At 39.6% G+C, this 288,358-nt stretch overlaps 8 protein-coding genes across 10 annotated transcripts; 1 reads left to right on the forward strand and 7 right to left on the reverse strand.

Moving 5' to 3' along the window:
- Window positions 1-28,502: 28,502 nt before the first annotated feature.
- On the reverse strand, window positions 28,503-43,067 carry LOC310952790 (ras-related protein Ral-B). The gene is made up of 5 exons (XM_083921500.1): window positions 42,954-43,067; window positions 31,756-31,959; window positions 30,857-31,065; window positions 30,259-30,436; window positions 28,503-30,135 (listed from the first exon to the last, which is right to left on the reverse strand). The coding sequence occupies exons 2-5, from the start codon at window positions 31,867-31,869 to the stop codon at window positions 30,013-30,015; spliced, it is 624 nt and encodes a 207-aa protein (XP_083777626.1). The 5' UTR covers window positions 31,870-31,959; window positions 42,954-43,067; the 3' UTR covers window positions 28,503-30,012.
- Window positions 43,068-48,333: 5,266 nt separating this feature from the next.
- LOC310953240 (nucleolus and neural progenitor protein-like) lies at window positions 48,334-56,222 on the reverse strand (the record flags this gene model as incomplete). Its single annotated transcript, XM_083922202.1, has 14 exons — window positions 56,132-56,222; window positions 55,085-55,321; window positions 54,917-54,968; window positions 54,315-54,529; window positions 53,972-54,076; window positions 51,885-51,957; window positions 51,531-51,685; window positions 51,279-51,367; window positions 50,216-50,344; window positions 50,011-50,088; window positions 49,528-49,835; window positions 49,377-49,435; window positions 49,061-49,275; window positions 48,334-48,664 (listed from the first exon to the last, which is right to left on the reverse strand). The coding sequence occupies exons 1-14, from the start codon at window positions 56,147-56,149 to the stop codon at window positions 48,334-48,336; spliced, it is 2,064 nt and encodes a 687-aa protein (XP_083778328.1). The 5' UTR covers window positions 56,150-56,222.
- A 5,002-nt stretch (window positions 56,223-61,224) lies between these two features.
- poglut2 (protein O-glucosyltransferase 2) lies at window positions 61,225-71,450 on the reverse strand. The gene is made up of 10 exons (XM_083921629.1): window positions 71,012-71,450; window positions 67,866-68,071; window positions 67,493-67,698; window positions 66,671-66,748; window positions 66,040-66,212; window positions 64,536-64,773; window positions 63,637-63,846; window positions 63,422-63,511; window positions 63,194-63,298; window positions 61,225-61,339 (listed from the first exon to the last, which is right to left on the reverse strand). Exons 1-10 carry the CDS (start codon window positions 71,203-71,205, stop codon window positions 61,322-61,324), a joined length of 1,518 nt encoding a protein of 505 aa, XP_083777755.1. The 5' UTR covers window positions 71,206-71,450; the 3' UTR covers window positions 61,225-61,321.
- A 4,606-nt stretch (window positions 71,451-76,056) lies between these two features.
- Window positions 76,057-234,373, reverse strand: stxbp5l (syntaxin binding protein 5L; the record flags this gene model as incomplete). Its single annotated transcript, XM_083920978.1, has 30 exons — window positions 76,057-76,098; window positions 77,139-77,359; window positions 77,529-77,640; window positions 78,275-78,440; window positions 78,787-79,150; window positions 81,596-81,835; window positions 82,816-82,917; window positions 90,407-90,586; window positions 92,957-93,010; window positions 97,597-97,701; window positions 105,954-106,019; window positions 107,231-107,299; window positions 110,784-110,935; window positions 114,662-114,787; window positions 116,363-116,538; window positions 116,723-116,937; window positions 118,225-118,265; window positions 118,651-118,718; window positions 119,162-119,309; window positions 120,575-120,647; window positions 121,808-121,962; window positions 123,533-123,608; window positions 128,114-128,237; window positions 135,022-135,105; window positions 138,059-138,122; window positions 146,176-146,310; window positions 154,189-154,289; window positions 160,494-160,575; window positions 209,039-209,136; window positions 234,206-234,373. The coding sequence occupies 30 exons, from the start codon at window positions 234,371-234,373 to the stop codon at window positions 76,057-76,059; spliced, it is 3,807 nt and encodes a 1,268-aa protein (XP_083777104.1).
- A 22,912-nt stretch (window positions 234,374-257,285) lies between these two features.
- gtf2e1 (general transcription factor IIE, polypeptide 1, alpha) lies at window positions 257,286-267,574 on the reverse strand. 2 transcript variants are annotated; one of them, XM_083922218.1, is made up of 6 exons: window positions 267,433-267,574; window positions 266,209-266,570; window positions 264,658-264,815; window positions 260,784-260,979; window positions 260,221-260,459; window positions 257,286-259,174 (listed from the first exon to the last, which is right to left on the reverse strand). In XM_083922218.1, exons 2-6 carry the CDS (start codon window positions 266,496-266,498, stop codon window positions 258,714-258,716), a joined length of 1,344 nt encoding a protein of 447 aa, XP_083778344.1. In that variant the 5' UTR covers window positions 266,499-266,570; window positions 267,433-267,574; the 3' UTR covers window positions 257,286-258,713. The 2 variants fall into 2 exon arrangements, with proteins under 2 accessions (XP_083778344.1, XP_083778345.1); XM_083922219.1 differs by having other exon boundaries at window positions 266,209-266,504; window positions 267,433-267,570.
- Window positions 267,575-267,790: 216 nt separating this feature from the next.
- On the forward strand, window positions 267,791-273,138 carry rabl3 (RAB, member of RAS oncogene family-like 3). Of its 2 annotated transcripts, XR_014593394.1 has the most exons (9): window positions 267,791-267,847; window positions 268,458-268,549; window positions 269,587-269,716; window positions 269,797-269,911; window positions 270,062-270,212; window positions 271,521-271,592; window positions 272,269-272,307; window positions 272,435-272,543; window positions 273,079-273,138. XR_014593394.1 is itself a non-coding variant. In XM_083922079.1 (8 exons), the coding sequence occupies exons 1-8, from the start codon at window positions 267,802-267,804 to the stop codon at window positions 272,489-272,491; spliced, it is 702 nt and encodes a 233-aa protein (XP_083778205.1). In that variant the 5' UTR covers window positions 267,791-267,801; the 3' UTR covers window positions 272,492-272,879. The 2 variants fall into 2 exon arrangements, 1 of the variants encoding a protein (XP_083778205.1); XM_083922079.1 differs by lacking the exon at window positions 273,079-273,138 and having other exon boundaries at window positions 272,435-272,879.
- LOC310953140 (granzyme B-like) lies at window positions 272,901-274,783 on the reverse strand (the record flags this gene model as incomplete). The annotated part of the gene is made up of 5 exons (XM_083922080.1): window positions 272,901-273,101; window positions 273,241-273,501; window positions 273,705-273,843; window positions 274,414-274,561; window positions 274,732-274,783. The coding sequence occupies 5 exons, from the start codon at window positions 274,781-274,783 to the stop codon at window positions 272,934-272,936; spliced, it is 768 nt and encodes a 255-aa protein (XP_083778206.1). The 3' UTR covers window positions 272,901-272,933.
- A 3,335-nt stretch (window positions 274,784-278,118) lies between these two features.
- Window positions 278,119-283,841, reverse strand: LOC310952905 (UDP-glucuronosyltransferase-like). Its single transcript, XM_083921745.1, has 5 exons — window positions 282,960-283,841; window positions 281,629-281,760; window positions 280,517-280,604; window positions 280,167-280,386; window positions 278,119-278,536 (listed from the first exon to the last, which is right to left on the reverse strand). Exons 1-5 carry the CDS (start codon window positions 283,818-283,820, stop codon window positions 278,254-278,256), a joined length of 1,584 nt encoding a protein of 527 aa, XP_083777871.1. The 5' UTR covers window positions 283,821-283,841; the 3' UTR covers window positions 278,119-278,253.
- Between the last annotated feature and the right edge of the window lie 4,517 nt (window positions 283,842-288,358).

A 288,358-nucleotide genomic window follows, 5' to 3' on the forward strand; every position in this document is an offset into this window, starting at 1 on the left:
CACAATCTGATACTGTCCATCTTTGACTCTACATACTAAATGGAAAAATCTAAATATGGTCAATATATTGCCTCAGGTTTTACTGTAGCCACAAGCGTGGGCACATAGGAGGCTTGTTGCTGAAGTGTAAAAGCCATCTGTAATTGAGTTGGCAGCAAGACCTCTAAAACGACACAAGTGGAAAACGTTGAAGATAGCCAGGGAGGAATATTCCCCGAAGGTGCATTGCACCAATAAGGAAGAAGCCGAGCCCTGTGGGTGGAAGGTGCAGTCAGGTTCACTGAATTCCACACAAGCCTATCAGTCTGAGTATGACTTCTCCAGAGGGAGTGGATCCCCCACACTCTGCTGTCTGCAGTGAGCTGTTTTTCTCTCAGGGGGTAATTTGTGGCATCGCATAGTGAGACATCAATTCTTTCTGACATGCAGAGAAAATAAGAACATTTAAAGGCCTTTATTTGTCATCGTTTTTCCTTGGACAAATTTATTACCATGGAGGCCACTGGCCTTGAGACACCCAGCCCAGGGTTATTGTATATCTTTTTCGTGCTCATGTCAGTGGCTGTCTCTGCTTGGGACTGTAAATACAAATGTATTTGTATTGAGTTGAATGAAAGCAAGCTGAATCATACTTACCAATGTTCTGGCTATTAAAATGCTTGACATACTGTTGTACTTTCCCTTTTGTTATTTGATGACACCATTGATAATTGAAGCACTGTTTTCCTGGCAATAATGCTAAAACACTTAGGGGGACAAAACAAAATGGTATGGCATACTGGACAAACTATTAAAATGCTAAGTGGGCTGCATGACAAATATCATGAAAGTGTGAATCTCGCTGAGTGTAAATTAGCAACACTGCAGAATATATTAAACACATGATTCCTGATTTATTCATGTCTTTGATTTCACAGCACTTCCTGCTTGCAAGCAGCTTCTTAACAGTTGGCAGCAAAGTTAAGAATGAATACACAGTGCAGTAAGCTTCCATGTCAATTTGACTTGGTTTCTCAAACTTCTTGCTTGAATAAATACTCCATCTGTCTGAGCTGATCTCATCACCAACATTGCATCTAATCCTCCTCCTTAGACATCAGACTCTACTCGCTGATGATTCTCCTCCAAGTCAGATGACATTCTGGGTCTTACCGAGGGAATAAAAATCTCACGGTGCCCCTTCCAATGTGACATTTTCATCTGAGCCCTCTCCTCACAGTGGACTTGTGTTCCCATCAGGGTTTCTGCATTGTTCCCGGCAGTGGTGCACAAATCTATCTTTTCCTGACATATGCACACACGTGCGTGCAGACACGTACACAAAGCTGTGTACATATGCACACACTTCAAGCTAAACATAACATTCTTAATGCTATCCCACACAGTCACATATGGGAGCAGGAATACAGACATAGACAGAATGACACACACAACTAAACTTAGAAAAAGAAACACACACATTTTCCAGCCTCTCCAATAACTGAAAGAAGTAGAAGAAGCTCACAAAGGGAGCAATGTAGCACTCGGGAAAATGCCAAGTGTCTTATTAGTGGTTTAGTAGAGATGGCTGGGAATCGATCAGAGACCCCACTGGTCACAACACAGCAGTCCCAGAGACACACATCACGGTACTCAGTCTGCACTATCCATCATAACAAAAAAAAAAAAAAAAAACCTCTTCCACAGCTAAAGACTTTCTACCTCTTATCCCCCTTCTGTTCAGAGCTTTGGGAGATATTTGAAAGGGCTGCCAAGCAAAGGCACAAGCAACATAAGGAGTCCCTTATTTTCTATTTTGGTCCTTGGAGATGACACTTCTATTCCACCTCCATATTGCAGATAACTTTTCTTCATAGAAGGGAAAAAAGTATATGTTCCAGAAATACTTTTGATCAAGGATTTTTAAAAATGCTTTTAGTAACAGCTAATCAAGAAAATCCTCTTTCTGTTTTTAAACTGGCTGGTGTAGGCTACAGTGAAGCCTAGAATAATGCACTGGTTTTGTGGCAGACTCTGGCAGTAATGCTAGCAGTACAATGTAAATAAACTGTCTAGCAGTAGGCCTACTCATTGGTAAAAATAAGTTACCAGCGGGAAATGTATCAGCACGAAATAACCTGCCATTACTCACAGACTATAATGAAAAAAATTTGATTTATGAACAGATACTGGTTTTAATGTATCCAACCCAAATGTCAAAGGTACCGTTTTGTTAGTACAAGGAGTGCATTTTCCCAAAATTCCTCCTCCTATTGGGCTAAAAGAAATCTAATTTAAAATGGCATTCTAAATTTGAACACCTTAGATGTACAATGTCACTGGTTAACGGTCATGTCTTTGAGAAAAAGAAAACATCTGAGATATGGATTTTGGCTGTCTTCTGAGGCTGACTGCCTGCCACTTGAGTAAACATTCACTCACTGACTTCACAGTGGGTCTTATTCAATTAGGAAAAGCTTTTGTGTTGGTTTTGTCTGTTTTTTCTTGATTTGTAACATGGTTGGAACTAAAAACAATACTGTCCCATCCATCCATGGAATAGCACACACACTTTGAACTAGGTACTGTGCTAGCTAACAGCTAACTCTAGCATCGACTGATAGGCCAGTGTAGGTACTTTGGGTTTAATTGGTTCAATAGTGTGACTATCAAATGAAATATTTGATAAGGAAAATTAATAAAGAATAATTACCAAAAATTAATAACTTCAATTTATTAAAAACGCCACACGGAGAACCAATCAAATAAAGGGCCTTGACTCACGTTCAGATTATGAGATTGAGTATTCTCAATAAACTTATCGTTAATCAAGGAAATATTAGTTATCACCAATAATTACCAAAGATAATAATACAAATTACTCTGGTTAAACCAGAGTTCCTCGGGGCACCACCGTCATAGACGGAGTGATAACTAATAATAAAGTCTCATTAAATATATTAAACTACTAATTAAGGGTTAAACACCGATAAATATAATAGTTTAATTAGTTGAAGGATTTAAAAGTTATTTTCTTAGTAGAAGCTGGCTCATTCATCTTTGTGTAATATTAAATAAACAGACATATGGTAAACACAAACATTTATTAACAGTTTAATAAATGCAACAAACAAAACACAATAAACTAACTAAAGCTAACAGTAAACGTATGTTTGTGTGTATGTGTGTGTGTGTGCGTGTGTGTGTGTGTGAGAGAGAGAGTCAAAGAGAAGAGGTGGGGGCTCGAAGAAGGTGTGAACATTCTCTTTGTTACACAAAGGCCGGAAGCCTGATCTCTCAGTTCTTATGACAAAGTTACAATGGTATCTAGCCATTCATACAGTCCTATAACATGTAGTAATGCCCAGTTGGTGATTAGTTACCAGTCCATGAGATGGGAGATGTTTTGCGTTGCTTGATGCCAGTGGCTGGGTGAAGAAAGGAAGCTCCGTGGTAGTTCTTGGTTGATTGTGGCTCGTAGGCAAAAGAGGAAACAGATCGCTCTGTGCTGTGCTCAGTTGAGGATAACAGGTTGGTTAACCTTCGTGGTGATCCCACGCCATAGGCCAGGTCCAGGGCCGAGGGGGCAGCTGGAAGCTGGTCTCCTGGAGTTGAGTGATCCGGGAGAGAGAGAGGAGAAAATTTGGGAGCAAGAGAGTGGGAGGAGGATCCGGTAGAAAGAGAGCGAGAGATGGGGGGCTTCACTTTATATAGGCTCAGGTGATGTCATAGTCAGTGGTCAATTCAGCCAATGAACAGTTTGGGTGCCTTGGAGAATTCACACCTGGGTGTGACCTGTTGTGGGGGAGAAGGCATGGCAGACCAACTTTTGGGCCTGGTCTTTGTTCCAGCAGGCTGTGGGCCTACTTTTAATCAAACTGACAGTTCGAGTTAATCCAGAAAATGAACAATCATCTTTGGGTGCCGGTTGCACCTACACCAGGTAATACACTAAATAATATGTGAGGAATAGTCAGAAGGTCTCGACTCTGAAAGTCGGTGTGGCTGAATACGAGGGGCTAATCCCTATGTTCCCCAGTTGTATAAACCCATTCCTTCGCTGATTTGATTCAGCATTTTGTTAGGGTAAGGGGTTAAAATTAGGGCCAGGGTTAGGGTCAAGGGGTAGTGTTAGGGTCTACATAGGCCTATTTGCTGTGGAATTTGGCACTGAATGTGGAATTGAAAAATAACAGACCAGAGAACATAGAAACTTTTTTGAAAAAAAGTCCGCTGTTCATGTTCTTGTAGGCACTCTCCCTACTGTCCCCCATCCAAACTAACCTATTACACAAACAGTAGTTATCCATTATTATGATATTGTTTGATACTGAAATGCTTCACAGTCAAAAGTGCATAGCTATTAGTAAATTGTTAATTATTACTGTGCAATAATTTGTACTGATTGCATACAGTATATTACTCCTTTTTTTAAGCCACCATTGACACCACTTCAAATATGAAGCTATAGCTTAGCACAAAGACTGGCTCTGTCGACAAGTAACAAAACCCACCTAGCACCACCTCTGAAGCTCACTAATTAACACAATCAATCTTTTTACAAAAACTGTGAAAAGTAGGACATTTAAAACAATGGCGGTGAAAGGTTCACGTTGGTGTGATGCTGAGGTGGAGTGTTTACTGCAGATTTGGTCGGATAAATTTTCAAAAACAGTCGGACAAGACGCACAAAAACGCCGAGGTCTATGGAAAGATTTATAAATAAAGCGACGCATCGCGATGACGTCAATCAATGCCAGGCAGTGTGAGTACAAACGGGCCTGGCCCACGGGGGGAGAGGGGGGGGGGGACAAGTACCCTAAAGCAAGGGGCATGGTACGGATGGACAGTCTGAGTGCGCCCTCAATGTGAAATCAAAACTTGTGGTTACTTCTGTTTATGTAGGCTACAGATTAAAAAAGATACCTCATGTCAGCGTTAAGTAGGCTGCCTTGTCTTTATGCTAAGCTAGCTAATCACTTCTGGCTATAGCTCTGTACTTAGCATACACATATTAAAGTGGTATCAATCTCCTCACTCTTGGCAAGACAGCAAAAAAAAGCCTATTTCTCAAAAATGGTGAAATATTATAGCAAGGATTAATTTTCCATAAACTCCAGTCCACAAACAAAAGCATCTAAAAGCATATCAATTTAAGCAGATTAAAAAGAAGAAACCTGTCAAATATGTTGGCGTTTCCTGAGTCTCTTTCTGACCTAAAACTGACTGTCTTTAAAGAATGTTGTGTCACACAGCAGCTGCAAAAATGACACATAACATGATTAATTAAAGACTAAAGTGGGGATGTAGCCTAGTCACAAACCAGTCAAGATGACACATTTTTATTTTATGGCCTTATTCCACTGTCTCCTTTTAATCATTAGGCAAGCAGAGAACTTTTTGAAAGAGGTGGGATAAACAAGGTTAATCCATATGAAAGGTGTGTAGATTGCATGTCAGCGATGTAACAGACAGGGAAACAGCTGTTGGCTAATGGTGTTTCCCAAAAAAACCTACTGTGATTCTGACCATCTTCCATAGGCTACTGCATTTTTTTTTTTTTACCAATTACAAGGCTTGGCCTCATGATGGCTTCTTGATTTACCTTTGTCCATACCTGCACTCAGCCAGAAAATAAGCTCTAAAATGCCGAAGTTGCTCATTGGACCCATTGTTGAGTGTTATTCAGTAAAGCTTAGCCACTGTGATGGCTACATGTAAAAAAAAAACCTGACAGACACTGGCTGCTCTGAAACCCTGCTCGCCTGGGAAAAAAAGTATTTATGGAATGTGAAATGATTTGTGGTAATTTAAGGGTGTGCTGTTGAATTCAGTTTTTTCTGTCTTAAACCATGGGTCATTTCGATGCAGGAAATGTTGTGTGTGTGTAACAGTCACTACGTACATTTAGTCAAGTACTTTTCTTGAGTTGAATATTTCCAGTTGTATTTTACTCCACTGCATATAGATAGATAGATAGATAGATAGATAGATAGATAGATAGATAGATAGATAGATAGATAACTTTATTTATCCCCGAGGGGAAATTAGGTCATCGTAGCAGCGGTACAGAGCAATCAGAAGTACTAAAATAAGATAAAATATAAAATACAAAATATAAAATACAAAATATGAACAGCAATAAAATAGAATAAAATAAAAGTACAGTATTGCAGATAAAACACTATATTAAATGTGCAGTGTGGATTTTAATGTGCAATTGGGATAAGGTGCATGTCAGTGATAGGTCACTATGAGTAGTGAGAGTTTATTCCCTGAGCGTTGCTCAGCGTTGTTGTGCAGCGTTGTAAAGTCTGACGGCAGCAGGTAGGAATGATTTCCTGTGCCGTTCCTTAAGGCAGCGGGGTTGAATGAGTCTGCTGCTGAAGCTGCTCTGAAGCTTGTCCAGGGTTTTATGGAGGGGATGGGAGACATTGTCCATGATCACCAGCAGTTTTGCCAGCATCCTGTGCTCCACAACCTCCTCCAGGGTGACAAGCTTAGAGCCAACAACAGACCCTGCCTTCTTTATCAGTTTATTCAGTTTGTTCGCGTCTTTTGCTTTGATGCCCGCACCCCAGGACACCACAGCGAAGAAGATGGTGCTCGCGATAACAGACTGATAAAACATCTGAAGCATCCGGTTGCAGACATTAAAGGACCTGAGCCTCCTCAGGAAGTAAAGCCGGCTCAGGCCCTTCTTGTAGACTGCCTGTGTGTTTGTGGTCCACTCCAGTTTATTATCCAGCACCACACCCAGGTACTTGTAGGAGTCCACAATGTTTATGTCCGTCCCACCAATGCAGACTGGAGAGGGCGGGGGCTTGTTCCTCCTAAAGTCCACCACCATCTCTTTTGTCTTAGCCACGTTCAGCTGCAGGTGGTTCTCCTCACACCACTTGACAAAATTGCCGACCAGGTCCCTGTACTCGTCCTCCCTTCCACCCTCTACACGCCCCACAATGGCCGTGTCATCAGAGAATTTCTGCAGATGACACGACTCAGTGCGGTACTTAAAGTCTGCGGTGTAGGTGGTGAAGAGGAAGGGCGACAGCACGGTTCCCTGGGGGGCACCAATGTTACTGATCAGGCGGTCAGACACACAGTTCCGTAATCTCACATACTGCGGCCTGCCCGTCAGATAGTCATTTACCCATGTGACGAGAGGAGAATCCACCCGCATGTTCTCCAGTTTGGCCTTCAGCAGCTCGGGCTGGATGGTGTTAAAAGCGCTGGAGAAGTCAAAGAACATGACGCGGACAGCAGTGTTGGGTCTATCCAGGGAGGAGTAGGCTTCCTGCAGCAGGTAGATGAGAGCATCATCAACCCCAACATGGGGCTGATATGCAAATTGTCTTTTTTGGGCACTGGAACAAGGCAGGATGTTTTCCACAGCACTGGCACTCTCTGAAGGTGGAGGCTCAGGTTGAAGAGATGCTGGAGAACTCCGCAGAGCTGGCTGGCACAGGCCTTCAGCACGCGAGGGCTGATGCGGTCCGGACCGGCGGCTTTTCTCTGGCTGAGCTTCTCCAGTTCTCTCCTCACCTGGCTGGCTGTGATGTTGAGACTGGACTGGGGGGTGGATGGTAGCAGTGGGGGATGTGCGAGGGTCATGGGGGAGGGGGGTGTGAGACGGACTGTGGTGGGGGCTGTGGTGGGGGCTGTGGTGGGGGGTGGGGTAGGGGGGGCTGGGGGTGGTGGAACCTGGTGTCTGCTGCGGGGGTTGGGGTGGGGTTGTGGGGCTGGTGTAGAGCTGTGGGGGGGTTGTGAGAAGAGGTAGTTGCTCAGAGGAGCAGCAGGGGGGCTGTTGGGGGAGCTGGGGTCAAACCTGTTGAAAAACAGGTTAAACTCGTTCGCACGTTGTTCATTTCCCTCTGCTGTTCCTCCTCCTCTCCTCTGGAAGCCGGTGATCTCACTCATCCCCCTCCATACGTCCCTGGTGTTGTTGTTTTCCAGTTTGGATTCCAGTTTCCTCCTGTAGCTTTCCTTACTCTCCTTGATGCTGTGTTTGAGTTCTCTCTGAACACGCTTGAGCTCTGCACGGTCCCCTGACCTGAAGGCCCTCTTTTTCTCGTTGAGTAGGGCCTTCAGGTCGCTGGTAACCCATGGTTTGTTGTTTGGGTAACAGCGGACCTCTTTACTGGGGATGGTGTTGTCAATGCAGAACCCAATGTAATCAGAGACGCAATCAGTAATGCCATCAATGTCCTCACCGTGTGGTTTGTACAGTGCGTACCAGTCAGTGGCTTCTAGAGCACCCTGCAGTGACTCCATGGCCTCAGGAGACCATTTCCTCACAGTTCTTAGTGTCACTGGTTGCTGCTGAACCACAGGCGTGTATGATGGGGAGAGCAGGACGAGGTTGTGGTCTGACCTTCCCAGGGGAGGGAGGGCAGTGGAGCTGTATGCCTCTTTAACGTTTGCATACAGCAGATCTATTGTTTTATTGTCCCTTGTTGTGCATTTGACAAACTGGTGAAACGTTGGGAGAGTGGATGAGAGAGAGACGTGGTTGAAGTCACCTGTGATGATGACGAATGCTCCGGGGTGTTTCGTCTGTAATGCCGCGGTCGCAGCGCTGATGACGTCACACGCTGCGTCGGCATTTCCAGGCGGCGGAATGTAAACAGTAATGGCGATGACGCTGGTAAACTCCCGTGGCAGATAATAAGGACGCAGTCCGATGGCAATGAGCTCGATGTCCGGGCTGCAAAACCGGTCTTTCACGGAGATGTGCCCGGGGTGACACCACCTGTTGTTAACGAGCACGGCGAGTCCTCCTCCTTTCTTCTTGCCGCTCGCGGTGGTGTCTCTGTCGGCTCGGACCGTATGGAAGCCGGGGATGGTGGCGTTTGAGTCCGGTATCTGGTCGTGTAGCCACGTTTCTGTGAAACACATGATACTGGACTCTCTGTATTCCCGCTGCGTCCTGACGAGCGCTTCCAGTTCGTCTATCTTATTTGCCAGGGACCTTACGTTTCCAGTAATAACTGCAGGGATGCAGGGTTTAAACTTCCTCCTCCGTTTAGCTCCTGCTCTGCAGCCTCGCCGTCTCCTCCTTAGCTCCTTCGGTACTGTGGGTCTCTCCCCGACGAAGGGGTTTTGGGGCCCCAGGGCAACCAGCTGGTCGCGACTGTAAACAATGCCGGCTGTAGGGCAGGCACGGCTTCCAGTCACCAGGAGAGACCAAAGCACGAAAAAGCTAACCAAGAGATATCCAAACCGTATGATAAACATCTTGATGTGTGGACAGTGTGTATCCACAGCGAAGGGTACAGATAATAAATAAAAAAACACACTAAAAACACGACAAAAACCTATTAAAAAGTACAAAGTACCGGGAGCTGCTACGATAGGCTTCCACTAGCACGGCGCCATCTTGTATATCAGAGGAACTCTGTACTTTTTAATCCTCTACATTAATTTCACAGCTTTAGTTTCTACTTACCTTTCAGGTTAATATTTTTACATTAAAAAGAACATATGCTAAGCATATAAATTTACCAACATTTGAGCTTGTGATTTCTTACAATAAAGCAGTGGCTGACACTCTGTCACAATTGAGATGTCTTTAAGTTCTAAGCAATTCTAGTATCTACCTAATGGTATTTATTAACAGTTGGATAAACAAAGAGATACAATCATGTAATAGTTCACCACAAAGCAAAGATTAGAAAAGTCACAAAAGATTGAAAACCGCTGAACTTAACTAACCAATTGTTTACAGCTACAACAGTAAAATGCTGCTTCCACATTGATGAATCCATATTAACAACATGTAAGATATGATAATACACCAGTTACAGCCATTTTCTTGTAGAACCAAGCATTAACTTGTGATACCTTGAGCACATTTTGGTAATGATGCTTTTGTACTTTTACTATAGGACTTTTAGGTGTAATACAGTAGTTTAAATTGTTGTATTGGTACTTTTACTTAATAAAATGATCTTAATAATTAAACTTATGTCACCACAAGTGTCCTGGATTATTAGAATCTAGTAAGCCTAAAAGTAATTAGTAGAATCAAATCAATCTGACTGTAAGCCGAATGATCCTATTAAAATCCAAACTCACTAAGTGATAGTATGTTTTAGTGTATAATACTTTCTTCCTGTCTCTCCGGCCACATTTTCCTCTTCATCCTGTGGAAAACACATTGGAGGCGGAGTATGGTTAAGGATAGGCACTTGGTTGGGAAAGGACTGTGGAGTTCTGCCTCTATTCCTCCTTCTTTCATCATCAAAATATGAGCCTGGCTAAGAAAACACCCAAAGAAAACACTAATAAAGAAGCCTGTGAATGTTATCATTTGCCCAGGTCATTGTTATCCCTAAAGCAATTTCAGTCAAAAGCAACTGGACTTATTTGTCAAGGAAGACGGTTCACCTCTCATCAGTTCATGTACGCATCTGACCAGGCTGGGACTGATCCAACAAACTGGTGTGGAGATCCAGGCATTTAACCTCTCACAAGGCAGATGATGTCACTGTAACCCTTTGTGCTCCAAGTGCCAATGACCGTCGTTAGAGTGACAGGCCTGGACTCTGCTGTCCACTTGAATCTCAAGGAGAAAGCCCATTCCTTTGATGACAACAATGTCCACATCCTGGACAAAGAGGACAGATCGTTTGAAAGAGGAGTAAAAGAAGCTATCAATGCTAAAGTAGAGAAACCATCGCTAAACAGAGGAGGAGGGCTGAGACACCACTTATCTCCAATTTACAATGCAGCCCTTTCATCCCTTCCCAGGAGATTCAACAATCTAACCTCAAAGAACAACTGTTCACAATGGCCTCCTGTGACTCCAACGACCATCGTTAAGACTCAATAGAGCACTAACAAAGTCGAAACCAACTTCCCACCAATGACTGTCACTCTAACGACGGTCGTTGGCACTTGGAGCACAAAGGGTTACAGTGACATCATTAGCCTTGTGAGAGGTTAAATACCTGGATCTCCACACCAGACAGTTGGATCAGTCCCAGCCTGGTCAGATGCCTACATGAACTGATGAAGCCTCTTGGATGAGAGGGGAAACGTCTTCCTCGAAAAATAACCAAGTCCAGTTGCTTTTGACTGAAATTGCTTTGGGGAACAATAAAGAACCGTCAATTCTTTGGGCTGTGTATTTTGTCATTTCCTTTATTTTCCATAATGAGAACATTTTGTTACTTGCCTTGCCCTGCCTTAAGGTGACAATGAGCTTCTTCTTCAAACCTTATCAGGGATTCATCTGTCGCTGTTATTAGATTGTCAGAGATGATTTAGAGTGCGATCAAGGGAACAATACAGCTTTCTTCCTGAACAATGAGCATACGTCTGTCAGTGTGAATATGATATAATTCATGTTGTGATTTACAGCTCCAGCCCTTTAAATATCATAAATGGTGTGATCAAAGTGATAGCCCTGACAGGGATCAGTGTTAAGCATGTTACCATGCTAACTTTACATCCACCTCAAAGTGCATACTAAGTTAACACGTGACCCATCTTGTGATGACATCACACCAGCCAAAATGCCAAATCAGACCAGGGGTGTAAAGTAAGGGGGCCAATGGCCCCTTCCCCACTCCCCCTACACCCATTGCTCTTGCTCAGACCAGACCCATCCTCAAGCCATTCATTTTGATCTCAACTACAGTACACCTGTAAAATCCATGACTGCAACCTGCATGGTCGTGGTGCTATTCAGGCAAAATCTGTCTGCAGACAAATGGATTGACAGACACAAATATAATAAAATAACCTGGTGAGTGTTCAAAACTGCATTTGTAGTGGTTCCCGCTATCTGTTCTCTTCCCAACTCGTACAGCTGCTTTGGTCAGGACTCCTTGGCCTGATTTTCCAATGCACTGCACTGCACTGTACGTCCAACTGTTACACTTCACTACGGTCACTGTTTTGAACAAGGGGGACACATGATTAACGTAAATTAAAATAAAACTATGTGGTTAGGTTTAGGCAAGAACACCACCTTGTTAGGGATAGGAAAAAAATCATTGGCTGGTGTCACTACACACACACAAGGTGAAAACAATACATGTGTTGCTGTCCAGCTGGTAAGAAAGCTCAAAATGAGGATGAGGCTGACAGGAACTTAATCTGTTTGGAATGTTTTAGAGGTTCGTTATTTCATGGCAATCCATCTTATAGTTGTTTGGATATTTCACTGTGATGCAAATTGTTGCATTTATAGAGCGGCATTCAAACAGATGGACTGACTGACAGACATTACCATCCCTGAAGCATTGCCGCTAGCGAGGCTAAAAAAGAAAAGTTGGCACACAGCTTTACTGTGACAAAGTCATATCCCAAGCCTTACAGCACACACAGGATTGAGGTAGTAGAAGGGATAAAGGAAGAGCTCATCCCTTCCATAAATCCAACTTAATTCCACTGTGTTATCAGTATTCTGCGACAGCACTTTTTCCATGCACATTTTCATCTATGGTAACCTTCCAATCCAATGTGTTTTCGGGTGCTACCCCTAGTGAGCATAGAGAAAACGTTAATGTGTATTTGGGGCTGTGCCAATAAAGAAACAATAGCAGGTAATGGTCTTTTTCCAGAGACAGCCACTCAAGAGTGAAGAATGGATGTGTGTTAAAGAAACGACAGAAAAGTGACATTTCCAACACCAATATAAAAAGGTTTGAAAAGGGTTTTGCCTCTTGCGAGTAGTGTGACTGTGTGCTGACAAAAACATTTAGGGGTTGTGGTAGTACCAAAACAACCTTTCACAGAACTTTACACAGAAATGTCAACACACAGACATTAAGGGAAAATGTATTATTATTTAACCTACAAATACATGCAATGTCTGTGTTTAATAAATAATCTTATTTAGGTTTTAAAGGAGATGTATGTGAAGGATTTGGGGGATCTATTGACAGAAATGGAAAGTAATGCCTTGAAATGAAAATCACCAAATAATGTGTTTTATTTGAGTTTATTTGGAGTAGCCATTACAATTACAGTTTTGTATTGTATTTTGTTATGTTGAGATACTGTCTCTGTAAGTAGAATAATTGTTGTTATTTTATTTTATTGAGAGTATGTCTCATGAAAAATAAGTGTGTCTACAGGAGATAGACAGATATGGAGAATGCTACTTTCTGAGAGAGAAAATAAAAATGTGATATGTCCATAGTCACCATGTAACAGAAAAAGGTAGAGATCAACATTTGAGAAGCTGGGAACTTTTTTTTCCTGAAGGTCACCATAGCCTATGGCTGGATGTGATTGGCAGTGAGCAGGTTGCCGGTGAGGCTGAGCATAAAGCCTCCCTCAGCAGGCTGCTATCACTGCTGCATCTTTGACTTGATCTCAATCTTTGAATCTTTCGTACACCACAGCGCAGTGCAACAGATGCAGCAGATGCAGTTTACAACAGAAAAGATAAATCATTTTGGACATTACAATAAAAACTGGAGCGGAAGGTTGCCTATTCTTTGATCATAGTCCTAAGAGACCTGGATAGATAGATCACTCTACCTGGGAAGGAGAAATATCTTACCTGAATAACTGTTTGATGTCTTACTTATACATGGCCCATTGTTACATAATTGCTGCCTAATTTTCCATCCTCGGTGCACATGATATGTAAATGTTATGCTTTTTTTTGGTCCACCCTAATACCTGAGGGAGATTGCTATGTAGGTGTACAAAAGGCCATCCGGCAGCAAAGCAATTGAGAAACAGAAAGCTTGCTGATTAGCATGGCGATCGAAAGTGCTGCTGAAAAGCCAAACTCCAGCTAATCCCACAGCGGCTGGTCGGGTCAGCACCTCCCAAACAAACACAATGCCTTTACAACAACATCTGTTCACAAATTTGATAAATCACATAAAAAATGGATGAAATGAATAAATGTTCCCTCCAAGATAATTAAACAGCAGTAATCTCTAGATGAAGACTGCAGTGTAGCTCTACCTTTGAGACACCTCAGATGGACATAGTGAACCTTTTACAGCATCTAATTGACAAAGGGCAGAATATGATGAGATGAGATGCAATTTGAACCCAAAGGACCAACATGCATAATATGTTATTTAAAATATGTTAGAATAACATAGAATATATTTAGACATATATGTTAAAAAAAACATATGGCAGCTCTACTACTATGAACTACAGCTTGTTTTTTAAGTTGGTGAAGGACTTTGAAAACACTGTACCTGTCAGACATATGGAACATCATTACGCCTACAGCACAAGTAGACCTGCTGTGATGAGGTTTGTAAGAACACACACCCCTACAGCTCCATGTGCGCCAACGGAATTAATTCTTTTTTTAATGGTTCACACACACACATGCTGATGCAATTATTGCCCATAGACCTCATACAGATAAATGTGAGCAGTACTTCTGTATCCCGCTGTTCCCTATTATTAATAGCCTCTAATGAATTGCTACTTTCAAACAAACCCATCAACCTTTGACATGAGTTATGTGTTAGCGTTGGTAAGAGAGCCAAGAATAGTCTGATGGGGTAATTATTGCCTCTTTCAATATAATCTGGTTTGGCCACGGCACTACATGTTGCACTGAGATTGCATGGAGGTGTTTGAAAGTTGGATAGAGTTTTTCCTGCCCCTCTGCCTCTCACTTTGTTTGCCTTTTGACACACCATTGAGAAACTATGGTTGAGCACAAATGTCCTCTCATCTTCCAAATAGTAACACTGATAATACAAGCTGTGCTCTTTTTATATATATATATATATAGTTTTTTTTTGTGGTTCTCAATGAAAAAGTGTGTATGCTGATTAGAGTTTTTCCAACACCGAAACCAGAATTGGAAATTCCTCTGATACTGCCTAAAATGCTGGGATCGGTATTGGCAAATCTATGCACCGATCTGATATCACATAATTTGGGCCAGAAAAAAAACAAAAACATTTCATTCAGTCATTCATTCATCTTCCACCGCTTGTCACTATTGGGGTCGCGGGGGGGCTGGAGCCAATCCCAGCTGACATCGGGCGTGAGGCGGGGTACACCCTGGACAGGACGCCAGTCTATCACAGGGCACGTACTCACACTGTCCTTCTGGCCGGAGACAAACAGAGACAGACAACCATTCACACTCATATTCACACCTATGGGCAATTTAGAGTCATCAATGAACCTAACACTTGCATGTCTTTGGACTGTGGGAGGAAGCCGGAGAACCCGGAGAAAACCCACGCAGACACAGGGAGAACATGCAAACTCTACACAGAAGGTCCCCAGCCAGGATTCAAACCAGTAACCCTCTTGCTGTGAGGCAACAGTGCTAAACAGTTATAACAGACAAGTCAAGCTAGATAATAAAACATGTTCTATGACATTAATTATTTGGTGTTGTTTATGTTTTACAAAGGGTTTCATCTGAGCGAGGCCATACAACAAGCAATAGAAATATCACATCCATTAGGTTAGTTGTATACAGCTGTTAAAAAATAAGAATATGTATGTCATTTTTTAACCCGCTGGTATTAGAATCGGTATTGGGAAGGAAAGAAATTGTATCAGAAGATCTGTAATGCTGAAATATTGTTTCTAATAATACTAATAATAAAGACTTATTCAGAAACCAGCAGCATAACACTATCTACTTAGCTTTAGATTACTGCTCATTTTCTAATATCTGAAATAAAGATCTTCAATACTCCCAAATACTGGAATGGGCCTAAAACAATACATTGAAAGCCTAATTATACCCAACAGGCATAAACTCATTTAAAAGTAAAATGCAATAGACCCAACCTCAGCCAGATTTGATGCAAACAGTTCTGAGGACAATAAGACTTGGTAATTTAGGTGACCTGGACAGAACGGCACTTACATTGCCAGCAGCATAATACACCACCAATTAACAAGCAAGCCCCCGGAGTCAACAAGAGGGATACATGCCTTCTTTTCATGCAATCCACAGTTCACGCTCTTAAAAACATACTTTTCTCCTGTAATAACTGTCACCAGTGCTGATAGTGGGTCCCCGATTGACTGAGTATCAAGACCTAAGACCTACAGCTGCTACAACTGGACCCTAGCCAAGTTAATTAGACTGAATGTTATGGCTGTGAGGGTTGTTTGTTTGTTTTGTTTTTCTTTGTGCTCCCCAGCTGTAGGTCCCGCCTTTCCCCACCTGACATCAGTTCCAGCCAATCAGCGCGGCCTTAAAAGGAGGAAGGGATCTGCTCTCGCTCTCTCTGACTCTCTCTCCCTCGTCATTCCCTGAGGAGCGGCTTCGGTGGCGGAAACTGTGTGTTTTTGTACAGCTGTCTGAAGCTGTGTGTTTTTGTACAGCTGTGTGTTTTCGTTTTGTCATTATTTTATGTACTTAAAAGGTTAATAAAAACCTACTTTGCCTTTTAAAAACAACTGGACCTCGACTCCTTCCCCCCGGGTTATTATAATTTTGGTATCATTATGGTTTTGTGTTCTTCCCTATTCCCCTAGACCAGGGGTAGGGAATTCCGGTCCTGGAGGGCCACTATCACACTCAAGTGTGTTAGAGCAGGGAGAAACCTAAAACATGCAGGACTATGGCCCTCCAGGAGCAGGATTGGGCAGCCCTGCCCTAGACACAAATCGGGACGTAACATATTTGGGTGCTCGTCGGTCTTGGGTGGGGGTGTGGTTTGTTGTTTTTGTGGATATAGGTGTGTTCAGTGTTATCACTGTTAGCAGGTCCCTCTGTTAGTGCAGGAGTGTCCAGCTGGGCTGTACCAGTCCTTCCGTCGGGCATTCTTTTGTTATTTTGCCTTTTTTATTTTGGGGCGAATCCTGGGCGGAGGACTCGATTCTTTGTCGGGGGTAGGCGTTCGGGGCTCTGGCAGCCGAAGTTCCGCCTTTAAAGTTATGTCGAGCCCAGCAAACTCCAGAAGACAGGTAGGTTAAGCTACATTAGGCAGGCGCAGAGGGGTCCTGTTTACTCAGTGGAAAGAGGCGCCTGAATTAAACTTGTTTGTTTTGTTTTCTTGTTAGGAAGTGGCGCTGTTTAGGCGGTGTGTGTAGTTGAACATGGCATAGTGTGAAACGATGGCCGCGTTTGTGATGAGTGAGTTTGTAGTTAAACCTACCATAGCTCAATTGGAAAGATGCAGAAAGAATGATTTACATGAAGTCGCCGACCACTACGGTATTTCTGTGTCACGCTCTCTGCGTAAACAGGAGCTTAAAGATTGTGTTATTGACAAATTAGTTAATAGTGGAGTTCTCTTACCTGCGGTGGGGGAGTCCTCCGGGATAGTGGTTGAGGCGGCAGAGTTGGTTCTGCCGGGTGAAAGTCGCGCTGTTACAGATCTTGTGGTTAGCACACCTGTGGGGATGGTTGCTGCCCCTGAGGCAAAGCCGGTCTCGTTCCGGTTTGATCCTTTTCCAGCCAAATCATCTTCCGGATCAAGGCTGAATGCCCGTGTTAGAGTTTGTTTAGCCTGTCTTGAATTAGAGGCCAAGTAGAAAACTCGTCGGGAGGAGGGGGAGTTCAGCTGGAGTTGAAAAAGCGTGAGTTCCAGCTGAAGAAACTGGAAGCTCATACCGCTATCCACATGCGTCAGTTCGAGTTGGAAAAGGGGAGCGTAGTAGCTTCTCCGGCGTCACCAGTTCCACCTTCTTTTGATGTAGGTAAAAATATTTCTCTTTTGCCTGTGTTCCGTGAGTCAGAGGTGGAGTGTTATTTCAGTGCTGTGGCTTTGCACTGGCCGAAGAAAGCATGGGCTACGCTGTTACAGTGTAAGCTTACTGGTAAAGCGCAGGAGGCATGAGCTGCCCTGTCAGTGGAGGACAGCTTAGCATACGGCTGTGTTAAGAAGGCAGTTTTGGATGTGTATGAGCTGGTTCAGGGGGCCTATAGACAGCGTTTTAGGGGCCTGAGGAAGTCACCAATCCAAAACTATATTGACTTTGCTAGAGAGAAATGTGTTGTCTTTGATAGGTGGTGCTCAGCATGCAAAGCGGATGATTTGGCCTTGGTGAAACCGCTGATGTTGTTGGAGGAATTTAAGAACTGTTTACCTGAAATAATTGTGGTTTATTTAAATGAGCGTAGGGTGAACTCTCTCCTACAGGCAGCTGTTCTCGCTGATGAGTTTGCTCTAACTCACAAAAAAGTGTCCGTCAGACGCGATTATTCCTCTCATCATGATTTTCCTCCGAAACCTAACAGTCCACTGCGGAACATGTCTGGACGACCAAAGACAGAAAAAGTCTTTCTTTTGCCATAAACCAGGCCACAGTGTTGCAGATTGCTTGAGTTTGAAGAGAAAGCAGCGAATTGCTTCCAATCCAATAAAACCGTCCCTGAGTGTGGGGCTGATTAAACCGGTAGTCACTGATGGTCAGCCAGCGGTGGAGGCTGACAAAGCAGAGGAGGAAGCTGATATAGCAAAGGAGCAGCATAATGAGCAGGATGTGGACAATGATCAGGTGTCAGGTGTCAAAATGTAAAGAAGGATGTAAGAAGGTGAAAAATTATACTTCAGATGCAGAAGGCGGAACAGTCAGCCCACCACCCAGCCGGCGCTCTAGTAGATTGGAGACCACTCCCTTGAGGAAGCAGGCTGAGAATAAGGGCAAGAAAGAGTCTTCTCATTCAGAGTCTGGGAGAGATACTAAGAGGAAAGCCAGATCCTCCTAGAAATCCAGTGACACCAAAAAAAGAGGATGGGGAGAAAAACAAGGATTCAGAGAAGAAGCCGGTGGACTCTGACTCAGATGAAGTTCCTAACATACTGCTGAGAAAAGCTGCAGCAGGCCACAGCACAGATAAGTAACAGGGAAGCACAAGTGCTAAGATGTGTCTATTCAAACTGAACACATCCACAAAGGTTACAGACAATTCAGACAAAGCGCCCAAACGCAAGAGGAAGTCTGGAAGCTCTGATTCAGACCTGGGCAACAAAAGTAAAAAGATGTCCAAGAAGAAGAAACAGAAGGACTCTGACTCTGACCAGGAAAAGGAGACCCTGACAATGCTCCTGGCTCTCCAGCATTTTCATGTGTACCTTTTATTCTGACCATAACCCTCTTGTTTTCCTGGCCCAAATGTACAATCATATCCACAGGCTGATGCGCTGGGCTCTGCTGGTCCAAGGCTACAACCTGCTGATCCAGCACAAGAGGGGGGAAGGATAATGTAGTGGCTGATGCCTTGTCTCATGGCCGAGATGTGTATGTGTGAGTACGGTGTGATTTTATCTTGTGAGTAAGATGTGTTGAGCGGTGTAGCGTTGGCAATCTTTTTAGTTTGCTTATATGGGAGGGGGTGTTACGGCTGTGAGGGTTGTTCCCACCTTGAGGGTCCCACCTTTCCCCACCTGACATCGGTTCCAGCTAAGCAGCGCGGCCTTAAAAGCAGGAGGGGATCTGCTCTCACGCTCTCTGACTCTCTCTCCCTCGTCATTCCCCGAGGAGCGGCTTCGGTGGCTGTGTGAAGCTGCGTTCTTTCGTTTTGTCATTATTAAAAGGTTTATAAAAACCTACCTTGCCTTTTATAAACAACTGGACCTCGACTCCTTCCCCCTGGGTTATTTTTATTTCTGTATCATTATGGTTTTGTATTCGTCCCTGTTCCCCTAGACACAAGTAGGGGCGTAACACTGAATATAACTTGGACCTGGCCCCATTTGGGTCACAATTCTGTTCTCTGATAGTATGAAAATATCCATCCATCCATCTTCAACCGTTTGTCCCTATTGGGGTCGCCGGGGGGCTGGAGCCGATCCCAGCTGACATCGGGCGTGAGGCGGGGTACACCCTGGACAGGACGCCAGTCTATCACAGGGCACGTACTCACACTGTCCTTCTGGCCGGAGACAAACAGAGACAGACAACCATCCACACTCACATTCACACCTACAGGCAATTTAGAGTCACCAATTAACCTAACACGTGCATGTCTTTGGACTGTGGGAGGAAGCCGGAGAACCTGGAGAGAACTCAAGCAGACACAGGGAGAACATGCAAACTCCACACAGAAGGGCCCCAGCCGGGATTCAAACCTCTCGCTGTGAGGCGACAGTGCTAACCACCACACCACCGTGTTGTCCTAGTATGAAACTAGTGGACCTTTTAAAGACTAGTATGAAACTAGTGGACCTCTAAAGACTTCTAATCGGAAACATTTGAACTAGGCACGTCATATCAAGGCATTGTTTACTGCACAGGCACTGTCCTCTTTGAGCATTATTCAGTGAAAATTAGTTGGGGTTTTTATGTTTGTTTTTTAAAGGATGACATTTAAAAGCCACATTAGCAGCATCTGGACCATACATTCTAGTGACTGTGCTGTGCCGACTGGACTAAAGTGGTTTGAAAAGTGACCGTCCTTCGACCCTGTGCATTTGATATTGGGCAATATTGCAAAACTGAACAGCAAACAATACCTTCTTTTAGCCTTTACATGGTTGCATAAACTGTCAATGTCCTTGACGATCTTTTAAGACATCCATACAAAATTGGGAACACATTTTCTGTCACACCATTGTGACATATCCAGTGTCCCAACATGTGTTCTGGATTCATCCGAATTGCATGCACAGTAGGTGAGACGAGGCTCTCCTGCATCCTGTTTCCTCTTTGTGTTATTTAAAGACATACTGACAAGAATGATAAACAGCTTCTTGTGTAAATGTTGAGCGATGATACTGTTATTTTGGCAATATTGAGAGAAACATTTATTAAAAACCTTGAGGTGTATGGCAGTGAATATTGCATCGGTTGTAAATGAGAGCAAAATAAGGTTCAAGGCACTTATATGATCTGATGAAGATGATCAGCAAATGAACACTGGTTCCTTTTCCATCCTGTAATGTAAAGAATGGTAATGGAAAAGAGTATTTGAAGATGCCCTCTTATCTGCCATTCTGTATGAATGGGAGGGTTCTGTTGAGGACTCTGTACTGGCCAGGGTGACAGCTTCTCAGAGTGAGGACTCCCACTCCTAACCTGACCCTTATCCCACTTGACAAAAAATCACTAACACTAATTTTTGCTTATTTTCTTTTCATTTGTTTTCTTTCTTCTGATACTCTTCTGTCATCTCAGCCACAAATTCCGTACGTCTTTACTTTACCAAACTGTTTTCTGGCATGTTTGTGACATCGGATGTGAGTTAAAAAACTAAAGTAAAGCCATCTACTGGCAATGGGAAAGGAGGTTTCACCTGTTTTAGTGTTTAAAAAACTTGCATACACTCTAATTTTGGTGTGGAAAGGGTATTAGAGGCAAGGTTTCTATTAGAGGAAAGTTTTTATTGTGATTTATTTCTTTAAAGGAACTGCAGGTGTGTGTATATTGTGAGTGCGAAGTCAAAATGATTTTAATCAAGCTAACCACAGTGGATATGGCATCCATTAATGCCCAAATTAGAGACTGCTCCCACCTGATGGCTATATAAGGAGTAAATCAGTTGAAAGGGAAGGCTTTTATATATACAAGCTGTTGTGGGTAACATACTGTACAAGATGCTAGTAAGAATTATAAATAAGCCTTTACCTTTCTGCCATAACCATATAATAGACATAATTACTAACAGAACATTAAAAACATTGTCCAAAATATTTTGTACAGATGGAGAGAACCAACGCTCAGGATGAAACACACAAAGTCTAAAATACGAGTAATTAAATGCAAGGGCTTTATGATTTGTTGAGAATATGGAGCACTCTCACTGTTATACTGCTTTCAAATGGCAAGTCAGCCTTTAAATCCTAAAATAAAAAAAAGGTTTAGGCTTCCAGCAAAACAGATTTCAATATGAAACATTCATCTGAATGTAAACACACAACATGAAAACTCCAATGAGTAACTCCTACTCAAATGTTGTTTTATAATAATGCTAATATACTTTACCAACATGTCAATTGGTAGCCCACAAGGTTTGCATTCTTAAATATATGTGGTACTAATTTCAATTCAATTCAATTTTATTTACAGTGCCAAATCATAACAAAAGTTATCTCAGGACACTTTACAGAGTAGGTATAGACCACACTCTATGATTTATCACACACCATGAACCTAATGTGGTTCATAGTGATTGTAAGCAGATGTCTTTATCTTTGTGTGTGCAGCCAAAGTGAAAATGCAACGTGTAGTACATCCTGTGCACCAGGAGATTGTTCCCAGAAAACAGCCACACAAAACAGCATTTAAAGCAGTAAATGGAAGAGTTCATAAATAGCATATACCGTAGCTTAAATCACTGAGTGAAAACTGTTTTCAACACCAGCCACTATCCCCACACTGCAGGTGCATCATAGCTCAATTTGTGAGGCAGGTTTGTTGAGTCTTTTCTAAATTACAAAGCAGGTAGCTTCAGCCAGAGTTATTTTGTCAATTACAAACAACAGTGATTATAGCACCGTTAACAATTTTGCCATTTATTATTGGGGAAAAATTGTTTCTGACAGGCTAAATGGATGTTTCTTTCCTGAAAGTTTCAGATGTCAGTGTGTTATTGCTCATCCAAGTGAGGGTCTGTTCAGGTCTGCTGGAGATGTGATGGGCTTTATTGAACACTTAAGCAGCAACTGTAGGCGTTTATGTAATATGATACACCCTAACGGACAGTTTTCTTTAACATAAAAATTTAATTAACCATTAAATGAAATAGCCTGGCAATTTTTGGCATACAGTTTCCCAGCTATGTTAGTCCAGCTGTCATTCCGTTCACTCAGTTATGTGGGACATTTCATTAACTAATAAATCATAATAAACCACTACATCGTTATAAATACAAGAAGTTGAACCTCTATACATAAAATCATGAGTCGAGAAAATCAATAACTGACAAAAGGTACTGTATTGACATTCAGAGAATGAAAACGAATAAAGACAGAATAAAAATCTCTGGGATTAAATAATTATTGAAATTTCAAAATCCACGAGAATCAACTCATCTATTAAGAGAAACACACATGATCTGTTTCATTTAATACTGTTTAAGTAATAGCCTGTTATAAAGGTCCCATATTATGCTAATTTTTAAGTTCATAACTGGGGTTTCTTTTGGTTTCTTTGGTTTCTACAACTTTACAAACATTATTTTAATCATATTGTATGTCTGAATATACCTGTATTTACCCTGAAAATACTGAAAAAGGTTGCCTCCCCACGGTTCTGACTGACTGTTCCCCAACTTGTCAAATACAAATGTTTTGAGATGCCCCTTGGCGCCTGATACTGATGCACAAGGCACTCACATACACTAACATGCATGCATGGCCGGACAAGCTGTCAAAACAAACAGAGAAACTCAGATTACAACACACAGAGGGAGTGTGACTTCATTTTCTGCTCAGGACTCCATTAGTCCACTATAGCTTTACATGGTAATGTAGTAATATTTGTTTGCTGCTGTTCTGAATGTCGAGTACAGCCTCTTTATAATAACATTCTCCCTCACCTCGGTTCGTGAGGCACTCAAAGAAAATCTTCTGCCAGATTCCTTGGCGTCACATTTGACAACCAGCTAAAATTGGACAAACACATCAAAACTGTTATTCAATCTTGCTACTTTCATCTGAGGTATATTGAAAAGAATTCACCCATTTGTGTCCTTCCAGCAGTTGGAAATAGTTATGCAAACCTCTGTGTCCTTCGGCTTCGACTACGGTAATGGTCCTGATTTCATCTTCATCCACAGTTGGGCCAGAACTCTGCATAAAGACTACTCACTAAGGTCACTTTCACTGTTTCATCCGCTTTACACAAATCGTGGTTCGTTTGGCTGGTTTTGGATGGTGTGACGGCTCAACCGAGCTCTGTTGCGGACCAACAAGTGAACTCTAGTCCGCCTGAAAACGTGGGTCTCGGTTTGCTTGCAAGTGAATCCTGGTGCAGTTCATTTGAGGTGTGAAAGCTAGTGATGTCCAAACGAAGCTAGTCTAGAGTCCACTAGATAGAGCTCTTTGTTCAACAAAGGGTTGAAAACACACTGAATCACCATTCATTAAGCCCATTTCTTTAAACCAAGGGCGCCATCTAGTGGGCTCAACAAATACAACTAATGGTTCATGAAGCTTCATTTGGAAATCACTAGTGAAAGCCAAAAAACAGTTGTAACGTGGGCCAAAGGGCACAGCAGGCAACATGTACATACAAACAAAAACAGAGGCCAGGTTCCTAGACCAACACATTATAAAAACAAAAGAAAGTACAGGGAGCCATCACTCATAGTGGAAAGGTGTGTGTGCTCTTCTTTATGTCCAACACTATACACTAAACAACGGAGGCACCACCTAGTGGCACTACATTTAATGAAAATAATAATAATAATAGTAATAATAATAATAAATGTGGCTATTATTTCACCTTTTTAGCTAACAAGCCCACTGCTAGGTTACCATATATACGCGGCCATATCTACAGTGTGATGTCAGTGTTTGGTCCAAGCCCCCACCACAGTGACTTCCTGGTTGATCCAATAAGCAAGTGCCAAAAACTGCAGTTTCCGAGTGGCCACTAGGGGCAGGTTTCATAATAGAGCAGTTTCTCATTGACCCCCATGTTAAACAGGCCTTTTTTAAGAGCATAATTAAACTCATTCAAGGCCCGGTACAAAAAAAACATTCTAGTTTTTATGTTTAGGTCATATCTCCATGACAACACTGAAGGGGGTGAATTTTTTTGTACCAGGCTAGTTTTTATTTTATTGGAGGTTAAAGTTTATGGATAATTAGGGGCGCGGCCTCTAGAGTGACAGAGAACCTCTGGCCCTCACTTCTCCTCAGAGGTAAACGTCAGCCAGATGAACAAATCTCCTTCCCCCCAACGTCACATCAATGCCCTTTTTTGATAAGAGGAAATAAAGCGGAGTCAAAGTCTTGACATGATGGCAACTCCTGTAGGCGAGTACGATTGGATCAAGTTGAGAGAACAGACCTTAATTGAGAGACTTAGTCCGTTTTTTACACAGTCTATGATTTGCTCCGGTTAAAGACGACCTCATATCACTCACAAATCACCCCGGCTCTGATGGCATTTCACTGGCTTCCAATTGAATTCAGAGTATAGATCAAGATCCTCCTCCTCCTCGTCTATATCAGTGGTTTTGTTCCAGAGTACATAAGTGAACTGCTAATTCCATATACCTATGCTAGGCCCCTCAGGTCCTCTGAACAACAGTTTCTAGTCATACCACGTACAAGACCAAATACATGAGGGGACTGTGTATTTGCAGTCCTGGGTCCCAGGCTGCGGAACAGCCTGCCCCCTGGGACTCAGGTCAGCAAACTGTCTTGCATGCTTTCAGTCACAGCTTAAGACATTTCTTTATTTGAAATGTTTCTGTGTGTGAGTCATGCACTCTCCTATTTGTACTAATGTATAATGTCTAATATTTTGCTTTTTAATTTTAGATCTCTTTTGTAAAGCATTTTGTTACCTATAATTTAAAAGTTGTATATAAATAAAAAATAAAAATAAATACATTTAAGCCCCCTTCATGAAAAAAGTCCATTCTGCTCTGATTGGTCAGCATTCCCGGGTCTTCAGCATCTGCGCTATCAGCGTCTCTGCACTATCATTGCAGTCAGGGAATTACTGTAATAGCAATGTAGCCATTAAAGCTGTCTACCTATAGTATAGCCTAGTTTTGACATCACTGCCTTTAAACGAGCCGTACGGTTAAGTTTCTGTGTGCATTTCAGATTTTGATACTTTCACTGTATTTTTATGGACCTGCTTTATAATTAAAAAAAAAAAAACTTTTTACAATGTGGGACCTATAAGATTTTCTATTGAATTGTTTATTAAAGAATTAACAAGACACAAGGGGCTTCAGTTTATTATAGTAGTGAGTCTACTGACAGACTCTTTCATTACACTGTTAACCACAGTGGATCTTTACAGCAGACACCTACATTGGTTGTGAAACACACAAACACAGAAACCAGAACAGATGAGGACACCGTCTGCACTAAGGATTTGCTGAGGGAGCACCTCACTCTTTTTAAAAGGCAGGAATGGCAGGGAAAATAAGCGACGTATCAAACAGGCGTTTTTTCTTTCTCCCACTGACAGTCATTTGTGCTGCAGTGTGGAGCTGCTGATAGTTTTGCTATTACGGCCACACAGTGGAGGTAGAAGAGGTATTGGCTGTTGTTTCATGACAGTCGAAATACATTCGCTTTCTTCTTCTGACAGAGATAACAACAGCAATACACCGCTTAGTTCTAAAGTGACTGACATAAATCCGGCAATATGGTCAAATGTGACACGTGTGATCCATTGTCACGGTTTATTGTTGAAGATCAGTGCTGCAGTTGGTGTAGTTAACAATAACTGGCTTTGTTTTTTTGACATGTCAGTAAAGGATTTACTTAACACACATGAATGTATAATAGGGTTTGTTTTATGTGCGTCGGTTAACTTTGTCCAAGGTAAGTTGTTCAAAATAAAATACAAAAATGTAACTAATGTTATTGCAAATGATGTCACAATTTGTTATAATTGGTAGATAAACATACACATCATTATAAACTATTCACCAAGACTGCATGAACTCATTGTTTAAGGGCTTATAAACATGTGCCATCCGGTCAGTCAACAGTCAACACTGAATGAAGCCCAGCAGTGGAAAGCATAGTGAGAGCACTAATGATGCAGACAGACTGGGTCTACAGAATACCAAGACTGCCATCCTATGGTCAAACTGTGAACCCACCCGTCCCCCCTCTGAGACGCACCATGCAGACCACAGGAAATGGCACATTCGCTAGAATAGGAGTTATTCTCTACCCGTTGCATTCATCTTATAGGTCGCGCACAATTCCACCGAGTCTGTTTCTCTTTCTGTATAATAAAGGACTGTGATGGTGCTTTATCACATGAACATCCTCATCCCCAACATTAGCTCAGATATAATGAGGGTTACTCAGAGGACGGGGGCCTTCTCTACAGAATGATAAAAGACCAGAGAGTGCGCCGTGACACTGCATCGGTCATTAGCCTGGCTCACTTTGCCCTTTCATACATTTCTAAATAAGTGCCTTCCTGTGGGTTTAACGGACCACCTAATCTGCCTACTTAGAGGTGCAGGGGGAGAGTGGATACCCAGAGAGGCAAGTGTCAGGCAGGTAAATGTGCTTTTCAGAGCTGTGACATTACCAGCTCCTCTGGTGGAAACGCTGCCACAGGCTTTAAAACCTGGTAGGCTTCATCAGTGATATACATTTGGGGAGGGGATTAGTTTGTTTACGTGAGGCATGCAGTACTTGTGAAAAAGTAGCTGCAATTACAGGTTTAATTCACAGGAATTCTCTCTGCACTCTTTTTAAAAGGTGGACACTAAATTTAAGAATTCACCTGGTGTCCTCCTCTCTGATCAATACTAGTAAATAAACAATTCTCTCCAAAAGACCAGACAAGTAATCTAATTTCTGATGCTCTTAAAACACACATACTGGGGTTGCTGCATTGCCAACAAAAATAGACGGTTGATTTGAGAATATGATATTTGAGTGTTGACACCAAAGGAGAATTACTACAAATACTAATAGTGCTTGGAAAGATTAACTTTTCATTCCTGGAGAAAATACGATATAGACTGTATAGTATATGTAAATGACCAATCAGATCAGACTGGGCATGGGAGGGGGAGCTTAAAGAGAAAGCGATTCAGACAATGAATAATACTAGTATATGAGATATAGATATAGATGAGATATATATACATATATTTTTTTAAATATTAAAGCATGTTCTAATAAAAGCCAAAATTATGAACCTGAAAGTGAGCAGAATATGGGACATTTGGGTCCACTTCCCGTTTGGAAAGGCCCTGTACATCAACACATCAGAGGCATGGCACACTAACTGCTTCCTCATGGGAAAATATGGAGGACATGCAGTCGTACTAAAAGTCAGTGGTATCTCCTTCCTTTTACATGAGAGAGGGAAGAAGCATCCTACCTTCCTTCACAAGAAAAATGATTTCTAAGTGATATATGGTTTCTTTGCTGGGTGATGTAGTCAACCCTTTTTTCATGTTGTTAAATGAGTTTCACCGACCCGTCCACCCCCAGGGGTTGAGCAGCTAGAGTCCCCCAACTGGTTCATCTCAAAGATGACGTTACACTCATCCTGCCAAGTAGGATAAGCCTGTAAGGTTAATAAACACTGTGGTAGTACATCACTGTCAAGAATAACAGGCCGTTGGCACTCTTTACTAGATGGCAGAGAAACAATCATTGCAAAATGAGGAACTGCTGTTTTTTCTTGTTTTTTTACTAAACTGGAGCACAGAATGCCCCAAAGGGAACAACAAATGACAACCATAACATTTCACTTAAGTGGCTAATGCCAAAGTAACTGTACAGCGTCCATACAGTAAGTAGTGAGAGCAGTTCCATTACCGCAACCAGCCACCAGAGGGCAATGTGCAAGACCACTGGTCCACTGATGGAAGCCAACTGACTGACTCATTGTAATATAAAATATAAATTGGGATTGCTCAATGTAAACTTGTAATACATGAATGTATTCAAAATAATGTCCAGTACTTACAAAGAAAAAAAAAAGCATTTATTCAGCAACAGTGTCGCTGCAGAGAGATACGAGCATACTCACAGCTTTAGGGAGTAAATGAGAAAGGGAGGACATGTTACAAAGAATTGTTTAGGCAGTGGTAGAAACATCTTATTCACTGTAGCACTTGATTAGACAGTTAAGAAGTTGGCGCCCTCTTCAATGCTTCACTCACAGCCACAGAATTGTAGGATTTTCTGGTAAATTTACATACACTCAGTTAATTAACATACATACTGTACATCCACAAACTTTTGTGATTTTGTTGGCACAAACTATTTAAAAAAAAATAATTCTCCATTTAGCATGTAGTCCACTTCGGTTTTGGCAATGTGGTGGCAATGTAGTGCATATTATGAAAAAGTCCAAGAAATAAAAAGAACATCAGAATTTTTAAGAATAAGAAGATCTTATTGATTATAATTCCATCGTAGACCAGAAGTATGATGGCCTCCTGGATTGTCAACACCTGTCTCAAAGTACTGACTCAAAACTTCCAACGGTCATGTGAAACAGGGAGTGATCTGCACTGTAATAAGGGTGGGAAAGACCAGATTAACATACAGACAAAAAATACTAATAACCACATTATAACCTTAATTTCTCAACCTTGAAATATCTAACAAATGTTGTCAAATCTATTCAAAATTCTGGCTAAATTTAGGAGGTTTTCGCTTACGGCCACAAAAGACTTTAGTTGGCTGAAGTTCACCCAAAAAACTAAGAAAGGCCTGATAACGGTGAAATAAATTAACCCCCGTTTGGTTACAAGCCCTCTGATTGCACTGATTCTTCTGTGGTAAGAAAATCACAAATTCTTGGCTGAACTAAAAAAAAAAAAGACAGCAGCCTCAAAGGCTCATAATTAAAACATTTGAACGTTCCAGTATCAACAGCCATTCCAAACATGCTCTGAAATCAGAAAGATCAGTCTGGACAGATGAATGAATGATTGAATGAGGCCAACATCTTCAATAGACATGACATTAAGCGTTATCATAAAGAATCACAAATAAGACAGACAGCAGCATTAGAGTTCCTTGTAAAATTGATGAACATAGATTCAAAGGGTCTATACGAACATAGAGTAAGAATTATGCAGGTCAAGATTAAGATCTGGTAAAGAAATTAAGAGCACTGTTTACTTGACAAAGACTCAACAATTCTGGTGTAAAACACACTGAACCAAAGTCAAAGGCAGTATAATCGCTGAGTTTAACAGTGGCGAATATCTTGAGCAGCAGAGTTCGCGTCAGTGGCAGTTTGGTCATTGGCTTACTGTGAGCCATCAAGCACTGCAGTCGGAGTCACAGTCACAACAGTGGTTATCTTCAAATGAAACAGCAACTCAGATTTCATTCATTAAAAACTAAAAAGAAAAAAAATGTGGTTGAGATTGTTCTTAACACTAAACTAAAACCAGCTATTATAAAAAAAAAAACATTTGACGATCAAATGTTATGGATGACAATGGCAAGGACGCTCTGTGGGTTGTTAAGGTCCATGAAGATTTCAAAGTAAGCAGCATCTTTCTTTGAAGCTCTTCTTGTTCTTCTTGTTCTTTCCTTTTCCATTTTTGTCTTTGTTTTCTGACATTTTCTTGCCTCGTACTTCACGCATCAGGTCAAAGAACACCTGGGGAGAAAAAAGGAAGCATTATTACTTGTAAACAGTCGTAACAGCAAATCTGACATAGTTATGATAAAATTAAAATACATCAGTTTATAGTCACTATGTGTGATGGATATGTGGACACACCTTGTCGACATTGGCTCTGGTTTTGGCAGATGTCTCGACGTACTGGACGCCCCACTCCTCTGCCTTCCCTCGGGCCTCGTCCACAGATACCTGCCTGCGCTCCTCCAGGTCCGACTTGTTCCCTACCACAAGTAGAGGGATCTTGTCCTCTTCCGCCTTCACCCGCAAGATCTGTTCCCTGTTGGACAGCATAGCTTGTATTTTTGGCATTTTGTCTTCCTTGTGTCAATACTCTCTCTCTCTCTCTCTACAAATATTACATAACATGCTATAGAAAACCATCAATGCAAATCTGTGGTGCAGGTTATATTTTCAAAATGCTTCTAAAAAATCTTCTTACCTGGATTTGCATTACTAATTTAGGACATGGTACTGGCAGACTATGAAATGTATTTGACTGGGATTGGATGCAAAACTCCTTCTATAAATATATTCTACAACAACAATGCTATTTAAAACAATCCTATCAGCAATGGTCAACATGTACTGGCTGATATGTGATTTAAGGCCAAAACACAATGCAGTCTAAGCTCTCATCGGTGCACCATTTACATGTTTTCAGTCCATTACACAGACAGAAGTAGGCAGGACACAGTACCTGAACTCAACAGTGGCAGTAAAGGACTCGTGCTCTGTGATGGAAAAGACCAACAAGAAGCCCTCCCCACTGCGAAAATAGTTGTCCCTGATAGCAGCGTAGTCCTCCTGGCCAGCTGTGTCCAGGATGTCGATCTGGACCTCCTCCCCATCCAGAACCACCTTTTTCCTGTAGCTGTCTGCCTTGGTGGGCTCATAGTCCTCCACAAACTAGGGATGAAAAGATACATTTATTTAGAGATTTCGTAGCACAAAAATATGCTACAAGCCGTATTTACAAGCGTAAAGCATGAGCAGTCATGTGTTAAACTGGTTAAAATGGAAGCACATCTGACTCATCTAATAGACATCAGACAGATGACTGAAAAAATGCAGCGGATATGCTGCTTGGTAGCAGAGCCTGCCGTAGCGGTCTCTGCCCTCAGTTGAGTGTGGATGTTCCAGTAAACAACATCTATGGTCAAGAAAACAGTGTTCTAGAGAAAAGTGTCCTTTTACAAGAATCCATGTTGACCGTGTAGTAGTTTTGCAGCACCTCTGTGATGTAGGAGCTTCTATTCTACATCACAGAGGATGTTTCCGACAATCTCGTTCTTACTTTCATATAACAGATCGCAGCTACACTTTTCTGATTCATTATGGAAGGAACACTTCTTTAAATTGGTTCACATTAAAAGCTTTCTGTCTGTGATGCCTTTAAATGGGAACCTTTTAGAGTAATCCTGAGAAAGTCAACATGTTTAGCCAATAGGTGATCTGTAGATTAAGATATTGGCTTAAAAATAAAAAAGTGAAGTGGTAAAGAGGTAATTGTGACCCGCACTTTTTTTTTTTAAACCTATACTTCTCTATCTGCTTTTTAGCTGTTTATGGTCGTTTTGTATGGGTGTTTGGACTCACCTCATCATACATGAACTGCAGGGTGAGGGCTGACTTCCCCACGCCTCCACTGCCCACCATTATCACCTTGTGGAGTGCCAGAGAGCTCTGGTTTTTACTTTTACTCGTAGCCATCACTGGATTCTTCTTTGTATCTCTTTCACACACTCATTCACATGCGCACACACACCCACGCATACACTTCCTCACTGTGACACTGACAACCTGTGAATGACAAAAGTGAAAACAGTAAACCACCATGCAGAGAGAACTGCAAGGACAGATGACAGTTGTTACTTAACAGCCTTCACTACTACAGTAACTTGCTGTGCCAAGGCCCTAGGCTTTGCTCCAACAAATCTTGAATCCTAACCCTAACCCTTCTACCCATTAAAGTGCCAAATTGCCTCCTCATGAATCCTACAACTTTATAAAGTTCACCATCAAAAGGTCATTGCAGCTTATCAGAAGTAATGAAGCTATCATTCTCCGCTGTGAGGCAGCATTTAGGAATGTATTAAAGTAGAGAATCATGTGCTAACCTCGTTAAAAAGAAGGACTATATCATTGCCAATCTATCTGCACTATGCGGGCCCTGCCCTCAGAAGGTGAAAGCTCAGTCAATTGCTTTCAACTGACTTATCTGTGTCAGACAACTTCCACGAGAGTGCAAATTAACTATGATGAAAATGCCTGCCTGCTGTGTCTTAACCTGCAGAGCCTTTGGATAGACTGTATCCAGAGTCACATGTGCACAGTTTCATCAGAGGACAAGTCAAAACAAGTCATCAATCTGCCATTAGTAGCGATCTATTGAGCATACTTCACCAAAGCCCATTTCAAACATGCACTGCAAATATTAATTTACATTACCCCTATGAGCCGTATGTGAGCATGCAAATCTCCAGTTGGATTGAACTCAAACTGACTTTACGCTGCCAGCTCCCTTATTCAAAGTCAGTGTATTGTCTGCTGAAATCAAGGAACAGCATGAGACCCGGTTGTGCATGAAAAAATTATGAACTGGCTATGTGGCCATGGTGGAATCCTGGTGTCATGTCCTGCCTCCTGCAAGCTCTAGCCAGGTGCCACCCCTCACCTACAGAGTATTTCCAGTAAGTGAGAACATGTCTGACACAGAGACAATCTCCTGTTGTGTGCTACATTAGGTTTGTACGGTATAAACAGCATAGGTAGTAGGAATTGGGCTACGGTATGGATTTTGACTTTACCGTGTTACGGTATAACACAATGCGTGCGGATTCGGCCCTGCGATGGAATATTTACCCTACCTTTGAGTAGAAACCTATGTGAAAAAGTCATTCTGGCAGCAGTGGCCAATGTTGACTGCTGTCCTGTCTCAGCGCACCAAATACCAGCATTCCACATTCTCCTTCCTGTGCTTTTGTGTCGCTCCTCTCCGTGCCTGTTGTTCTTGCAATGGTTTCAGTCTGGTTAAATCTGTGGTTGAATCACCACCACAATGTGTCTTTCTACTTTGAAAAAACAAAAGGTTGACTCTGAAAACCGACAATTCAACAGCGAATGGACAGAGAAGTATTTGTTTATAACTGTCACTGTGAAACTGTGAGTGTGTATCGGTGTAAAGCAAAAATCTTAATTGGTAAAGTAACAAGTAACTTAAGTTACTAGATAAATGTAGTGGAGTTAAAAGTTAAAAGTAGAATATTTCCCACTGAATTGTAGTAGAGTAGAAGTATGAAATAGCATGAAACGTTAATACTCAAGTAAAAAACAAGAGCCTCAAACTTGTACTTCAGTACAGTAATTGTACAGGGATTCAGAAGCATTATTGTAGAAATTTTAAGATAAAATATACCTAGATATAATACCGTTACAGTCTATGCTACAAATTATACCGCAACATACATTTTAGACCATACAATACAGCCCTATGCTACATATGTGAAAGAGAAACATATGACAATTTCTGGACCTGATACAGCTCTTTCTGAGACCTGAAAAAAACAGCTCAAAATTACTAGTGCTATTTTGTTATATCAGTTATATCTTTGACCACAGGATCAAATTTCTCCATGATAGGTTAACTCCACTTATGGGAATTAGACATGCGGTCTTATTGCAAAGAAATATATCTAGCTGTATCAGCAGATATTACCATAATTATTGGATATTGGCAAAAAGTTCAATACTGAGCATTCCAGGTTTGACTGTAATGGTACACTGCATTAAAACGGCCATTAACACAGCCATAAATGGGCTTTCCATCATTTAATCCTTCAGAGACAGGGTCTGGCATTTTGCCTTTCATTGTATTGGTCGATAGTTGTACACGAACGACAGAAAATGAGACTAAAGTGAATTCCTGCACTTCCCCATTATAGGGTGCATCTCAGACCACTGAGACTGTCTCTAGGCGATCAATCAAACAGCCACACTGACAGAATTTCACTGCTTTCTGTCTGATTAATACAAATGAGATTCAGCTTTCGTCCGTTAACCCTTTGGCAAATGTTGAACTTAGAGTTTTTGGTGTGAGCACTTAAGGGTTGTTGTAAGGGCTCCACCCTTTGCAATCCTGCTGAATGGGTCAACAGTAAGCAACCAGAAACCCAACACCCAGCCATTTACTCATCTCACTAGCAACTACGAACCAATACACAGTTGAGTGTCTGGTGAGAATGTCAACAGATGTCATATTGTATGAATACAAACTGATGTCATGTTGAGCTAAGCAATAGAGCAAGAGTTGTGCCAGACACATTGAATTGGTATCCTGAAAGTCTGTCTATTAGCTGATTCAACGTGTTGTTACATCCCAGGAAACAACTTCTTGTTTACCTGTAGCTTCTTTCCCCAAATCATTTTATCTCCCTCTGTGGAAAGAAAAACAAACTTCCCTCCTCTTGGGATGTCACACTAATGGGAGCAATGAGGTGATTCATAGCATTATTCACAATCTGCTCCTCCCCAACAGTAAACATTTCATTTCAACTCATAAAAGCGAGACGAGTGTGCACAAAGTTAACTAGACAAAGCAGGGGGAAGAAAACATTTCTGCTTATGGCTCATAGCCCCAACTGATTTTTGTGTTTTTACATTAAAAGGGTGTCATACTGTGGTGAGATTTTCATGTCTTTGTTTATTAGGCTATAGCCTTTTGAGGTGCTATATAAATAATGAGAAATTATCAAAATGGCATAAGATGCCGGTTCCCATTAAAGATAGAAATTAAGAACCAGTAATAAAATGGAATTGATAACTTGCAATAAGGAGACAAAGGGTCAAGACCGTGTGCTATGACAACTTTAACATTACACATGCAGGTTTAGCAGATTTCTTTCTTTGAAATACCTAAAAGCCTAAATAAAAAAGAAAGCTGAACAAATATTCTATACTTCAGACACTGATAACTTATGTAGGCCTACTTTTTTTCCCCACAGAGAAAATATGAATCGATAAAGAATCGGACGATAAGCAGAATCAATACTGGCACTGGTATCAATTAAATCGTATCATTCCCATCCCCAGTTCCGATTCCAGTTTGTGACTGGTTGTCAGCTGGAAAGGTCTCTCGATTCCCATTCCTAATGATGATCTAGAAATACTGATCAATGAGAGCAGACTGAGCTTTTTAGGGAGGGGCACTTAACAAAACTGGCGTAGATAGATACTGTATATTGAAAATAAACATTTTAATAGCAATAAATGCAAGTATGAAGCTGAAATGGGCATAATATGGGATCTTTGAGGCTTTATTGGAAATGTAGAAACTATGTCACAACCCTAACGAAACCCATGACACCAACTTAAAAACCCCGTAAGGTGTCCGTAGTTTCACATACATTTCCACACACACATTTCCTTGCATTGTCCAAAAGCAGAGGGGGACATGTGGTTCGCATCAAATAAACCTAGGCTACACTTCAGCATGCCAGCTAAAGCATGACACTATGGACACTGAGGAAGTGGCACCATGGTTCCACTCTCCCTCACCAGGAAGTCTGACCAGGGCTCTTCCTGTGTTTGTTATCAGTAACCAGTCCAGTGAAAGGGCTCATAGGAAGGATGTCTGTACACACATACACACAATTACACACCGTCTGAAAGAATCTATGTCAAACTCAGCACTTATGCAGAGGGGTCACTATCTAAATAATTCACTTGTAACCCACTTCCTTATGCACACGTACACACACATAAATCCCAATGCTATAAATAAAGCAATCGGAGTTAATAAACTAAAGGGAGGAAAGATATATGCTTAGCACAAGAAAGTGCTTGGTGCAATTTTCCAAAGGAAGTTCAGACCTTAGGGCAAGGGTTCCACCATATTTCCACCTGCTGCAGTTCAACCACGTTACATGCAGCATTATAATGGAGGGTATTGGCAGAAGAGGAACTCATATTTAGGCCAGACCCAGATATGGAATTAGAGTGTTCTTGGTGCTTGTTCTTTTTAAAAAGGTACGTTTATGGAGGAGGAGGGGTACAGTCTAACAGACCACTATAGCTGCTAAGCTCTTGAAATATAGATGATACCAGTGCAGTGTGGGTTAAAGGAATTCATTAAGAGCCCCTTTAGAGAATGGGGTAGTGTTCGTTTCCAGTTCATCTCAACACTGGCATGGATGCTCCAAGGTTCTCCAGGACTCACACAAACACTAATAAAAGATTTACTGCAAACAGACAGAGCCAAAGAATGCTAGTTGATGCTACCAAGCCTCACAAACAGTCCATTTATCTTAAATAGAACATAGAACACTACCAATCACTGATGCTCTACATTTAGCATGCTTTGAGTTATTAGGCTGACGTCCATTAAAAACTATTTAATCACTTTACTGTCTAATTCTAAAGAGTGTTAAAATGGTGACTGGTATTTGAATGTATTCTTATTTTGAAAAGTGTTAACTAGCCTAGATGTGTGTGTGTGTGTGTGTGTGTGTGTGTGTGTGTGTGTGTGTGTGTGTGTGTGTGTGTGTGTGTGTGTGTGTGTGTGTGTGTGTGTGTGTGTGTGTGTGTGTGTGTGTGTGTGTGTCTCAATTCAGTATATCTGAGAAGTTGCAGAGGCCCAGATGACTCTCTCTCTCTCTCTCTCTCTCTCTCTCTCTCTCTCTCTCTCGTTACACATTCCTGAGGTCACAGGGGTGAGGGGATTTCCTCTCCCCATCTGATGGAGAAAGCAGGGCCTTTTCTGGCCCAATAACAATCCATAAAACTCTAAGGATCTGAGAAGAAGATTAGTGGCTTAGTGTGGCTGTTTCTCTCATCAGTGGGTCTAAGTCAACCAAAACAATCTGAGGTGGTATATGGTGGGGTGTGGCTGAATTGACACACTGCAAAGTTGCACTGATTCTATGTGAATATTAGTTACAGGATGTGATGTCATTTGAGGGGAGAAAATTATGGTGAAAGTCCACTCAAAAACATTGTGGTATTTATTCTACTTGCAAAATGTGTTTTGCCTCTCCATATTCCCTCATACACCACTAACTCTTGTTCCATCCAAACAGATTCCTCATTGATAGGTCTGCTGCAACAGTGCGCAACTCCCTCACTAATGCACCAGCTGCAAAACTCTTGCTGTGCCTCATTCAATTTCTACCACTCAGACTGAAAATGTTCCTCACTTGTACTCCAGAAAATGTGAAGACAGACTGAGGTCTTTGTTTCAGGATAGCTACCTATCTAACTAGTCATAATCACGGCTCACAGTAGAGAAAACAATATAACCTAGATGAGTCGCCTGAGTCATGAGGTTTGTGAAAGACTGGGTCTTCTGTAACACACAGAAAGGCAAGATCCTAACATTTGTTCATCACAGAGCAACCAGCGATGTGCAATTTAACAGCAAATAGCAGCGGAGCATTGCAGAAATGTGTTTAGAGAAGATACCATAGTTATAATGGTTACCGCCAACGGAGATCAGAAAAATGATTTGGCCCACTTAAAAGATGGTACACAGAAGCAAAAAAAGAAATTCTCTAAAAGCACACCGCAATGCATACTAACAACCCTTGGCCAGGGTAGTGCACAGAGGAGCCTTTGACGAAACCGGGCAGCAGGCCGGGCAGCAGGGAACTAAATCCTCTCTGTGGTACAATCCTACCTACTTCAGCAACACCGAGTGATGTGCATTTTCATATACATCTCTATTCTTAAACAGAATTTCTTCTCATTCATATGGAAATGATCGTCATGGAGAAAGTGTACTGCAGTCTTCACTCCTAACTGATCCCGTTCAGCAGTCAGAACAATCACTCAGGCGAAACATCACACCATGTTGTGGTACTGTATATAGACAGCAAATACATACATAATGACATTCACATTGTGATGAAAAAGCTTCACTTCTGGGGTCTAGCCTATAACACACAGCAGACATCCTCTCGAACCTCCCTGCAGCCAGCCCTGATGATCTTATCCAAACACCCATGCCTTTCCCATTACTTAAGCATTCCAATGGATTTGTTCAGGGCAGATCTCAGCGAGCCCCCTAATGATCTCCAACTTACTAATTATTTTTTTAATTTGCATTACAGGAAACCCAACAGACTCAGTTTCAAGCCACCCATGCTAGAGGCCTGCCACAGTGCCATGACAGCACCGCAGAAAGCGCTACCGTTTTGAGTGGTTGCTAACACTTGAAAAACACTTGACCTATATAAATACAGTCCGTTTACCATTATCCTTTACAGTTCTACCTCAATCTGCCATGCGATACTTCCATGCTGGAACTATGGTGCATACTGTAACCTGCAGCTTAAACACATACACGGGATTAACGAGACAGCCAGCAGGTGTCTTTGTCACCAACTTAAACATAAATAGGCACACAACAACTATACATTTATGGACTGAGACAATCCCCATTCACTGCTTGTAGGTGAAATTATGGCCTTGCCTGGAAAAGTACAGTGCACATTTACAATGTACGTATGTGCCAATGGGTAGATCAGCTGTAGAGTAGAGCAGAGGCTGAGGGATGAGAGGGATCTCAAATATCTCCTCTCTGCACATATCCTCTATATACTCAAAGTGGGCATCATACATTGCAAGAAACACACTGCAAACTCAGTCATCAATATTGACAAACAAGAACTGACAGACAGGCTGATTATCATTAAATAGGTTACTGCTCACCATTTTCTGAACCACACTGTTTTAACACACATAACCACACACGCGGAGTAAGAGGATAAGTAGCCTCAAACAGGGCAAAGTAAGCATAGCTCGTGTGCTCTCGTGACATAATTGGTTTGGCATATATTAGCTGTGGCTGTGACATATAGTTACATTTTTTAAGAAGGCCAACATGGCCTACACATGAAGCCTCTGCAATGGTTAACAGGCCCCTGGATGCCAGCAGTGGGTTAAGAGGAATGGGTGCATCAAAAAAGTTGAATTATCACTTTGCTCTGCAAACAAATATTTGCATTACGTGTTCCTCTTCCCTTGTAGGAAACCGGGTGTACTGCTTTTCATAATTGGTCCCTTACACATAGCAATCGCATCTACCAGTATGTCATATTGGCTGCCTTGAGGGGAGAAAAATCACTCTACCCTTGAAGTAATTAATTCCCCTGCAAGTGGGAAAAAACGGAATTGTCTGATTCACATAACCTGGAGAGAAGTTGGGAATTCAAAGCAACAGTACACTGTACATATTGTCAAACTTTCATAGGATTTATTTTTTCCCAGTTTTTTGAGTCTTTGTTTTTTTACTGAAATAAACAAGAGGGTGAAAAAAATAATTCTCCTATGTACCTGACTGCATGTTAAGATGTGCTTAGATCATAGGCTGGATTCTGTCCGATGACTGCTAGGCTTGTTGTTGGGATCCCCAATTAATGACAGCTCCTCGCATATTCTACAATGGCCACATGGGCAACATCTTTTTCAACTATTCCTCAGGCATAGTTTGTACAGTAATTAACTGATGTTCACACAAAATAAACCTCCCTTCCCACCTACTGACAGAAAGCAGACAACCGATGACTATCTCCTGCACAAAAATGACTCATTTTCCAAGTCCACAAAATAGCCTTACATCGGTCTTTTTGCCTTTTCACTCTACTTCCACACTGCCAACATCATAAGCAGATTATTTTTTTGACTCGTGCTATTACACACCAAGAACCTAGGTAATTTGGGAACCTCATCAGAAAATGAAAAACTGGTTGAAAAAGCCAACCAGGTTAGATCCAAAATGAGGGAAATAAAGTATTGCTTGCTTGTCATATTCTAATAAGTAGCAGTAATAGGAAGGAAACAGAGGGATTAGAAATAAGAAAAAAACATTTGAGTGAGGAACTACATGTTTGGAGCTACAGGGATAAACATCCAGGCAGTCTCGACAGGGAAAGATGAGGAATGCAGAGCCTGCTCAGCCTCATTCACAAGACCTTAATTCACCTTTTGTCATTTGCTTGCAATGGTTCTAAGACTATGCCAGAATTACACCACAATCCAGCTGTGTTGTGGTTCGCATTAAGCAGCTACAATGTTGTTCAAAGTCAAACAAAGAGGCACTGACATATTCCATTAGTTTGATTTTCACTAGAAGGTTTTCACTTCCTGTGATGGTCTAAAAGTTGATTCTAGCATTTTCCTAAAAAGTCTGAAGCATTTTCTAATATTAAGTAACGATGTGCTTTGGTGGGGAAACAACTAAAACAGTGTCATAAAAACAGCCAGCAATAGTTCCAAAACAAAACCACCTGCGTCAGATTTCTTTTAAAAATAATAATGATTTTAAAAAGAGAACACTACTGGAGACCTACAAGACTGCAAAACAATTCCTGAATTGGTTTCCCTGACCATGTTCCGATTGTGCTGTAATCAGCATTGTGCTCAAGAGTTGTTTACGCCGGAGTTGCCTGCATGTCATTCAAGATGTGTTAACTGTGATATTCAGTGACACTTGGTGACGTGAACTTAACACACAGGTTTATCCTTCAACAAACTTAACCTGGGGACATATAGGATGAGATTTCAGGCTTGGACACACGACAGCTATTTTTACTGACATTGGTAAATGGTAAATGGACTTGTACTTATATAGCGCCTTTCTAGTCTTCTGACTACTCAAGGCGGGGTTCAGTGTCTTGCCCAAGGACAATTCGACATGTGGACCAGGGTAGGTGGGGATCGGGGGACCCACATTGGGATTGGGGCACTACACAATAATGATCTATCACAAGAGAATCTGTTATCTCACTCAAACTGTCATTATTTTGACCAGCTGCTAATTGTGTGCACTGTTATGATCTTGAAGATTGAGCGTGGATGTACGTCTTGCAGTGAGCAACAGTGTGGTCATATGCATAACATCAGCCAATTTTTTTTTCTACTGGGTGATCAGCACGCCATGTTTTAGGCAGCGACCTTCATGTGTCAGGGTGAGTTATAATTGAGAGTCAATGTTTACCTCAAATGCCACCACAATACCTGATTAATTCAGACAGATTGACTTTGGTTATGGAGAATATGTATGTATGTATGCATGTATGTATGTATGTATGTTTGTATATATATATCAATAAATAAATATAAATAAATAAATAATATTGCCTAAAGGGTGTAACACATAGTCCTCACATAAAAGCTTACATGCACTGATCGATAATTCTTTCACTGGACATATTGAATAAATAACTGAAAAAATGTGGAGTGGAGAACATTCATAATACAGCTCTGAATGTAAAAATTGAAATTCTGGATTTATTTAGTAAAAAAAAGACTATGGAAAAAAAGATGATAAAACAGCATGTTCAAGTATTTTAAGGTTTTCTGAACTAGGCCTTAATCACCCTTGAGACAATGGATGAATCTGGATGATGAATTATTTTTGCCATTTTCCCTTGATACAAAAAAAAAAGAAAAAGAGTATTATTAATGAGACAGAAGTGTGTGTTGCTCTCTGCCAACAATATCCCTTCCACAACCCCCTCAACCTGTCTCTGTAAATAAAAAAAGGCTGATTAGCATCTGCAAAATATAGCATCAGTAAACACAAAAGTCACTACTTAACAACAAATACATGTTGGCTATCCAGCACCCAGGGTGCCATATTAACTTGTTTGTCCACTGGACAAATGGCTAGTAAAAGTTTCAATTTTACCTGCCACAAAATAGATTACCACTCGCATATTTTACCAACATTTGGCTGGTAAACGGTGCTAGTTTTGTACCCTGACAGCACCCATATGCTGTGTATATATATACACAAATGTAAAAACTGCCTATGCTAGCACTAAAACAATTCTATTTTGACCTTTGTATTTTGGCAAAGTGACCACATTAGTAAATTGCCCCAAAGCAGAGCACATGGATCAGCAAAGGTTCTTCTTAAGAGGGTTTCAACAGGCCACCTAGAAAGGAAGAGATTTAACTATTATAGTATGTGTCAATACCGTTATTAGAACCCATATAATAACTCACACATGCCAAAACAGAGTGGTGGGAAAACTACTCTGTCCCACTGTTTTTGCTGACAGTTAGGATTATACCAACGGGCTGAAGAAACCATGAGCCAGTCTGGGTGTGTCTTCTCAGGGGGGGAACTTTTCAGAACAAACCAGTTGGCGTAATTGCCGAGGGGAATATGAAACAAAGAGCTAATTAAGCATAATATTAGCTTCCCTAAAACTCCTACAACAAATATGGTACATGTGTCAAACACGTAATGGAAGTGAGCGCTAACATAACAATAGCTTTAAAGCTAACGGCAGTTGATCATCAACACTAAAAGCTCATAAACATGGACTTTTGTCCCTGAACATCGTAACCGTAACCAGAACAACACAACGCTAGTTAGATGAATGCAAACACATTCAAATAGGTTTGCTCTTATTCATTTAAGAAAAGAAAAAGTACCCACAAATTAATGTAAATTCAGTCCACATCACGTTAAACAACAGTGGCTAGCTAACATAAAGATACCTTACCAGACAGTATTAAGGTGCCGTCTAATGTTAGCCGTATACGCATTGAACATATGCATACATGACACGCACACTATGGCATTACAGCATACTTTAGGTCTAGCGGGTTAGTTAAAGCAAGTAATTAGGAGTATATGTGAACGCATCTCGTGTTGAGCGGTCACCCCTCTGGGTCCGTTGGTCGCTCGTCCTTCCTTAAAACAGGTGTGGTACTTTGTTACTCTCTTACGGCCACGAAGAACAAACACCCAGTCATTTCTCTCCATTATGACATTTGTGAAGTCTTACCAAAGCAGGATTTGTATTTCTGCCCTCGGTCGATGTTATCTTGATGGCTGCATTAATAGAGCATTTCGGGACATCGGTTCTCTAAAGCAAACCGCTCCTGCAACAAAAGCCCCACCTTCCGGATGTCAAAGCTACAGATGACAGGATGTAGCGTCATCACCGCTGACGTCGTTTATTTTGGTTTTCTCAAGACAAAATAAATAAATACTTTTTAATAATAAAATATTTTTTCAAGACATGTTCGACCCGTTCAATGCAACAAACGACTCTTACTAAAATAAAATATGCTAATAATAATAATAATAATAATAATAATAATAATAATAATAATAATAATAATAATAGTATAAGTCTAGTCTAGTATACTTTTGCTGACCATTTCAATAGTCTCCGATTTATTTATTTATTTATTTATGTATTCATTTGTGTAATTTTTTTTAAAATTTACCTACAGTTCCTGGAAGTCATTGTCAAGTGTAACATTGTAATATATGAATGCAGAGTTGCTGCTAATTGTAATGGCTTACAGAGATAATGCAGGAATACAACTGTATTTGTTTTATTCATTTACTATTGATTAAAAAGATTAGCTGTTTGGTCTTTAAAATGTCAGCACACTGTGAACAAATTAAAAAGCCCTCAAATAACACAAATCTAAGAAATATTCACACTTCAGAAGCTGTGAACAGTACATTATTGGCTTGTAAAAACAATACATGACAGCCACATTGCAAATTTTAGTTTTGTATGGAAATCTATTGATGCCTTGAATGGCATAATATACAACCAAATGTATAAAACGCAGTATCCCAGTTTGCAAAATGGTAAGTTGTGATGTTAAGTACAAGAAATGTGTGGTGGATGTCGAAATACAAAACCACTGGTATGGCTTTTTAACAATACAATTATATCTTCATTATTTGTTTCTAAGAAATGACAGAACAAAATGTGACAAATAATTGTTTGAACAAACTGGAGGAAGACAGTTTAGTTGATAAAGCGGAAATAGGCAAAAACCTTTTTTTGTGTGTTTCTGTCTACACCTACATTTTAATGAAACTTTATATCTAACTGATGTTATGTTGCTGTAGAGAAGACAAAGACAATACATTGTTAGGAGTAAAGAAAACTATAGAAGCCTATGACAGTTTTGGGATAGCAGATGGATGAAGTCCTATTAAAATGTATATTTAAATTTAAAATAGGGCTAGTCCATAATGAGTAACAGCATTGCAGTGCAATGATAGTGCCCTCTATGACCATAGGGAGACTGAGTATAGCAACTAAATGGATGGTACAGCTGTGGGCTTTTTTAGGTTGTATTTATTGACTTAACTAAAAGCTCGTCATTATGCTCTCCCAAACGATTTTGTTAGCAAAGGTCCATAGCCACTGGCCTCAAACAAGAAAAGGAATATAAATGTGTGTACGCTTTATTTCCTCTCCATCTTAATTGCACTAGGGGAATAGAGAACACATACAGTATGTTTCAGGTCTCAGCCCTCTTAAGCATATGACACTGATGAAGGGGCATTTAGTTTATGCTCTAGAGGTTTTGTCACATGAATTCGTGGACACAGACATTAAAAGAACAGAAACCACACTCTTGATTAAACATATGATTACATAATTTACGTTATACCTCCTGCCAGTGTGAATACAAAACTAATTTCATCTATACATGGAGGGGCACAACCTATAGACTTCACTTCATGAGGAAATTTTATGATTAGTACGCTAGAAATCTGCTACATGTAGACAAGATATTAAATTATTTCTATACATTATCATAATACGGAATACATTAAATGCACTGGGAATGAAAGCCCCTCTAGGCAAGGGCGAGACACTAAATCAAGTGTGTATTGGCTGCACTGTTTTATTCAGTGTTCCCCTCTGGCCTTAATGAGGATTTCGACCTTGCATGTTTCCTCTACTAGTTTTCCCACTTTAATCATGGCCTTAGATCATATCTATGCTTTAGATCATTGATATATTGGAGACCAGGCGAGTATAGATATAGAACAACAAGAGCTTAATGCCCTAGACTGGCCTGTATGGCTCTACTTTGTTTTTTTTGTCTCAGTGGAGGTAATTATGTGATTGATTTTATACACCTCTGAGTACAAATGTTGAGAATCCCTTAGTGCCATGCAAAAAGCTGAGACCTGAAACATTTTTGTTCTCTTTTCCCTCGCTGCTCTTAAGGTGAGAGGAAAATAAATTGAAGAAGCATATTGGGAGTGAAGATCTTTATATACTGTACTTTCTCCTGTTTTAGGTCATATTATGCCCACAAGCCATACAATACCTGATGTATTCGCAGAATCCCTGGAGAACCATCCATTCCAACAAAAGTAGGCACAATTCCAGCACTGAACCCATTCATGTGAAACCATCTATTTACAATTATACGCAATTAAATGCTTCTTGTCTGACAGAAGTAAAGACAGACAGGGTGTCTCACAATCAACGGTCTCCCTACTCTAAGATACGGCAGCAGACGGTGCGGAAGACTTGCTGCTCCAGCCAGATAATGAAGAAGGGTCTTATGGTGTACAGCGGGAAAAAAAAGGCAAAAACCACAGTGACGCTATTGCAGAAATTTACCTACCAATTCTGAAACTGGGTAGGGTTTTTTCTTTATTACTGGTACAGCAGATTCGGTTTGTTTTGCTGTAATTACTGACAGCCACATGTCGACATTTTACATTACCGCTTACTGGCGACAAATTGTAGCCTGTCCTTATAGGATGTTAGTGACATTATGTACACACCACTGACACAAACTGCTGTTGATTCATGCTTAGAGATTTGCACTTTATTTTGTATTTCTAATTAAAAGAAGCAAGGTCAGACTGTTTCCTAGCATTGCATTAAAAATATAGTCTTTCATTCTCAGTAATTTATATACTAATTAAATTTTCAACAAGGTACATATCCCTGCTGCATTGTTTTGTAGATTCATTCATACACTGGTGCTTCCACTTCTCTTGACAAGATAACAAAAAATTGGAATACCTTGCATTTCATTGGAGATAATAGCTGCAAAATGTTTGTGGTTCAATAGAGCGCACATTAAGAGAATTGTGCAAATTGCATGTGAGGTAAAAATGTCCTATGTCCCCAAGGTCCCAAATCATGCTCATTTTCAGGCTCATACTTGGGGTTTCTAGTAGAACATGATTACATGCTTTAATGTAATAAAAACACATTATTTGTCATATTGCAGTCTGAATATACCTGTAGTCACCCTCTCCCAGTCTGATTGCTTAGTGTTTCTGAGTTTTCCGCATCTGCGCTCTCTGCACTGTCAATACAACAGGACAATGACAATGCAGCAGCACCTTTCTACCTATATATAGTATAGTTGTGACATCACAACTGTACAGAAGTCCTGATTGCTCGTTTAAAGACAAAGTTTCTGAATTTGGTTGTGTGCATTTCGGTGGATTGAGAGTTTTACAGTATACTTTTACAGTATTTATATAGCACCTAACTGTGCTTTATAATAAAAAAAAGAGACATTCAAATCTCACTTTTTACAATATGGGACCTTTAATTGACAAAGTTTTGCGGGCATATCTCTCATCAAGTGTAAAAATCCTGTGCGCCCATGTATAAAGAATACTTTTCTTCTGCTCTTGTCCCTCAGTGTAGGAGTAAAAAAGTTAACCTTGACTAACAGTTTTAGATGAAACCCTGAAAGCACACGAATGAGGAAACTGCAGTCTCATTTGCACAAATAAAGCTGGCGGGCTGATGTGAGACCATAACTCAACCCAGTCAGTGATCAGTGAGGGGGGAGAAAACTGCACCGTTGTATTTGTGCAGATGGGAGGACTGTGTCTTCTTTGGCAGAGGATGATAAGAACGTGGGCAAGAAAAGCACAAGCTTTAACAAAACAAACCCTTTAGCTTCTAATTTGGTGCTCAGCCTCCATTCCTGAACAATCCCGGCGGCTACGGGGCTGCCAGACACCTGCATCGTTTTGATGTAGTAGCACTTGTACCTGCACAGCTTTTGTACTTGACTTCAAAGTCCTAGGGCTGGGACCACCTTGCCTACTAATACATACCACTGCCAGCGCAGTCTGTTCATATCAGCACTCAGTCTCTGTGGGCACTCATTTAATTCAAGAGGAAGATTGACACTTCTGCTTTTTCGCTTGCCTCTGCCAAGGGCATTACAATTAACAAGGTTGAGGGATTCATTCCATATTCTCCAAGTACGATCAAGAGCCTGGAACTAATTATCGAGTGCATTCATTTATCAATTCCACCAGGTGGAGCCAGAAATACCATGAGAGCTCAAAGAAACCCTTTAGATACAGGATTTGTAATATTTGGGGCTTTTACTGCTTAAAATAGCCATTTGCCGAATTTATGTGTCATATAATAGGTTTTATGTCTTTATGCACAAGACATGGTATGTTATTATACTGCAGTGCTGTCTTCAGAGGGTGGAACAAGATATGCATTTAATAGCTCTAAAAATTGTATTTCACCACATGTACGCTGTAGCCAGCAGAGCAGTAAATATTTGAAAGGGACCAATGCCTCATTTCGTGTTTAGTATCATAAAACGTTGCTTCAGTGTGCAGGAACAATCCTTGTTAATTACGATATTATGATTAAGTAATTCCTCAGTCAATTGAAAAATTCAAACATGTTTTAAATGAATGATGAGGTTAGTCTCTCTCTCACTCTCTCTGGATCAGTTTTCATATGTACTGTATGCAAACGGTAGCAAATTGCGTTATAAAAAGAGTGTTTCGATTAACAATTCATTTTGTTCTCATTTGCTGTTATCATTCTGAGACAAAATACACATCACCGAGAGCAGATGTTTTTGTTCAGGACTTGCCCTCTCTGAAGTTTCTCCATTAAAAATGTTTAAGTATGTTGTTAATCAGTCTGTTGTACAACCGACAGAGTTCTATCTACCTAGGACTAGCAATAGTTTGGCAAGTAATCAAACAGAAAAAGATTTCAGCCATGAAAACTATTCAAAATAACCCATTCAGATATTAGGAACATTCCTGATATGTCTCCCTTCAGCATACTGCCAACCAACAACACCTTTGGTTCAATTACAGCCAGGTACCTTTGTTGCAGGCCAGATACCTCTCACTGTGTCTCTATACTGGCTTAAAATACAAAACCAAATAATCTCACAGTAAAAAGAAATGGTCACCTTTAGTTACTTCTGGCTTTAAAAGTGGCCGTTGCTGTTTAACACTTGTATAACATTCATACGAAGTCCAACAATCAGTTTTCACTCAACATCAAATTCCATCTTTCTTTTCAAAACTAAGGCCTTGTATACTGAGCTCAGCTGCATACAGTCATTTGTTTCCTTGTGTTTAATTCCACAGTGTCACAAGCCTATAGAGGCAAATATATCATCTATGTCATTATGGCTGTCACAGCCGGTGGTCTGAGATGTCGCCTGGTATGTATTCTTGGTTCTTTCGCTGTGCCCTAACAATCTAGACATTGATAACTCAGTCTTGTTCCTTTGTTGTCGCTTTTTCACACCAGTTCTTCCTGTTGAAGACTTTAATCGACTCCTGAGCGATGCAAAACGGGTTCTCAGGCCACGGCGTTTCCTCGTCGCGGCAGAAGGCCAGCAGGTTCTTGGCACTGACCCTTGAGGAGATGAAGCCCAGCAAGCTTCCTTTCTGAAGGTGGGTAACCTCCTCTGGACGCTGGGGTTGGGGACAAAATACAGAATTATGAGCAATTTGTATTAGGAGCAACTGTGTCACAGAATACTCAAGTATGTAGCTTTACCTCAATAACTCCACACATAGTGGATACTTCAAGTAAACCTACAGTTTAATACAATTCAACTGCTCTGCCAAAAAGTCTTATTTTATCATTCTGAGGTTTCGTTGTGGGGTTGTTCTGGACAGCATTATATTCAAGTGTTTCTGCCCCCTTCATGTATGAACAGTAAAAAACAATATAGAAACACTATTTACACATTTGCATTAAAAAAAGGCAGATTTAATGGCAGAGCTGTTGTATTTGGTCATGTTAATTTGAACAGCTGTACCTAAAACAGTGGCCACTGAGTGTATATTGTGCAGTGTTGTTCTTACTTGTAGCCTGCTGCCTCTAAGCATTTCATCCGTTGGCACTTTAAATGCAGGAAGGTTAAAAGACATTTTTCCTTTTCCATCTTCTGGGATTTACACCATGAGATCATTTCTTCTAGATGGGCTGCCATGTCTGTGAAAGTAGATGCCTCTCTCACTTGTTTCTTAAACTTTCGTTTCTTGTCGGCCTTGTGTGTTTTCCGTGGGAAAGATTTGCCCTGGGTAACAAAATTAAGTAATCATAAGCTGGAACCATTAGCTGACAACACTGAAAATAACAAAATAATTCATAAATATTTCATCTGGTTTGCACACAAACCTTGGTAAAGTCCCTGAAAACATCAAGGAAAGGCTTCATGTCAGTGTCAAGACCTATATCTGAAAAAAATAACAGTAATGCCAATACTGTTATTCCCCCCTACTGTTATCTCTTTAAATGTGCCCTACAGAACAATGAAAACGATTCATACCTCTTTTAACAGCAACACCCAGATCTTCTTTAACTTTCCTGGTCTTTCTCTTGATTTTAGCAGAAGTTTTCTTCTTCCTCTGCTGCTTCTGCTTGTGGTCTTTGACAGGAGGACTGGAGTGTGGGTGGTGTGCTGGCTTTTTGGTCAAGAAAAGTGTATCAGAAGGACCCAGGAACTGAGCCATATCTACTGGCAGGGAGAAGTCTGCGAGGAAGGGCATGGGCTGAGCACTGGCTACTTCTCTGAGGAGCTCCAGAAGCTGCTGGTACAGAGTGGCCAGGCTGACCAGGATGCCACGGGCAATCACCCTGATGGAGCACAAAGGCAAGTGGGGGCGTTTTTTAAAACAACAAACAAATAAACAAACACAAATCAAACCATTTCAAATATTTTCTAAATACTTGGTACAATTTAAAAATGGTATTCTGTAGTGTTATGCAGTTCTCAGCCTTTTTAGATGTGACACTGAGGAAGAGCACTCACCAGAGACGACTGAGCATGCTGGTTATCACCATATTCAAGATAAGAAACTCCTCCCATTTCAAATGCTGCTTTGAGAGTCTGAAGCACATATTAAGGACAAACCCATGAGGTGACATCAAGAAAGCCATGGTCGTCAGACTTAATACAGACAAGATCACGATTACTTTCCATGTTTCTCAACAGTCTCACCTCTGAAAAAGGATACGCAAAAGCTCTGTTGCAGCGACTCAATGTGCAGCTCATCAGCTGGGCGGCTCCCAACACTTTGAGACAGAGCCACTCGAGCATGGGTTGACTGGGGACTTCACACTCACCAGCTTTGATGCCCAGTCCTCTAAACACAGCCACAAGAAAGGACACAGATAATTAGCGTCACACAATCAACTAATGCATCACCGCTGTAACATGTGCATTAAAGAATTTGAAGCTGCAAACTGCCATGGTATAACTGCTCTGCCATAGAGACAATGGAGAAAGGACTCAATAATGGTGGCCGTCCCATGGATTTAGCTTAATAACCTGCAGTACTTCTTCTCAGTGCTTACAGCCTTGTGTCGGTGCTCTTCTGTAACAGGTTTCAATATGAGATTGTTAACTGCCACTGTCACATATGTTGGCTTATCTATTTTACTCTTAATTACATATAAAAGCACATAAGTTGAATTAGTGTCAGATACTTTGTTAAAACACAGACATTAAAATCTCCCTGTCCTCATGTGGAAGATCAGTATGTGAGCTCATCAGGATATTATTGTTCTGGTCATTGTTTCAGTTTGACCGATTCAGACTTTAAAGTTAACTTTGAATCAGGAACTCCTCAGAAATGTGAAGTTTTTACGACACGATACTCATGGGCGCTCATCTACTGCTTAAAGTTGTCACCCATTGTTTCACATAGCATCTAATCACAAAGACGACCTGGTATCGATTGCTTCTCCTTGGGTTCCCGGATGTTAACACTAAATTTAATACATTAGATTTTGCATTTAAAGTTGGTATGTTGAATTTTTGATTCTGAATTTGTGAACATTGGGAAATAAAGGTGAAAATGAGTTGTTGACAATCTGAAGAGTTCAATTCAGATGCAAAAAAAGTCACATGCCTAATTCCAATGCATACATATTCAGTGCTAGAAATTAAATGGCTTTTTAATTTCAAAAACCAATGACACAGATATGCTTCCATATAGTGGGTTGATGCTGGTTCATAAACAATTGGCAAAAACACACTGAACCAATAATTAAAAATCTATATATATGTATATATACCTTTGAATTTTATGGGGACACAACTCTGTCAGCTCCTGAAGAGCAACATCAAGCTTCATGCTCTTCAGCCTGTTAATGCATTGTTCAACCTGTGAGAGAGAAGACCAAATAACATGCAAAAAGGAAAAATTACATGTCAATTAGCTCCAACCTCTCTGACGTTTACGTTTACCACAGTGAATCCTGAAGGGCTGCCGTGTTTCACCATCACTAACAACCCAACACCCTGTAGTATGTGGACGCCATGCTTACCTGCTTCAAGCCTTTGAACGTTTTGTTGCCCCTGTAGCTGTTATTCAGGACGTACAGCAGCTCGTAGAGAACTCGTATCTCCGTTTGAAGAATCTCACTCCGAATGAGCTTAAGCACCTTCGCATTTTCCACCACCAGGGCTTTAACTCTTGCTTCTGCATAACAGTAACAACACTTAAACATCACACTTCATTCAACGGTACCTATAAAGAACATCCACACTGCCGAGGCTACATCCTCGCACGTGGGTTGCAAGCCGCATATAAACAGTGTTTTTAACGTATTGTTTAGCCCCAGACAACAGGCAAAAAGTCGACATTTTTAGCTCATTAGCATTAGGACAATGGACAGTACCTGTAGTGGAGCTGAAATGTACGAGAACAGTAGAAACGGCACCGGGAAAGGCAATGTTTACCCTGTTCCACGGCTCTCCTGCCATGCTTCCCACGGACATATTACATACAGTAGACGCTTCCCTGAAAAAAGCATGCGGAAGTCAGACAGCCAATTATATTCGACTACATATAAACGTCAGAGTTCGCCTTAAAGGCACAGAGAACACATCACCACTATAATATAATAAGTTGCATTTTTTTAAAGAAATGTAACAATTAAAGCCCACTTTTTAATTTAATTTCTTTGTATGTACTTATTTTTGCTTTATTATTTAATTTATTTTGTATGCCTTTTTATTTCATAGTGTATTTAGTACTCTTACTTATGTTACGTCATTAAAATTTAAAATTGTATTGTTTATTGGAAGGAGAATTGATTACCTTTATAGACATTCTTCTCTTTGTCAAGTACGATGCCAATTGTTCTGTTTGTATATTTGTGATAATATGTAAATAAAGTTAAAAAAAAAAGAACACCGCAACTTTTTACCACATAAGACTATTATTTGACGAGATATTACTGTTAATAAGAAAAGTATATGTAGGGTATTGGATTAAAAGGGGCATAATCTTTGTTACTACTAAGGATAGTAATAAGTTGCCTTACCTTAAATAGACATTTCATTATTATTATTATTACACCATTCTGTGCACACGTGATGAAATTGGAGCAGTTTCAGTTGCATTTAGAATATAATAAACCCTTGTTTAGTATATAAAATATTTCATTTTATTGTAGTGTTGAATATTTACAGGGGCTGTTGCAAAACCAAGTAGCTCATAAACAAAAAAACATTAAACAAATGCTTAAAAATTCCTGACAATGCTGAGGACACTTCCTAATAGGGCGGCTGTGGCTTGGTGGGAGAGTGGGTCGTCCTCTGTTTGAGAGATTGGTGGTTTGATCCCCATCTCCCCCCGGTCCACATGTCGAAGTGTCCTTTGGCAAGACACTGAACCACGAATTGCTCCCCGTGCTGCGCATGGGTGTGTAAATGTGGTGTGAATGGTTAGATCAGATTAGATGGTATGTAGATGTCCACTGCCATCAGTGTGAATGTCTGTGTGAATGGGTGAATCTGACAGACACTGTGAAGCGCCTTGAGTAGTCAGATGACTAGAAAGGCGCTATATAAGTACAAGTCCATTTAATACTTTCTTTAATTACTTTATTTTTACTATTATTTACAGTTTTTACTCTACTTTGTCTCATTGAACCTTAATTATCTACTTATGTTATATGTTATTTAATTACCTAGTTGTTTATTGTGACTATGTCTGACTGTAAGGAAAGGATAGTGAAATTCATGTTGTGTTTTTTGTTTTTCACTCTTAAGCAGACGCTCTGACGCAGCATGCAACTGTTGTACTTTTTTTGTAGTCTGCCAAAAAATGTAAATAGAAATTTGGAAACAAAAAAAGAAAGGAAAAAAAATGCATAATATAAATACATTTTACTTACTTACATTGAAGTAACATTAAACATCAGTGAGTTAAACTCATTTTGACTTTGTTTTGACCTTAATCCCATGGTCAACCCTGGCTCTGTGGTCCCACAAACTAGCTTGAGTTCTTACCAAAGTGAGTTGCCATGACAACTTATGCACCTGTGAATCGCAATTAAACTAGTTTTCAAAATAAGTGGAAAGCCTTTACCTGGCATTGCATCTCTTATATTGGAAATACAATACATACTGTGTGTACAGTGCAATCAGTGTATCTGTCTGGTTATACAGTAACACATTGCCTCTGTAGCAGTGTTATCATTTGAAATAGTGCTACTGATTCAATACAAACTACCACAGTACTATATGTGTCATATTTTGACAGAAGCGTTTCATTTAAACATTTAAAATGTATTTATGGTTGCACTGAATCATTTCTGATAAAAAAAAAAACTCAGCCACATTGTGTAAAAATATATATTCTTTATTTAACTAGTAGAACATAAAAAAACAAAGAAAAAACAAAACAAAAACAAAAACAAATCTATGCTCCCTGTTTACTCATCCAGGTGATGACTTGAAAATTCACTTCATCCAACACAGAGTCCGCTGATCTTCCCTTCATTGTCAGTCCATGGCTGCCTCCTTTCAGCCAGAAAACCTCAACTGGAGCTTTCATTTCCTTTACCATCCCTTCAAAAAGGACCTGAGTAAAGAAAGAAACCAAAAAGAAAAATCATAAAATAAATATATAATGGGGACTAGGACATTGGAGTAATTAGAATACAATACATGCAACATGGCAGGATATTGTCCATATTATACAACCCTGTTTCCAAAAGAGTTGGGATGTTGTGTAAAATAGAACTTAAAACAGAATGCAATGTAAATCCTCTATGTATGGATTAATTTTCAGAATAAAAAGCCCCCCCAACCATCCTCACCCTGTCACACATGTTGTCCTCGGTGCCTGACACGCACAGAACAGGTATGTGTTCAGGTAGCCCCCTGAGATCTTCACTCCGTTGCCGATGGGTGTGTGTCTGTCCCGGGGGGTGCAGGGGGAAAGACAGACAGATGACACCCTGTACCGCATCCTCGGCTTCATCACTTAGCTGCCTGGCTAGAGCTGCAGCAGCACGACATCCCATTGACCTGCCTGTGGAAGGGCCACACATTTCGAGTACAAAATATCATACCCAGTGAGTGCTGTATTTTTTAATAATGCATAAAATTGTATTTATTTATTCTGATAGCACGTGGAGTACTGGCTGATTGTGTGTTGATGGTATGCCTGTCTAATGTCCTTATATGTCCTTGTGTTGGAAATTAAAAATTGGGTTCTCATTGTTTTTATGTTATGTTTTTATTGTCGTTAACAGTCATGTGTCTCACTCACTGAGATTATTTTTTCCCCAAGGGGACAAATAAATGATCTAGCAATATACTAGTGTATTGTTCATTAACCTCAAACCTTAGAAATGTGGTGACACACTCACTTGTGTCTACGTCATGTGATATAAGTAAGCCTACCATTGCTGCTTACCTCCAACAAATATGTGCTTTATGGCAAACTTCTGTAGAGATTTCAAATAGTCCTTGAGAAAAAACACATGCATGTACAGCATCTCACTGATTCTGAATCTGTTATGGCAGCACATTTATACTATTTTATGGATACAATAGTAATTCTTGAATGAATGAAAATGCTTACCCACACAGCACGGTATGCCTTCACTCTGTAACCCAAGTTTAAACCTTTACATGTGAAACGCAGACAAAGGAAGCCAGCTGAAACTAAGGCATGTGCCAGAGAGACCAGATGTTTGAAGTTCATGTCTCCGCCAGCCCCATGTGTCAGAATGACAGCTGTATGAACATCTGTTACTGAGGCAGGGCAACACAAGGCAGCATCCAGATACTTAGTCCCAAATGGCACCTTCATTGTGTCCTGAAAGTCAGTGAGCAGTCAGTGAGCGCTATCTCTAACATTAGACTCTGCCCCTTTCAATTTGACACTTTACACCAGGGGTCTTCAACGACTTTTAGGCCAAGGATCCCTTAGTTGAAAGAGAGATGAAGCAGGGATCCCCTAGTACACATATTAGATTCAATTGAGTTGCATACTAGATTGGACCTAACAGCTAGGGCAGCTTAAAGCCTCTACACACAGCTTTGTATGGTGTATACAATACTAAGATATACAAGGAGCATTATTAACATTCATATGCTGTGTAAATGTCTTTATTTTTTCACAAATCTATATTTGCTAATACGTTGTATTCGTGTTACTGTATATTTCAAGACACATTTTTGCACACAAAACGTTGGAAAGATATTACCAAACAATTTGGCGGACCCCTGCAGTAACTCTCAGGTCCCCATGGAGGTCCCCGGAGCCCCTGTTGAAGATCTCTGATTTACACCGTGCAGGATAAAACATCCGCGGGAAGTGTTTAAATGAGTCTCGTCATGAGTGTTTCAAAGTTCAGAGGGTTTTTCCACTCACCAACTGACACCGTTACAACTTAATTCTTGGTATGAGCGACATTTCCCGGCTTTGACGTTAAAAAATAGTTTTCTTGTTACTAATAACGGTAACTTACGTCGTTTCCCAACTTGTTGTGGTGAAACGCCTTCTTAGCTACAGCTTAAGCCATACTGAGCTAGCTAGCATGTACGCACTTACTCATAGAACTGGAGCAACAATAAACTCAGTAGCTACTACTGTATGTGGCAGTATCTAGTGTCAGACATTTACCTCGTCAAATGTGGCCATTCCAGGCGTGGAAGAATATGTACAAGCATAGATATAAAGAGTAGATGCCGCATCGAACGTTGGGCCGCGAGAAATGCGGCCGCCATCTTGGATCGGTCATTCTCCCAGATCAGTTCTATGAGTGACTCGTTGAGCCTCTGAGTTGATCAGCAGAAGGAACAAGATGCCAGAGCACTGTGCAGCGTATTCCTGCTCTAATCTAATATTACAATATTACAATTCATAATCAGTACGGTACAGTACAATTTTAAACAATTATACATAAATCCATGCATTTTTGAATGTTATAGTGAGTCCCTCAGGCTGTGGCAGGTAGATACATATTTAGCTGCCAGAGGAGCTGCTGTCCCTTATTTTATTATTATTATCTTGTCACAGTAGAGGCGTGGAGATTAGCCTCTGTGGGAATGTTAGTTAATTTACCCCCCGGCCAGATGTGTGTGTGCAAGCCTGTGTAGATATTAAAGGAGAAGCAGGGAGGAGAGGGGTTGTCGTACATGTGGTCTAGTGTAAATGGATTGCACATTTCCAGCAGTAGGTCAGCGGAGGACGTGCTGTGGTTTCATGAGAGGAAGACACTTCAGAGACGGTTAATCTCCGGTCACCTCAGATATTCTCAGTTTTGTTTTTTTAAATATTGAACATGACATTGAGATGAATTATGAGATCATTTTTCATGTCATGTCACTTTTTTTTTTAAAGTTTAGACTATCAAAGGAGAAGTGACAGAATCTGATCAATATCCTTTGCTGTTAAACTGTTTCATCAAACAGGAGCAACATGATGTGGGGTTTATTATAAAGAATGAATCAGAGATTTAACATGTATTTCCACTCTGTGCCCGATATTCTCACAGCTGAACTAAATGTTCCATACATTTTTACTTGGTTCTCCACATCTCCACTTAAAGCAGGACGAACGTCACATGTTTGTAGACCAGAACTGATGAGTCCAGGCTTTTTTAGTTCAGTTGTACCAGAGAAGTTGAAACAGTCTGAAAAGAAAAAATCATACATTTATTTAACTAAGGAAAAATCTTAAATGGTTTGTATAATTTAAAATGGATATTACTGAACTATGCCCCGTGTTTTTGTTTGCACATTAAATACAATTACTACATAATTAAAATATGTAATAAAGAAGACATTCACATAATTAGACCTTGCCTAAAAACAAAGGACACAGTCATTTTAGATACTATACAAAGTACTCCTCCAACATCACTGTCTTTACCAATTAGAGCTACACTCTAATTGGTAACTGTGCAAGAACAAAAAAGTGTGAAAATGATCGATTTAACAAAATGTTATATATATTTTTATACCACACACACTCGCTGAAATGTGGACCCTCCCTCTCCACTACCACGACTATGTGACTGGCAGAGCATGGATCATTTCTAAATATTTATTAACATATAGGGTTCGGCTCTTGTTTTTTTTAGTGCTTTAAATGGAAGTGTGTCTGTTTGACTTGTATTTAGATGTGTCCAAAATGTCATCTCTCTCTCTGACCTAATTGTATTGATACTCTTGATTTATATGTATTTTAATTTTCTCTGAGTGTGTGTGTGTGTGTGTGTGTGTGCGTGCGTGTGTGTGTGTGTGAGAGAGAGAGAAAGAGAGAGAGAGAGAGTGAGAGAGAGATTTATGTATTCATGTATGAAATATAGCCTATTAATACTCTATAAATGATTTCTCTTGTTGTGTTTATATTTATAGTGTTTGCAAAACACCTATCATACATCACATATATCATATATCAGAATATTCTATTACTGTTAATCCCACTGTGAATATTAAAATACTCTGAACCGTGTCCTGTCCTTACACTGAGTGGAGCGGGCGACCGGGCCAAGATGGCGGCTCCACCGCTCGTCAGCGCCAATAGGCCCAACGTTCGATGAGGCGTCTACTCTTTATGTCTATGTGTACAAGCATGAATGTGAGTGTCTGTGTTTCTTCTCTGAAAACCTCCACAGTGGAACCTGGCTACACACTGACCCCTTCTGTTCAGGAGGGGTCACTACAGCGTCAACGAACGACCCTTCTTCAGTGCTTCCACTTGGCAGCAAGCAGTCGACTACATTTATTTGGTTTGGTTAGTTTAGTTGAGTTACTTTACAGATTCAGATTAGTTTTTATACAAAATATTATCAATAAATTAAACAACATATATTGCTTTATAATGAGTCAATTAAATAGATGAAATAAAAAAGCTATTATAAACTGGTTAATTAACTTTGCAGCATTAAAATCAAAGTAAAATAGTGACAAAATAACTGTTTTATTTATTGTTGCCTAGATGATTATTGATTATTGAATTCGAAAATTGGACCACAAAATGAATATTAAAAGGCTATTAAATTAAACTTTGTTAATCCATACTAATGTGTCTGCTGATCAAACCCCGCACCATCTCACACTTTGTCTGCTTTAACATTTACAGTTTCCATTTTGTGATTTCTTTAAAATTAACTGACCTTTCACATTACATATAGTCATTTATTATTAATATAAAAATATGAATACGTTTAGCCTTAATTTGAAGCAGCTGGCATTCAGATTGGCCATCTATTACATATGTTTAGTCAATCAGAGCTTTCTACTGTTCTGTGGGTTAGAGTTCTTTGAACTTGTAGGTGGCACACTATGTACATATCTTTAAATTAATGAGTAGAAACCATGTATGAAACCATTCTTTTATTGTAATTATAAACACTCTGGTGGCACACTCTGTAATGGTTTGTTGAGTCACAGACAGTATTGAATTCAGCAGTGGCATTTATAATGTTAATTTGAGCAATTATAGGATAAATATACAGCAGGTGTCAATTCATATATATATATGATATATGTATACAATATATGTATGTATACAATATATATATATATATGTATACAATTTTATAAATGTGTGTGTGTGAGTGTTGGATACAGCATGGTTTGCATGATCTGTATTCAGTGTAAACATCTGGTTGCAGTCCTTGTTCTAAAAAAGCAGAGATGCTGTGTTCAGGTTGGTTGTTCATCGCCTGCCAGGAATTTTTTGTTTGCGTGTGTTATTTTGCAGATCAGATGTTTATGCTTTCAGTTATATTTGACCTTTCTAGACCTTTCTACTGTTGTGCTCTTGGACTGACTTTAAGTATCATCCTTTTCTACAGCCAACTACTTTTATTTTGAAATTTCCCGTCACCCTGTTATAAAGGGCTCTATTAAACATTTTTATTAAAGTTGCATTTCATTTTTGTTTCCATTAAAACTTTGCAGATGTTTATCTTCACTAAAACATCTACATTGTAATATTTGATTTTAAATTAGATTTTTGTAATGTCACAATATTTAAGATATATAATATACACTAACTGATGAATATACAGTAACTGTGTGTATGTGTGAAGGACTGAGACCTGACTGAGGGGAATTGTATGCACTTTTTCAAAAAAAAACAAATACTTATTTTTTAAAAAAGGCCATTAATACATGTATTTCCTTTAACTGTTGCTATGTTTTGTAATTTTTCAATAAAGTTAAAAAAAAAACAACAACAACTATTGCGTTAGGGGCTTGTGTCAAGTGAGGGGCTTGTGCTCCGGGGCTGCAGCTGGATGGTGCTGGTTCAAATACCTCAGGATCATGTTCACGAGTGAGGGGACGATGGAGCGTGAGTTTGGCCGGAGAATCGGAGCAGCGGGGGCGGTGTTGCAGTCGCTCTACCGCACCGTTGTGACGAAAAGAGAGCTGAGCCGGAAGGCAAAGCTCTCGATGTACCGGTCAATCTTGGTTCCTACCCTCACCTATGGTCATGAAAGCTGGGTCATGACCGAAAGGTCGCGGGTACAAGCGGCCGAAATGGGTTTTCTCAGGAGGGTGGCTGGAGTCTCCCTTAGAGATAGGGTGAGAAGTTCGGCCATCCGTGAGGAACTCGGAGTAGAGCCACTGCTCCTTTGCGTTGAAAGGAGCCAGTTGAGGTGGTTTGGGCATCTAGTAAGGATGCCCCCTGGGCGCCTCCCTAGGGAGGTGTTCCAGGCACATCCAGCTGGGAGGAGGCCTCGGGGAAGACCCAGAACTAGGTGGAGAGATTATATATCTCCACACTGGCCTGGGAACGCCTCGGGATCCACCAGTTAGAGCTGGTTAATGTGGCCCGGGAAAGGGAAGTTTGGGGTCCCCTGCTAAAGCTGCTGCCCCAGCGACCCGACCTGGATAAGCGGTTGAAGATGAGATGAGAAGATGAGATGATATATTGCTTTAGATTAAGCTACACAGCAGTATATTAAGTAAATACAATTAGCCCCACCTTTACCAGCTACACCATTAAAGTACAATTTACATTAATCTATCAATAATGGTCTAATAAAAATATTCTGCAGTGGGCCATTCTGCATGATTAGTACTTTTACTTTTTTTACTTTAAGCACATTTTGATTCAAATAGTTTTGTACTTGTACTTAACATTTTGAAAGCAGGACTTTTACTTGTAACAGTATTTCTACAGTATGGTAATACTACTTCTACTTCAGTAAAAGCTCTGAGCACTTCTTCCACCATTGTCAGCGAGACTTAGCTAGGCACAGATGATTTTTCTTTTATGGTGGTCAGCTACAAAACAGCAACCTTGGAGCTGGCAGGGTTTGTCTTGCTCAAGGACACATCAGTACATCAGGTGTTTGATGACAGTGCAGATTGAACATAGGTCCCATGCTAAAATGTATGTGTTATGTTTATAGGTTATTTCACAGGATGGATACTCGACAAAATCCTGTTCAACGGGGTGGCTGAGCGGTTGGAGCAGTCGCCCCATGTAAAGAGGCTGAAGGTCCTCAAGGCAGTGGCTGAGTGTTCGACTCTAACCTGCATGTCAACCCCCCCCCCCCTTCTCTCACACCCCATTTCCTGTGTGTGAAAAACTGACAAAATAATCTTTAATGTTCAACAACACTTTTAACTGCAAGTGTAGGTTTTTGCATGTGCCTTTGCATAGGGTTTCTGTGTATGTGTGAGTGTGTGAGTAAAACAATCACTTTAAACTTACAAAAAGAGAAATATTTATTTTTAAAAAGCAGATGCAATATTCATATCATAAGCATACAATGATTTACCACTCTGAAACATTATTTGGCAGTATATGAGGTATGAAGGATTGCTCTGTAACTGGATGACAGGTCAGTCAGAGTTCATCCTTTGCCTGGAAAACAATCAAAAAGATTCATGTTGGGATCAGAAAGAGTGGTGTCACTAGGAAATGTGCCAGCTTTCAAAACAAAGTAGTAGTCGGATTTGTTTTGGCATAAGGGAAAAAAATACTGTATGTGCCATCAGATATATAATAATACAATTATAATTTGTAAAATCCAATAAGAGGCAGCATAATTATGTACAGCAGTTTTGTTTGAACTTTAACTCATTCAAACTTGAATAATCACTTTGTACTTAAAAAAAAGAGGTAAAATAGAAAAATGTAAGCAATTTTTTTAATGATTAAACGGTATATATTATAAGCATATTATGGTTTCACTCATGTTGGCAGATTAATCCTCTTCTCACGATGTATGAAAGCACAGCTCCACCCACTTCAGCACAGCTCCACCCACTTTCAACCTCACTACATGTTTAATTAGCCGGTGTGCAGGTTTTTTAATATATTAGTGTAATTTTTTTATGTTCAACTTGCATTTATTTGGTGAGGTGCAGTGGCTCCTCACATACACCAGAGGGAGCCACACTCTGTAAGTTGGTATGGTGTGACCCGGGGACGAGTGGTATGAAAGTTTAAACATTAATACCAGTATTTTTTTTTCCAGTTATTAGTATTACCAATGACAAGTTTAAACCCAACAATGTATTTGCCAGAGTTAGGGGCAATTATGGTATGTTCTGCTATAAGTCTGCCTGTTCTGGAAGTCCAGTTTAACCAAAATACATCCCTCTCAATCATGTACAGATAAACAGGCATAACTATCAAAGAGCAGAGGTTCACTGCACCATGAAACCAATTTCTTTTTTTCACAGACATTTTGATGAGTCACTGCAGAGAAAGCTCAGTTGGAAATAATAAAATCCACAACGATTGATTTCCATTTATCTGCTTCAGTTTCAGGGTCCTGATATTGTGCACGCTGACTCACTGTCATGGCTTACTGAGGCACTTGAACAGAACAAAGCCATCGTTAATGTTATCAGTAACACCTGTGAGTCAGAATGTCTGCTGTGAAAAAGGTCTATTACAGAACAGAACAACCATTAATACACACATAAACCTCTTTGTCTTTGCCCCTGTCACTGTCTAGCTGGTTGGAAGCTCATATACGGGACATGGAGGTCTTCAAGAGAAGGTCAGTGAATATTGTGCAGCTGTAGCTCTTACATTTACAGACTTCTGCCATTTTTCAGTAACCACTGAAATCAGGTTAAATAGACATGCTACTGTTCTGAGGGAAGGCACAGTCACCATATGACAATGTTGGCTATTCCTTTTTTTTTTGACAGAAAACAGCATGGGGAATGTATCTGTAAGAAACTAATCTGCCTGTAACCTTGTTATTAATATTAAGTGCTAAATGAAGGTTAAAATTAAATGTTTTGTTTGATATAGACGGCTATTTGGGGGATTATTTTATTGGGACTAAGTACTTTTGGGCTACCTATTAAGGCTTAATAATGTCTAGTCTATTCAATCACTGTAAAGGTTAATACGTCAACTGCAAAATTAATTGTAAACACTACATAATAATGTTGTTGACAAATTTAAACCTTTTATTACATTTTGTTACTGAATCGAGCTTTCAGCTGGGATCGGGAGAATCCCATTTTTTTGGCTCACAGGTGTCCCAGTCTTATTAAAAAGTTTGAACACATACTGAGGTTGTGATCCAGATCAAAACCAAAGCTGGACAATGATTCAAGCCGATTTCAGAATCCTTTTAAAAAAAATGTAACAACCCATTTCCCCCTGGTTACTGGTATAATCCTGTAAAATGAGGTTAGTTGAAATGATACAAAGTCACTGCGACACAAGGGAAACTTAAAGGGTGTCCCTTACCCTCCCCCTGTGGCAGGAACATGGGAACAGGTCATCACTGGGCTGCTCTACAAGCTCCATGCCTTCACGAATCTTGGGCTCTGTGACCTGGAGTTTAGCGTACTCCTAATAGAAGAACATTAAACTTACAGAGAGCACTATAACAGGCTAATAATAAATATGCAATTAGAACACATTTCTGCATCATGTGAAACCATACACCCTGAATAGAGTGTGACTGTTTTTTACCTGGAAAAGTTTGTAGTAGTAACAAAATATGTTGTTTCCCATAAGATAATTACGGGCAAAGTGCTGACCGGCCAGTGCAATTTTCTTTGCCTGAAAGACAGCAAGAATCAGAGCAACCTGGTTATTTTTTTTATCACACAGAATGGAATTACACCATGTCATAAGGTTAACTGCCCGACATAATGTGCAATGCCCATAATCATTATCATCGCCACCTCTTCATCGTGATCACGAGCCCACTGGATCTTTTCCAATAGGTCTCCTAGGTCTGCCCTGATTGGGATGTAGTGTTCCCACGGGCGAAGCTCGTTGTAGAAATGCTCGTAGTAGCCAGAATCCTGCTTTAGGACCACACTGTCTCCTGCCAGTAGGTAAGGCAGACGATACGCTGCCACTGTGCCATCGATGTTTATTTGGTACTTGTACTGGTGGTGGACATGGGATAGAAATAATGATTAATTTACTTTCTTCTAAATCAATTCTGAAAAACATGCCAGTTAAAATATGAAACACTTTAGGTTTAGTTTAATACACAGCAGAGACAGAGCTACATCCCATCAGAGACATCTTTTTGGCAACTGGATAATAAGCACTGGTTTGGACCATCAACTCGTGAGAAAATGATCTTGGTCTTTAAATTCCTCACCAGACACTACAGTGGTTTACTTAGGCTCTCTAACCTTTTGTGCAAATTGGACACACTCCGCTTGTCTGAGCTTGTTTGCTGAAAATGCCTTCCTATGGTTGTAAAACAATTAGCTAAAGCTAAAAAAAATGAAGCCTTAAGGAGTTTAGGATTCATTTGTACTGGATCTAGCAGCATTAGCATCTCCTTGCCATTAAGGGGCTTTCAGACTGCCGTATGCCAACTCACCACATCCACTCATTTCAGCGCAGGAGGCAGCAGAGAAGAAGCATTTTTGATTACGGCTGCAGGGGTATGGAGCAGTTGCTGCCCATGTGAACTTGCACAGATTCTTTCCTGCTGCCCAGAGCCCAGCTGTGTTAAACCAGCTTTATGCATTATAATTTAGTTATTATCAAAATATCACAGACTCCAAGACATTTTATGGATCAATGAAATCAGAAACCAGCCTGGCTGGAGAAATCTCACCTTGAAAAAGTCAAAGAAAGACACATGTTTGACCAGCGGCCCATATAGGCTTTCATCATGTTTGAAGAAGAAGAAGTTGGTGAAGGCAGCATCTATCATGTCGGAGTGAGCCCTGGAAAGCTTGACCAGTTCCAGACGTTCCTGACGACTGTCCCGCCCCCTCCAGAAGGCTGTGGCGTTTTTCTCTGGCCATGGTGGCCCTGTGTTCGCCTGCACTGACATCATGTCCAGACTTACTCTGTTCATTGAATAGACAATATGTTATCAATATTACTCATTTCTGCATGTATTATGGACACATATACACTGGAGATGAATATTAGAGTATTAAAGTATTAATGCTTGATTTATTCTGAAATAGTTATTTTACATTGTTCAGAATTTGATAGAATATCTGTGGCTATACCACTGCTGTAGTAGCATGTTTTTATAAAAAACCAAGGCACAACAAAATTAGAGAACAGTAACCACTGTTTCATAAGAAAAGATTTAAACAATGTTTTCTTAGGGTTATAGGATTCAAAAATGAATAGGAAGTGTAGAGGCCCTTGGTTTGAATGACTTCAGCACATCACTAGTTTCTCACACTACTCTGGTTTGATCTTGGTCCATTTTTTTTGCAGCCTCTTCTACAGTTTGGTAACTGTAGTGGGTTCCTTAGACATTACTTTGTTGCAGAGGATTTTTCAGAGATTCTCTATGGGGTTTAGATCTGAACTCTTCCGTCTCCATATTTAACTGACTTTGGGTTCAGTTGTTCCCAGTCCGACGCCGGACATAATGTTTCCTATCAGACCCAAATAAATTGGGTTTTGTTAAAGTGCCTTGGTTATTTAAAAAACATGCTAGTACAGCATTGGTATAGCCACAGTGGATATTCTATCAAATTATGGACGATAACAAAAAGGAATATTTTTGAATTCTCTTATTTTGTTCTCCAGTATATATATATATATATATATATATATATATATATATATAAATATATAAAATGACAAGCAGTATCTGAACTGCATCTAAATTTCTGTATGGCAAAAGTTAATGTATTGTAACGTATGATATTGAGAGCTGTTTTGCTGTTTCAATCTAGATGTAAAATGCAATATTTTCTAGCAAGAGGTTTTTGCTGTCCCACACAAATCTTGCATAAAAATGCATGAAGCAATGCTGTGTAAATAATGAGAAGACATATCTATTTCAGTTCCACATGATTCAGTCTGCACTGTGACTGTGTCACGGTGAAGTCTGAATACACAGACTTCCATGTCCCCATTGTCATCCGTTTAGGGAAGAAGAGCATATTGAAAATCATCTTCATGACTACATGACTGCTGTGTGTCCAAGCTGACTACAACTCCTGACAGAAACTTTTCAAAGCCCCCAGGCCCACAGGCAGTGACTTGATAATGTTGCTTACTCTAGTCTGCTAACTACAAATCTTTTAGCCTAACCCAGCTTTGCGCAATATTTTATAGATACATATGTTTTAGATGCATGGCCTTACCTTCCCATGGTCTCAAGGACAGACTCAGTCAGGTCATAGGTGGGCATGACAATATCTCTGGTATTGTTGGAGCCACACCAGGAAAAAATGGGATGAAGCTTATCACTGGGTTTCCTCTTCTCCAACGGCCAGTCACCAAGGTTAACAAAGAACTCCATATCAGGGAGCTGCACCTGGTTAACAGTTACACAGCGTATATGTCTTGGGATTTTAATGTAAAGGTAAGAACAGAAGGAGTGGATCTGGTATGTGCTGCCTCTGTTAAAGTTAAACGTAGTAATGGAGTTTGCTTTAGCATTCTGTGTGAAAGTACTCAGGATAAATACAACAGTGTGTTGTATACATTATATATATATATACACACACACACATATATATAGGTATATGGATGTGTGAATTAATCTCACAAGAAAGAAAAACGTCCCCGGTCCTCGAGAGTTAAACGTCATCAAGGCATCCACATCAAGTATGGTCCACATATGAGCACACTCAGAGATTAACTGGTCTTTGTACTCGAGAGCTGGCAGTGTAAACTTTAAAGTCCGGTCCGTCTGAAACAGCCCCATTGGTTTATGTCTAGATAATTCTAGGCTTGCAGTGCATGTGTGAAAGGGGCGTTAGAAGAGCTTACCTTCCTGGTGAGTGACAGGAGGATTGCATCCATAAAGATTCTGAAGCCAACATGCTCTCCAAAAGTTTTAACGTAGATCTAAAGAGAATAAAAAGCTATATCAGCACAATAACAGGAGATATGGTCAAAAGCTCTGAAACGCTAATAAGTAATTGTATGGCCAGACTGGTATATGTTCCCACATATAGGAATTATTTCAGTTACGTACAGAAAAGAAAGACTATTTTTCAATTGTTAATTAACAATGTACAATGACTAAATGTTCAAAATAAAGTATTGAAAAATCACAATGGGATTGTGAATCCCAGACAACTGATAAATGACTGGATGTTCCCAGGTAATGCTAGCACTGTGTTAACAGGGCTTTAGACATATCACAATTAAAGGGAACCTGGATTGACGTCAGTAGTGTTATTTTGAGAAGATTGTACCCTTGAACACCTGTTTGATAGACTGTTCTTACAGGTGTGTCACATAGCTCCAGGCTCTCCTGGCCCACTTTACATTATCAGATGGCCATAATTGTCATCCAGGCTAAAGAAATATGACCCTTTATTGCCATACTGCCCTTTGAAGGGATTTGAAAGAGACAGATATATCAGTTTGCTGTTACACCAGGCTGATACTGGCTGTTTGCTAAAAATATAATATCCACTCACCTGGTGTTTCGTACCTTTTTTCAAAGGTAGAGCGCTGCCATGTCATTAACTGTGGCATAACTGCATAGTGAATAGTTTCAATCTGATGATTTTGATATTTCCATTTATCTTATTTCTTATTCCTTCTGTGTTTGGTGTTTCTGATGTCATATGTGTGATGCACCTTGTTGTTTTTAACAGTGTAGTGGCAGAGGCTTTGTCTCTGCCCAAAGCGCTGTGGGATCTCCTGTGCGTTACGATCTGGGTCGACACTAGTGTAGACGGCCAGGTCCCTGTCTATCTGAGGGAAGGACTGAGGACAGTGCATGTGGGCCTCCCATACAGGACCACTGGGCTGGGGGCAGTCACAGCCCTCATGGTAGACTGGGCCTGTAGAGGAAAAACACAGAAACATCATCTTCACCATCATCATCATCATCATCATCATCATCATCATCATCATCTTTAAGATCCTTCTCCTGACGTAAACATGTGCCATCTTTATGAACACAATCTCATCCTAAGACATTTTATAGGCAACTTGGCTTGTGTTCTACCTTTAAGAATGAATGGTGACTTGGCGACATGCTTGTTTTGCAGCAGAATGTGGAGGTGAAGGTCTGTGTAGGTGGCATACATTCTGTAGCGAACCAGGAAGGAGCCATCCTGACGATCCAGGACCTGGATCCAAATCCTGGTGAACTGCTCCACTGGAGACACAATCTTCACTTCAAAGGTCTTCTCACCAGGTGATGTTGTTAAACTGTAAGGAAGAAAACATGGAGAAGGGGCTCCTGCTAATACAGCACAAAGCTGGAAAAGTACCAGCATGCTGGCATGCAAGTCATGCAAGTGACTGAAGCAGTGATAAACTAAGTTTAGTGTACAAAATCAGCCATATACAAAAAGGTCTCCAGTTCTCTTGAACAGGCAATCGCGCTTTTAAAATTCACCATAACACATTTATTCTGATGCTAATTTGTTGTTTCAGTGTTTTTAATTTCCTCGTGATCGAGAAAAATAACAATAGCAGCTGATTAATCGGCATTCGCTTTTTCCAATATCGGTCGAACTCCTATTAAAAGCAGCAAGACGATTAAAAAAAAAAAAGTCTCATATTTTTCAGTTGCATTGTAATTAAAAGTACAAGTTGTGCATTGGTATTTGGCATGCTGCTATTGTCTGTCTCTTGTGGGTTCAACCGACAACTGTAATGTCGTTTTTTGTTATAGACATGAATGGAAGTGAGAAACTGATCTATCTTGAGACCCAAAGCATGTGTGAAAGTGACACCCACTGAGTAACTCCACACAGAGTGGGATATCTTCATTGGACCCATGGGAGCTTTTTGTTGAAAGGGGTTTTAGAAGGTTGTCTGACTCTTTCCCCCTGGGGTGCAGACTTTCATGTCTGCTCTCTAACTCTTACTAGTTTGAAATTTCACCATAGTTGAAAAGATTTACTGCATTTTCCATTCTTTGCACTCACGCAGTCCTCAGGTGCTAAAAATACAGTTACATCGTATTGCGTCAATAAAATTAGGACATTATCGTTTCAACAGTCAGTTATTTAAGAACCACACTCTTTTCCCCCTAGAAATTAGAATTGTGGGGATTACACCTGACGACATTCATTTCTTGATGGGAAAATAAACATCTAGGCTTTAAGTTTAAAGGGGAACATAATCTGAATAAAGAATTCCAGTGTTATTCCCATGGCCTGGGAAAGTTCAATCAATATTTGTGAACATGAGCTACTCTCTCTCAAAGCCAGAAACCAGAGGAGTAAGTCTAAAACTTGTCATTAGGTATAAAGTCTAAAGCTGCTCCATCGACAGTTAATGAATTTTGTTTGTTTGGTTTTTAAATCCAAACGAGTTTTATTCTATCGCCCTATATACTGAGAACATTCTCCTAGGTGCTCTCAGTGTCATCTAACTGCTCAAAAAATGAAGGGAACACTTAATCGTCACCATAACACCAAATCGCTTAAACTTCAGTGGTATCAATCTGTCCATATAGGATGCAAAAGGGATTGTGGATGAATATCACCTGCATCCGTGGAAATGAAAGCAACAAAAGGTGCAATGGAGAGGCAAAAGCAAGACAACCACCAAAAAAGGAATGGTTTTGCATGTGGTGGCCACAGAAAATTGCTCTCTCCTCATCAACCCAGCAGCAGGACCAGTATCTGCTCCTTCGTGCCAGGAGGATCAGGAGAAGCACTGCCAGAGTCCTACGAAATTGCCTTCAGCAGGCTACTGGTGTTCATGTTTCTGACAAGTGGCATACAGACTCCATGAGGATGGCATGAGGTCCTGATGTCCTTTAGTGGGACACCACTGTGCTTACAGCCCAGCAGCATGCAACTTGATTTGGACATGTGACAGGTGTGAAAGAGTCTGGAGACGCCGTTGTGAACATTATGCTGCCTGTAACTTCATCTAGTATGACTGGTTTGCCGGTGGGTCAGTGATAGTCTGGGGAGGCATATCATTGGAGGGTCGCCCAGGCCTCCATGTTATAGCCAACAGTAGCCTGATTGCTGTTAGGTACAGGGATTAAATCCTCACAGCAATTGTCAGACCTTACCCTGGTGCAGTGGGCTCTTGGTTCCTCCTGGTGCAGGACAATGTCCGGCCTCATGTGGATAGGGTGTGTACACAGTTCCTTGGTGACAAAGGCATCAATGTCATTGATTGGCCCTCTGGTTCACCTGACCTATAGCCAGTTCAGCGCCTATGGGACATTATGTGCACCCAAGTCTGTCCAGACTGTCCAGGAGCTCACTGATGCCCTGATCCAGGTCGGGGAGGAGATACCCCAGGACACCACCTGCCGACTCATCAGGAGCATGCCCAGGCGTTGTCGGGCCATACACACTGAGTCACATTATGAGTTGTTGTGATAAAATTCACCTAAGTTGGATCAGCAAGAAATGTCTCACTTGGATTTTTGTTGTGATTTTGAATCCAGCCCTCAGTGAGTTGATGATTTTGCTTTCCATTGACTCTCGTTACATCACTTTGCGCTCAACAATTACATAGCGAACATCAGTAAAGATTTTCAGCTTGAATAACTTGTTCATCAAGATCTGATGTGTGATTTAACACTGTGAGTGCGCCCAAAGTGTCCCTTCAAGTGATTTGAGCAGTATACCATCTTTCACAATCCATCGTCTATGGAGCACTACCACACTTTATACTTGATGACATCACAAGTTTGAGTTCTGGCACTCTAATTTTTGGATTTGGGAAAGAGTTGTTCATGTTTACTAATGTGTTTTGGACTCAATAACATGTATGGATTTTGAAAATGGGCGTAGCTCCCCTTTAATATGATAATGACCTAAAGTTATTTTTCGGTAAAAACAAAACAAAACTAAAAACACTGAAGAAAAGTATTAACAGCAATAAACCCTATCTGGGGTTCAGCTGCGTCTTTGTTAACGTAATGATATACAATTTTAGTATTTAACAGTCACATCCAGTTGAAATTAAAATGATACACACGCAGTTATTCTGATTCTAGCACAACCACTTGTTTACACATATAAAACAAGTTAAATAAAGTATTTTTGACGTACATGAAAATATTCCCACCACCTTACAAAAAACAGATTGATGCTACGTGAAACATTTGAAAGCAGTTTTGCTATAGCATTTTACAACATACTTATCAACAGGCCTAATATAACGACTTACTTTCTCCCCGAGCTGTCCACCGCCTGCACGTAGAAGAATCGAGCCGGGAGGACGACGTTTGCCTCGAGTCCAGGTCCCCATACTAAAGTGTTGGTAGCACTGGGTACCGAGTCTGCCTCAGCCCCCGGCAGTTCAAGTGTGAACAGACCCAGACAGAAGAGCAGCAGCAAACACGAGAAGAGCCGAAGAGACATCGGCCTACCTGTCCTTTGACGTTAGCTGGTACTTTTCTACAGCCCTAACTTTCCATAGTTGTTGTAAAAATGCCCAAACATAAAGAGAAGGAATATGAGTCTGTAACGCTAGCTAACGTTGTAACGTCCCGTTTCCATTTGGAACAACACAACTCAGCGGCGGCATTGCTAATGTCCTTTATTTGACTAACAGTTGTACTGTTTTAATACTCTTTTAGCTGTGACACAACATTACCGTTAGCTAACCTGGTTCCAAAATCCTTCCTACACTTTAGTTAAGTGTCTGCTGAATGAGCAGGGGGCGGGATGAGCACGCCCGATATAGCAATCTGATTGGTCGCCACTCCGCCGAATCTGGGTTTGATTGGCTGAATGAGCAATCGACTCCTGATCGGCATGTGATTGCACAGAAATCCGGAAGTCAAAGCCTTGGCTACACGCTGGGTGTATTTCCTTGAAACATTCATGGGAATGATGCTGAGTGAATGGGATTGAGAATGTGGCTTATTTTAGTTAGTTTAGTTTAGTTTTAGTTTTATTCAGTGTCTAATTTATTATTATACTTAAATATTAATTATATATAATATAATTAAAGGTTGATTATGTAGACTCTTTATGAAAAGCTATATTTTTAAAAATAATACACCGCAGGGTGTTTTGCGGGGTACAGAATGAAAGTATTGCTTTTTCATAAAAATATATATATTTAGTCTGAATTAATAATTTAAAAATGTTTTGATGGGTTTGACGATGACTTTCTGTCACGTTCTGTATACATTGTACCAGACAATAGTGGCCTGCATTGCGGGGTGCCGGGGTTGTCTGTTGTTTGGTGCAGCTACTGTAGGCTGGCACTGGGTGAAATGGAGTTTGCCAATCCTGCAGCTGCTTATTTGTCCCAGCTGCTGAGTGACTGGAGATGGACAAAAACTAGAGTCAATACAGGCCAAGCATTCACTCAATGGACTGAGATAAAGGAGTTCAACAACATTAAAATGCATGCCCAAATGACTACGATTCTCCTTAATTGGTAAGCTAACTTTCATCTTTACTTAGCTGTAACGGTGACTGTCAGTCAAACTCCTCTGCAATACTTGTTTTTATGGTGCAATTTTCTGGAGGGGATGGGCTCAAACAGGCTCAAACAGACTCAAGTCCCCTGGTGGTCTAACCAACCTGGCAAAGCGACTGCTTTTAATTATATTTTGTTGTTATGACTATGATCTTGAGACACTAGATGGCGGTGTTCTGCTCATTCTCCATATTCAACATTTAATATAATATAATAATAATATATTTAATATTATTATAGAAAGAGTGGAACTTTATGATATGGAGAGATGTCCTTATATGAATAATGTACATAATCAAAACTTCCCATTCTCCAGGACTTCAGTGGTAGAAGTAGTATTCATATATTCGTACAATGAATACTTCAAGTACAGTTTGCTAACGTAAGGTTTTGAGTGCAGGACTTTTACTATACTTTTAGTATTTTCTCAGTGTGGTATTAGTACTTTCACTTAAGTAAAGGATCTGTAAAGGACAGGGATATATCTTCCAAACTTTAAATACTCAAGTAAAATACTTCACGTTTGTACTGAAGAACAGCAGGCTACTAGGGCTACTACTGAGTAAATTAGTTCCATTATGTCATTATTGGGCTGAGACTGGAGGAATTTACAGCTTGTTATGGATTTAAACTGTAAATTAATATTTGAGAGAATTATATAATTGTGACAGGATATATGAAATGCAGGGAAAATAGATCCATTATCATGGTAATAATATTTATGAGAATTGCTTGTGAGATAATTCACTGACTGTATGCTACTCGTAGTGATCAAGCAGGTACGGTACATTCTAAAAAGGTAAATAGGTAATATTAAAATAACAATAAAACCATGTTGTACTTTCAAGCTTTGGGCTGATTGAGGAAGGGGGCAAGTAAAACAGAGCTCTCAACTGCGTACATCAATCAATGTTTATTTTAGTTTGCTTTTGCATCAACATATTTTCAGTTCTTTTTTATCAAGTTATTTCTATTACACTAGTATAATATCAATAAGAACAAAAAGTGGTAGAATCCATTTAAATAAGACAAACTTTGCTGCCATCATTGAGAAAATCAGAGAAATGCCTTTTCAGGATACTACAGTGTGAAGAACTACAGAGTTCCAGTGATTTAGACAGAACCAGAATACCAGATACAGTACCAGCAGTAACAGGTACAACACATACAGAGAAAAATATCCCAAGAATGTCTTCATCTTTTGTCGTTTTTTGTTTTTGTTTCACCTTTCTCCCAAGATTCAACTGTACAGTTAATATAAAAACCGAAAACATACAAACCAAAAACATACTAACAAAACACCCTGTCAGTAGAAGTCAGATTTTTTATAATTTTCTTTTGGTTTTGTTTTTAGATTTTTTTTGTGTTTTCTCTGCCACTGAAAGAACTGCACTGAACACAAATCCCATGGACGGTACAGATGTGGGAGAGATTTTTTTTCTTTGACATGTGTAAGACACCTCATTGAATCAAATGATGTGTAATTCCTGAAATCCATGTTGCACTGCTTTAGGATTTCCGGTGACTTGGGTTTGGTGAAAACAAATAAAGGCCATTTAAGCCTGCCTCGGCAGCCTGACAGGAAGCTAGCAGACATGACTTGCAATGCAGATAGATCCATTTGTGTTTGTTATTTTTATTTAGGTTTTGAGCGTATGTGTCTCTGTGCATATTTTATGTGGGAGTGACGTTAACATGATCAAGGCGCAATGCCTATGTGTTAATGCTTGTGTGTATCAAGGCCTGATGTGTGAAAAATGGATATTAATAATCCTGTTTGGTTTTTAGATCAATTCAAAATACAGAGAAATACACAAGTACAAAATATCCTCCTCAGGTAATGCTGTTTGCCCGTGCCAGGTGGCTACCCATTGACATGTACAACACAATCACAATATGATACACAGCCATGTATCATGAAACATTTGTTGGTTTTAACATACAAGAGCCTTCAGCTGAGAGGCCATCACCATCAAATATAGGACTGTGACAAGTCATCAAGAACAATATCGAACAAAAAAGAACATATTTGCCTTCAGTTGAAATCGTTGCAAATGTTTTACACATGTACGTAGTTTCTTCACTGACTCACACCTGAACATCACTGAAAAAATACTGTTACCTCTCCTGAACCTTTTACTGATTAACGACTCACAAGGGAGTTGGTAGCGTCTAAGCGGGATGTGATTTAAACTCCTCTTCCATCACAAAGACATTGACAATCATTAAAAGTAGTGTTTGTGATCACGAAAAGAAGACCACTCAGGTTTAACCCTGAAAACATATGAAACAAAACTATTGAAACACTGAGGTGGCGAGAGGCGAGGGCGTCATTCATTTGTGATTGCTTTGGCAGAGAAAGAGTCCAGTTGTTTAATATTTGTGGCACTCTTTCTCTCTCTCTCTCTCTCTCCCTCACACAGACACACACACACACACACACATACACACACACACACAACCTAATAGCTCACTAAACTTATACATCTTACAAAGGCAGCTAAAGACTGAAATGGTGAACTTACAACAACCAAAAAAATAAATTAAAAACACTCATACATTTATATATATATATATTTTTTCCATAAAGAAAATTGACTTTGATGAATGCCCTCTATGGCCAACTCCATGTCTCGTCTGTTCTGATCAAACAGGAAACATAATGACTACCACATATTAGCTCTTTGTTAGTTAGTTTACAGTGAGTGGATTCACTCATGTTGTTTTTTATGGCACATGAATAGTATATAGGCTTATACTATAGTTATAAACACACTGTGTCCAGGAAACACTTTTAACTCTTTCAGCCTTTGAGTAGATCTCACCAACAATCTGATCTCAGTTTTCATACAACTGTAGTTGGGGAGTGGGATATTCCTCATCATCATCTAATGCTTTTGTAAGTAGCAGCAGCCGTAAAAGTGAAATTAGTGTGATTAGACTGTGCAGAGGTACTGAGTGTAAATACTACTGTTTTGTGTTTGCACTGTGCAGCCCAGAGTAATTGGAAAGAACATCAGCATTCTACCTGTGTGTAGAGAAAGCTATGTGCATCTATATTCTGGCATTTAATATTTACTGAGACTAAGAAAAACAAAAACAAATGAATGAAAAAATAAAAAAAGGGAAAGGAACACAAGGTTTGGCTTAATAGCAATGCAGGTATACATTTCCCTTTTTATATATAGTTTTTTTGTCAGTATTTCAAAAAATATAAAGTTTTTCATAGTTTCTGTTGTTGGCTTACATCATTAAATAAAACTTTTATTTTTGTATTTCCTGTTAAAGTAGCATGCTGCTTTTTAATATGGCAGTTGGATATTTTTAATAGTCATCCATTTTTGTTTCATGCATTTCTTGTTGGTTTATTAACTTTTGAGTTTCTACACAGTTAGGTCCAGAAAACCCACATACGCGCACACACACACACACACACACACACACACACACACACACACACACACACACACACACACACACACACACACACACACACACACACACACACACACACACACACACACGTTGGATATTTCCAGTCTCATCTTCAGTCCTTCAAAAGCCGCCATTCTCTTTCTATCCTCATCACTACATGTCTAGACAAGGAACTAACACGTCCCCGTCCTTCAACAATGGGACAGTGCCTCAGTCCAGAAGCCGTAAAAGACAAAGTCACTCTTGAGTCTCTCTTTTAATTGCTCTCATTTGTTGAGTGAACGTCCCTTTCCCGGCATAGAGCTCCCAGCAGTCCAAGGCAGCCTCAGCCCTCTGTCCTGCTTTTAGAACTGGTACCACTTCTTGTCCTTGCATTTTAGCATCAGCTGTAAAAAAAGACAAAGTCACATACTGTCGCTGGTGAAGAATAACAAGTTGCCATTTCTTAATGTCCTTTGGAATAACACCACACTTAAAAAAAGATTTCTCTTGAAACTAAATATCAGTATTAAATCTAGCATTTTAAAAGGATATTTTTGATTTTAGTGGAGTTGTATGAAGAACTTGTTTGTTAGTTTTGTTAGGTTCTTTAAAACTCCAAAGTCACATTATTATATTTATTATAAAGTAACCAATCGAGCCAGAGGTAGACCAGCATCCAGTCAAAGGGGTCTGGTGGCTTTGGTAAGAGCATAGAAAGTGGCTTTAGTGCCCCTCGCATAAACTTAAACGGGGCTGACGGCAAGGTTAAACCAGAAGAATATTATAATTCAAGCATACACTTGATGCATACACTTAACTGATATAGATCTCTTTTTAAGGTGAGACTTTTTTTAGGTTGCTAAAATACATTTAGGTACTGCCCACATCCAAAGAAGTACATTGCTTAGCTTTAATGTCATTACTCCTGACTGCTTCTGTGGGCATCCTGACCGCCATCTATTGTAGGTAACACACTGATTATAGATAAGTACCTCATGCAACCCAACAAAAATATGAACTATCCCTTTAAATAAATGCCATCATGGTGGAAAATTAGAGCCACCGTGAGGTCTCCTTCAGGGACAAGAAGAGTTAGCTCAAATATGTGATTACTAACATTAGTGTACATTAATAAAATTAAAATGGGGTAAAGGGAATGGGATGAGAACAATGGAGCTTGTATTGTTTTTAGATAATTAATGAGGGATATCATCTATATAACCGCTATAATGTAACTTAAAACAAATTCTTATTTCTAAAACATTCTTGCAATTTTTCTGGTTGAGTGTACCATACCTTCATTTTAAATCTATTTCAGCTTACAACAGTATTCATAAAAACATTTTTTACTTGGATTGTTAAACATTGAATCTACATGTTTTTGTTGTTGTTGTTGGTTGTGTGTATCATTTTGTTGATACATTTTGAGTAATCTTGCTTTCACCTCATGAGCGTGTTTGGAGAAGCTTTCTGCACTGGTCATCATCAGGGCGGTTCGCTCCTCCAGCTCCCCCAGCCTTTGGCCTCTCTCATCCAGAGCGATGCGGGCCCGTGCCAGATCACCCACGACTCCACTAGCTGCCACCTTCATGCCCTCCATCCCCGCCTGCCCAGGGATGTGCTGGGCCAAACTCCGAGAAGCTTTCCCAGCTGATGCTTCACCAACTGTCAACAACATCAGGTAAAATAAGTGATGGGAGGCGTAGAAGTCAAGCACGTTCTGGGTTACAATTCTGTCTGTAATGGATTGCTTTACTTGTCATACAGTTAAGTCTATATATGGATTTATTCATTACATGAACCTATTTGTTTTAGAAAAGAGAGAAAAACGCACAGAGCTCCTCCCTGTCAAAGTTATGAGAATTTCCTCCAAAGAAGCCCTTAAGGAAGCCTCTGTTCTGGGCTTCTGGTGTTTCTATTGGTGTAAACAGCTCCCCCAGCATCTCCTGGAATGACAACAAATGAAAAAACAACTTCTTAGAAGTTAAAACAGTTTTCTGAAAACAATTCTTTCCAATTTTGCACCAGCGATGTAATGCTGATATTTGTTGATCATACACTATTCATCATATTGGTAACATTTTCTTCACTTTCTTTTCCTTTCCCCCTCGGACTGAGAAGAACCAGACTATAGTCTGAGTAACTGCTGTTGCCTGTAGGTGGCACTATAGCAGCATTATGTTACAAGCGCCACTGACAGCTGTTGTCATTAGTGAGTGTGCAGTGATGATATCAAGAATAGACACATCTATGAATATGACACACACACACACACACACACACACACACACACACACACACACACACACACACACACACACACACACACACACACACACACACACACACACACACACACACACACACACACACACACACACACAAATAATTATATCCACACAATCAACCCGCTGGAGGTCAAACCACACATGACATGTGACATTTCACTTCAGTGAACTCTGTCAACTCTGGGCCAAAAAGAATGGATCAGCACCAAATACTTTGCGGAACTAAAATGTAAGATGACCCCAATTGGTTGGGAGATATACCGGTAGGTAGGAAACAAACTGCAGTGCTGACCTGCAAGTTGTCGCACATCTCCTGGCTGTATGTAATTCTCTGGATCTCAGTAGGGGAGCTAAGGTAAAGTGCCTGCCCCCCGTGGGTGAAGCAAAAGGTTCTTGCAATGCGCATGTCTGTCAGAGGCAAGTAATTGACATCCATGAGCGGTCTTAGACTGGGCAAACTGTGAGCAGAGTGAGAAGAGTAAAAGACAATTAAACAGCAGGAACACCTTTATCATAATAATTGTACTGCACAAATTAAACCACACTACACATCAGATTTAAATTGATCTAATTTAATCTAATCTCTGGATTGTTAATCACATTCTTTGACCATCCTTGGAAAACTGCCTTTGATCTTATACCTTTCACAAATATAAATAAAATATCCTTCAAGTATACAAATCACATGAAATCAAAGTATATTCTTAGAGTTAAAATATTTCAAAACACAGGACAAAAGATCCACTAATTAACATCCAACCAAGCAGACGTTTCAGGTAAGTGGATGAGCCCTTAAGGTTATACCTGAGTGTCATGACGTGTCCGTTAGCACAGAAGCAGGCCAGGCACACACTGTTGCACACAGATACCACGTCGGCTCGCAGTACAAAGGATGACTCTGTAATGTTGTGGACAAAGAGACAAGACTGCGAGGGCATCAAGATTACTTTGGCCTGCCTCTCCGAGCACACCACAGCCAGATGTCCCTCTCCGCAGGAGTCTTGGGAGGATGATGGGGAAAAGTTGACCAGCTTGCGTCTCCGCAGTCGGTCAGGGTCCTCAGGGCCGTTGAGATCCCTCCAAACTTCATAGGGTCTCTGAATGAGCGCTCCCATGCAGTCCAAGAAGCTAAAGTGCAACACTGAGCCTTTCAGCATCAGGATCGTGCCTGGGAGTGTTTGGGTAGAGTCAACAGAGGGAAGAAGGCATCAAGTCTAGAACTACAATATCCAAAGCCACGGCAAGATGGTCCTTAATATTAAAAAAAATCCGAAATGAGTTTCCCTCGAAGCAAAATTTAGTTTTTTGAGACCAATGTTGCTGAGAAGAACGCAATATTTTTGTAGACGGAGTTGTGTCATCAATCCTATTGTGTTGTTTCTTTTCTTGAATTGAGCTCAGTTGAACTTTAGCCGGTCAGTATGTGAATGTCGACATACCTAAACATAGTCAAACATAGTCATTTAGGAGCTAAGTACTGTTAGTGTATGGCCTGTTATCTACTAAGTAGTCCATTATTCCAGAGTTTGCAGATTGAAGTTCAATCGGGAAGACTCTCTTTGGGCTCTCATTCATTCATAATCTCCCTGCCTCCCACTCTCTGGCTTCTACTCCATCGGCTGACTATTGGGCATTCAGTTCCACATCCCATCATTCAGATCTTCAGTCAACTCTTTTTCACCACCACCAGTGTCTAGACCCCAGGGGGAAATCTTCTATCTTAAACTAATCATATCATCTCTACCCCCCTTTAAATACCACGTCCTGATGTGGTCTTATCTCTAAAGACTCTTTACAATTCACTTGACTGTGCACCGTGTAATTAATTTATTATTCATTCTAAATAAGTCTCTTGTGATTGAAATACATTTACTGCTATAGAAACAACCCACAGGAACACTCAGGGGGAGTATAACAATACCTGTCTCTCTGTGCATCAATTTTTCCTTTGAACTGAATCCGTGACCTTCCAGTAATATGATGGTTTCTTTTTAATCTCAAGAGAACAACGGGTGCTTCAAAGGGCCTGGATTTATGGGTCTATTCATGTTTTAACAGTGAACCTTTTTTTCACACAGCAGGGTTTTAGGACTGGTAATGCATGTACAAGTGGTTTAGTTTTGTAAAGTCATTGCGAATACATGAAAGAAAGAAGTCAATGCAAGATCATGCATGAAAAATGCTCATCAAAGTTCTCTATGAAAACAAATTTCCCTCTAATTGAAATAAATATACCGTTATAGAAGCCCTTAATTATTGCTAAGACCAGGGCACAGCGGAGCTTTCAAATGCCGTGTCACACAGCTCACTTAATTCAGGGGGAAATTACCTGCTCTTATTTTAAAAGCATCAAGCATTGCATCAACATTTCTCATATGTCAGTGGATGTTTTGCGTCAGACAAGTAGAGTTGAGATGAAAGCTAATGTTTCCATAATCAGATCAGTGCCCTTAGTTTTTAAAGTGAGTGTACCTATATTATTATTTGTGAAATTGCTAGTGTACATGACAGTAATATGCCTTAAAAAAGGCTAACTACTAACTACTACAAGATGAATGCAGGGAGCTGTTTTCAGCAAAAATAAACCATTTTGTTTGTCTCCCCTCTTTATTGCTCCATGCAATTAACAGTGTTTGACATAATTAGAAGTTATTAGTGGACATTAAGTATATTGGATAAGTATTGTTACTACAAAAGAAACGCAAAGTAATTATACAATAAATAAGCAAGCTTTTTAATGGTTAAATAGGGAAATGGAGATGAGTACCTTTATTCTATTTTCAAACAAGTACATTCAACCATTGAAAATCCATGTTAAGCTGCTTTCACACAGCTGCACGATAACTGGCTGCCTCGAGTCATTTCAATAACGGCAGGCAGCAGAGGGGAAGAGGTTTCGACCAAGGCGGCAGGGTACGAAGCGGTCGCCGCCCCTGTGAACACGCACAGATTTTGCTATGCCGTCAAGAGTTCATCATGCTGAACTTCTTTTAAAAACGCTTTTTGGGGAACACTCTTGAAGGTAGGTGGTTGACAGGGCGGTTGCCGTGCGGTGGTGTGAAAACAGCTGTAGGTTATTTGTCATGTGATGCATAAAACTTATGTCATCTCAGCTTTTAGCCCCTAGTTGAGAAGAGAAATGCAATAAAAATGATGCAATCTGGATTGGAAATGTAATACCATTGAATAAGTTTATGGCTTGATTATAATGGTGAGTGAAGAGTGTTTTCAGATTTTTTATGGTTATTCCCTCTCAACTTAATTGTCTTTATTTTGTTACAGTCAAGGATCAAAGCACTTTAAGCCTCTCAATAGATTAATTAGGATTTAGGGTTTGTGTAGTGGGTTGTCTATGGGATTAATCAGATTTTTTTCAAAGTTGTTATTTTTCCATGGATTTTGATAATAATATTGTACTCACCAAAGTATTGGTGAGAAATGGGAAAATTGCCACAACTTCATAACATGGCAACACTATTTGGTGAGCACACTGGAAATGTAATATTACCTGTTTGTGCAGCAAATTGTGTTAACAACGATGGTACAGCTAACTAAGAGCCTTTGTAAGGTTCACAGCACCTATGTGATGAAACACTGCCTTACTGGGACTTACCACTGGGGCCAATGGTCACAGGTTCCTCCATCCTTTCCTCATGGTCAATGGGAATGGACATTGGGATGAGCAGGACCACGCCTAAGCTGGTGCCCACCCACAGACATGGGGTGGGCAGGGGGTCACTCTTGCGCCCGTAGGACTCTCCAAACTGCAGTGTGGTGATAGCCTCTTTGGTGTCCCGGTCGATGCTGGACACACTGGAACTGCGTGAACGGCTGAAGGAGTTTTCTCGACTCTCTGTAGCAGCAGCCGCCAAACACAGAACCACGGCACGGGTGGACACGGTGTGGAGAGGGGGGAGTGAGAGAGAAAACAGGAAAGAGAAAGGTAGAGTTGCAGGAGTTGTGGAACGGAACAGCGATGACACGGGAAAAGAAGAAAGAATGGTGGTATGTGAGGAAAAGCCGTCATAATTGATAGAGTGCGGATTAAATATATTCTAAAGTTCACATATGGTTCGTCTGCAGATTGTATGTAATAAAAACATAAGAAAATACCACTGAAAAGATGTTATAGACTGAGAAGAAAAGTGATTTTACATCATTAAGAGACAACTCGACAAACACACACACACACTTTTGTTTGTCTTTATACACTGATGAGATTGTATTCCACGCATGTATTTACACACACATATCTGCAAACAGACAGACCCACACCAGAAAGCACACACAGACACCCACTGGCAGTTGCACCAAATTCAAAAAGTCCTTTAACTCTGTTAAAGTGCTACCCATTCACATCCTCCACTGTGTACTTAAAGACTCCATCATAAAAGTATTTCTGTATTGCTGCATTTCTGAATTATTCAGAGCTAGGCAATGTTGAGTACTGCATGCCCAGCCTAATGTTACACAGAGTGCAGACTTTATGTAACAACAACTACAGATGGGTGCAAAGACGAACACGTCAGGCTAAAATTAACAGTTTAAAGAGATGTCCAATGTAAGCAATTTTCAGGAGTGTTTATGACAACCAAACCATACAGGCTTAGGAAAGACATCCACTATTTGGGGGGGGGGCTTGGGGGATACATAGTGTGTACACTATGCACTGCTTTGTAGATGGTGTCACCCCACATCTACAGCTCGGAACAGGAGCAAGAACTTCTAGGCATGTTTAAGATAAAACAGGGCCACAGGACGGACTGACATACTGACGCACGAATATAATCAGTAGGACAGCAGTTGATGGGTTTGTTGCTGAAGCGCCCTTACCTCTCTCACTCCAGCAGTAGGGGGCGGTGGTGTGGTGCTCGTCGTGGGAGTACATAGTGACTCCATGTAACTGCTGAAGCATTGCCCTCCTGGATGCATAACCTACTTGTACCCCACAACATGAACCCCATATAACAAATAACACCCCACCATGAACCCAAAGAAACAGACAGACGCACACAGATGCACACATACGCACACACACACACACACACACACACACACACACACACACACACACACACACACACACACACACACACACACACACACACACACACACACACACACACAAACACACACACACACACACACACACACACACACACACACACACAGCAGCCAAACCAACACACAAAAACAGACAGATGGACAGCAATACCAGAGAACAACAGAAAGAGAAAGAGAGAAAGATGCAACTGAGTGCGGAGAGATCTTTTCAAATATATACAGAGTCAGAGAAAGGGAGTGCGACTGAAATAGAGGCAGCTTGTCTTTGTTTCTGGTGGCCACACAACCCCTGTTCACTTATCCATCTTATTTTTAAACCTTTTTCCAGCGCCATCTGCTTAACCAAACACTGTTGCAAGAGAAGCAGCATGCTTCTTATGCTATGAAAACTCAGATACATCATCCCTCCACGCGGTCTGATGTGGTCGGTGAACAGCTAGTGTGCAGCATTGTTGCACGACAACCAGAATTTTGATACTGCTTTCTTTGACACAGTTGAAGTACAAACGCATTTGGAATGGATCTCAGCTTACAAACTGGTAACAAAACAGTTAAATTCAGGTCAAAACTGAAATAAAAACTCCTGCGCAAAAGGTACTTTTAAGCCAATGACAGTGAGAATGAAAATTCTGTTTATTTCACTTTGTTTCCCAGAGTATCGGAACAGTATTAATATGCTGAGATATTTTTTAGTATAAATTCTGGTATCGTGACATCTCTGCTGTGCCACTGGCAGCCACGAGACAGAATAGCCTTTTGCTGTGAGTCTGGGAAGCAGCAGCAGCTCAGTTTTTCTGTGTGACGCTGGGGAGTGTTTACGCTGTGTGACAGAGCCTGTGGGGTGCTGGCTAATGAAAGTCAGGCACAGTGGTACTCTGACAGGACACAGGGTCCCCTGGGGGGCCCTGACAGGGTGGTCGAGGCAGGCGAGGCAGTGTCAGGGAGGTGATAAGGGAATGCAGACAATCTGACGAGGTAAGACAGACAAAGTGCCAGGTTGCTATACAGTGGTACACACACAGACACCCACATAGTGTAGAGAGACAAAGACGGACACCTGAAGACTTTGGAAAAATATATTTTTTTCATTTTTTTTCTACTATAAACTGTGAACAAAGCTTTGCGCCAGGTTTTTCTTTCATGCAAATGTTAATTAAAACATATTGATGAACTGTAACAGACCTTTCCCCAAATCTATCTATCTATATACTGTGTATATATATATATATATATAGCCAGCCCACTGCTTCAGCATTTGTTGTTTATCTTGCATGAAACATTGATGTACGTGTGTGTGGGTGTGGACTTGACAGTCTTTTGAAAAAGCCTCTTCAACATCTGTCAAGGTAGTCGCTAGGTCACGTTAGCTCTGTGCTATGATTCAGTAAAATATATTTTATTACTGCGGCTTTTACTCTTGAAATGTGTGATATTAAAGGATTCTGTAATAATAATGTCTTTAATCTAATGGATTTTCCTGTTCTAAAACAGCCACTGCCAATTGTATGACAGTATCAAACAATTATGTTTTCAATTATTTCATAGGTGTGCTGTCTAACCAAGATGGGAGGCATGGAAAGGTTGACTGTACATTGAATCTGGCTTCCCATGCCATTTCCCTCCTCTGTCTCATCGCCTGGCATGCAGGCCTCATTAACATCGGGCTCATCTCTCGCACCGCTTGCTGACCTTTAATTATTCCATGTATCCTGCTGGCTCTTCACCGTAGTAACCCAGTGCAACTGATAAACAACAGTACCAAGGGTATGCAACAGTAAGGTACTATGCAATGGTCTGATGAGAAAAACGACTGTTCACACATAGTAAACACAAATTAAAGTCGCTGCAGAAGGATGTCCTCAATTTTCCAATGTATTTCTTCCCTATTACATGCATATGATATGGCTTATACATCTGAGGACGACATTTGCGGAAATGGTCTTACAAATTCAAGAGACTCAGTCGTTTAGAACCAAATTAGGAACCAGCTAAATGATCGTGGTGTAATCATGCCATGTCCTGCCTCCTGAATGCTCTACCAAGACACCACCCCTCCCCTAAAGCAAATGGACTATTTGCAGTAAGAACGATAGATCTCCTGTTTGTATGCTGCCGTGAAAGTGTGTGTTTTCACCTGATTTGTCCATAGTCCATACAAGAGCAGGGCTTGACAGTAAAAATGTGTAAAAGAATCGGAAATTCAGACAGGCTAATCTGCAGTAAATCTGTTGCTCTGTCCACAGGCAGATCCAACAGTATTTCTTCAATATTATTCTAAAGCCCTGGCCTAAGTATCTGGCAGGTAGAATATTCATTACACCCCACAGTATGGTGTTGGAAGCACTGAGTGTGCTCAGAAAACTTTACAGCAGGTTGCCTATTAAGTTATCTAATATCATGGGTGCCAAATTGACATTTTGGTAAAAGGGTGGTGAAATCATTAATCCAATGACATCCAAGTGTGTGATTAGACAGATTAATCAAAATGAACCAAAAAATGAGCAGAGCCAAAAGTATCTTTGGAACACAGGAGGATTTGTGCTACATTGGGTGTACAGTATATATACTATTTCAAAGTACAGCAGAGAAACTCAGCATTCGTTCTCTACACTACCCCACAGTGACTGACTTCTATCTATACACCGTGACACCGTGATGGCCACTTTCAACTGATTGGAGCCAGAGCCACATTCTCCAAGTTATTTCAGTTCCAAGAACAGGAGGACACTGTCTACCACTGAGGCATACAAAGGTGAGGCGGTTATCGCATAGACAGATAATGACATGCTTCCTTAGTGTCAGACATAAGCCTCAGGACTCTCTACCTACAGTGCTAGCTACAGTGCTATATTGTCACAACCTAGTACATCTACAGTAATATGGCCATACTAATCTTGCCAACACCCATAAACGTATCATTCATGTCAAAAGATCACAATGACATGCTAATACAGCCTATGGTTAGGATTTAGCACACCGTTACTCAATCAGTAATTTAGTCTGGTGGTCTAGCAGGAAAATCCATCTCTGGCTGCCTGCATGAGAAATGCTCTCTTGTTGTTATTTTAAATATCAAGCTACTACCTTTCTAAATCCTAATTCCAAGTGTCATATTACATCACAGTAGAAGTCCGTTCTATTGGATATTGAATCAACTCTGGAAAAGAGTGATTTCCACATTCGTCTGCATCGGTTTGGTTTGTAATGCAGCTGTAGCCCAGGCAGACATTTTAATAAAACATCCAATTTATGCTAATGAAACACTCCTTCCCTCTCAGCTTCAGGTCAGTGTTGTATAATGAAGTCGGTGAAGATGAAAGTGTGAATTCTAATTTCAGAATTGGTGCAAAAGGGTCAACTGTGACAACAGCACTGCACCTATCCTGTTCATTATTTAGCATAAATACTTTGCATCAGCATGAAAAAAATCTTTACTTCATAGCACTACACAGATATCAAGGAGCATGCTCTTACTTCCAACTGCCAAGATTTGCAACCATTGTGTGTTCCTTTTTGTCTGATGTGTGTGCATTTTGTCACAGTGTTGAGTCTTCTACGGAGAGCTTAGCCTGCCGCGACCTGACGGAGACTTTCTGATAATCTGACAGAGCCCGAAAAGAAAATACAGACTGGACCATGAGTGAGGGACCTGCACATTCAGAGCCTTCCAGAAGTGTTCTCTCCTTAGGGACAGACAAGTTTAAATATGTATGATGCCTCAGCACTATGCTGGTGGTGCACCAGGTTTATAAATCAGCAACATAATCAGGGTTCCCACACAATTTAAACCAATGCATTTTTATAACTTTTCAATAATATTGAGCCAATTTTCATGACTTAATTTAAGAAATTTAAATTAGGTGGGGCAATATAACGATCATAGGGTGCAATAATGAGGCCATTCCAAATCAGGACGTGCAGGTCCATCTGTTTGAGTTGAGGCCTTTTGATTGTCATGATGATTTTTTCCCTGTTGACCAGAGCCGCTTCCCCCATGTTAACTTTGTGAAACGTTTTGGTGCAGAGTCTTAATCCAGCGCGGCTAGGGTCTGCCTCTCTCTTGAGCCATTTAATAATTAATTTATTAATTTTTCATCCAAGCCTATAAGAGATCATGATCTGTGAATATGTTTAAACAACAACTGAAAAGCACTGCTTTAATGGAACTGATTCAAGTGATTAACTGTCACTCTTCTTTTGATTTATTATTTTCTTTTACATGTTTTATTGTTCTCAAGCCTTTTCTTATTCTTTTTTTTGCATTTCACATAATGTTCTTAGCATACCATTTCTTGCTATTCACTGCCTCTTGTTTGTTATTCATTTGATTGCTTGGTTTTTACTTTTACTTTTACAGTACATAGAGTTTGTAGTTGAGAGTTATTTTTTTCTTCAGCATAATGTATAAACATTTATATATTTCTCATTCTATTTCATTCATTATTTATACTGTTCAGTGTTATGGTTCATTGTTGTGATTTTTCTTTTTATTTATGTCCAAGAATTGAATCCTGGGATCAATGAAGCATTTCTATTCTATTCTATCATGTAGTATCTGCACCTGTTTTTATTTATTCCTTTTTTCTTCACTTCATTGTAAAGAACATTGAGTTACACCCTGTGAATGAAAGGTGCTATATAAATAAATAATACATACAAATAAATTTGTTTTTTTTACGATTACTGTTCGAAAGCCATACGTTATTAACCATGCCTTTCCAAGACGTTTGTGAATAAGCAAACTGTTAGCGCTTGCTAACTTTACTCGCTATTCCCTTCGCCATGTGATACTAGTGATAATAGTCCCGGCCTGGGAAACTGTTTTTCTCATTGCCAACATTTCAAGGAATTTTTATAATGCTGAGAAACCTGCATGATTTTGTGGATAGCGGGGTCTATAATTTGATGATCATGACGACTTACATGGGCATCTTCTCACATACTATATTCTGCATGACAATCTGCTGCTATAAGGAGGCAAAGTCCATTTTTACTATCCACACTATAAATTAAGAGCACTGCAGTGTTTAACAGCTTCTCTGCCTCCAGGGTCAATCATCATGTCTGTAATTTTTTTTATTTTTATCAATTATCCACTTCCTTAACCTGCAGTCTCTTTGGCCATTTTATTCCTAACACCCTCTGAAGATCACTCAGCAACGTGACTCTTTTTAAAGACTTAAAATCATACAAAAAATGCCTAGCGATATGTTGGTGTGGCTTTTTTGCCTTTAATAAAATTTAGAGAGCAAGAGAGACAAATAAAATGTTCAACTTGACAAGAGAATGTCAGGAATCCTGCTAAGATGAAAGAGGGGTATGTCTCATTTTTGTCTGAGTGGGAGGATGTTGTTTATTCGCCTGACAGCGACAGACTAAGTGCAAGATTTCATGTTGATTAAATGTTGATGTACAGTACAATCCTGATGCAGGCCATTTTTCTATGTCAGTTCTGAGGTCAATATCTGAAAATAATGCTGCTGGGAGTGTCATTATAAGTCCTCACTTGAGAGCAGATTCTTGTATCTGCTTTTTTATTTTTGCTTTGGCTTTCACTTTGTTTGAGGGAAGAATGGCAAAATATACCCAACAACAAGCCTAAAACATGAACCACATTTATTTTAAGATAGTAATCAAATCGTCAAGGACGAGATGTTGAAAATTAGGAAAACATTTTATCAAGGCCTTCCGAGTGCGTTTGTCTTAATTCAGATTAACTGTTGGTATTATAGAAATACACCAGCTATAAAAGCAGTGAAACCCCTGCTGCTGTCGCACACACATAGAAACAAAAATATTTACACCCACAAATGCACACATTCCCTTTCTATCACACACACAAAGGAGTATGTAAACACACACGCACGCACACACACACACACACACATACACACACACACACACACACAGCCTCCGGGGTAGATCAATGTGTAGATGGTGCAGGTCAATGTCAGGGTGTGATTAAAGGGGTTAAAGGGCAGGAAATGAATGTCAGATTTGTCAATGAGAATGTCAAAATGTCGAGTGCAGACCATGCTTGAAAGGTTGTCACCTCTTTTATTGGTTTGCGTATTGAAATGGGCTATTTGAAAAATGAAACAGCAAAAAAAACAAAAAAAAACTGGTAACTGCATTTTGAAGACATTGTATTTGCTCACTTCCAATCAAAAACTAAAAAGAGACAGAAATGCTTCCCTTGACTCAAAGTTTGCAGATCATGAGAAAGTGGGGAGTGGTGTCCACACTTTATTAACATTGTGTGCTTTTAAGTTAAATGGATGTCACTTTTGATGCGGCGGAGAAATAAACTGCAGAAGTAAAAATGAATTGGTTAAAGCACATAATAATACACCAGCTTTCAGGCTTAGGACATGGTCGACACAAGCAACAATGTTAAGGGACACAATGCAAGGGTCGTTTCTTGCATTCAAGAGAAGCAGAACCTGTAGTCCAAATGTTGTAAGGTGATGCTAATGCAAGTTGCAGAGTTATAGGTTTAAACAAACAACTACTAAACACTACCAAAACAACTACACATGAAGAAGTAGTTGGCATTGGTGTAAACATACAGCAGTAATAGTCATCACGTTGATCTGGTAAATAGCTCTAAATACCTGCTGGCTGATCACCAGTTAAAATTTACATTAAAAATAGTGTTATTTAGTCCCCTTCCCAACAAACTAGCATGCCAATGAACGAAATATATATATGAACGGAATTAAGTCGCTGAGTTTCCTATGATACCAATAGACAGTTTAGTTAGTGGGGCCATAGGGGTTGAGACTTAATATTCTGTTGCCCCCACTTAAAAGCCCCATTAGAAACACTGTCAGATTGTATCAGCTGTAGCTAGCTAGCTTATTGAACTAACATTAGGTCTGGGAGCTGGTTGAAAATGTTTCTCTGTTAACTTTTTAATGTTTCCAGCTGATTCATTTTATAACATGAATCTTGTACAAATAGGTCTCAGAGAAAATATGCACTTGTTACTGCAAGTATTAACTTATTTGGGCATGCTAACAGTTCCTTAAGTTAGAGCAGACAGATTGTGTTGTTTATTCAAATTACTTTCACTTCCGCTCTGGTGTTTTTTTTGTTTTTGAAAGGCTAAAAAAAGACACCACCTTCCAAACTCCACTTTATGGAAGCGCTTCAACAAAGTCAGTCAGTCACCTTATCTGCAAACCGTTCACTGTCGGCATGTTTTCATGCTGCTAACTTGCATTAGCATACGCTTGTCTTGTGTTAGCTATGTATCAGGTTTTATTTCACTTACCCGAGGGTGGGAGGAAGGCATGCACTTGTTGGGAGGGTATGTTACATGGGTTTAGGGAAGGGAGTTGGGAAGACAAGCACACACCTTCAGTGTGGGACACAGGCAAAGAGATCTCCATGCAAGCAGCGGACTGGGCCTTGCGGAAGGGCGGTCGGCCAGGGCCTCTGCGGGTAAGCCGTGGCCCCTCGGGACCCATCGGGACACGAGGCTTCCCTGCCGAGCAGGGCTGGGAGGTGGGGCTAGTGCAATGTCCATTGACATGATCTGTAACAACGGCAAAGCATTAGCAAACAATACAAGGAGGAAAAAAAACTTTCAAACATATTCACATCCACTGCTGCAAAATCCATCTTCATATGTCATGAATAGGAAATAGCTTGAGTTTTCACCCCCTATTTGGAGATTTTGCTGTCTGTTTACAAGTTGCACTTAATGACTCAGTACTATGACTTATGAAGATGGATATTTTTGCAGTGTGAAAGGAGCAAGGCGATGTTAAAAATCCGATTGTCAACGAGAAAGATGGTGGTGAGGGAGAACGGGAAAGCGAGAGTTAGTGACAAAAGGCTGGAGAGTGTTTGAAGTAAGTATGAGCAGGGAGGAGAAAGTGATGCTGGGGCAAGAGAGCAAAAAGCAGAGGCAACCGGTAAGTGCAATTTCAACTGGACTGTGCCAGGAAAGAGAATGAAAAGAAAAAGAAACACAGGCTGGTTTCATCTCCACTTTGTGTTTTTTTCCCTTTTTGAATTGATGCTTTTCCCCCCAACAGAAACAGGTTATATCTTGTGACATTACAGGCTATGGCAAGTGCAGATCAAAGAAATACAGCAATCATCTACAGATGGTTGTGACAAGAAACCCTTCCTTTCTGGAATCGTATCCTTATATGACCTCCCCTCTGGGAATAAATTATTTTTTTAACTTAATGTACAGTAGTTCTTGTGTGTGTGGGCAAAATCATTTGTTTAGAGCCAAACCTAATAATTAGACAAAGACAAGCTGATTGTGTGGATTAGGTGCACTCTGCACTTGTTTGTTTCCGGCAGTTTAGGCAGCAAGACAGAAATGCTGCCAAGACAGTCGTAATTAACAGCATGATTCCTACCACCTGAGTACTTTCATTCTCACTTGTCTTGAGACAAGTAGATAAAACATTCCTGTGTGGGTAAAATTAAACTTGAAACAGTACGGGCCTCTGACATTCTGTTATGTAGAGACCCATGAAGCACAAGGATAATTAGCATTGTGCTAATGAGTAAAAACACTACAGTGTTCCATTGTCACTATCCCCTTAGTATATTGCACTAGTCATATGTCTGTCACAGCCACTCTAAGTCTCCTGTTCTGCCAGTTGATGCAAAAATTATTCATTTTCAAAGTGAAGATGAAAAACTCTGGGGTGCCACCCCGTCCGCGTGCATAACTCGCTCAGTTTCACAGCAGGACGAACCGAGGCAATGCAGGCTTTGAAAACTGCAGGTTATATTGGACCAGCTAATAACAGAGACATGTGAGGTCATCCCGCTGTGTATCTGTCTTAATGTTTTGTAACTGGAAATTTCAAACAGACAAGCAGAAAATCAGCCATTTGCCTGCACGGATTGCACTCATGCATCAAGTGCGCACGCACGCACACACGCACGCACACACGCACGCACACACACACGCATACACACACACACGTAATACTCTCTGTAACGGACTGTTCTGATGAAATAATAATTTACCCATGTCATAACCCAAATCTGTTCATATTGTCGCCGTGGTAAGGTAAAACATAAGTATTTCTGATTTTTACTACACCAACACAAAGCTCTTCAAGGGCATGTTTCAATATCAGAAAATCGAATGAGCTTAAAATGTTCGACAACGACGCAACTGAGTTTAAGGTAGTTATTTTCAAAGTTGGATTTTCAAATTTGGGTTAATGCTCTCACTGTCATTATTGATTTAACTAAATATAAAACAGGATTGTCAAAATAAAAGCATTTTTTTATACCTGTCAGAAAAAGAAGGGTCATAAATGAGGCAAATCACAGGAATTAGTAGGCACTGTGTGAAAGAAGCACAAGTTTTAAAGGGGACAGCATGTGTGAAGCAGCAGTCTGCAGAAGCAGAGCAAAGGGAAACTTGAAATTGTGATGTACAGCAGTAAATGTATGAGGTGGGGGCGGTCAGTATCTGTAATGCAGATGATCCAGTCAAAATGTAGAAAAGACTGTTGAGAGAAATGATCCAGCTACAATGAGAGAGGTAGCGAGTGATCCAATCACTGTAGAGCAAGGCTGGAGGAAATCAGAGGATGGTCCAATCATGATAAAGTGATAGAAAACCTCAAATTTAAATATGAGCATGAGTTACAAATCACCTTTATAAACACTTGCAAAATGTAGAAGAAACACATACAGAAGATTTAAATCAAATCAAAATACATTAAGGGGCAAAAATGGACAAACACTTCAGTCCGACAGTCTGGTTGGACAGGAGGAGAGATTGACAAGGAAACTGAAAGAAGAATGTTTGAGTGAGAATAAAAACGATTTAAGCAACATAAAAGCCTAGGAAATATGATAAAGCAGAAACAAAATGACTGAAAGGAAATTAAGTGAAACTGCTGGCTTTCGCCTACCGTACCAAGATCAGTCTTAAGATCTGTTGGCAGACTTAACTTTCTGCCGGGTCCCTTTACTGAAACAAAAGAATAGGAAACAAAGCACCCGTTAATCCCTTCAAATAATAGAATAAACAAATAAATCATAAAAAAAAAATAAAGTAGGAGTAATCTTAGTCAAACAATGAAAAACAAAAGTGCAAAAAAACTCAAACCAAACAAAATGGAAATCACTCAAATGAACAAAGAACCAGACCATGCAAATTGGTACAGTTACACACAGCAGGCATATTTCAAAATGCATGCTCTGTTGTTGTCCCAGGCCAGTGTTCCCAGCTATCTCTACAAGATCAATAAAACTTTACACTCCAAGTTATCCACATTCTCAGCGTAGTCTTGTTGGACTGCAACAAGGCAAGAATAACTTAATTTACTCTGGATGTCAGACTTGAGTCCCATCCTTTGCATCTCAAAAATCTGATTAACCCTGTCAAAGGACTTTGCTGAAGTACATGAGTTTTGCATAAAATTTCAAATGTCCAAGTGAAATCAGATTTTCTAAGGCCTGGGATGTCTGACATGGAAGCATAAATAAACAGGGTGACACCACAGGGTGTCAATATAAAAACCACAGTCAGACACTGAAGGCAAAAAAATAACTTGTTAAAACATTTTGCAAGCATTTTGCAGTAAGTAGAGAACTGCAAAGGTCCAACTTGAGATGTTATGAGTCAGTTTCCCCCTCAAAAAGAAGGCAATATTTCATTGTTTCTTTGTGTTGAATGATTAACTTGACATGTGGAAGACACAGAATGGTGTTTACATGGTGATTGATAAATTTCATGACCCTGGGGAAAACAGCAGGATCCTGAATTTGCAGTATTGGTAATTCTGACCAACTACATGATTTATTTGAAAAAAAGGTTGACTCAAGGTTTCAGTCCTTCTGCTATAGAGTACCATAAAATGAGTATAGCACAGAACATTGGACCTATTGGAAGAAATTGTATAACTTTGTTTTAATCTACTGTAATGCAGTTTATTCCATTTATTAGCTGTGAAGGATCATGTAGGCTGCTTAGCATAAAAGGTCATTTTGAGGAACAATATATTTCCTTCATTGCAGAGGAAATTGGGGTGTTATGGTGCTCTAATTGAATTTCTCAATCAATGAATTTCTGTTTCCATTTTTTTCAGGAACAAGTAAGCCTGTCTGATTAGTGTTGCTAATGACATAATAGCGCTGTGTGTGTGTGTGTGTGTGTGTGTTTTCATAATGAACCGCAGTGACCAGATGCTGCTGCAAGCAAAAAAAATGTGCAATTAGGGATACAATGTTTCATACTAAACCTGTTACAAACAGATGTTCCTCTGTTTGAGAGCTCAGTGGCTGTTTTATAAAAACCTTATACAATACTTTATTTTGACTAAAATAAATTGTATAATTGGGTGGAATTCATTCAATTCATCATTTAATTACATTCATTGCAGCTACGGTCCCGCTTTTTACTACATGCTCACTGACCCTACGTGCTGACTTTGGTCAGTTAAGGAACACCACATATTATTACTATCATTATGTTCTAGCATGTTTGTGCCTTCTTTTCATAGCTGGTATACCTTTTTATTCCAAGTTGGTATTATATTTTCGTATCTGTGACAATATTAAAACACTTCAAATCTGCCCCAAATGTGACCTCAGCAGTCCGTAAGTTACTCTGTGATTTGGTCACATTTGATTCCCCTATGCAAACCAAGGGAATTTTTTTTCAATTTCATTCAGCTATTCAGCCATGTGTTGCCCCTTGAAAAGTGTTTTGTGAATCCACAGATGGCTACTGTGTATCTGAAATGATAAAATGTTTTCCCAGTTGAAACCTTTTAAATTTCATCTATTTAACTCTGTTAAGTTACTATCTATCAAATAGTGAGTTAAAACAATGGTGATTGATCATATGGCACTAATGAAAGCACTTTTACTTTTTGCTGAGTAAAATCTGTGTCTGTGGGCTAGATGTAAATAAGCCGCCATGTTAGTGATGCTGCTGACAGCGGTTGGTCTGCAGGCCCAAATGTCACTAATGGTAATACTGCGTTTATGTGTAATTGGGAAATCGTGAACCTCCTACTTCTGAGTCATGCTTGTAGTAAGGGCAGTAGTGTAATAGGAACATGTGTGTATACAAATTTAAGAGGGTAACATATAGGGGATGGACTGGACGTAGAGAGGTTAATGTGTGTCAATAAAGTTTGAAAAAAGAGCAAAAAAAAGGTCAACACACTGTGACCATGAACGTGACAAGATGGAGGGCTTTGAAAGAACAGGCTCACCTGCATTTACATCTTACCGCCAAAAAGGCTGCTAGAAACAACATATCTCAATAGTACAACTTTAAAGGTCCCATATTATGGCCATTTTCACGTTTATAAATTTATTTTGGCTTTCAACTAGAACATGTTTACATGTACACTGGCATCATCATCAGACTAATCGCAAATGTGAATTAGTCTGGGCCCTCTTAGTTAATTTTTGATTTCCAAGGGGCGTTATCAGCGGTGTAGAGCAAGATGCCTCTGGGCACAATTGGATAGTGGCCAAACGGCTGAATTGCAACTCTTGTGTCAGTCATGTGATGCCATGGGGTTCAAAAATACTTTTTCCCATTGACTTACATGGGGAACGAGATGTCCGTTAATCCGTGGATAATCTTTTTCGGGCATCACAACACTCGCAAAATTAATATTAGCATTTGATTCATTCGGTCCCATTCTGTCTTCATGCACCACTGAGCTACTTTCTTAGGAATGAACAAGACTCTGCACATAAAGTTATAACTAGGTTTATTTATACATCCATGGATACAAACAATCATCTTTTACCCTATCTGGCATACAATAGATGCCAGCAAGATCAATACCTTTGAAGATGAAACCTGCTGTTAGATTAAAAGGTAAACAGGCCTAAGAATTCATGCTGGCAGCTCTGTGAGGTGTTGCATCATGCTGTATGTGCATCATAGTGACAATACTAATGTGCTGCTGTTTAGTACGTTTAAAGTTTCATCATCTCAGTTTAGCTTGTTAGCAGGCTAACATTTGCCATCCAATAGCTATAGATATTTCACTCAAAACCACATGTCAACCTCATGGTGGCGCTAGATGAAAAATCAGGGGATCACCAGACTTCCTCCTTTGTGGAGCTTGAATATCTCTAAAATCAATCCATTAACGGCTTGAGCACTTTGTCCCCCCGAGTTTTGCAAAGGAGAACTTTATGTGCTAAGGTCACAAATGGGGCTAATGTTGGACTCGATCAGGCCACAACACTGATAAACGCACAACACAAGCTGAAGTTCTATTTATCAGCGCCACAGCGGGCCACTTAGTGTGCACCATGCAGTTAGTTAGTTAGAGACGAAACAGTGATGAATGTTAGCCGAGATGACAACAAGATGAGATTGCGGGATTATTGAAACACTGTTAGAACGATACAATGACAGAGTACCGAGTGTCGGTCTGTTAAAGTAGCATGTTGCCTTTTAGTGATAAAGATGTGTGAGTGTGTTCCAATGGAGGCACAATGATTGACGTTACATAGAATGAAGCACTGGAGGCACTGACGAATTCCCAAGCCCGTCTGGCTTGCAGTATTGCAGAATGATGATCGAAGTTCAAAGCTCAGATCTGGCACATACAACAAACAACACAGTGTCTACTCCCCCTGCAGCTGGGGCAGGGACATAATGCAACACCAGCAGTCGCACAAAGGCATGGGGCACATTGACAAGGAAGCAACAGACAGTCTACTCCTAGAAACACAGCTCCTTTCAGCTTGTTTACACTGCAAGCAACTTGGTTAATGGGTCATTCTGTTGTGACCGATCGTGGCCCGACAGGGTTCGATTGCATTTGTGTAGTGAACTGCACCTAGAACATTTTGATTATTTATTGTGTTTTGTTGTATTTTTAAAATATCCATAGTGATTTTTTTGATATGTATATTGCTTATTTGTTTGATTTGGTTTTCTCCCAGTTTGGAATGCCAAAGCCCTAATGTACTACAGTCAACTGACGCCTCTAACTGCTGACCAACATGGTAGGAGTCACAAGTGCAACAACAAGGATGAGAACCCTCTTCTAACCTCCCTGCCGTACACTTTTTTATTTGTTCTTTTTTTTTCACATCACTTTCAATTTAATTTCATGTCAAGTTGGTAGCCAGTGCGACTTGGTTTCAAATTTTCTATCAACCCCGATGACAGATTAATCGTACACCTATTATTATTAGACATTAAGCCTTTCAAATTAATGTTGTGATGAAACATGGAAGGTTGAATGGTTGTAATCAACCTCTTGTCCATTTTGTACCTGATATATACATCTGTTTTTCATGACACGTGAGGAAACAAGAAAGCTAAAAAATCTCCTTTGCTTTAGACTGATATATTTTGTTTGCTCTGTAAGGCACAAATGTGCCTCTGATCGTGTTGCTCACAGTGTGGAAGCAGAGTTAGCATGCATGGTGCAACATCGAACCAACCACCTGTCCAAAAACAACCCCATAATCCCAACACCCATCTTTGTTGCATTATTGCCATCCACTAAAAACCACAAGCAGATGTCCATGAAGAGGCTGAGATCCATGAGACATCCCTCCTCTTACCATTGTCCAGCAAGTAAAAGACTGGACTGCAGTGGCTGGCTCTCAGACTGGCCACAGGCTCTGGCAGGACGCGTGGATCATTGTGAAGGGAGGTTGGGTAATGAACTGGAATAGGAGATCCAACAGAACAGACAGACTTTTCAGGGCAACAGGGGAGAGACAAACACAATGGGTGAACTGGGGAATAGAGACACTTGCAGGTAACAGGAAGGAAACCAGTTGAGAGGTTATGAAAACAACAGGGTTAGTAGGAAAGACACTCTTAAACCAGCAATATGATACTCAAAAGTTTTAACAAGAACAGCTATTTCTATCACAACAACAACAACAACAACAACAACAACAACAACAACAACAACAACAGCACTTCTACATCTATGACTACTGCTACAACTACTTTTACTACACCACAATTACTTGTCAAGTTTGTCTTAGTGCTTCCACCAGCTCCGAACAGGGGCCTGTTTCACAAAGCAGGTTTAGTGAAAACTCTGAGTATGTTAACCCTGAAATGAGGGAAACTCTGAGTTTTCCGTTTCACAAAGGGAGGTAACTCAAACCAGAGACAGAGGGGTAACTCTAGCCTGTTTCACAAAGGGAGGTAACTTAAACTCTCGGTCAGTTACCATGGTAACATGCTCTCTGAAACTAACCTGGTCGGGACCAGGTTTTTCTCAGAAAACCTTGAGTTTCTCTCTGTCCCCGCCCTCTTTCAGCCACACACGGTGTTTAATTTCCTCATTCATTCAGTCAGCAGGCGAGTTTTGGCGAAGTATAGTTCTGCTATAGTTCCGTCTGTTTTTTCAGAAAATCACTGCAAACATCAGTCATTATAAGTTATATTAGGTGGCGACTATTTCACTACCATGGCGTGTCCTTCTGATAACAATCCCGTGGATGAAGCTGCAGCATTACTGCGCAGAGAATTATATATTCGTCGGGAGATGATTATCAGACTATTGATTATAGATGTTCTTGCATTTCCAGGCAATTCTCTGTTTGAGCGGTACCGTTTCATATCACAGCAGATATTCTGTGTTGCGCTGCGTTTTTTGCAAACGGGAGTTTTTGTATACAACGTATAAAAGTAATTCAGTAGGCCTACATTAGAAGTTATATTAGGTGGTGAATATTTACACTACCATGGCGTGTCATTTTGATAACGATCCCGTGAATGAAGGTGACGCATTTCGCAAAGAGAATTAAATATTCGTCGGGAGATGATTATCAGACGTCCTTAATATGCTGCAGCCATAATTACAAAATGAATGAAATGGATCTTTTGAGCAAGTTGAATGTATTTGACTCAGCGTTTCTAAATATAATTCCAGCTTTTCTTGCAATTCATAGGTTCAAAAGTGTGTGCTTTTAGTTGGGTTACCGGTATATTAACTACTCCTATATAGCCTTCTGATCCAGAATATCACCTATAATGCGAGGGGGCTGAATACGGCACAAAACCGTTTCATGTCACAGTCCATCTCACCCCTCCTTACATTTCCAACATTAACAACCAGTCATGCTCTCATATCACAGCAGATATTGTGTGTTGCGCTGCGTTTTTTTTGCAAATGGGAGTTTTTTATACAACATTGATATGTTGTATAAAAAACAGCCACTTACGGTAATATTTACTTTACGATGTAAAACCTGCTCAAAATGAGCGTGTCACCATGAGACTGTGCAGAGGTTTTAACTGTTTGAAAAATGTTTTTATGTTTCATCTTAAGCTGCGCTTCTCCGCCGCGGGGTTGCACTTAAATGAAATAAATTAAAAGGCTCCCACTCATGCAGTTCCCCCTGTGATATTACTGTGATTGCAACAGAACTACATTTAAACTTATGCACTGACCCGAGCCGCAATGTTCTCCAGCACCGTCTCCCTCTCTTTAGCTGCTGCAGCGGTGTAAACCTGCTCAAACTCTCCGTATGAGCGCATTAATGTTTCCATTTCCAGTTGTAGCGTAGCCCTTCGCTTCCCCGTTGCCATGGTGACTCGTCGAATCAGGGCTCCATTGATGCTGTCTTTTTTTACTTGTGGTGCACGCGCTTAACTCCAGGTCAAACTACTCTGAGTTGATCAACCTAATGCAAATCTGCTGTTCTGGAACCGAAAACTCAGAGTTTCCTATCTCAGAGTAGATCAACTCAGAGTTCAGGGTTAGACTCAGAGTTTTTTGAACCTGCTTTGTGAAACAGGCCCCAGGTCTTCCAATTTTATTTTGGCAATTTTTTTCCGTTAACTCAAAATGCACTACCTCACTTCAGTTCCAACAAGGCTTTTTAACAAATTCAATACATGTATTTCAAACAGACAATAAATAATTGACTTGTTCCCTGTCAAATACCTCATATTTGACAAATACAAATGTTAATCACCCTGTCATCATCAGCCATGATCATAACAGAAACTCAATGAGAGCTAACTTTGGCAAACCCAACAGCACAGTGCTGACAGTCTTTCCTTTATGTGGTTTGTTTGTTACCCAGAACCCTGAAGCTGTGGCTGAAAAGCCTCTGACAGCAGAAATGTTACTGACTGGAACCAGTGGGAACACTGACAGAGGACTTGCACTGCTGACAGGCTGTTGCCGTTATTGCTACCCCGCCTGCAGCACCTCTCAAAGTACGTAAACATTATGTTTGTTCATTCATATGAGATAAACACTATGACAATGCTTGGATCTTGGAGCCTCAACACCAGCCCATACACAAATTTAAAATAGATCCCAACATGAAAGACTCCTCTTGAGCTACTGTTTACATCGCTAACCACACATACACACATTGTGACTGCTTCAACATATTGTTAAGGTTTAAAGGGAAATGTTTAAACTTTTTATTGCTACTCTAATATTTAACACAATATTATAAATATCAGTACATCATTAAATATCCTATTATTGTATATGCTTTTGTGGAAAAAAAACTGGTTCGTTGTGACTCTGTATTCTACATGCATTCAGTTTACACGATAATATAAAATACTACAATATATATATATTAGTATAGGATAATATTTTCTACCCTAAATACATTACAATATTTTTTTAAATCTTGATTCAGAATAGATAGGGCACAATAAACTGTAAAATGACGTGCATAATGATATACTGAATGACAAACAGTAACTGTAACACATTTGAGCATTCTTAGGCTTTTCATAAACAGTTGTTCATATAATTTCTTAAACATTATACCTATACTTTTTTATGAGTAGCCATGTAATGCATAGGTTTGTGTGTACTCTATGTACTGTAAATGGTAGTGCACCAGCAGGGTACAGTTGAATAATTGGCGGTAGAAAGTTTTCATGAGCTACCTTGAGTTGCATGGAGCTGAGCAGGTGAAACTAGCTTGACACAAAGTAAAGTCTCAGCCATCACCTCCTCCCTCTCTCCACTGACATGCTCACTGCTAAAAATATCCTGCCAGGTCATGCACTGATCGCTGGCATCTCAGCTTGTTAGACCATCTCCCAACTGGGCTTGATCAAGCAAGCTGTGCTACAGTCACATGTGGCATAAAGGAAATGTAATGCATAGCCCCAAACCAAAACAACACACTTTAGACATACTAAAAAATACAATGTGAAGGATGTGGAGGGAGACAGCTTTCAGGCAGGAGAAGGACCAATTAGTGGGGCTAATGAAAAAATAAAGATAGGAAAAGGGTCAGGTGTGTGGAGGAGAGGGGAGGGATGACTGCAGTTATTGACACACAGTGTGATTAAGGATGATGGCTGGCTTTCTTAATAAGCTGTCCACAGTCTGTATATGGCTTTGAACAGACACAATGCACCTGGTGTGCCAAGGGCAGCCAGTCAACCTCTAATGGCCATAGAGAAGGTGGAAGTTGATATTCAGCAGGAGGAGACAAACCATGAACTCTTCGCTTATCAAGCAGAACACAGCTGTGTTCTCATTTGTCTCCAGAAATAACTAGTTTAAATGTATTTTGCATCACTCTTGCATTAATATTGAAGATTTAGGTCACACTGCTATTAACCATTGTTAGCATTTCCATCTTGATTGCAAATTTGTAATTCTGAAACTGTACTCAGCTCAAAACAACAGCTCCACAAACCTTCCGTTTCCCCCACTCTGGGTAAGTGAATCAGACACTTGATCACACTGTGTCGTGCTGTGTCTGTTTTTATGCTTTTCATCTGTCTCTCCATAATTCTTCCATCTCTCTGATTAGCAAATGACAGGCTTGTAATGGAACAGAATGACCATGAGCTAGTCCTAGTGTGATGCTGAAAGACAGCAAAGCACATACGGTCCTGGTTTTGATGTTCTGTTCTTATAATTTCCCTGTGAGGCTCAAAGGCAATACTGGGGAGTACAAAGAAAAGGAACAGACAATAAGGTCAGCTTTTATAAAGACAAGCTCAGAAAGATAAGACAACCAATTGTAGGGTGCAGTTACTAAAAAAAAATATTAAAAAAAGACAAACAAACAACATAATAAGTTACATAGGAGCTCAAGGACTTGCAACAGGTCTTTCACAGAAACATTTAGACCTCCTTTCAGATGCAGATGCACTACAAAAATGTCGGACTGGAATGACACAGAGTTTATCCTGCCAGCTTTAAAGTACAAGAACAGTTTAATATCCACGTGGGCCCAGTGTGAATGCACCCTCTCATTCTCCGGTGTATCCACAGAGAGAAAATGGGCGTGTTGATGCAGCGTTTCTATCACGCTGCGGCCAAAATCGGGAAAAGAAGAAACCCTTAGAGGGTGAAGAAGGATGATTTACAAAAAGACAGGAATGAAATGTCCAGTGTCTAAAGGGATAGGAGATTGGAGAACTTCAGTCGCTAGGGGTTGACACCAAAATTATCGGGCAAATTGAAGAAAGGGTGATGGACCCAATTACAAAATGGCTTCATCGATGCGGTGTAATCCGCATCATATCCTGCCCCTGAAGGCTCTACCCAGGCACACCCCCCCCCCCCCCCCCCACACACACACACACACACCTAAACCAAACGTAGTATTTCCAGCAAGTGAGACTGCATTTGATCCTGTTGTGGCCGTGCAGGTAAGGACCTAAATCTCCTATATTTTCCACGGTTAAGTTAATTTGTATGGCCCATGAACAGACTCATTAGCCACTGAAAAAAACATGGACATTCTTTTCACGAGTGCAAGATGAAAAAGAGAAGGAAGTGAAAGGGTTAAATATTTCTGCTTTGCCATTCAATTGGCCATTTTATTTGGCTTAAAGATGAAAATGAAGCTTTTTGCCTTCATGGATGAAATGTAATGACATTGCTCGCTTGTAACACAGTCCTCCTAAATGTTTTAAAAATTCCAAAAATCTCAGTACCTGACAGAGTGGTTTGGGATTCACTGAATCATCATTGAGTCACATCATTCAGCCTTCTGCGGATAAAGGGCGTTGGTCTTTCTATGCTACTGGGCAACAACATGCTTACGTCTGTGCAATACCTGCGAATAGGCATCAACTGGAATAATACAAATATTTGATTCCTCAGCTTGTGCCCTCAGGTTGTCCTGATGGATAGAAAATCAAGACTCAAGTTCAACAAACTGGGATGCTCTGGACTGATGTTCTGCAGCACAACCATGTTCTCTGTACCATGTATAGGTCCATCTATTTGCAGCTGTTTATCTGGCTAAGGACTGTGATAGCAGCAAGATAAGCAAAGCAACCAAGGCATCATTGACACCTGCCATATCTTCCAGGTATTACTGGGTTTACCTGAGGCATTCTCAGGACATAAGGGACATATGTAATCCCTCTAGTGTGTTCAAGGTCTGCCCCAGGGTCTCCTCCCAGCTGGACATGCCCAGAGCACATCTACAGCGAGTCATCATCTTAAACAGATTTGGTTCTATCCCAAACTCCCTCTGGACACCTGAGCTGCCTGGGCCTAAAGTAGAGCTCACCCAACCCTAACTGTCCTGGATGTTGTCTTAAAGGGCTAGATGATGAGTCAGTCCAAGGCTCAGAGCCATGAGGCCCATGTAGGCACAATCCAAGGATAGGGGTTAAAGCACTGCTGCATTGCCCGATGGTAAGTGGGAAGCAGTAGTGGCCTGAAACCTGTCAAATTATTTTTCAGAATCTTATGGAGTGTCTTATTGCTGGAAAAATCCCCAAAGTTGTTCTCTGTAAAACACACGACACAAACAAGTGGAATGTTTGCACACAGTGGCACCACACTCATGCCCCAGTATTCACAGAGTCCTCAGGATAAATGTAGGAATATATCACTGGATAATGATGTCGAATTATTCTCTGTTTGTTGGCAGGTTTCGTAGACAAAAACCATCTGAGAAGCACACATTTGCCATCAAGGAAAACACTGGGATGTATGACAGAAATACTGTATGTATCAGGCCTGTGTTGGTGATGATACTGGTTCTTCTCTGGTTGGCTCTTCAATCTCAATCACACTCTCTTTTCATCTGCCCCATCTCAGGCCACACAAACCTCAACATACTGTCAATGTCATGGCTTAAAACACAGCCCAGCCTCACATCAAATCATGAATCCAGAGCGCATCATATCAGTTTCACAATAACGGCTCTAAAATTGTGAAATATCTACGTTTTTTAGTCCAAGGTCCACGTTATATGACTGCTAAGCGTCTTAAGTGAAAAACAGAAGACCGTGGTGGATGCATCTTCCACTGACAATAAAACAACTGCAGTTTTTTGTTTTGGAGCCTATAGAAAAGAATGGGCATAAACATTTTTTAGATTTGTTATTTTTTCTATGTTGATGTGAGAATTAGTCTAATCCATTGCATCTGACCTTTACTCAGTGCCCAGGGACCAATTACACTATCTCCTGATCTATGATTATGAGCCACCATCCTCTCATACTGCAGCTTATCTCTTGAACTCAAACCAAAGCATGCAACATGATAATGAATATAACATTAACTAAAAATATTAAAGTTATTTACATTATATGCTTCATCACACCATTCCCCTCTAAAGAAGCATGTCTATTTCATTATACATCCTGTAGCATTTAATGCTAGTCAAGCACTGCTACACACTTACATGCCAGCAACTCCTGAAAGCAGTGCACAGGAGGTTTTCACAATATATTATAGATGATACAAATAAATAATTTAACCAGCTGTAAGAACTCTCCTGATGTCAGATATTTAAGCCATGATTATATGAAATGATGCAGGTTACTGCCACGTTATCAATTGCAGGTCATCACCATTGATGCCAGCTCCTTTATTGACATTGGTTTAGGGGTGTTTTTGCATTTATAGTTTCTGCTCTGCTCCGATTCAGTAGAGGAGTTAGTAAACTTGGACCGTTTTCTTCTTGGTTCTGTTTTTTTCCCACAGAGGAAAATTCAAATGAACCACCAAAGAACATCCTTTCCGCTTATTGGTCAGATGTGTCCAGAGCAGGACTGCATATTTTCATTGCTGTGCAATTCTTCGGCCAGCTGCTGCCACTACAACACAAGTGGCTACATCTGCATGCTCTTCTGCGTCGGTTAGCTCAAACTTGGGGAATACACCTGGTAGTTGGGTCGGATCAAGGTCAAATCACATTCTAACCTGAGGAGGTGGTCTCAGTCCAGTTGGTGTGGTCCACAATTGAGTGTGACCTTCCCAGACGAATCGCACAAAGGGGGTAAATGCTCCAGGGTTGGTTTCAACCAAACTAAACAAGGCAGGTGTGAAAACACCCTACAGTATGCATGTTATTGGGCCTGCTCTCTTTAGTCATCACTATGCTATGCTTTGCTTTCTTTGTATTTTACACTCTGTTTCTGCAAACATGAGCTGCTGACTACAGCTGTGCTGTCTCTGGTCCTTCAAAACAATGTCAGGACGTATTACTCAGTCTAAGATAAGAATAAGTTGGCCAAATAAGAAAAGTCAAAGACAGATCAAGAAAAAAGGTAGAACAAATGAAAAATGTAGTATTTTCACTGGCTTACCTTTGTGATATAATTTAACAACACAGTAATAAAGGAAAACCAGCTGGAAGCTGTGACAAAATGCACCATATGAGCCATAGTATACTGCTATGAAGCTGCTAGACAAATACAATACATTTTCTCACCAACAACTTTCTACTGGAGGAATTTTCAGCATGTCAAAACTTAAATGTAATCCGTCCATACTACAACTTCAAACATGAGTTGCCATTCTTAACAACTGCCTTTTTCATCAGGTGAAGATGCTCTGGTGGTAGGTGAGGAGTCCACAGGCTGTAGGTATACTGTAGGTATAGCTCACATTAAAGACAATGGCATCCAAGCAAAACTTCACAGTGCCAATCACAAAATACATTTCCATACAGAGAAGGTGGACTTGGTAGTGTGTGTGTTAGCAGATTACCTGAGGTGGGTGACTTGCTTCTCTCCATGTCCATTGACTGCTGGTTGTCCGAGAGTTCAGTAAGACCTGCCGGAGCCAGTGGCAGCCGAGAGGAAAAAAAGTAGAATGCACAATCTGTCAGATTATTCTTACCTTCAGTCGTACACATTTAACAGAAGTCAACTTGGTTGATATCAGCCACACAGAGCCCCAAAAAAGAGCACAGTTCTTCAAGGTTCAACAATCTTTAGTATGTAATTATCTATGAAGGTTTTATTCATGGGATTTTAACATTTTTACTAATATTTGACGTATTCTATTTACATTTACTGTAAATGTTGCTTGGGATTAATTTTTGTCTTCCAGGAGCAGAGTGACTGAAACCTAATGTGACCTGCACTACAATCTGTTCAATGTATACAAACCTTTATTCAGAATTTCCAACCAGATTGCATTAAAATGTCAACATGGCAATAATTAAGCATCTACAGTATGTAGTGCAAATCTCATGATAAAGTGGCATATGCAATCAAAATACAAAACAGAACAAACAGATCTGATCAGGATATGATCGAATCTGATCACATGCACCAAGTTCAGGCCAGAATGAGAAGTCATACCTACTCCCTTTAAAAAAACAAACAAACACCACAGCAAATGCTGAAATGTCTAATTGTTGTTCATTTTAGTCTGATTATAAAAGTGGGGCATTTAAACTGCGTTCATTAGTACTTTTAGCAGCCTCACTGAGTCGTCACAGTTACATTTTTTTAATTAATTTAATTATTTCTATTCAGTAAACGTTTCCAGCAAAACTTCTTCATTCAAACTTCCTTCAATCATTGGTCATGGTTTTACAAATGATTGAAGACATGGAAAGGGACTCTGATTAAAGATTTATTTTCATATAAAATTAAGAACCTCTTTGCAATCATCAACCAAAAGCACATGTTTTAGTTTCACTAGGCCCATTGGATGAGAAGGCTTTATCTTCAGTTAAAATATACATCACATAGATAATATAATATTTATAACTGCCCTTACTTAACAGAGTCAAAGGAGTGACTCTCTGCAAAGGACATACCATTGGACATGACTGGAATAGGGCAGTTCTGATTTATATGGCAAACTATAGATATAAAACAACCACTTTCATTCCAATCACCTCTTTGGTTTGTCCCTTTGCTTTCAGTCCACATCCCAACCTTGTTGTCTAGTATGTTCCACCACAACACTGCCCCAACCCCCAACCGCACACAAACACAGAGTCCCCCAGCCTTTAGGAAGGCCCGACTTACTCTGATAGGATGTACGGATCCTTTTCTTTGAATCTGAATAAAAGTTAGACAGGCCACGCATGCAAAACTCTGTCAGGCAGGCCCACATGCCCACATCAGCAGCCACAGAGTCACCAAAAGGTTGGAGGAGAAGAAGGAGTGGGGAGGATGGTGGGCAGGAATAGAGAGTGATAATCGTGAGTAGAGTTTCAGAGCAGGGAGAGATGAGAGAGTAAAGTTGAGAAAGAGAAAGCGGTGGTAAAGGGATGTATGAGTAGTTTGGACAGAAGAAAAGGAGAGGAGGAGAAAGCAAGTTCAAAATTAAAGAAAGAATGTGACAGTAAAGTAAGAGAGGAAGGTTAGATGGAGTTAAGACATTTTAGGATGGAGGGAAGGGAGGGGAGGGGAGGAAAAAGGGGGAGAGAGAAGAACACACAGGCTTAGAGTGGAAAAGAAAGTGAGAGCAAGCAGCAACCTGGTTAGTGTCAGGGGAGACAGACAATATATACCACTACTGCTGCAGACCCAAGGAACGCTGACGTGATCGGTCATTTGCACATGAAGTAAACTACTGTGCTAGCAGGCAACATAACATTACTTACAAAGCAGCATTAAATAAATCCATGAGCATCTGGCTGCAGCCGCCGCTCTGAGGCAGCGCCAATCACAGGCAGGAAATGCACATAAAAAATACAAAATACAATTGTACTGACAGTTTCAGGTGCAGCGATCTTTTTCGCAGACATACCGTATATTAATGAACAATTGACAATTAACAACAAGTCCTGCACTACATACAGTATATTGATTTTACTTTCCTCTGTGTAGCACATAATGTTGGTATGTAAGTGGGGCAACGTAAAGCCGACTATCAGCACTTTATTTCAACATGTTTATTTATTCTGCCAAAATTAAACATGAACATCAGGGTTGCTATTGTTTGTTTTCTTTTTGTTTTGTTTTTATTCTGTAAAGCCCTTTGTGTTGCCTTTAATGTGTATGAAAAGTGCTACATAAAAAAAGTTTGATTTGATTTTGATTTGATAACGGTTGCTGTTATCCCCCCTTGGCGTCACTTTTTAAGAGTCTGGGTCACATTATGAATTCCAACAAAACTGATGTTATTTCTTTAGGTTTAGGCAATGAAATATGTGGTTTGGATTAAAAACTTAAAGAGCCCTTGGAAGAAAGTTAACTTAAAAAGCCATCATCTCACACTGAATGCGAACTTGGGTTTCCCGTGGGAAATACTATGGATTTCTGACCACCATGCCAATCTGATGATTCTTTATCATTTTCTACCGTGATACATCAACACACAGCACTGTGGGTATGCCGTTTACAGCTACGTTGGTAACTGATCCAGTTTAGAATTACAATATATGATAATGGCCTTATGAGGCAACTAGCACGTAGAGAAGGGCCATACTGCCTAATATCTTTGGTAGTGATAACAACTGATAAAGCTCGAATCGGCTGGTCTAAGTTTATGCATATTTAACTCTGATTCAATGTGTGCATCCCATGTAAAAGTGTGCTTCACCTGAAGTGTCACTAAGGTTTTATTTTGTATTTTTTGTGTGCAATTCCTGCCTGAGTGGTGGCTGTAGCCAGATGCCTCTCAATAAATCTGTTGTTGCATCAAATATTTGCATCACTGTGCAGTTGTTTATATTCTTCTTGCCATAACGTCCTAATATGATATCAATGCATTACTCTATTACTAAAGAAACACACCTACAGTAGAATGATCAATTATGAAATGAATACTTAATTTAATTGACATATATAATATATATATATATATATATATATATATATATATATATATATATACATAGTATACACATAAACATATGTGTGGCGACAACAGCTAAAAAATGTTGTGTGAAGGACAGAAAAACTATGTTCTAAGTTGGAATAAGTCTCATATATGTGCTTTGGCCTTTTTGTCTTCAATATTAAATAAACACCAGCATGGAAAGTGCTAAAGATCATAAAACCACCACCTGGGGTACAGGAAAAGAGCATACTTTATCATTTTTATTTTTCCTCCAAATCTCCAAATTGATGTTAAAGACCCCACACAGACAAACTTTCTGTGCTGTGGTAGTAGAAAAGTGAGATAAAAGGAAGTGGGTTCTAAAGCTCAAAGTCATCATCCCTTATATCCCATTCACCCAATTCTAAATACCTATGAAGGTATTCTCAGCTACACTTGGACATCTAAAATATTTAACCACTGCAGCTGCTATGCTCTCAAATGAAAAGGTCATTGTAGGGTCAAATAAAAAGGTGCTAGTCTTTAAGGCAATATTTTCTGTGCGATGTGGCTGAATATCTTCACATTAAGTATAAATAAGAGCCTTCAGAGAACATCACCAGCCACATAAGTAGCAGAGAAAAAGGAGGCAGGGGTCAGGAAGTAAAACGAGACCTCTGTGGCTTTTGAACACAGATCTACGTATGCTCAAGCAGGACTAAAAACAGGAAGGACAGGGAGAAACAAATGACAACATGCATAATAATGCCAACATGGAATGATACACAGCCTGTTAACATGCACTTCATATCATAGTGCAGATCTGTGACAGGCATACTGAGATGGACAGGTGTTTTTGTCTTTTGCATGTCATTGTGTGAGAGAAAAAGAGCAAAGAGAGAAAATAAGTAAAGTTGGACTGATACAGGTTTTTGAATGCTTATATCTATATATTTGGATTTTACTTGTTGGACTATATTTCTTACAAAAAGCCAATTTGGCCATTTTCAAGTCAACTTACTCCAAATTCAATCACATGTTTGATGTTTACCAGAGTTATATCAAGGTAATAAAAAAGGCCTCTGATACAACCTTTAGATTATTTAACATTACCACTAAAACCTAAGAAATTATGGAAGTTTACTAATAGTCCCACTCTAGGCACTTTTTAAAGTGTATGATTAATATTTTGATAAACATGGTTTTCCCTCTAAGAGTAAAGCAGAAAGCACATCTACTCTTTCTGTCTTGATGATTTTTTTTATTATTGGATTTTTATTACTGATAAATTAATGTGTAACACAAACTTAAATGCTGTAGCTGATGAAGTGAAGTTGAACTACCTTACATACTGCATTATAAACAAGAACCTTAAAATTGTTCCTACAGTAAATTTGCTTAGCTAAAATCCACGAATGATGATGATAAAAGATTTCCTCCTTGTGTGCGATCTGGTCAAAATATCCAATAATGTGTAGAGGAAGCCCTTGACCTTATCAAGTTAAGGGCTTCTGAGAAATGGAACTAACTGTATCAGACACTTAATAAAACCACCTGCATCACTGATTTTGTTTACACATAAACGGTAGATCACATTTCCCTGATAGATCAGTCTAACCTTAAACAGAAGAGGAGATATAGAGAAAGGAGACAGAAGAAACAGCAGTAGTGTTAGAGAGAGGACAGGAGAATAGATAATAGATGATAGTCTGGATGTAATGACAACATTATTGTGCATCTGAGTGTTAGTTGTATGTACAGGTATACTGTACGTGCATGTGTGTCTGGCAGGATCCTAGAGGTGTCTGCTACCTGAGGTGGACTGTCTGTTCCTGCGGGGGGAGCGGGTAAGGCGCTGGTAGGGGTCTGCGGCTCCATACAGATCCAGTGTCGACACACACAACAGAATGGTTTTCTGCAAGTAGTCCACCACCGCTAGGCCATTACAGTTCCCAAACGCCAAACTGGACACACAAACACAGCAAGAAGGCATGTGCACATGCACAGACACACACAGACATTTGCATTAAATGGAGAAGAAAGAGTGTTATTCAGCTAAGACATTGCGCTGTTGACAGATTGCTTTCACCAGGTTTTTCTCAGTGACATTAAAAGTGCTACATGCAGCACTATCAAACACTGTTAAATCAACTGTGACCTTTTGGTGTAATTAGTGTCAACAAAAGCTTGTCTTTATCTCACACTGCTATGCTGTTGTTTTTGAACATTATTACCTGATTTCCCATAAGCCCTTTTACCTCTGGCTGCTTTACAGCCTCTGGATTAACTGATCAAGAGAAACCTGTTGGCAGTCCCTTTTCTGTTTGTTTTTGTACAAAAGATGTTCCACTTGATCCAGCACTCATAATAAATGGCTATACCGGTGGTCTTTTAAGCCAGAAATCAGAAAAAAAAAAAAAACTCAAACAAGTGAGGCAAATTAATTAATGTCCCTTTACATTACAATCACATGGTCTGACTGTTCAGATCCTGACAACTGCAACCACTGTTGTCTATGATTTGGAAAATTGTTTGAAGGGGCTGCTTGTCATGTAGTCCATGTAAACAACAATTGCAATACCACAAACATGATTGCGCATTTAAAAACACATCAATCGGAATACACTAAAAAAACAAGTGTCAAGTCATCAGTGGCCAAACCCTACCCTTATCCAGCCTTTCAGTACATGTGACACCTAACACAAGCAGATACAAATGCATTACTGCACTGCAACATTCCTAGATGAAGGCTCAAAAGCGGAAAAAAATGGTAGTAAAGAAACGAGCCAACTCAATTTCAGAATGCCCATAAGGAATTCAATCAGTGGAATGCAAATAGCATTACCACCCTTACAGTACCCAGACCTTCATTCATTTGATATACATTTAGCCAAGAGAAGGCTAATCCCAGTGAGAAGACAACTGTCAGTGAGGTCTATTCTTGCACTATGCAAATATTTAGATGATACAAAACATGTCAGTAAGACTTGGTATAAACAACAATGAACCTGTCCTTTGGTAAACACATTTCGTCATGAAGTTTACCAGAGGAGACAGCCTTGTGCCTATGTGGTGCCTTTAGTAATGTGTAAAGACATTTAATGTGGTAGGGATTTATTGCTGTTTAAATTCTTCTTGTGTGTTTTAATGTTTTAACACATGTCAATGATGGACAAATAATATATTCTACTTGTACTTATTATAATACAAGTAGAAAATATAGGATAGTGACGTTAAAAGAAATCTAAACATCTATGTTTTCATAAGTAGGTTTGAGAGGAAAAGATAAAAATCTGAAAAAAAAAAAATCAATTTCTTTGATTCTATTCAAGCTGTGAATAGCTGAAGAGGTGAGAAGCAAATGCTGGCCCTGCCTTGACCTATAGAGATCTTTTTTAAAAGAGCTATGATTTTATTGGTTCTGCCAACAGAACTTCTGTTCACAGTGGAACTATACAAGTGGTCAATCAAATTCTTTTTCAATACAGACACATAATCTTTTGGTGGTGAAAATTGAAATATATAAAAAATGTCAGGAAATACCCAAGTCAACATCAAGTACAGTATTTCACTAATATATTATATCTAACACGAAAGATAGAAGAGACAGAAAATAGACCGAAATGAGGATTTACCCAACTAGTGGCTTGGTACAGGCTCAGAGGTCCGGTCCAGTATACTCACTTAAAATTAAATTTGTAAGTTCTTACTTGAAATTAAATTTAGTAAGTTCTGACCGGAGGCCTGCACACACTGCAGTGATGAAAGGCCAAAAATGACTTTATATTCCTTCTAATAAAACATAGCACATAGGTTTCAATATATTCAAATATAATTTTTCGCACATAATGTCCACAAGAGGACAAACCAATACAATGGGAGGCATACCTACTTGTAAGGGTATATTTATTTCAACATAAACATGACTTTTAATAGATGTAAATACCTAAACGTAATGAAATAAATAAAGAAAAATAATGTCCTTTATCGTAAAACTTCATTTAAAGACTGAAGGCATCTCTCTCTATAAAATAGAGGGGGGCGGATCACAATGCGATCACTTAGCCGATTTATAATTTGGTCATAGACAACTGAGTTTCTTGCCTTTCCTTGGCACTTACAAATAAAAGTTCCTAAATCTTGCCGTCTGTCTAGTTAGACGTTTTTAGTATTTGTGCAAATAATCCTTCTTCTTCACCCTCAGTTGTTTGATTTATCCTGGTTTCTCTTCGGCCGCATGATAGAAAAATCATCAACACGACTCCAGATTGACCGGCAGGGCTGAATCAGACTTTGTACTAGACAGTAGCAGGCAGACAGCAGCTGCGGTGCTGCTGCTTTTTTTTACAATCAAAAATTCAATTTTATATTCATTTTTTTTACAATTCAAATATATATTTATATTTAAATTGTTTGTTTACAGCCCAGTGTGTGAACACAACACACCAATTTTGATAATGACTGTAAGCAAAGGTGAATGCGGAATTCCATAGTCCCTGACCACACATCCCAATACACAGAAGCTTTTAAGCCCCTCTCTATTATTCATTATTAAATAAACACAAACATAACCAGTTAATGTTATCTTCATATGTTGACTGATCTCACTACATGCACAATAACACACTTACACACACATTCACATCAGAGCCTGGTCTAATTCGCCTTCCATGTATTCATTGCTAATACTGATGACAATAGCTGCACTGGTCACTGACCTCGATGGTCACTCAGTTTATTCAGTGTTAAATCGATGGCCAAAGAAAATATGTTTTTTTTTCTAACTGGCTGGCAAGTGTTACATTTTTATGTAAAGACACCTCAAACCTGGATATAGGAAACCAATAAAATACTGGTTTATTCCCTGCGCTCAGGGTATATAAACTGCAGAGAATATTAATCAGATATTGCAACCTCATATAGTTAATTTACCTTTTAATTGTTTCTATAATACCCCAGACAGATACAGAGAGATGGACCGAACAATGCAGACACACACGCATGCTGTAAAAATGGGTTGCTAGGTTAGAGCTACAGTGTAAACCATCCATTTACAGTAAATTAAAAACCCTGTTTGGTCTTTCATTTGTAATCTTGGTGAAGTTCCCACTATCTAGTTTACTTCTAGTACTGCTGCTATGACAGCACTATAGAGCTGAAGAATTGTGTTAAGTTAAAGCTACATTGCGGCATGCCAATAACGAAAGAGTTAAGAAACGTTGTCCTTAATCAATTTGGGCAAACTCTTCTTTATTATAACAGGGATAGCTGGGATAGCTGTCCTGACTGCAGACTAGCAAATAGAGGTGTACGTATAAACGGTATACACAGTAAAAACGGTATAGACCAGAGATGGGAATGGTGGCTTCAACAAGTCATCTCCATGCCATGTATTTGTTTTACTCAGTCACTGAACCAGCTGACTGTAGTGGAGTAGAAGTATAAAGTAGCATTAAACTTGAAGAATACTCAAGTAAAAAACAAGAGCCTCCAACTCTTACTTCAGTACACTAATTGTACAGTAATTCAGAAGCATTTATATAGAAATTTAAAGATAAATCAATATACCGTGATACAATACCGTTACCATCTATGCTTCAAATTATACCGTGATATAAATATATAGATATGGACACAAATGGATACTAAGACAAGCAGACAGAGAGACTGTCATGCACCTGGAGACTTACAGGCCATATGCAGAGTTGATGTCCAGGCTGGTGATCTGTTGTGGAGGTTCTCCATCTACCCACAGCAGCTGGATGACCAGCTCTGCCTGGTAGCCAGGAGGAACCCGAACCATCCGCTCCTTCACCCTGAAACAGACATAAAGGAGAGTTAGAGTACTGTGTAATATACAATACAGTACTTAATGAGAAAGAGACACACAAACCATAGACTGTATATTGTACTGCACGCAGTCTCTGTGACGTCAACCATAGGTTTCTGAAGAACCAAAATTAGGCTCAATGTGGGCAATCCAAAAATGGGCAAAGAGGTAGAGCGTGGGTGGAGCTGAGGCAGGCTGAATGAAGCCTACAGTCTATACCAAGCTGCCGCCACAGGGACTTCCTGGTTGGTCCAATATGGGACTGCCAAAAACTGCAGTTCTCTGAGTTCTCGGAGTAGTTTGCACAATAGAGCCATTTCTCATTGACCCTCATGTTGAACAGGCCGATTTCACAGCATAATTAAACTTATTTAGGACTCATTAACAAAAAACATTCTAGTCTGTATGTTTAGGTCATATCTCCATGAGAACATTTGAAGGGTGAATATTTTTGTAACAGGCTAGTTTTTTTAATTTATTGGAGGTTAAAGTTTATAAAATTAGGGGCCCATACTCTTGAGTGACAGCTAGCCGCTGGCCCTCACTTCTCCTCGGAGGCTAGTTATCAGGATTAGCGTGCTAACTCCGACATATCGACCTGGACTCGGTCATTCGTGTGGTGGTGTTACAATAAGTTACATGATGGTTCGCTCTTCGATCAACTGTACAAACAGATGGTTTAGGAACACACTGTGTTAACGTTAGCTTTGTCATACTAATTTAATCGCCACACTTACACCATGACTTGCAAAACAGCCTGCTATCTATGACACACACACTAGATGCTAATCTGGAGCACCGGGAGGATTCGGGCCGTAAGGGTCGATGTTTTACAGTCTATGAGCATGGTACTGTGTTGAATATCAGTTAAATCCTAGATCATAAATGCTGGCTGCCTGCACTTCACAGCCGGAGCCGTTGTAATCTCAGCTAGAGACACAGCCCTCCCACTTCTGTTTATTTAGTGACGGTGGTGGAACTTATGTGAGCTAATGTGGCTAATTCTGTAAACGCCACCCAGACGGACCTATCTCCCTCCCCCCAACGTCACATCAATGCCCTTTTTTGGTAAGAGGAAATGAGCAGGAATCAAAGTCCGACAAGATGGCAGCTCCCAGAGGCGAGTATGATTGATCAGGTTGAGAGAACGGGCCCGGCGGAGAGGCTACGTCCATTTTTTATACAGTCTATGTGGTCTATATCCCCCACCTGTGAAAGCACCTACCTGTCACTCAAAGCTGCCATGCTCTTAATTATGCATAACTGTAAACCTTAATATATCTTAAACGGTACTGTTGTTAAGGCAGGGATTAGCTATAGAGACCAAAACCGTTTTTGACTTGCTTTATTTAATTTCATTGTAACCTAGGGCTCTTAATGAGGCCTGAGTCACTTTTTAAACCAACTTTAAGTGGCCATTCGAGGAACTGCAGTGAAACATGCTGGTGTATCTGACATCAGGTTAGAATGCAAAACTAGCTAAATGACAAAATGTCAAAACAAAACAAAATGTGTTGTTATTTGTTGCAGATAAACTATGATGTGTGTGAGGAGATCTTACTTAAGGCAGGGGTTGCTGTCTTTGTTACCCTCAGGTGTCCCACTGTTGGGGCTAGCCGGGTGTTGATGGTGGGTCTGGGGTGAGTGGGAGCCGGACTCTGGGAAGCAGGGATTGTTTTCATTCTCAGATGGGGAGATGACATCCTCTGTTTCACACTGTAAGCGCACCTCTAGTGACTGAGGATAGCACAGATACAAATGTAGGTATAAACAGCATTTACATGAGATCTTCCTGTAAAACAAAACACAAGGCTCGGTTCATATTATTATATTTCTAAAAAATAGTCACTAAAAATGTCAGAGCAGAACGACCTTACTTACACTTGTCATTACACACTAGGACTTTAGTCATCTCACTCACCACTATCTGAGTGTTGGCATCATATTTGCTGAAGCGATACAGGATGATGTGGGCTGAGATGCCAACCACACAGAAGATGCGACTCTGGGGGCACCAGCTGACCATTTGAACTGCAAAGGGGTCTTCCTCCACCAGCTCGGCTGCCCTGCCCTCACCTGGCTTTGGCTTCTCAAAAGCTTTAGAGGTCTTAAGTTTGTACAGCATCTGTAGTGTGACTGGTTAGGAACAAAAAGTTTATTTTGGTGAAACTATTGTAAATGCAAAAAAAAAAATGCCAACCTGCACAAACTGAGAAACAATAACTTACACTCCTAGGGGTGGAAGCAGGATAAGCTTTATCAGGCCAAGGCTAAACAAACTGAGGTCTTTACATGGGATTTTTTAATAATAATAATAATAATACAAAAATATAATAACAGCAGTATGATACACCAGCTTCCTTTGGATTCAGTTTTGTCGAGGTATTTATGGTATATCAATAATATTTTCGTATGATATTTTCACGACACACAACTATGACCAGAGCAGCTGTATTAAAGGGATTAGGCAAGTACTGACTGTCTGAGAGGAAATTAATCAAAGCCCACAGATTTTACGTCACACGAAACTGTGCAGGGCCTTATGAATAAAGAATAAATAATGAAAATAAAATCCTCTGTATTATCATCACAAAAGGTTAGCATACTAGCTAACTAGCATGCAAAGATATAACTTTTAGTAGGGTTTGCTGGTATGGTTAGTTTGAACTCTGAGGGTCTATTGGGTTGGGATAAGCTGGTACCTCTAAGCAAGATTCCTCCCTGCCTAATGCCATTGTCAACACAAAAGGGGGCTGATATACTGCCTCCCCATTTAATCTGCATCTTCTGGTGAGCATACCAGTAGACCACAACCGTCACAATTTACCCAGGTGTGCCATTTTGTGTTAGCTTCATAAATAGCTTCCTGTGGTTTACTATCAAATGCTATCAATAAAGGACAGAAGGACTTTTGGCCTTGTACAGGTTCACTATTTCCTTAAGTGAAAATATACACCTTTGTTGCATGCTACGGTTTAAAAACAAACTGAATATCACAGGAGGAAAGATACCCACTTACTCTTTCAAGCAGGATTCTTTCAAAGCTTTTGATAGTATACTAGTACTAGTACTATAGGCCTATAATTATCAATGCAACTTACTCTTCCAGCTTTTTCTTTAAGCAATTGGACGAGCAGGATGGATAACATTGAATCTGGTAGTATGCCATGGATCATAAACCCAGTAAGGCAGAGAGCTACTGTGAATGTTGCAATGGGCCTAGTTTGTTGTAGAGCATCTCATAAGACAATGGTGCTATTAATTTGACTGGAGCTCAGAGCCCATGGCAAATATGAAATTAATCACCATGGAATTCATGAACAAATATTGTTTATTTGAGCAAGCTGTGTAACAAAAGCCTGCGTTGAAAAAAAATGCATCACTTGAGTATAGCTCACAGAGAGAAAAGCTGAGTCAACTTACTTGCAGACGCATCCCAGAACTTAATTGATCCATCAGCATGTCTAAACAAAGAAGAATAGTTATGTGGTTATTAGGCAAATGAGTGTGCTTAATTAGTATTATTACAAAATCCCAACTGTAATAAATGCTAGAGTTATATAAGATCTTAAAAATTGGGCAATGACGATTTAAAATGTTATTCTGTGAATATAAAAGTGTTACCTAGAAGCAGACTACACCCAGTGCACAATCTTCAGATCAGGTTATCAAGCCCTTACAATGCAGTATGACCCCAGGCTGTGCTGTCCTGGGTTATAAAGTACTATGAACACAAAATACAATCATCTGGTCCTATCATGGTGTGATGACACATACTGTAGATTCCCTTTTGGACTGACAAGGTCTTTCTGCACCTTCAAAACTTGGCTTTCAATATTTCTCACTCACCCTGTGATGATGATCTCTGGGTAGGTGTGGGAGCCTAATGTCCACGTTCCTCCGGTGACCGGCCACTCCTGACATGGTTACAGAAAGAGCGTTGATTATTTAAAAAATCAAATCAAATCATCTATTGTTTTTCTCCTACTGGATCCTGCTGGTAACATGTCATTATATTCGAAAACACATATTTAAATTACGTTACATTTCATTTTTGCCTCATATGCTTTCATCCTCAAATACAAATATAATGCACTGATGAAAATGACTCATCTGTTAATGATAACCCATGCTTCAAGTTCATAGCAGCAACTATTTTGTGAGACTTCCATAAATTCTAAAGATCATTCAGATTACAGTAACCTTTAGACCAAAGCAGTGGTGTGCAAAGGCCCACCACTATACGAGCACCTCTTTAACTTTATGACAGTATTTTTTTTTTTACAGAAATCAATCTGAAAACATTACCATTTATTTTACTTTTTACTTGCTCAAATATCACATATTTTCCCTCGCCTACCTTTTGGCTGTAGCCAGTCTTCTTGTGTTTAGCTCCTATTGAGTATAGGATGGGGATAATGTCGGGCGGACAGTCTGCAAAATAGGCTGTGCAGGTAACTGGAGACTCATGGATGTCCATGGGGTAAGGATTCTCAAAGACAGGGAAGCTGCAAGATACGTGCATATGAAATGGTATAGAGTATTTTACAGTATTCCATTGTGGCAAAACAGGTAGAAAGGAAAGTTATAGTCATCATGAAATAACAACAAGGAGGTAATTGATCTGTTTACATGAACCCTGCAGTTTGCTATTCTATCAAATTTATAAATCCCATGACAAAAACCAATGTATATTAGTGTGAGGAAAGGCCTACATACTGTAAATCACTTATTAATAATTGACAATTTAAACACATTTAGCAATTAATCAATAAGCTGACAATGTCGACAAAGGTAATCTTGAAACTACATTAAGCCTTATCAGGAGTTATTTACATATAACAGATTTAACTCTCTCTCTCTCTCACTCTCATCTTCAACCGCTTATCAGGCATCGAAACGCGGGGGCAGCAGCTTTAGCAGGGGACCCCAAACTTCCCTTTCCCTTTAACCAGCTCTAACTGGGGAATCCAGAGGCGTTCCCAGGCAAGTGTGGAGATGTAATCTCTCCACCTAGTCCTTCCCCGAGGCCTCCTCCCAGCTGGACGTGCCTGGAACACCTCCCTAGGGAGGCGCCCAAGGCGCATCCTTACTAGATGCCTGAACCACCTCCACTGGCTCCTTTCAACGCAAAGGAGCAGCAACTCTACTCAGAGTTTCTTCTGAGAAAACCCATTTCAGCCTCTTGTACCCGCAACCTCGTTCTTTCGGTCATGACCCGGCTTTCATGACCATAGGTGAGGGTAGGAACGAAGATTGACCGCTTTAACTACATAATCTAATTTACTATCCTAATTTAGACTCACCTACTCACACTGCAGATCTAATTTAAAGTGTTGCTGCTTTTCACATGTATTCCCTGGCCTTAGGTGTAAAGATGTCAAAACTGCAGCACACATCAGTATCTTTTAACTTCACTTTCATTCCTTCCAACAGTGATGAAAAGTTAATTTAACTGGAGTGGTAGCATTTTCACCCCAAGAGCAAAGTGACATGTCTTTATTCAAAGGACAACCTTTGACTTATCTTTCTCCCTGAAGTCAAGATTCAGCTTATACTGGTTATATTTTTGATTATTTGATATTATTTGACTCTGTTGTTACTGACTGTGACAGGATTTGACTTATGTATGAATGGTGTAAGTAATGTTTTCCTCTGGTGTGATTTCAGGTTTTGTCATCTAATGTTAAATGTTAACATGTGATGATGGGATTCTTTCAGCCACATGCAGCTTAGCAGCTGGCAGAGGTGTTTATATATGTGAAACACATACTTGCTCTGCGTCAGATCCACCACAATTAAGTCCTTCTCCAAAAGCACCACCACTGCGTAAGGCTCCTGGACCTCTGTAAGACACAAAGCCAAACTGAAGAGGGTAACGCCTAATCCATATTCACATCAGTTATAACCACACTGACTTTTTTTAAGAAATAAGGAAAAAGAAATATGTCCAACCCAAACATAACAAGCTTCTGATCAAAACTTTCATATGTAAAAACGATGATTACATAATTGAGAGTTTTGTATTTGAAATTAAAATTCAGGTCACATACAGTCACAGTCGTGGACTTGGTTGCTTGAAAGTAAAAAAGTGTTGCACACTCTGGCTCCACATGCATTTCTCTTTAATTTACATTTACAGAATCCTCAAGTAAAATTTACATTACATACATACTCCACCTTTACAACACACCTTAAAACATTGATGTTTGACAACTATAACTGCACACATTAATCTCAGAATTGATGTGTGTTTGATGTGACAGTTATTGTTGTTGCTGCTCCATCTCTGCTGCCTGCCTGCATCTTATGTTTTGTATGTGCTCTCAATGTAGCCACTGTGACTATTCTCTTGTTTCCTTTGTATCGTTTTTACTGCATGAATGTCTTGCCATCATCTGTGCTTGCTTGTTAGTGCTTGCTCGAATTGTGTGCAATACGTTTGTATGTCTCCCTCCCTTTTGTTGAGACCAGCTGTAATTATAAATATAATGAAATTTATTTTAATTTTTTAACTAATGTATTTTAGGTTGCCTATTGACAACTGGCCGGGGACTCGGCTGGAACTTAGCAGTAAAGACTTAAGCTACTCCTTTTACTGTACAGTTAATTAAAGGGGATAGGTCATGGAACTATAAACCAATAAACTAAACTAAACTACACCAATCTAAACTAAACTAAATTAAACCATTTGCTGCTGCTGCAAAAAGCCAAACATTTGATAATCTTTTTTTGTGATAAATGGAATGAGTTTTTCATCTACCAGAAGGACAGAAGAGAGCATTCCTTGTGTGTAATTGTCTGTCTTTAATTCTTGAAGCAACACAAACAAGATTCCATTCCCATCCATTTTATTTGTATGACAGCAGAAAAGTCAGAAACAATAGCTCAAAATGTGGACACATTTTTGTTTTAATCTTTCTGCGTCGCTCTCAAACATAAAATAAAACACTGAGCTGAATCCAGAAAATCTGTCAGTTTTGTTATCGTCTTTGTACGCACTTACCATTGTTGTAAGGAGTCTCGCAGAGTGCCATGAACTCTACAATGGGATAGTCCATCTCGAGCACAGTGATTGCCTTGCCATGCATGATGGTTAATGTTGGCCGCCGCCCTGCCTTGTCATATGAAAGACCCCCAGAGAAGATAACAAAAGGCTCGCTGTCAGGAATGAATGAATAAACAAATTAGTCAAACAAACAGATGGTTATTTATAAGACATCTATGGGCTACAATCTATTTATTAGCCACTTACTATATAAGCCACTGACTAAATACAATACAATTTGTGAAAAAATTAATGAATGAAATCAATTTGTACAGTATGTATATATCAAATATCTTGTTTGACAATCCTCTAATCCCTATCAAAATGAGTTTAAACTGTAAAATGTATTACAATTAAAATGTGTAATTTTACTTACCACTCTAGAACTTGAAAATCACAAAATGTTTCCCCAAAAACACTACTTGCTTTTTGTTTCTGTTTTTTTTTTAATTTTATTTAAATATTATCACCAAGTAGGGTGTCATATGCAACTGTCTTGCCAATTCACTACAGTTCCTATAGAAAGTTATGATGCCCTTTTGAAATAGTCACATTTCTTTGTTTTACTGCCTGGAATGGTAATACATAAAAAGTAAATATTTTCCAGTGTGATTAACACATTTTGCCTTACATCCACTTAAAATTATCTTCCAAAATTTCTGAAAATTAATACAAAATGAAAAAATAGAATAGCAGGGTTAGAAAAGTTTTGAGTTCCTTTAGAATAACCATAATAAACATTCTCAGGTACAAACAATCATCTTCTAGATTACACACCAAGTTAATTGGCCTCCACCTTACATCAAATGTGGTGGCTTCGATTACTTCAGAATACAATCAGCTGTTCCTTAAGGATTCAACTCCTAGGATTGCATGGTAACATAAAGAATTCACCATGGTTGGAAAGATGCTTTCAAATGAGCTCCGGGAAAAAGTTGTGGATAGGCACATGTTAGGAGAAGGATATAAAAATATTTTTAAATGCTTTAACACTCCCTCTGAGGACGGTTCAGAGAAGTGAAAGGCATATGGCACCACCCAGACCTTGCCTAGATCGGGCAGCCTCTCCAAACTTGGTGACCGAGCCAGGAAAAGTTGATCAGGGGAGCTACCAAGAGGCCCATAGTGACTTTGAAGGAGTTACAAGTCTGAATGGCAGAGGTTGGTTGATCTGTGCATGTGACAACAATTTCCCAAGTTCTACATGTTTGACAGGGTGGCAAGAAAGAAGCCTCTTCTGAAAAAATGACTGAACTCTTTAGATTTTGACTGAACTTCAACAGTTCTGCAGGAAGAATGGGGAAATATTTCCCAGTCTAGGTGCACAAAGATGGTAGAGACAAATCCATCAGACTGATGGTCGTAATTAAAGCAAAAGGTGCCTCCACAAAGTTTTAGAGAAAAAAAATTCACTTGACTGTTGTGAGGCAAAATGTTTAAATCACACTTTATATATATTATACTATATTTTTTATGTATTATTATCATTTCAGGCTGTAAAACAAAAAAAGTGACTATTTCAAAAGGCTATCGTGACTTTCTATAGGAACTGTACATGATGGAATAACCACAGGATAATTATCCCTGTGTATTCAAATCATTATTTGGTATAATCAGGAAACTTAGATTGCCTGATACATTTTGGGCAATCTGAAACTAAATGTTTTCTTAAAAAGCACACACCTATTCCTCGAGGTCTTGTACTCCACTTTAAGTATGGGTTTACATGACTCCTTTCTCCCATCCTTCTGTATCTTTCCTGAATTAAAAGGAAATAACACAAGACAACATTTCAAGGCAATTCCACATTTACTGTAAACATCTCCTTATTACATCTACTTATTGGCATGTAACATGTCTACTAGAACATGTTAACATGCTTTAATGTTATTCAATTGGGATGTCTTACTTCACAGTGTGTGGGTTGGTGGGCACCCAAGATACCCCAAAGTATGTGCAAAAAGCACTGAAGAAGTGAGTTTTCATGATATGTCCCCTTTAAACTCACAACCACTTTCTTCCACAGCTCTTAATTAAACTAATCTAGGTAGAGTTCCAGCAAGTGTTTGAGTTACTACTTTCCACTTTATTATTGTACTGTGTTTTCAAATCGGCTTCTCAGGAAACAGCAGACCTTATTAAAGTAAGCGTATTACAGAGAGTTATTTTTCTACTGCTTGACATAATGAAATGATTATGTTTTTGATAAATACAGGACGTCTTTCAGCTGAAAGGCAGTGGGAAATTGGGTTTTACCTCATGTGCATAGTGCTCTAAAAAGCATTTCTGAAAAAAATTAATTTAAAAATAAAAGACATATACGTAACTTCTAAACTATGTGAAAAAAAAATTGTAGTAGAGTACAGCAATTTCAAATATTTCAAATATTGCTCTCATGCTAGATCTTATATAACATAAATGAACTAATACGAAAGCATGTTTTTAATAATTATAGGAGCATGCTTCTGTGCTGCATCTATCATCTATATATGTAACCGTTCAACATATTTTTTATTTCTTACAGAAGTTATTTTACACTTAGAGCAGACATTTTGGCTGTGTGATTAATTAATATAAATTTAAATGCAGTGTTTTTGCCAACATTTTCTTTGAAGAAAAAATAACTTCAGAACGAGAAAAGTAGTCAGGGTGTTAGCTGTGCAAAGCACATGACTGACACTGGAGGCCAGGGTTTACATTCTGCATCTGTTTTTAGGTGGAGGCCTCTAAAACATGTCCTTGACATTGTGGGAAGGTTTTGGTTAAATATAGATTAAAATTTCTAGAAATCAACATTCCTTGTGATTTAAGTCAGCTTGTAGACACAGTAATCATGCTTCATTGACCACGAACGGATATGGTTGTGAAAACAAATTAAATGTGTAAACATTGTGCAGACATATTAACAATAAATATTTGGAGTTATAAATGAAAAGTTGTGTCATTATGTAATGCAATGTGTGCGGCATTACATTTTCTACAAATCATTTATTCACATGAGTTCAGGTGGTTTTAAGCTGTTTCCACATTGCTTCTCAAGCACAAACGCTATCAGGCAGCCAAAGCTCTGGGTGACTTATCATCACTGATAAGGCTCAGGTACAGGATTACACACTGAAATGTCAAAGCAGGAAAGGACAGAGAGAAGGGGAAAGGAATAGAAGAAAAATAAGAGTAAATGGCAAAGCATCTTGGTCATGCTTTAATATTGGTCAAACCCACAACTGAATAAAGACAAATTACATGTGTCAGGGTAACATGCATCTATTGTTTTACTTATCTGTAGAGGTAGATGCGTATAAAAGAAACGACACATGAAGTCAAAAATCATCGTCAAGCTGTCAGAGGTAAATCAGAATGACTAACTACGTGACAGGTTGACCAACTAATTCACCCTGAGCCATAACAACTGTTTGTTCATTTGTCTCTCACAGACACAAATAAACTAAAACCTTGGCTGCTGTTTCCCTATACCGGCCCAAAGTGCATGTTGAAACTATAGTGACAGGGTATATGCAGTACCTCCAACACTGCACGTTGCATTAACCCAGAGCAAATGTCCAGCTGTTCTTGGACAATACATTTGTCTGTAGTAACAAAATTGTTGTGATGCCGAATATTCAACCAATTTGGATTACTTTCTGGTAAGTAGGTTCAGGACACATACCGTAGTATAGATGCAGTTATAAAATTGACTTGGTTACCCTCTCCTACAGCAACATGGCATAGAAGATAGAAGAAAACCTTTTCACATTCCTTTTCATAATATTTTCTGGTTTCATTTGGAACCAATACATAATTTGCCTATACTTATATGTACATTATTATCTCACTTTCAATGGTATATAGGGCACTTCAAAATGTTTGTAAACAACAGGCGTCAAGACACTTTCGGGTGGCAGAACACGAGCAGCTTCCACTGACCTGAAGCTGACCAGCTGCTACTTTAAACAGTATTACATAGCTAAAAACGAAAATGTGTTGTGTTTGGGGTAGAGCCGCCTGATGTACAGCAAAAGGTGTAGGGTTTTATCGATTTCCTTCAGAAAATATAAAATTTATCCAATGGGACCTGTGGGTGAGGAGGTTAAAGCGAGTGGGCGTGGTCAAAGTACTAGTGCTACAGAGAAGACTGCCTGGTGGAGCCTCTTCTAACTGGGCAGACTGGAAACAAACCTCCATCATCGTGTTTGTGGAGACATTTTCTCACAGAGAACAGATCTGTGTCACCAGACGGATATTTTTGGCTAAATTCTATCAAACTTTCTGTTTAACCTACAAATATACACTAAATGATGGTGTAATGTTTAGAAATAATTTAATGGTGTTAAACTAAAGTCTTACTTCTTATCTTTGTAACCAAATATTGTGTTAACGGCCTTAATTTATCTTTGTGTTGATAGAGTGGTAAAAAGGACGCTAACACCGGTGAATTAGCTGCGTGCTCCTCTCAGCCCTAGTCGGACACCCTGATTTCATTGCCGTAAACACTTGGAGCTGCTTGTCATCCACATTTCATTGATTACATTAATGCTGTCAAGACATCCAGGACCATACTTCAGTCCTTCACAATAAAATGACTTTAAGAGCTCCAAAATATACCGTAAAGTCTTGAAGTCATTTTTAATGTAAACCACCACAAACGTTCTTACAGCTTTCACTCATCAAAGTCACTTTCAGTTACTAATTTGACATGTAAATGCCCATGTACAGATATGAAATTCCACTTGTAGATTCTTATTGTGTAAATAAATTCTACTTCCACTTCGGTGCAGATCACCCAGCCTGTTTTCTCGATCACTTTGCCCTGGTCAAATGACACAGAAGGGCTTGCTTACTAGTGGTGCCATCGGAGAACACTTGTGGTGACATCATGGTGAATTATCGTATAGACTCTCCTTTTCTGGTTAAGCTATAATTCTCAAAAAAAGGTGTATGTATGCTGTATGGACATGTCAAACAAACATCACTACATGTTGATTCATTAAATTGATAAAACATAATATTTCAGCTGATTTATTTTCATGATGAAATGTTTCTGTAAGTAGATAATACATAAGCGCCATTAGGCTGGATGATTGCTATGCACAATTGCTTTTCTGTGCATTGCTACTGTATTGTCAGTGGTAAAAATTATTCTATGTTATTGGTGGAGCGATCCTACAGCAGGTTCAGACTGAGGAGGCAACGATACAAAGTGAATGTTAGAGATTTCAATAGGATCATGTATGAATGGTGTGATTGGCGAAACAGTGCCAGAATCAGCTAATTTATCAATTTTGGAACAAAATAACTTAATTTATTTACACTTACTAACAGATGGTGACTGCCTAATTCCCAGAAGATGACCTGTTAACTGTTTACTTGTTTTATTCCTGTAGTACGAAATAACTGACATATATCTGACACAACAGTCTGGTGGCATTTAACCAGTCTTCAGGCCTGATGCCCTGTGCTTATTATTTAATCGCCCATGTCCTTCCCTCTTGCCTTCCTTTTGTTGTGATTTCGCCTGAGATCACAGCCCACAGCTTGAGACTGTTCATCACTAGAAATCTGACAAGGTCGGGATGCCCTGCCAGTTCACAAACCATACAAATTAAGAGAGAAACAGAAAGAGGACTCGTCAGAGGAAGATTACATAGCATTATATGTGATCTGGAAGTCAAAACCAGTTTGGAAGTATTCTTACCTGACAGCTAAATCATTCTAATATATCACAATGACTTTCCTCTTCAGATTTGCTTTTTATGCATTCTAAATGTGCAGACACCTGTCAGAGAGCATGTTTTGAAAAATACAGAGTTGGTAGCTGATTACAATCACAAAACAGCACTTGTGAATCTTCCGCGTTAGAACACAGATGATCATCCCCTTGATGATTAACTGAACATCTGTTACACATAGCACTTAAAGGTTTAACAACTGTGTAGCAGTTTCATGTTACAGCGGGCATAGCTTTATACACAGTAATGTTCACATTGCTATATGATGTCGTAATTAGCAGACGATGCTTTTCCTCTAGAGATTAGAGGTCTAATTATTTTTAAATGCTTCATTCTCATATAAAACACAAACAACCTGCAAAGCATTTATTAATTCCACCTTAAAAATATGACATCAGACATTTATGCTGAAGTATGTCCCATTTCTATCTGCTGTATTGCAGTACCTAACAGCCCGGGGGCCCAGTTTTCTAGCATGGGATTATCAAAGTTGTATTAAGTGAATTTTTAAAAGGTAGACTGTGGGTGTGTGTCTTACCATGAGGGAAAGTGACCTGGAATGGCTTGGTGGTGTTTCTGAGGTTCCACATCGACAGGCTGCCGTCTGAGTGACTGCACATGAACTGCTTCCCTTCATGATGCCAGCCGACTGAATGGATGGCCTGTACCAATGAGACAGAAGGAACATGACATATACAGTATGTCAAAATGTTTAGGATTACTTTCAGAACCCTTTACTTCAATTAAGACACATACCATAACATTACTTGTAACTGATGCTTTTATTCAAATACAGTAACAATTATTTTTTACTTTCTTAGGCACACAGTTTTTAACTCCACAAATTGGGGGAGGAAGATAAATTTACGTTGAATTTTACACTCAATGTTTACTTATCTTTCCTCTATGTTCTCAATTAGAGTTTAGCAGTAAAACAATGACGAGGATTTAGCGTCATCTAGTTTTGAGAGATTAAAACCAAATGAAACAATTCAAGAAACCCTAGGATCTGTACCCTAGGAAGTGAGGACCTCCCATATAAGGGCCTGAGAAGAAAACGACTGAAGAAATGAATGAACAATAAAAAATCAAATAAGACACTTGATCCCAAATTGAACAGTACAGAGTTATTGGCTGATGTCAAAAGGACCTTTATAAAGAGGCAGTGGGGCTGTTGTCTTATCTGGATCATGACCTGTAAGATAGAATGAAGTCAAGGAAATATCAGCATCTGTTGACATAAAAAGTAGTGGGAAACTTTACTTTTAACTGTGCCTGTGTAACGGTGATTACTGTGGTGATAAGACTGATCATGGCAAAAATAAGATCTAGTGCCTATCTGGCAAAATATTATTACAGAATGAATAAAAAAATCTATGATTTAAACTTACCAGGCCTGTGCTTTGGCAGGGAAAAAAGTGTGATAACTGTTAAAATTACTTATAATTGAATGATAACAGAACTTATTAATATAAGTCCCTGGATCTAACTGTGAGGCAGAGATTGTATTAGACTTTCTCATTGTCCATTTTTTAAATAGAGGTGAAAAAATGTAATTTTCTTAATCTGCCATGTCATTTTTTTTTAACATTAATGATTTGGATAAGAGAATTTTAACAATTAGATACATTAACTTTTCATTTCAACATGTCACAGAGCAGTGTGACTATTTTCCCTGTACAGTATAATTTGAGGCCACGTATAACAACCTACTGCTATTGTACCTAAACAGTTAAACTAAACCTTTGCAAAATAACAAAATTAAACAGATCAAAACCAGTTGCCAGCTTGTGCTTAATGTGTTCTTAACACCTGCATGATCGGGAGGACGTCTTGGACAGACCCTTAAACCTTGAGCTAAAGCTACTGTATATCGCCCTCAGTGCACTTTGTTTTAAATACCTCAAATCTAGTCTTCTGCAGTTAATAAAAATATATAAATATTAATAGATTATTTTTCATACAGACAAAAAAAACAATTTTTACATTCCTTCAAATAACAATCACAATGAATGAACTATCAAAATACGTACATTGTCATTCTTTAGGTTAAACCTTTATAAATGTCAGCTTAGCTGTATATTTGACTCTCCTGAGCACCTTCTCTGCCGTGCGAATGTCCAACGCCCATGCCATGATTCAACTAGTCAGGCTGCCGTATGTCTCTGTCTTCTCGCCTTGGTTCCGCATCTGATATCTGCCCTTATAGCTGAAAAACAACACTCTCTGTTCTGGCCACAGTACCTTGCTGCCCACAGTGCAACACCACAGAACTGTCTGGCCGTTTTTCCATGATCTGCTGCTGCATTGTCTCACAATCCATATTATTAACACAAAATGAATTAAAGGCTAATAGCTTGCTAGTGCTAAGTGGCTAGCTAACTAGCAGGTGCTAGCTAGAGTACAGTAAATTGGTTTAGAGTTGAATTTAAAAGCTGAATATGTTTTTTAGACAAAGGAGATGTCAATCATGTTTCCCGAACTGAGATTTTTTATGAAGGAAGCGCTCCCCATGTACAGCATTTTCAGTGTTTTGGCCAATCACAGATCCATGGAGCCCCAATGGCCACCAGATAGTTAATGCGTGGCCACCAGATAGTTAATGCGTGGCCACCAGATAGTTAATGTGTGGCCACCAGATAGTTAATGCGTGGCCACCAGATAGTTAGGTTGTTGGTGAAGTTTATCAATACAAGGCCAGGACAAATGCGCAATCAATGATGACATATAATCTGATACAGGACCAGTTTGTAACTTCCAACTACTACAGTAATGGTAGGACTGTGGCTGTAAGAGCAGATCTCTAGTCAGCAAAAGTCTCGTATAAGGCATTCATGCAAGCCAGCGCCGGTGCCGGCGAATTCGAACCTGTCGATCAGGCTCACTATAATTACCCTTGTTCGTGAATAATCAAGTCCATCACTGACAGCTCCATATGGATAACCATCTCGCTACTGAAGGTGAATTATCTCGTGGCCATTAGATAGTAATGCATGGTCACACATTCTTTTTTTTTTTATCCAATGTCACCAGGGGGGCTTCGTACAGATCCGAATTTTTGAAGAAGAAAACAAAGGAAAAAAATTAATTTAACATCGATGTAAAAGTCCCGCCACACAGGTAGGAAGAATTTATTTTTCCTCACCAATTACCAATGATTTCGCTCACAGGAAGCCCAGAGATGTCACTTTTGAGGCATTTTGGGAAGAAATTTAGGAATTTTTCCTTTGTAAGAACAGAGAAAATGAATTTATACATTTAGGTGGCTGCATATATGAAACACATAACCCTAAAAATATTCTTTAAAAAAAGATTTCTCAGATGTTTTTGTATTATTAGGTGTCCTTAATAACATAGTAAAAGCTTACCAAAGTTTGACCACTAGAAAGGTTTAATTTACAAGATGGCGTCCAAGATGGGCAGGAAGCCCTTAAAATATGCTAACTCCTTCATTATTTGACCTAGCCAAGAAGTCTTGGAATCTAACCCCATGTATTCTGGGTCTATGAATCCATTGGACTTTTCATAATTGTGCTGACATTGTTACATACTTATGGAAAACATGATTTTAATCTCATAAATCTGTAAAAAAAAATCTCAAAATATTACCCCCCTCACTCGGAATGGGAATCAAAAGAATGATTTATGAATGACCACCAACACTAGGCAAAACGTTATGAGAAAGGAGAAATATGCAATTACTTAAGGGAAATTGTCATTATTTTTCACATAAATATGCTTGTAACCAATTGCTTTAATATATAATTGTACTTGTAATCACTTGTGTATCATGCATATCTGCTAATTAGAATATTACATGGCAAAAACATGTATCAGACACCAGCATTCCTGGTGTACGAGGAATACAAAGGAATAACTTTATGTATGTTTTGGATACTACTCTAAACCACTGAGAAACCTTTTTTTAGATTTTCTGGGTTCCAGCAATATTTGCAGCTGACTAATTATAGTAATAGTTTAAAAAATATATTTACTATGTTATTTATTTCATTTTTTTATTTAAATCTTCCTCTTTACTCTCAAAAAAATGAGGAAGAGCATCCTCTCATACCTCAATCGACCAGCCTCCACTGAGTCAAACACACCCACGTCTGCCAAACAACCTGTTGAGCTCCATCAAGTGAACACTACAGAGGCTGCTCTCTGTGGTTTTCTAGGTGGAAAGGGAGAAGATGGGTTGATTTTTACTGCATGCAACACAAAATGAAAACATATCCATGGGGCTTTGATATGATTGTTAATTTATATTTGTGGCTCTTTGGTAGCATTCTAGCTTTGAAAACTGTACAGCTCGGTGGTGTGTAAGCTCAGAAAACCTAGCTAGGAGCAGGCGGAAAGAAGTAATTTTCAATGCTTATCTGTTGCTGGTTATCAAATAATCTGTCAAACAGCCCAGAGTTTACTTATCTGCATATTTAAACATACCTACCTCATTCTCTCCTTTTACTGTTATTTCAGGTTTGTTTCACTGTCTTTTTACAACAACACCCACTGCTGTCAGGGCCATGTTACCAAGAGGGATGATTCAGGCCACAATTGGAGAGGTTATTGGGAGATATGTCACAGAAAACTAGAAACAACTGAGGGGATTTTTACCTTCACTGCAGCACACCACACGCTTGTGCAGCCATTAGCATTTGGAGAAGCAGAAAATAAACTAAAGTTATAATAAAATGTTGTTGTACTAATGTATTTAGGAGAGGTTACCAAAAAGTGAAATGCTGTGAGTGTATTTACTTTATCACTGTCAATTTGCATTTGCACTGTAATTTAAAAACTCAACTTCAGAAGATATTTATATATTAATTAATTAAAGTACATGGAAAATTCACATAAGTCAGAAAAGGATCTTGGAGCCTCAATAACTAAGCTAAAACAGTTTACTTGCACATACAATATTGAGTATGTGTGAATTTTGATTTAGTGCTTTAAAGGAAATAAAAGTTGTGCAACATAAATGCAAAATATAAAAGTAAAATAAAGGAAAACAATACAGCATGTAATTCATGATTTAACAACAAGAGCTGAAGTATACGTGTCCAATTACACAATTTCTCTGTGATATGTAACTGTTGTTTTTTTCTCTCCTTTTTTGTACTCGACTGAAGAGGTGTGAGACAGAAATGCCTTGCTTTGGTGGAGGTGATGCTCATGAAACTACATTAATGAATCTGAGCAGGATGTGACTCTTCACAGGAGATGGGTCAGGAGATGAGAGATGGCAGAGGCTGTAGTGGATAAGTGCTGCAAGGTGAAAATGTCTATGGGCTAAATTGGTTTTGAGGCCACAGGGGTGAAAAAATATAGATTTATAAGAGTGACGTGTGTGTTTGAGAGTGATTGTGTCTGTATGAGTGCATGAAAGGGAAATTCACTATACATGGTTAATTAAAATAATTTGAGTCTATTCCATAAAAATATGATCCACACTGTGCACTCTAATTAAAAAGATGTAAGGTATGTAAGAGTTTTAAAATCAAGTTTGCAAATTAAGTCTACTACATGTTAGCGTTATTTTATAACTATATAGTGTATATATATATGTATATAAATCATCACTTAATGGCCTCTAACTTTAATTGACAATATCTATTATCGCTCCTTTTATAACTCTGTACATGGTTATTAGCAATGTCCACCTAACAGTGAGAACACACAAACGGTACATCTTAAAACACCAAGAACTCTCTTACTGTATGGTACACTCCACTGCTAACTGGGTGAAATGGGACCTCCAATTATAGCTTCTTGTTCAGAAAGCATTGGGTGGCGAGCAAACAAGCATAAGAATACAGCACTTGATGACGAAGACACCCTGTATTTAAAATAAGAGAAACTGATGGGGTTTTTTTGTGGCAGTTTTTCAAGCCTTTTTTATTAAATAGGACAGACAGGAAATGGGGTGAAAGAGAGAGAGGGGGAGACATGCAGCAAAGGGCCACAGGTCGAAGTCTAACCCGGGCCGCTACCTTGAGGACCTTTAGCCTCTTTGCATGGGGCGACTGCTCTAACCACTCAGCCACCAGCCGCCCCTCCCTTCTCTATTTAAACTGAGCTATGCTTTAATTGTTACTGGATATCAGTTCTCTTGAAGATTATGTGCTGTGCTTGAGCCATTTTACTCTTTCACGTCAACGTAACAACAAATGCATATATTTGTGTGTTCTTTGCACTATGACAGTTTTCCTGAAATTAGATTTTTAAAATCTGCACTGTATCGCCTTGCTAACAGTATTGCAAAATATCGTTTAAGAAATTGCTCACGACAGGCTGTGGTATGATGTGATTATATCACAGCTAAGCGCCATTGTTCGGTCCCACACAACACACACAAAGCAGATCACAACGTATCACGTAAAAAACGGTCATAAAGTATGGTCCTCAAGTAATTGAAATAGATTTTTACTAATAAATAATAATGTTCAAAACAAAATAGGCCCTCCTGGGCTGGCTGCCTGCACATACAGATGCTGTTTCTATGGAAAGTAGCTGCTAGCATTCACCCAAGTAGCAAAATACCATAAACTAACTAATCAATCAAGGCAGCGGTAGACCAACAACTCACGCATTCTCTGAGGTAGAATTATTGTTTTTGTCAAAGAAGTTTAATAAAATATATTTAAGAAGAATTACTTTATTTATCCCGCAACGGGGAAATTTAATTTTTTCACCCTTATTATTAATAGTGTTACACACACAGGCCCGAAATACACACACATGCACAGACAGGACCTATACATGCAATTAGGCAGCGAGGGGGCTGCCAGTGACCGGCGCCCCGAGCAGTTGGGGGTTTGGTGCCTTGCTCAACAGCACCTCGGCAATGCCCAGGAGATGAACTGGCACCGCTCCAGCTACCAGTCCATGCTCCATACATGGTCAACACAGGGATTTGAACCAGCGACCCTACAGTTCCCAGCCAAGTAACCTATGGACTGAGCTACTGCCACCAAATTGAGTGCCACTGTATCATGACACGTATCACATGGCCAGATTATTGCCAGTACACAGCCTTAATAATTATAGGCCCCATAGCTAAACTTAAAAAGTCTCACTGTCATAGTTTCCTTGAAATGGCAAAGAAAAATATGAAACTGCTCTGTACAGAACTCCACAGGACATTGGTGTCACAGGAAGAGGTATCAACTTTTTCCCTCACTTCAATCGTGTAACCCCCTCTGTGCGTACATTTTTGTAACAATTTTCTTTTCTCCCCTCTCAACTCTCAATTTCACCACATTATTTTTATCCTACTTTGTGCTGCTATAACAATGGATCCCCGCAGACACTGCACATCATGACCCAAGAAACACCACAGAAGCCACTGAAAATGTCTCCTTTAATGTAAGAGTGACATGGATAGAGAAAGAAAACTCTTTTAGCCAGTTCAGTTTCTTGATGCAGGAGTAGCATATTAGAGCTCACCTCATCGTAGTAGATTCTGAAGTCAGCCTTCTTTCCCCGGAGGTCCCATTGTACGATCGTCCCGCTCTCAAATCCTATAAGCAGCTGTGGAGGGGAGTGACAAGGAATGGATAATAAGAATGTGATGAAATATATTTTAAATAGCTTGAAATGTGATGATGAGCAAAGCCTACACCAACAGTACCTATGTCAATGAAATAATGGCAGACACTCAGAGGACTTATAGAGGTACGTCTTGTGGGGCTAAATGGATGGATGTCATTCATAAAGCAGCTTCCTGCTATATTGATGGCAGGATTTCTGCTCTTAAAATCCTAATTACTGATATATGTACTCGTCTTTGTGAGCACTAAGTCTGCCAATCATTTTCAATGTTTCAGATATGCTGTCATTCATTTTTATTGCTAGATTTAAATACACACACACACACACACACACACACACACACACACACACACACACACACACACGCACGCACGCACATAGAGGATTCAAAACATTTCCATAAACATACCCACACAAAATCTCACAATTCTTTTTACTCACATTAGTGACCCCCTTAGATATAATACAAAGTAGGCATTCATGAATCTCCTACATGCACACACACACACACACACACACACACACACACACACACACACACACTAACAACCACACACACACACACACACACACACACACACACACACACACACACACACACACACACACACACACACACACACACACACACACACACACAGAGAGAAAAGATAAGAGGAGGGATCAAAGACAACACAATCTGGTCACAGATCAGAGAAGATGGGGAATGATGTTGGAGGAGCACAGCCTTTAAGAAGTAGAGAAAACAGCGCTGCTGCAGAGAGGAAATACTGTGTGACATCTCAAATCATAAGAGGGGAAGTAGAGGGCAAGTGAAGTAGAAAAAGACAGTGCCTCTCGTAAATTTTGCAACCCTAAAGCTTTACATTAGTAAAACCAATAGTCCTGTGAAAACGATGATGTCCTGTTGATAAATGCATGCACAGACATGTAAATCCTCAAAGGTATGTAGTATGTGGATGCAGATCTACTTTGACATGCAAAGAATACATCTGCAATGTCTTCTTATTTAAACGGCAATCAGCTATTCGTTTCAAAAAGTATTTGTGTAATATCTTACTGTCTCCTTGTGGTGCATTTGTCCTCATATGCATTACTGCATTGAAAACAAGTACATGTTCTCACTGCACTGAGTTTTCCATGCATTGACAAATCATCACAGGACACACTTAAAGCATAATCAATACAAAAACTAATAATGGCTGCATTAAGTTTAGGTGAGCCATTTCCAGGGTCCTGGAACTGTGAATGCTTACTCACTCACTTGACTTGCAAGGATGCCTAAATTGTAACAGAGACATCAATAATGTTATTAGTTACACCTTTTCATTCCAGGGAAAAGGCTATTAAGTAATGGTTTAATGGAAAAAGATGTGAAAAATAAAGGGCTAACATAACCAGGGGCTTATCCAACTGTTAAGCCACCAAAGCTTTTTTCCCCAGCTGAAAACGGCAAGCTGTCTTCTGAAAAAGCTCAGCTGGGAGTGTTTGATAGCCCATTGAAGGCACTGCATTTTTTCAGCTGAGAGGCTGGTATGTTTCTGGTTGCTATGATACCAAATATCCACAGAAGTAAACATGTCGGCCCTTGCTCTGGATGTATGGAAGGATGAAACATGTAAGGAGAGAGGAAGGACCCACCCGTGTATGTGGGTTCATACATGGATACTCAGAGTCCAGCAGATTTTATTTCTCGTCTTATTGTTATTGTTGTTGACGACCAGAAAAAAAACGCCAAATGTGCAGTGCTCACCGATTAGTAGAAGCTCAGCGGCTCATCACGCACCTGCTGTTTGTAGCAGTGTAAATACCCGGCACTCCCATTGCAAAGCATTCAAAAGATACGCTGGCCTCAGAGAAAAGGGCTTTTGGTGGACACATAGCCCTTATTGTGGTGACCATTTTGGAGTAGTTTGGGAGGTTTAAAACCTCTTCCAGTCCTTCCGAGCAGTTTCCAAAAGAGAAGTAAGCACCATCCAGTCAACTAAAATGCAATTCTTGCAGCAATCTCCAAATGTCAAAAGGTTTTGATACCAAGTCACAGCATGGATTTTTCTGTGGGATTCCTCAAGGTATTGGTGTCTTAATGTGGTCCTTTGTAGAGATTTTTGACCATTTTTCATCAATTCTCTAGTGGACAAAAAATGTTAAATTGATCACCAAATCTCTATAACCCATGCTATCAACCCAAATACTGCTGCAACAACTTATAAGACACGATAGAGCATGGGAATTGCCATCATCATGTGCATATGTACTTTGGGGATAAATCAGTCTGAAACTCCTGTAGACTGAGCCCAGCTTAAGATAAGTAAAAGTGCCTCATTATTTGCCACAGTAGTTATCATAACTAGGCTACAGTTTATTGGGGAGCACGAATGATTCAAATGAATGTTCTCAGCATTAATTTCCCTGCTGTCAGCCTTTCTTTGTTAGTCATAATTAGGAGGCTGGTACTGTAAGCTATTTACTTATTACAACATGGGGTGATCATTAAGCAGAAAATACAAAGGCTTTATAATTGCACCATGGCCATTGCAACCTAAAGGTGGAATGTGTACTTTTTAAGGATAGTAACAAATAATGCCATTTTTTTTACATCATCATGTTTTCATTTCTTCACAGCTTGTCAAGTCTAGTTTCACACAGAGGCAGCAAAATCCATTGGAAAAATCAATACAGTTGTCAATGACCTCTTTTACTGCAACCTCCACCTGTCATTTTTAAAACCAATTTGATAGGAGCAGCATCTCGAAAGAGATACAGGAAAGGCAGAGGGGAGGTTGGAGGACTGATGTTACAGGAAACAATGGCAGCGATTTAACTAGAGGCAAAGAAGTGGGAAAAAGGAGAAAGCTTCTTTAGACTGTGGTGACATTAGACTATGGGAGGTGAACCAGGAGGTTGATGTTTCTTTTATCTACCTACTCACCTTGCCTTCATCCTTTGGGCTGTCACTCAAATGAACCACTGGTCCTGGATGAGTTTTAGTTGATCTGTGATGAGAGAAAGACAAGAGACAGGTGAAAAAGATTGCAGCAGTCATGTAGTGACATACTGTAAGAAGATCCTTACACCATTGTTCAGAATGTATATGGAAGTAATGAGTAGAGGGTTTTACTTTACAAAACAGGTCACAGTTAACTGTTCAGGCTCATAGGATTAGTTCATAGTGGATATTACTAACAATAAGATCTCCTGTTTATCTTCTTAAATCACCTGAAAACAACAGCAGTCTGCTACACATAAAACAATGTCCAGGTGTGTACTTAACTTGCTATTTGTTGTTACATTTATTGTACATATTGCATGTCTTGCATCGACATTCATCATATACACATTAGGTAGTTTATGCTGCCTGTAGGATCATGATCCCGTCATCCATCGACATGAGTCATATTCAATATGATTCCACCAGACCTTACAGTATATCTACACTGTTAAACCCAAGTCGGCACCTATGCACAGTCCCATTATGTTTTACAGAAATTTGTAATTAACTAATAAGGTAAAACATCTTTCACTTCCCTTTGTATTGTTCGCCAGGCGCGGCTTTCTCGCCCCAAAATACAGCCTAATTCAGCCATAACGTTTATAGTAGATAGATAGTATCTCCTACGTAGGAGTTAAAACAAAAATTCACCTTACATAGCATGTTGCTGGATTTTATTTTCAACAAAGAAATCAATCCAGAAGAATCATATTTTGCTGAACTCAGAGCCACATCATCTGTGAACACTGGGATAGCGACAAATTACATAGTGTATATTAATGTCATAGTTTAGTGATAAAATGTCCTCCCAATCAGAAGTCGCAGCCATAAAATGACTTGCATTGAAACCGTCCACTGCATCTCAAAGCTTATGCTACTTGGTCGCCAGAAAACTTTACGGTGGCATCCGTAAGCATGAAAAAAAACAAACAAACCTATTTAACTTTATTGTTACCATGATCTTTTCCTAAAACTAACTAAATTGACCAGTTTCACAATGTCAACCACGTGTTTAAAATTGTGACCATTTTACATGATTAAATAGAACGGTCATATATATAGTTTTGGCAGTCATTTGCAAACAACCTAGTCTGTCTAGGTATGAGGACTTCCTATTTAAGCACAGTGGCTGAAATGCGACCTGATCTGGGAAGCTGAGGTTAAGTGTGACAGACACGTTCAGATGGATTCACTCAGTTATGCCTGCTGCAGGAAGACGATAAAACATAAAAACACAGCAAATTCTCAATTCTATTGAGCAGTTAAATTAGACAAGGATTCAACAAACCAAACCATCCGCAACACCTGTGACAATCGCTGAAGTGTCACAATGGTTTAATGCCAAGACCCAATCTTGCTACACCAGCCATCCAAAACAAATAATTCACAAAAGCTGGAACACAACTTCTGATATAACATGCATATGCACTTTTGACCCCAGACCTTTTGTTGCACATTACACCCACACACACACACACATGCACACGCACACATAAGCACACACACGCACACACACGCACGCACAAATACGCACACACAGATTTGGTGACTTTGGAGAAAGTTTGGCTTTCAGCTGACAAGGTCAGTGTTTGAAATGCTCACAAAGGAAAATATTAATTAATACACGGATGAACAGCGTTTTGCGAATGCTGGGTACAGCAATATATTTTGAGATGCTGTGAGGCTACATTGCTGAAAAGAATGCTTTTTTTTCAAATCTGTCTCAGAGGCTCAACTGATTTTCAGAATGTTAACCATAGCTTTAAGTAAACAAATTACCCAATTTGATCTGACGACTGTCTCTGTCTTGGTTAGTCTCCACGTTTTTATCTAATGAATTATAACTTTAAGCAATTATGTTACCAGATAATCTCAAGGACAGTACCATAAAACACCAACTGTTAAACAACCCTGCCTGTTATGGCTCAGGGGATCTGGAAACCAGGCTAGTTTATCTGCCTTCCGATACAATGTGCGATTTGTTTACTGTGTTTTATGTGCACATAAGCGGTTATCATTTAAATGCTGGTTGTAGTCCACAACATGTTACTGTGCTGTTCTGTGCTGAGTGTAATTGTGTTCAACATAACTCCAGTTATCAAATAATCAGGCACCTGTTTTATATCATTTTGACAATATATACTCGCACATCGCCCATACCTACTCCAGCATACACTGTGGTGATTAACAGCTGTGCAAATTCTGCAAAAATGACACTATGTTTTTTAAATTACCAAGACCCTTCAACCACAGCCTTAATTATGTGAAAAAAGCTTTGAGAAAAATTAGAGAACAGTAAACATTGTGTCAGAGGAGATTATATTAAACAATATTTTCTTAGGGCTATAGGATTAAAACATGAATAGAAGTGTAGAGGCCACAGCTTTGAATTACTTCAGCACATGTGGACACAGGACATCACTAGTTTCTCACACTGCTCTGGTTTGATCTTGGTCCATCCTTCTTACAGTCTCTTCCACAGTTCAGTAACTGTAGTGGGTTTCTTAGACATTACTTTGTCACCAAAGATTTCCCTGAGATTCTCTAAGGGGTTTACATCTGGACATTGGGCTTTCATTGTTTCAATATTCTTAGTTTCAAGGTAGGGCTGAAACAACTCGAGTTACTCGATTACAAAAATTTGTTTAATTCCTATCTCGCACATTAAGCCTGTTCAGCTGTTCAGTGCAGGGATCATTGTTCCACACGTTTTTGCGGATGCACACCACTGTATTCCGGAAAAGGCAGATATTATTTCACACTTAAAAAAAAAAAGCCAAAACGGTGCAATGTGTCCACTGCAAACTAGAACTGTTATACCACAACAGCAGGACATAGATGGTTCAGCGCCGAAAGCAGCCTGTTATTAACGCCACTTCACCGAGCGCCGCTGTTCCGGTTTAAGGAGAGCGGTTGTTGTAGTGATGGAGAAACAGGAAGAGAATGCATAACGTTAGCTGTCCTCCTGAATGCCTCTAAACAGAACGTCACCTACCTGTCTCTATCAGTCTGTACAGTTTTGTTTGAGAAAATGTGTCAGTCGGGTTTTGTTCGTTGCTTGTTGTTACGGTAAACAGGAAGAGAGCAATTTGCTCTTCCTGATGCTATCTATTTTTAAATTATTTTCTAAACAAATGTATTTTTCTTTGAAACCTGTTTGAGTAAACACGTGCGTCAGGTAGAATTTTATGCACCACTTTGAATTGTTTAAATAGGAAACTTATTAATGGTAAATTGCAAGTGTATTGCCTTCAACACACACACACATCTCATCTCTCGCTCTCTCTCCCCCTCATGCAAACGTGTACACTCAAACACAAACACAAACACACTGTTAGGTTACCTCGCCAAATAGGCCTACCCCAGATACATTTTTTGTGAAATAACTAAAATTATAATACATTTTTACGTAAAATTATATACCGTAATTTCCGGACTATAAGCCGCTACTTTTTTCCCTCGTTCTGGTCCCTGCGGCTTATACAACGGTGCAGCTTTTCTACGGCTTACGGTAACCAGGGGCGCGCACTACCGAGGATGCGCGAGACCGAGGCAGACATCTGGCGCCAGGTAACGAGAGCAAAACAAAGAGTAGGAGGGCGTCAGCGACAGTTTGCGCGATTTTTTTTATCCGATCACTCGATTATTCGATGGAATAATCGGCGGAATACTTGATTACAAAAAGATATGATAGCTGTAGCCTTACTTTAAAAAACTGTTTAACCCGTTTTGTCTCTTGGGAGACATTTGCAGTGAATGTATTGCATGTTGCCGAAGGAGGCTCACATAAACATTTGCCATCACCCTGCCATGTAGCTGTAAAAGAGGCCCAACTCCTGGTGCAGAAAACATCCCCTAAACCATGACACTTCCTCCCCGAAATTTAACTGACTTCTTTACACACTTTGGGTTCAGTCTTTCACCAGTCCAACGCTGAAGATAATGTTTACCATCAGACACAAATAAATTGAAGGTCCTCTAATCGCTGAAGTCACTCTGAACCAGTTCTCCTCTGTCCACACAACATGCTCCTCAGCAAAGGCAAGTCTCGCCTTTTTATTCTTTCTGCTGATGAGAGATTTGGTCTCTGCAGAGTGGGCTTTCAGTCCAAATTGTCTTAAACGATGAGACACTGTGTGCAGAGACAGATCCTTTCCCTGCTCAGCACTGAACTGGTGAGCAACTCCGGCTGCAGTGTTGAACCGATTCCCCATTGAGAATCTTCCCATAATCCTGTCTTCTCGTCCACTTTTTTTTACGTGGACCGGCCTTTTTGAGGGACTTAAATGAATCTGTGTCCTTGTAAAGTATCAATATTGTTGAAATCACAGACTTGGAACACCCAGCCTCTCTCTGATGGCTGAGAGGGTCATCCCTTTGGCCTTCATCTGGACAACCTGCTGTCGCAGGGTTTCAGTCACCTTAGAGCCACTCGTCATCTTGTAAAGTAACCAGGATAGCTGCCAGATAAATAGTGTGTGTCCAACAATTAGGTAAATTGTCACCAGGTGCCAGATTAACACCTATAACTGGGAGGTATCTGAAAGTGTTCTCAAATTTAATTAAGGTTTTTTTTTTCACAAAATAAAGGCTTTTGTTGAAGGGCCTTGGTTAATTTTAAAAAAACATGCTTGTACAGCAGTGGTATAACCACATCGGATATTCTATTAAATTATGGACTGTAAAAAATAACAGTATTTCAGAATTAATCGTGTATTTATGAGTTGTTCTCTAATTTCAATCTCCACTGTAGATGAATGAATACTATTATTTTAATTATAGCTTTTTTGAGACAGAATAAATGAAACAGAGTTGAGAACAAATACGTAAATCAATAAATATGTTTTCAGGACCTTCCAAAGACAATAACAGGGACAGAAAAATCAGAAATGTTGAGATCACAAACTCAAATGCAAAGAACCCTTGAGTTTCAGCAGGACCAGCGGTGCCATGGCATCCCATCACCGTTAGAAAAGAGTAAATAATCAACACGACAGATGTAAAGAAGGGAGGCAGGGCAGGAAATAACCAGTCAGCCGCTGTGACATGAAGGACATGACATGTGTGAATTGTGTCCTGTATTATTACACTATGTACCCTCACAAAGAACAACATAGCATAGAATCACATGTGCAAAGGCTTTATATCAGTCTCCTACACGTCTATTATACGTCTATAAGTGTTAAGGTAAGGTAAGGTAATTTTCATCCTGTCTGACACATTGGTCAGGCACCTGGAACTTAATTGGCATAAGCTGGTAAATATGACCATGTCCCTCATGGTGGGCGCCCTTCATTGTCCACATGCATTCCACAGCTTGTTGGGTTTGTAAGATTGATCTTACGTTTTAATGGGATTTCCATGTTAAGCTGACAAAAAAAAGTAAAGCTTATGATACTTTTCAAATGTATTTGCAAACTAGTGGTCTATTTTAGGAGGCAGGATTGCTGTTGTCATGTATTTCTGTTGCCAAGTGTTTCTGGAGCACGTCCTTGCTTGATAATTCTACAGAAAAAAGCTCATTGCTTATTTTACAATCTTAATAACAGAACAGTCAAACATGCCAATGTTGATTATGGCTGACATGAAGCCAGGCGTAAACAAAATTCTGCTCATCACAGAGGTCTATGAGCTGAATCAGAGCGTGTGTATTGGGCTGCAGTGTTTTCTCACTTCTCTTTGCATCTCATTTTTATCTCATTTCTGAATACATTTCCTGAAGATGAAATTGTGCATTAAATATGTGGCAAACCCATTTGAATTTCAATGAGAGCTCAGCCCTCTTGTTTGGGCACAGTGGCCCCAGTTGAATTGTTGCTATCATAGATTATTTTTAAGAGAGCATACAATGTGTGTTAAAAAAATGCATATGTGAATGGCTTTCACACAAACACTATGAGAACATAGATGCACACACATATGTAAAACACACACCAAATACTCTGTGACTCCCACTCTGTTGTTTGTACACAGTGGAAAGAGTGGATGAGTTCTCCCTTATTCACTCAATATTCCACTGCAGGAAAAGAAGAATGTCCCTCCTCATCCTTATTCATATTTAGTAAAAAACCTCCCCAGCCAAACTATGAAACTCCCTAGTCGCTTTGTGGGTTGATGAGAGAAGGTTCATTCTCTACTAGTTCAACTTCCAATGAACTCCACTTCAGAAAGGTATAGAATGCTGATGGTAAGGATATACAGAATATATTACGGGGCATGCTGAAGTAGAACATTCTATAGTACAGAAACCTTTTGTTGAGATGGTTGTGTACCCTACCCACTTTAGTTGGATGGCACTGACATTCCCACTCTGAATTTTTACACTTAAATAGAATGGCTGAAGTTAAATATAGAGCACTATAAAGTAAACAGGAAGGGATTCAGGTCCTTAATCTGTTAATCACCAAGATAATAATGTACGAATCAAACAGATTGTTACACATCTCATCTTGTGATCAATTGAGTTACTAGATGAATGTTCAAACAGTAAGTTCATCCACTAATGTGTGGCTTTTGCTGTAAGATAAAGTGCCTTGGCTCTTTTCCAATTAAGTTTAATGTTATATTTCATAAATGCGAATAGGAAGGCCCCACTGTGGGGAACCATTTTACTCTATGAATAATGTGCAATAAAATATTATTTGGTCATCAAGTAACTACTTGAACAGGGCTAACTTATAATTACACCTGAAACTATTTTCTTTCACACTTTGACACTAAAGAAAGTTCTGATACGTGATGTGAAAAAAAGAAAGTAAAGACTCTGGGGTGAGAAATCAACAACTCAAATATCCTGTTAAAGTCCTATCCACTATCTAAGTCTCCAAGACTCTAGTCATGATTGGCAGACAGCCCTCCCACACATACAATATGTATTTGTACACATCAGTGTTATGACTGCTCACTAAGTTTGGGCTGTCACAAAGCAACGAGATGGCTTGGTAAGAGAGTGACTTGTGACTGACACAGCAGCAGGGGACTTGTCAGGGTAACACCGGAAGAACAGCATGTAGGTGGGTGAAAGTAAGAGAAACAAATGGTCATACAATGCAACTGAGCATCATTTGTGTACTTTATGACACTTGAAGTTGTCAATCTGCAGCATATGTCAGCACACATAGTCAACACTTGCAACAAACAAAAGTGCATGTCAACAAATTAATAACGGCTTCTGTTGACTGATGAGTAATATTTCACCCAAACGTGAGGCGTTATATCACATGGTGAATGCTTACTGCCAATTGGGAATAGAATAGAATAGCATATAATTTATTTGTCATGTCATTGTGAAAATTGTCTTGTTACCACAATGTAACACTAAATGCTGTTGATGTAATGGAATTTTATTTTTTATTTTTATTTAGTTTATGATGCACTGTGAAATGTATTTATTGTACCAACTCATTCAGACTTCTACCAGTTGTTCAAAATGTGTTTTCTCAAAGCTGTACTACTATACTTACTGTATACATAGTCACCCATTGTCAAAGCTACAGCTATGTCAATGCAATCAATTTGATGTTCACTTCTGTCCCTACATACACAAAAAACACATGAACACTAAAAATTCAGTTAACTTGGAAGAAATTCACCTGATGCTGAGCTTAAATGCCATCAACTACAAGCTATTCTGACAAAATAATTGACAGCCTGCCAATCAAACATCGAAGGCGACTGCAGGCTAGAGCCTCTTAGCAAACTTTCAGTGTCTGTAGCAAAATATTTCTCAGCTGTAAACATTTAAGATTTGAACCATTAAATAAGTTTGATCAGAGTACAGCCTTCAAAGACATCACTGCTATTGAGACATTTGAAAGTGCTTATAAAAGAAATGAAGTCATGTCACCCCTGTTGACAGATATATTTTAGGGAAAACGACAATGCATTAAGACCACATACAAGAGAGATAGTCAATTTCCACTTGATACCTAGCTACTAACTGCCTGCCTGCCATCAGAAATGTCATGATCACATTAAAAGTCATCACTGTCATCAGTAACTGTTTGCATTGTTTCTGTCCACTCTTCTGTATTTTTTTTGGAGCATGGACAACTTACAGTTCTATGGCCTTGTTCCACATGATGACGTATCCAGACAAAACGAAGGACTCGATGTTGACGATGTGTGTGTTTCCACGCTCTGTCCCTACGTACAGCCATTTACTCTGAAAGGGAAGGTGGCAAAATGTGATCCTGAAAAACAAGAAACAAATAAAGGAGAGAGAATGAATGTTAGAATATGAACAGTCACAAAGAGGACTATGCTTCAGTTTGCTTCAATGAATGATGAAATGCCATACTCAGTCGTAGCTTGATAATGTTAATCAAAGTTTAACACTGGGCAAAAAATGGCATCTATTTCCTCCACAAAGCAGTTCCATATCTCGCCTACATCTGCTCTTCCTGTCCTTTATGATTCCACTTCTGCTTCGCTCTTGTCAGAGCACTTTTGCACTTTTAAGGTAGCTCTAAACCGTTATAAATAGTTGTTTTAAGAGCCCTTCAGAAGAACTGGCAGAAGTTCTCTCTGTTTTGTTGAAGTACTCAGTAGCTTGTAGCCATATGTACTTCAGGCTAAACGGGTCCACCACCTCAAACACACTTTCAATAGCTTGTAATAGTATGAAATCTTCATTATTAGTTCATACGTATTTTGTCCAACAGATTGTAATGAATTTTCATTAACTTCAAACCAATTTTCATGACTGAACATTATGTGATTTTGCATGCAAATTATGTGCAATAAACCACCACAAATGAATGCTGTCCTGACTTTGGCTCAGTCCAGCTCTGTGGAGCCAGTACAGAGAGGAGCCTTGATCAAGATGAGCCACCACAGGGTCCTCTGGCTATGTCCAGAGGTAGATGAAAGCAATGGTTGGGCCAGGGAGTAGGGTTTCATCACGGTTTAAAGGTAGAAAGGAGCAGTTCCCTTCATAGTAGGTCAGTACCAGAGAGTTAAACTGGATGCTGAACAGTGAGCCAAGGAGTGCTGTAGTAAAATGTGAGAAAGTTGAATTCCAGGCAGGCATCAGCATTCTGGATTTGCTGCATTAGCTCCAGCATGTCAACATGATGACCCAAGATTTTTACGGTTCAAGTCTTCTCAAATTCTTTTACTTCACATAATTGTATTAATGATAAATCCTCCTACCTCTTACCTTTTCCAAAATCTTTTGGGATTTCACATTTTTCTGGATCTTTTCCAGGTTTTTCATGAATGCACAACCCAGTTTCAATAATTAACCATAAAGCCCTGTGAGGTTATAATCATGATGTAATGCAAGGTTGCTTAAACCATTATTGGTCTGGAATTAGTGAGTTTCATCCTTATAATCACCTCAACCAAGGTAGAAAGAACAACACACACTTAGTCACTCCTGTCCATGATGATATCCTTGTAGAGATGAGGGGATCGTTGCACTCTAGCCCTACAGTCATCCACCCAGCAAGTGGCAGAAATATTAGATAGAAGACAAATGAGATGGCAGACAATTCAATAAGGATTTTAGGGGCTTGGGGGGATGACAATATTCAAACTGGCAGGGGAGGTTCTATGTGAGGAATAGAGGATTATACAGTCTTCGGACTTTACAACATGCATTTAGCCTTAGCACACCAAATGGATATTGTTTTCCTTGTGTATTATTACGTCTAAAGATTTAACTTATATAGCAACAGCTGAGATTTAAACCTCTTCCTGATATCCAATAGTGGAAATTATGAATCATTGTGTAAAAAATATGCAGTAACCAAGTGAATGCTTACATTTTCCTGTGAAAATAAGTTTTTTAAATGGAACCTCTTTAGAAAAGCATCTTAGCACTGATTACCTCTATTATGAGCTGACCATTTACATAAAATGTCACGAGAAGCCCTGTCAAATAAAAGACATAGATTTAATGGGGGGAAAACCAATGGAGGAAAGCTTTAAAAGATGACAAGAAGGGGAAGAAGATAAGTAGGTTATGAATACAGATCCAGGGGGATATTTGGAAACAGTCTAATGCATGGTTTTGACTCCATACAGTTGGACCAGGTACCATCAACAAGCCTTATGATTATTATTCAAAGAGGAAAGGAGAAGACATGAGTTTAGCTATCAGCTGACTAAGCAAATAACCTTCATGAAGTAAAAATACAGAGATATTCATTGAATTGGTGACATTATCAATGGAACTGGTCATGCCATCTGCTCTGCAGGAGAAGTGGCACAACTGCTTATAGAATTCTACATGTCATGTTGGATAACTCAAAATCACAGATGATTACATTAGCTACAGGCCTCTTTGTACTGTACAAAAAACTACAGTAAATTTCCAATGTTTTTTATTCATGGGCAATATACAGAAAACAAAAAAATATCATACCGCCCTGAGCCACAAGGTAGTAAAGATTGTATATATACACTGTACATATATATATATATATATATATATATATTAGGGATGAGGGAGTACATCATCATCTGTATCTGTTTACCATATGAATTATACGTATCCGTACTCAGAGGGGGCAGGGCCTAATCCAGAAGTTGGTGGTATTTAACCCGGAAGTGGGTTGAGTTGTCTTGAAATGGCCAGGGCTTTAACCAGTATGTTATCTTAAGCATGCAATTGATGTGAGTTGATCAGAAATAGTTATATTTATCACTGATTATAAAACTATTTACAGGACAGCATCAGCATATATATATATATATATATATATATATATATATATATATATATATATATAACTAGCATCAACTTAAATATTATCCTCAACAGCTAGTCCAATATTGCCAGATTTTATTTTGGGCTTTTCTGTGAAGCCCATGTCGTGATGTACTTAATCACTGACAGTTATCACAAAACAATTCACTACACCAATTCCAGTGATTCATACGTTATTCTTGGTGTTCTGGGTGGCAGGGTGCTAATTGTCAGATGTTCAGTCTAGAGACATGGAGCTAAATGGCAAGTCACTGCCCGGCCTATGACGGATGACTCATGATGGCCCTTTTCTATTTCATCTTAATGCATGATTCACTGCAGTGTCACAGAGAGCGAGAGGTTCTGCTTTACATTTCATGTTACCACAAGACAGGTAGAAAGCTACTTAAACAGGTTTTCAACACTTTTTGCTGAAAACCTCATCAGCCTCCCATTCAGTCGCCCATTCAAATACAACTCATTCACCCTTTGTCAGATCGTCATGCCACATGCCCTGCTCTCGTCCTGCTTTTGCTGATTTTGCTCTGCCTGAGACTTTGCCTGTTACTTCTGCCAGGGTTTTTTTGGCCTTTCTGAGCTGTTATAATTGTATCTGACCAGAGAATAGACTCAGCTGATTCAGACCCAGTGCAGCAAGACCTGTCTGCTCAAGCCGCTGCTATCAAGCGTCAAGAGACTCAACTCAACTTGGTTGGTTGGGGTCTTTCAGGAGTTTGCCACTCATCAGGACCGGGTTTTGGACTCAGCAGGTGCAGCAGCAGAGGCTCGGCTCCTTCCTCCAGAACGGTACTACGTGAGTCAGGAACTTGCAAGCCTTTCTTCATTCGGTGTTTCCTCCTCTTCCAGCTCACGGGTCATGACAGAACACTGCAGTGGAAGAGGCAGTCAGCTGTCTGATCCTCAGTTAAGTTTTCTCTGCTGAACTAAAAAATGTCTTGCCTTTTGGACTCACTAATGCCCCTGCAGTTTTCCAGGCCCTAGTTAATGATGTGCTCAGGGAATTGCTAAATACCTGTGTCTTTGTTCTTTGTTGACAGACCCTAGCAAAGTCAGCACTATCCTGGATTAGCCTCCTCCCTCCTCCTGCAAGGAGCTGCAATGCCTCTTGGTCTTCGTCAATTTCTATAGGTGGTTCATTAGGAACTACAATGCTGTGGCCCCTCGCGGTTCTCACATCATTCAACTCCGCCTTTGTTTTGTCCCCCCAAGACGGAGAGGTAATTTGGTGAGCTAGAACATTTGTTCCCATCTGCTCTTTTACTCACCTTCCCTCACCCTTCACTTCAATTCGCTGGGAAGTGGATGCTTCTGATTATGGAGCAGGGGCTGTCCTTTCTCAGCGGTCAGCCAAGGATCAGAAACTTCACCCTTGTGCTTTTTCCCCCCACAAGTTATCCACTACTGAGAGGAACTACGACATAGGCAATCGTGAACGGCTGGCCTTTACGCTGGCTTTGGAGGAGTGGAGGCACTGGCTGTAAGGGGCGGAGCTGCCATTTGAGGTATGGACCGACCACAAGAATTTGGAGTACCGTTCTACCAGACGACTGAACTTTCGTCAGGCCAGGTGGGCCTTATTCTTCAACCAGTTCAACTTCATCCAGCCGGTCTGGTTCACCCTCTGCCAGTTCATAAGTGACCTTGGTCCCACATCTCCCTGGACTTCATCACTGGACTTCCTCCCTCAGATGGTAACACTGTAGTACTCACTGTGATTGACCGCTTCTCCAAAGTTGCTCACTTCATTCCATTACCCAAGTTAACCTCTGCAAACCAAACTGCTGAACTCATGTTAGAACATGTATTTCGAGACGTTGTCTCTGACCGGGGGCTCCAATTCACTTTTTGGTGTGAGATTTACATTCTCCTTGGGTCTTCTGTCAGCGTATCTTCCGGCTTGGACCAGAAATTGTAAGACAATTAAGTGACAATTTCAATGCACACTGTAAGGATGACTGTAACAGAATGTATTAATCATATGTTCATATTTCCTCTTCCAAGGTCTTTGTAGGGAGCTGACTAGGTAAATTATAGATTTCAGGTTTGAAGTGCATGTGTGAAAGGGGCTCTACTGGAAGGGTATAGCAAGAAGAACCCATTACATTTTGGGGGAGATCGGAATAACATTGTGAGATAGAGCATGTAGGTCTGTGCTCTCCGAGTGCACTTCTAATCCTAATTGTCATTATTATAAAAAGGGAACAATACAGGCAACAGCTTTAAGGTTTTAAACTACACATTTCCTCAGTTGAACAGTCAGTAACATTTGAACAAAGTTTGAAAAAATGTCTATAGTTCTCACACTCACTCCTAATGATTTGAGCCCTGAGACACAGACATTTTTCCCCACAACTTGCAGATAGTACATGGATTTAACAAACTCCTACAGCCCACTATCCTTTAAGATGAAAGTGCCCATGTACAAGGTTTATGTTTAATGTACTTTTTTATAGCAGGATGGAGATTAGTCTGTGTTGGGGAGAAAGCCTTTTGATCTCTTATGGTGAAACGTTTCATAAGAGAGCAATTATCTGCTGTGACTCAACCAAAAGTCCTTGACTTGTAATAGCAATCAGGGAGAGATTCCTTTTACATTTGCTAATCAAAAGTAACACTTGAATTAACACTGACAATGACCCTACTTTTTTATACCTTACTTTTATATAACAGGAAAAAGAAAGAAAACTGTGTGGGAAAAATAAAATACTGTGCCTTTTGAATGCATATAATATTCCATCCCATTCAGGGCAATGCAAATCATATTCATTGAACTTCCTTGCCCATGACACAAGCATTACAAGGTGGTTCATATTAAATATCAAGCACTATTTGTATCTTCCTGTCTTTTGTGTGTTGCTGTTAATACATCTATTCAAAATTACTTCCAGTGTGTACGAAGGTTTCTTCATTCAATTTCTTCCAGCACTTTTGCGCTTTCTTCAACAGTGTGTAAGAACAGCTTTTGTTAAAAAAAACAAGCTGGACATAACTCTAAATCAAACGAATCTTCCTTTGTTTCGTATATCACTCATCAAATATTAAATTTCCAGTCTTTTTTGCTTTATGCGTAATGGCTACTTAACACCAATAAAATTGTCTTTCTTCTACTGTTGTGAAATGTTTAATGACCAAAATATCAAACAGATAATCATATACAATCATATTGATCATTATCTCTCAGATTTTGAAACATTTTTCACAAACAAAGGTCAAGTATTTTAAGCCTCTTTTCTTGCAAGTAAACAAAGCCTTGTAATAAAGCTATATCTGCTTGACACAATTGTACTATTGTGCAGTGAATCATACAAATTTATAAACCCCCCCTTAAAGGAATCTCATGTATATCAATTACCAAGTGTTGCCTTAAATGCATGGAGAAAGTTTTCCGTTGCATTCCTCCACGGTGAACATAAAATAAATAAATTGAGAAAAGTCTTGATAGGGTTCCACATTTAACAACAGCAAAACTATGTCAAAACATCTGTTTATAAACTCTCACACAACTTGCATTCCTTTCATTTATCCAGTTGTATGTTCAGTACTCCCTAAACAAATGCATTTAGGCAAAAACTTTCCTTAAAACACTTCTGCTACTAGTCTGCAACATAAAACCAGCTGTTCTTGGTAATATAAAGGCAGTTATTAACAATGAAGTTTAAGGTAGAAAAGGAAAACATACATAACTACAACAGAAGGAGAGGACCTACGGGTGCTGCTAAAGGAATAAACAAATATAACTGATACAAGGACTCTGTAAAACTTGAGCTGAAACAAAAGGAAAACAAAAGATCATCCACTTAACTATTCCTTTAAAACCAAACACAATGTGAGCAGCACCCCTATCCCTAGCGTTACCAAACATAAGACCGCTATGGTCGAAGCGAGATGCACTTGAGTTAAACTACCCTGGCCCAATTTCTGGAGCAGTAACTCACAACGAACAATACCACAAAGAATGAATAGTGAAGCACACAACAAGGCACGAGGCGTCTGAGTCACAGAAACGGTGCCGCAATCGTAACTCTGGAAAGCCATTTATGGGTGAACCAGTGACGCTGAAGTGGCTGGAGCCGCTGCTTGATTGGTGGGGGAATACTGCAGGCCGCCACCCCAATCGGGATCCGCAGGAACCAGGAAGTGGGTTGGGCCAGACCGAACCAATCCTCGACAGGAGGCCACACATCCTACTTTGCATATGCACAAACACTTAACGACAGCCGTAACAATTACTTTGTATAACGCTCAAGTTGTGTCAGAGTTTGTAAAGGGACATATATGATATAGTTTTGTCGTGGACCTCTTTTACTTCAATGCATGAAGACTTCTTCTTCTTTTCCATTTTTGGATTTCCCTTTCACCTTGGAGGCATGCGACAAAAACATGGCAAAGAAGCAAGTTAAAAAGTTCAACCTAGAACTAGAGCAGGTAACATGCAAAACATTGCTTCCCACAATGTCCCACAGGCTGCTATTCTACAGAAGAGGATATAGACTCATACAAAGCAGGGAGTGATACATCTAATTGACTTAAAAGAAGCAGCTGGCTGAGGGTTTGGTACTGCCTCTTCATCCAGAGGATGACATTGAACCATTACATGGATCCTGCATTACAAACACCTTTGCAGATGTTGTTCGTTTGACCTATAATGATACAATATACTGCAGATGGAACTAATTTGCCTGCATGCCCAGACCGACTGGGCCACTCTTACAATACCTTGTTAAAATATTTCACCAGCTCTCTCTACTGATGCCAGTTTGTAGCAACCATGTGAAAACTAGATTATGTGTCTCAACGATTTAGGTGGAAACATGTCAAAGGAATTGGATTTAGCTGTAACCACTAATAACTGCTGGAAAGTCACAGCTCTCAGGCTGTGGTGGTAGCTCACAAGGCAGAAGGGGTTACCAGCTGAGACAGAAAAGAAAAAGCTTCAAGCCAGCGGATCCTCCTTTTCAGGTTTGTCAGACAAGGTGAAAAAGGATCAGAGGCAGAGGAAGGACAGAGGAGCTGGCCTTGTCCTGTCAACACTCTGCTTCACATGTCTTCCAGATTGAACTGATTAAATGTGCCTTCCTGTTGGAAGAGCTCTGACAGCTGCCGATGCTGTATCTCAACAGTGTGTATCTGGTTGTGAGCATAAATGCTACAACGGTATGTCAAGTGTGTCTTGTTTAATTGGTGGGTTGAAAAAGCCTATGTGTTAGACTGACTCAATATGTAAGTGCTGTAGGGCTAAACAATTAATTGAATATCAGTCAGTGTATGTGTGTGTGTGTGTGTGTGTGTGTGTGTGTGTGTGTGTGTGTGTGTGTGTGTGTGTGTGTGTGTTTTATCAAATTAATTTAATGCTTACCTCTCTCTGTTGAATTTGAGTGAATGGAGGACAGCCGGTCGCCTCTGACGAAGATTCCACAAGTGAAGCGTGTCATCTGCACAGGCAGTGACCAGCGCCCCCTAAAGGTAAAAAAAATAATTATCAGTGCTGCATCATTATAGTAACAGAGGACAGATGTCTTTTTGAAATAAACCAAACTGTATCTATTCAGTGGTGGCTGCTGGTCTTTCAAGGAGGAGAAGCTCATTTCATAAATGCGTTCGTTTATTTATATGTAAATTCTACCCTTCGTTCCTTATCAAGAAAATGATCTGTGACCTTGTCGTACCAACTAGGCGTCTTTTCCAGGGACTTGACCAGTGTCCTCTCAATGGCCAGCAGAGCTAGGCTGCTTAAACGGCCTTGGCCCAGCTGGAGCTGCTGCGCCAGGCTGCTGTGAAGTGTGAATGCCTGTGAGTGATGGTGACGGGAAAAGAAGCTCGCAGCTGCCGCTGCTCGTTGGGGAAAAAAAACGCAGAGTGACAGAACAGAGTCGCCAAACACAACGCTAGTCGTTTTTAATAAAGAAAAGTTACTGGGGATCGGTAAAGTCTCTGGATTAGGTGAGAACAACGGAATGAAACACTTGGAAAATGCTCCGGTGGATGTTTATTCTTCAAGATCGCTGATTCGCTCATTTAGCTGTCAATCAAAAAAGGATTCCGCCTCAGACAGCTCATCCAATCATCATGCAGAAGCCGAGCGTCCGGGCCAGCCCACTGCCCCATAGACCCCCAGAGACGCTGAGAGTCCGATGGGCGGGACAAAGCCAAGCATTTATCCAATGAGCGTCTAGTTTGGCTGCAGTGGAACAACCTGCTCTACGCTTCCTCATTGAAGTCAGTAGAAGCTGAGCGTCCGACTGTGTAAAGCGCTGTGGTGCTGTGGGGATGAATGAGGAAGGAAGTTGCACCGGTTACCTGTGATAAGTAGCTGATTCTGAACAAAAGATGAAGGCTTTCTAGTGCATATTTAGTCAATGAAATGCACACACAGCAGTACATATATCAGCACTTTTTTTTTTTTGTTGACATTTTAGGGGAAGCTGAGCTGAGCTGAGTGCAAGACCCCAAAACATCTAAGGAGAAGAAGAATTGATCATGTGTAAAATATGTGTATGTAGTCATTGCAGTTTTATATAACTTTGTCAAGCCAGCCATGCAATTATGAAAAAAACAAACTCAAGAAAATGTTCAACAAATTACATTATTTTAGGCCTTCAAATGAACATTATTAATGTCTCTGTCTCATGAGAAACTGTCTCATAAAAGTATGATTTTGTTTTAAACTACTATTGAATGCCAGACATTATTACATAGACTTTATAATTGATTCTAATCATGTACAATTTTAGACAACCATTTCTCTTGTAGATATATTGAAATTAACCATTGTGTGTTGGTGCAAAATCACATAGACATCATATAAAATTGGATTAAACTGTGAGAGGAAAATTCTATTCAAATGATGTCAGCTGGTTTCCTAGTTCTGGGGATTGTAATTGCAGTGAAATTGCCAGTGCAGCTTTGCTACCAGGGCGTCACTTTAAAGACTGGAGTCCAGGGAGAATTAGCTTTAGATTACAAACTTAATCGTGGGATTAAAGTATGTACAGTGCAGGGGAGGATGAAAACATCTTCTCGAAAAAATAAGAGTAAAAACAAGAGTGGATGAGAAGTGAGCAATGGAGCCTTGTTTATTTATATGACAAATATCATTGATGTTTATTTTTTTATGAACATAAATATTTGAGCATTTTCCACTTACTGCCTCCTGTTGTGTTTGACTCCTGTCTTCTTACGTAAAAAAAGTATGCTTCTCTTTAGGCATGTTTAATATGACTGATGGGGATGTGCTGATAATTATCTGGCACTTAGAAAGGAAATTAGAATATCTAGCCTAATACAAGCTTTGATTGATTTTCTTCTTTTTTCACCTTTTTCCCTTACCAAGATTTTAATAAATCTCTTTTAATTTGACTCGTGTTGCCATGTAATATAATTGCACCCTGATTAGTTTAAAAGAGTTTTATTTTGGTGGAGCTTGTATGTTCTCATTAATTTCTTGAATTTCTGCTGCAGTTTTTCCCGGACCCTAAAACCGTATCCTCCGATAATTAGAACAACCAATATTTCATTTGATTCCACAGTTATCAAAGGATCATTTTAAAGATGTGTTTCTATTCTAATGGAATTTGTTTCTTTCACCTGGGGTCCGTTTCACAAAGCAGGTTCAAAAAACTCTGAGTCTAACCCTGAACTCTGAGTTGATCTACTCTGAGATAGGAAACCCTGAGTTTTCGGTTCCAGAACAGCAGATTTGCGTTAGGTTGATCAACTCAGAGTAGTTTGGCCTGGAGTTAAGCGCGTGCACCACAAGTATAAAAAGACAGCATCAATGGAGCCCTGATTTGACGAGTCACCATGGCAATGGGGAAGCGAAGGGCTACGCTACAACTGCAACTGTAAATATTAATGCGCTCATACGGTGAGTTTGAGCAGGTTTACACCGCTGCAGCAGCAAAAGAGAGGGAGACGGTGCGGGAGAACATTGCTGCTCGGGTCAGTGCGCAAGTTTAAATGTAGTCCTGTTGCAATCACAGTAATATCACAGGGGGAACTGCTTGAGGGGGAGCATATTAGTTTATTTAATTTAGGTGCATTCCCGCGGGAGAGAAGCGCACTTGGCAGCAGCTTAAGATGAAACATAAAAACATTGCTCAAACAGGTAAAACATCGGCACAATCTCATGGTGACGCCTCATTTTGAGCATGTTTTACATGGTAAAGTAAATATACCGTAAGTGGCTGTTTTATATGTTCTATAAAAAACTCGCATTTGCAAAAAAACGCAACACACAATATCTGCTGGGATATAAGAGCATGATTGGTTGTTAATGTTGGAAATGTAAGGACGGATGAGATGGACTGTGACATGAAACAGTGTTGTGCGTATTCAGGTGATACTCTGGATCAGAAGGCTGTTGTTTCCACCTATAGGAGTAGTTTATATATCGGTAACCAAACTAAAAGCACATACTTTTGAACCTATGAATTGCAAGAAAAGCTGGGATTATATTTAGGATACGCTAAGTCAAATACATTCAACTTGCTCAAAAGATCAATTTCATTCATTTAAGATTTATTCAATTATGGCTGCAGTATATTAAGGACATCTATGCGCGGTCTGATAATCATCTCCCGACGAATATTTAATTCTCTTTGCGGTAATGTGTCATCTTCATCCACGGGATCGTTGTCAAAAGGACATGCCATGGTAGTGGAAATATTCACCACCTAATATAACTTTTAATGTAGGCCTACTGAATGATTTTTATACGTTGTACTAAAAATCTCCCTTTTGCAAAAATATCTGCTGGGATATGAAACGGTACCGCTCAAAAAGAGAATTGCCTGGAAATGCAAGAACATCTATAATCAATAGTTTGATAATCATCTCCCGACGAATATTTAATTCTCTGTGCAGTAATTCTGCACCTTCATCCACGGGATCATTATCAAAAGGACATGCCATGGTAGTGAAATAGTCACCACCTAATATAACTTCTACCGTCTCTCTTTGTGAAACAGGCTAGAGTTACCCCTCTGTCTCTGGTTTGAGTTACCTCCCTCTGTGAAACGGAAAACTCAGAGTTTCCCTCATTTCAGGATTAACAGACTCAGAGTTTTCACTAAACCTGCTTTGTGAAACGGGCCCCTGGACTGAGAGGAGGTGGAGCAGCAGCTATTAAGGAACTTATTCTAGACGAGGAGAAAAGAAAACGGGACAGGCAGAAAGAATGAGAGCTGGGTCAACAACTACATTATGGTATAACTATCTTGATATCTGCATGGCAACACAGGCGAGGCAACCAGGAGAATGATAATTGCATACCAAAAACATCTAGAATATGGCTCTATGTGCATTTATGTATTTATGTTCAAATACCTAAGAATTAGTAGTTAAGTAAACTGAAAGTTAATCTTATATTTCTGTGGTGTTACAGTGAACAATTTCATATATGTGTACTTCTGTATGGGTTTGGTCAAAGGGAATCACTGTCTATAGTACTCTTTTAGGCATGGTACATAATCTCCGTGACAGGTTTCAATACATCCCTTTTGTTGTAGATAACATAAAAGAGCAGCAGTTAAAATAACTTCGTTAAGTGCTGATTTATCCGCTGCAGTGAGCTAATTTTGTTCTCCAATCTCAAGTCATTTTGGTCATGTCAAAGGTTAATGAGGTGTCTGTCTGGCTGCCTGGATGTGTTAACATCTGTTCTGTCTATCTTTCTCCTGCTACTCCTCTTAGTCCTCTCTACTTCTTTGGCTCTTAAAACATTTTTCATCTCAAAACAAATTAATCAATCTGCTACAGAGGTGAGAACGTATGCATAGTCTCGGTTTCAGGAATTGTAGAGGAAAAGGGGCATTATTTTTATATACAATATTTGATAACAAAGTTTCCCCCGTTTCTCATATTTTTGAATGAACTTTAAATAATTGCCCAATAGCGGTCTCTGTTTCTGTGTCCCCTTCATCAATTTTAAAAGGAGCAGTACTCAACATTTAGAGCATTAATCTTAAAAAAAAAGAATAAAAAAGAAAAAGAATTGGAAAATATTTCACATCAGCTGCTGCCATCTGGGTTATTTTCCAAAATGCCACAATGGCACTCCTTTACTAAGCTAAAAACATGATGGCAACAGCCAAAAATGCCAAACTTGAGGCCTCAAAACAGTAGTACACAAACCAGTAGGTGGCGTCACAGTAGCTGCAGTTAATTCAGTCTGTGACTATACAGTCAATGTGTCAGTCTAATACATGCTTTACATAATCATCAATTAAACAAGACAAACCTGAACCCACATTACCCACCCATTGTTGTAGCATGCATTCACACAATGCTAAGATACTCTTAAGCAAGAATTTGAGTGCTTACAGTAATATTAGACCCACACACATACTCATGCACACATACAAAGGCAATACCTCACACAAGCACACCCCTCTTCATGCCCAACCACCTCCATTTGCCTCAGAAACATCACAAGTAGGCCAATGTGAGATGGAGAAGTGGGCTGAAAGAGCCAGTGGGCTTGAGAAGAAATATAGTGGGCAAAGGAAAAAGAGCTGAGAGGCAAGTAAGAATATAGAGTACGGAAAAATAAAGAAAAAACAAGAAAGAGAAACACAAAGAGACAGACAGCATTGTCTTCCAGACCAGTTTGACTTGGCTTCTGCTCTTTAACTTAAAAGGGGGCCCACTTTTTGTCTAATACTAATACCAGTACAGTATTTTGTCAACAAAATATGGCATAAAAACACAGCACACTATAAGCTGATGTTTAAGTCTGAAAGTCAACTAGCTGACACAGAGCACTTGTCAACTCACACACAGTAGTACTGGTCTGTCAGTAGAAAAACTAGCAGTGAGGGAAAATGGTTTTAAAGGCAGAGAGGAAAACATCCAATGCCATTGAGTAAGTCATGATCCCTTACTCTTGACAGGTCATTATATAGTATTTTGGCTACATTTAAATTTTTCAAACTATTATGTTTGACTCCATAGGCAATCTTGTCATCACCAGAAAGAAATATGTCTGAGTCAATCCACTGAATTTAAAAACAAACGATAACAAACCATAATATTAAAAATACATATAATTTATCATTTATGGGATTACAATATGAGCCAAGGTGCTCCAACAAGCTCCTGTTTGCTGATCTTCATCTCTCCGACAGTTTCTTTTCCAAAAGGTTAACTGAGATTCTTTCGACTGATATAACTGTAGTGGATAAACAATCTTGTTTTCAGTGATCTTGATTTCTGGCCAGTGTGTCTCACTGAATATCAAACATCACTTGGATTTACTGGTGACATAGGTATCCATTTTCTTTCAATAATTAACTAATTTATACTGCTTAAAGTTGTACTCCATCAAATTTGACATACCTTGTTTCTAGCTGCCTCTTTGGCAGTAAGATGTAATTGCAGCCGAGCCTGGTCTTTGAGAGCCCTCCATCTGGTCACGTTCATGGTCATTATGTGTGTTGACAATTATTTATTTTAATTATATTTTGCTCATTTTAAAATTTTATTGAAACACATTCACCTCTCTACCACTCCGTCCCCTATATGTGCGTCCCCCGATTTCCGATTACAAGTGAACGCGGCATAACCGCTCGATCTGGGCCGACAATTAAAAGGGAAAGTTCCATCTGCCTTTTAAGAGATGCCATATATATTTTTACATATTTTTTGTAATAAAGACTGGCTTACCTCATTGATGAGGAACTGCAGTTGAAGAACAGCTGCTCCGCTCTCATGTTGACAGTAGCAGTCCACCCCAGGTCGTCCCAGTCTGATGACATCACTAAGTCAAGGAAATGTACAGAAGTGCACAACAAAAAGAGTGGAAGGCAAAAGCAGTACATACATGTATTATGTGTTAGTGATTTGGATGGATACACATGCATTAAACTGTTCCTACCGCATGATCAGGCAAAAGATGAAAGGCATATTATTATTTTTTCCCTTACTATAGTTCCTGCATTTAAATCTTTGCTCTGGTCATTTCTGTGTTATCAATTTATCAACTTATTAGAAAAAGATTATATTATTTTGTAGGTTCCATGAGGATGTACCAGCTTGTCCCACCAGCTTGATATATGCAGGTAGGTGTTGCAATGTTAAATCCAGCTATATAGGCTGGCTGGATTTGAAAAAAGTGCATTGTGAAGATTGATGATTGCTGACACCCCACTGCTTTGCCTCTCTTCCCAACTCAGTGGAAGTCAAGTTCATTGTGAAACATTTGTGCAAGCACAGGTGAGGAGCAAAACCTGTCTGCACCTGGCTTTGTTCACAGTTGTGCTGTTCAACAAGAACACCCCAAGGCTACTTTGTACAAAAAGGGAGGCGCTGACACAACTATTTAATGTCATCCAATCGACAGAAATGGTTGTCTTTCAAACTGCCACTTAAAGTATTTTAATTTAATTCAATTTATAATGCACTGATTGTAGAGATGTTCCTATATTGTCCAACTTATTTATAGAAGTAACTGAATAATAGTTAGATTAATAAAAGTAATAGTTACAGTAGAAACACCTCTACCTGTGATACAAATGCTATTTAAAATAATCAACAGCACTACAAACTACAGCCTACACAGTGATCATTGGTTGAGTTAAAACTACCCTTAAACAGGTTCAACAAAAACTGAATGTTCAGATAGATAGGATTTATTGCTGTACTGTTGTATTACTGCAATAGTTCAAGTCTGGCAGATAAGTGTATGAACAAGCCGAATAATGTTATCACCCATACAAATCCTGTAGTAAAGGTAATATTCTAATTCTGGGTAATAATGACAATCTAACCAAAATAATGAAGATGCTAATTTTATCAGGTGAAAAAATGATAACCGGCTCATTAAAATGAGCAAAAAAATAAATCTACAGATTTATGAATCTGTGAATGCAGGCTGGTCTCTTGCCGAGATCAGGGTGGCTGCAACAGGTTTGCCAGAGGGAAAGTACTGTGAGCAAAGTTCATTTATATTATCTTCCTAGAGCAAGCATCCTGATGTGCTTCACAAGTCAATAAAACACAGAGCACAAGACCAATAAATAACACACCAATGCAAGGCGAATACATACTGTATGTGTTTGTGCAAGATATTCACCTGGTACCAAACCTCCGGCTTAGTGGTGCTGTTCAACAAGAACACCCCTAGGCTACTATGTTTTTTAAAAAAACAACTACATTGCCCTTTGTGATTGGTAACAAGTACTGGGATAAATACCAATCATACTGTACACTCTGAAAAGCTGACACATTCTGCAGTGCTTTTTTTCTTGCAGTGTTTGTATCCCCTCAGTAATTAATTCCCTAATGCATTGTGTACCAAACAACACATTCAAACATTATGCCCATGCTCAAGAGTAGTGTGTTTCCTAAATGTCGTATTTTTGTTAGAAAACAGATATGGTTACCAGAGGAAGTAAAATCTCAAAGCACATCCTTCAAACAGGTGGAAATCAGCAGGAGGGGGATATGATTCAAAATGGAATCAGAGTCATTTGGACCTGGTGCAATTAACAATGTGGCCAACATTACTTGAAGTACAGCACAGAACCATTTATGACTAGTCCTGCAATGATCAAAATGACTGTATTATTTATTGCAACCCATAAGCATTGGTTTGTGTGTTAACCTAAACCAATGTATTCAGACATTTTAGTCATAATGCTATTGTATGGCACTCAGTATGAACTAAAACCATGGAAATATATTTCACTGTGTCAAATTACCAACTTGTATTTCCTGTAAAGCCCATTACAATTTAGAGTTTGGAAGCAGAAATATAAGTGATAGAAGTAAATCATTTTATCTTTTAAAATAAAATCCAAACTCTAACTACTGTGTTGCTCTTGTTTGCCTCCGCCAGCCAGTCAAGTTGCAATTTACATCCAAACTAGGCAGACTTACATAATGTATGTATTGAAGACTGAATTTAATAAAATGGATCAAGGTTATTTTTGGTGGTATGCTTCATACACATCGTTAACCGGGCAGCTCAGAAAATCTTTACAATCAGCACAGTTTCAAGAATAATCCGACCAAATGTCTCCTCTTTTGTTCCTCAGTTATGGTGTTGAATAATGCCAGAAACATTATGATGTCACAGTGAAGTTGACGTTTTGGGTTATTATCACTTTATTATTTTTATCCTATTAGACTTCCGTCTGATATGTTGTTACAAATAGCATTTCTTGAGGTATGGCCAAAATTGTGTTTTGTGTGTTGTGAGGTCGGGATGACCTTGACCTTTGACCTGAGTAGTTGTACTCATGACATTGCAATTATAATTTTTTTGTCTTAAAAAATTAGGGGGACAAGCTTTTACTTTCTTCTAACCGCACCACTTTTACTTAAATTTAGCATCATTTTATGTACAAGGATGATTGCATGTGCACAAGAAATATAGTACCGGTAGTTTTCCAATACATAACTTATGATGTGTTTGCCTTGTCCCTCCAGGAATTTCTGTCGCCCTTACTTGGCCTCAACAGCTACCCACACCTTGCAAACTGCTCAGGGCAAGGGGATAGTGTAACATCAAATATTTCAGTTTAGTTGTCTGGCAAGATCAGTGTTTCCCCTACCAGTACATCATATTTGTTTCTTGGCCAAATAGGAGCCACTCACAACCCGGCAGCCTTTTAGAATGAAAAGTACTTGTTGTCCTCCTCTTTCATCTTCATTGTCTCATTGTCTGCCGCCTTCCACTTTTGCTCCTGTTTTTTTTAACTCCCCAAAAATATCTTCACTATTTAATTGTTCAGCTGTTTTGTTTTGTTTCACATGTATGTACCGTTATTTATCAGTAGCCTGAATCTGCGCTTTTCTATACACCATATGTCTTCTGCAGTATTCAGAGATGATGTTGAAACAACAGAACTTTTAAATTCTCCTCCTTCCCTAAAGTTACCGGTGGGGAAACATGTTTGCTTCTCCGTGATTTCAGGTGCAACCTTTGACCTGCTACAAGCCGATTCCACAACAATGAAACACAGAAACAGGTAGATGAGAAAAAGAGCTGCCTGTCAGGTGACAAGGCAGAGATACTTCTCATTAATAGAATAGAATATAATATAATAGAAATAAAGAAAATCCCAAGCTGAGAAATTGCAGTGTAACAGCAGCATTACACACAGACACATCTAAACAGTAATATAGAAATACAATATAAAAGATACTTAAAAAATAAAATGAATAAATAAGCAGACTAATTGTAGTGCAAATGTAAACACATAATAAACTAAGGTGCAGTGGAGAGATTTTAAGAAAAAACGTTCACTACATTAAGCCTCTGACTACAACAACAACCTAAATGTTCCTTGCTAGTCCTTCAATTGCTGCTATTACCTGTTGCATCTTTGTTTTTTCCTTTGGAAAAGTACTTTAGTACAAATCATTTTATTTACATATGGAGGATGTTGTTTTTTCTTTTTTTAAGATCACATGACCTGCTGCATTTTCTTTTAGCTTATTCACTTTTTATTACTTAAAAGGTGCCTTCAGTTCTGTGTTGTGATGGGTTATCTATTTTAGACTACCTCAAATTTAAGAAATCAGTTTCTCAAATAATTATCCTAATTTGTTTTATATATATATATATTGTATTTTATAGTTTGGTATCAGAATTGGCAAACATTGGTATTGGCAGTATAAACTCTCCATAAAATCGCCAATTGGGATCGGCCAACAAAATTGCAATTGGTGCACCCCTAAATTTATCTTATTTACACGACAGCATGTAATTTCTGTCTCTACATGGTCCTGTGTTTATAATTCTCTGCTCTCTGTAGGGCGCACAGCAGAGTTCCCAGCCGATGCACACACAAGCACATGCGCACAACACATATAAAGCTTTGATTCCACACAAACAACACTAGCTGTGTTCAGTCATGTTTTAGATATTGCAGATATGCTAGAGCACTCAATCAGAAATCAAACAGACTGATAGTATGCAGAGTGAAAACATCTCATTTCAGTTTCACAATGTACTCTAAAATCACATCCAGACAGTGTTGCTAGACTGAATTATCATATCTACAGCAGCAGCAGCCATGCACTCTGATTTGGTCAATTGTTGAACCAGGCCACAGATCTCAGGTGCACTGAGGAGGAAAGACTCAAGACAGCTATGACCCTAGGCAAAAGTTCAGTTTCAGTCTTGTTTCAAAGTAATTCTTAACTTTTGACAAAAAAAGAAGAATAAAATAAAAAGGGAAAGAAAAGTGGCAAAATAAAAAGTAGAAGTGTTTTTCATGGCTGCACTTGTTTTACACAGAGGACCTTTTTGGGTGCATTCAGGTTTGATTGTACTTACTGTAGACCTACCCTGCATGCAAAACTTATACATGTAGTTTCGATGTGGTATGTAGTTCATCTCATCTCATCTCATCTCATCTTCAACCGCATATCCGGGGTCGGGTCGCGGGGGCCCAGGACTAGGTGGAGAGATATAATCTCTCCACCTAGTCCTGGGTCTTCCCCGAGGCCTCCTCCCAGCTGGACGTGCCTGGAACACCTCCCGAGGGAGGCGCCCAGGGGGCATCCTTACTAGATGCCAGAACCACCTCAACTGGCTCCTCTCACCGCAAAGGAGCAGTGGCTCTACTCCAAGTTCCTCATGGATGGCTGTACTTCTCACCCTATCTCTAAGGCAGATTCCAGCCACCCTCCTGAGAAAACCCATTTATAGGTGAGGGTAGGAACGAAGATCGACCGGTAGATCGAGAGCTTTGCTCTCTTTTCGTCACAACAGTGCAGTAGAGCGACTGCAACACCGCCCCCGCTGCTCCGATTCTCCGGCCAAACCCACGCTCCATCGTCCCCTCACTCGTGAACATGAGCCCGAGGTACTTGAACTCCTTCACTTGGGGTAAGAACTCATTCCCTACCTGGAGTAAGCAATCCACCGGTTTCCTGCTGAAAGCCATGGCCTCAGATCTAGAGGTGCTGATCCTGATCCCAGCCATTTCACACTCGGCTGCAAACCAATCCAGTGAGTGCTGGAGGTCACTGACAGACGATGCCATCAGGACCACGTCATCTGCCAAAAGCACAGACGAGATCCTCAGCCCACCGAACTGCAACCCCTCCCCAACACGACTACGCCTTGATATCCTGTCCTTGAAAATCACGAACAGGATTGGTGACAACCCCAACCCCCACCGGGAACGAATCCGACTTACTGCCAAGGATCCGGACACAGCTCTCGCTTTGGGTGTACAGAGATTAGATGGCCCACAGAAGTGACCCCCTCACCCCATACTCCCGCAGCACCTCCAGAGGGACCCGGTCATATGCCTTCTCCAGATCCACAAAACACATGTAGACTGGATGGGCATACTCCCAGGCCCCCTCCAGGATCCTTGTGAGAGTGAAGAGCTGGTCCGTTGTTTCACGTCCAGGACAGAATCTGCATTGTTCCTCTTCAATCCAGGACCTTGGAGTAGACTTTACCAGGGAGGCTAAGTAGGGCTATATCTACAATGTATTTCATAATATAACAATCAGTTATCTAAAGCTTAAACATATAATTTTCAATATATACTCAGATCCCTCTAATGCTTCAAAACTACTTTGAGTTTGTCACACTACAAAAAAATGTATGTTTTTGTTTGTTCTTTAAAGACTTTTTGGCCTTTTTGTCTTTATTATAACACAGCTGAAGATAGACAGGAAACGGGGGAATTATGCTGCTATAGGCCTAGTCTGCCGGGGATAATACTTTTCCTGATACGCTGAGCTTCTCCCCGCTATGTCTGTATCATTCATAGCCATAAAAATATCATCAGTAATATATCTCATTGTATCACAGCTGTTATTACCACTACTCATCACTGATCATATTCGCCACCATAATTATTATCATTGTCATATTCTATGACCTTAGCTGTGCTTGTGTCTACTATTCTACTTTAGTGGTTGTGGTTGCTTGTATTTCTGGGACTGTCTCTCCGTCTGTCTTTGTGTCCGTCTTTGTCTCTCATTGTCCATCTGTCTGTCTGTCTCTTCTCTCTTATTTAATGAATCAATATATTTTCTCTTGGTTGTTGGAAAGACCAAAGTCCATGAGAATGAGAAAGTTTTAAAAAGGGCAGTGGGTTGTATTATGTAGCAGATGACTGCTTCTGCACACAAAAACAAAAGCACAGACAACCACTGTTGCTGGTAAAAGGAGTTCAAATACGAATTTCTCAATTGATTTGTCTCTTTTTCTCACTCCCATCCAAATTGACTGAATTACAGCAGTGAGGGAAGAAAAAGAAGAAAAGGGGGGAAAAATCTAATATCAAACATTCAAGCTTGCTTAGAGGAGAGAAGCCTTTTGTACTCATACACCCACATTGAGTCACCATACTGAGAGAAAAATCATTTTTTGACCTGTGGCAATATACTGAGCACAAGCAACAGGCCTGTCCACTTAGTCAAGCAGTCAATAAGTATTTCGGCTTTAAAAATCCAGAAGGTGGGTGACTTCCAGTACAAGAGGCTTGAATAAAAACAAGTCAATGGTGGCTTATGAGTGTGTTACAAAGTGCCAATATTGACAATGTGATTTGGGTGGGTGCTATATAGGCTTGTGCTAATTGGTGATCAGATTGTATATTGATGACTGAAGGCATAGTACTTCCAGGCAAAGTTAATGAAGGGAGGCAGGGTGCCATTCATCTGCATGTACTACCCACGCTGCAGTGACAAAATCTGCTCCCAACTGTGCATTTAGAGATGTTTCTGGTAGAGCAGCATGTCCGCCCTCTGAGCCCCATTAATCAGCAAGAGTGAATTTGCTGCCTCTTTTCCACGGATCTGACACCCAGCATCTCAGTTCTCCATGTGCCTGCTCACCAAAACTTTGCTCTGTGCTCTAAAAGAATAGTTAAAGCTATGGATGTGATTTGGATTGTGATAATAAAGTTAAGGTTACAATGGAACATACTGTGATATTGTGGCACCAAGAACATACCGTTTTCACTGAGATGCTAAATAATCACAAACAATTCTTGACATCTAAGACTGAACACTTGCTAGCCTGTAAAGTGGATGTTGTCAAGTTTGCCAGTATGACAGAAATATGGGTTCACCATTGAGCCAAATTCTGTTTGTTCACTAAATCAAGGAAACCTTTTTTTTTTTTTTTTTTATAATTTCATTAGTCAATCTGGTATTAATCTATCTTTTTTGTTACACTCTCATTTTATAAAATAATATTGCCTATAATTTTTGTGTTATTTTTTATGTTTGTTATTTTATATCTGAAATGTAAAATATTGAACCTATAAATGTCACAAAAAAATCTGTTATTAATACACATGTCAAAAAAGGAGGTCGGATGGAAGGATGGGTTAAACAAGCACAGGACAGTTGACAGCCTGACAAATGCAATAAAACTACAGACTGTATAAAATAGGATTAAATAACATTTCAGAGGTGGAGAGAAAATCTTGCCAATGATTTATCTTTTGGCTAACCATAGCAATTGGTGCAAAGCTGAGGTCAATTTGTGTTCATGTTTGTAACTAGAGCCTCAAACCACAGTATTTCTTGTCAAAGAGCTTTACAGGCCTAAAAGTCTGCTAAGAAAACAGGACAGTAGAGATGCTGCTATAATACGACATCTAGTTGAAATTAATGCCTAGTGTTCGTACATGCTGTGCAGACAGGTCTGGTAATGCAAGACTAGTTGTAGACTAGACAAGACTGTAGAAAGTCAGAGGTGGGAGGGGAGCAGGACAGAAAGGGGAGAGTGAATGAGACTGCAAGAGGAGGGCTCACTCCACTTCATATCCTGGCACTGTTTTGCTTTCCTCCAGCTTTAAGTAATAAGCAAGTAATAAAACATACTGTTTCTTAACCCAAACCATGATCTTTTTTCCTAAACCTAACCAAGTAGTTTTATTTCGATTCACGGTAACCACGTGTTTAAGACTGCAATCGTTTCACAACATGCACCTGTCACTGATGCTCTCTGATGGTCATATACTGTATGTAGTTTTTGGAGTCCTTGTCAAATTACCTATTCTGTCATTTAAGTAGGAGGTTCTGTTGAATGTCGCACCAGAGTTCAGTTTACATAAAGTATACAGTGTCATTTGTTTCTGAACATTTCGATTGAAAAGAAATGAATGCTGTAATGCCTGATTTTTTTTTTCAAATTTTCAGGGAAGGAAACACAATTACCTTTAGGCAATTACTCTGGTGTGAATGGTTTTCTGTCTCTGTTTGTCTCTATGTGCCCTGCGATAGACTGGCGTACTGTCCAGGGTGTACCCCGCCTCACGCCCAATGTCAGCTGGGATCGGCTCCAGCCCCCCTCGCGACCCCAATAGAGACAAATAGTTGGAGATGGATGGATGGAGGGAAACACAGTGGTTATTTCTAGAAGGCTAAGATCAACAGATCAGCACTGTGGCCAGAAAACCTGGAGGGGAATCAATTAAAATGCAATGAGTATTTGAGTCCAGTCACTTAAGGGTGAGGCACTGGGTGTATGTCTATGTGTGTGCGCATATGTGTGTTTCAAGGGCAATGGTTGGCGACAGACTATAATCATCTCTCTGTCAGTCTGGATCATTCTCTCTCTGACAGGCGAGTCTTTGTACACATCACATTCAAATTCCCATCACACTTTGCATTAAAACACATAAGACACTGTCAAAAGCACAAAGTCCCATACAAGAGACAAACATTGTATTTCTGCCAGCTGACAGGAAACAATGCTGAAATGGGAAATTGTTGGATTGTCCTATATTATTGTATGATTAACATCATATCTTGGTAGGATTTCAAGCTCTGATCATATAGCGGTGATAGACACCAAAATCATTAGCTTCTCGTCCAGATCGCCCACGTTTTCTCCTTGTATGAGGGAGCTACGAAACATCCAGTTGTAAATTCTGTTGTGTAGAAAGGTTAAAAGTTAAAATAGTTCAACTTTGCAAAGCAATGCCTTCTACTGTTACCATTGTAGGTATTCTCTGAAGGCTTCACCTACTTTTACCTTCTTGCTGTCATCCAATAAAATTGTATTTACCGTCTATCGTTCGCCTGAATTCATGTGAATGCAGCACTAGTGCAGCAAGCATTAAGTCTGCGGCACTGGGAGTGGCAAAGGTCCGAGAGAGGGGTGCTGCAGAGTTGGAGCAACAAGTTACCCTAATCCCAGGCCCTTCCAGGCCGACCTTGAGTCGGTCATGGCTCCGCCACATAGGATATGCATGTAGACGGCATCCTCCCACACTGAGTGGCCGTCTCAAAGTGAATCCCCTGGGCAGACAGCGCAGACCCCACGTGTAAAAATATTTTTGGTTGATAATAAAACAGTGGTGGGCTTTTTCTAACTATGTTATGAGGTCTTATTAATCATGGGAAATCAACAGATTATCTGATTGCCAGGTAATGTTACATTTATGAAAAAAAAAAGAAATAGTGAGTTCTTCATATTGAACAGCCAATCCAATCTAACATAAAGATCTGATGAATAAATGGATCTGAAAAATAAAGTTCTACCTCCTTGGTTCCACAGACTAGTGGAGGAAACACAGCAAGAATCATCACTTCTAAATCTGAGGGTTTTTCTGCTTCATGGCTTGAACAGGGAAATCAGATACAGCATACATTAACATCAGTGTTTCCCCTACCATAATATTAGCAGGCGCTCTTTCTTTATTTTGTTGTGCTTGAAACCATAAAGTGATTTTTGATTTAACTTTGGACTGTTTCTGTAGGAGCTGTGGCTCTGATTATTGCTTGTATAATTGTGATCCTTCTGTCTGGTGATTTTTAACGCATTTTAATACTAATTCATTTATCCATGTGGGGATTGAACTTTCAAAACCAACCTAACCATTAAATTGTCTGATTAAACACCGACTGGCACGCAAACAAAAGAACATTAAGGGCAATCTGCTACAGTGCGCTGGGAACACATCCCCCATTAAAAACAATACTATTTCACATTTTATTAGTATCTGTACTTTATGAGATTTTTGGGACAGCTTCTCTCTGCTTACTCACTGCCTGCTGCTGAGTGTGCGTAGTTTCATGGTGACAGTCACTCACAGATCGAGACAGACATGACTGAAGGTGGCATGAGTTCTGGCGCACGGATCACGTTGACGATAGTAAGGGCAAGCCCACGGACATCACAAAGCCCGTCTGTAAACAATGCTTTAAATCGAATATAACATCAAGAAAAATATTCCAGTCCACGGCACTGCCCAATTCCTAGTCAAGCATAAAAAGCTAAAATATATGGTTACTTTGATATAGATGACTAAGTGAATAAAAATGCAGCCCTTCAGCACATCCTTTATGTAATTCACAATTACTGTGGTGTGTCTTAATCGCATTAAATGAGTCAACAACATGCCAGTGACATTGGACACATTAACGACACAGTAGTTTAAAAGAAATGACAAGTAAAGACAGATGTTTAGGTTGTGAGGGACAGTGTCGATCCAGTACTAATCTTGAATCAGACTATCAAAGACCTGTGACCAACAATGCTCTGTCTTTATAGTTGAGCCATGTAGCGAGTCATGTGGAATCTGCATTGTCTGGTTTTAGTTCCATCATTGACAGCTGAATCACTCTGACAGACTTTTCTGCCGTCACCAGGGGCCTGTTTCACAAAGCAGGTTTAGTGAAAACTCTGAGTCTGTTAACCCTGAAATGAGGGAAACTCTGAGTTTTCCGTTTCACAAAGGGAGGTAACTCAAACCAGAGACAGAGGGGTAACTCTAGCCTGTTTCACAAAGAGAGGTAACTTAACCTCTCGGTCAGTTACCATGGTAACATGCTCTCTGAAACTAACCTGGTCGGGACCAGGTTTTTCTCAGAAAACCTTGAGTTTCTCTCTGTCTCCGCCCCCTTTTAGCCACACACGGTGTTTGATTTCCTCATTCATTCAGTCAGCAGGCGAGTTTTGGCGTAGTATAGTTCCGTCTGTTTTTTCAGAAAATCACTGCAAACATCAGTCATTAGAAGTTATATTAGGTGGCGACTATTTCACTACCATGGCGTGTCCTTCTGATAACAATCCCGTGGATGAAGGTGCAGCATTACTGCGCAGAGAATTAAATATTCGTCGGGAGATGATTATCAAACTATTGATTATAGATGTTCTTGCATTTCCAGGCAATTCTCTTTTTGAGCGGTACCGTTTCATATCACAGCGGATATTGTGTGTTGCGCTGCGTTTTTTTGCAAACGGGAGTTTTTGTATACAACGTATAAAAGTCATTCAGTAGGCCTACATTAGAAGTTATATTAAGTGGTGAATATTTACACTACCATGGCATGTCCTTTTGATAACGATCCCGTGAATGAAGGTGACGCATTTCGCAAAGAGAATTAAATATTGGTCGGGAGATGATTATCAGACCGCGCATAGACGTCCTTAATATACTGCAGCCATAATTACAAAATGAATGAAATGGATCTTTTGAGCAAGTTGAATGTATTTGACTTAGCGTTTCCTAAATATAATCCCAGCTTTTCTTGCAATTCATAGGTTCAAAAGTGTGTGCTTTTAGTTGGGTTACTGGTATATAAAATACTCCTATATAGCCTTCTGATCCAGAATATCACCTATAATGCGAAGGGGCTGAATACGGCACAACACCGTTTCATGTCACAGTCCATCTCATCCCTCCTTACATTTCCAACATTAACAACCAGTAATGCTCTCATATCACAGCAGATATTGTGTGTTGCGCTGCGTTTTTTTCAACATTGATATGTTGTATAAAAAACAGCCACTTACGGTAATATTTACTTTACGATGTAAAACATGCTCAAAATGAGGCGTCACCATGAGACTGTGCTGAGGTTTTACCTGTTTGAAAAATGTTTTTATGTTTCATCTTAAGCTGCGCTTCTCCCCCGCGGGGTTGCACTTAAATTAAATAAATTAATAGACTACCACTCAAGCAGTTTCCCCTGTGATATTACTGTGATTGCAACAGGACTACATTTAAACTTATGCACTGACCCGAGCCGCAATGTTCTCCAGCACCGTCTCTCTCTCTTTTGCTGCTGCAGCGGTGTAAACCTGCTCAAACTCTCCGTATGAGCGCATTAATATTTACAGTTGCAGTGGTAGCGTAGCCCTTCGCTTCCCCGTTGCCATGGTGACTCATCGAATCAGGGCTCCATTGATGCTGTCTTTTTTTACTTGTGGTGCACGCGCTTAACTCCAGGTCAAACTACTCTGAGTTGGTCAACCTAACGCAAATCTGCTGTTCTGGAACCGAAAACTCAGAGTTTCCTATCTCAGAGTAGATCAACTCAGAGTTCAGGGTTAAACTCAGAGTTTTTTGAACCTGCTTTGTGAAACAGGCACCTGGTATTTTCATCCTGCTCTGTCAGCTCCACAACACTTATATGGAGGTGGATGGAAGAGAGACACTGGCTGATATTTACCAAATCTATAACAGTATGGATATCTAATTGTTAAAATATCACAACTAATATTAGCTATGTCCATATGTTCCAGAAGATACTAAAGTAAGTGAGGAGTAAGTGCAGAGTATATAAATACATTTTGTTGTCAAAACACCTTGGATATGTGGTGTGATGTGATGGCTAGCAAAGTGTTTTCAGCTTTAACAGCTTGATTAGTGTAATAACACACGGAGCACATCTCCCATTAGCACAGTGTTTGTGGTTAAGACTGTGTTTGTCCTTAGCGGCCATTCAGACGAGATCAGGTGGTGTTATGCCCCTGTCCAGGTGAATTTAGGGGCACAACATAAGGATGGATAAAAAAACATTCTCCGACTCCCAAAAAGGCTTAAAGCATAATACAAATGTATTTATACCAAAAATAAGAAACTTAAATACTTCAGTGTGAGCTATCCAAAACAACAAACCAAAATCCGGAATCTCAAACAAAAAATGCTGAGTAATACATGTCACGATCACCTAACAAACCAAAAACACAATCACTACCACTGACTCCCCTTCATTTTGAACCAGGGTAGGCTGTGACAGTGAAAGCTGCATGGGGGTGCCAAAATAACATGCAGTTGGCTGCGGTGAAAAGCCACACTGTGGTGGCCAATGCGACAAGACAGTCCATTTTGAGGCTGTGTGAGAGTCCCGTATAGTCAACAGTAGGGATGCACCGATCCAACTTTTTCAGTATCGATACCGATACCTAGGCTTTGCATATCGGCTGATACCGATCCGATACCATTGTTGAATTAATACACTATACACCTCACATGTATAGTGTATTAAGTGTATTAACTCATGTGGAAGTGGCTAAAGGCATCAGGTTTGACTCAAACATTACTTCCCTAACTTTGTAAACAAAATGTAACATATTGTCACATAGATACAAATGTACTGAATTGTTATTTATTCATTTGTTATTAAAATTAACAATTGTACAAAGGCTTAAACTTCTTAAAATTAAATATAACAGCTGAGAATAAATTAAGTTAAATAACAAACAGTAGCTGTGAGTATTCTGTTAGTTATAATTTGTATCTTTATTTCTAGATTTCACTTCACTGTACTAGGGGAAATACCTCCATACAGCTGAGTCTTTACTCGCTCCATGTTGTTGCTGGTGTTGGCTGTGAGTCAACCGGCATGCTGCACATGCCCCTCTCGCGACCATTTGATGGACGGGTCCATTTATCTGTTTCATAATCTGATACCCGAGCCATTTGTCAATATCGGGACCGCTATCCGATCGGAATATCGGATGGATGCATCCCTAGTCAACAGTAAACATCCCTGCCTCTATCACTGACACAAGAAAGTTTCAAAAAAGTAAGAGGGTAAAAAACACAAGCACTCACCTTTTAAAAGAAATAAAAAATAAAATATAACATGAGAATAGGGTCCAAAATAAGTTTTTTATGATGGCTTGACTCACGTACAAATAATGCTCATGGATGAGTTAATGTATTAAAGTTCGACTTCGTCCTTTCACCTTACGTTCCGTAGAGTTTATTCACGTTACGTAAGGGGTTGGGCAATACGGCCAAAATCTGCTATATGAAGGTGATTTCATAAATAAATACACTATATTCTCTGTAAAGGACTCTCAGTCTATCAGAATTGCTGTAGTGGTCACCTAGGTGTCACAATTCAGTCCTGGTGCCCTTACCTTAGCCCAAATTTAGATTTTCTGGCTCCAAGATAGAAGCTGCTGGTAAACTCAAATCCAGGCTTCAAAGCGTGACAGAACTCCCTGGATGGCATTACAGATGCTGGCATGTTTTTCTACAAGCAGTGGTTTTATTATTCTTGGTTGGGTTGTTGTTCAAAGCGCTGACATTTAACCTGAATCTCGATTAAAGTGCAATTCCTCAAAATTACACCACAGTGGTTTTCTCTTCAATTGATCCTGGTGAGAGATGTTCTCAATCTAATCTACCTGCAATGCACTCATCCTCTCTGATTCTATCTCCCCCATCCAGATTCTCAATCCCTCCTTCATACTGTATGAATCACAATTACTCTTGTATTGCCTCCGTATCTTTTCCTCTCCCTCTCCCTCTCTTTGTGTGTGTGTGTGTTTGTGTACATGTGTGAAGGGGGTGTAAATAATAACTGTTTTGTGTGTGTTTAATAATGCTGGTGGAGCGTTGGGGACACAGCTGGGCAATTTAGATTTGAGTATAAAAATCTAACAGAAGTGGATACAGAACAGTGTGTGCGTGTGCGTGTGTGTGTGTGTGTGTGTGTGTGTGTGTGGGCTATTTAGATTTGAGTATAAACATCTAACAGAAGTGGATACAGAACAGTGTTTGTGTGTGTGTGTGTGTGTGTGTGTGTGTGTGTGTGTGTGTGTGTGTGTGTGTGTTTGTGTGTGTGCATGTGTGTGTGTTAGTTGCTGCTTGACTCTTTGTGTTGGTACATAATGTATACAGCTTTTGCACTCTATGATATTTTCTTCCAGCAGAGTTAAATTACAGATCTACCACAGTCTCATAAATGGCCTTGATCTCTTATGTGTAGGTGACGCTGTAGACAAGACTTACTTACCTACTTACTAACCTTATCTAGATCTAATAAAAATACATAGAACCTTCTCAGACTCTATGTTGACATATGTAGATATCATGTTAGCTCGGTATATAAATATGGGTTTATATTAAATAACATTATTAAAATACCAACTCAGTGGTAAGACGGGAAAAAAATAGGATCTTGCAACAGGCAATTGACACCAAACGTAATGGAACTGGTTGCATTCATGTATGCTACTTTTGCTAATAAAATTGTTCATTCAGTGACCACACAATAAGCAATCTAATCTAATATTACAGCCACCTTAAGGGCAACACACACCAGCATGCATGCCTTGCATGCTGTTAGTGCGAGAACAAACATAAACATAACTAGACCTGCAAGCAGGTATTAATGGGGTCCTATCCCCCCGCACAAGTTGGGCACAACTCAAGTCGCAGGCTAAGCACAGCACAGGCAGCAGTTTGAAAGAGAAAATATTGGTATTTGAAAAAGAAGATATGCAGTGTGGTCAAATTAATCGACAAAGCATTCGTATATGACTAGTTGGGATGAGAACAGGCTGGACGTCATCCAAATAGCTCTAAATCTCCTGATTGTATACAAAACTAGCCAAGTGCTGTTCTTTCACGTTTAGCTGGTGACTATCTAATTACCCAGATAAAAAGACTGTCATTAGCAGATTTTTCCATCTGTCTAGCTAGATGATCGGTATTATTCCTTTCTTAGTCAGCTAACTCTGGACTTAAGGTGTATTGGTGTAGACTAAGTCATGAGTAACCCCCAAATGTGTCTTTTTGACCCAAGGAAAGAGTGTTTACCGTAGCATGGAAGTATCTTTCACGTTCGTGTTGACAGTGTTGTGTTAAGCTGTTCTTGCTACTACTGAGAAAGGCTTTTGACATAAATTTAAGCTACTGCTCCAACAGAGAGAGGACGGCTGACAGCTGGAACTTGTTTGTTTTTGATGGTGGATCATTTCAATTGTTTTCAATAAAAGATCATCTTTAATTAATCAACATAACTAACAACCCACTTTAGAAGTTGGAAATAAATAAATCCATCACACTAAATGGTCTGGTAAAAAGATGACCCTGTGAATATGTATTTTAACACATACAGACGCCTCCCCTAACTGCTCGCATCTGATGTGAATAGCACAGAGAGAGAAGGCATCTGTCTTTCTCAAGCTCTCATAATTTAAATATATGTGCATGTAGTTGACTGGTTGACTGTTTCACATCATTGTGATTAAAATGCTTAGGCACATCTGCTCTCTGCTTACCCTCTCTTCCAGTCAAGGACACATAGGCCATAATCTGTATTGAATAAAGGTTTAGCTGATTTGCATTCGCCAAGCATGTTGAAAAATGGTGATTAACATGTCATTATTAAAAAGCCTGCATTTTCTCCTGACCCTTTATATACGTTAACCTCCTGTAATGCACTTTTATTTCCTTTATTATACTCGGGGCTATTAGTTATTTCACAGTAACTGTACCATAACTTGAATTATTTGCTGTACAATATTTTCTGAAATACGTAAATGGTTCAGTATTTCGACGACGACGACAACGCAATACATCGTTCAATACAACAATGGCGGCTCCTAAAGAGGTTAGCTTAGATGCTGCAACAGCATGAGTTTTATCACTGGAGAATTATTATTTCAGGGGCGGCATGGTGGTGTGGTGGAGTTTGCATGTTCTCCCTGTGTCTGCATGGGTTCTCTCCGTGTTCTCCGGCCGCCACAGTCCAAAGACATGCAGGGGTTAGGTTAATTGATGACTCTGAATTGTCCGTTGGTAATGGTTGTCTGTCTCGGTCTGTCTCTATTTGCCCTGCAATAGACTGCTGTCCTGTCCTCACGCTCACTGTTCGCTGCGACCTGCTCCAGCCGCCCGCGACCCTACCAGGTATAAGTGGTTGCGGATGATGGATGGATTATTAATTCTCTCTGATAAGAACAACATTCTGTATGTATTCAGAATGACTATTGTGCATACACATTTATACACACACAAACACGCCTAGGCTGAACACCATTTGCACACTCTTAGCTGCATCTTAACGAGCAGCTCAATGAGTATTAACCTGCCGATAACCTGCTTTGAGGCAATACAATTGGTCTACCGGAAGCTGGTCTGCTGTAAAGAGATTCTTACAGGTCAAATAAAATGACTGCAAATGCTCCAAACTGAGAGAGCGAGAGAGAGCGAGTCCAGATAACCCTGGGATGAATCTGTCCCCAAAAATCCGGTTCGAGAAGTGGCACTCATTGAACTAAGAATGATTGTAGCTTCCACAATCGAATTTAAATTTTTGGCATAGACAACTCCAAATGGAAGAAAGAAGATAAACACTGTGGCTGACTGCAATGCACACTGATATTGTCAATGTTAGAAAAAGTTCAATATTTTCTTTTGTTTTACTTTTAACTGTTTTAATAGGTTTACATATTTTGATTCCATAAAGCTTTGTTCGTGTAACTGTCCTTCAACAAGCCATAACTAGTTGGGATGTATGAATAATTGAAATGCAATTGGTGTGTACCTCATTTGTGCCATTTTACGTAAGCAACACTAGATTTAGGTCTGTAAGTTTTACAGTGTTTTCGGAACAGGAACCACTAGAAATCTACAGAACTACATTCTTGTACTGAAACACAGTAGTCAGTGTCATCCCAAAAAAGTCCCAAAGTCCCAACCATGAACAAGCTCGACCAAAATAGATGTAGACAGCTGTCATGATGTTTCATCCTGTTTTTATAGCATCAAAAATTATTAAAACCTAATTAACAAATGGGAACACAAGACTCTGTATGTCAATAAAACTCTGGTGAGAGCCGTGAGGAGGAAATCCCAGCCCACACTGATTTATTTTTTCAATATTTTGAGTACTGCACCTTTAAAGGTACTGTTACCAGATTTTGTTCAACTATTTGCGAGGCAGCCTCATAGGGGAGAGCTGTAATTGTTGTTAGATTTCTTTCACCCTGTTTTAGAAGCTATATGTAGGATTGCAACTTCTCTTTTTGAGTAGTTTAGTATTAGTTTATTTCTGCTCAAGGCTAAGTGGTTTATTATTTCAGACAGGGCACCCCCTTCAGTTACATTTAAGTTTTTATATAGAGCAATAAAAGATTGAAATACTGCACAAATTGACATCTCATATCCTATATCTTTTATGTTACTCCTCTCTCCCCTAGAAGAACAAGATGGTTAACGGCAGTTAGGACAAGGTCCTGCTGTGGCCAGAGAATTTCACACTCACAATCACACGGATTCAAGAGACACACACATGCCAGGTTCAGACACAGCCGCCAGAAGAAACTCAAGATCTTTTAGTCGCTCTCTCTGGGTAAGGTGCAATTTGACAACAGGAGATATCGATTCAGCCGCCTGCAGGCTTTTTATAGAAGCCAGCACCATCATTAGGACCCATAGCCCAGCCTGCCCCAATGCCTCCCCATAGGCAGAGACATATTGTGGAGGATGAGATACAGCAGTGACAGAAGGAATAAGAGAGGGGAAGATAATGAGCACTATCGTAAACATTGTTAAATGAAGGGGAATGGATAGAAAGAGAAGGAGGGGATTGGAAAATGGTAGAGATTGTGGCAAACAAAATGGAGGGTGAAAGAAGGTTGACAGAAAACATACCAAAGTGAGTTATACTGTGGATCTCCAAAAGGGTATAGAGAAAAAGAAAGCTGAAATGTTCCAAAAGGACCATTATTTGCAGTCGACAGAAAATATAAAAAGGCGAGGAAAAGAGAGAAGACGGGATGTTATAGATCAAAAACAATGTACACAAAATGTGTTGCTTATTACTGCTTGTATTTTTTTTTAAAAAGGTTGCATACATTTAAGGCATACTGCAGCGCGAGTACTAACTAAAACGAATCAAAGAGAACATATTTCTCCTGTATTAGCCTCTTAACACTGGCTACCTGTAAAATCTAGAATAGAATTTAAAATCCTTCTCCTTGTCTATAAAGCTCTTATTGGTCTGGCTCCGTCGTATCTTAAAGAGTTCATAGTACCTTATTACCCGACTAGATCGCTGCGCTCTGAGAATGCAGGGCTACTTGTCGTCTCTAGAGTCTCCAAAAGTAGAATGGGAGGCAAAGCCTTCAGATACCAAGCTCCTCTCCTGTGGAACCAACTCCCAAGTGTTATTCGGAATACAGACACTGTCCCCATATTTAAGAGTAAACTTAAAACTTTCCTTTTTGATAAAGCTTACAGCTAGGGCTTACGAGCCCTTAGCAATGTTGTTATTTTTAACCTGATTTTGTTCTGCTGCTATAGACCTAGTCTGCCGGGGATACTACTTTTCCAGATACTCTGAGCTTCTCTCCGTCTGTATCATTCATGTCTCGTCAATTCACTTCTTCCCCGGAGTTATTTGTGATTAGTCGTCTCGCAGGTCTCTGCTGATCGTGGTGGTGCCTGCTTCCGTGGTCCTCCATGTTGCTTCCTGCTACTATTATAATCTATCACCTTAGCTGTGCTTGTTTCTAATATTCTGCTGTATTAACTGCCATAACAAATAAGTCATATTCATATTACTATAGCTATTATTATAGTTACTGGAAGTGTGTCTGTCTCTGTCTTTGTGTCTGTCTTTGTCTCTCTCTGTCCATCTGTCCCTCTTTTCTCTCTCCTTTTCTTCCTCCCCAACCGGTCAAGACAGATGGCCGTCCTCCATAGAGCTGGGTCTGTCTGACCTTCCTGCCTGTTATAGGAAAGGTTTTCGTTGCCACCGTACTCTACGGAGGAATTGTTGGGTTTATGTAAATCATAAATAAGTCATAGAGTGTGGTCTATAACTAGTCTGTAAAGTGTCCTGAGATAACTTTTGTTATGATTTGGCACTCATCTCATCTCATCTCATCTCATCTTCAACCGCTTATCCGGGGTCGGGTCGCGGGGGCAGCAGCTTTAGCAGGGGACCCCAAACTTCCCTTTCCTGGGCCACATTAACCAGCTCTAACTGGGGGATCCCGAGGCGTTCCCAGGCCAGTGTGGAGATATAATCTCTCCACCTAGTCCTGGGTCTTCCCCGAGGCCTCCTCCCAGCTGGACGTGCCTGGAACACCTCCCTAGGGAGGCGCCCAGGGGGCATCCTTACTAGATGCCCGAACCACCTCAACTGGCTCCTTTCAACGCAAAGGAGCAGCGGCTCTACTCTTAGTTCCTCACGGATGGCTGAACTTCTCACCCTATCTCTAAAGGAGACTCCAGCCACCCTCCTGAGAAAACCCATTTCGGTACACACGATCTCGTTCTTTCGGTCATGACCCAGCTTTCATGACCATAGGTGAGGGTAGGAACGAAGATTGGCCGGTAGATCGAGAGCTTTGGCTTCCGGCTCAGCTCTCTTTTCGTCACAACGGTGCGGTAGAGCGACTGCAAAACCACCCCCGCTGCTCCGATTCTCCGGCCAAACTCACGCTCCATCGTCCCCTCACTCGTGAACATGATCCCGAGGTACTTGAACTCCTTCACTTGGGGTAAGGACTCATTCCCTACCTGGAGTAAGCAATCCACCGGTTTCCTGCTGAGAGCCATGGCCTCAGATTTAGAGGTGCTGATCTTCATCCCAGCCGCTTCACACTCTGCTGCGAACCGATCCTGTGAGTGCTGAAGGTCACTGACCGATGATGCCATCAGGACCACATCATCTGCAAAAAGCAGAGACGAGATCCTCAGCCCACCGAACTGCAACCCCTCCCCACCACGACTACGCCTTGATATCCTGTCCATGAAAATCACGAACAGGATTGGTGATAAAGCGCACCCCTGGCGGAGGCCAACCCCCACCGGGAACGAATACGACTTACTGCCGAGGATCCGGACACAGCTCTCGCTTTGGGTGTACAGAGATTGGATGGCTCACAGAAGTGACCCCCTCACCCCATACTCCCGCAGCACCTCCCACAGTATCTCCCGAGGGACCCGGTCATATTCCTTCTCCAGATCCACAAAACACATGTAGACTGGATGAGCATACTCCCAGGCCCCCTCCAGGATCCTTGCGAGAGTGAAGAGCTGGTCCGTTGTTCCACGCCCAGGACGGAATCCATATTGATGATTTGGCACTATAAATAAAATTTAATTGAATCGAATTGAATGGAATTGAATTGAATTCATCAGTGTTGGAAAAAGTAGAAAATATATAGGCTACATGCTTTTAATGCAGTTTAGAATATATGAATATAAAAGGGCAGAAACGATTCCTTCAGTGACTAGATTATTAAAAATCAACGATGCATTGAGGCTTTGTTAAATTAAGTCCAAGTAGTATAAACTAAGTATAATAAACAGACTTCCGGTTTGGCTGAGATGGAGTAGAAACGGGTCGACTCTCACTACCGCAACTTTTGATAAATTCACATTTCATGACCATGAAAGTTAAAACAAATAGTAATATTTGTCTTGTTTGACGGATACACCACTGAAATATGTTGACGTATGCGACCAGAAATACAGAGAGCTGATGTCAAAGCTTTACAACCTGGGCTTCAAACCGGCATTGCTATACCCTGTCAGGCTCTTCATCGTGATGAAGGACGGAGGGAGGAAAGGGCTCTATTTGGTCACTGAGGCTAAAGGCTTCATAACATCCACCCTTGCGGAAGAGACCTGATGACCGCGGGAGGCTGTTCATTTCACCGCGGACGAGCCGCTGTCAAGCTGTCTGGATAACTGTGAGTTGCTGTGATGCCAGCTTTATAGCTGTGCTTTAATCCGAGTTTATTTTTAGACCACAACATTAGTAGTTACAGTCCTGACAGGTTGCTGATATTCTGACTGTTAAGAGTTTTGAACAGAAATCGTTAAATGGACATTTTAATGTGGACTTGTTGATTCAAGATCCAGTGTTTTCTGATATTTTTTGAACCGTTTTTTCATCCTTTTTCTTGTGCCTGCTTACACTACTATGTGGATTCATAGACTTACATCCAGGATTTAGAATGAATCATAGCACTGAGATAGCACTGGTAAAAATGACTAATGGCCTTCTAATAGCTTCAGACAAAGGACTTGTCTCTGTATTTGTTTTACTAGATCTTAGTGCTGCCTTCAACACTATTGACCATCGCATCCTGCTACAGAGACTGGAGCATTTAATTGGCATTAAAAGAATCACATTTAGCTGGTTTAAGTCTAAAATTGGATCATTCTCAGTTTGTACATGTTAACGACGTTTGTACATTTGAACGACCAATCCTCCATGTACACTAAAGTAAGTAACAGAGTCCCACAGGGTTCTGTTCTTGAACTAATTCTATTCACCTTATATATGCTTTCTTTAGGAAATATTACAAGGAAGCATTCCATACATTTTCAATTTTATTTATCAACTAAACCAGTAGAAACAAATAAAGTGTGCATTTAGAAAATAAAAACCTGGATGACCTTTTTCTGATGTTAAATTCAGATAAAACTGAAAACCGAAGGCCCCCAAAACTCAAAAAGGAATCTGGGTGGTATTTTTGATCAGCATATGTTCTTCGAATCCCACATAAAACTATCAATAAGGACTGCATTTTTACACCTGTGTAATATTGTGAAAATTAGGAACATTATGTCTCAGAAAGATGCAGAAAATGCATTGAAACTCCTTATTATCAGGCTGCTCCAATAAGTCTGTTAAGAGTCTACAATTGGTCAGAAATGCTGCAGCCCAATTACTGACTAGAACCAATTAAATAGATCATATTTTTTTCTGTATTAGCTTCTCTGCACTGGCTACCTGTAAAATCTAGAATATAATTTAAAATCCTTCTTCTTACCTACAAAGCTCTTTTTGGCCAGGCTTTGTCGTATCTTGAAGAGCTCATAGTACCGTATTACCCGAATAGATACGGCACCTGTGGAGCTCCACTCACCAAAAGTCAGATGTAGAGAACTTTCATATGGCACTACTCGAATATTGGTATTACATTTGGTGATGTCAATCTGACAAACTAGAATATCTTGAATATGTAATTTGTTATGTTAAACCTTTAATCACTGCCTTCATTGGGTTCAAGACTGTAAACTTCATAGTTTATTTGTAACAGTATCAATTATACCAGATGACGTATGTAGTGCAACAGGAATTCGATAGGTAAGATATTCATGTGTACACAATCGCGTTGAGCGACTATTGCCGTTTGTGCAAGACAAATATCAGGGAAGAAGGTAGCGCTATATACTGTAAGCACACTCTACAAACATGTTTTTACCGGATAAGAACCCCGGGATGCGATCTGTAGATGTAAACAAACTGCAAAATGGCGCGCAAGGCAGCATGGGTATATCTAGGATAATGTGAAAGAGTAATTGCCCCCTTAACCTAATAATTGGTTGTGCAATCCTTGGTGGCAACAACTGCAGTTAAGCATTTGCGATAACTGGCAATGAATCTTTCACATCCCTGTGGAGGAACTGAGGCCCACAACTGTGGCAAAATTATTTGAATTCAGCCGGGCCGCGGCCAGCTAGCGTGCCGTGCCTGGGCGCGGAACAGTGGTACTCACATTGGTCAAACAAACTAGACTTTAGCCGTGAAGCGTGCTTGGGCACGGTATGAATGGACAGTGTGAGTGCGCCCTAAGCCATTTTGGTTGTTTTTTTAGCCATTCAGAGGTGAACTTGCTGGTGTGCTTCGGATCATTGTCTTGCTGCATAACCCAAGTGCGCTTGAGCTTGAGGGAAACTAACTGATGACCGGACATTCTCCTTCAGGATTTTCAGGGTTACATTTTCACATATGGCCAGGTTGGTTTGGATAGATTCTTTACCTTAATACATGAAATCAGCATTTTGTATTTACTCAGGTTACCTTTGTCTGAAATTAAAATTTGTTTAATGATCCGAAACATGCAAGTGTAACAAAAAAGCAAAAACAGAAGAAATATGTTAGGGGGCAAATACTTTTTCATGGCACTGTACATACTAAATTTGAGCATCCTGTCTTGCTCCAGTGTTGAGTATCATCCAGAATCTGCAGTGTATTTGCACTTGTCAGGATTGCTAACTGTGCTGCTGCTCCAGGGCCAGACAGCAGTGAGAAAAGCTGTCTGTTGCACTCACCGCAGCTCATGTTGTTAGTAATGCTTGTCGCCTGGTGGAAGACCTCAGCCATTGACTGTGCTTGTCCAATCAGATGTCATTTTCATCTGTGCATATAAACTGTCTTTGTTTCCCGGATTTGTGTGCACACCTGTCTAGTGTTGTTTGTGTACAGTTTAGTCAGACCATGAGCAATGTCTATGAACATAAAGCAGTTTCAAAGGGGACTATTATGCTTTTCCTCATTTTCTGTCATACATATTATGTTTATATAATAAATGTGGCCAAATTAAAAATAAACAGGTAAACATTTGTTACTGTGATCTCTGTGAGCAAAAACCTCAGATTTCAGATTGTCCTGGACCTCGTACTTTGAGAAGGTTTATTAATAACCCCTGAGTCATCATCAAGTCTGTACCTGGGTCGGTATCACCACACCTGCTCTTATCTCTCAGCTTAGTAGCTCAACTGCTCCCATTGAGTATAACCCTCAGTTAAATCATGCCAGAAGAAAGAATAACATGTTGCATACTGAAATAAGCTAAACAATGCTGCCATTGTGAGGGAAGTGGATTAGGTGTAAGTGGCAATCATGTAGCAGTAGGAGGGGGGGGGGTGGTAGGTTTAAACCCACTGACAGCCCCCTGTCCTGGCCTGTCATATGAGAAAATGGCCACAAATGCAATTCTGTTTGGTGACATTAAGTATCCTGTGGTCGTCATCAAGTGCATTTAAGAGATGCAAGACACTGAGCAGATGGAAATGTCCTCATCAATAGGACTGGACCAAAATATTCGATTATTCAGATGGGTTTGTTGGGTTTGTTGAGTAGGTATTCTTTCCATGTCAGTTTTGGGATTCGGATATTTGTTTTCAAATTTTAAAAACTGGGCTCTCCCTCTCCCCTTGCACCACAGTATGCTAGTTTGCTTTGTTGTATAGTTTAGTTTTGCATTATTATAGTTTATCTTGCAGCATGTTTATCTGCCAGCATCCTCTGTTAAACTTTGTTATATTTGTTCAAATTATTCTTTCTTAACCCTTGTACGGTCTTCACTCTCACTCTACACTTGTATCCCTCTAGTCAAATTGACCTGGGACATATTTGCGGTTTTAAAAACAAGTCTAAAATAAATTTTTACTTCATAAACATTAACAAATATTGTCTTTATCCCAAGTTCAAACAATAGAGATAACATATATGTTTAATAATTGCAAGCAGTCTCTACCAAAACGCAATTAACAATGGAAGTGGTGGTGGAGGTGGACACATGACAGAGGGTAAAGAGTGGGGGACAGTGAGAGTAAACAGCTTCTCTGTGCTTACATTGTAATGATGTAACATTATCTTTGTGTGTGTGTATGTGCATGTCTATGTGTCTTTATGGATGTGTGTAGGCGTTTTTCTGTGTCTCTGTATATCAAGATAATTTTAAGGATTAAAATGTGTGGGGTTAAGTAGCATGTGTGCTCTGTTATTTTTTTGTTTGTACATGTTTATCGTATAAAATAAGCTAAGGCCATTGAGTTTCAGGTAGAAAAAAATTATAGATTAAACGTCAAACGGGTTAATTTGACCCGAATATCAATTTTTTTTCCCCTTTTTGTTACTTCCCTCATGTTCTTCATCTTTTTTTTTGTTATGGTCGCAGCGCCGGGCTAGAACAATATCTACATGCATGTCATTTTGGGTTACTTGCAACACTTTGTCACAACCATCCTCACCCTTGTAAGCCACTGCTGCCGTTGTTCTAAGTCAAGAACGGAGAAATTTCTGGCTGAGTTGCTTTATAACAGTCTCAGCAGTTTGATGTGTCTAGAGGTCTGTACGGTTATACTGTAGTAGCCTTCTGTCATTTTTAGGCAATTTAATGTGATGGCCTGGTACAGCGCTTGTTGGCTGGCTCCTTCCTGATTCATGCTGCTCACTGAACCCCAAGATACAGAAATAAGTTCTTCCATGACTGCTCACATACAAACACATTGGTACACAGGCAATCATCTATAAACATACATGTTTTCAGTGTACATTCACACATAAAGAAGCATAAAGCTCTGCAATCGTTACCAGCCAAACATGCACAGAGGTTTTACAAACCATACTTGAAGACAAGTGTAATGTTTGCCAGGTATTTACTGTACACATTTCCAATAGTGACACGTTACTATTTGGCTCACATAATTGTGATTGCTTAAGGCAGTCGCCCAAATACTGCATTCCTCCCACACACACATCGTCAAACAACCATGTCTAACAAGGTTATATTATGCTATCTGTATCGTCCTTACACTCTGCTGCTCTTGGATCTACAGTCTGATGTTGTGGACGCTGTGTGAATTTCATTAAATAATATCCAAAACAGCATCATGTGACATTGACAGCCTCTCAGCAGTTGCACAACCTCATGGTTTAAGTTCATTTTCACATCATGGATTTGGACACACTAAGATCAGAATGTTCCAACCAGCGATCAAGCCAGCGTACAGTAACCATTATGCATTAGACAGAAAATACCTCATAATCTGCAACTAAATAACCATGAGTAACCATTTTTGTTTCAATCGTACAATGGTGTTTAGGCTTTGTTTTAGCAAGCTACAACAAGGCAAAAGTTGATGCCCTACTTTCTACATTCTCCTCTGAAATTAATTTCTTTGCTTTTCTCTCGCTCCTGTTTCTCTCTTTCTCCTTTCTTATTCTGTTTTCCCCTGTTCCTGCTCCATCTCTTTCTCTGTGTCTTTTAGTAGCTGCTTTGAATCGTAAACTGTATCGTTGACAAATGGTGAGTCACAGTGTGGGAAGATAAATCAGCCCAACTCTGCAACGCTGCCAAAAACCTATCTCTCTTTCCATCCTCTTTCATTCCTCATCTCCTTGCAGGCATCTTTGCATTCACCCTGTGTTCACACATGTACACCTACACCAATCGCTTGCTTACACTTGGAGGCGTGCATCCTCAACCCTTCCAACCTCTCTCTCAATTTTTCTCACACTCGCAAGCACATTTAGTGTACACACAATACGTGTTTGGAATGTTTGCACAGCTACACATAAACACACAGCTGCAACACTGAGCTTGTAACATTGCCTGCCTGTTACAGTCTCTATAAAACTGCAGGCGGAGGAGATTAGAGTGCTGCTGTATTGAGGCATGACTCATTCACCCCCGAAACTACAAATGTTAAGAACAACTAGACATTATATTTAAATGGGAGGAAAAAAGAAAGTAGAAATGGTACGAAAGCACTACAAACCAAGAAATAACTAGTAATTAAAGCTGCAATGATTAGTTGACTAAATGAACAGTTGATTGACGGATAAATAATGGCCAACTATTATCAATTAATCATTTAAGTGATTTTTCAAACAAAAAGCTTCACAAATATGGAGATTTACTGCTTTCCTGTTTTATATCATATGAAACTGTATATTTTTGGGTTTCGGACTGACAATATATATATATATATATATATATATATATATATATATACATACATACATTGATATATATATATATACTGGAGATCAAAATTAGAGAACAAATTATGAATACTTGATTTATTCTGAAATACTGTTATATTTTTTTGTTCAGAATTTGATAGAATATCCTCTGTGGCTATACCACTGCTATAGTAGCATGTTTTTTTAATAACCAAGGCACTTTAACAAAAACCTTTATTTTGTAAAAAAAAGCAGTAAGTAAAATTAGAGATTATCTTCAGATTCAGTACCTCCCAGTTATTGGTGTTAATCTGGCACTTGGCGACAATTTACCTAATTGTTGGACACACCCTATTTATCTGGCAGGTCTCCTGGTTACTTTGCAAGATGGCGAGCGGCTCTAAGTTGACTGAAAGCCTGAGACAGCAGGTTGTCCAAATGAAGGCCAATGGGATGACCCTCTCAGTCATTGCAAGAGAGGTTGGGTGTTCCAAGTATAGCTATCAAATTCTGAAAAATAAGAAATAACAGTATTTCAGAATAAATCGAGTATTTATAATTCGTTCTCTAACTTGATCTCCAGTGACTGTATAAAAGGGATAAAAAAGGAAGAAAGAACAGAAGGCAAGAAAAGATATTCAACAGAGAATATGAAGGATAATAATATGATGTTGATAATGGATGACAACATCTTACATGGTAATTGCAATGAATATAAGCTGAGATGGTAATGACTGAGCCGCACTAATAGCTCATTATGATCCAGATGGCCTTGCTGAAACAGAGGACATTGGTCTTTGTCCCTTACAAGTGACATGTGGCTGGGACCCATGATACCCAGAGTCAATCAAATCTGACCTTTAAAGCCTTTAAACCAAATGTAGAAGTTTGTTTTCATTAAAAGTCACAAAGAAAAGAGGCATGGAAAAGAGTCAATCCATTACTTGTAGTGAGGTCAATGTTGTGCTGACGCTACCAAACTCCTCACCGTTCAATTCCCTAAACAAGTTAATGAGAGAAAATTAGAGAAAATGTATGAAAACGTGAACATAGTGGTTGTAGCAATTGCTTGCCATCCCCTGCAGTTGGTATGTCAATAATGAGTATTGCAGCCTTGTATGAGTGAATATCAAAAAAGAAGTCCAGCTTGACTTACTACTATCACAGTTTTAATTGTTTTCCTATTTCTTCCTACTTGTTTGTTACAGTCAGAATTTGTCAGATTATTGCACTAATTAACAAATTGACAATACATTCTAATGTTGTCACAATACCACAATTATGATTCCGGTACGATACCTTCCTAAAATATCTTGATACCTATACTGAAACGATACCACGGCGGAAAACTAAAACATCATCAAAAGTAACAGAATAAAATATAAGATGTCAGAACGTGGCACCTTAATTTTTTATTTATTTTTATTCCATAAAACTTAAAAAGTCAAAATAAAAATATATTTTTGTAAAAGCTGCTGAGCTTTATAGCTACTTAACATGTTCAGTTAATAAAATAACGTAATAATTTATTTGTCCCATAAAGGTGAAATTTGCAATTTGCATTTCATGCTGATAAAGTTCAAACCCTGCAAACTACAGTAGTGCACTAAAGTTAAACACAAATTACCCAGACCTGGTGAAGGTCTTTAGGCTGATCAGACTATTTTTTACTAATATAAATTAAAATATATATCATACATTATTGACAAAAATGTACATGCTAGGATTATATTACCAATACTGATTGACTTTTATAACGGGTGTTGTTGATCAGCATGCTTGTGAACACCAGCACATGTTACGGTAAAGTTAATGTTACCAGTGTGTTGAATTTGCATACCTCAGGTTGATCAATAATTTGCACTGTTTGTAGAGTATGTGTGCATACTTGCTGTGCTCCTGTGCAATGGACACAAAATACTATCAGCTTCAATCTAATTGGCCAACAACATAGCAGCCCGAAGAAATTCCCAATTAGACATAATGCACTTCCACTCTCTCGCTTTATGTCCTCCTCTTTTAGGTTTCTTTTCTACTCTTTTCCTTTTAAACAGCTGGACCCTGCAGTATCCTCTTATCTGTCACTGGGAATTTGTTTCTCCCTGATCTGCCCTTTTTAACATCCCTCCTCATCTTTCCGGGGCCAGAAGAGCAGATAAAATAACCACCTATCTTCTTGAGCATGAGATGAAAAAGCCAGAGGAAATAATAGCAATTGCCATGTGTTCTAGTCTATCTATACTCTGCCCAGAGGTATGACTGGCATAAATGAGAGTTTGGTATGAAGTCACAAAAGTCACTTCTTCAAAAGGCAGCAGATAAAGATACAATAGGCTTAACCCAGGAAACACAAATGGTAAAATAAAGACGATATATAGTTGAAAGTCTGTAATACACAAGAAGAGCATAAAATACAACTACCGTTAGTGTCACTTTTGTTTTAGAGCACAGCCTCAAATATTTTTAACAGAGACCTATTATATTTGTTTTCAGGTTCATGTTTGTAATTCTATGTTTCTACAAGAACATAAAGAATCGTCAGAAATCAGTATTTCACCACATTCACTGACCTGAATGGTGTCACTTGGAGATATAAACACTTGTCGACCTAACCTCTCCATCATATAAAACCACACTTGACTTTAGCTTGTGGGTCACAGTAGTTGGTAGAGCAATAGCATGAGTATGAGGCATCTGTCATCTTTCCAAAAAAGTGTGGTATAATTTATTCCTTTCTCCCACATCCTCCCCCTACTGATCACACTGATTACCTACTGATCACAGCAATGCAGTTGGGGAGGTGTGGGTGAAGGCCAACAGTCCGTTACAACTGAATTGTGGGTGGTATGCTGCTCCACATAACTGTGGTATTCAAGAGGCCACATAGCATGACATGACATGGCCACTTTCGAGCGATCAAATCCCTGAGAAATTGGATGAAATCCCTTGAAAATACACTCTTCTCATATAATCTGTTTCACTTAGAAATAGTCACATTACAGAATCTAAAGACGCTCTAACTGCCATTTCACTGAGGCTTTAAAAGAGCACAAAAAAATGAACTACATTTGGTATAGTGTAACTATTACGGTGACAGACTGTACAACATGTCAATCTACAGTATCCTGTGGAACATACAGATAATACATCTGAGAGAAAGTAATGGCTTAAAGCGTTCAGAAACTACGAACTACTCCATCTCATTGACAGGCTCTATCCACTTCTCAACTTAATTTAGTTTTGTTTACTCATATCATTCCATCACATTTTTCAGCTTTAGCCTACCTGAACAATGAAAACCTCACTCCCCTCCCTACTGTATAATGTTTCAATAACAAATGTTTTGTTTTCAAGAAGATATCTCTAGACAAAACGCCTGTACAGCTCAGAGGCAACAGGCACGGCGGTAAGGGAAGGAATCAAATTAACAAGGAAGGCAGCTGGCATTGCTAAAGCCCTTTGGCTAGGGTCTATTGTTTTGGTGAAAGATAGAATGAATTAAAGAGATATGACGTGCTACGTTGCACTGTCTCACTGTATGACACTGTGATGATGGTCACAGCCCCTCTGCTGCTCAACCAGGACAAAGTTTTTGTAATATTTTCATTACAGCATTGGCAAGAAATAGTGTTGTGTTTTTGTAGTGTGTGTCCTTGAAAAATAAGACAAAGGATTCCCTGTTGTTTGGCTCATTGATCCATATCTATTCTTTTTTAGGATTTCTTTAGGCTTTTCTTTTGGTTCTATGACCATGGGGCACTAAAACCATTGCTATGTCGCTCATGACATATGTATTATTAGATTTAATTGTGACATTAGAAAAATAACATTCATATGATTCCCAGTGCCGCCTTTAACTGACAAATGAATCACATAGCCATGTATTGTGTACTACTTCAAGCCAAATCCAATATTTCCACAAGATATTCCTGCTCACTGATGTGGAGCAGGGTCCATAAATGGTCTAATACACTGGTTCTCAAACTGTGGTACCTGTGCCACTGGTGGTACTAAAGCTCCCTCAGGTGCTGTGTGAAGGAATCTCCAAAATAAAAAGGAAACTAAATGAATATAAAACTTTAAAGATCCATGAAATGTAATTTAAAATAAATTCAGCATTTCTTGTAATATTTTTGTTACAATATCAGCCTGCTGCAAAGTCATGCTCAGAAAAGCTAAACTGTGCAGTTAACAGAGTAAGCAGAGGTAAAATGATTGGTTTGAAAACACTGACATGTCAGTTCTGATGCCACCCCTTCCTACAGCGTAGCTTTGGCTGAAAACAGTTAACGATAAATAGTAATCTGTTTAGGAATAAACCTTCCTGTCCATGAATAGTTAAGGCCTATGCTACTGTATTTTAACATTGGTCATAGTGATGGTACTTGGTAGAGCCTGATATTTTCTGAGGTGGTACGTCATGCACAAAGTTTGAGAGCCACTGGTCTAATACAACCAAAGATCATACAGGGATGGATATCTTTTAACTTTGGTAAAATCTCTGATTGACAAATCTATTAATCTCCACAGCTGCTCCTTTAGTCGATGCTACGTGACCATAGATTGTATATAAAGATGGATGGCTTGACAGCTCTACATAAGTAAACCCAAAATACCTCAACTGACCCCTGGTGGCTGGCTGCAGTATTGGTCCTCCATGTTAGTGGAAGGGACATGCGCCAAACTAAAAAAATACCATAAACATTTTTCCCCAAAGAATGTTTCTGTCAATTTGGGTAGTTTTTATCACGCTGGTGTTTACATTTTTCATTTTTCCTATAAGGTTGTTATTTGATGCTATCAAAACAGGGTGAAATGTCATGATTGAAAGTTGTGATCAACTTGCGATTGATCATGGACAGTACTCCGATGATGCCTGTCCACCGCCCGATACCTACTGCACAGACTCTGGTTGTAAAATAACAGTACGGTGGCGGCCGATGAGCTGTCATTGATACAGTCCATGTACATTGCTCCTTCATTTGTCATAATTACCTCCCAGACTCCCATGTAACGAGCGGTGTATTTGTTTGATCCATGTGCTGTTGGTAACATGGGATGCTATGTTGACTAGCATCCTGTGTTACTGTAACCTTCCTACTGGAATCCCTGTCTTCAGGGTGGATGTGGGTTTCAAGCAAGGTTGCATCCTAGCCCCAACCATATTTAACATCTTCCTCTCCACTGTCACCCTCCTGTCCCACAAACTCCTGGTTCCCTCTAAAGGGATACAGATACAGTACAGACTGGATGGCAACCGATTCAAAATTCAGCGCCTCCACCAAAACCACCACCGCCTCCATTTACAGCGCCATTGGTCTTCAAGTCAACATCAAGAAAACACAGATAGTCGTGCAGGAGTCCACCCCCAAACACGTGTGTCCACCTTCACCCTGGATGGTCATGCCCTTGCCATCATCCCACACTTCATCTACCTAGCTAGCATTCTGTCCCCCTCCTGCATCAATGACGACATCCAGGTCCAGTCTGGCCTCCGCTGCCTTTACAAGCTTAGTTCCAGTCTTCCAGTCTTTCTTCACCACTGTATGGTTCTGACACATGGACACCCTACCAGAGGCACATACGTACCCTATAGGCCTTCCAAATATGCCGCCTGCAAAGGATCCTGAGTGTGTCCTCGGAAGATAGGGTGCCCGAACATGTAATCTTTGACGGGGCCTATATACCCAGCATCGCCATGCTCCTTGTGCAGAAACACCTACGCTGGGTTGGGCACCTGATCAGTATGCCTGCCCACCGCCTCACCACACAAATCCTGCTGGGGATCCAAAAAAGCGCTATAAAGATCACTTCAAAACATTCCTCCTACAGCGCTTGAACTACCTAGCTTCAGGAGCAAGCCACAGAGAGGATACAGCGATGTGCACAGCGGCATCACCGTGCTGCAGGGCCAACAACCTCCAGTGTCACATACCCCTGTCCGTCTTGTGGCATCTACGCATCACGCATTGGTCTGCAAAGCCACATAGCTATGCACCGCCGCAACACATCCCAACAAGTGTCCATACATTTAATTTGGAGCAAATCATCGAAATCGATGAACTGCAGCAAGCAAGTACGAGTGTGTGTGTGTGTGTGTGTGTGTGTGTGTGTGTGTACATGTGTCACTATCATTGACGCTGTCATTATATACAACCGAGGACAATACTTAGAGGCATTTACTGCTGTTTGACCTCCTAAGTATACAACATGATGACATGACTTATGGCAGCAGAAGAGCAAAGGGGAGCAGAAGCAAAACAGACAGAAAGAGACATAACACCTACTGTGAAATAGAGCCAAACGTTAGATATTGTATGAATGTAGCTTCAGGTACATAGTAGCGTTTCCATTGCAGTCAAATACCCTCTATAAAGCGGGTCTCCCGCACCAAAATGCCCCTAATTTGAATGTGTGCAGCCTGAGCTACCGTTTGACCAAGTCTTTTTTAATAAACTTTGGTTCGCTCGTTGGTGCTTTGTTTTATGTGTAGGGACCCTTATCATGCTACTGCAGAGGTTTGGTTCTATTTTGAGCAATATTGTGCGCGTTTTGTACAGAACAATAAATCCTTCCCTCACATTTTTTTCAATGTCACTGCCACACACACACGAACAGCAAAGAGTGAGGATCTTTATTTCTCATCACAATTGAAAATGAGTATCATATACTGTTACGGCTGTGAGGGTTATTTGTTTTTTGGTTGTTGTTTTCTTTGTGCTCCCAGGCTGTAGGTCCCGCCTTTCCCCACCTGACATTGATTCCAGCCAATCAGCAGGGCCTTAAAAGAAGGAGGGGATCTGCGCTCTCTCTCACCCTCGCCATTCCCTGAACAGCAGTATCGGTCGTGGAAGCTGTGTGGAGCCGCGTGCTTCTTACAGCCGTTGAAGCTGTGTGTTCTTCTTACAGCCGTTGAAGCTGTGTGTGTTTTTTTACAGCTGTGTGAAGCTGTGTTTTACTTTGTTATTTTAAGAAACCAAGGGTTAATAAAAATCTGATTCACTTTTAAAAAACAACTGGACCTCGACTCCTTCCCCCCGGGTTATTATTATTTTAATATCATTTTATTTTGTGTTCGTCCCTGTTCCCCTAGACACTATACAGGACGTAACATATACGATGAAAAAAAAAAACAATGCTAGCTGCACATGTCATTGTGTATGTTAAATGCCGAACTCCAGAGTAACATCTTGTCACTATGTTGGAGACATTTTTATTTCTACATTTTAATTTTTTTTTAATGCCCAAACAACAAGCCTTGTATGTGAAAATAATGGCAATAAAATCCATTCTGATTGCATCATTTTTCAACACCACTATAATGCAACACAGATCTAACAGTCATACCTTCCATTGTGTTTCAATGCACACATGTTTTGACATGACATCACTGGACACATAAAAATGCAGAGCAGCTCCTTGTCTCTTATCTGTCAAACAGACTCCAAAACATCCTTCCATTTTTTCAGTCATTCTCTCCTTATGCTTTCTCTGCATCTGATGAATTGAGCAATGCATTATGTAATGTGTTTACACGTGGCAACACAGTGTCAAAACCATGCTCAGTATGCATACATACACACACCTTACCATCACGCGGGGGATCAAGTCTGAACCTGCCAAATCACATAATTCAAAAGGGACACGTAATCTGATCTAATTAAAGACTTAAAGATTACATGTACCATTGCATTGGCAGCGCAGCTAATTACATTCGCAGAATTTGTTTGCGATTTGTGATGGCCATTCAGTCACCTGGCTTCATATTATCTTACTTTCCACTAAAATATAAATGTGGTACAATGTGATAGTGTAAGAAAGACGGAAAGAGATCAAACTGCATGAACATAAAATCATACTGATGCAGATGATAAGAAGGCCTTGTGGCTAAAAATTAGACAGAATATGAATACAGTCCAAATTTAAGTGGGAATACACTGTGATTACAACTAAGGCAGCTTAAAAAATGCATCCTTGGGGTTTACTATGTGGGCGTAATTCTACATGGATTAAAAGAGGTTCATCAAACAGAAACTATATACAGGAACAGCAGAGAAATCTGATGGCATTAGTTGTCAAGCTCCATTTTTGTAAATCAAGGGACATAAAGCGCAGTCAAAAACACACTGCAGTTAACGTTGCACTGGTATTAGTGGTTGGTCTGACTAGTGCTGCAACGAATGACTATTTTTCAATTGATAGCCAGTCTCTGCTGATCTACAGTGCATAAGAAACTGGAGACCTATGTGGACAAGAGCACCAATACCTGTGTGTTTTCTTTGCAACAGTATGGTGCTGGTTGCAAAAATTTAGCCAATGAATCTGACATGCATAATTGCAGTTTGACAATGTGCCAGTCTCCTAATAGAGAGTGCAGATGGATCACAGACCTGCAGTTAATCAGCTGGAAGGGGAATACAGCATGGTGTGAAAATGCCACTTTGCCTGTGCTTTGTGTTGCACCTTGTGCACCAAAAATAGAGCCATAAATCTCTGACTTTCAGCTCCTATGGTATCCATATATCCATGGTCTCTCTCTCCCTCTGCACCATTGACTGTACAGTATATAAAGATCAACAACATGTCCCTATGTGCGTATTGCCTTTTTGTTTTTTGCTCTTTCGTAAACTTGACTGACACACATTTGGCTATTTACTTACGGTCAACCCCCTATATGTTACCCTCTTAAATCCATACACACACATGTTCCTATTATACTTCTGCCCTTACTACAAGCTTGACTCAAAAGTTGGAAGTTCCCAATTTACGATTACAATGAAACGCAGCATAGCCGGCAGTGACGAGCTCCACCCGGCAGACCCACCACTGTCAGCAGCGTCACTAACATGGCAGCACGTATGCCTTTAGCGAGAGAATGTCGCCACAGTTCAGCGCAGGAATCATTGTTCAACCCGTAACGTTTTTGTGGATGCACATCACCAGATCCAGAAAAGGCAGAGAATAAGTTTGGGATCATTTCACACGCCAAAATGGTTTAATGTGTCCACTGAAAACTAGAAGTGTTATACCACAACAGCAGGACATGGATGCTTCAGCGTCTGAGCCCAAAGCAGCCCGTGTTAACGCCACTTCACCGAGTGCCGCTGTTCCGCTTTAAGGAGGGCAGTTGCCGTAGTTACGGAGAAAGAGGAAGAGAACATTAGCTGTCCTTGTGAATGCCTCCATGTTTAGTTGTTCATGGATGTTACACATCCTGATCCTACCTGATCAGTCTTTATAGTTTTTTTTAAATGTTTTTTTTAAATGTGTCAGTCTCGTTTTGGTCATTGCTTGTTGTTACGGTAAACAGGAAGAGAGCGACTCGCTCGCAAATTATATATATATATTTTTTAATCCAATAACTCGATTAATCAATGGAATAATCGGTAGAATACTCGATTACAAAAGATTTGATATCTGCAGCCCTAGTTCATATGATCATTCACCATTGTTTTAAGTCATTCTTTGATAGATGGTAATTTAATAGACAACTAGATGAAAATCGTATGTATTATATCTTTAAGGCACCCACTTGCTAGGTTAGAATATTCAAGGCTCACATTCACTACTGTGCAAACGTTTTAGCTACTGAGATGAGGTTGTGTAAGACCGTTTCATGTCACAGGTCATACACCATGGCAAGACTGAGCACAGCAACAAGACACATGGTAGTTATACTGCATCAAGCAAGGTAAAAAATAGATTTTAAAGTAGACTGGGGATTCAAGATGTGCTGTTCAAGCTCTTAAAACAAAGAAACTGGCAACCTTGAGGATCGTAGATGCAGTGGTCTGCCACGAAAACTTCTTCATCAAGCTTATTTCCCTTCAAAATCGGAAGATGTCCAGCAGTGCCATCAGCTCAGAACTGGCAGAAACCAGTGGGACCCAGGTACACCCATCTACTGTCCCGAGTAGACTGGCCAGAAGTGGTCTTCACGGAAGAGGTTCGGCCAAAAAAACATACCTTGAGAAACTACACACAAAGTTTTGACATACAGTGCATCCGGAAAGTATTCACAGCGTTTCACTTTTTCCCCATTTTATTACGTTACAGCCTTATTCCAAATTGTATTAAATTAATCTCTGTCCTCAAAATTCTACACATAATGCCCCATTATTATCACGCGAAAAAAGTTCTTGAGTTTTGAAAATGTATTAAAATTAGAAAACAAAGAAATCATATTTACATAAGTATTCACAGCCTTTGCTTAATACTTTGTAGAACCACCTTTGGCAGCCTCTACAGCCTCAAGTCTTTTTGAATATGATGCCACAAGCTTGGCACACCTCTCTTTAGGCAGTTTTGCCCATTCTTCTTTGCAGTACCTCTCAAGCTCTATCAGGTTGGATGGGAGACGTCTGTGCACAGCCATTTTCAGATCTCTCCAGAGATAGTACTCTGGAGCAGGTTTTCATCCAGGATGTCTCTTTACATTGCTACATTCATCTTTCCCTCTATCCTTACTAGTCTGCCAGTTCCTGCTGCTGAAAAACATCCCCATAGCATGATGCTGCCACCACCATGCTTGACTGTAGGGATGGTATTGGCCTTGTGATGAGCAGTGCCTGGTTTCCTCCAAACATGACGCCTGGCATTCACACCAAAGAGTTCAATCTTTGTCTCATCAGACCAGATCATTTTGTTTCCCATTGTCTGAGAGTCCTTCAGGTACCTTTTGGCAAATTCCAGACGGGCTGCCTTGTGCCTTTTACTAAGGACTGGCTTTCGCCTGGCCTCTCTGCCATACAGGCCTCATTGGTGGATTGCTGCAGAGATGGTTGTCCTGCTGCAAGGTTCTCCTCTCTCCACGGAGGAACGCTGGATCTCTGACAGAGTGACCATCGGGTTCTTGGTCACTTCCCTGACCAACGCCCTTCTCCCCCGATTGCTCAATTTAGACGGCCGGCCAGCTCTAGGAAGAGTCCTGGTGGTTCCAAACTTCTTCCATTTACGAATGATGGAGGCCACTGTGCTCATCGGGACATTCAAAGCAGCAGATCTTTTTCTGTATCCTTCTCCAGATTTGTACCTCGAGACAATTTTGTCTCTGAGGTCTACAGACAATTCCTTTGACTTCATGCTTGGTGTTTGCGCTCTGACATGCAGTCAACGGTGGGACCTTATATAGAGAGGTGTGTGCCTTTCCAAATCATGTCCAATCAACTGGATTTACCACAGGTGGGCTCGATTTAAGCTGTAGAAACATCTCAAGGATGATCAGTGGAAACAGGATGCACCTGAGCTCAATTTTGAGCTTCATGGTAAAGGCTGTGAATACCTACGTGAATGTGATTTCTTTGTTTTTTTAATTTTAATAAATTTTCAAAACTCTCAAGAAAACTTTTTTCACGTGGTCATAGTTGGGGACAGAGATTAATCTAATACAATTTGGAATAAGGCTGTAACGTAATAAAATGTGGAAAAAGTGAAACGCTGTCATTAGTTCCCGGATGCACTGTACAGTACATTGAAATAAACCTGTACTAAAGTGCTACTTGAGTTGGATCAAAAAATTATGATAATGGTAGTACAACCTGTTTGTGCTATCAGCATAGTGAGTTTTAAAAAAAATAGCTTTACAGACAGAATAAGAATTCTTAATTTTGTAAACCACAACAAGCCTGTCTAATTGTTTTACTCCTATGATGCTTGTCTTCATGTGTGTTTGGTAAGAGTCAGTGCATATAGTCCATATGTGGTCTAAAAGCCCATGATCTTTGTTGACTCTAGCTGAATTGAAAACATATCCTGTCATATTGCCTATGATTTAGCAGAAAATGGACCGTGAATGTAAACCTGTGGCATTTCCTAGACTATTCTCAGTGCTGCTATTAATAGACAACTGACCTTTTATTCCTCAACTACCTCGCCACGAAGAACCAAAGAGTAAAAAACAGGAGGATAAGGCGAATAAGGATGAAGAACATGAAGCAGCTATAAATATAACTATTGAAACTCTACAGTGAGAGCATATACGATTAAGCACTAAAATTCATACTATAAACTCAGAGTTGACCAATTCCTCTGGCATCATGACATGAAAATGTGGTTTCTCGGTTCTAACCACGGATGAGCCAATGAGCTCCAGGAGTGGACTGACTATTAGCCATCAGTGCCATCAGCAGCAAAATGTCATTGTCAAGGTGTGTGTTAACATAGTAGTGTATCCAAGTGTACTTAAGTCACAGTCTCTGTATGAGTGCTTCCTGTTCCGCAGAGCAGCGGACTTCTGATTCATGGCTCCATGCGATAGTGCCACTGAAGGAAGCCAAACACCATTCATCTGTTCAAGTGAATGTTGACTTTTTATCTCCGCAGGTGAGCTTTGATGAGGCATTAATGTTGTACTCCATGGACTTGAGATACATTGTTTTTTAGCAGTCTCTGTGGCGGTAAGGTGTAATTGCAGGTGAGTCTGTTCTTTCAGAGCCTCCATCTTATCATGTTCATGGTCACTATGTGTGTTGACAAAATTTTTTTTTTTTTCTCTTTTGTAAACTTTATTGACACACACTTACCAGTCTACTTCCAGTCCGTCCCCTATATGTTACCCTCTTCAATACACACATACACACGTTTCTATTACACTTCTGACATTACTACTAGCCTGACTCAGAATTTGTAATTTCCTGTTTCCGATTACAAGTGAATGCAGCAAAACCGTGATCTAAAGATTTAAAAATGAATTGAATCGTGAGGTTCTTGACAATACCCAGCCCTAATGAACATAATATACGAGTGGTCCAGACATGTCAAGGGGTCGTGCAGATAGTTTTTTACTAATAGACTGTATATTTCATTACTTTGAAGCAATTTTGAGTTTAAAAATCTTATATTAATTACACTTTATATTTATATGAGTCATATGTTTCTATCTCTTTTTTTATAACGATTCAAATTCTAATATATTTCTACATAGTAACAGATTCATTTAAATTGGAAAGAGAGCAAAAATGCTCTCCCTGTTTATTAGCTCAACAACCAGAGAGAAACGCAAGGAGAGGAGAATTCGGCACGAGCAGAAATGAGAGCAAAACAAAGGTTTTTCTCACTCTCTCTTACGTAAAGTGCACAAATATGCAGTTATTATATAGAGAAAAAACACTTCTTTCAAAGCAATCGTTTTCAGAAGAGTGTGTGGTATTTTCAGTTGGGAAAAAAATGCTTTGGTGGGCAAACAGCCAGTTATCCTGAGTACTTGAACCTGTCTCAAATTGGTTCGATTGTATGAGCTTGGATTAACCTTAATAGAACTGATTTAGTCCAGACTGATTTGTTATTCAAGTCAGGATTTGGACCTTAAGCCTCATTGTTCTTGTTCCGTTATGGGAAAGACCCAAGGACCACATTTTTCCATGACACACACGCACGATGACTCAAAAGAGGAAAACAAAACAAGTGTTGCTGTTGCAGCAGGTAAAATGGGTGTAGGTTAAGAGAAAAGGAATGAAGAAAGAAAGAGAGGCAAGAGGAAAGGAAAGGAAAGAAATTAGAAAACGGAAGCCAAGACGGGTGGAATGAAAAAGAGGCAGAAACAAAAAAAAAACACAAAACCTCCCTCTCTTCCTTACTTTCTCTTTTTCACAACCTAGAAAGTAATTCACAGTCAATGAGACACAGAAAACCTAAGTAACAAAGGCTTCTCATCATGACAGAGGCAAACAAACTGCAGAGTAACATGGGGCGTCGGGTGCATTTCGTTTCCTCTTTGAATGGTACTGATCATTACATAGCAGTAAGGAAAAAAGTGGTCTTCTAACCAAACCAGAAATACTAGCTATAATGGAACCCTGAGGAAGGATGATGACTAATTAAAAGAAGGGGGGTCAAAAAGGCAAAATGAGACCACTGAAACACCACAGATGTCAGCTTGTGGATTTAGCCTATTATCAAATAGCCTACATGTATAGCCAACATGATACTGAAAGAGCAGTGAAACTATATTTACCATTTGCATATTATCTGCTATTATCTGCATATTATAAAGGGCATATGATGAAAAATAGTAGAAAGGGATTTTAAAGACATGTAGTTAGTAGGATGTAATAAAATGTAGGAAAAATACAAGTGTCAGAAGAGAGAATACAGTACATGATAACGATAATGATGACAATTGTGTGGTCACATTATTAAGATTTATTCATAGCCTAGTGTCAAACTTTGTACCTTTACAAACTGTATATACATTCCATCCCCGGACACGGGTCTGCCCACCACTCCCCACACCGACCTGCAGACTTTCAGGGACAGAGCCTTCAGCGTGGTAGGCCCCACCCTCTGGAGATCTCGTGGCAGAAATACATAATGCCATTTCCATGGATGGACATATTCATGACCCACCTGTTCACCATAGCCTATAAACTGTTTGATCCTGTAATTACTGATAAACATTGACACCATGCCACTATGCAATTTATTCAATTTTGTTCTGTTTATTCTGTTCTTGTGTTAGTTAACTTGTTCTGTTTTCATGTAAGGCTTCTTTGTTTCCCTTCAAAGGGGCTATATAATCTAAGCTATTAATGGATATATGTGTAGTTGAGCAGGGTCCAGCGAAACACTTAAACACTTAAGACCATATTCAGGTGAACATAATCTTAAACTTAATGAAAAAAGCACAGTGCCCCCTCATTCATTTGCATCCGGATTTGCATGTGATCGCACCATGTGGAAGTTTCCACAGTCAAAGGCAACCATGCAACAGTTAACATCGGCCCTTGGGTAATCCTTTGGAAAAAACAAGGGAAACACTCATTAAAGAGGTGTTGTGCAGGCTAAAGATAGAAGAAACAACATGAAGTGAATATCTAAAAAGTACTAACTACAATTAAAGGAAAATATAATTTGCTATACATCATGCTGATTCTTAATAAATCCGTGGTAAACTACAGGGTAGAGCCATTAATTCTATTGACGTGCACCTTACAGGGGTGAGTGCTGTTTGTGGCTATGAGCAGCTTAATATTGCTGCAACATTCTTTTTGTGTCCCACTACCAAAGCGGCACTTTTGCTTGCTCATCTTTGGTGCCTGTAAAAACTTCCATCACTCTATTTTACAAATAGATGACTGCAAAATCCCATTATGTGTATTTCAATCAAAACCAAGTGAGTCATTAGGCAGGATGTATGTCTTGTTGGGATTACGTGTGCATGTGCTCATATCCAAAGCAACGGGTGTGTTGATAACAAGCTCAAGTTTGAGAACAGCTTGGGGTAACAGTGGTGATAGAAATTATGTAAATAGAGCAGGGTGTGCACAAATACACCCAACACTCTAAAACTGGGTAGCATCTGATTTTTGTCACTTTCTGTAGTAGTCATTTTGTTTGCAGGCCAATAGCACAGTGTGACAACAACAAATGCCTAATTGATGACTATCTGATGTTTGTCTAACTGGCACTGCACACAGTGACCAGTCATTGTCCGCTCACGCTCTATTGGCCAAATTAGGTTTACTAATTGCTTGCTGCTGGTCATTGAACATGTGGCCGCTGATGTGAGAATATACAGTATATCCTAAAGTAGAGCTGTGGTCGCCCTCTCACCTAGCAACAAGCAGAGGACTGTTATGAACGCTGGCTCACTTATCTTGATTACTCAGCACTGTCAACAAACTCCTGGCAGGGGTCTTGAGTGCCTTGAGTTGATAAGGTGGGCACGCTGCAATATCAGCTTTAGTCGAGTCTATTGATATTCTTATTGTTGATATCACATACAGAGACAGTACGAATCAGTATCAAAGATATTTACCAGTTTATTAGGTACACATACACTACTTAAAATTAATGAGGTCTAATAGAACAGCCCCAGGACCTAGTAATGTCTCAAAAAGAATCTGGCAATGACTTACAGTATTGCTGTTTAAGTGATACATTGTTCAAAACTGTCACGTTTTATAAAAAGCTGTTGATATCCTCCTCAACTCCTCTTCCTTTCTCCCTCTGTCTCTTACCTCATTGACTGTTATAAGGACACACACACACACACACACACACACACACACACACACACACACACACACACACACTTTCTCTGTTTTATTTGCTATTTGCTCTCAATAAACCAAATCTCAGCATATTATGGTAATCTAGCCACAGGCAGGGGGAGGAGTTTCCCAGGAGACCACTGCAGAGCGCCTCATTGCCAACCCACTGCGCCTAACCTGATGACATCATCACTATGCACCATTCACCAGAGCAGCACCAGTCCTGTTGTGATTAAATATATGACATTTTGGCACTGCAGATATTAACAAATAATACTGTTTAAAACAAATCACTATGCAACAGATTGTAGCAGTCTGTGTGCTGTATCTTTTGTGTTTCTTAGTCACTATGGCCAGTTTAAGTTCCCACCCAATGCAAAATCATGACTGAAAAAGTGATTAGTCACTCAAGAAATGCAAATCACACATGAGAGGGTGGAGTGAAGTTATCCAATATGGTGTTTAGCTAGCTAGCTTCATTAGCAAGCTTCGAGAGTGAAGGAGTTAGTGTGTAGGAGGAAAGGAAGGCAAGAGAAATGTTTGCCCATATCGAGTGATTGCATAAATTACACTAGAAGGGGTTGAGTACTCATACAGGTAAATCTATTTTTATTTAATATATATGCAGCTTTTCAGACTTGAAATAGATGTCAACATTTATCTGAATACCATGGCTCTTAGTCTATAGTTAGTCTGGCTAACTTTTAAGGTTAAAATTAGTCTAAAATGTTAAGACTAATCTCGCAGCAAAATTACTGTAACATTGGTCTAACACTAAAGACCAGTCTAAGATTCATTTGGCTCCAGTTGTTATGGTCTACCTTCCTATAACTTTTTTTTTTTTACTTGCTTCCATTTCTTACTCACTCGTCTGCCTATTTTTTCCTACATTTGAAACCAGCTATGATTAAAGCAATGCCTCAGTCAGCTTAATGCAGGCCTACATTATGTCTTTAAACACCAGTGTTTCAGTATTTCATCGCCGCTACAGAATTATTCTTTCATTCATTCATTCATCTTCAACCGCTTGTCCCTGTCGGGGTCGCGGGGGGCTGGAGCCGACCCCAGCTGACATCAGGCATGAGGCGGGGTCCACCCTGGACAGGATGCCAGTCTATCGCAGGGCACATAGAGACAAACAGAGACAGACAACCACAGTCCAAAGACATGCTACAGAATTATTTTAATCATATATAGTTATTTATTTATTTTTTAAACGAGGGAAGATTGGTGTCCTAAATGCACTCGAGCGTCAGACTATCACATCTCATTAATGCCTTCTGTCCTTACTTATTCTTTGAATGTGTGGAGCAGGCTGTAAAATATGCGCGTGGAAAACATGTATATGTCTCGTGCACTGCGTACTAAGCAGTGCTGTCACTTCAAAGGGTCCCTGTCTTCCCAAACCTGCAACACACACACAGCCAGGCACACAGACAGACACTCACTTCCTCCTCACTTATCTGGCCTGTAGAGTTACACAAACATATTGATTCAGTTTTTGTAGTAAAATGAGGAGGTCTCGTATAGACAACTGATCATTTCAACTTCATGAATCAGCTGTTTTTCATCCATTGCCGCTCTGTACCATGCGGAAAACAAATAAATATTAACGGGTTGCGCTCGCAGCCAGTTAGTAAAATCAAAATCAATGTACCCAAACTAATTTTATCGGACGCTCGTTCGTGTCGTATGCTGTTAGGACACGGTGCCCCATGCTGATCACAGATATCATCATTCACTGATGAGAAGACTCCTGCAATTTCATTTGAGTAGCACAATAACGTAACAGCAAATGTAATCAATTGATTGGAACACGTGACTGACGCACGGAAGATTTAATCTCAGACAATATGCAGATTCGCTCTGATACAGTTACTAACTGCTAGTGAGGCTACATTACCTTCATTAAAGAAACAGCATAAACATACGTTACTTTATCAACAGTAACACTGGTAAAAGGCCAGTGCAATCTGTTTTTCATTAGTTTGCTCCTTAAAATGAAATGACAAACCGTAATTTGACTAGGGTCGTCACGATACTAGAATTTCAAAGTCGATACCGATACCCTTGAGAATACTCATTCTCACAATTTTCGATACTACAGGGAGAAAATTACAAAAAATTGAGGCAGAACTTTTTAAAATTAACGATTAGAAAAATACAAACATCAATAACAACACTCTTAAAAAGTTTTCTGACATATTGAAAATAAGAAAAAAACACAACTGTAGGGTGTATTTAAATATGACAAATATGGTCGCACTCCTGTTTGTTTTATTCTGTTGTACAGCTCAGGGATTTCTGTGTAAATACAATGATTCCATGAAGGAGTTTAACCTTGGATTCAGTTGGTGAATCAGTTTTCTCCACATTGTAAACAGGGATCTGGTCCATGCTAATGCATTCAGCTACAATCCTGTTTATCTTCTGTGTTTCTGGTGACTTTGCACCATATTATCTTTGCTGATTACATAGAGTTCGTATAGCAGGCTGCCACTGTTATTTTTCAGTAGTTGACTTTTCAAACATGTTATTGTGTCATCCTGTTAAAATAAGGTCTCAACGTTAGACGGACAGGACTGATGATGTCAGCTGCTTAGCTCCCCTGTTAACATTACTGTTTATTATTAGACGCTAGCTGCTTGAAGCCTTTCCCTGGTCATTAGCCTCGTAGGCTAAATACTTCCAAACGACACTTTTGCTTTGTTCATTTTCTACTAAAACTTGCTCAGAGAGACGAGATGTAGCTTCTGTCTGGGTGACGTTACGCATCAACTGGAGGAGGCGGAGGATGCACTATTGATGGCCAAAGTATTGATACTTTTGCAAGTTAGTAACTAATCCAATACTCATTTTTAGTATCGATTATTTTCCGAGTATCAATTTTTTTGACAACTTACTTAACAAGTCATTGACAAAAGTGCTTTTCTTTCGAAGCAACCACACTCCATATATATTAAGATATACTGATCATACTGAAGAACACAAATACACATACCCTACATACAAGCAGTCACTCAGAAAAACATTCATGCCTACACACCACACACTGTTTAAAAGGTACCTCCCACAGAGGTCCCACATAACAACAGTCCCACACAGTCAATCAATAGTGTCATCTGAATCTTTGACTCTGAGCCCACAGTTGAACAATACAGATTTCTTAGCAGGAACAAAATATATATTTCTGCTAAATAATGATGCATTGCTACGGTAGAAGACACCATCTACAGTATTGGGTCAGTCACAGCAGACAAATATAAAAGAGACAGGGTGCTAGCTTGAAATTGCTTGTTTTGACACGTTGCCCCACCCTGGAGACACTGGGTGAGAAAATTGAATTCTGGTGAAATTATGATATATCCTTGGTTGGTTGTGTATGCAACCTTAACATAGCGTTGATACAGACTAAAAGCAAAAGACAGTGCTATTCTACCATCATAGAAATGGAGATTGAGAAATTTCTGCAATGACTACCACTGCACTGTATACAGTACCAACACAAAGGGAGGAACATGACAACGCATTATAAGAGCAAATTAGAGGGGGAAAAAAACAAAATAGGACCATGACTCAAGATGGCAGTTGGACGTTTCTAGCCCTTGGAAGAAAAGGCAGAACATTCAGGCTGTGAAGGACAGAGGAAGGTTGAATTGAAAAAATAAGCAGAAATAAGGGAGGAAAGGTTCTCTAGACAGAAAGCGATGGTGGGCAAGGCAGAATGAGAAAAAGTAAAATAGAGTGTGTATGTGACAGCATTCAATTGAGAGAGAGAGAGAGAGAGAGAGAGAGCGAGAGAGAGAGAGAGAGATAGAGTGACAGGTCGCATGGGAGCAGATGAAGGTGTGTGCAGCATGTCAATACAAATCAAACAAAAAGTCACTCAGGGGCTTCCATCCAGCTGAAATCGCAGCCTTGCTTCATAGTCAGGCATTCTTTAGAGAGATACTCCTATTCTCTGACTCTCGCCTTCCCTTTCAAGTATTTAAACAATGTCAGATCTTCCTCTGTCAATTTTCTTTTTTTTTCTGTTTCTTTCAGCAGAGAAATCACCATGGTCCATCTATTATGCCTGCAGGGCCAGCAGTGCTGCTGCTGCAGCATCAATAAGTGCTTGCTTCCCTAAAGGCATACTGGTAACCCTGCATGTTTATGAGGGTGTAATCTCCTACCTTGGTTGCACTCACATGTCCTCTCTCATCCCTGTGACCGGGTGACCCAGGGGATGGGCTGTTGGATGGACAGTTCTGATCCTGCGACATGACAGTCGAGCAACATGAAATGACAGGGCTGAGAATTAGAGGATATGGGGGGAAGGGTGGAGGAAGCAAGGCCCCTGCCACACAGTAGCAGTGCCACAGGTTTATGAAGAAGTAGGAAAACTTTACATTCCTGGCCCCATTTGGTGTTATGGCTGGTGTGATCCCATTGCAAGATGGTCTCTAGTAAATTATGCTTGTACTAATAACAGCAATAATAATAAAAATAATAATAATAATAGTAATAATAATAACAATTTGAGACTAACGGCTGTCCTGTCTAACAAAGATCACCAAAACATTTATAGCATAATGTGAGCACTCATTTAGTTTTGTTTTTTCTTAAATATATAATGTGCAATAATAAAGGGTGGCAAAAGCCTGGCAATCTATTTATAAATACATACATATTTGTTTTATGTATGCATAGTTGTCTAGTGTGTCTCCGGTATGGAATAAGGAAGGAAGTGAGCAGATGAGAGCTAAAGGATACATCCGTACACCACCTGTCCTTGAACCAATGGCCAGGATCTTCTGCACAGGGTCAAAGGCCAAAGCAGTGGGCTGGTAAGGGAAACCATGACGCACCGTCTGCAGGGAAAAACACAGAACAACACTTTAAGTTAAACAGAAAAACATTTTTGAATGATAGTTTGTGATTTTGCCTGCCACTATGACATTCTACTGTGTGGTGAATGTCCATTTTCTAAAACTGTGACCTTAAATCCTGTTAAAAGGTACTATACTTGATATTCATAACACTAATAAAGCAGTTTAAGTGTACGTTAGTGCATGTGGCTGTGAAAAAACGTTGGTATTTCACTTGGTGGGGTGAGAGCCGTGTGGAGGCAATCTAAACTTTTCAGTATTTAGAGTACAAAGAAAATAGATGACTAAATCATCTGAAATGTGATTGTTTTCGGATTAATGGTTAAAGATAACTAATGATGTATGAAGGACATTGCATGTTGTGTTTGCTTTTTATTGGCATCAAATATTTTGTCTAATTTTGACTATTATTTGTATGATTGCCACATCGCTTTTCATTAACTCAGGCCACCAAAAAACAAAGGCTTTTAAGGATTTAAAAACATTTTCATGTTTGACTGCTGGGGCGACAGCAAACACAATTTTGAACAATATAACTATGCATATTGTTGTAAACAAACATTCTACTATTACTTGTATTTGGGCATTGTTTTAACATTCATGAATAAAGAACACACTGAAAATGCATCTGAATTTCAATTAACTGAAAGCTTATACGGATATATGTATATAGTGTGTCATTAGCTAAGAAACTGAAGCATCTGTATTATTATTGTTATTATTATCATGATTATTATTATTATTATTATTACAGTGTTTCCCCCAACATTTTATTATTATTTAGTTTGAGAAGATGATTCACTCCTACAAAAACAACTACAACAGAATTAAACAAATTCTTTATTTATTTTTTGTGCTTGAAACCGAAAAGTGATTTTTGATTTAACTTTAGACTGTTTCTGTTGGAGAACATTATTAAGAGCCTTTTGGACAATTATTTAAAATAACTTGCTCATGCCGAGTGTAGCTCATTGTGCAATACACTGATTTAAACTGAGTTTGCACTGTGGCTCTGATTATTGCTTGTATAATTGTGATACTTCTGTCTGGTGATTTTGACAGGCGACTTGTTGCTGCTCATGGGGAAATTGCTGGGTCTCTGTAAATCGGAGTTACTTTAACAATGCTACAAATAAGAATAAAAACATACTCATAACACTAACACTGTCTGTCTTTTTTCAATGTGAAAATCAGGCAATCCTACAATTGAATTGGGGATTGCTGAACTGAATCACTTCATAATTCTATTGCAAAGTCACCAAAATGTATTCACTCCAAAAGGGAGTTCTCAAACTAGTAAGTGTGACACACTTTAGGCCACCAAATGGCGTGTTGTTACCATACCAACTAACAACAATTACCTTTTTGTCTTGAACTAGTCAAACACGGAAAAACAGTTTGACGTCAATTTTAATTTCATTCCATTTCTATTCTTTTGGACAGAACCACGGAGCCTGGTGAACTCATGTAATCCCCAACAGTGTAATGCTCACCTTCAAGCCGAGCAGAGATTGAACCAGCCACAACAACACTTGTGTGGGTGTGCAGGGCTTTTCATGAAATGAATAAATCTGGTCCTAATCCCAATTCTTTTGAGTCATTCTGTAAGAAAAAAATCCACATTGTCTCATTTCAGCTTCTCAAATGTGAATAGGCTATGCTTATTTGGTTTCTTTCTTCCTCTATGACAGTAAACAGAATTTATTTGAGTTGTGGACAAAACAAGACATTTGAGGACTTCCCCCTGGGCCTTGGGAAACATAGAGCAACGTTTTTTTTTACCATTTTCTGGTCCAAACAAGTAAACAAGTAGGCTAATTAATGAATTGAGAACATGATCAAATAATGAATCTACGGTGTATAATGAAGATAGTCTTTAATTACAGCCCTAGCGGCCTTTGACTGCATACTGTAAAGGAAAATGCCCATTAGTTCTCAGAAAAGGCCAACAACAATCATAAAAGAATATTTGAAAAGATACATAATATTTCATGAGTAAAACTGATATAAAAAAACAATCAATAATAAACCTTCAGTTCTGAACCCACAATGAACTCATCAGTGGCTTGTTCGTTCATAATATAACCCCCATTGTTGCTCAATTCCCCACCTCATCACCATCACAAACCCCTTTGTTTGGCTGCCTGAATTACTGTAGGAGGGGTTTTGTGCTGTCATTAATATTGCTAAGGATGAATTTGGAAAGATAACGTGAGAGTCTGTGGATAAATAAAACGGTTATAAAACACAGAATGAAATCACTGAAATCACTGAGCAGTAATCAGACTTGACAGAGTAAAAAGAGAAACAACACAAAGACACAGTGAACCCCATTGCAACAGGCAGAGTGTGGGTTTGTGCTTGTGTGTACAATATGTGTGCTCATGTGCATGCTTTGCATACATACATACTCCCATAGGTTATTACACATACATACTGAATATTTGTATTGATTGAGTGCTTTAGGAGAGTGCATGACAGGTTAAATTCACAACATATTAAGAGATGCTTAATCAATTAGTTGTTTTCTTAAAATGCAAATATTTTCTAGTTTCTTATGGGGCTGGGCGATAATTCCATATGATTGTTTATTGTCTTTCAATGGAATCGTATCGCTATGAAATCATATCGAGATATCATGATACACAATTATGTTATCTAAATTGATAATACAATGACAATGAAAATAATCATTAGTTGCAGCCCTTATTATATTCTGGATAACCTTCAGAGGCATATATATCCGTCGCTCGACTAATACCTACACAATGGGGTTCCACTGCTGCATTTAGGCCAATGACTGCCTTGCATACAAATACAGTCAGTCAATAATATGGATTTGAAAAGCCTTGCCGAGATATAATATATTTACAATGTTCCATCGTATTCCATTAGAAGTACATAACATAGTCAATTCTCAGTTTAAGAATTTCACAAATCATGTGAAAAGCAATAAATGATCTATTTCTTGTAAACATACAGAACCGACAGGGTGGGTATAATTTGAGAGGGGAAGTTAATTTTTTTTTTTTAACCTCAATTTCAGAACAACATTTAAAAGTATGTCTCCCTCTGCTTTAGCTTAACTATCCCTCTGAGTACCGTTCAGAGTATTATCCAGAAGTGGAAGGCATATAGCTCCACCTAGACCTTGCCTAGATCAGTGTTACCCATACATAGACCAATGTGTGGCACTGTGCCACAGAATCAAAACCGACCGCCACAAATTGATTCTGGGGTTTGTTATTTTTTTAAAGCGATTTTGAAATATAAATTGTTCTGTTCATTCATCTCCACATAACACTTTTTCTCCCTGTCATTCTTGTTACACACATACACAAACACACACAGAGATAGATAGAGAGAGAGAGAGAGAGAGAGAGAAAGAAAGAGAGACGTGCACCTCACGTCTGCGGTGTGTGTGCACATAATTTCACTTTAATTTCTGGTTGGTGCAGAAATCCAAGCTGGGGATGTAACGATGCATCTTGAAACAGTTGAATTAGATTATTAGGTTGATTAGAATGTGTGACGATTGGTTGAGATGAAAAATTAATAGGTTGGTGCTATCTACTTTTGACTTTGTTTGTTGACATTCAAAGTCCGTTGTCTCATTAGGCAGAGGGACAAGGATGGCGGCGACCGCAGCACATCATTTATCGGGGGTTTTAGTTCAGTTTCACTTTTGGAAGTGAAAGTTGTGTTTCTTCATCCACTGCTTTCCTGTCCTACACACTGTTAGTGACACAGGCTGGCAGCAGTGCGGAGGAAGTTATTACGTAGTCAGTTCAAGAATGCCTCTGCACTACGGAGGTTAGTTTGTGTGTGCAGGTGAAGAGAGACGGCTGAAGAACTCATGGCAGACAGCTGTAGCTGGTGATGGTCGGAGCAGAGAAGAAATTAGCAGTTGAGTTGTTAAGTTTAAGGTAAATGTAGTGTGTCATATTTCCTGATGCCGGTTTGTTTCTGTAAACAGTGCCTCTGCTAACAGAACAGTATTCATAATTTGTACGGGGAATCTGTATAACCTGAGTTCTCTGTGCTCATGTAAACACCATAACCTGAATATGAGCATAAGCCTTTTAAACTGGATATTCATGTCCATCTAAACTCACTCTTTTGTGAATGTGCAGATATCTCAGCTTCTGAAAACATAAATATGCTGATATTTAAGTAATTCACAAACTAGGAACACAGGCCAAGCCTTCGTTTGTTTTTTTAATTCAATTAAAAATGTAATTATTGGTTTTGTTATTTAAAAATATATATTTATATATTCAGTTTAACTTTTATAAAGAGAATCAAATGTGCACGGGTTTGCAGTTTATACCACTGAAATAATCATTATATAATTTGAAAAAGAAAAGAGAAGAGAATAGACTAGAGATTTTATCACTTTTTGGTAAAAATATCGTATTGTGAACCCAGTATCGTGAATTGAATCCAATCGTGAGTTCAGTCAGTGTATCCTTACATCCCTACTGATTAGTGTCATTTGAGTGAAATTGTGATCTAGCCGCAGTATTGTTGTCGTTGTTATTGTTATTGTTGTCAGGCACCTCATCTCATCTCATCTCATCTTCAACCTCTTATCCGGGATCGGGTCGCGGGGGCAGCAGCTCTAGCAGGGGACTCCAAATTTCCCTTCCCCGGGCCACCTTAACCAGCTCTAACTGGGGGATCCCGAGGTGTTCCCAGGCCTGTGTGGAGATATAATCTCTCCACCTAGTCCTGGGTCTTCGCAGATGCCTTCTCTCAGCTGGACGTGCCTGGAACACCTCCCTAGGGAGGCACCCAGGGGGCATCCTTACTAGATGCCCGAACCACCTCAACTGGCTCCTTTCAACGCAAAGGAGCAGTAGCTCTACTCCGAGTTCCTCGCGGATGGCTGAACTTCTCACCCTATCTCTAAGGGAGACTCCAGCCACCCTACTGAGAAAACCCATTTCGGCCGCTTGTACCCGCAACCTGTCTTGGTTAAAGACTGTCCAAACCAATACAATAATAAAGCCAAAGAAAACATCTGTCATTTCCGTTCCAAAAAGTTATTTCAGTAAAATAAAATGGTATTTCTGCAGATCAAAGGGACTTGGTGGCTCTAATCTGTCCCACATTAATGTATACAGGTATAGCCTAATAGATGTCTTATGTCACATAAATGTCACCCCAACTACGATATTAACTTCAAATGCGATTGTGATTATTCAGGTCCAAGAAACATTGAAGTTTAAAAAAATCTTTGCTATACCCCAGGACAGATAGTTATGTATATTTGCATATTATGATCCAGATAAAAGCAGTACAAATATCTGTTGTCAGAGTTGCACAAGGGAGAGGTCAGAGCCCCAGCTGCTCAAAGGGTCTCCGTATGGCCCTGCACCACACATTGCTACCTGGTCTGCAGGAAACACTGATCAATGCCCTTTTGGTAAGGGGAAATGAGGCGGAGTCAAAGTCTGACAAGATGGCAACTCCCATAAGCAAGTACGATTGGATCAAGTTCAAAGAACTGACCTCAAAGTAGAGGCTACGTCCATTTTTTATACAGTCTATGGCCTTCACTTTATCGTTAAGAATCACTTGCCTTCCCCATCACCCCCATTGATTGAAGAGGACAAAGAGAAAGGTCAAGTGTTAACTGAGTTTTGAGGCAATACATGTTTGAGCCCTTAGCAGATGCAGATGATAGTAGCATTATGTTTCAAACTGACACTCAATATGACTTTGACTCTGATCCGAATATAGTATTATTAAACAAGCCATATGCCACCAAAAAAAAGTACTCATACTCATGCATATTCACGCTTAAAATCATGTGTAAAAAAATATCAGTTCTATCAGAGCCTGATCACATTTTCGCCCTCCAGGTGTTGCCACCAGGCCCCTTTAGGTTTTCTAGCCCAACACTGGTACATTGTCTGTTGCTGGGTTACAGGAGATCTACCCCCCCCACACACACACACACACACACACACACACACACACACATATATACATATAAGAGAGACAAGAAGTGGATGAGAAAAGCATTTAGTCTGGTGAATCTAAGAGCTGCTCATATATATTTCAAGGCCAAAACCATTCTTCTCCCTCTTTCAGCGTGTTTAGTGCATATAACAATCTACTGGTCCATCTATCTATCTATCAGTCTACAGTTACACAACTCCATGTCATCATGGTTTTCCGTTGTCTAAAACAGGTACCTTTTTATTCACTCATTTTAATTAGGTAGCACTTTACAACTTTTTATGTGATCTGCCCTGTGTCAAAAACAGCCCAAAGTGAACGAGGGAAAATAAACACAACAGAATTACTAAAATGCATATTCATTCTGTTTAAGCGGTGAAGGTGCATTTAAAAACGCAGTCAGCTGTGCAGCAAGTGTTGACCTGCTGCTAAGGACCTGCATTATGGCCGCCAGAGGCTGCATTACATCAACTCCGCTCTCCACCTCCTCCTTTTTTCTCTCCCTCAGTTATGTTGTTTTCTCCCTTCTACACACACACACACACACACACACACACACACAACCTTTGCACACAAGCCTGGTGTTTAATCAAATAACCCCACAAGACTAATAACACCTCATGCCACCCACCATCCTCTCCACACAGTGTTCAGCTGCAGAGCTGGTCTAGACCTCTGGTTCTATAAATAGAAAGCAGCTCCCATGTGTACCGCTGCCAGCAAATTTTGTATTGAGCAGCTATATCTCCAAACACAGGTCAACACATGACTGTGACATTAAAATCTCAGATTGCAGTCTATAACATTTAAATGCACCTGTACAAGGTACAAAAGGTACAAAAACTGTGGTGCAGCTTATTCAATCAAGAGCATAGAAACCTTTCACATTTGCTGTTTCCATGTGTTAGAGGTTCATCCCTCTACAGCGTGTACAATTCTTAGCAAGTTCTGTCAAAACACAGACTTACTAAACTGAAGATAAAAAAAATTTTGTTTTGTTTTTTAATATTCTCTTTCCTCATGTTATTAGCAAAAACTACTGTGCCATATGTCAAAGTAGCAGGCTTCACGTATCTGACCAGCAATGATTATTACTTTTGCCCATTAAAAATTACAAATGTGGTCAATGACAAGGCAATTACTAGCTAAATACTAGCAGTGACGCTGGTATTGTTTTCACCTTGTGAGTCTGTGATTATGGAAGCTCTTTTGTAGCAGGAACTACCACAGAGGTGGTTTTGAGTATTTGGACAGGTATTTATATGTTTTGCAAAAAGAATTACAGGTTTGGTTTGAAGTTGATATCAAAATGAAGTGAGGCGAGCAAGTGAGGCAGAAGCAGGGGGGTAGAAAGTCGGTAATGTGGCAGTTAGCAGCAGCCAGGCTGTAGCGCTTCTCTCAAAACTGCCTAGCTTTCAAAAACAAGTTATTGCTATTATTTGCTTACACAGAAAGACATACGGAAATAGGGTCCAGGTTGAAAAATACAGATTAAATAAATAAATTCTCTTTTAGGTAGCATACAAGTACCTGATACTTTTTTTTAGGTATGTCAACAACAGAGTAAGGGAAACAAAGGCATTACTTGCATGTAATTCCCTTACTCCTACCACTGCGTCTAAGTAAGGTAGTCAGCTAGTTGAAACTGGCTGAACCTTTTATACTGTTGAGGTGAAATATGTTACAAGAGTAATGCACTGCACAGACTCTACAGCCTGATCTTTATGGTGCTTAGAGACATTTATCTATACAACAATAAAATCACAAGGGAAGCCTTACACACACACATACACAGCAAGAATAAATGGAGGAATGGATGAAGAGGCCACTTGTGATGTGCAGTTCAAAGCAAGAGTACTAACAAATGGTGAATAATGCATACTGAGAGTAGTACAAATGTGGAGAGCGGAGAAAAGGAAATGGAAAAGGAGGGAAATGTTCTGTATGTGGTAGGTCACAGACTTATGTAATGTTACTTATGTTTCTTGTAATGGTAGAAAAACTATTTTTGATTTTAACATAACTTAAACGGTCTTTTTGTTATCATTTGAACAAAATGTGCCAGATGCTAAGTTAATGCAGTTAGCAGACACAGAGCTCGCTATAGCTAATGAGGTTATTAATGTATTGTAAACCATAACGTAATGTTTATGTATTCTTGGTGTAAACTAATTCTGCACACATCTACACAAGGCCTACTGCTCCCTACAAGACAATTTTCAATTACAATGAGGAAGACAGGGGGACAATTGACATTTCATTCATGTTGCATAACGTTTTTTTTTCTTAATTAACAGCAGCGGTGTTCAGCTGTTAGAAGTGCTTTTAATGGTAACATTAAGTTAGCTTCAGGTTAGCTTGCATACATGTACAGTAACACATCTAAAAGCAAGCTTACCGTGACATATTCTTTTATATTTTATTTATGGTGGGCTAGGACCGGTCACTAACCTTTTAAAATGTCTTGCATCTTGTCATTTCTTGACTTCAAACAGCACTTGGGACACCTCGGGTTTTAAGATAACTTTGCAGGTACCTCTCAAGCTGTTAACAGACATTTAGCTAACTTCACCATCCAGTCCATTTCTGTGCCAAAGAAGTTGAGAGACATATCCGTCTATTTGTCAGCAAAAGTGAGTAAGAGATTAAGTAACTGGTCAGTACTTAATTTGTCTTGTGCACCTATTACTGAGCTCTCTCAGCAGTTTTCTTCTGGGTGCGTACGGTCAACGGGTTTCTGGAAGCGCGCGTCAGTTTGAGTAGCTCTGCGTCGGAACAGTGCACACATGGCCCTCATTTATCAAACGAACGTACGGCAGAAAAACATGCGTACGACCATTTCCTTGCAAATGTCGGCATTTATCAATTTGGACGTGAGCGGGAGGTACGATCCAATCTCAGGTCTGGTCTGAGATCGTGTACGCACATTTCAGCCTGTGTATTTGCGGTGCAGCACATCAAAATCTGGCTGAAAATAATTAACAAACCTCAGCTGTCATTAAGCATAAGCAGTCAAATATTAAGAACAGATCAAAACGGATTCTTAAAACGAATACAAAAAATAAAATTGTGGTTGGAGCAATTGATTGTACGCATGTGCGTCTGAAGGCACCATCCATGAATGATTACGCATTCATCAATCGCAAAAACTACCACTCGATAAATGTACAGGTGATTTGTGATGCCAAGCTGTCGCTTTTAAACGTGGTTGCCAGGTGGCCAGGGGGGAACACACGATTCTTTTATATTTCAAAACAGCTCGGCTCCAGCCCCCCGCGACCCCGACATTGAATGAATGAATGAATGTGTTGGCGCGCGGCTGCAGCAAGACGCACTGCAGAGCCAAAGTCATCTCCTCGGTTGGTGGCTACCCTCGATAAACTGCATTAAATCAAACAAGGTATCAGACGATTAACATCTTGTTATGGTTCTTCTAGGTGACAAAGGTATCCTCTTACGGAATACCTAATAACCCCGCTGGCAAACCCCGCTACAGAGCAAGAGCGCAGGTGTTGTGCCGTATTCAGCACCCCTGCCGTGAAATGCACCCCCTTGCATTATAGGTGATATTCTGGATCAGAAGGCTGTTGTTTCGACCTATAGGAGTAGTTTATATACAGCTAACCCACAACGGTCGGACCATTGGTTACTTACAGTCTTTGAACTTTAAAGAGTTTAAAAACACAAACTTGGATAATAGCGAACACAAAACAACACCTTTTTGTATGTTCTGTGGAAATATACTGCAGCCATTATTACAAAATGAATGAAATGGATCTTTTGAGCAAGTTGAATGTATTTGACTCAGCGTTTCCTAAATATAATCCCAGCTTTTCTTACAATTCATATGTTCAAAGGTGTGTGCTTTTAATTGGGTTACCTGTATATAAACTTCTCCTTTAGGTGGAAACAACAGCCTTCTGATCCAGAATATCACCTATAATGCGAGGGGGTGCATTCCACGGCAGGGGTGCTGAATACGGCACAACACCTGTCCAACAGTGCGCACAGGCGCATTCGGGTCACAGTGGAGCGCTGCTTCGGGTTGATTGCCTCCGTTATTCTTTCCCATACAGCGTTTTTATGGGCCCCTTTTATTCCACTCTTAAGACTGCTAAAAAACACATCTTTATTCTGCTCCATCTCGGATGTCAGGATGCCGATCTGTGTGCCGGAAAAGTTTCTTTTCTAACCTGTGTTCCTTCTCTTCGTGTCTGACCTCAGTGGGCGAGGCCTCCGAAACAGGAATATTTAGGGGCGTAACATGTTAAAGGCGACCAATTCAGCCGCCACATTTATCAAGGCCCGCTCATTCGTACACTGAGATTGGTCAGATAGGAATGTTTCATAAATCACACGCGGGTCCTGCCATATTACCAATTCTGCGCTCAGATCCGCGCCCGTTTTCACGCAAGATTGATAAATGAGGCCCACCCATAAAGGGACAGGTTTGTTTGGCCTGTAGGCTATAGAAGTCATCGGCTTTTGAAATTAAAATGCCATTGAATTCCTAGCACTGAATATATTGAAATCATGTATCTGAATGTCTTTGCTTCTGAATTAAACTTTTTCATCTTTAACAACTCATTTCCACCTTTATTTTTCAATGTTCACAAATTCTGAATCAAAAATTCAACGTTAAAAAAATCCAATATACCAAATTCAGATGCAAAATACAATGTATAAAATGTAACTAATATATTTTCGACTTGCTCAAATTCAATAGGCCAAATTCAGGTGCAAAATTCAATGTAGGCTATACAATTCCTTGTTAATATCCGGGCTATATAAACAGAAATATACACCTGTATTCACTCACTCATCACTCATCTTCAACCGCTTATCCGGGGTCGGGTCGCGGGGGCAGCAGCTTTAGCAGGGGACCCCAAACTTCCCTTTCCCGGGCCACATTAACCAGCTCTAAATGGGGGATCCCGAGGTGTTCCCTGGCCACTGTGGAGATATAATCTCTCCACCTAGTCCTGGGTCTTCCCCGAGGCCTCCTCCCAGCTGGACGTGCCTGGAACACCTCCCTAGGGAGGCGCCCAGGGGGCATCCTTACTAGATGCCCGAACCACCTCAACTGGCTCCTTTCAACGCAAAGGAGCAGCGGCTCTACTCCGAGTTCCTCGCGGATGGCTTAACTTCTCACCCTATCTCTAAGGGAGACTCCATCCACCCTCCTGAGAAAACCCATTTTACCACCCTGTACCCGAGACCTTGTTCTTTCGGTCATGATACACCTGTATTTCAAAAGAAAAAAAAACAACAGAGCAGGAAAACACGTGATACTAGCCTTGGTCCATGATCTCATTCACATCATTATCATTTATGATATCATTATCATTTTTGAAGACACGGTAAATCTTAATTTGACTCAGTTTGTGTGGCTTTCATGTTCCAGAACTTATTTAATGATTTTAAAACTATAATACCGTACAAATAAAAGCTTTTAGAAATGGACATCATTGAGATGACACTGAGAGAGTTAAGACCTATGTGTCACAAAAGATGTGTCTAGATGAATGCAACCTGTATTTAAAATTCAAATGAAATTGTTTGAGTGTTGCCATGACAAAAGGCTACTAGTGTATGTAAATCCAAGAGGGCAAATAAACCCTGAATCACACAGAGAAAAGGGTCCTCCGTTGAAGCACCCTGCAAATCTGGCTGTAGTGATGTTAGAGCAGGTTGTGTTCCCCCCACACAATGTTGAATGAGACGGAAAGGCTTTTAATACGGCAATCTAAATAACAATATTTTTATGTGCTTTAAAGTGAAATTCTGGCGTAAAATCATCCCAGGGTCTTTTTTGGCAAATACACTCATCAAATAAGCCATCAAGACAATTTTATTTTGTGTAACAACTATTAATGGAGATATCCCGGCGAGTCACTAACAGCAAAATGCGGCTAACATTGATTAGCTTGGGGTAGCATGGTCAACGCATTAAAACAGCTATTTTAACCACTAGTACTGCTCATGATAACATCAAACCTCTGCAGGAGGATGATAAGAGTCCTTACGCATTGAACCCGGAGTTTATTAAAAGAGTGTTTTGAAAGACTCACCAACTGGCCCCGCTACCAGCCCCTCTCATAGTAAAGTCCATTCAAGTCGATTACCAAATGCAAATTCAAAAGGAAGGAGCCCATTGGTGCTTTGGTTAATGTGTAAAGACTCTTATCATGCTACTGCAGAGCTTTGGTGCTATTTTGAGCAATATTAGTGATTTAAAAAAGCCATTTTAATGCGTTCACCGTGTTGCCCTGAGCTAACAGCCAAACACGGCTAACTAATTAGCTTGGGCAGCACGGGGAACGCATTAAAACATTTTTTTAACCACTAATACTGCTCATGATAACACCAAACTGCATTTGGCTGTTAGCGAGTGTTAGCGAGTGTTAGCGAGTGTAACTTTCCACGATATCTCCGTTAATTGTTGTTACATGAAAAAAATTTCTCAATGGCTTATTGATGAGTGTATTTGCCGAAAAAGACCATGGGATGATTTTATGCCGGAATTTCCCTTTAACGTTTTTTTATTTCAAGTCAAAGTTTGCAAGTAGCAAACATGCATCATTACAGCATCTCATTCAAGTTTAATTAGATAGAAGTGACAAATATTTTTTTGTAATTATAGTATATATTATACATGCATTAATGCATTTTTACATCAAATAGATGTAAGATGTATTGTAAATATATTATTAGAACATAGACAAAGCAACAATTTTGATATTTAAAGGATAAAAACAGTTGTCTATAGTCAGAGGGTTACACATTGACCAGGTAAAACTAGATACGATACAATAAGATAAGATACAGTACGATACGATACATTATGTTACATTACGTTACAATACATTACATTGCGTTACGTTACGTTACGTTACATTACGATACGATAATAATACAAATATTATTAAAGTATTTCTGATTCCGAGTCGGATTCTGATTCTGATATGATACGACACAATGTACTTTATTGTCCCCATATGAAAATTTGTCTTGGACTCAAATGCTGCACACATAACACATGATTCATCATCTTAGAATCGCTTTATAGTAGAATCGAGAATATTGTAAAACAATGACGTACAGTAAAGATCACATCAGCAAATGCTGGTCCTTTGTGTTTCTCAAGAAAAGTGTGTTTCAGTCATGTCAACATGCTTCATTGGTAAATGGCAAAACTGGTAAATTGGTAAAACTGCTTCAATATCACTTACATTTTAGTGGACAGTGGTCCTTATTTTGAAATAAGAATTTGTTCAGTTAAAACATGTAGGTGGATACAGTATTCTAACTACACTTGAACATAAGAAAATAAATTGTTCTCTTAACCCAAGCTGAGGATGATGTAAAGAGCATGGAATAAGCCAAAGCCATGTGTTTAACCCATGTTTGTGGCATTGCTCTATTCTTAAGTTATCTGCACAAAATGTAAATAACTCTGAATAAAAGAGTCAAGTATATAAATATATAATATATATTACATGCAGTTTATCTTTGTGTGTGTTAAGTGTTGCCTGTGTGCATGCAAAATGTGCCTCGGCATCACCCAGGTGTTTAAGCACCTGTCCCCTCAGGTTAAACATCAGGATGAGAGACAGTAGTGCAGAGAAAAGTAGAGCATTTCCATTACTATTGCAATTTATAGGCGTTACAAAGTCAGAACAGCCATCAAACAAACAAAGATACACAAGGCGCCCCTCACCAGTGTTTGAAGGAAGATATTTTGAGGTTGCTTTAAAATTCTTTTGATCTAGTCAGGAAGAGCCTAAAATAAAAAAGGGGTCAAATCAGAACATGGGTAGGAGAGAAGATGTTTGGGGGAGGAGTGGGAGAGGGGCTGGTTCACAAATATATTTTAGACTGCTCTTTAGTGCTAGCCCAGTCTTACACTAATTTTGCTGCTAAACTTACATTTTTGACGAATTTAAGCCTAAAAAATTAGCCACCTTTACATCTGGTTAACCATGGACTAGCCATGTTATTAGTGATTTCAATGCCTGTCTTAAGTTTGACTAGCAATAAGGGCAAGTCAGAGTCTATCTTTGTGAAAGCAGCCCCAGGAGTTTAAATGTGTGAAAGCAGCTGAACCACAAAGTTGGTTACACAAAATGGCAGGATTGCGTCTTATTAGATACACTTGCCTTGATTTTCTAACCTATGGCCTCTATTGTTCATTGTTTAGATATCGGTCAGGTCTACAATGTCCAAACCTGCAAGAGCAGTTTTGCTGAAAACTGCTGCTGCTAGAATCAACCCTGATAAGAGCCGTGAGAGTGAAAGTAATATAGATATGGTCTGTAAAAAGGTGCAAAAATGTCTGCAGGGGTGAGGGGAACTGTAGTCAGGAGATAATTCTCTATTGGTTTATTTTATGAGGGAAAACCTTTCACATTACACATGGTCAATATAAACATATGGATAAAGCAACTTTAAGACACAAGACGTAATGGGATTTACATTACTTGTTTACATACTAAATAGTTTAAAGACCGCTACGAACCAATCTAGCAGAATATGCAAATTAAAAAGCTCTAGGAACTCACTTAATTGACAGAAAATACATAAAAGGAAAAAACACAGTTTCATTGACACGGGCTATATACCACCACAGGAATTATTGTTGCACTAAAAGATTAGAAAGAAACACAAAATACTTAATAATAAATGCAGGGTATGCTGTAGCAGCTTATCTTCTGATATTTACTGTCCTCTGTGTTTTTTCTAGTCTTTTCCATGAATAAAGCGGTTCAAGGTCTCCAGGGTGGGATTCTTTATCATGCTGAAAGCCAAAAGATGAAGGGAAGGACTTCCATTCATCAATGAGGCTGAGGCGGATATAACAAGCACCTCCTCCATGAGCCTGCTGCGCGGCACATGAAGGCCCACATAGAACCGCACACAAATGTAAACAGGGTGAGAATGCAATGTGAGAACTGGGAAGAATGCAAAACGGGTGAATGAGCCTGGATGAGCATCCCTGCCTGCTGACTGTAGCGGGCTCATTTTTATGTGAGATGCAGACTACACAGTGTTATGTGCGTGGCCAGAGGGAGTGCGGGAGACACACTTACATGTGTCTATATATGTGTATACACTTATATGTATTGAATCACAGTATGATATTTTTGGAAGGATGATTGATGAAAAACCCTTACATAACCATACTGTGTACTGTGTACTGTGTACATATGGAAAACTGCACAAAAAGGTGCATAATTTAATCATATTATTTTCTGGCAGCATTTAACACAAACCCTTGAGAGGTCAAATGTGCTGCATGTTAATGTCTCTTCTGTTGAAAGCGTGGGCTTTAGAGCCACATATTTCTATAAAACAAGTGCACAGAAATCGTCTGTTTGAGGGTGTGGGGGAGGTAACTGTTGTGACTGTACGCTGGGGCTTCATGTTGTGCTTTCATGTAGAAGTGGGGTCAGATACCAGCCATGTGTGGATGTACCGTATATGTGGTTTAACCTTTTACCCACAGCAGCAGGCATATCGGTGAATCAATCATGGCATCAGCATTACGCCTTAGGCTTGACAGAAAAAGTAGGAGTGAACCAAATAGTCATGTGTTACCCACAAGATTGTAATGTAACATGTCACTTTGCCCCCTCAGGATCATCAAGAAGAACCCACATTCACACATGGTTGGTTTTCAAAACAAAAGGTGGATTGTTTTAGGTATGTTTCCTTATATTATATTATAATTGTTATATTATATATTATTATATTATATATAATTGTATGCTTTGAATAGCTGCACGTTTTTTTATGACAGTATGAAAACTGATTTAGATGTCCGCAATATATGGTCATCAGGCTGTGAGCTAATGTGGTTAGCCTGAGTGATTAGCTTGCATACTTTCATGACACTTGTAAGACCGAAACCACTGATGAGTAGTCATGCATTTTTTTCCCATTAAAATTTCAGTTTCACCAAATACATATGTCTTGATGAATTTTTAATTATTGATTAAATCTACTCAAGAATTATGTGCGTTCTACTGACTTTCAATTTCTAAAAAATGAAAAAACAATGGGGTGGGGGTGGGGGGTTGCACCAATAAACACTGAATAGGCATTATTGCACTTGAAATGTATGCTTCACTGAATAAACACTCTCTTACTGACTTAAATACATTGTTGGAAGGATTTTGTCTGCATTTTTAATCTGACTTTTAAAGTGTTTCTATTAACAACCCTTTATACTTCTAGAGACACATCAAGTAGATGAGAGTGCCCAGTGTTTTAGATTACTGTCACACTTAAAATGGAATTTCAATATGTTTCAACTTCCTCACGCATTCCTGTGTAAGGGACTCATGGCAACAACTTTTTTGAAATTGGTCAAGTATTGAGCGTGAGCACTGCGATGTAATCAAATGTGGCAATTCTTAATCGTCAATGTGTTTTTGCCACTGACATGCTCAGATTGTTATCATATGTGTCTGACTAAATTATGGAAAAAAGCTGAAGTCTCGTCTGAAATCTCCTGAGATGATTTGTTGGCGGAAGACATCCATGTGTGGAACTTCAGGGAGAGGATTGCTAGACCTCCATAGCGCTGTGGAGTACAGTCTGGACAGTCTGGGTACACAAGCTTACCATTCTTGGATAGTGTAAAAAAATGCTCTGGCCTGTTTGTATTTCTTTGAATCAATCACACTTATCTTGGGCAGCACTAAAGCAAGGGTACGCTTGCAAAATAGATAAGGGAGATAGTGAAAGGGGCCTGACTTCTGGCGTGTGAAGACGATGGATGTCGGGCTTTACGCCAGCACTGTACATCTGGTGAGGCACTACTTCACTGGTAAAGATAGAAAGAAAAAAAAAACAGGTTTGACAGTTTTCTGTTAGAAATAAAACTAACTTTTACTAGAATTATGTTCTCACTAGGAGCCACACACCACACAACGTCAGTGGTTGATTAAGTGGTGGAAATTGAAATCAGATTCCATGAGAATAAAACGGACTGTTTGAAGAATAGTATAGTTATAATAATATAGTTTCACAGCATTATGTGAAGACAGAATGGACAAAGCAGTCTAAAAGCCCACACGAAATCAAGAGATGATCGTCTCTTTCTCAAACTCACATTGACACGTAGGAAAAAAAGAATATGATACAATAGCTGCTGTTTTTACAGCATCGTCATATGACAGATTCTATCTTGGTGGGCTATACTGCTACTCTTTGAATTCACTAATGCTTTATTTGTTTTACTCATGCCACACAGACAAAAACTTATTTTCTGCTTTCATGTCATTTTAATGTATTCCTGTAATTTCTTTCATATAATTAATATAATTTCTAGAAAATCCCTCTTCCTCTGTCTCACTTGTAGTTTACTGAACATCCCACCTCTTCTTTTGCCTTTCTGAGCTCTTCTCTTCAGCCTGACATCAACTCCTCCTTAATTGATCCCACACTGTGGCTTTTGACAGGCAGTTGACACATGGTAATGTGAGACTCGCTGGAAGTCGACCCACTGAGTCATCACACCCATGAGAGCTGGTTGGGTCGCTTTTGTGGGAGTGAAGTGATGTCGTCATTGCCAACCCATGTATCATGCAGTCATCAAGGTTTTCTCAAATATGTGAGAAATATATATCTACTAAAAACACTAAAAATATTTTGCTAATGGTTCATAACAACAACTGATGATTTCATCATTTACTCATAATCATTGTCTGAAACTGAGGAGCAAATGTTAATTAACGGTACAGCAATTAACACTAGCACCGACAAAGCAGTCTGAAAATGCAAATTACTATTTAAATTAACTGTTTAGATAAAAACTGTAAGTCTTTCAGCCAATGATTTTTCCGAAACATGTGTTTTTGATGTTTAGAAGGTTCTAAAATGAAGCCCACAGTATTTCTGAGCATTTATGTATCTGGTCTTATTGATCACTGTTGCAATATTATACATTATTACTGTCTAAGTTATGTTGTCCCCATTTCATTTGAGATAGCTGAAAGTCAGAAACACAACATCTGATTGGTTGACAGACTCAACACAAGGCATCATGGATTGCTAATGGATGGTTAACAACAACAACAACAACAACAACAACAACAACAACAACAACAACAACAACAACAACAGCCTAACTGTTTGGAACACAGAAAAAAAGGATCAATTATCATAGATTTACTATTATGAATTATTTGACAAAGATCATAAAAAAAGTCGCAGGAGATCATGAAGTCTGCAGCTACAAGTAATGTGTTATTGTAGTTGTATTTAAGTTTTGTAAAGCAAACCAGATTATTTCGACGGGAGACATCCAGCAGAAGCAGCAGCACTAAAAAAAACATATACATTGTAAATTGGCACAGAATATCGGAAAGATAAGATATATGCTATGTGATATTTAGTTAATCCCCCAAAATATCAAGAAACTTCATCAAACAAATGCATTATTGATCTCCTTCAATGAAATGCCGGTCTGGCAGGTTGCAGTGCCTGTAGAGAGTGGTAGAATGGCGGCCGTAGTGTTAACAAGTTTCCAGGAATCAACCTACTAGCACCTTCTTCAGCGAGATACATTAATTTGTGTGCAAAATAGAGGTGATTATAACAAAACAAACTATCTAACAAGCTCTACTCAACATTCAGAACATTAATAGCAAACAGCTGTTTTTAGTGGAGTAAGGGCATCCTGTACAGAGGATGAAGTCACTCTTCCTCTACCTCGATTTCCAGTGTCTCTGTATTTTGTTTTGATAGCCGGTCAGGCAACAGTACATTTTAGTGCATGTGAGCGCCTTTTGCGTCAATATCAGACACCGAGGGCAGTGACAAACAAGTTGGAGAACGGCCCCAGCCAACTTTTTTCTTCAGTACTTTAACTACACCTTTAAGACAAAAATCAGACTGGAGTGTAATGAGCACATTTTTTAGAAATATCTCACCACACTATACTACTGCAAGAATAGGAGTGTACAGCTACACTATCTACTATGTGAGGTAGTTCTTAGGCACAGCAGTGCTTTTAGCTAAATGCCAAGATCTGCATGCTACATGTTCTCAATAACAATGCTAACGTGCTGAGACTGAGTCAAGGCTACACAGGGTACAACTGAGGCTGATGGACAGGCATTTCTGTAAGTATTGACATCAATATCTGGGTGTCAATACATCAAGTAGATGGAGAGATATTGCCCAGGATAAAAATAAAAGCAGAGACCCGTGGATAAGTCAGGAGGGTGTCATCCTCTGGGTAACATGAATATCTCTACCAATATTTGTATGACAATTAATTTAAAGGTTGTTGAGATATTTCAATCTGGACAAAAATGTAGGATGACCAACTGACTGACATTGATTTCTGAGACATACGTAGCACAAAATCCTAAATCCTAAAATAGTTATGGATTATTATGCTCAATGTTAACTTTATAGAATCAAAACTGATGACTCTTACAGGGCTTAGTCCCAATGAAATGTTAATTTATGATCCTCAAGGGCAGGCTGCAAAATGTAGCACAAAGCAGCTAAACTTATTCTATAAAATTGGTCATTCGGAATCATTCTGATTATCCTAATGGACATAGAAATCTAACAATGAAATCTAATTTTAAAAGTGATGTGCTGCTGTTATAGGTTCCCCTTTTGAGATGAATCATTCATTAAAGGAAATTACAAATGGGAATGGGTTCAAGATGCCTCAGCACTTGACTTTTAACAAGCTCCAGGTCCAAAAAGATTAAAAACACTTAAAAAACACTTAAAATTGAATTAAGTCCAGACATGATTTTTTAGCTGCAGACACCTGAGATCAATAGAAGAACAACTTAATTTCTACAAACACAAGTTACGTTTATGTTTTCTTGTGAAGTGAGGTGGTCACGCAAACCATGATTGTTCTTTTGAAGAAGGAAATGTGAACGTAGTGTGATGTTGTTCTTCTTCTAAGGGCAGCCTTTTCCATGGATGTTTGGGCGTTTCCACGCTGAAGAGCTTCTCTCCCAAAATATTGTAATACGCATGCATTATGTTGCCTTTGAATTTGTATTTAAAAAAAACTTCTGCATCAACTTACAGTAAGTCACAAAGCCAATATGTGCTCAAGTTTGTGTCGGTTAAATTTACAAATCATATTTTTTCTTATCCACTTACATTCATCTGTGACTTAGAGTTTATTCAGAAATTCCAATTAATGGGGTTAAAACCATGTTGTCGAAACTATGACTCAGACTTAATGAATATGGAAACCACCACTCTTTATTGATTTAAATTCTATAGAGGGTAGTCCACTTTAGAGAGGGGTGTGGTATAAAAGAAGAGGCACATGCAATTTGAATGAAGATAAAGACAGCCAAGAATGCAAACGACAGTCACTATGACAGAAGCTGGCAACGATTGGGGTCAAACATTTGTCTATTAGTGGTTTTCAAACTGTGAAGAGCTTCTATTTTCAGATATATAGGCTGTATACAACATTTTTATAATGCAGTGGAATAGCCTATTAGCATACTACTTTTGCAAGCTAAGAATTTAAATATTGTTTTATATATATAGATATTGTTGTTATATTGACACTGTGCCGTAGCGATGAGGTTATGATTCGGCTGTCATCATTAAAGCTCTATGTTATATTGTTGTATTGGGCTGTTTTAGGGGACATTATTTGAGCTATTTTAATTTGTTTTTGACAAACAGAAATACCTGAAATGATATTGACTTTACATGAAGCTATCAGTGAAACCAAAGAGAGAATATAAATGATCAGCCTCATTTTGCATATTGAAGTTTTGTCTCCTCTCAATGTTACCTTCAAAAACACCTTTAAATGATCTGAGGCATAAATTCAACTGTTTGCTGAGTGCTGGGCGTTTTTAGGGAAATGCTAAACAGTAAGCTTCTACCTCTTTTCCAAACTGCTAGTTAGACATCTGAAAAGAGTGAGTTAAGTAACTGTAACCATGCTGAGATGATGAGTGCTGGAAATATTCATTTGAAACAGGGCATTGAAGGGATACACCCGGTCAGCAACAATGTCAACAACAATACTTGACTAGTAGCATAGTCAAAAGAGGCTCCTTTGAAATGAAGCACACATAAATTATTAGCACACAACCAGCAGCAGCAGCTTGTAGCATTCACACAAAACAGAATGGATCCATGATTCAAGGAGTTTACGGCAAATCCCGATCCTGTCATCACCGTGTCGGGACAGAGATCCACATTGTGCGATGTTTGCGAGTTTTAGGACACCCAGTTCAACCAATAAAACAACCCAATATTGTCTTTGCTGAATTATAAGTCAAAGTCATGACGTCAGAGACAACCTGCGTACTTCTTTTCTGACCTGTTACTCGGAGGTGTTGCAGTATTTTCACCTACAGTACATACCTGCTGACCGTGGGTTTTCTGTTTCTGTAAACTCCAGACACTGTGAGGGCTCATTGTGGCCTTTTGGGTGTGCAAGCTTTCTGTACAGACATCACAGCCACACACCCTCAACATAGTTCACAAGCTTATATCAGCTCTGCAGCTTTTCTAAATTAATATTGAATGAGGGCATTTCCAAATTTTGGGCTCCTTGTGTGTGGGTAGCTGCACTGTACTTTTAGCCAGAGCGAAAGTGCTGTTCCCATTCTAGATTTCAGTTTAGATTCCATTTGTGAATGTTAAATAAAAAAAATGAATAGGCATATGTTAGCTTTCAAAGCCATGCACTTGTCCGTGGGTCTAATCTACAGTACGTATATGAACAATGGCTGAATCTGAAACAAAAAGGCATGCACTGCAAACCTGATATTATCTAGACATCAGCGGGGGAGCCGTATGTGATAACGCAAATGTCTGTGGTTCATATGAGAAAACAACTAATGAAACCTCAAAATGCTGTCTCTATTGAATAAGCCTGGAAGCTGCCAGCATGTTTTTCAGGGAATACAAGCCAGTAAAGACATAAAACCTGTCTGGCCTCAACCATCATTTAGCCTCCTGCCTTCTTTCTGCCCTCCTCTTTGGATCTATTACATCATAACACCAACACAACGCTGACATGAGGTGCACCAACTAAGGCAGAGAGTTGTACCAATATACACTGATAACTTTTTTTTGTTTCCACAAAAATAAATATACATCTACATAATTCCTGTAATTGCCAAATTGATTCATTAAGTTCAATTGTGTCCCTGTCCCATTCTTTGTCTGTTTGTTCAATGTTCTCTCTCTAACACAAAATAAGATCATTGTGCTTTTCCTCCATTTCCCTCCTTTACTCTTTCAGTCTAAGTGAGATTTCACCAAAACCTTGTTTCAGCACCTCTGCCCCAGCACAGTTCATCATAAACACATAAAAATGCCGTAGAATCCAAACAAGAGATGTTTCAACTTCCCACATGGAACAGTGAGGACAGGAGCCATGACTAACTTTGAGAAGTTAGCCACGATGCCAAACCCTCCCACACACACTGCACCAGCTCACAGATTTATACCCCTGTTAGAAAGTGAAGATCTGATCTTAAAAATGGTGGGGGCAATGAATGGAAATGGAAAGGTGAGGCCATATTTCTCTCTGTTATGGGATAGGAAAATGAAATAGGAAAAAATGCATGTACTAGTCATTGGCGTGTGTTTAACTGATTCAGGGAGGGAAATGCTGATTGGCTTTAAAGGTCCCATATTGTTAAAAGTGAAATTTTATGTTTTTTAAATTTTATTATAAAGCAACTTAAGGTGCTATATAAATACTGTGAAAATATGAAAAGGTTCAGTCCACAGAGAAATGAACACGAACAGCTGGTTAAAAACACTATAAACAATATCATAATGGTGATGTCATTATACTTCTGCATCACTTTCTGCATATATATATATATATAGATATATATATGCAGAAAGTGCCCAAGAGTGAGATGCGGAGACCTGGAAACGCTTACCAATCAGAGCTGACTGCTAAATACTGCTATTTTGTCATGGCCCCTTGCGTTTGATACCAACGCAAAGCACCCTTGAGTTTGACACGCAGGACTACCCAGTGCATTGACAAGTGATGCCAAGGAGTACTGACAAAGCATACCGAGTTGGGATGACAAGGGGTTGCTAAACGGAGCGTTTCAAACAGAGGGTGAATACAGAGAAATTCAGACAGACATATGTAGAACAATAATGTGTTTTTTGAACATTAAAGTGCGTATGTGTAGGACATGTTCTTATAGAAACCCACAATACATGTACGAGCCTGAAAATGAGCATAATAGGAGACCTTTAAACCTGGCTGGTAACAACCCAGTTTCTGCTGTGCTATGTTCATATTTCATTTCCTAATGAATGAGGAAAAAGGTCACGGGAGACATTAAATGGTTCTTAAGGCCTCTGTGTGTGCATGTCTACATCCAACATTTTGCTCGGCATGATATGAAAAAGCCCTTTGATGATGAGTGAGACAATAACAAGGACTTCTTTGTGCACATCCATTAAAATACTGACACCCAAACTTTTACTTTCAGCCAGTGTTTCATAGTTTGATTGTTTTTTAGTGTGTTTTTAAATTATTGTCAAGCACCATGTTGCCATGGACATGAATGACCAAAAGATACATGTAGATTTGGAAAATTATAATGGACAATGTGATTGCCAAAGTAGCTAAAATGTGACAGTATAAAGGATCAATCACCTCTCCATCCAACCTTGAACATTGTCTGCACCAGGAAAAGCAATTGACAACAGGTGATGCTGCTGGCTCTTCCCTCCCTCTCCCTCTGTGCCTGTCTCACATTCCCTTTCACACAAACACACACACACACACACACACACACACACACACACACACGCACACACACACCCTGCACCTGCACAGACAAATAAACCTCCTGCAAATTCATGTGACAGTGGTGGGAATGATGGCATTTTTGTACACCCGTGGCTTTTTCATGAGACGCTCAGTTGAGTCGGTACCTTTTAAAAACAACCATGCATTCAGCCACTCACTGAAGGAGGAGCAGCTTCCTGTATGGGACATGGAAATCATGCTGTTCTTTTCCAGCACTTTCTCCTCCCAGTCTGCCTGCCTAGGGTGCTCTGCAGCATCCTTTTCAGCTTGTGAATCAACCTCCCTCCTCCTCCTCCTTCCCCAGCTCCTCTATACAGAAATGACCCCCCCCCCCCCACACACACACACACACACACACTGGTGTCAGTCTGCCCGATAATAGGATAACAGCTACGTAAACAACCCGGTTTCTCTTGGCTTCCCAATGAATTATTCATAGTTGTATCCAAAAATTCACCCCATTTCTTGGGTGAGGAATATTCGCTGCAGTCAGCTCCAAAATGCATCTAGAAAAAGGGCTGCAATGGGCAGCAGAGAATTCTATAAATACCCCAACCACCCCTCCACCCCCTCCACCCTTCAACCATCCACATCCCTCCCTCATTCTCCCTCCTCCTCGGCGAAAGGCAGCCAGGACAGTACTGCAGGGTCCCTCCGCTGCCTGGCTGTACACTTTTTTTTTTTTTTTTTTTTATAATGCAAGGGAGGGACACCAGTTATGTCATCACTCCTACACCATTCGTGCCTGCTTGCTGATGCAACGGGGAGGGAGGATGCAATTCATTGACTTCCTTTGGATTGTTTATATCACATGTGTGTAGGCTACTGCAGCTTATACAGCACGCTGATGGTGGAGCGCATACACTGTTGCTATAGGCTACACAGCACATACACTGTTGGGAGCTGGAGTGTACCCCAAACAGGCACACACATGCCAGCTTCACCCGCCGTGCACACGTGTCCGCGGGGGCTAATCTACTGAGTAGATGAGCAATTGGTGATTCTTTGGCGTTAAGGCCTTGAAACAAAAACGCCTGATAAGACGGAGAAGAACGGAGCTTAGGTTTCTGAGGATTGGAAACGAGGAGCTGCCCGTGGTGCTGAACTTTCACCACAGGCAAGAGAATCTAAAATCTAACTTTTACGGTCCGCCTCCACCTCATTAATGCTTACACCAGCGCATGTATCATTTTGTTTATAAGCCTGAATCCAAGATGTATGATGCCTGTGGACCTCAGCTCTTGGTCGGAAACAAACTCTTTATCTACCCACCTTACACAGCTGAAAGTTTTCCGACACCAGCGTCTCCTGGACGTCGATTTCCTTGGGAGTTGGCGCCGAAGTGGGAGTCCCGGCCGCGCTGCCGCACGATGGGGATCCCATAGTTCCTCCGGGAGAGGAGGTGGTCAAGCCGTCCAACACCTTCCGAAACTTCTTCATTTTCGATCGGGCTTTTGTGGGCTCTATGAGAGGCAGAGAGAAAAAAAGCAGCTCTGCTTTCTTTGTTTGCCCAGAGTTCCCGATCTCCTCTCAAGATGCAAGATCCCAACTCGTTTGGGCAGCAGGAGAAATATAACGCCGCTTCCTGCAGCAGTAGCAGGCAAAAAAAAAAAAAAAAAAAGACCCACTCTGTTTCTCTCTTCTACGTGCAATTTAAAAAGTCATAGCACCTCAGGCACCTCATCCTGCTCGCTAGCTGTTGTCCACACACAATAAAAATGAATGGGTCTGAGCCAGTCTGATCTGAGGGTTACAGTCAAATGTTGCAGATGCCTATCTCATATCTGAGCGTGCGGACACGGAACTGGAACTACTCAACTTCATCTTCTCTCTGCATCCTAAAGTAACGTCCCCTCCGGGCTCTGGAGAGAAATCCCGCACCTCAACATAATCAGGGAGCCGAGCAGCCAGCAGACAGAACTGGACAGATCAAAAGAACTTGGAGCAGGCCGATCCACTCTCCCAGCACCCTCCAAAATAAAGCACTTTCACAGCGCTGTGGTTGCCAGTAACAGGAAGAGAAGGAGGGGGGAAACAGACTGAAGACGCAGAGGCAATGCAGTTAAAGGCGGTTGGACTCCACAGTCATGCCGAAAAACGAGACAACTCAACCATCGAAGAGAAACAGAGGAAGCAAAAAGAAGGTGGCGGTGTGAACTGGAGGTTTATCTGTGGATGGACGTGAGTCGTTTCTTTCCTCAATGTGTTTCAGCATCGCTCCCCTGCAGTCCAGAGACAGGAGACTGGAGCTATCCGCGGTGCTGAAAAACCATGACCAGCCCGCCCCGCCTCCCATCGCCCCCCCTCTTTTCCCTTCCTCCCTCACCAGTGATTGGATGGAAGCTCTAAATCAAAGATGCAGAATGATTAAGGAAAATAACCTGGGAAACGTCAATAAAGGAATATTTTACCCAAAGTGAAACAGAAAAAAAAACCTTAATCATTCACTCTCCTATCCATTGTTACCTTTAGGGCAGTCAAACAAAGTGTGGTAAACAGATGTCTGAGAGAGACTGGTACATCCTATAGTGGATATTTAAACCACTAACGCACTCTTCACACCACTGTGAGAGAAGAGCTTGTATAGACTGTGCCAATGTCCAGTCTAAAGACCCCTTCTTTAGAACAACCCAGAAGGCTACAATTGCATGTGGAAAAACATCTCATTTTAGCATCATTTTATTCCAATAACAATTTCATATTGTTATAATATTATTTATATTGGACTCAACTAACGCTACAAAAAGATTGTTTGGAAAAGTTGATGGGAATATTTGTTGTGGTAAAACAAAATCAAAAGAAAATATTGAGAAACTAGAGCAAGGAGCTGAGAGGTCTGACCTGTGTCAAGTCAAGTTTATTTAAAGTATATAGCATATTTCATACAGCATGCATAGACTCACTAAAAAGCCATACAAATAAAAAAGGCAAAGATCATACATCACAAAAATATAAAAGATATAGGATAACATAAAACACTGAAGGTACGTATTAAAGTTGAAAAGTGAAATAAAACTGATTCTAAAATAAAAGTTTTAACCGTTAACCACACACTTTAAACCAAACCTAACCGACCTTAGTTCACATGGTAATTCAAGAAGAATAATGACTAATGAAGGCCCCATAAGCTGATTTAGAGTTTAGTGAGGAGACCTTTACTTCATGATCTAACAGATCTCTTCAGTGTGTATTTAGTGTGAGTAAATACTGAGTATTCATTTTGAGTGGTTAAAGTAATGGTTCAGTTTTCAGTTTTCATTTTTTGTGACAAGGATAATCCTGATGAATGATCAGAAGACTGAGCCCACTGTGGTTCTGAAAATGCCCTGCTAATATGGTTGGTTTCAGGCATTCATGCATTTTGAATAGTTCTTCACAATACATCAATGGACTAAAACATGGTTTTGCACGTTTTAGTCCATTAACAACCAAGAAAATATCCTTTACATGACCACAAACCATTTTCCAAAGCCTACATTACAGTTAGTGTTTAGTTTGCTTTCCTACCTTCCAGGCAACTATTGGTTTCTCTTGTGAATCTACGGTAGATGACTTGAAACTATGTTGATATGAAGGTTGTTTTCACCACAATTTCTTACTATAATTTTTGTCAAAGTTGAATTACTGATCGGCACTGCAACGTTTCAAAATTAGTTTTTGGCAGCCGAGATTGAGGTTGTCAGGGAATGAAACCTGGGAAACCTAAACAAACATGGATGTTGTGAAAGAATAACGTTTCTTACATTTTTGATTGCAAACCACGAAAAATCTCAGACGTCAGAGTGTCCCTGAATCTACCAACACCAAGACTAACCAGAGCCTGTGCCTGCAATATAGATGAAAATTTAATAATAAATAAATAAAAACGACTGTACCATTATCACCTGCAATGAGCCCAGACTTGATAGGGGAAAGTATTAGAATCTCACATATTACAATGAAAAAAACAAGTAGAATGAAAGAACAAATATTCTAAATACTGTTTACACACAAACACACACACAAAAAAAAATCATAAACCAATTACCTCATTTGAATGGTCAGGACCAGGGATATTGCATAAGCAATTACATCACCAGCTTCTGCCCCCTGGCGATACTTGATGTTATGGAGTCAGAGCACAGCACACATGGTTAGCCTGTCCTATTCTCCGATCTAAGATAAGGAGATAAAAAGACTACACTTTATGGTTTATGTCACTAATAATGTCCAGAGTGCTGAAAATTTTGTACACTCTGATGTCACAAGCATTACCGGAGAAGCTTGCTGGCTTCAAGGTCCTTTAGAGTGTAGAGTCTCTGGTTATGTTTTTCAGCCTTCCAAACCTTTTCAAAAAGTAAAAAAAAAGACATGACCCACCAGTGCTTATAATTAGAGGCTTGTAGCACCCAATATTGTAAGAATTTTCTAAAAATATAATAACATTTGCACTTAACCTGATTGAAAATGTAATAAACCCAATAATGTAATAAAATGTCCTGACTTATATTGTATTTTTCTAAAGCTGATGATGTAATCATTATTTTTTAAATCACATTATTGGCCAAGTTATTACAATATTGTGTTTCATTACATTTTATATCAGGTTAAGTGCAAATTGTATTACATTTTCAGGAATGTATTACATTATTTGGGGCTAGAAGGCTTTTGATAGTATGTACATATAGCATAAAGAATATTAAAAACGACCCCCTACCACTTGTTACCACTAGGAAACAACAAGGGGATCCATACATGTAAAAATGGCACAGCAACTGCAATACGTGTTTCGGGGTGACTTTAATCTTTCTGCTCAAACATAGCACATTCAATTACTTCACATTTTCCAGCACTCCTGTACTGATGGATACATAAATGCTGAGCAGGTAGAAGGAAGGAACACATGTGAAATGATAAGTGTCATGCAATACATCATGAAAACCATTCCATTATTATGTGTTACTCAATTATATGTTAGGTTTAGTTATACAGTATATCTGTTCAAATATATGCTATGGGTTTCTCTGCAGGTGGCAAGGCATGGGAAACGGCTGAACTAACCAAGCATGTGTTTATCAAGGGGCTCAGACAACTACAGAAACACACAAATCCATTCATTATGTTACTTGTTCCTCGATACATAAGGACTGAAACTCAGGGGGCCTCTTGCATAGGATGTTCCCAGCTGTCCACTTAGCTCTTGGCAAAGCTGCCCTCAAAGGCGCTTATATCATTACTGTTTCATGTTTTGTGTTGAAGAGATACAAAGAGGTAGTGTTTGCATCTGTGTGTGTGTTTGTGTGTGTGTGTGTGTGTGTGTGTGTGTGTGTGTGTGTGTGTGTGTGTGCACTGTGTTTGTGTACTGTTTGTAACACCTTAAGCGATGGGAAACAGACAAAAATGCAGAAAGCAAGCTTGATATTGAGTTCAGCACAAATAAGCTCCCACAAAGAGCTTTGTTTTGGATGGAACATGGTAATTACACTGCGAGCTAATTTATGGCCAGAGATAATTTGTGGGTTTTCATTGAGGAAAACAACATACCAGACAAACAGGAATATCTAGTATTTTGTTAAGGAGATGATGGCTATTACTCAAAGCTGCTGATGTAGTCTCTGTGCAATTACTCTAAATGTCCCTTAATTTAAAAGTTGTTCCATGCTATTTTCCTTGGCAAAAAGTTGTGTGGCAATCAAGAACAATCTTAGAATATGTTAAAGGCCACCATGATTATTACAACTCGCTACTGATTGAGGAAGAAGAGCAAGTTTGAACAATGTGCCATGATTGACCTCTGTATCGTAAAAATACAGGCCCTGTGCTTAGTCAGCTACGTCCCAGAGATGATTTGCAGAGGTTGATTAAGTTTTAAGAACAGATGTAATAAAAAGATTTCAATTAAGAAGGATTTTGTGGAAACACACACACACACACACACACACCCACACACACACACACACACACACACACACACACATACCAAGGCCAAGTACGGTCGTAAAATGACTATTGATTAAGGCCAAGTTCTTGGGTGATTGTAAATGACAGATAGTCAGATAACCCTTCGGGCCCTGACACACTAAGTTAAACTCAAAGAGCTACTGCCAATTAAGAGTGTCAAACACATTGCACAGAACATATAAGCTACACTTGAACACGTCACATATACTAAGGCTGACAGGCTGAATGAGAGGAATAACAGTATATATCATGCAAAAAAAGAAAGTACTACAGAAAGATAAACTAGCCAAACATTTAACGTGATGAGGAGGTGTTCATAAATTAAATTCACTAATAGATGTGATGCTACATCACCTGTACTGTGCACATCCTCAGAAGCTTACAAAGGACTGTTAACCAACTACACTGACAAAGGTGTTAAGGCTACATGTTGTTGTTTTTTTCGATCGGACAGAAATGCTGATCTCATTCCTCTTTGGTATTGTCTTAAATATGAATATTTCTGTGACATGTTATACAGACATTCATGTGCCCAATCCCGTTGTGTGTGTGTGCGGGCTAAGGGCTGTCCTCTTAAATCCTCAAGTGCATAAGGGCTCTCTCACAGATATTTCGAGCACTTTATGTACACCATTTGGAAGACTGCTTTCTTTCGGGTGATGAGGTACAGTACAGTACAGTACAGTACAGTAAAGTACAGTACAGTACTGTACAGTACAGTGACATTGACTCACCGGTCAAGAAGAAAGCTACCCCTAAGCTTACCCTCGTTTTCTGAATTCCCCGGTCACGTTGTCTTGTTAATTCTCTTTTTCCCTTTTTTGGCGAAGAGAATTCCTTCTCCTGTAGTGTGGCATAAGGATGATCTTGGACTATGAACAAAAGTGCATGGCAGTCTTTCAAATGTGCTGGGTCAGTGACTAGCGTGTTTCGCTGAGCTCCTTCTCCAGTCTTCCACAGTCACGATGGTTCTGAGCGAAAACGCTTTTAGCCTTACCGGTACCACATAGTGCTTTATGTCCCTCTCTGCTGTTGATAGTTTTTCATAGACTGGAAGGACATGGAAGCCTCCATAGAGTTTACCTGTCCTATGTAAACACAGATAATACATTATTCAATCAGGAGGATGATTCAGATTGTTGGCAGAGGTAATTGTACACAAATGAGGACTTATTTATGAATGACGATGTTGATTTGAGGTAATACATTACTTGAATTGCTACACAATGTCCCTTTAATATGATCAACAATGTACAACAAAACACTTTACTCATCAGACCACAGTTATCCCAATAGCCTCCTGTGCCCAGTGCAACAGTAGCAACAGCATCACAGGGCATGAACAACTATGTTCACTGTTGTATTAAATGACAGGCCAATCATTTTAAGAGTGATAGCAGGTTCCAGGCCTGTGTTTTGAATTTTTTATAGTGGGCAGGGCTGACCTTTGGTTTACATTTGGATCACACATCCGAGCTTTTAATTATTAATATCTTAACCTGTATGCAGAATTTTAATGTAGTCTCAGTGGTGCTAAAGTCAAACTGCATTATATAGCGTTGGTTAGTTTTGGTAGCAACTTATCATTTTTATAAGCAAATAATATGTTTTGCTCGCAAACTATTAATCTACTGAATCTAAGTAAGAACTCTAAATGTCATAAAGAAGTGCAGTATTATTCTCTGAAATGCACTAGAGTGGAATTATGGAGCAGAATATGATGGAAATAATCATGTGAGGTAAGAGTACCTCAAAATTGCATTGATGAGCACACATAATCTCACAGCCTGGTCGCCAGGGTGTGAGAACAGGTTACAGCGGTTCAGAACTGAAGATTTAACGTATCTGTGGTTTGCAGGAATGTACAATGTGTCAAGATCTGGTTCTGTCAGTACCCTCCTCTCTTCCGTTATGTGTGAGTTTGTCTCCCCCTGTCTGTGTTTCCCCGCATGTTTCTCTCCCTTGTCTCTGTGTAGGTCCGGTAGGCGTTCCCCCCAAGCTGCAGCCTGTTCTGCTGATTACCCCACAACCTTAAATACCTGAAGCTGACAGGCATGCAGCGCCGGACCGTCGTCGACCCTGTATTCTCCCCGTGTTCCCGTTTCCCGTCCGTCTCCCTGATCTTCCGTCGTCTTCCTGTTCCTGTTATTTCCGTGTTCATTTAGTTAGTCTTTGTATTTGTATTCTCTGTAGTGTTTTTGCGTTTGTCCGTTCATTATATTAAACGTTTGTTTTGTAACTTTAATTTTTGTCTGTGTCTGCATTGGGTCCACCTTTTTGTGTTATACCTGTACCGTTCATGACACAATGCCAGCTTTTTTTTCTGGGGACTGTGTTGAATATCAACTAATATCACATGACCTAATATCCAAACACATCACATCCAATGATAAAAGGTAAAGAAAACAAACAGTCCATTGGTTATGTAATCAATACATCATCCACTTCAAAAAATATGCTTTGTGACAGTCTCCTTATTGAAAGAACCTCCCACACAATGTACCTCTACACTCATGTATGTTGTAGGAAGTTGTGAAAGTTCATCCACCCTTCATATTTGATGTGAAGACATTTGATCTTGACCCACCTCTCTGAGCTGTTTTCACCAGCAACATAATGGCAGAGCTTTTCAAATGTTTCTACTGTGATCTCAGAAAAAAATGACATCCCTGATACTGCAGTGAAAAAGAAGTAAAGTTAGCTATATAGAGTTTTTTTTAGTTATCTTCCTTACAAAATGGATGTCATTCCCCCTCACCCCCCTACAAATCACCTACTGGCTGTAGCCATCAGTGAGGACTTAGAGACCATGCCCTCTGTAATTGTTCTGGGAAATTGGGTTTTAGGAACATGCAGGGATTGCAGGGGACACATGGTCCTCATTTATAAATCTGTACCTGAATTTTGGGTTTCTATTAGAGCCTGTTTACCTGATTTAATGTTCAAAAACACATTATTTTTCTGATTCTGTTTGTCCAAATATACCTGTATTATTCACAGCCACGTGCACTACCTTGCACACATCTCACTTTTTACAGTAAACATACACGTACACATAAACATACCCACCACAGTTCAAATAAGGGAAAAGTAGATCATCCATCTACTTTAAATTACATTATGATTTGATTCAGAGAAAAGCAGCAAACAGTTAGAACTCAAGATAAGATGTTTAACCCTCTGATAGCTAACCCATCTCTTAAGATTATTCATTTCATGATTCATCCGTTTCAATTGGAAGTTGAGTAAAGAAATTACGGCCCTGTTAATTAAAAAAATGGACAAACAGAATGGAGCCCTGGGCTGACCTAAACACACTTTAAAGGTGAATGTGTATGAGAGACAAGGCTTTTGTTTGGTGGTATAGAAACAAGTCCCTCTGTTGTGCAACAGTTGGCATAATGAGAAAGGGACATCACCACTGCAGACTCATGGGACCTTCCAGTAGGGCCTCGAGCAGGTGAAAGATGAGGAGGTGTGTGTCTGTCTGATTAGGAAGTGAAGGCCAGTGTTTACATGTACTCTGTTCCTTGTTAATGAAATATGAAATATGAAATATTTCATGAAAAGAGGTAACATAGTGAGTCTCAGTTAGACATATTCCAGCTCTAACTTTTATAATTACTCCATTGTACCCCATGGACCCCCCGCCCCCCCAGTGAAGCCACAAAAAGTTGTTTTTTAATCAATTTCCAATTAAGAATTCATTCCAATCTGTGGGACTACTGGTAATTGAGTCAAGGTGGAGGAAGTAAGGGCTAGAGAGGCATGGCTGATCCTACAGAGACTGTTCATTTCCATATATATGAGATGGTAAATGCCCGCCTGCTTTTCAGGATTCATTATTGACCAAAACACAAAGACCAGTAATGATCACTTTTCCTTTTTTATTTAAGAGCCAAGATTGGTTTCTTGTTTCAAAGCTGATAAAACCTCACTTGATATTTCTCTTAGAGAGGGTGCAATGTGCAGATGTTTCTTATAACAAGCTAGTACAGAGCACCCACCCCGGAGCAAATACAAACCTTTAGTGGAAGAGATACGGCATATGAGTCACAATGAGCCTAAGGTCCCCATGGCATTTCCTTGTGGTAACTTTCCACTGAAATAAGTGTCAGTACTTGTAAAAGAAAGACACTCTTTCTCATTTCCTCATCTCTGTGCCTACTTCCGGATATTCAAAACACTAAACAGCTGGTGTAATTTACTGTAGAAGTATTTTAAATATCCAATATTCAAATATTGTGTTGGGATGTAAACTGCATGAAACACAATCACATATGCAGTCTGTGTGATTTGCTAGTGTTGTGTTGCAATGCAATGTGTTACTGGTATTTACTGGTATTGATCAATTTGTTCTTTACTGGATGGATCAATACAGCACATGCACAGCATGTTTCCAAAGACTCAAAACCACCAGCTATCAGAAGGAAAGCTCAGACCTTAAAAAACAAACCTGCACCTTTGCTGCAATCATCTCGTTTCATATAAATTGGAAACTGCATCATTTTAACAGAGCCAAGGCTACTGGCTGTCATGGTAAATGGCGATGGATTTATATTGCTTTCAAGTGCCAATACCAGACACTAGAGGAGGGCTAATTGACATGTTTCTGTTGTTAAAAGGACAGCAAATATAAAAGAGACTGCAGGCCTTCAAGGCTACTTTATTACTGTAGTTCCTGGCCTGCAGTGTTAAAAAGGTGTTAAAAAGGTGTGAAAATGTATTAGTGTTAGAGTGACCATGGTTTCAGAGAGACAGTTAGTAAGAAAATTACAGAAATCGATTCCAAAGACATCACATCAAATTAGAGGACCATTATGTGACAATTGTACACTTCCAGCTGCTAGTTCGGTGACAATAATCTAATAATGATTTGTTCTTACTTGGTGAATGGTTTATTTTGTTTACCGATGTAAAACATGAGGCTAATGGTGAATTAAATCACTCAGGGATGTTGCAATGATTGTCTGAAGTATCTATGATCCTGATGATAAAGGCCTTTTCACCGCCTTTTATTGTGAACATCTTTACCTCACATTTATAAATCAGACTTATGTCATAGTATTAGTAGTAAAATGTCATCTTGCCCCCTACTCTTAGTAAACATAACACATTGGCATTAGGCAACAAAAGCCAGTCAGCATGAGAGCAAGGACAGAAAGAGGGCCAAGATCCATCAATCTGTTCCTCTTCTGCTGCTTCTTTGTGTGCTGAGGAACATTCCCACTGTGTTCATCTAATCCTGCAGGGTGGCACTGTCTGCAAAACACTATGTGAAAAACAATCAGCTGAATACTTTTTCTGTGGTATTATTTTCCTTTTAGGTCCTTTTTTATGATATTGTTAACTACACTGGACAAAATATTGTTTCCTAATACTCAAAGTCATTGTCAGAAGGTTTCATTTTATTCCAGCAACCCATAAAAGAAACTCATATAGACATTTCCATTAATTTCGTGGTATATTCTTTTGAATTTAATTTTTTTTTTAGGGTGTCACCATCACAGCATTCATTGTCACCTCTCAAACAACCTGTATGAATCAGTTAACGGATAATTGACACAGTCAAGTACATAAAGCATTTTTAGCGCAGAGCAAGGCAGGAAGGGAAATTGATGAGATATTTGAACCCATTATGATGTAATAAGTGACTTCTTCCCTCCTTTGGGATGGCATTTAAAAGTTTCCAAATAATTAGGTAATGGGTGGCGGGGGGCATTTCTGTCTTTGGTGACTGAAACTCATATTGGCAAGACACCAAAAAGCAGACTTTCAACAGCTGCCAATCATATGAAATAATTAATATAAATTGTCTGAAAAGCTGTCTGTGCAGATGTGCATGCTGGTCCTTTTGAGTAATGGCACTTTTTAATTCCAATTCAAGCACTTAATTTATTATACTTTAAGCTACAGCCCAATTAAAAATATTACCTGATGAGATGAAGGCTGCGGCAGATTGTGCCCTGCTGACAGCAGAGAGTGATGGCCACTTGGTTACCTGTATTAAATTGACACCCATTTCAATTCCTCATGCCTTTCATGTGTAAGCTAAAATGTCTAAGAGAGTATAAATATCTGGCATGAAACCAGGACATCTGGGTCCTGTTGCAGAAAACCTCATTCAAACTCAAATGGATATTCATGACATCCCTCATTAACTGCCTGCTTGGTTTTTACCGAATTAATTAGTGCAGGGATGGGCACATTGAGGGGCTGTTGCCAAAGCCACCAGCAAACCACCAGAACCCTGAATTTCCCTGTATGTTAGCAAGCTAGCTAAGATTGGTTGATGTGATAGCATAATAAAGTGATGCTAATGTAATTTAAGTGACATTGAGTCCCAGAAAAGCGCTTTATAAATTCAATGTATTATTATTATAAAATGTGGCAAGCTGAACCTTGGACAACCCAGAGTTGGAGAACGACAACAATACCAGTTTTGGATGCTACAGTGTCACATGATAGAAGAAATAGGGCATCGGTTTGTGTCATGGGTTTTTTTTTTTTTAACAGCCCAGTCACCCCATATCTGTGTCCTGTGGAGGCAAGCCAATCACAAGGCAACAAAGGTTTGGATGATATGACATGGTGATTTAATTTCATCTCACTTTAGCAATTATGGGCTACTCATATTTATGCAACCACAACAGCAAAAATAAAACAATTATATATTTTTTCCTCCAAAGGGGCAGCTCAGCCAGTGAGGGCAAATTGGCTACTGCTAGGGCAACTTAAGCACAGCCTTGTGCTACTTCCTGTTAAAATGGCTGTTAACTTGCTGTCTCTTGACTTCTTCTGTTCTGTGTCAGTCGTTATAGAAGAATCTGGCCAGAAATTAACCCAGATATTTCTGATTCAGTGAAGCAAGAGTTGTCGGCTCAGGCTGGTATTATCCACCAATATTAACAACAACTCACCTCTATGACGGAAGCTCTCCAAGAAAGCTTTTGTTCAACAACAGAGGGTCATTCTGGTAGGGTAAAAGGTCAGATCTGAAGTCAAAGTGCTTAAGAAGTGCAGACCTTATAAAAACTCATTCCAACGGGACAGATTAAATTACAGTAGAATTATTGGATTCCGAGAAAAGCAGAAAACACTTGGAGATCAATATAAGACGTTTAACCTACTGAGAGTAATCTCTTAATATTATAAATTTCATGATTCATCCATTTGCTTAGCACTTATGACTGACTCTGTGTTTTGACTTGATTGGTGAATCACTGTGCCCTTAAGTGGAATAAAGACATTATCAAATCACGCTCAAAACTCCAGTTTTTATAGATGGATTGAGAGAAGCAACATGGAGCCCTGTGTTAATGTGACCACACTTTGGAGATTAATGAGTCACACACTAATGAATAGCTTTTTTCCTGAGGGGCCTTAAAGTTTCATTTTGCCAGGAGACAGTGACAAGGCTTTTGTTTGGTGGCATAGAAACAAGTCCCTCTGTTGGGCAACAGTTGGCATAATGAGGAGGTGACGTCATTATCACAGACTCATGGGACTTTTCTCATTGGACCTGGAGGTGGGTGGTAGAGAAGGAGGTGTGAAGCCAGAGTTGCAACAGACATTGAAAATTAAATCAAATAGCTACTTATTCACAGTTAAATACATATTAAAGCTCCTACATCTCCAGCATTTGATGGAAAAAGAAAAACAAGCTGGATTAAATGAAAAAAAACATCTAATCAGCTTAACCGCATTACTCTGTGAAAGACTGTGCTGGAAAATAGTGCAACAATTTAAAGAGTAATGTTTCTCAATGTATTGCAAATAATATTGGGATTTCATCATCTACAGTACATAATATCATTAAAAGATTCAGAGAATCTGAAGAAATATAAGATGGCTGTGTTCTTCGGGCCCTGGAACAGCACTGCATCAAAAATCAGACACGACTCTGTAGTGGACATCACTGCCATGCCAGTTCGCCGACTGCCATCTACTGTAGGTGATTGATTGACTATGCAGAAGTATGCCGTCATGCAACCCCGCTTTAAAAAATCTCTAGCCTTTTAAAGTCTAAAGCCCTGCTAGACAACTCCGCTATTCCTAGAGCATCGCAAGTATTGGAAAAACAATGTAAAGTATTTCCTGAGTGTGCCGCTGGAGAAAAGCCCAAGGGATTTTCAATATCAAAAATGTTCATCCCTTTGGAAGCATGTGCTCAGAAATGGTTAAGCTGATTATCTTGTGTTCACATTTTGGCCTGATGACTGTAATGAACACTTATTACAATGCTCAAACTTAATATTTCTAGTACACAACTAAATATTCTGGCCTGCAGAGGGACCAGAAAAAGGCTCAGGGGTCATAGAAAAACAGTAAGGGATTCATGCTGAAGGATGCATAAGCATTGCAAAAGCATCACCATGAAAAACTTGTTGCGGTGCCATCAATTAGAAAAGACTGCACATATCCTCCTGTACTGTAAATTATTGTTCAGCCCAGCTTTCTGCCTTGATACCTAATACTAAAATATTTTACTGTGTTGTTTTTATTGTATTTTTCTCTATATGTAAAGAGTCTTTGAGTACCTTTTAAAAGCACTATATAAATAAAATGTGCTATTATTGAAATGTATTAAAAGCAGTTTGAACATGTCAACACATCATTACTTTTGAGGAGATTCCAGTCATGACATAGCATAACACAGAACAGAATTCAATTTAATTTTCATTCCAAATACTAAAATGTAATTATTTCCATTGTACAAAATAATAGTACAGGACTGAAAAACAGTCAAAAAACAAAAAGCCATGAGAGCGGCTGAGTGACTCTCCCAGTTCCCCATGGAGAGAGGAATGATTAAAATTCCTCAAAGGTCACGCCATTGGTCCTTCTGTCAATAGTCCACTCAAATCAACTCTTGGGGGTCACTTGGCCTGAGGCAAAGGAGCAGTGATACATAATGACAAACAAGCACGTAGGAGAGTAGTAGGGTTGACGTCTTCTGGTCGGTTAGTCGAATTGGCCAATATGCTCTTGTACGACCAAATTATTATCGGTTGACAATCGCTGTACCGCCATACTGTGTGTCGACCAAAATAGACCCACCTCCTCAGATGCATTACTGTTCTTGGCTGGTTGAGTGCAGGAACTCTCATGAATAAATAAGGTGAATAATGGCTGCTCTTCTCAAAATGGACGTGAAATGCTTAATGCTTGCACAAAAGGTTAACAGCTTCTAAATAAGGACAGATGTCGGTTACGGTTTCTGCGATGGGAGCTCAGAGCGGTCAACAACAGCAGAGTGACCACTCAAGTCCTGCCTCATTTTCAACATATACCGTCACAATCTTCTGCCCATGTTTACTGACCATCTTCTCTTTCTGCCATGGAAAGATATAAAAAAGAGAAATAATGATGAAAGCTGACACTTCAGGTTGACTGCATCAGTAATGTCATGTTTTTCTGGTGGTAAATTGTTCAGCAGAATGAGTATATTCTGTCGTTGTGTCATTTGTTGCATGCATGTTTGCCCTTTAATGCTTTAATTAATGTATTCTGACAGTAGAGAGATGACATGAAATGAGGGAGAGCGGGGGAACAACAAACAAAGGTTCCTGGTTGGATCTCTTCGATGGATTGCCATGAAATAGTAGACATTCATGTTGCCCTCAGGATGAATTGTAAAAACTTTGGTGATCAAATAGCTTTTTCTCTATTGCTTCATCATTTCAGCAATTCTATTTAACCAACCTATTGGTAGTAGAAGACCAATCTCAGGGATCAGACATTTAAAGGGAAGATACTGCCCTCATCTTCAGGTTCATACTTGTATTTTGGGTTTCTACTAGAACATGTTTGCATGCTTAAATTTTCAAAAATCACAATTTTTTTTCTCATACTGTCCTTCCATTTCTGAAATGCTCCGTTTTTAGCACCAGTCTCTTTAAGCCCCTCGCCTGCTCTAATGGGTCATTCCCGAGTCTTCCACATGTGAACTCTGCATTGTCATAGGGTGCTGCAAATATGATGTATTTTTGTAAGCCAACCCGGAAGCTAGCGCCATCTTGGTTCCCTCAACAAAAAGCCAATAGGATTTTTCTATTTGATTTTGGATTATTGCAGGAAATAAGCTGTGTGGCAAACACAAGTTTATTATACTTACATGTTTTGTGCAGTTAGACAATAAATGAAAACCACTTTTTAAATGTTTGACACATAAAGAAGCAGAAGTAAATTGCTAGCATTAAGCTATAAAAGAACTACATGAATGACTACCTTCTGACTGATTTTGTGCATACACCGTCCAGACCGTGGAATCCGCCCACACCACAGAGTTGGCTAACTTGTCTGGTATCGTGACATTAAACTGCGGGTTTTCAGTTGACGATTAGCATATCAATGCCATGGGTGGGACTAAGGGCGTTGTCAAGTTGTGTTTACACAGACAGCACTCACTGGTCAATCACAACCAAGTTAGTTATAAGTGTTTACATCATAGGCTCTGTTTTATCCTACTCTGTCACTACCATACAATCTATGGCCACTACTGTTGCAGCTGTAAAACGGTGGATAAATTGGTTTGAGTGGCGCAACCTCCGTGAAACGACTGTCTGCTTGGTGTGTCACGGCATGCGTCAAGCTGAACTACTAATCAGAGTGATTTCATTTCTCAACTCTTCTCTTCAATATGCTGTGCTGACTAATTTCCAACAGCGCAGAGTCTGTTGCCAACAGCGCCAGAACTAGGGTGGTAGCCACTCACCGTCGGCCAAATTTTGACTGATGGCCAACTGTTGGCCTGGTGTGTCCCCAACTTTAAAGAGAAATTTCAACTGGCGCATAAAAAACAATAATTTAATCTGCGATCTTTAAATCTCTTTGCCCGCCCAATGCACATAAAGATGAATGGATGGATAAATGGATCTATTAAATAGTCCAAGCTACTTACGAGCTCTCAGATTTCAAATGGGGCGATGAAAGACTTTTGCAGGCTGAATGACAGACAGACAAACAGGGTCGATGATTGAGCCGTTAATCTTGGGACTTTATTGAAGAGTGACAGCGACACCTCAGAGCAATCAATCCTCATGTAATCTTCTCAGGCAAACCTCGTGAAGCAGCAGTCATTACAACCTGCCTTTGTGTGTCTTCACTCACACATACACACATAATAATAAAACAGCTATACACCACACCCTACCAAATCCTGTTAAAGTATTCTCTTTGTTTCAACAACAACTGAGCTCACATGCATGTATGAATATCTGTGTCCCAATCAATAGACATTAATGCAGAGAGGAACATCCCAAAAATAAGGACAGCAGGACACAGCTGACACTAAAAACTTTACTGTCTTTACCAATTAATTAAAGCACATGAATTTATTACCACCTCTCTTTAGGCCATACCTGATCTTCAATGTCCCATGATTTTTTATTTTTTATTTTTTTACAGATTTGTGGATTCCCTGCTGAGTTCTGTTTGCCCTCCCCGTAACCCAGCCTCTCCCCACACTCATGGCACAGGCTTGCCTTGGCAGATCAATGCCACAGTATGAGGTTAGCTTTTTAATTGAGCTGTACTGAAGGTTGGGTGATGTTTTAATGAGGCCAGGTCCTGTTTTCATCCTGACCTTTGAGGCTCTGCCCTACAGGTGTCCATCCTCTAACTTAAAAGGAATGTATGGACTTGTAGGGCTACCCCAGAGGTGTCAGACCTCACCAAGCTCATCTGCGGAGCTTGACATTTTGACTTGAATCTGATACACCCAGTAGATTTTTTTTCTTCTTAACCATTACACAGGATCTGGTGTACCTATCACCAGTGTTATCCTCCAGCAAAATGAACAGGATGTTCTATAGTCCCATGAATGAATGAATAAATTAATGAATGAATGAATGAATTTTATTTTTGGTTATACAACAGATGTTAAATAAAATGACATAATATTTTGACAATTTCAACCAAAAAAAGGATTTGGTTTGCACAGTTCTGACAAATTTACATATGATTAAACTAATATTATACATATACACATACATACTCACAAAGTAAAAATCTAAATCTGCAAAATCAAAATACATATTTGCTTTAATAAGGTTTACTTTTTTCTCATTTCCATGTATTCAATAATCAAAATGAATAACATTTCCCTTTTTTTATTTATTTTTCTCTTTTTTACAATTATAACATTTATACATATGCATTAATTATTTCAAATGTCAAGGTCTTTTTAAATATCGGTTGTGTTGTAATTACTTTCAGTTTATCATTAAGGTCATTCCACATTTTTACACCAATAACGGACACGCACACGCATCTTTGTCTAATGTTAGTTCTTGCTTTTCTTGTTTCAAATCGAAGCAGTCCTCTTAAATTATAGCAATTGTTTCTTAATTTAAATAAAGATTGAATACCTGTAGGAAGATCTTTTTTACAGCTCTGAATAAGATTTCAAGTATTTTTAGCTTGACTATATCCGTAAATTTTAAAATATTAGATTTTATGAAAAGCTCCTTGGTAGAGTCACGGTATCCCACTTTATTGATTAGTCTTATTGCCTTTTGTTGTAACTTAATAATTGGATCTATGTGCGTTTTATATGCATTTCCCCACATTTCTGAACAGTAAGGTAGGTATGGGAGCACAAGTGAGGAATACACTATATGCAAACATTTTATATTTAACAAGTGTTTAGTTTTATAAAGTATACCAATTGTTTTGGATATTTTACTCTTGATGTATTGAATATGTGGTTTCCAGCTAATCTGGTGATCAATTATCACCCCCAAAAATCTTGTCTCGTAGACCCTCTCTATGTTGATCCCGTTCCAGTACAATTTCAAATTAGAATTTGTCCTACTGGGCCCAAAAATCATAAATTTAGTTTTTTTCTCATTCAATCATAGCTTGTTTAAATCAAACCATTTTTTTAATTAAAGTCAATTCAGTTTCAACCTGTTGTATTAACTGATTTATATTATACCCTGAACAAAACAAATTGGTATCATCTGCAAAAATCACCAGCTTCAAAATTTTAGATATTTTGCAAATATCGTTTAAATAAAGAATATATAATTTCGGCCCCAAAACAGAGCCCTGGGGGATCCCACAAATGAGAGTTTCAAATTGTGATTTTGTCTGATTGATTTCAACATATTGAAGTCTATTGTTCAGACAGCTTTTTAGCCATGCATTTGCCACACCTCTGACACCATAATAATTGCATTTCTGTAAAAGTAATTTTTGATCAATGGTATCAAATGCTTTTCGTAAATCTATAAATATGCCAATTGTGTTTTGTTTGTTGTCAAGAGCTGAGGTTACATTTTCTTTTAACTCCATTACAGCTTCGGATGTCGATCTATTACATCGAAACCCATACTGCTGGTCACACAGTAGGTTATGTTGTTCTAAAAAACTATCCAGTTGTTGAACAAATCATTTTTCAAGTTTTTTGGAAAATGGATCCAATAATGAGATTGGCCTGTAGTTGGATAATAGGTGCTTTTCACCATCTTTGTAGATAGGTAGCACTTTGGCCAGCTTCATTTTCTCAGGGAAGGTACCAGTTACAAATGATCTGTTACACACATGTGTGAGCGGCTTAGAAATACATTAAACTATCTCCCTGATCAATGACATGTCAATATTATTACAATCCATAGATCTCTTTTTTTTTTTAAACATTTGTTGACCACTTCTAGAATATCACTTTCACACACTGCCCTAAGGAACATTGACTTCTTGTTGTTTTCAAGAGACACATCCGAAGCAAGAGTATGTGATATTTGCGTTGCCAAGTTTGGCCCTACATTGACAAAATTTGTATTAAATTCGTTTGCAATTTCTAGCACATGATCTGTTACATTATCATCATTTTTAATTATGTGTGTTAATTGATCTTTGGAATAATGCTGATCAATTACTTCCTTAATTATATCCCAGGTAGCTTTTATTTTGGATTTATGCTTTTGCAGCAAGATACTATAATAGTGTTGTTTCTGATGTTTTATAAGGGTTGTCAATTTGTTTCTATAAAGTTTATACTTGTCTTCATTTTCCTTAGTTGGCTGTTTTATGAATATTTTATACAATTGATTTTTCTTTTTACAAGATTTTTGGAGTCCTTTTGTCATCCATGGATTTAGTTTATGCTTGTGTTTTATTTTAACTCTCCTCAGTGGGCAAAAATAATTATAAAATGCCATAAATGTTTTGAGAAAAGCATTATATGAATCATTTGCATCTTCAACATAAACTTCACTTCAATCATAATTAGCAAGCGCTACTTTAAGGGTTTCAATTGTCTGTGGGTTTCTCATTCTTTTTTACTTTATATGTATCTCCTTTTAGAATCTTCAACTTGTTTTCTAGAACTAAAAAAAAATGACAAATGGTCACTTATGTCTATTAGGAGTAACCCACTTTGAATTTTCCTGTCCATTAGGTTAACATATATTATCGATCAATGTAGCACTGTCAGTTGTGATTCTACTTGGCTTTGATATTAAAGGGTACATTCCAAGTACACCAAACATATTATTTACAAACTCTTTTGTTTTGGTGTGTTCACATGATTTCAATAAATCAATATTAAAATCACCACACACCAAAATACTTTTGTTAATTTGTTTGAAGTATAACTCTAATATTTTGCTATTAAAATCATCAATACATGATCCAGGAGTTCTATAGATACGACTAATTATTATACTTTTCTTTACCGATTCATTTTGTATCTCAACAGAAACACACTCTAACAACTCATCAACAGCCATTGTCATATTCTTAATAATCTTACATGTTATACCCTTTTTCCCCAAAAGGGCAACTCCTCCCCCCTTTTTGTTTGTCCGATTTTGTTTAAACAAAACATAATCTTCCAGTTCACAATCAAACTCCTTATCATCACGAAACCACGTTTCGGACACTGCTACAACAGTAAACTTAAATTTAAATCCATTTAAATAGTCTTGTATTTTAGTGCTGTTTTTATAGAGACTCCTGCTGTTGAAGTGAATCATTGAAAATTGTTCTGATGATGCTTTAATTTCGTTTTCCGAGTAATATCCACAGTCAAGTTTTAGTTTCTCCAACAAATAGCCATCAGGATCAATGTCTGTTTCTAGATCGTATGATTTATATTCGTGGTAATCAAAAGTCTTGAAGTCTGTTTGTTCTTCCATGTTGTTGATTTAATATTATCATCCTACAAGGTTGATACCATGCAGGTAATTTCCCAATCCATGAGCAAACCATTTATCTAAATCTCTCCAAGTCTTCACTTTCTCGTATTATCATTATCTTGGCTTGTTCGGTAGATCCATTAAGTTTGATCATTACTTTGCAATTCCTTGTTCATGTACCCTGGATCTTGTTTTGTTTTTTCAGCACTCTTGCCTGTCGTGCAAGCTCTGCATTTTTTCTTGTGAGGTGTTCATTTACATAAACACCTGTGCCCCGGAGTTGTCTTGTTGACTTTAGGACTTCAACTTTGTGTTTGCGGTTAGCAAATCTCAAAATAATCTTTGGGATGGTCCTTTGTTTCTGAGGGATTGTGTGGCATGCAGAGATGTTCCTAGCTTCTAGAGGAATGTCTTTGCTGTTAAAGAAGTGAATGACTTGCTGTTCAAGAGTGTGCAATTCACCTGTTGGTGCGTCTTCACCACCTTTGTCATCTGCGGTGGCTCTGGCATAGGTGCGGTGCTTTGTCACCAATCCTGTTATCACCAGGTCATCCATCCTTGTATATTGCTACAAATCATCCACTCTCTTTTGTAGTTCTTCAATCTTCTTGTCCTTTTCTTTGATTGTGTCCTTTAGTTGCCGCACTTCATTAATTAACTTCAGCAAGTCTTTTTGTTTGACCACAGAATTTAGTTCTTCAGTTATGAAGTTTAGTGATTTTTTCACCTCCTCCAAATCTTCTGCTATCTTCTTTGCCATTGTTCTGTATTTTTTCAGCTTGTGTTGTTGAGTTAAACAGGTCAGAGTCCAGGCCGAGATGGCTGTCCAAAAATGCCCTACAGAAGGCTCCCAGATAACCTTTATGCCAAAATACTCCCCAAATTGGAGAATAGAAATGTTTAACAACTCACAAAACTTAATTTTAAGCTTGGATGGCAAGTTTTCTGGTTGATAGTAAGTGCATTGTCAGAGCTTAACAATGTATTAATGATGTATGTGAAGTCCACACTAAGCACACCAAATGTTCGCTAAGCAATCTTCCCTGCAATTTTTCAGGTTAAGCGCCAATTGTCTCAGCTTGGACAGCCGACCAATGTTTAACAGGTTGACATTTGTGTTATAAAGGAGCGGGTATGTGTTTGCCAGAGTGTAAACACAGCCCTGAAAAGAGGAAAACATGACTTTAAAATTAAAAACGCTTTTAAACCTAAAGAGTCCACCAGGTTTTGCTATATTAATGATCACCTTGAAGCTGTTTTTAATTCCTCTTTGGCCTCTGGATTAGTTGCTGTTAATTAGAGTATTTATTCTACTTTGGTTTTCAAGCGACTCCTTTAGTAAATATCGGAACATTAAGCTGCTGGACTATGTTTACTTATCACCACCCACTTAATAACCTTGACTGTCTGCCTTTTGAACTGAGCAGGTTTCCCTTAGACAGAGTATAGGGCTATAACATTCCCTTGCAATTTTCTTTTAATTAAACCATTATCAACCATCAACTAACACACAGATGTTTGAGGTTCCTCCTTTCTGCATGTTCGAGCCTTCAAGGTTTGTGCATTTAAGTGGATTGTTTATATTTTATGTTCTAATGCATCTAAGGCATAGCAGAGAAAAATGTATATTTCCCCAATCCACAACCATCAATATGACAAAAAGCTATCTGTACTATCACCTACTGTGAAGATCTTCAGCCCCTGAAGGGATTCACATTTGAATTCAAATGTAACTAAAAGTAATGTTCATTATTGAAAAAATAATACATTTCATGTGTCTTGAAGAACTGACCAATCTGGATAGGGCTACCGTTCAGAAAAAGAAGTTAATGTTTACAAGGTCCAGATTCAGGGATTGGTCTTCATTGGTCTACGGTTACAACTAAGGTCTGAAACACCATATGATAGCCTGTTTCATCCTTCACAGCTCAGCACTGGCTCAGACTTGATGTGATAACGGAGAGCACTTTTGAGATGTCCGCAAGTCTGAAGGGCTGATATATTGAGGTTCAGGAAAAGCCATTTTATGGACACTTCATTAGCTTTCCTCTGGTGCAACCCATGGGCCAAAATATGAACTTTATCCACAAGATACTGTTGGGCCACTGAGCAGATTTAGATTTTCATTGACATAAACCCTTTTGGTTTAAATGGACTTCCCTCCAGTGCCACCCTCAGGACAAACTCATCAAGCATGCTTCATCAAGCATGTTTATTATATTGGAACATAATAAATATTGCAGCTTATAGTGAATGGTGTTTTTTTTTTTAGACTTACATTTCACAATGTTGGGGCAAATTTGCAGTTTTTATTCTTTTTCACATCATACTATAATATTGCAGATTGAGGCGCTAAATAAATATATTGCAAATAAATAATTATTGCTCAAAAAGAGAGAGGGATTATTTTACTGCAGTGGCCCCATTTAACATTTTATTTGAAAAGGCCCGTTTTCTGTAAATGCCAGCCTCACATTTGTTTTCAGACTATGGCTGTAAGGTAAAATTGTCCCCATTACGAGTAGGTGACCCAGTGCTGCAGGTTACTGTGGTTACATTAAACTAGTCATTATTTGAAAAGCCACATAACAAATACCCTTCGTCCTGCTGGAGCACATCTAGAGGAGTACTGGGAGTGTGTTTTGCGCAACTGCTCAATGCACAATTGTCACCTGAATGTGACCTGACAAGATGGAGAGGTATCACTTAGAGGACATGACCATGCAATGGAACGCCAGTTATGTTTCCCAAAGCCATTTCTTTTGAAACTTTCACATATGAACATGTCTATCATCTTGATTATGCCATCTATCTTTCTAATAAGCTACACCATCCTTTGCAGATTGCAGAATAAACTAACACACTGACAAGTCTGACTAGATTAGGATATGGATTAGTAGCACTGGGAAATATTTGTGTCGTTTGTTGCACATCACATTTTTAAAATTCCTAACAATTTTAAATTTGAATCTAGCCTTTTTCCTCCAATCAATGGATGCTGTATGAAATCTGTTATCAGGTTAAAATTACAACATTTTCAATAGTAACTCAAATCCTGGAGCGTCACCATCTGATGCAGTAAGTCCTGCTCAAACAAAGTGTATTTTTACACATACCTGAAAATTGTTTTCAAGACAATAAGTTGAATACTGCTTCTCCTTAACATTGTTGTATAATAAAGGTATTGTAAAAACATTCATTGGGAACACAAAAATAGTGCAAAACCCCCAAGGGTATGAAATATTGAAATGTCTTTTACAGTACTGAAAATAAGTGAATTTGGTGCCAGACTAATGAGAGCTGTTTACATTGTGCATTAGAGGGGGAAATGTGGTGGGACCATGTGGTAGGCCTCCTCCTGACACATTAGTAGGAGGCATATTACTGTATAAGGAATAAAAGCAACCATAGGTGATGGATGGTAAAAAGATAACTAAATAGAATGGCATCTTCATGAGACACAGAATTATGAATGAAAAAAAACTACTTTACAATGATGTATAGAAGGTTGAACTGTCAGTGACCCATACTTCCTTAAAGTTTCTACTCAGATTGCTAATTAAGATAATTTAAAAGGGTAGTCTTTAATAGCCGATAGCATATCGAATATACGTAGATCCATGGTGTAGCATATCCAGACACATAAGCATAGTGAAGAACATTGAGATTCACCTGTCAATAGCTTTGGGGTGTAGTATTAGTATAAATACGAGCACCCCTCACTAGACACTGTCTTGTCCTCTATTTGATTCCACAATGACACATGTCACAGTGCCCGTTAACCTTTATATTCAGAATTGTTTGTAAGTGTATGCGTTGGTACACAATGCTTTCAATCATCACTATGTATAAATTAGCATACGTCCATTTTTTTTTAAATTACAGATGTTAGAAAATCAAATCTTTTACTGTAAACCACAACTGTTGAAACACATCCGCTTTTTTTTCTTGTATTAAACATTTGCCTGAAATGTGCTTTTTAAATCCAGTCTGATCTTGTTTCAGACAAACTGAAAATATTCTGCTCAACACCTTCTCTTCACAGGCAGCGTAGCGAAAGCAGCATGTCAGCAGCAGCTTCAGTCCTTCATTGTCACCAGGTTTACGTTCCACCACCGTACTGCTATGATGTCTTTTGGAAGGGCTCACAGCCAAATACACAATCAATGTAGTTATACACATGAGTGGGCAGAAAATAGACTTGAAGCATAAAACAAACGCTTGTGTGTAGACAGCTGTATTGATTAAATTTGAAGCGTATCTGGCCTGTCAGATGCATGAGAGACGCATGACTGGAAAACCCAGCCAACACATGACTGTAGACGGCCTGTTAAACTGAAGTTAAACTAAAACAAAAAACAAATTGGCACTCGGTGCACAAACTGCAGCTGGCCAGCTCCCTTGTGGTCTGGTGACAGAGAATGTAAAATACTTAGGAGAGAATACTACTGGTGTGATCACTTGGGCAACACTGTCAGAACATGTGCTTGATTCTTATCATGCAGGAGCATAAAGCGTACTGTAAATACTTCTTGAGCAGCATTTTGCTTTCTTTTTGTGAAGAAGCATTTCCTCAGATGTCACCATTGACAGTGTGAGACAGTAGAAGTATACTTTCGGGCACTCTGAGCCAATCCATCAAATATTTGATAATGCGTGTGTAAGAAAAGAATGCATATATCAATGTGTGTGTGTGTTCAATAGTACATGTCCTGGAAGAGGTTTTGTCCCATTTCAATGTATGCCTCCTTTTCCTGTGCAGACATCTGCTCCACTAGCTCTGGCCTCTGGCTGACCTCTCTGTATGAGAACTGCCGGCCTCCCACCATCACCATTGGCTCATCCCCCACCTCCTCAAACTCGTCATCGTCCTCTTCCTCCTCCTCAGCGGCCCGATGCTGAGCAGCTGCGGCAAGGGGAGGACCTGAGGGTGAGTCGTCATCTGATTCACTGGTGTCGCTGTCGGAGTCGCTGGCATTAGCTGTGGTGGAGCCAAGACCCCTGGTAGCAGTGCTTGCTCCCCCTCCCCCTCCACCCGTCCCCGTCGCACCCCTCTTCTCATGGATGAGAAGGGCGCGCATCACTTCCTCATTTTCATCTGCCTGACCAATTCCATGACCAGCTGCTCCATCCTGGGCTCCGGGTACAACGTCCCCACCTATAGAAACAAAACAATTACTTTTTACAAAATATATTAACTTCTGAAATCATTCTTTCTTGAAACTTAAGAGTATTAAAAAAAAAAAAAGAATTTTACAATTGTGCCTGGAATAAGACCTCATGACCCTATTATGCGTGTGGAAGATCTATCTAGGCTCCTATCTCATCAAAGCTAATCCTTATCGAGCTTTACTTCGTTTTAGCTCAGTATTTTAACAAAAACTGTATTTAAACGATGTCAGCACCATCCAGGCTCCAAATGGCAGCTATGTCATTACAGACAGATGCACAGAGACACACCTCAGAGACAGGACGTTCGTAAGTCAATTTCAACAGAAATGGATTTTATTAATGAGCAATTCTTGCTCAGCCATGCACTAATCAAGCCTTTGATTATTTCAATTAAGCAATTATGGTTCGATGGGAGTCTGGTCAGGCCTGATTGCTGCATGCCCTTGGGTGCAGAAACAATGTCAGAATAAGAGAGCTTGGTGAAGGACCACTCTGACAGAGGGAGATAACCTGGGTTTACCTGTAATAGCCAGTTTAGGCTACAAAGAGAATATGGCTTTGACTTTAAGGTCATAAAAGAGCAGTCTAAAGTGTGGATCTAGGTTGGGCTTGTCTCTGCCCATCCCACTCATCTTACTACCGGAAAACCCAGTGCATTCAGCAAGCCTCGCCACGGACAGGCAGGAGCATTTATAATTAACAACAGTGACACAGCATCTGAGAGTGGGAGGGGATTCAATGTTGAATTTAATGTCTTCTGTTTGGTGGAGTGGGAGATTCTGTGATTATGGCAGAGAGGCATTACTGTGGGTTTGCCATTGATTCTGTGTTAATTACCTTGTGAGGCAGCTAGATATACATTTACTACATATACATAGTATATCAAAGTCATATTAATTGTAGAAGTTGATTTTGTAATTTTGTTCCCTATGGAAGCCAAGATGGCGGTAGGTATATACAAAATTATATAATTGCAAGCTACATATTGACTGTTAAGTGTGGAATGACTGGGTGTTTTGCACCCTTACTTACGGTTCTTGAGGATGTCAGGCTCGCTGTAAGCACCCTGCACGGTACTCTCCGTCAACCAGACGGGCCTCTCCTTAGGTGCTTTGCCTTCACTGGCCTGCTTCTGCTGCTCTTCTTGCTCCTCCATGCTGATAACCACATTCTGTGTGTACAGGTCGGCATAGGATGAGCCTTTGTTGGACCAGGCTTCACGATGGGGGCCGCTTAAGTTTGCTCCGGCTGCTGCAGCAGCACGTTCACGGCTATAGGAAAGATTTAGGAAATATCCTTTAAACAGTGATCTTCAACAGTTTCATTAATATGAGTAAACATGAAAAATGGAGTATGTGTAATGTATTCAAGTTAGAAATATTTAATTACTGTGGGCTAATAAGAGTAGAATTCCAATGTGATACAAAGAGTTATTAAGTGAAGACAAGATCACTTAATCCATTATTGCAGTTAACAAAGGTGTATTTTCCCGTTAGTGAAAATGCTCCAGGATGTGACCATTGAGGATTGGCTTGATTCAGACTGAGGGGAATAAGGATTTATAAGTAATACGTATTCTGTAAGGTTTGCCTGACCTCTGTTTGAGGGCAGGAATCTCAGCAGGCTCAGGCTCCAGGAGGTCCTGGGACAAGTTAACATCTTCAGTCTCACGTAGTAGCACGTAGATGGGCTCGATCTGTTCATTGAAGCGTGCCACTAGAGTCCTGCCATCAGGACAGACAGACGCATCCTCTTCTACCTCTGTCTGGCAGAAGGTGCAGCGAAATGTCTCTGTGGGTTGACAAAAAACAAAACAAATAAAACTGCTTAAAATAAGATTGTAACCCACAATCTTGGCACGTGCCTATTGGCCATTGCTTTTGCTTATAGCCCAGACTTCATACTAACTTTGCAAACACTACATGGGAATGTACTTTGGTTTTCGTCACACCCGAATGAATGGTAAAATGGTAAATTGACTTTTACTTATACAGCGCCTTTCTAGTCTCCTGACTACTCAAGGTGCTTTACACTATTTCACATTCACACAGACATTCACACTGATGGCAGTGGACATCTACATACCATCTAATCTAATCTAACCACTCACACCAAATTCACACACCCATGTCTTGCCCAAGGTCACTTTGAAATGCGGACCAGAGGAGGAGACCGCCGATCTCTCGTATGGAAGACGACCCGCTCTACCTGAGTGAACCACAGCCGCCCTGAATGAAGACATTTGACTCCACAGATGAATTGATAGTCATGAGTACTTCCTGGCACTGTGTGTACCCTTTAATATTAAATCGTACTGTATCATACGTTACCTGATGTGCAGTGGAGGGACAGCAGGGATCTCCTCCCCTTACACTACCTATTGTGCAAAGGCCCCATCACTGCATCCGGGGCTTTACGCCACCCAGGATGATTGTTATGTTTACAGAAATACAAATGAGTCAGAGCTTTTTTACACCCCTATCCCAGAATTTTAACTTGTACAATGCAAGACTACACATGATATGAAAATGACTTTTAGAGAGGTAAAAGATGTGCCACAATAAAGTACTATAGGTTTGGCTTTTACTTGGGGATTTTATATAGGCTACTATAAATGTCCACTTTAATGATTGACCTTGTGGATTTGTAAGCAACGGTGTAATACCTCAGTTCCATTTATAATTCAATCTCTAGCTAAATAGTGTACTTCTACCCAAAAACAACAACGCCTTCTTAATTTTAATTATTTGTGAGGGCTTTGGGACCAGCTTCCTACCAGTAAGAGAAGGGCATTTTCCGCCATCTGCTTCTCTGGCTGATGGGAACTGTTCCAGCACTACACAGAACCCATATCTGCCTTAAGTCTGTGTATGAGAGGGAAAAAGAATATGTATGGGGGTGTGTGTGTGTGTGTGTATGTGTGTGTGTGGCGAAAGAGAGAGAGGTCAGTGTACATGTGCATCAAATGTTTCTTTCTTTTATCATGTTTCTTCTTATTCATGCAGCAAAACTAAAATACATTTTGCGGCCAAAATGTTAGGTGGACCTACATGTTAGGTGGAATGAGTAAAGAACTAAAAAACATGCGTGTCCTAAAAGAGAGAAGGGGTGCATTCACACAGCAAAGTGTGAAAATTCAGAGCTGAAGGGTTTTCCGCTCTCCTTTGTGGGTCAGAATGAGCTAGAAGACCAGTATCGTCATTTGTCATCCCTGTGAGCTCAGTGTGGCTGGCCCTGAAGAAAGAAACAGTCTACCACTATATGGGCCGCAGGTATTATTTTTGTCAGCACCTGTCAGGGTGCTGGTTTACTGCCTCCACTGCTAGATATGATACCAGTTGAGACATGTTGAAACAAGAGACAAATGTTGTTTATAACAATGATGTTGTTAATGTGAAAACATGCTTAATATAAATTGATTCACTAAGGGATTTAATATGGGATTCATATTTAATAAGATGGTAGCAAACCACAGCCCTAATTTTCAGATGCCCATCAGTCAAATAAACTTCCTACACTTAATATTTTCCCAATAGAACATTTGAATTTAAAGAGAAGCTCAACTGCCTGAAAATCGTGTATTTGCTGACCTCCAGTGGCTGACTGCAGTTAAGTATAGGTGGACTGCAGGACCTGGTGACATCACTGCCATCCCTGGCTCTTCAGCCTGGTGGAGTACTTTAAACGATGTAGCACATCCTCTCTGTCTCCTAGCAACAGTGCCAGCTGACCTGTAATCAACCTCCGGATTGGCAGACAGTGTAAGCACAGAGCCTCGCTCTGCAAGACTCAAGAATGAATGTAGTTTATAAATTAACACAGTTTTGAGGAAGGGCTCTCTCTTTAAAGTATGGCGCATACGCACCCCTCATCACAAGCACAATATTCTTCTGTAGAATTATCATCCCATTTAAATGCACATTTTCATGCATTTTTAGCATAACATAAAGCAAATCTTTATCACCACCATAGCCAGAAATTCTGGCAAGATGACCTGCAGACAGATGCACAAAGATGCAGAAAATGTAATTTAATGATACGCCACAGTCTTATAGCCAGACCTTCTTACATAATCAGGAAATGTGTTATTTCAATTAAGGGGAAACTGGATTACAACTGCCGACACAAAATTGTTTTAGTACTGACGGTAACTTACGTGAAACTTTTCTTAACCCTTACAACTGAACAATTTCTATAAAAACATGAATACTTCATCTATCTAAGTACTACAGTTGTGAATGATTAAACAGAAGCCTTGCAGATCATAGTGGGCCTACCTGATTAGCTTATTCAACTGAGAAAGCACTGGTGCCTTAAGTGAGTTGTTTATGCCTTGATTATCTCATTCAACTTATGATTACAAAACCAAGTCTGCATCTACCCTAATGCCGTACTTATTAACCTTTATCTTCCTTTTGAATTCTGCATATCGCCACCCACATGCAGCCCAAGATAACTGAGGCTTGCTGGTTACTTCAGGTTACTTCACATCCCAAACACATACAGAACACAACATAACGGATAGCTCCTAGCGATAAGTGAGGGATGTCCATTTAGAAGCAAGGTTTTAGATAGCTGCCAGCCCACACTAAGCCAACCTACTTTACCTAAAATAACAGAAAACCTAAGAAATATCTTATCCGAAACTCAACTCAAATAAAGTTTGCCAAGTGTTTATCCTTTTAATTTGGGCTCAGCAGCCACACTAAGAAACATATGGACTAGATTACATATCACTTATCGATCAAGTGTCAGTCAGTTTAATGTTTTTCCTCGTATTTAATTGACATCTTTTTTAACATCTTGAGCACCTTCTCTGATCTTTCTCCAAACTCAAAGATGAGGTATATGACACCTCAACTTGTACAAGTGATGTTAGTGTTGAAATACTTGACAAGTCTTGAGACCACATTTCAATGTTCTTTGACTCACAGACAGACAACTGAGCTCAGACAACTGTGCAATGCTAGTGCAATCATTTGACTGCATCTCCTTTGAAAGACAGTTGTCACCTTCTTCTCCAGACAGCCACCTTGTCAGGCAGCAGTGAGATTGAATAGTGTTAATAAAATATAACTAATAACCTTACATCTTGAAAAAGATGTCAGTGTAGTTATTTGTTTGCTGCATTCATTTGCAAGTATGTGACACCCATAGGAAAAGTACTAAACTAACATTTCCATATAACTGCCAGAATATTTTTTTTATATCCAAGTGTATTGAAGATTAGTCCATACTCCGGGGTGTTGTCTGGCTTATCATTCTGAGATAGGGGGCAAAAATACTCTTGCTTTTTTGCATTTTTCTAAACCAATCACAATTGTCAAGTGGAAGGTGCCCTTGCAAAATACACAGCGGGGAGCCATCACAGGATGTAAGGCTTAAACCAAGGATTGTACATTCATTACGCCAGACTAACTGAAGAACAACAGCAATATGCATCACAGCAGTAGATAATTTGTTTTTTACTTGTCATGGGGTCAAACAGCTGGTTCGCCTCTAGGTCGGTGAAGGTGGAGAAGCAGCAGGGGCACCGGAAGGAGGCCCGGTTGGTGGAGTCTCGCTCATCTGTCTCGATGCGCCGTCGCATGTGATCCAGTTTATACTTGACCACGTTGACCAGTACCCTGAAAAAAGATTTACAGTATGAGACATGTTGACATGGAAGGATAAACTGTTTTTTAAGTTGAAAGAAAAAGTAATCTTTATAGAGTGTGGTACCCATGAACTATCACTTTAAAATGTAGCATCTCCTGTTCAAGCACTTAATGTCATTGGCAAGTATTGGCTGATATGAAACACTGACAATATCCGGTGTCACCCATGAGGTATTTCATTAAAAATCAATGTCTTTCTTACCTCGTCCCTTCCGATTTGAACAAATACTTTCCTACATGTTAACCAAATCGTCATAAGCCCTTGACATCTTCTTGCACCACATATTTTTTGCTGGCTTGGGCTTCCTTATTGCTATGCCATTTAATTTTGATTTTCTGTTTTTCAGTTATGTGATGATAAACAAACAAAAACTGAAAAAACATTTGCGGTGAAACAGAAAATCATAGGCAACATAAAAGATTTGTGCGTAAGGCAGCATTCACATAGCCTCAGGCAGCTCTGGCAATTTGCCGCAGGGTTGTCCGATGGTGGGAGTGACACTTTATTCCCCATTTTTGTGAGATTATGTTGTGTTCTTTAACCCCCTAATGCAACGCAAGTAGTAGTAGTAGTAGTAGTAGTAGTAGTAGTAGTAGTAGTAGTAGTAGTGTGTGTATATATATATATATATATTTCACATAGGCTATTTTCTGTCAGATCGTGTTATGATCTTGACATTTCCGACTGCACACGAAAGCAGCTTCATTTTCACGGAGAAAGACATAGAACAGAGATGGAGGGACTGAGCTTTGTGCTGGAGCTTGTTGCAGGAAACAATCAGCTGTTACACAATCGCCCAGGCTTGTGTTTCATACTGTTACCCTCTTGTCTTAAGTAAACAACAATTTTGTGGCATTTAAAAGAGGCAAAAAGCTGCAAAACTGATTATGACAAGTTTGAGCCAAGTCTGTTTTTCGCCGGACAGCCTGATCTCGTCTCAATGCCCACTTAGACTGACCCACCATATGCTTCGAATTCTTCTGTTGCTCAACTAATAGTGGGCACAACATTAAAACTTCCGATGTTAAAATGTGTAAAAAGTATTTAAATTATGGGTACCCTTGTTTGTAAGCTTTCTGATTATCAGAGAACCATAATGTTAGTTTTATATATGTGTCTTTAGGTTGGGGTAGTGGTCCAATAATGGTCAAATTTGAGGGCCCCTGTCACCTGAATGGTTGGTCATTGTGGCTAACAAACCCCTCTCTATCTCTTGTTAGAAGGTAAAAAAAGTGCCTCAACTGAAAGGGGTTGAGGTCAGAAAGTGATTGATTTCTGTTGACATGACCCCTACCTCTTATTCCTTATTACTGTGTCTATTATCGGCACTGTTGCAATGCAAACCAAAAAGAAAATAACCACCTGTAGTTGATGAAGTAGTAGTTGTGTCGTGTTGTCTTGCCATCAGGGGCTGTTTCCACTCTCATACGGCACTTGACAAACTTGTCTGCCTTTAGCGTGTTGAGTACTGAGCGCAGCTGTTTACGATCAAACTTGAGCAACTCCAGCATGTCCTCCTCACGCACACATGGATTGCGAATGAGCACATCCAGGGCCAGGGCATGTTCCACTCCATAGAAACCCCTTACAACCTGCTTTGCTAGCCGCTTAAGTGCTGCAGGGACCTCGGTCAGTAGCTCTGGTTCGATCATCTTCTGCTGTGGAGAAAGATGGGACCTCTTGGGTAATGATCTGAGAGACAGGAACTTTAGGGGTGTACAGGGCTGGGGAGGAATGCCAGAGGGTGTGTTAAGCACAAGTCAGTTGGTAGGTAACTTTAAAACAAAGAATTGATTCTAAAATACTTCTTATGGCTTTTAAATCTATGAAGCTCATGGTGCCTTCGTTATTATGGGCCTACTCTCTGGAATTCTCTACCACAGGTTGGCTGCAACAGTATCTACTTTTAATAGCAAACTAAGACATTAAAATGTGGGTTAATGGGTAAGAATCTATACTGAAGTTTTACATATATTTTAATTACTTTATTATTGTATTGCCTTGTCGTAATACCTAGTTTAATGCTATGCTTTATGTTTTAATGTAGTACCTTTTTATTATTTGTTTTTGTCGTGTATATTCTTTTGGTTTTAATTGTGAAGCACAGAGTCGCCTGTCATGTGAAATGTGCTTTATAAAATTGACTTAATCACGCAAAGCTTGGGGGGAGGTCGATTAGGTTTAATTTAAACTAAAATTAAGACTGAACAGCATGGATACATTGAGGAAGTCATATTTTTCGACTAACCTTCCTCCCCTTTCCTTGATCCTCTCCCCTACACTAAACTGATTGGTACCAGACCTGATTACAATGCTGTTGGACAGTGGCTAGTTAACTTAGCTTAACAGTGGCTAACAAAGACAACTAGCTATAATGCAGCTAATCAGCTGTATCGTTAACTACTGGTGATGATAACATTGTTAGCTAGTAAGGTTGAAGTAGCTTTTCCAGTAACACAAATCCATTCTCGTATTGTATTTACATCTACCATTAGTTTACTAATGCTATTATCACTGAACTAAACTTGCAGCCAAGATGAAGTTAACGTTAGTTTACAGAACACCGTCAAGCCTATACCAACTTACCAGATAAGCAATAACGTTGTCCCACCAATACGCTTCTTTAGGTCATTTCAGAGTACGCCGAGTGTCTAAAAAACACACCCAACGCTCATTAGACACAGTTGTAAGTTACTTTTGAATCTTTAAACTGCTACGTTAGCTGCCATGCTTCAGGAGACAACCCGGATATGAAACCAAGAACCGCAACAAAGGTTTTTTTTCCAGTTTGCACCGGACAGCCAATGGGATCAAAGGGATTTTGATTGATATGCATCTTGACGAATTGCCATGCTTCTTGCCTGTTAGAAATTTAAACCAATCAGATTACACAAATTATTATTGTAGGCGGGGCTTCATCTGTTTTCTTCCGGGGATGCCACTGTCACTAAAAACATGGCTTCTCTTGACAGGGTAAAAGTACTAGTTTTAGGAGATTCCGGTAAGTTAAGTACAATTTTTTCAAATATGAACGCGCATTGTAATCTAAAAATCAAAGGACTTCAAAGTAATTGTCAAAAGTATCTTGTAGCTCTGTAAAACTGCACACGGCACCTGACACAACAAAACTGTTGTGTCTGGTGAATTAGGGATAAAGGTGGACCGACGCTTAACTTAAAAGCAGTAATTTCACCTTTTTATAACATGCCATTATATTTTACATTATATTACATTTATGACTGCTACTGTTGACCTGAAGTGGTACATTTACGTGTAAGAAAACTGCTCAGTATAAGGAATCAACAACAAAAGTGGGAATTTTATAGGAACATGGTTGCCCAATTAGAAACTTACACCCAGGATGCTAAAGTATATTAAATGGAAAATTGCATTGAACTGTTTTTACAATGGAGGCTTGTTAGCATAAACAAAAGGGAACCACGTATTTATTGTCTTGCAATCATCAGTAGTAACTCTGAAGCATTACATCAACACTGAAAGCAACAAATGATGATTTACCGGACAAAACATTTGTCATCGAGCCTCAGAGAAGTTGTATGAGTTTATATGAAAGTTCTCAGTCATCCACCCACATTTCTCATCTTTTGCAGGGGTGGGCAAGTCTTCCTTAGTCCATCTGTTATGTCAGAATCAGGTGTTAGGAAATCCATCATGGACTGTTGGTTGTTCTGTTGATGTACGGGTAAGTACACCTAATGTTGCAACAGATAAGTTCTGAAATAATGCTGCTGGCGTTTTAAATTAACCTCAGATAAACTATATTTTATATAATTTATGCTAGTGGTGCACTTAATCCTTTTTTTTTTCATTCAAAATTGTCCTTGTGATTATTTGCCATAAACACACTCTTTTCTTTTTAGTTGAAAGAGAATATCAGTAGAAAAGTGCATTTAAATGTAATGAGCATTCTTTTCTTTAAGGGTTCGCTCTGTGTCCAGTTCAGTGTTTATTTATTCAATAAAATAATTTTAGAATTAACTGCTTTCAGTTTGTTTAATTCATCAAGCAATTTGTTGTATTTAGCAGTATATTGAAAAAAGCAGAAAGTCAGAACTGTGTACACACAAATAGTATATCTTTATCCGGGTATTCAATGTTATCGCATGTTTTCCTCATATTGTGCAGCCCTACTTTATACTACAATCTTTCAAATAACATTTGTAAAGGTTAAAACGTTGAAACCCTACAGGTCCAAAAAATAATGTCTAGCACTTCCTACATTGATTGAAAAAACCTATGCTTAACATTAGTCTATTATGATTCACAGTGGTGGGAGAAGTGTTGTATTCAGATATTTTACTTGAGTAAAAATATAGCAATATCACAGTGCAGACTTTCTCAGTTATTAGTAATGTCAAGCATTAGTGTGTTTTATTTGTAGGCTACATATTGATGTTTCAGCTGGCTGAGGTGAAGCTAATTTAACTTACTAACTTAAAATACTGCTGGGTAGTTGAACGTCCCTCTGTGGAAGACACATTTTAAACTAAAATACATCATCTTTCTTTCTTGTTCAATTCTTTTATTATTAATCTGGATCTGAAGAGCAATGTTGCCTCTTAATTGGAGTGGAGTAGAAGTGAGCTATGAAGAAAAGGGAAATACTCAAGTAAAGTTTCTCAAAATTGCACTTAGGCACAGTATTTGAGTTAATATACATGTTACAGATGCTTAGATGACTAAAATAACTGAAGGGTCAAAATAACAATTCAACTACAGGTCCAAGACTATAAGGAGGGAACCCCGGAAGAGAAAACCTACTACATTGAACTCTGGGATGTCGGAGGATCTGTTGGCTGTGCCAGTAGTATCAAAAGCACCAGAGCGGTCTTCTACAATTCAGTTAACGGTAAAGGTGATGTTATATGAAATTTAAAAGGCATCTGAAAGGTTTCTATGATTTAGTTGTGTAATTTTTTGGTTTTTCAGGAATTATGTTGGTACACGATTTAACAAATAAGAAATCCTCCCAGAATCTCTACCGCTGGTCACTAGAAGCTTTGAACAAGGATTCTTCCCCAACAGGAGTTATTGTCTCAAACGGGTAAATAGACATGTTTTTTTTTTTTTTCACATGGTGGAAAAATATATATACACACACTGGCTCACTGGTGTCAAAGTTAAACATGTTATATTTTGACTGACTAATATGTGGAATCCCGGGGAGTGAAGTCATGTTCTTGTCCCCCTGCAGTGACTATGATAGAGAGCAGTTTGCTGAGAACCCAGTGCCTTTGCTGCTGATTGGCACCAAGTTTGACCAGATCCCGGAGAACAAACGCAACGAAGTTCTCAATCGGACGGCCTTCCTGTCTGAAGACTTCAATGCAGAGGAGATCAATCTTGTACGTCAACTTTGTAGTTCCTGCAAGCTCTGACCTTAAGCATATTTCAAACATGGAATCTCTAATATTGTTGACTTCATCTATGTTTTAAAACGGCAGCTTTTTGGCATTCGAAACCTAGGTCTCTGGGAACGCTGTTCGACTATAACAAGACCATTGTAAATAAAGCTGCAATGCTTTGCGTGGTGTTTGGCACAAAGGAGAGTTCACACAACCACTTTAAATCTTGTGTACCCAAAAGAGAGTTCAGAGAGCTATTTCCTTCTCATCACAGTGGCAGCACTGCTGGAGGACAGTACTGAGATGAAAATAATGATACAAAAGAAAACTGTTCTCAGTTCTCTCACAAGCTGTATCTGTGACGGATGACTGTAGCATATGCTCCGTTGCTTATTTAGTGACCGTGTTTGAGAGTCCTTAACCTAGGAGAATTTTCTATCATCATGAGATAGATCATAATTTATTTATTTGATTTCACTGATTCTCCCTACGTTGTACATCCTCCATTAATTACCTGTCAGATTGCTGTCTCTTATACAGAAATGTTTTTTTCTTCAGGGGCTTATGCGAACATGAAGCTGACATGTAAAAATGGCAGCAAAAGTACAGAGTAATGTATTTACATGCCTCAAATATTAAGTGGTGGCTGGACAAACAGGACTACCATGGATTATAACTAAATGTATATATTAGATATGCATGTAGGGAATTGGCTAAAGTAAGTTGTAATAATTTTAAGTTTGTTTTTAAAAGCAGTGGAACCTGGATATTACCCCAAACCCCGTAAAGAGCTGTATAAAGAGCTCATTTAGATCAATTTCTCCTGAGTTCATTTGGAAATTAGACACCTGAGGACTTTCATGCTCGAATTTGCACTCAAAATATTTTCATACACTGTTTTATGTTTGAAGTCACAGAGAATAGCTAGTACTGTTTAGTATAATGTTTAAACGATTGTGATGTCAGCAAAATGATTTGTTTTTGTCAATGTTTCGTCATAAAAGTAAAAAAAAGTATATCATCGCTTAATAAGAAGGATGGATTGTGCTAAAGTAACCTTATATGCTATACATTTTTTAAGAAAGCAAATTTTAGACCTCTCATAACACTGAAGCCCCTAGACAGTATGTGTAGTTCGGAAATCCCCAATCTCAGGATCAGAAATGTTCATCTAATATTAATGATACAAAGAAAAACATGCCATCGGAGCAAATTTAATGAAACTATAATCACATGAACATTCTAACAAAAAAAAGCAGTGGGTGACTTTTTGAGGTTTGTGGCTGAAGTGCTGTTTTGTTTTCTCAGGACTGCACCAACCCCAGATACCTTGCTGCAGGCACATCAAATGCAGTGAAGCTTAGCAGGTTCTTTGACAAGGTGAGACACCCAGAGCTCTATGAGACATGCAGTTTTTTCTGTGTCTGTAGAAATCGTCTTTACAATAAATACAGTATGTAAAGAGACTATTATTCATATACACTTACATCTCTCTACTGAGTAAGGAGCAAATCAAATCAGCAATTAAATATGTACCATGTAGGCAAATGTCAGGCAGCCTTTTCCAATCTATTAAATATTAAATAATTGCCAACATTGACATTATTTATTTAATTGACAATAATTTGATATATATGCGGTGCTCAAATCATAGTGCTACATTGAGGGAAGAGGCGTAACAATTCGTTGGAAAATTCATTTTTTAGCGTGAATATTACAACTTATGACATTCCAAATAACTCAATATTAAAACATAAAACTATTGTTTTAAGTTTAACATACTTTTACTATAAGAACTTTATGACATGATATATAATGTAAGGATACCCGTTAAACAGCAGTAAGAAAATTATGTAATTTCCTCTATCAATTATACAGGAAATGAACACCTACCAAATTTGTAACCCCTGTCTGACGTTGTATCAATAGGACAGTCTAGTGGTAACTTCAAACCTTTTTTTAGTACAACGTTCTCTGTTTCAATGTACATGTCGGTGTGTCAGTTGTATATTAAAAAAGTACTTCAGCCTCTCAATCTAAACCTGTCTCTTCACAGGTTATAGAGAAGAGATATTTCACAAGAGATCCAAGTCAGGTGAGTTTTACGTTTTCAGTCTTAATATCTGTTTCACTTAAAGGAAATCGTTGTCTAAAAAAAAATCTGAATGCATTTGTAACTCTATTTTAACGGTTCCAGCACATTCCTTTCACTTTCTCTGCAGATGACGGGTTTCACAGACAGAAAACGGTTCAACTTCAAAAGCTTGCACTATGACTGACAAGCTGGAAATCCAACAGCAGTGGTCTGTGGCTTGACCATAATGCCTTTGGGTAGACCGTCACACTCATTCACATACTTTCTGTCTACTATCTCTATTATTTCTTCTTTACACGAATCCTTCTGAGCACTTTTTCATGTGCTATGTAAAGAGTGATACTTATGCCGCAAATATATAATTGAATAGAATAAAAAGAACAATATAGGTAAATATGAACAAAGTTGACCAAACCTGCACACAAATGTATGCAATAAATGTCCAAGTTTTTAAATTCCATATTTTTTACAAATCGGTGTATTTATTTTCCCCACATGCAAAACATTTACATATACCAGTTGCATGAAATTAATCAGATTTAGGTCATTCATTTCTCAAAATGTTTTCCATGTCATTTAATAAGCAAGTTAAGAAAGGCCAGCATTATTGGGCTGTAAATTGTGGCTCATGCAACATTGCCCAATCCCTTCATCACATTCCTAATCCAGGGCAGGAAGAAATTGACTTTAGTGAAGACGTGGGGATACTTGGGGTTGTTACAATCACTGTCCTTGGTATAAGCTGTTATACCTTGAGGCTTGCTGTTGCAGATAAGTGGTCCACCGGAATCACCCTAAGAAAAAGACGAAAGCAAGAGTTTATTGAGCAGATGTCAAAAAAAAAGATTACATTTGTTTTTGATTAATAAAAGAAAGTTTGTCGATGTATTTTTTTGTATTTAATATTATTTGCTTCGAATAATGTTGGATTACCTGGCAAACCCCTCCCTTCTTTTTGTCAAATTTGGTGCATATCATGTGATCAGTATTGAAGTATTCTTGCCATATATGTTTGCACTCAAAGCTGAATTGCGTCTTCTCCGTGGTTTCCTTCAGAACATCTGAGGAACGCTCATCGACTCCAGTTCGTCCCCAGCCAGCAACAACACAGTTAATGTTGGCTGGGGTTTTCCCATCTTTCTTGGGTAGCCTGATGGTCTTCACAACCTTGTTCAGTGTGGCATTGTTTTTTAACTGTGAAAGAAAACAGAGCAGAACTAGAAAGCACAGCAGTAATAATTTTGTGCAGTGTATTTCATCAGCCTTTTCAACAGATGAGCGATCTGTCATACATTTTAATGGGTTTATATAAGAATTTCACCACCACATTCTCATCTGCTTCAGAGCAAATGTGTGAAGTCACCCAACTCTATATAAGACATTGCGTGTTACTTTACCTCAAGTAACATGATGTCATAATCATATTTTCCAGTGTATTTGCGATGTTGATGGTACTTAGCCACTTTGATCCATTGCTGACTTTTCTCTTTCTTGCTTTTATCATGTGCTCCAAGTACCACAGTCATTGGCTGAGCGCTGACAAACAATGATGTAAAAATATTTAGTTATACTCAACAATCATAAGTTGCACTTCACACTTTGAATTGGACTGAAAATATTGCTGATAAAGTCTAATAAAACTACCATGATTTAAAATTTCAAATTATAATGTAAAAAGTGTCAATCATCAAGAACCCTTGATAGGAGATTTATTTAGAAGAAGAAGAATTCCTTTATTTATCCCACAAGGGGAAATTCAATTTTTTCACTGTATTATTCAGGTTATACACACAAACAGGCAGTGCCCAGGAAATTATTTGGCATCTCTCCAGCCACCAGCCCACATTGCGTTCATGGTCCACACAGGGACTCAAACTGGCGCCCCTACGCTTCTCAGCTAAATCACCTATGGACTGAGCTACTGCCGCCCCTTATCTTAATCCCAGGCTATAACAAACATGTATGCACAAAATCACATCTAATATCATTAAGCTAGTTCAAACATGGGCTATTAAATGTCATAAACAATAAATCCCTTGATTGTGATATCAGACACATCTTTTTAATGTATTTATATGATTCTGCATTGATACAAAATTAACTCACTCTTTGCAGTGTGCTGCAGTTAGAACAAAGTCCTCCCGAATAAGTATCCCACCACATCTATGTTGTCCATGAATCTGGAGTGAGGCCATGTAGGGTCTGGAATGAGGCTTTGAAACCTTCCCTCCCACTATGCCACTCTCAAAAGCCCCTTACGTGAAGAGAGAAGGTAAATGAATGATAGATTACAACAAACAAAACCCTCAATGCCAATTTATTACTATTTTATTATTACTAAAAGAAAATAAAGCAAAGCTAAAGAATTTCAGTCATCCTATAAAAACAGGCAATACAGTTCAGTTGATTTTTATCTCATCTTACCAGTGAGGAAGAGCAGCTGAAAGAAAAATATAATGCAGTATGCGTGCATCATTGTGCATAAGTAAAAACTGAACAGTGTCTGGCAGTGCTCCCCCCTACAACCTTTTGTAGTCAGCCCCAACAACGGAAACTTTGTGGGCAGCTGTCGTTGTTGCACAGATCACACCTTTCCTACAGCAGCGTGAGACCATTTTATAAAACTACATAAGACTTGAGTTGGCACTCACACCGTTGCTGTTAATTCATCAATAATCTAAATGTGTAGCATTTCACTGTAATATTTCTCTTTGTATGTCTCCTTGTGCCTCTACAAAACAACTTTGAAAGTTTTAATTGAATTGTGCTGTGGACAGGAGTTAGTCCTGTCTACTTAACATCTACATGTCTTACCCTGAAAATCAGAAAGTTCCACATTTACTGTGGATCTTCACAATTGTACCCATGCTTGACTGTGTCTTTTCACCATAGTGTACATTTCCTCTAAATAAAGAGAGAGAGTTTAGGTAAAAGGTAAACGGTCGAGTGGAAAACTGTACAAAGGCCACAGTACCTGTAATGCAAACAAAGATAGTCACACCTCACATGCTGAACTATGCACTTACTTCATGGTGTAACTTCTATCCCTTGTGTTTTTTCATGTCCAAAATTAATTTGATGGTTCTTCAAAGTATCATCAAACAAACAAAAACACCCAAGAGTAGCAATGGCTTCGAGAGGGAGCTGGAACACAGCATAGACATTGTGTCTGATGCTAAATAACTGTAATGTTTTTGCACTCTCAGGGAGGGCTTTGTTTGGCCCTCACATGCAGTCAGGCAGAGCAATAGACGGTACATAAAACCTTACAGGTGGAGGTGACATTTATAATACATGTGACATGGCAGAGCAGCATAGCACATTACTAGGGAATGCATAAATGCATGCATGGGTTCCTACACCTTGTCAATTTCAAACACTTCTCATGCTTCTCAGGGTGATTTTTCGAGCTTATCCAGCACCTTACAGTTGTGGTAAAATAGAAGAAGTTCCAAAGCCCTGATTTATAAAAGTGATACTGGACAGATGGTATTCTAGTTGCACAGGGTGGATGGCAATTCTTACCTTTTTGCAGTTTTTATTTATAGAGGGGGAACTCAGAAGGTTAAAAGTGCAGACAACACAAGGCAAAAGTCCTTTGAATAGGTGGAGCTGAAACAGGCTTATGTAATGTTAGACCAGGACTGGTTATACTTACTCAGTTGCCAGTTCAAAGTTGTGCGTGGGGCAGTTTTGATAAGGCAGATAGCCTTATTGAATTATGTGTTTTAAGGGTGTTGGTCCCAAAACAATTTTTTTAGTCAAAAAGATGGAACTAATCTGTTGAAACTTAATATGACAGTCGTGTTAAATGTGAAAGTAAATGAGGAAAAGGGAAAATGTAGTACACCCAAACCACCTGTGCAGTTTGTACAATGCAAACTCTTTACAGAAGTTTACACTTGAACAGCTTCCTTTATAACAGGAAGACGTGCTAACACTACAAGAGCTGTGCAGTTTCCGTCAGTGTGACCTATGCAGGGCAGGTAGAGAGGGTGAATGGCACATCAGCCGCTGCAGCCACTGTAGTGTGGTTATACCATGGTCTACTGGTAGGGAGGACTTTAGTAGTTTAGTAAAAAGGAAGCAAGCTGAGACCACTGCAACACTTTGGGTTGTCTATTGTTTTTTAGTACTTAGATATTTTCCACAATAATAATAATATTAATAATAATAAAAATAACATAGTAAAATGGCCATCTGTGAGGAACTCGGAGTAGAGCAGCTGCTCCTTTGCGTTGAAAGGAGCCAGTTGAGGTGGTTCGGGCATCTAGTAAGGATGCCCCCTTGGCGCCTCCCTAGGGAGGTGTTCCAGGCACGTCCAGCTGGTAGAAGGACTCGGGGAAGACCCAGGACTAGGTGGAGAGATTATATCTCCACACTGGCCTGGGAACGCCTCGGGATCCCCCAGTTAGAGCTGGTTAATGTGGCCCGGGAAAGGGAAGTTTGGGGTCCCCTACTAAAGCTGCTGCCCCCACGACCCGACCCCGGATAAGCGGTTGAAGATGAGATGAGATGAGATAGTAAAATGTTAAAACTTGAAGTGCCAACAGTGAAATGCCTGGTATGCAGTTTGTGCATTGTGTAACAACTATATGTTATTATAGATTTCCTTTACCAAGAAATGGAGATTCACCAAAAATGACACAATTGTGCCCTGTGTTCTGCCTCCATCCTCAGGACAAATTTTTATAATTTCTTTCTGCAATTTTACACATTTTGCTCCAATAGTGCCATTCTGAAGTCAAGTTTATTTTTCATCTGTTCAGGAGTTTTGTTCACTGATGTGTGATGACAAACTCCAGGTCATGTCTGCATGCAGTCCTTACTGGTACCTACTTGTGACTAAGTCTTTGTCCTATTGAGTAGGTACATTTAATAAAACTAAAAAAAAAAACAGGTTACAACTCTTTTAGGCTTGGGCTATAGGAAAATAACAGACTGAGATGAATATGCCGCTCACATTGAACAGGCTTCAGAGGCTCCAGGTTGAATTGAAGCTACAATATATCCATGTAGCTTCATCTGCCTTTTTTGTTACAGCCAAAAAGGTGGAGTCAGAGTGAAGAAAAACAAACACTGCATTCCAATAAACATTCTTCTAGAGAAGGATAATTGGCAGTTAGATGATACGTCTACAAAGCTTTGGTTGACAGTAAACTACCAGCAGCCTGAAGATCTCTTTCACTTGACTGAAAGGTCACAAGTTCAAACTCCATCTGTTTCCCTAATAACAGGCCCTGAGTGCACTCTGTAATACAGAGTTCCCTCTGATACATCTGATACACTTCTTCTCACTGGCAGACCTTGGCAGGATGTATTCATCATCCCAGGAATTGCATTAGCTCCAGGGAACTTCATAAGCCCACAACATGAAGAAACGGTTAAAGCTCATTTAAATATACAGTATATGAATTAATGCAATTTACAAACAAACTGTATTACACGTGGTCAGTCAGTGTAGGTTTAACAGTGCTATTTAAATGAATCATTGTCTATAGTTCTGATTTTCACTTGTCTAACAATGTAAAAATAAAGTTATTGAATAATTATCAGTAAATGACTCCACAATAACCCAAATGAACTCCTGCAGCCAGGAAAAATACCCCCCCCCCCCCCCCCCCCACACACACACACACACACACAGTAGTCTACTGGATAACAAATTAGTTCACCTGGTGGAGAGAAACTTCAAAGTGAGGAAATATTACAAATAAATCCATGACAAAGTTAAAAAAGGAAAATAGATTTTTATTTGCTTGGAAGCTTGTTTTCAAGAGGATGGCTTCAATCAATCACTTCTATCTTTCACAGTGGTTAAAGACTGCTGTATGGCACTGACATTACACCCACACACACACACACATACACATTGTGTGCTGTATATTAGTTTTAAATGGGATTGCCATGTTTCAACCTGCATAATTCATAAAAAGTAGTGAAACATTACTCTTTCTTTTTCTTTTGAGTCCCCTTTCTGCAACACTTCCGGGTGCAGTACAAGCAGCATTTGAGTGACACCCACAGAACAGTGACGATAATGATGAGAAAAAAACAGATGACATCCAGGCAATGGTACTGAATCCAGTTTAAGTCGTGTGCAGCTACCCTTAAGTGTTCGGCTCCTTTGTGTCTCATGACAAACTCGGTCCAGAAAGCAGCTAGGTCTACAGGCTGAACAGGACGGTCCAGGTGTATCTGAGACAGCGTCTCAATCTTCTCTTTGTAACTGGGGAGAAGTCATATTTTGAAAATACAAAGTAAATAGGATGATCTCCAGTGTTCACCATCACAAGGCCTACAGTATATCCTCACAGACTACATTAGTACAACTGTTTTCTATTACAGTGTCTAAACTATAACTTTATAAAATAAGATGCAAAACATGTATGTCAGTATAAAGGTACTTTGCCTTCTAACAATTACAAATTGATAGCCCTTTATAAAATGCAGTATTAGTAATGTTCAGTATAAGTGGGCCTATAACATTTCATGTGATTTTACAATAATACAATCCAGTACACTAGTGAAAAAGTAGTGTGCCTTTCATAGTGTGTGATTTTTTTTAAAGGCCCACAGAGTATTTTAACTTATACTGTATATGCTGAATAGACCTCTGTGGATGGAGCTAAGTGGTAACGTGCCAACAAAGGCTCTGAAGAAAATGACTGCTAGGACACGTGTGTTAACAATTCACAATTTTATATATCTTAAAAATTGTCTTTTACCTCATTGACCTTTCTACTTGTGTAAAAGTAGGAAAGTACTTGCTTTAAAATATACTTAAAGTAACAATAGTAATAGTACTTGTCTTGGTATTCCATTATACAATGGTCTGTATTTGTGACCACTGTATTTATATTTTGTAAATGGAAAAATAGTACAGGTTGTGCCATTTTAAATAAGATTGCCACAGATGATAATACTGATATCGTAGTAAACAATCTCATATCAATTATTTGAAAGGCTATTGTCCTTATTGTGTTTAGGCTCTAAAAAATTACACTTGGACTTACAATTCCTAAGTCTGTCTACTTTCAGAAATGCCAACCAGGGAAATGCCATGAAGCAAAATAACACCAAAGACTGATTACACCTTTAGAATTTTGAATGCCATTATCTTGTGTTTCTTAGGGACACAAAGAAGGCGCCGGAATCTCCATGTTTCATCTTTAGAACACTGTACTTTCCACTACTGTGACTCACATGCACTAACATGCATGCACAGCCGGACCAGCTATCAAAATAAAAAACAAAGAAACTCGAACTGCAACAAACACAGAGGGATAGTAACTTCATTTTCTGCTCAGGACACCATTACTCCACTATATCTTTACATAGCAAGTATTTGTTTGCTTCTTTATTAATGCCCTGAATGTCGCATACAGGACCTTCAAGAGGACAAATAACAAAAGGAAGACTTAGGGAGATCAAGCACGCGATCGATCAAACACGCCCTGTACCACAGTCCAGATAACAAGTCTAATCAGGCAACATGAAAACACCTGTTGGGCTAGACCATGGGTATGCAGGGACTTTACAGACAAACATATACTGAAAATAAAACATTGTTTTACATACTTTATACTTAAAAAAGTATGATTGTCAAGTATGTTTGTCTCAGATGTTTTAGTTTTTGTTGGGTTTTCTAAATGTCATCTGATTAAAGGTTTCCTGTGCAGGAGGAGACCTCTAGTAGCACTATGCATGCTTGTGTGTTGTAATCTGAGTTTATCTATTGTTCGTTGTGATAGATGGTCCAGCCACAAGTGCATGTTAGTGCATGTGACCGGGAAAAAATGTTGTCATCTCACACATTGGGGTGAGAGCGGTGTTTAATTAACAGCCACTTGTCTTACCTCTTGTCATGGATGATTTTATTGAGTGCAGCCAACAGGGTTTCAGTCGTCATATCATAAATTCCAAGTTTTTCTGCAACACCGCGGGACACCATGCGATGTGCGTTGTCCCCCTGGTCCCCAAACAGTGGAAACACCAACATGGGCACAGCATTACAGATACCCTCATAGATACCATGGGTACCTCCGTGAGTGATGAAGACTTTAGCTTTGGGATGGGCTGAGGAGCACAGACAAAGACACAGTTATAGGTCAAGTCCACAAAAAATCAATTGCAGTTAATGTTTTAGAACATTCGTTTGAATGGTACCATTCATTACAGTATACTGTCTGGGTAAAACTAAACACACCTAGGAGATCATTCTGAGGTAACCACTTCATTAGTCTCACGTTCTTGGGTACATCTTCGGGCAGGACTCCAGTGTATCTCCACACAACCTGAAACAGAAATAATACCACTTTATTTCTAACATGTCGTGTCTAAACTGTTCACATAATGTGGCTGGTTAATTTGAGTTTTATTCACTGTGCAGTAGAGACAGAAGTTCACTACTATGCTGCAAAATTCTCTCTGACCAGAGTTACAGGATTGTATACAGGGTTACAGGAAACAAAAGGGTTAAACACAAAGTGCGGGCTGGTCTGAGCTACTTTTCTGAGGGAGGAAAAGAGACCCTTTTCCCACATGCACTGCAAACCTGAAAGTATCCAGACATTACCTGGTGGATTTAGAACATAAATGTCTGAATTAGTTGGATTGGACATTAAACTGAGTTTACCCTGCCTGCTTCCTAGTACAAAGTCTAATCTCACATTGAGCCCATGTGTTGATTAAGTTTCTTGACGAAAAGAAAACTGACATTACACAATGATAGCAATGAAAGTGTCTAAACCAAAGAAATCAAAAAACAGCTATTAAACTACCATAACCCAAACTGTGTATTCTGTGTAAGTCAGAGGGGGGAGAGACCCAACTGTGGATTTACATAGGTTCAATTCAAGTCTGTTTCACAAAGAAAATGGTGATTTGATTAGTTAAGGTGTATCTTCTTCACAGACCTAGCCTTGGTTCTCCACAACTCAAAGGAACACAACACAGCAAAAGGTTTCACTCACAGAGATCTGTATCATGTGATATGGTTTCTCTCAACACAGAGCTAGAAAGGTAGACATTTGATTAAATCAGGACACACAAAGACAATATCGAAGGAAATGTCTACAATGAGGCAAAGACAGGGACAAAGTCCATTGATCAAACTGATTAGGGATTATGTGGACTATTTGCTTACTGTAAGTATTTGCAGTTCTTTTGTAGCTAGTAACTTGTGGGTTGGGTTCTTTATTTGAAGAAGCTAAATAGTGGTCTAATAAAATACATCAGTCAACTTTTTTGCATAAATGGATAAATGGTAGGTTATTTAATTGAATCAAAGCAAATTTAATCTGTTACAGTTATTGTTACCCTTTGAGGAATTTGCCGAAAGGCATCAAAGAACTGTTTAGCCTTCTCCTCAGGCATGTTGGGCACCATGGAGCCCAGGGTAAAGACGATAAAGCCGGCATCTCCGGAGCCTTCCACAAACTCCTCCAAGTCCTGCATGGGGAGTGGGAAAAACACACACACATTTGTTTAAAGAACATCTTATAAAATGATCAGTTTTTATAGAGTTTGTGGCAGCTTTTAATTTTACGATGCAGCCATTATATCATTTGATCCTGAAAACCACTGTCATACATCATTTTCAAATATATTGTAGAATATTCATTTTTACACTGTATTCAGCAAATATCCACCAAGTAAACTATTGAAATCACAATTTAATTTGTGTTTATGTCAACAAACCCTTTGCATTTGTATTTTAGTATTTGATTCCTTTTACACAACAGGGGGCCCTCGCTTATTTTCCAAGATTATGCTGGCCATAGTCACGGCTCACATTTCACACACTGAATCTTCCATACAGGCAGACGAACCTGTTCTTTCATAATGTTGTGGGTCAATTGTGGGTGAATCATGATAAAAAAGGAAAAAAAATCTTTACAATCTTTTCAGCACCCTTGTTTTGCTCCTGACATTCAGTATTTATATCTCCATATCCATGTCAAAGGTGAAACTACTTTCTTTTACCACAGAAAACAATTACTGAAAGTCTTTATTATTTTTAGTATGATGAATATTCCACATGTCCCCAAAATGTATGAAGCTGTTGTTGTTGGTTTTTTTTTACTTTATCAGCAAAGCAGATGCTTAGCTGAAAAACACATATTGGGTATCACCTCATAAAGTCATGTTGGCCAACATGTTAGCAAACAACTGTCTATTTCCACATCAGGCAGACAAAGATCCTCAATTGAATTGGTGTTTCTCAGCCAAGTCAAATGTTCACTCTGTTTTAGTGTCATGCTACTTGTGAGGAAAATATTTGGCTCTTTAGTTGCTAGGTGATCCACTACTTCAAATAAGTAGCTGTAACTTTTCTGAAAATTGTTTCCCAATAGCTACTAAAAACAACAAGTTTTTGAATTTGCAGCCTGTGCCTTGAGCTAAAAGAGCTAGAGAATCAGGTAATAATTATCCATGGGTTTATCACTATGAGCAATCCCTTTTATATTGTACATTGTCATTTGATCAGTTTTTAATATAATATTATTCATTAGTGTTTTTTAACAACATCAACATAAGGAATTTGCTTTAGCCTGACTCAACACAAAACAAGTATTTGCAGTTTGCCATAAGTGAATCCAGATGTGATGCATGGTATTTACACTGGTATACATTATTTGAATACTCACCGCTGGAAGAGGAGCTGTCATTCCACAATTGATACCTCCAATTAAAACCATGTTTGGCAAAAGAGGTCTGGGCCATTGAAAAGCAAAGTCATATCTTAGAAGCCAGATAGCGCCATGACTAAGAATGTCCATGTAGGTCATGTTTTCTCCTAAATACCTACTGACCAGATCATCAAAGTGGCCATACATCATTTTGCACAAGTATGACTCAAAAATAGACATGAGCATGTTTTTGACCCTCTGTGGGAAGCTCATTATTTCTGTATTACCAGAAAAGGCCACAGGAACATAGGAAGGAGGAGAGGGACACTTGTTAGCCTTTGAATGCAGGTTACATGGGAGTCCATTCAGAAAATAAACGGCTGGAATGGAAAAAACACGAGACAGAATGGAGCCACAGGGAAGGAAGGGGTCTGTAAGCACAACCTCGAATCCCCCTCCCTTCAGTCGACTCATTAGAGGCTGGTTGTTCAGCAAACTCTCACAGGCTTTCACCTGCATTGAAGTATAGTTAACCAGACGTTCCACATTGACAAACAAATCTGTGATTGCTGGTGGCTTGAGGAACACTCCATCCTTCAGGTCTGCAAATGCTCCATCCAGTTCAGCTTTGGTAAAGGGCACTTGGTAGATCTCAGTCTTGTAGCTCCCTGAGGCTGGCAGCAACAGGCTGTTCTCAGGCACCACCGATACAATCTCATGGCCCCTGCGGCCGAGCTCATTCAACAGAATCCTTAAGCTAAGCCAGTGACTCCCATCCATAGGCACAACTAGCACCTTCCCCCCCTGTACGGGCTCCAGACTGAGGCAGCACAGCCAGACCACCAGCCCCAGAGCAGGAAACCACACCCCACCGCTCATTGCCTATTCTCTGTCCTGCAAGCTGACTTGTTGTAAGAGCTAGTGGTAGCTGTTGTTAAGAAGTAGCTTCATGTATGTGCGTGTGTGTGTGAGTGTGTGTTTAAAATCAGCAGGAAGTTAGGGGGAGGAGGCAATTATGTAACCACTGGAAAACGGCATGTGTGAAGATTCCCCAGTGGAATTTGTCTAGTACTCAGAGTTTGTCTCTAGATAATCTCTTATCACTTCTTTTATGGGGCTTATTTATTTATTTTATTCTCACTTCATGTCTGTCCTGTCTCTGTTATGGTATGTGAGGTAGCAGCCAATGACAGAAAGTTAGAAAGTTAAGTGTCTTTTGGAATATACTTTTTTTATCATTCTATTATACATCATGCTAATCACAATTTCTGTTTGTATTCTCATTTATTTTCTCCAGCAGTGGACTCTAATGTCCAGCAATACTTGCAAGTCATGATGGCTATGCATGTTTCCAGCTCTCGATGCCTGCAGATGGGTACAAAGTCCTTTGTTTACTTAGGCAGCTCCTTCTCCCCTCCCCCTGAAAAAACATACACATGCGTGCTTAAAGGACCATTGCATGTGACCTCTTTGTAGCTTTTTTTTTTTCACACTCTATTCACACGCACACGTTTACCCACAATCACTGTAAAAACACGGATGGCGTGCAAAGGCAGTTGTAATAGGAAACCAACACCCTCCTGTTTGGAGGTATTACATCAAACCAAGGATGTAATTCATGGAATTTTACCTTAGGTTACAACTTGCCTGGCCTTAGGAAACCTATTATGAAAGTAACTGTTGCACACGTTTTGAAATTGAATACATTATTAGGTCAGTCAAATTTATTAAGAATAAGAATACAGTTATTAAAAGAATATCAGGAGTAAAGTAAGCTTATCAAATTTACCTTATCTCTGCTTTCTTGTCATTTCTACACACTGTGAACTACTACATGTCAGGGCAACACACATGCTTTAACAGATTTACCACCGATTCTGATAATAGACTTTTCTCCTCATCCAGACACATTTTAAAGCATTTTTTTGTTTAGTTTTCCCTTTTTTTTGTTTAGTTTTCCCATTACCACTGCTTGTGCTAGGTTGAAAGGTGAAAGAGCAGTGTGCATCAAGATGCTAGTGTTAGGGCCGGTCCAAAATGGAGAGGCATTTCCCTGTGAGCGCACAATTTTTGTAACCTGACTCCACCAGATGGAATGATTTGCATGAATCACATTTTCTCTGCATATCCATCTGGGAACTCTCGTTGGGAGATATTTTGGGAAGAGGCGGTAGTAGTGGTTGTTGATAAACTATCTATCACCAACATACAGGCCAAATCAACCAATCAGATCAACGAAGCGTATGACGTGCTAACAGCATCAAGGCAAGCTTAAAGAGTAAACAACATGTCGGTAAAGGATATTTGCCGTTAGTGTAACGCAAGTTTAGGGATAAAAGGCACAACTTCAGGTGCCCGGTCCATATTCCAACAAAACTATCCAGGAGAAAAAAAATGTTAGCGAGCGGCTTGCTCGATAGCTACACTCATCTCATCTGTGGAAGCCGCCTGGTTGTTTACTCTGGTTGGTTACTTGGTTCGGTCGCTTGACTAACTTCTCCAAATTTTCTCCGCCACAGGTTACCAGACAAATCTGCGAGTAAAATACAATGGAGCTCGCGAGACTATCTTGATCTAGGTTACAACTTTTGTATCGTTTTGGCCGATCATCCACATGGAAGCGGCATAGTTTGTTTCACGGTAGGGTTATGCTAATGATATGGAAAGCCCCACTCCACAAGTTGAAAGGATTGGTTTAGATAGATAGATAGATAGTTAGATAGATAGATAGATAGATAGATAGATAGATAGATAGATAGATAGATAGATAGATAGATAGATAGATAGATAGATAACTTTATTTATCTCCGAGGGGAAATTAGGTAATCGTAGCAGCGGTAAAATACAGTCAGAAATACAAAATATAAATTAACAATATAAAATACAAAATATAAACTACAATAAGAGTACAGTTTCAGTTCCAAGGTGGAACCACGTCTGTTTTTAACACTTGAAAAGTTACATTCTCAGAGTCTGGGAGCTGTAGAAGCCCACTTACAATGCACAATTTTCTACCCTTCCATCTCTCCGGTTTTGGTACTCTGTAACTTTGCAAGTATTTATCTCTGTGGATTAATTAATGACCAACATGAGAGCTGGGGAGATAATTCAGAACTTGTGCATACCTTGCATTTTGCTGCATAACGCATGTTCATACTGAGAAGTTGGCTTGGAAGCTTATAATTTAGGCAGAATGACTAATGGTCTGATGATTTCACAGTTTTAATTCTTTCACACCATAATGGATAAGGAATGCCATTAGGGGGGCACATAAAGAAAAATGGTGTGCACCGTTTTGCTACGGTTTATGGATTGAATGGCCGAAAGACACAGAGCAACCGTAGCCCCGAAAAGCTACACCACTGAGGATGGACCTTCAACTGGGAAGCCCTGTTGTAATGGAAACGCAAATCCCTGCTGCAAATGAGTCAAACCGAGTTGAGCTGAGCCAGCCGATGTGTATGGAAAAACAGGATTATTTACACATCCAGCAGTTATAGAACAACATTAGCATTAATTTGAAGCTGTATTTCTGGCCACATTTTGAATGTAAGTCTAATATTCGGAAACATTTAAACAAGTTGTTCTGCCGTAAAATATAGCACAGACATTCATGGTCCCCAGACGATGAATCCTAATGACTTGAGTGATCCCCTGACTTTCCCTCTGGCACCACCATGAGGTCCATGTTTTTGGTTTTACCAGGATTTGGACTGATCTTGCATTAAATCTGTTCATTAAATGACATTCATGGCTCCTTTTGTAAAAAAATTTGAATCCCTTTTGTGATTCTGCCAGGTAGGGGCAGAGAGATCTTTTTAGAAATATAGTTTTTCTCCATCACTTTCCACTCACCTCCTGTTTGTAAAGAGTATTTTCACAAATGGCGGAAATGGTGCATGCTGGCAACATGGCTGGACTCCAGTTTCCACGCGTTTCCCCCCTTTCATTCAGACCTGGTTCCACAAAGGAACCCTGAGAGGAACAGTTCTGAGACAAAAAAGGTGTGTTGAGAGAGGGCTGTGTTTGGGGTGATATGAAATGTACTATGTTCATGTTGCACTGGTATCCAGACACAGGACCGCCTTAACACAGAAACGTTGTTGGGTCTATGTAAATCATACATAAGTCATAGAGTGTGGTCTTTACCTACACATATATGTTAAGTGTCTTGAGATAACTTTTGTCATGATTGGCACTGTAGATAAAATTGAATTGAATTGAATTGTAATACAACAAAATGCCATCCTACCACTCCCCAGCCACCTGTGTGGATGAGGTGTTCAGCCTGGTGTTAAAGTGAAGCGTCACCTTTCTTAAGAACCAGGACCAGAGCAGCTTTCCATGCCATCACTACATGACCAACAAACAATGTATGATATAAAGTTCAGGCTGTCATAAAATTGGAACAATGCTTTATATAAATTAAACTGAGCAAGTATGACAAGATGCTGACAACCTGATGGAATGGGCCACTTTGGAAGTGAGGAAGAACCTTTGTGTTATTTGTCAGTTAGAAGCCAAGCTGATGCTTGTCAGTTGCCTGCACCACCAAATAAAAATCATAATTAATTTCAATAAACAATTAATAATAATTATTAATCAATATCTGCTTTCAGGGTTTTTGAGTATTTAAGAGCACAATTTGTTCATATTTTGAGCATTAATGACCTCAACTTAATTAAAATGTTCAAACAAGAGAAACATCTGACTTCTTAAATGCTTTAAAGACATAAAAACTAAGAAAAAAAATCTACCATTTACTATCATTATTTAATGAAAAACTCTTGTGCTAATGTGGTTTTGATGCGATTGTACTGTTCAACCAGAGGGTGGTGCCAAAGACAACAAGACACCTCCAAGTAAATGTTTTCTGTAGGTTTACTGTATCATTCAACATCAATCTAGGGGTCATCACCCTGTAATCCCCAAAGCAATTTCAGTCAAAAGCAACTGGACATGGTTATTTGTCTAGAATTTTTGACTGAAATTGCTTTGGGGATAAATATGTTCTTATCACTTACCAATCCTACTAAACCTGAAACATTTCCTTAAAGGCTTCCATTTGTGAGAATGAATCAGTTACATAATCCTGTCAAGTTATTGTATCATATTGAGATTTACAGTAGGGATTATTCAACATGCACCTTGAAAAGGTGTGGTCTTTACAGCTATGCTTTGTCGATCAGAAACTGGTTAACAAGACTGTACACAGCAATCACTGCCTCTCTCCCGCTTTTACTCAATCATGTCAGATTGAATGTGGGCGAGTCTCTTATAAGGAGATGTATTTGTTTGAGTTTGAAAGACGGTTGTATCAGATCAACACAGTTGAGAGTCATTCTACAAAAATGATCCATTTTGGTCTGCCTGTATGTAATTCTACCTTCAGTAAATGGCCAGTGAAATGTAAGTAG

The sequence above is a fragment of the Echiichthys vipera genome (genome assembly GCF_963691815.1).
Source record: "Echiichthys vipera genome assembly, chromosome: 10".
NCBI classification, from domain to species: Eukaryota; Metazoa; Chordata; class Actinopteri; order Perciformes; family Trachinidae; genus Echiichthys; species Echiichthys vipera.

Bases quoted from the DNA above. Each gene is read 5' to 3' on its own strand.
- gtf2e1 (XM_083922218.1), bottom strand. From the start codon at position 266,498: ATGATCGAACCAGAGCTACTGACCGAGGTCCCTGCAGCACTTAAGCGG. The intron at 260,460-260,783 runs GTCAGGCAAACC...TCTTTCCTATAG, and splicing joins ATTCCTGCCCTCAAACAGAG to CCGTGAACGTGCTGCTGCAG. The intron at 259,175-260,220 runs GTAAGTAAGGGT...TTGTTTCTATAG, and splicing joins GCCTGACATCCTCAAGAACC to GTGGGGACGTTGTACCCGGA.
- rabl3 (XM_083922079.1), top strand. From the start codon at position 267,802: ATGGCTTCTCTTGACAGGGTAAAAGTACTAGTTTTAGGAGATTCCG. The intron at 268,550-269,586 runs GTAAGTACACCT...ATTCAACTACAG, and splicing joins GTTGTTCTGTTGATGTACGG to GTCCAAGACTATAAGGAGGG. The intron at 269,717-269,796 runs GTAAAGGTGATG...TTGGTTTTTCAG, and splicing joins CTTCTACAATTCAGTTAACG to GAATTATGTTGGTACACGAT.
- poglut2 (XM_083921629.1), bottom strand. From the start codon at position 71,205: ATGTCTCTTCGGCTCTTCTCGTGTTTGCTGCTGCTCTTCTGTCTGGGT. The intron at 67,699-67,865 runs GTAGAACACAAG...TTTCCTCTACAG, and splicing joins GTCACCATTCATTCTTAAAG to GCCCAGTCTACCATGAGGGC. The intron at 64,774-66,039 runs GTAAGGCCATGC...TTCAATGAACAG, and splicing joins GTCCTTGAGACCATGGGAAG to AGTAAGTCTGGACATGATGT.
- LOC310952790 (XM_083921500.1), bottom strand. From the start codon at position 31,869: ATGGCTACGAGTAAAAGTAAAAACCAGAGCTCTCTGGCACTCCACAAG. The intron at 30,437-30,856 runs GTACTGTGTCCT...GCTGTCCAACAG, and splicing joins ACTGCCACTGTTGAGTTCAG to GGAACAGATCTTGCGGGTGA. The intron at 30,136-30,258 runs GTGTGTCCACAT...TTTTCTCCCCAG, and splicing joins CCAGAGCCAATGTCGACAAG to GTGTTCTTTGACCTGATGCG.
- LOC310952905 (XM_083921745.1), bottom strand. From the start codon at position 283,820: ATGAGCGGTGGGGTGTGGTTTCCTGCTCTGGGGCTGGTGGTCTGGCTG. The intron at 281,761-282,959 runs GTGAGTATTCAA...CTCCCCATGCAG, and splicing joins TGACAGCTCCTCTTCCAGCG to GACTTGGAGGAGTTTGTGGA. The intron at 280,387-280,516 runs GTGTGTTTAGTT...TGTGCTCCTCAG, and splicing joins ACCTCAGAATGATCTCCTAG to CCCATCCCAAAGCTAAAGTC.